The sequence below is a fragment of the Cygnus olor genome, chromosome 7 (genome assembly GCF_009769625.2).
Source record: "Cygnus olor isolate bCygOlo1 chromosome 7, bCygOlo1.pri.v2, whole genome shotgun sequence".
NCBI classification, from domain to species: Eukaryota; Metazoa; Chordata; class Aves; order Anseriformes; family Anatidae; genus Cygnus; species Cygnus olor.
In genome coordinates, this window is record NC_049175.1 from 19,072,152 (window position 1) to 19,360,509 (window position 288,358).

General features: G+C 41.7%; 3 protein-coding genes across 14 annotated transcripts in view; 1 reads left to right on the forward strand and 2 right to left on the reverse strand.

Moving 5' to 3' along the window:
* Window positions 1-5,453: 5,453 nt before the first annotated feature.
* Window positions 5,454-152,106, reverse strand: ARHGAP22 (Rho GTPase activating protein 22). 9 transcript variants are annotated; one of them, XR_005821442.1, is made up of 11 exons: window positions 151,533-152,106; window positions 135,069-135,268; window positions 122,278-122,365; window positions 46,595-46,771; window positions 29,653-29,860; window positions 24,501-24,633; window positions 18,854-18,927; window positions 16,948-17,069; window positions 12,513-13,413; window positions 7,971-8,452; window positions 5,454-6,477 (listed from the first exon to the last, which is right to left on the reverse strand). XR_005821442.1 is itself a non-coding variant. In XM_040563237.1 (10 exons), the coding sequence occupies exons 1-10, from the start codon at window positions 151,564-151,566 to the stop codon at window positions 8,224-8,226; spliced, it is 2,166 nt and encodes a 721-aa protein (XP_040419171.1). In that variant the 5' UTR covers window positions 151,567-152,106; the 3' UTR covers window positions 6,504-8,223. The 9 variants fall into 9 exon arrangements, 8 of the variants coding, with proteins under 8 accessions (XP_040419171.1, XP_040419172.1, XP_040419174.1 ...); XM_040563237.1 differs by lacking the exon at window positions 5,454-6,477 and having other exon boundaries at window positions 6,504-8,452; XM_040563238.1 differs by lacking the exon at window positions 5,454-6,477 and having other exon boundaries at window positions 6,504-8,452; window positions 46,643-46,771; window positions 151,533-152,105.
* Window positions 152,107-167,239: 15,133 nt separating this feature from the next.
* Window positions 167,240-288,358, forward strand: part of WDFY4 (WDFY family member 4) — a 130,563-nt gene continuing 9,444 nt past the window's right edge. Inside the window, exons 1-57 of one of the 4 annotated variants that reach the window (XM_040563249.1) lie at window positions 167,240-167,403; window positions 172,095-172,356; window positions 176,764-176,878; window positions 177,469-177,572; window positions 178,964-179,110; window positions 179,731-179,920; window positions 180,272-180,461; window positions 182,134-182,294; window positions 182,641-183,093; window positions 184,719-184,823; window positions 185,687-185,877; window positions 188,247-188,857; window positions 191,843-191,936; window positions 197,616-197,830; window positions 198,693-198,805; window positions 199,534-199,741; window positions 199,999-200,075; window positions 200,794-201,012; window positions 201,384-201,568; window positions 203,516-203,747; window positions 205,501-205,652; window positions 206,193-206,304; window positions 206,426-206,616; window positions 207,688-207,840; window positions 208,751-208,824; window positions 209,624-209,785; window positions 212,730-212,821; window positions 213,841-213,940; window positions 214,717-214,922; window positions 215,469-215,638; window positions 216,209-216,334; window positions 216,771-216,932; window positions 217,043-217,240; window positions 218,765-218,882; window positions 219,426-219,583; window positions 220,021-220,259; window positions 222,567-222,676; window positions 223,625-223,816; window positions 224,347-224,486; window positions 238,370-238,447; window positions 239,340-239,543; window positions 240,372-240,423; window positions 241,694-241,860; window positions 252,157-252,305; window positions 253,432-253,552; window positions 255,884-255,969; window positions 257,464-257,526; window positions 266,944-266,986; window positions 267,792-267,911; window positions 268,558-268,675; window positions 269,363-269,472; window positions 273,737-273,890; window positions 276,587-276,678; window positions 281,594-281,806; window positions 282,331-282,478; window positions 283,275-283,432; window positions 285,211-285,369. In XM_040563249.1, coding sequence (XP_040419183.1) covers window positions 172,096-172,356; window positions 176,764-176,878; window positions 177,469-177,572; window positions 178,964-179,110; window positions 179,731-179,920; window positions 180,272-180,461; window positions 182,134-182,294; window positions 182,641-183,093; window positions 184,719-184,823; window positions 185,687-185,877; window positions 188,247-188,857; window positions 191,843-191,936; window positions 197,616-197,830; window positions 198,693-198,805; window positions 199,534-199,741; window positions 199,999-200,075; window positions 200,794-201,012; window positions 201,384-201,568; window positions 203,516-203,747; window positions 205,501-205,652; window positions 206,193-206,304; window positions 206,426-206,616; window positions 207,688-207,840; window positions 208,751-208,824; window positions 209,624-209,785; window positions 212,730-212,821; window positions 213,841-213,940; window positions 214,717-214,922; window positions 215,469-215,638; window positions 216,209-216,334; window positions 216,771-216,932; window positions 217,043-217,240; window positions 218,765-218,882; window positions 219,426-219,583; window positions 220,021-220,259; window positions 222,567-222,676; window positions 223,625-223,816; window positions 224,347-224,486; window positions 238,370-238,447; window positions 239,340-239,543; window positions 240,372-240,423; window positions 241,694-241,860; window positions 252,157-252,305; window positions 253,432-253,552; window positions 255,884-255,969; window positions 257,464-257,526; window positions 266,944-266,986; window positions 267,792-267,911; window positions 268,558-268,675; window positions 269,363-269,472; window positions 273,737-273,890; window positions 276,587-276,678; window positions 281,594-281,806; window positions 282,331-282,478; window positions 283,275-283,432; window positions 285,211-285,369 — 8,961 coding nt within the window. In that variant the 5' untranslated portion in view covers window positions 167,240-167,403; window position 172,095. Of the gene's footprint in view, window positions 167,404-172,094; window positions 172,357-176,763; window positions 176,879-177,438; window positions 177,573-178,963; window positions 179,111-179,730; window positions 179,921-180,271; window positions 180,462-182,133; window positions 182,295-182,640; window positions 183,094-184,718; window positions 184,824-185,686; window positions 185,878-188,246; window positions 188,858-191,842; window positions 191,937-197,615; window positions 197,831-198,692; window positions 198,806-199,533; window positions 199,742-199,998; window positions 200,076-200,793; window positions 201,013-201,383; window positions 201,569-203,515; window positions 203,748-205,487; window positions 205,653-206,192; window positions 206,305-206,425; window positions 206,617-207,687; window positions 207,841-208,750; window positions 208,825-209,623; window positions 209,786-212,729; window positions 212,822-213,840; window positions 213,941-214,716; window positions 214,923-215,468; window positions 215,639-216,208; window positions 216,335-216,770; window positions 216,933-217,042; window positions 217,241-218,739; window positions 218,883-219,425; window positions 219,584-220,020; window positions 220,260-222,566; window positions 222,677-223,624; window positions 223,817-224,346; window positions 224,487-238,369; window positions 238,448-239,339; window positions 239,544-240,371; window positions 240,424-241,693; window positions 241,861-252,156; window positions 252,306-253,431; window positions 253,553-255,883; window positions 255,970-257,463; window positions 257,527-266,943; window positions 266,987-267,791; window positions 267,912-268,557; window positions 268,676-269,362; window positions 269,473-273,736; window positions 273,891-276,586; window positions 276,679-281,593; window positions 281,807-282,330; window positions 282,479-283,274; window positions 283,433-285,210; window positions 285,370-288,358 lie in introns of those variants that run through there. The other 3 variants (XM_040563250.1, XM_040563251.1, XM_040563252.1) reach the window with 3 other exon arrangements.
* Window positions 258,113-266,936, reverse strand: LRRC18 (leucine rich repeat containing 18). Its single transcript, XM_040563259.1, has 2 exons — window positions 263,095-266,936; window positions 258,113-259,055 (listed from the first exon to the last, which is right to left on the reverse strand). Exon 2 carries the CDS (start codon window positions 258,968-258,970, stop codon window positions 258,182-258,184), a length of 789 nt encoding a protein of 262 aa, XP_040419193.1. The 5' UTR covers window positions 258,971-259,055; window positions 263,095-266,936; the 3' UTR covers window positions 258,113-258,181.

Below are 288,358 nucleotides of genomic sequence, written 5' to 3' on the forward strand. Positions count from 1 at the left end.
TGTAGATGCATATTTTGTAGTGAATTAGAATGTGAAGAGGAATTCAAATTAGTCATGCTCACAAAAATGAGCATAAGAAATACAGAAGTCTTGCCAGGCACAGAGCATAAGTAAATAATATGACTGGCTATAAAGTTCATCCAGGAATTATTGATACTCTTCAGGGTGGTTCCTTCCACTTTGTTGGGTTAAGTAAGTATCTTTTTGAAGTTAGAATCAAAAGAGGAAAATTTGTCTTTGCAGTAAGTTTCAGAAAAATGTAAGTGATAGTAATGGTTTCAATATCTAACATGTCTTTTTAAAAAAAATACAGGGTACAAGGAGTGGTAATGTCTCAAAGATGGCTAAATTGATAAACTGCACAGTTGTTTCCCTGGCCTGGCTAGACTGCTGGTAAGTGCTATGTGTGTAATTTTGCTTTCCTCATTTGTACCGAATATTTCAATATTGCCTTTCTGAACACATTTGTTAAGGCAATTATTTTTACAGGATCCTGCCAAATTGTATATTACCTCAGAATAGGCAGGACATATTTGGATTCATCTCACACTGGAACATAGAAAATCTGCTCAATTTGAACAGAGACCAACAGAACAGTCTATTTTGTAATTTTTTATCAAAGTTTAAGCTGTGAATTAAGCCAAAATTTTTGGTCATACAACAGTACTACATTGTTATATAGGGTTAAACCAGCGTAATGAAATTAAGGTTGACAAAATGAACTTCTGATACCTGTAAATGCTGTAAAGAACAGAATTTGGTAAATGTAATTGCTATTTCAATTGATTTTGGACCACTCTGGATTGCAGTGGTGACTGAAATATTTTAAAACTTAAAAAAAAATTTTGCTATCACTTTCCAGTATCCTAAAGAGAATTGCTTTCAAATGAATATTGAGTGAAAGCTACTTTGTTCTTTTTTTCTTGCAACATAAACAGGCTGAGTCTAATTTTTTACTACAGCATGTTATCGATAGTAACTTCATTTTGCTCATAATCTGTAAGGAGAATTGAGCTGTTTTTTCTTGTAAGATAGGGTTGATGAATGGCTGGTACTATGCACTGCAACCCATGCAGTTTGAAGTGAGCTATGTTTAAAGTGATTTTCACTAAGGTCAGAGCTTTGGATGCTGGAACCTGTAGTTCACTTCTGGCATCATCTTCATAGCAATGTTACTTTGTTTTTTTCTTAGTTGATTGCATTTTAGGCAAATTAAAGTGATGGTAAATTTAAAAGACAAGAAAATAAGATTCTCAGTAACCAGATTATCACAACAGTAGACTAGTCTTAACATCCCTTTTTATTTATTGAAATGTAAAATGTTTTCAGAGATGATTGTACATTGCCACAGATAGCAAACAAATGGGTAGCTATAGCTGAGCTCTTTTTGTCTATTGTTCTGTTGTTAGCTAGCATAGTATACTATCTAATACACTGTACAATTTCAGTTGTAAAGTATTATTAAGCTTTATTTTAGTTTGTGATTCCAAAATCTTCTCACAGCACCAGGCTTCACTAAAGTGCATATATCTTTCCTAGAAAGGGCATTCCAATCCACTGGAGTTTGGTAGGGATTGAATTACAGTGAGCTCTGTATGAATTCCTGTCAGGTGAGGTGAACAGTTGGACAGTAATAATAAGATTAATTCCCACCTTCTGTGATCAGAGCTGTGGCAGGCACCAAGGACAAAACGGCTCCTTTCCTTTTGTAGAAGTAGGTTGCTCGTGGTTTTAAATAGAGAATGAGAGCGGAAAAGTTTCATACTGTTAACTGTGTGCTGTATCTCCACTGTGTGACGTCTTTTGTCGAGACAAGACGATGGGGTCAGAATGGAGATTTTTGTGTGTTAGTGTGTGGGGAGAAGTTGAACTGACAAAGCAATACCAACCAGTTGAACAACCGTAGACTAGCCAGACAATGCCCACTGGATATCAGGAAAAGGTTATTCACAGAGAGGGTGGTCCAGCACTGGAACAGGCTGCCGAGGGCAGCGGTCACAGCACCGAGCCTGACAGAGTTCAAAAAGTGTTTGGACAACACTCTCGGACACGTGGTCAGATTTTGGGGTGGTCCTTTGGAGAGCTGGGAGTTGAGCTTGATGATCCTTGTGGGTCCTTCCCAACTCGGGCTATTCTATGATTCTATGACTGACCAGGTCACCTCTGTTTCACTCATTCTGCTAACCTGAATAGACATGGCACTTTTCCCTATGGAGATACCATACTGCTTGGGTTTTTGGTTTAGAAGAACCTTTCTATACTATATGTATAGTAGTATTGTTCTGGATAAGAGTAAGTCTTCCTGCTCTGTACACACATACACACACACACACAAATTTAAGAGGATGTAGTGAGCTGTATTTGAGGCAGTTGTGGCAATAGCACCCTCTACTGCTTCAGTGTACAAGTAAGTAGAATGTTACTGATGTGGGTTTGTTTTATGGAAATTTGCTTCTCTGAACATAAAGGCTATTCAGTTAGAAAGCAGAAACTCAGCACCTTGACAGAGTGTTTGTATAAATACAGTGCGCCTGCATTAATATATATGGCATTCATCTCAACATTGCATAGAGGAAAAAAATGATCAAAAAGCTAGTATAGTTCCTACCCATCCAGTAATCCAAAGCATATGACATTAAACGTTCCTCAATTAAAATTATGGGGGAAATGGAAGAAGATGGTTCAGCTAACAATTGTTCTTACTGTTTTGAGTCACTAAAGGGAGTGAATTACTCTTTCTAAATATATTTTTATTTGCTGTTGACAGCAGCCTGTTTGTGTTGTTACATTTCATTTGCCTGTTAATGTTTTGGTTCATCTGTCCCTCCGTATTTAGTTTGAGGATTGGAGTTGAAAGAATCTGCATTTTTTGGTAGGATTAGAAAGGATTTTAATGCAGATATGTGGTGAGACTTTATTGCCTACCCAAATTTTCAATTCATTTACTTTATTCTTAGTTAAGGGCACTGGATAAAAGTGATATATATTTTAATTGATCTCTTTCACTCCCTTCTCCTCTTCCTTAGATTTCTCTGCATTACAGACATGTTATGAATCCAATAACGTTGTTTCCACTTTTGCCATTAAAATTTTAAGCTAGGTTTTCTTGATCTACCTCACACAAACTGTCTACGTTTCTAAGTAAGCAAAGCTAACCCTTGCTATTGGAACTACACTGAATGTGAAATAGAAAAATACACTTCCTTTAGAAAAATAAACCTATTGGCCAATGTTGAGACAATATCAGTAAGTATGTTTCTTATATATTTCACGTAAGATGTTCATGTGTAATATATAGCTTGTGTACAATAATGTACATCTAGAATATTGTGTTAGTTGTAAATTGGTGATTTTATTATTGTAGTCTGGTTTTGTAGGTTAAAAATAGCTTACTAGTAATGTCAGCTCATCCTTTACATTTTACAAAAGGAATAATTCTTGGTAAGCTTTGCATACAGATGAATTACTTTTGTAGGCCCAATATCTAGTCTATTTTTGAGAGTTCTTTAACTTTTATTACTGAAGTTGAGAAAAAAAACAACACCCTAATTATTGTGATCATTATTCTTGCCCCTTTTGAAGTATATTCCCAATTTTGTTTCGTCACAAGAAATATGAAGGGGAAGATACACCATTAAAAATATTGGGAAAACGGTAATTTTTTCTTCCCTGCATTTGATACCTTTTCCTGCTTTTCATTTATTCCCTCCAAATAAGCTGTTGGTGGGGCATTACTGAGAACATTGGTTTTTTTTAATCATTCATGCCATAGGTCATTACATGTGCACCACTGGAATGTATACATTGTTATCTAGTATGTTAATTGGTTATAATGATATTTTAAATAAAAAAGGAAAAAAAAAGTTTGACCACTATGCACGTAGTGTTTCTTCATTGCTAGGATTTCACATCATGAATAAGACTGCAGCTGGAGTTGTGTTAGCATCAGTCTTCCCTGAGATTCCATCTGTTTTAAATGGTATTTAAGTCCTGTCTTGTGTGCAAGCTCACTTCTGGGCAAAAGTTATGTTTCTTCCATTTCTTCATTCTCGTGGGCTTTGACTGTGCCACAGACTGATAGCATCAAGTGTGTTTACAACTGCTGAGAATCCATTCTTGCTTCTTTGATACCAGCTGTAGCCTGCCTTCTTTCCTGGAAATAAAACTGCTGAGACCCAATGTGGTAAAAAGAGGTAAGCCATGGGCCTTGTAGTGTATGAAAGGAAGATACAGGGAATTTGCCTGTAGGAGAATTTTTTTCTCAAAACTGAGTCCCAGATAAGGCTTAAGGGATCTGACTTTATGAGAGCTCTTATCGGAGAGCTAATTTGGGTGATGGGCCTGCTTCCTTCACTGGCACCACTGCAGTGCGGATAAATCCTAGCATAATGTGTTTCATTACCAGCAGGCTCTGCGCGTTGCTTTAAATGAAGAGGCAAGATGCTTTTGAGTTGTGTTTGGCTGCATGTTGTTAGGTTTTCTTTGCATCCTTGTTTTAAGGGAAAGGTACTATGACCATGGGCAGTACGAAGCAGCCCATTCCGTTTCTCTGGAGCAGCTATTCAGGAGGTTTTCTAGGAAAGCGGTGTGGCTCAGAGATATTTTTTATTTGCATCTGTTAGCACTAAGTGATGCTGGTCCCAAGTAATTTATTAGTATAGAGCAAGGTCTGAGAGTCCAAGCTCTGTCAGGGATTTGTCTGTGGGTGACTATTTTTGATCATCTTGGACAGTGGCTCTGGCTCACAGAACTAAAGCTGAAACTCTGTAGTGCTGCTGGCTTGTACAGACTTCTTTGGTGAATGTGGGTAAGTCAATAAGCTAGCATTATTAATTTTTCTTTTCATATTAGAAATGCAATGGAGACCTACAGATTTTTTTTTTGTTCTGGAATATTTGACTTTGGATTTTTTTCAAGTATATGTTTGTGTTGGACTCCTTTCATTGATTATTTATTTATTTATTACATTTTTTCTTTTGGCTGCATAATATTGGAAGGGATGTTCCTGGCTGGGAAAATTATGCTAAAATTTAGGTACCTGATGCCAGCAGCCTTTCTTCATGTCTTATTAGAACTAACAAACCCGTATCTTGTAAACTCTTGCTAAGGCTGGTATTTTAAATTGGGGGTGGGGGCTGGAATAACCTAGAAGTCTGTAAAATAAGGAGTGGTCTTGTATCCATGAGGTAGACACATGAAGTGTAGAGAAACAGGCATTAGAGTTAGTAAAGCGAATATGCTGTCCTCAAATAAGGACACAGTGATCCATGAGGTTGTGTCCAACATCACAAGTGTATTCCCATTTCTTGCATAATTGCTCATGAGAGGAAATTAAGATCATGTGTCTGTCTGTTACTGTGCTTTAGAGTTTATATCCCATCGTGGTGTGTCTTAGCATGAACTTAGTAGTTTGCAACGTCTTGCAGCCTTCACTTACTGCAGAGGCTCATCTTCAAAATGACCTGAAATTTATTACTCATGAAGAAGAGGAATAGATGTTTCTGGAGCACAACAGTCGACTGAAAAAAAAAGGTTAGTTCCATTAACCACTTTGAGTGGATACAGTTTGATTTGTGAAACTGAAAACAGGAATGAATTTTATCGTGTCTGCCAGATTAATATCATGTAGAATGCTACATAGTTAGTAGATGCTCTTACAGTGGAATGGAATAGGTGGGTTTGTTTCCCAGTCCAGCTATATATATATATGTATGTATATATATGTTGCCTAGTATTCTGACTACTTAAAGAATATTTAGAATTATTCATTTGATTTCACTGAGAGCTAGCCATGCGGTCTTGTGTAGTGCTTCCCCTCCTTACTTCACATACCTGTTTTAGGCTCCCAGTCAGCATGGCTCAGTTTGTAGCTTGCCAGAATTAAAGTAGTCTGCACTTGGAACATCCAGGAGCTAATGCAGTATAAATAGTCTAAGGAATGGGGGCTGTCAGGAGGATGGATGTAATGAAAGGTACCCGTGTTGGGGGTGAAAATAAAAGGGTATTAAAGTAGCCTACTTGCTATTATTTTGGATTGAATGTCCCAGATAGTACAAGCTGTCACTTTTTACCAGTCCTGGTGTTCTACTTACAGAGAATTACTTACAGCTCAATTCAGGCAATGCTCTAATATTGAGGTTTATTTTGTGAGGACTATAATTATACTTGGTGCTGCCTCAACTCACTGTGCCGTTCCAGCTGAAAATCATTGTTACAACAGGGGTTGCTACTCACATTATGCATCTTAATGCTGTTGTTTTAAGCAAGCCAGTATCTTCCTTGTAGATTCAGTTGTGACCCTGTAAGTTGGTGATCAGTTGTGATTAGTAATAACACCCTGGAAGGTTGTGATCATTAACACAGGGGTAAGCCTGCTGCTGGTGCCTGCAGGGGGCAGGCTGCTCCTGTTGAACAGTCAGGGACGTGCCATGCTGCTTGACAGCAGGGGTAGCAAAGAATGCAGCGCTGCTGGATATTCTGGAGAGAAGGGAAAATGTTTTTGAAATAACTGCTTAGTTTTATTTGACCACTTTGTTTGACTAGTTATAACTGGGAAATATTAGGTAAATATGTTTTCTTTTTGCTCACTTTAAATGGTTTACATTTCTGTAGAAAGGAGAAGCACTATAGTGACAGAAAAAGGTAACGTCTATTAAAACACGGATATCTGTGAGATGAGGAGAAAGTCAATAGTAAAAGGTGTGAAATCTGCTGGTATTTTAAAAAAAACATTCCAAGGTTATTTCCAGAAGATGAGTTATATTCTTCTTTAGTACGAAAAGATGTCAGATTCAGGTCATTTAAAGAAAAATAGTTAAAGCAAGCACTTTCACTGCAGACTGTACTTTTGTCTTAGCCAGTTCATGTTGTGGTACTTTTCTGTTAAAAATCTTTCTCCTTTGAGACTCCCAAGCTGCCTCAGCTGTCAAAGAGAGCAAATAATGTGGTGAGTGCTGGGGCTGGCAAGCAGAGCTCGAGATGAATCTAGTGATACAATTTCTGTGTGCAGGTTCTGCATAGCTTAGGGCACTACAAATGTTATGCAGAACTTCTCAAGTAAGTCCCTTGAAGGGAAGTGAGCACTGACAGCTAATTACTGGGAATTACAACTTCATTCTAATGATGTCTGTTCTTTTAGCAGAAGTAGTGAACTTAGGCTACTGGGTTGTTTGCAGTTCTCCTTCTGTCCCTTCATATCCTCATGAACTAACAATAAAAAAATCAATTGGGGTCATGAAAGGTATGACAATCTAGAAGTAAACTGTCCTGTGAAGGTTAAAGGTAGATCCCACCCTTTTCCAGCACTAACTGCATTAATTTACTGTTTTTTCTACCAAATTACCATAGTTTCTGCTATTAAGATTTCATATATAAAAACCTGCATCAGCTGGATGTATTTTGATGATAAGAATCTTTCTTCTCTTAACTTGATGTCTGATCAGTATATATCATATATATCAGCTCTTTTTTTTTCTTTCCTTGCGGCTAATACTATTTTTGGCTCAAATAAGAATAAGATAACTAGGGCCAAATGTGCATATTTAAAGTTCCATGGCATTTATGTGGCTAATCTGATAGTTAATCACATACACTTTAATAAGTCATATTTTTATGAAGCAGTGGAACTGTTCAGTATCTAAGGGATAACTTCAGTGAATTGTCAGAATTTCCAGTATTTTCTGCTATTCTGTAGACATTGTTTTCAAAGCATCTTGATAAAATAATGCCATTTTCAAGAATGAGAAATCTGAACAAACTTTATAAAGAGAGTGGGGAGGAAAAAACCGCCTCGTGTTAAATCCATATCCTAAACCACACTGAATGTGGTGACATCCTAGAACTGCGATCTTCCCAAATGCCCTTCTGGCCACCTCACCCACCTTGCACACCTTTCCATTCTCCTTGAACCAGCAAAAGGATGCTGCAAGCAAATCGAAAGATGGCAACAGTACAGCTACGTAGAACAGTACCTTTTGACTTGTGGATAAAAAGTGTGCCCACTCTTTCCGGGTAAGCTGATAGCTAAACTTCCAAGCATTATGTTTCGCAGTCTTTCTCCAGCTTGCCCAAGTACTACAGCACATGTAAAAACAACAGAATAAGCGTCACTGAGAGCACAATCACTGTGGAATTACTCATGATACATGAGTATACCATAACAAAATGTGCCTTTTCACTGGTTTTGCCAGAAATAGAATTTTCTATGCTGTACATAAGCTCGTTCTATTTGGGGACTTTAGCACTTCGACTCCCAACAGTTAAACATCCTAATGTTGAAAAAAACTCTTCCATTTCCTTCTGCAGGAGGTGATTCCTCTTCTCGGCATCTTCACGAGCACGTTCAGAATTCCGCAGCTTTATCTCCAGCATCGTGTATTTCTTTCGTTCTTGGTCCAGTTCTTCTTCTAGCCTAACCACTTGCTTCCTCAGGTCTGAACTTGTTTCTTCAATTCTTAAAACCAACAGGGAGAAAGAGGGAAAAAGGAAAAAAAAAAAAGAGCTTTTTAAGTGTCTTGATAAATACTGCTGATAGCTATAATAAATATAAGCCGTTCAACTTAGAGCTAGAATATCTTCATTCTAAAAGGAAGTTTTAAGTAAGGGCACTAACTGCCATTTCATAGTTACTCAATGTTGAGTTTATAGGCAGGGACTCCTTGAAAGCTGGAGCTTACTTCATTCGTATCTTGAGAAAATAAGCTTAAGTACATCAAGTCTTACAAAACGCTGAAGTTTCTTGTGGACAGACTGAATGGCTGAGGCAACTCAACTCTTGAATCAGTTTGAGTTCAAATACATAATTTGCAATATAAACTTCTAATGTCTGTTTTTATCTTGATACTGTGTTTCCCCGTAAGGGTATCCCAGTACAGGGGAACATCCTTGAAGTCAGTTAGGAATGAGGTCACAGTCCTTCCTCACCATCCACTTATGGTATTTCCTGTACAGTTTGTCACTGACAATGGAATGGGTGAGTAAAAGTTTTTCACACTTTACAATTTTTTACAAAAAATAACATTTTATATGAGGAAGACTCTGAAGAACAGACCTTAAATAGTTCATCTGTGCACAAAGCTCTAATGCAAGACTCAGAGCTTTTCTCTAAGGAGGTCAAAGAACAAGGTTCATGTTTTTGGATTTGAAACAAGCACAGAAGGGACATCACTTGCTGTCCTCCCAATCTTGTTTCCTAATCGCAAGACAGAGTAGTGGTGTTAATACAGAAGTAATATGTCCAGATGGAAATTTCTGATCATTAGAACAATCAGATTGTGATTTTAAAATTTAGGTTCTTCCTAGGAAAAGTGTTGCCCTGTACTTTAAAAAAAAAAAAAAAAAAAGACAATTTCAGTAAACAATAATAATACCCAACTGTAAAAATGGAGTGCTTGGCTTCCCTCTGAAATGGTGAATGGGATAGTTTTACACAGGCTAAATGACACTCAAAAAGACATGCTACAGTCCCCACAACATCAAAAAAAGATTTGGACCTCAGAAGAACCTGAATTACATTCTGTGACCACCAAGAAGCAATTATTCAGATAATGCAATGCAATGCATCCCCTTAAACTTCCTTCACATACAGCCAAGGATGGTATTATCATCATCACAACCTTCACAACTTACAGTCACACACTTGAACACTGATCACCAAGTGCAGCAGACAAACAGCTGCAGTCATGGGTGAACAGAAATGTGCAGAACATCTGGAAAGAACTGCCTGTCTTGGCAGACTCCTATCACCCAGCTAAAGAGAACAATTCTGAAGCTAAGATGCAGCACCCACTACTCTTCCTTATAACATTTTGTTATATCCTACAGATCTGAGCTACCAAGTAAATGTTTGTACCGTGAAGTTTTAGGAGTCAGCTACAGCAGCCTAGACTAGCTGTCCATGTTCTGAATTACACATGTTCACAGTACTTACTTACAGAGTTTCTACATATACAATATAATAGTCCAATAGTCCGCTCCAAGATACTTCCAGTTTCTTAAGAGTCGTAGGTTGTAAACATGAATTACTGAAACTCAACAGAAAATGCCTGTTAATTATACTAACCTCGAGGGAGAAATGCTCTGGAACAGACTGGTTACAGGAAGGCCATAAAACTTGCCTCCCTCTGACTAAGAGAGAGAAAATGGGCAGTTGATAATGATAAATAGCAGCTTTTCCATCAGCAAGTGTTCCTTACCTCTGCCCCAGGCAGGTACCAACGTTGCTTTCCCTCCACTTATGTATGTGCCAACAAAAAGCTCACACACCTTCATTAAAACATGCCCTGCTACACAGACTGAGTTCTGCAAACCACACAAGCACATGTACAATTGTAAAGGAATTAATTATTACTTTGGGGGACTAAATTATCTTCAATAAAATAAAGCTAGTGAGACAGCCCGAAATTTTCCTGTTAAGCTGCTGCACTTCTTTACTCCAGTTAGCTCCCCTCTTTCCACAGGAGCAGACTTTTATATGAAGTCTCAAAAGGGACATATCTTTGCACATGTAAATTGCTGCAGCTGCAGTAAAAACATTGCAAGATTTTTGAGAGCTAAAAAACTTGGCTTGAAATTCCTAGACTTGGCAGCAAAATGCTTAGGGCTGTAATCCTGAACAGCTGGAATCATCCCCTTTAATACAAAAAGGCAGGGATTGCATCTCACCTGGTTTTAGGAAAATACTAGCTCATTAGGCATTTTCCTCTCAGCTGCTTTGCCTTATGAGACCTGGCCAATTTATAGCCCTCCCCTCCAGTTATGGTGCTCTTTGTCCCTTTCCCACTGAAGGGGAAAGGCAGGTGTTAGAGCTGAAATAGCCAAAAAATGTGGCAGGAATGACAAACAAGGCTTCCTGGATGTCCCTGACGGTCATTGGAACAGTGCTATCGCTAAGAGCTGGGAAGCCATCTCTCCCCTCAGGCAGCAGATAAGATGCCCAGCTACACATTTACAAGTTTGCAGCCCAGTCTCACTTCTGTTACTCTGTATCCCTGCAACAAGCCTTGCTAGGGCAGTCCTGCACAATTAAACACAAGGTACATACCATCCTCGCTCACAGACCTTTTCCAACACAATACTAGCAACCAGTGGTGATCTCACCAGCTCTTCAGGCTGGGACACAACAAGGGAGGGAAAGCTTTTCTCCCACTCCGATGCCCGCTGTAACTGAACTGCTATGCGGCCTGCTGGTCCTTCCAGCCTCACACACCAAGGCAACACAAGGCAGGAGGCAGAAAAGGTGCAGAGGCTGGCAAGCCACCAGCATAGTACATTTTAAAATATAGCAGGAAGGTAACAAGTAAAATTCCTACCTTAACAGCCGGCCCACTGGTAGAGATCACAGTTCAGACTAGAGCTTTCCAAAACACCTTTTGAGAAATTACTTTAACAAGAAAAAAGATGCAACAAGCTTAGCTTCAAGCTGTACTATACAGTCCCTACAAACAATCGTGTACTTTTGGTATCATGTTTAGGAGACATGTACACGGTATCAGAGTTTTAATAATTTAGGGAGTATAACTCTAACACCTTAACACAAAAAAATGCTGAGAAGAAATAAATTTCTAAGAAAGGGGACTACAGCCTTTCTCTAATGCAACACACTAGTACTGGTATGCAATATGCCTGTACATTAAAACATACCTAATTCCTTTAAACAACCATACTTACTTCAAGTGCATTCTTCCCTAAGTACTTGTCTGAAAGTAATTCTACTAAGCACTTAAACTCATAAAAACTAATATACCAACTCAGACAAATTAATAAATATGACTCTTCCTATTTATTCATAGTATTTTCTACTTCCTACAGCCCCTACCCTCACACACACCTCTCCTGAAAACCTGAAAAACATCAGAGGGGGCAAGAACCACACAGTTCAGTGCTCTGCTGTACAAGCAGCACCTTGCTGCTACTTTGAGTCAGCGGCTTGCTGTGTGAGCAAACGACTGCTATGAGTACATCTAGAAATGTTGCTTTTGATTTTAGAAGCTCAACACAAAATGGCTGCTGAAAAAGTTATAACTGAGATGCAATCACAACAAAAACAACAGAGAACAGTCAAAATCTGTTTCCTGAACAAAGTTTCTCTTGGAAAAAGTAGCATAAAACCTTCACTTTTGGACTGATTTGACACAAGTCTCAGCACATGCACAGACTTCCCTGCAGAGGCCTGACTGCCCTAGGCCCCATTCCCTCCCCACAAGACAGATGTTTGCCTCCCTGTTTCTCCCAGGACACTGACAAAGAGCAGAGTTTGGGTTTACCTGTGCTGTTCCAATTTCTATTGAAAACAATGAGCAATACTGGAATCTCCTGTGTACTGGAAATCCTGTTTTTTGATCCTCTATTTTGTCAGAGAGAAAAGTTGTACTCACGGAACAGTGAGGAAAGACCAGATCCATATTTGTAGACTCCCAAAGCCAAACTCCAGGTCTGAGAACCCGATACACTTTGTAGCCCACACACACATTCAAACAGGGGTAAGGATGATAAAAGAGTTCCGTGTCCATTACCTTTTGATACTGGTCTCGTACTCAGTCCTCTGTTTGCTCAGTTCTGTCTTTAGCTCCACCACCAAGCTCTGTAAGGCTCTAGAGCATTTGACAGAGTCTCTGGAAGCTGCAGCTGGGTTGCTCTGTTCGCTGCTGCTGCTGCAAGCATCAAACCTGTCGATGCTGTTCTCCAGATCTGCAGTCTTGACCTCACTCTGAGACAGCGAGCCCTGAGTCATCCACTCCGTCTGCAGAGAGCTTAAAGCCGAAGAGTCACTGGCCCGACAGGCTGGGCAGCTGCTGACCGAGTCCACCACGGAGATCTCACACGATGATGTCGACCACGTGGTGCTGGCCGTGCTGTGTGTGCTAAGGGAGAGGCTGGATGAAGGGACGTTGTCGTAAGTAGAAAGTCTTTGGGAAGAACACGAGTCTTTAACTCGTTGTTCCCCAGAGGCTGTCCGGCGGTGGCCTCGGAGCGAGTACAGTCCGTTCATCAGCCAGTTCCCACTGGAGGAAAGGTTGGGGATATCTAAGGATGAGCTGCCCAGCTTTGGACTCACAGACCGTGCTCCCGGCTGGCGGAAGGAGTATTTCCAGGGAGGCAGCGTCTGCACTCTTTTGCTGGGGCTGGTGGCAGGCTGAGTCAATTTGTCGCTGCGTTCTGGAGAGGTGTTTTTCACCACGGGTCCAGGGGTGGCCTCTGGTGCCACAGCATTGGCAGAGGGCGAATCGGCAGGGCTGGGAATGCAGCTTTCTGACTTGTCCTCCCCGTCCTCCTCAGAGATCCACTCCACGGTGTTGCGTGGACGCACGGGTCTGATTTCCAGCTGGCTCCCTGGCACATCTGCCTGAGGAACAGCAAAGATTCGGCCCTGTTCACTTATCAGCACCGTCATCAGGTGCTGCACCAGGGAGGTGCCTGTGGGGAGGAAACAAAGGCAAAAATTCCATGAGACGTGGCAGACCTGAGGCACTCACTCCCTGTCTGTGAGATGCTGTGTGAGCTCCTTGTGAGGCTGGCACATGCAAGTGCGAGTCCAGCTCCTGAATGCAGCCGACTAGTGTACTACAAGCGACCGGTAGCAGTGATTAATAAAACGGGTTTGTTTAAGGACACCCATGAGGAGAGCAGAGGAGGATGACACCTGGAAAACAAGGCATGCCTGTACCACACCATGGCATGGGGTTCAGACACAGCACTGATTTCAGCACGTGGATCCACACAGGACGGCACAGCTCTGTGCAGAGATGCATGCTGGATCCTAAACACACCAATGTGGTAGTTGGGATGGAGCACCTTTCTGTCTGGATTCCAAAACTAGCACGTTTCCACTGACTTGGGTATCTACACTGCACCTACATTCACAGTCTAAACAGGCCTAGAGCTAGTGTTCACTAAAGCACCAGAAATTTCTTTCAGCCTAGGCCTCCTGCTGTACTCCTGCTGTATAGGGAAACCTGGAGAATGAGACCTGCGTGGCACACGTAGCTGCACGCAAGGGGGAAAAGATACGTTTTGTACCATCACTATCTGCAGGCTGGTGTTCACTTCCAATCCTAGTAAAGCATTCAGCAATTTGAAATGAAACCATACTCATGAGGAAACATGTTGAAATACGAGATGGAAGGAAATTAGACTTCAAGTATCCGTTGAAGAGTGCCATGTAAAGGCAGCTTCTCAGACATCTGGTGGGAAAGAACAGCAGAGCCCAGCAGGTTTATGGAATGCTCTGATGACATCTCTACTGATACAGAAAATGAAAACAACAAGGAAAAAGGGCTTCTGCTAGGTTTCTAATATTAAGGACCCAAATGAAACATTAAATTTTAAGGTAGAAGATAAATTTAGGTCACAGCCTAAAGCAACCAAGCATAGGTTCTTTAAGATAGGACAGCAAAACCAAAAACGTGTTGCAGGAATGTAGGAATGAGTAAACCTTGAAAACTGGAACATGAGGTGCCATAGGGAGCTAGTCTACTAGAATAAAGTTTCCTGAAAGAGGCATGGGTGCAGCTACCTCACTGCAGACAACAGCTAGCAGATTCTTAAGGTGACTGACTTGATTAAAAGAGGAGTTTCTCATGGTATTCAAACATAAAAAGTAGAAAGTGTACAGCAAATGCAGAAAGAGTACTAGCAACTATATAAATCCACAGAAATGAGTTGTCACTGCTTTTCAGTACTGTAGGCCATTACAGACTAACAGAGAATATCTCTTACCAAACCTAATACAAAGTATTTTCTACAAAAGAGAAAAACCTTAAAGAGAGCAAATATATCATCATTCTATGTTTACTTATCATCTGAACTAAAGAATAAGACTAACATTCAGGGGCCTACAATAAGGACCTGAACATAATAATGAAGTCTCAGCCTGGCAGCAAGAGGTATTAAGCTCACCTACTGCTTGCATTTAATGTCTGTGGATGCGCAAGAGCATACACCTCTCTGGAGATAAGGTCATGCCTAACAATGTAGCTGTCAAACTTCAGATATTTCTATTTTAAATTCATAGTTTAAGTTTGGAGAGACGCAATTAAAGTGCTTTTTGTTAAGAACTGGCAGCAGTCTTTCTTTGTATTTATTATCCCTATTACTGTGAAGCTAAAGAAATTTTATTAGAGTCTTTCCATTCCTCCATTATTCCTATTTAACCAATCTTCTACCCTCCACTCACATTAAAGCAAAACATTCCCAGTGCTGTTACATTTGGTTTTACTGATTAAGTCTAAAAAACCAGCCATTGGATCCCAATTTGTCTACAGTCCAGGTCTCTGTTAATACAGGGTTAATTCTAGGTCAGGCCAACCCTACTGCCTTTATGAGGACTAGGAGAGGCCATGGGGCCACAGCATCTGTGACATATGTGCACCTACAGACAGAACAAGCACCTTTGCCATCAGCTGAACCATATAATGAAATGCCTTGGGTGATCTGCCAAGCCCTCCATCTGTACCAGCGGAACAAAAGGAACATCGCTGGCCAAGGCTCTAAGAGTCTTGCCCACCACCGGCCAACCGGCCACAAGGGGCAGTCACTGCATCACGCAGTGGAGGGTGGGCCCGGCCGTCCCCACCTTTATACCCCCAAATAACCCAGCATCCCTTTTTGTCCCCCTCACATTTTGCTAAGGCACTGCTGCTGCACAGGCACGGTCATACTGGCACTGTGAAGGATTTCCACCGCACCGAACACGACGGGAGCTGTCCCCTACAGCTTGCAGGCAGTGCCAGGGCTGATTTCAGGCATGTGGGCACAGCATCCCCCATCTGTGCCTAGTGCCAGATGAATCCATTAGTTCTTTCTACAGGCTTGCAAGGATCCCACAGAACTTGCTGCAGAGGCCCTGCCAAAGCTCACAAGCTGCGCTCCATTGCACGTGGGAGAGGCTCTGCCCCAGCCCTGGTGTCAGCCAGCCAGACATCCTGCCCTCGGCATTTGCTGACCCCTATGGAGGTAGATAATTTTCAAGCTCCAGATTTTTACATACACTTCAGAAGAAAGGAGCATTCATACCTGAATAATAAATATTTTTTTTTAATTTTAAGGAAACAGTATTGGGTGACCCCTCACCGCATATCTCATCCCATCGTTTGGCTTCCTCTTACTCTGGAGTCCAACTATTCCTGCAGCCTAGCACAAGAAAGATGCAATGACCGAGCAATTGCAGCAAAACCTGATGACAACAGTCTGGTTTTCTAACTTATCTGAACCCTAAACAGATAAAAGCTGTCACCTCAAAAGAACACACTTTACAGCAAATATACCCAGAGCAACTCCGTAATTAGGGCCTAGGAACACACTTCTCTTCCAGGCTTGGTTTTCATTTTTTCCTTTTAAACTCAGGAAATCAATATACATGCAAACATCTGAGATATGACTGGAATATTTTATATTTTCTAACATATTGTAAAAACATCTGAATTTACCAGTGATTTTTCACTTATTCCTTGGGTTCTGTGAAGATCTGACCCATACGCAATCTGCTTGGAAGACGACACTTCTAAGACACCTACCCGTAGCCCCTGTAGCACAGTAAGAACTGCAGTACCTCCTTCATTGTGCACTGGGTGTCCCTTGCAGGGAGCTAAATGCACCAAAATGCACCAACGCTAAACAACAGTAGTCTGGTACTTAACATGGTCCATCTGAAGAACATTCGACCTTTCATTTTAGCAGTAGGTTCAGAGAGCAGTAGGTTTCACACAACAACTTGCAACAGGGCAGAGGCATCTCCACATAGTGGAGAAGAGAGATGCTCCCGCAGCAGTGGCAAGTGGGATAGCAGTGGTACATCCACTCACGGGCACCGATAAAAGGGATTGCTTGACTTGTTGCTGACTATGCAACAGTCAACAAGTGACACAACTTCCAATGGCTGTATGACTTTCAGCATAATCCTGCAGCCCCAAAACACAGATGCTGTGTTACCTCAACAACAGGAGTACCTACCTTCCATCATGGTCATGGGATCTTCCATTTTGGGTCGTAATATATTTGGTCCAAATACTGTAGCCAGGTTCTGGACACTCATCTTGTTAATGCTGGAGTGAGCCTGAACTTCATCAAGGAACCTTGAAAAGCCCCCCCAGAAAAATCATAGGAGGAGAGGAATATAAAGTAAGTCACTTCTCATACTTGTAGACATTCTGGGGCAGGAACAGTTTTGTCCCATGCTTACACAACCTGAGTATCTAAAATGCTCCTATGGACTAACCGCAGCTCAGATACTCAATAACAATCCCCAGGTTCCTTGTTTGAGGCAGGACAGGATGGCTTCTGCCAAAGGCACTTCTGGGTATGAAAATACAGGTTTTCATATTTTTATGGGAATTTTCCAGTTATACAGAGTGGTTTCTGTCAGCTTTTACCTACAGATGTAATAGAAGTACAAAGACATTTCACTTCTCTCCTCATCCTAGAACTAAGCAGCCTGTGGGAAGAGCTTTATTTCCTGAATCTGACAAAATACAGATAAAGAGCTTCCTGTGACTGCATCAGCTGGGCAAACATCAACACATTAAAAAGACTCTGTGCAAGCCAAAGATAGCACATGAAGAAATGCAGACAGACTGGCTATCCATATGCATAAGCTGGAAATCAGCAGAATGTTTCTAACAGTTAATTTTGTAATTTGGAACAGCCTCCCAATAGGAACTATAGCCAGCCGTAACAAACACCGAAATAGCCTGCAATTAGCCTAGTTATGAAAAGGACTATAGGACATGGAACCGCACAAGAGCTGGAAACAGGTCTCCGTGGCCTCAGAGGTGAACAGTCTTGCTTGACCTATACTCTATTTCCTGAACTATTGCTCATTTGGGGGTGATTAGAGGGGTTTTGGCAGTCAAAATGTTTCCTCACTATTCTGTGCTGCTCAGTTGGCAAATTTTTGAATGCTTCTGCTTGCAGTCTGACTTTTGTAGGAACTCCCATTTTTTATGTGGCTTCCTCTGTGCTGAGGCCCAAGAGCTCTCAGTTCTGTTCTGTAAGTCAGAAGCAAAATCTACTTGCCTTTCCTTTCCTCAGTTCTTCACTTAGAAACACATATGATTATATTCCCCTGCCTCAGACATTTGCTCTGCGGTGCTCAGATACTAATACAAATAACTATAGAAGCACATAGCAAGGCACAATAAATTTTTCAAAGCATTCAAAAGCACATTTCAGAAATGCTATCCATCCGTACCCTTAGGAAAGGCTTGGTATCCTGAATAAAGCATGGGCTTCATGTCAGTGTTTGTGTCTACTCCCTGCTGCAGATGTACAAATCCCACTCATGATAAAAAGACTTTTAGTCTACCATGGAGATCATAATACAACGTGAAGTCTGTTACATTGTATTTGGGGTAACAGTCCATTCCAGCTCCCCAGCCATTCCATCCCACTTGGAACTGGCAGAGTTAGCGGAGAGACAAGGGGAGACAAGGCTGTGGAGTCCCTGTACTCCAAGCCACTCCCATCCCCACTTCCAAATCAGAGCTGAGGTCAGACTGGCAATTCTGGCTATCTGCTACTCAGCTTGCCTTACAAGTACTCCAGATGTGCAGTGCCTGGAACTACTGCCTTTCTTTATTGGTCTTTAAGTGCTTCTGAAACAGACAATACAATGTATTTGCATCATTGATGCCTGCTGCCAGGGCTGTGGGTGACAGCAATTTGCTTGGCTGATGCTCTTGGTTAAACCAAGAACTTCCTTCAGGCAGGCTGCACATCCACCTCCACATGTTTTACAGGAGCAGTAAGTTATGCATAAGTGATGTTTGAATATTCGAACTTTCAGAGTAAATTATTTGTATCTGTGATTGAGCCTCACAAAACTTAGTGACTTTTCCAGGTGTTAATTCATTTCACTTACTTGCATATGTATTTCAGGAGGTTGTAGTTGGCTTGGGGCAAATTCTTCACCTGTTTAACCAGTTCCTGGGTACCCTGAGGGACAGGAAAAACAAGAAAGGAGAACTACTGATATGAATAATGCAAAGCAGATGTGACTCTTTCAGTGCTACAAAGTCCTCTTTCCAGAGTCAAAACCATGAGCAACAGATGATAGCACAATGAGGCTTTTGTTTTTGTTTTTTAAAGAAGGTATCATCCACTCTGTTGTTCCTTACCTCTCAGGTGGGAGCACGAGTCCCACTCCCAAGTTTAACAACCCCAGACACGTAATGGCTGTGAGCACAAGGGACCTGGCTCAGTTCTGCTTCCCGCCGAACTCCTGCTTCCCTTGATGCAGGGGCAGTACCTGACCCTGCTTCAGAAAGTTGTCCCAGGTCTGGTGCAGAAGACTGATGCAGAAACTCTCTGACAGCATTAAAACCCTGTTACTTGCACTTCTAAAGCTTGCAAATACCAAATATGCCACAGAATTATTTGATGCCATTACAAAGGTCATTTGACCAAGCTCCCCCACCCACCCTATCTACTGTATGGCTGCACAACCTCCCCCAGCCTGAAAGAAGTACCAGTGTGTCTCTTGGTTCAGAGATGGAAAACTAAGGCAAGGGAGACATAAGGAATCCTTGCAAATGACAGATCTACCTGGAAGAGAACCAGGAGTCATCCAGACCAATTTCTCTGTCCTAGCATGCACAGGTGCTCTTGAACAAGACACAAATAGCATTGTGAAGATTTATTGCCTTCTTGTAAGCAGAGGCTGAGGTGTGAGGAGAATGATTTATTACTTTGATGGGATTAGAACCAGTGGTCCCAGCAAGAGAGATCCACTACATAAAGTATCCAAACACTAGAGTGCCAAGACAGCTCTATATAGGAGTGCCGTTGGCACAAAAAGCAGCAGAAATTATCCCAGAGGTACATCATTGCCAGGATCTTTCCTCAGGCTGAATGTTAGCTGGATTTTTTTTCTTTAAAATTCCAGAAGACAGGAAAAAAAAAAAAAAAAAGCAGCTGGGCTGTCTAGAACAAAAGGAAAACCACCCACTCTGCAAACCACTAAGTCAGCATGCTTATTCCCCAAACACCAAAAAAACCCTTTTGTCCAAAAGAAAAGGGCTGCAGAATTCTTGAAGTTAAATCACATACTGGAATACTGAAACCCCAACAGCCAGGACTTGACTAAGTTCTCCAAATCAGTACAAATGCTCTTGTCAACTTTAATGGTTAATGTAAAAACCTTCAGCTAGGGAAGCCTGCGAGTCTTCGAAGTCTGCTAATAGGTACTGGTATAAAGGTACCAGCAAACATGCCTTTTCTGCACCCAGCCTACTTGAAACTTTGAGGCACTGAGTGTGCTACAAACACATTGCAGTAATGCTGAACTGAGCAGAAGAGAAATTTTCTTTAAAAAGCTAACAACATTCCAATTCCACTACCTCCTTTTTAATTACTTACTTCTATTTGCAGCCATTCTGAGCTGTGACACACTTCCTCATAAACTTTCTGTCTTTCCATTAAAATGTAAGATGAGAGATCTGCTTGAGGAATGACTTAGAACCCTGAAGCTACTTAAAGCATATAATGAAAATCTCTGACTCAGAAGGCTATTGTCCTGCTGCAGTCCCACCATCATTTACTGGTTCCTTTCAATGCAGTTACCGTGGAGGCTCGCTTACTTTTTGAGACAACTAAACTTTCTTTGTGAAGATAGATATCCAAACACATTTGTGAAGACTGATAGCTGTTAACTAACGAGAGAAGACTGCTAACTAATGATGGAGAAATTTCAGAAGCAGTTGGTTCAAAGCCAGAGAAGTGTGTTTGGACTTTCAATTCAAACCTTCCTCTATTTTTCAGGGAAGGGATTCTGTTGGCCTGCCTCTTCCAAGATCTTCATGACTTATCTGCTCCAGGTAAGTCAAAAAGACCCAGAGAGCAGTCCGTATTCCTGCCTCCATCCTTAATGTCCTGAAGGTAGACAATTTTTTTCTTCTGAATTTCACAGCACAAAAAAAAAATCCTCCAACTAATAAAAACCTGAAACTAAAAAAATAAAAAATCCTCAGGTTAAAAATCATGCCAGTTTAACAGCGACAACAAGGGAGACACTAATAAAAGACCGGTCACTTGAAAATCTCAATCCTCTTTCTTGAACTTCTGAAAACATTTGAATCAAGGGAAGCTGCTATTGATGTGAAGGTTAAGGTCAGTTTTTCAGATCATCCAGCTTTCAAGTGAGGAGTTTGAACTAGATACAGTTGATCTAACAAACCTCTCTCTCGACTTTTGCTCTGTAACCCAGTTTATTTCAAATACAGAAATCAGAATGACATTTGGCACAGTATTTCAAGTGCTCTGAATTAAAATATCGCAGCTTCTCTGGATGCAAGAGGGGACTTTGGAACAGAAATGTGGGCAGCTTTGAATAGCTGGAAACATGATCTAATGGTACAGGGCCATATCTGAAAGAAAAAATGGTTCTAAAAATGTATCACCCGTGCTCTGTCACAAGACATCACAACAATGGGATTACACAGAGAGGATCATTAGATTCATCAAGGCACGAGCATTTGCCAGGTTCCAAAAAAATAGAAAAGCTCCCTCTCCTGCTGCAGGCACCTCAGGAACTTAGCAGCACTGCCCCAGGCCTGTACCCACCAGCCCCCCTGACCCACAGATGCCGAAGGCTGAGCACAGGAACACCACGGCACGAGTGTAAAGAAAAATGCAAGCTAAAACTGCTGCATTGCTAACAACCAGCACAGCACGGGTCATGCTTTGGCTGCAGTTGAACAGGCAACAGAGGCACTGCTCTGACACTCATCATTACGGCACTCCGCAGTAACAGCTCTTACCTCCTTGAAAATGCTCCCCTATGTCTAATTTACCACACATGCATGCTTTCCAAGGAGTGGTCCTAAACCCAAGGATTTTGCAATGTGTGTAACATTGCAAACTAACAGGGAGTTTCTAGTTGGGCTGACAACTAACAACGCTTCTGATATTCCCCCAGATTCAATTTGCTCTTTAAAATCTCAAAGCTGTGTGCTCAGCCCACTGAATTGCTGTGCTGTGTGCATCTCTAGAGCACAGGCCGCAGTGAAGGCTAAAATACTGCCATGTCAAGACAGTCTGACTCAAATTTGAGTTTTTAAAGATTTGAAGATCCTTCATTCATTCTTAAGTCCTTCCTCAAAACCACCTGGGATCTGAATCAAATCTTTTTTAATGCTGCAGCCCTGCTGAGATACCTGGAGGCCTCAGTACAACTCCAGGACTCTGTTAAGTTTCTGTTTGCATTCCAGCACCAGAGATCGGTTGGGTGCAGAACGAAGACGAACAGCAGTCAATGAAAAATGGAAGCTTGGGACAATGCTGGAGTATTTTTTGATGCAGATGGAAATTAGGCCAATCAAAGATCATAATAATTCCTATCTATGTTCAAAATGTAGCAGCACAGCAGCACAAAGTACCAACTGTTTTATCTGAATTGCTATTTTGCCCTAAGTAATTCCATTTTTATTTTGGGGGTGGAGGGGCTACAACTATAGAAAATATTTGAGTCTAAATGTCTTGTTCAAAACTTATATATGGAAAATGAAGACAAAATATTACTTCAAATTCAAACAATAGTTTGCATTTTGTTTTTGTTGTTGTCGTTGGTGTTGTTTTCCCCAAAATGAAACATTTGACTCTAAAATTCTCTGAATTTCAATGAAACCACATTTTTCAGCAGGGGGACTTTCCAGGTGGGAGGCAATTCAAGCCCTACAGGCTGGGGATGACTGCTCCACGTGCTCCGGCACACGTACAGCCTCTCCACCCTTGGTGTGTGCACTCCACCTTCCTTTCCAAAAAAAGTAAACAGCCCTTGTTGAGGTTCCAGATCTTCCTGACCAAACAAATGGTTGTTTACAACAGCAGTTTAACAAGGCAACTTGTGCTATCAGCAGTTACTGTATTTTGCAAGCTTTCACTTCAGCTCTCTAGTGCTCCTCATCTCCTTTCTAATCCAAAGAGAATAATGCACTACAAGTTGTTTCAGTCTGGCCGTGCTCCCACAAAACCAACACAGATGCTGCTTCCCAAACTGCAGCAGCCTGTGCAGGCAGAATCAGACAAACTACACAGCTAATAAGCTGAGCAGTGATATACAATTATGTTTGCCCAACTTGGCACTGTCTCTACTCTTGTGCAATAGTGCTTAATGGATCCAAAACTTCCCAGTCTGCACACTCTATGACCAAAATGAAACCAGCTCCACTGCCTTAGAAATGCTGCTGTTTCTGGTGAGATCAGCCATTCAGCTGTCTGGAGCATAGCACCCTGCAGAGATGACTGAGGTGCCTGTTAACAAGGCAGAACACGAGCAAGTTTTGGAGCTAGCAGACACATGCCTGTATCTATTAAGAAACATCCCTAGTGCACCGACACTGATGTGCATGTGTCCAGGACACAAACACATGCCCATGTGTGGCACTGCTGCGCTGTGTCACACACAGTTACTTGCTTTCTAGGAGTTGACTAGAGAACAGATTGTGTGAGTGCAGATAGTAGCAAACTTGCCTTTTGCCCATACAAAGCTGACACTATCAGATATGGTGCATTTGATGCATGCAAACAATCTTCTTATGGGCATCATCAAGGACTGGATCACCCCAGAGCCATCCACCACTTCAACTAAAGGTAAACCCCAGTTTTTACAGTCCCCACCAGACAGAGATGTGAGCACGCCCTTGAGGCCACACACAGAAAAGGGACAGAACTGTGGGCTGTGACTTACAAGCCCTCAGGCCTTTGCTTCTTTAGCTGACATAAGTAATAAGGCTTACAACTTTAAACCCCTGTTTAGAAGGTGGCACGGTTCCACCCACATTAGACCAGATCCAACGTGCCTTTGCAGTCAGCGAAGCGCTCAGGCATCACCACACAGGGAGCAATATGGACGGAACAGATCAATCAGTCATATTGTAAATTATCCTGCTCCTCCCAAGCAGTGAATCAAAATTTCCATGATTGCCACAGACCTGGAGGTTTCTGTCAGCCCCTTCCTTTGCCTGGAAACTAAACAGAGGAACATCACAGGAAAATTCTGGCAAAGTATTCACACAGCATGATTTCTGCCATTGTGGAATAGTATCACATTCTGCCCTTTTATAGCGTCCGTCCTTTAAGAAATTCAAAGACTGTCACACTGATCAACATCTCATCCACCAACAACTTTGGGATGCAGAACATGCTGTTCCAATATATGGCACTGAAAACCCAGAAAAAGGGAGTGACTTCATAAAACTTGCTCATGAGTCAACAGCAAGGCTGGGAAAGGAACCCAGATTTCCTACCTTACATCTCTTACTAATTATGGTACAGAACAGCATTGTTCAGAAGAAAGAAGCACCAGGCTACAAGACTGACTTCAAAACAACTCCCGCTTCAAGCAGGACCCTGTGATATTAATGCCCAGTTCACAGCTTCAGGAAAATTCAAGCTTCCCAGAACTTCATCAACTTTAAATTAGGACTGAAGAGCGATGAGAAGTAAGCTGTACTACACTGAGTCTTGGGAATGACCTTCAAGGTAGGAGGCAGATTAGAAGGACCACTGACCTCTCCCTCATCTTTTGAGAGTAGCTGTCCACAAGAAAGAAAGTCTTCATATTTGGCAAAGGGGATGACAGGCTCTGGCAGCTCTCGGAGGTAAAGCTTCAGGAGAGACGCCACAGTGTGAACATCCGTGTTGCTGCAACAGAGAAGAAGGAAGGAAATTTAGAAACCCATGCTACCCCAAAGCCTGACGCCTTCTGGGGGGATGGATCAAGGTCCTTCTTAGGGACAGGGGCAAAGTAGGCACATGAAGGGGAGTCGTTCTGCCACACATCTGTATGAGGCAGGAGGCTCTACCTGGAAACTGGGAAAAAGCCCTGCTCTGTCAAGATAAGAATGCATCTCAGGCAATACAAGGGATACTCCTGCAGAATTACTTAGGGTAGGGTGGTGCTATGGTTCCTCAGTCCACGTGGATCAGGAAGGTAAGCAATACAGTCCAGGCAAGCACACAGCGATCACGTAGCACTGACAACAGAGCTCTGCATCCTCATGCAATCAAACATCACCTCTGATCCTCTCACTGATCCCTCCTGCTTGATACTCCCCCCAGCCGGCACCCACCCGTGCGATGGGCCAGGCTCCCCAGTGACTGTCCAAGCCTTCAGAAAAAAATGTAGGATGCTGTATTTCCCCAGGCCCTCTACTGCCATTTGGCGTGGCTGCACAGCTTCTGGGTCACATCTCCCCCAGGCTGGGCTACCTGGTGCTACCTAGCCCATCTGTTATGTTGGGATATCAGCTTTTCTTTTCTCTCCCACTCCAGGAGCTTCTTTTTCCTCTACTCCATCATTTGCTTTAAGTTGGGGTTGAGGTATTAGATCCCATAGTGAAGATGCACCTGTTTTCCCTTTCCATTTCCTATCCATCTTTTGGTTTATGACAATACCTCACCCATCTGTACAGCTTTGTTAATCTTTGTAGATGACCTCTTCAAAGGTTTTGGCCACTGGAAATCTAAACAGACCATGCCACAAGCTCCCCACAACCCGCAACTGCCCTGACATTCTTTAAAGGAATCTGGGAAAAAAAAAAAAAACATCAGCAAACAACAGAGCCTCAAATCCTCACCTCTATCTAAAAGCTCAGTATGTTTATAAACAGGTTTCTGAAATATAATCAGCTCTGCCAAATACTTTGCCTTTTGCTAGTGCAAAAAACAGGTACCAGGGGCTCAGCAAGGCTCTGGGCTCCTTACAAGATACAAACCACAGGAGACTACTCCGCTCTGCCCAGCAAGCAGGGCAGTAGTGAGGTTATCTGCATTCACGGTGTGGAAAAGTAAATTCAGGAGTCTCAATTTACATCCCTATGTACTGACTCTCAAACCTTCCTGGATCAAGCCCAAAAAATAAGATTAAGTTTCTTTTGCCTTGTTAGCACGGAAGCCTAAACATCGCTGCTACCCAAGAATGACAGGAAGTCATAATACATCATTAGGACCACCTAGATGTTGTGATAAACAACTAGCAGTTTCTCAGCATGTATTTGGAAAAGACTATCCATCCCGTACGATACAATGCATTCACAGCCATGTAAGTTTAACATACCTCACCTACAAGGTCCTATCCCATATCTGATCTTCAGTTCGTAGCCCGCCAGAAATATCACAGCCCTATTTTATATGAATTTTCATCTTATTGCTGTCTCACTTCAGTTTCTAAATTATCTCAACCTCCAACTGAAGTTGATTTTGTGGTCATGCCAGTTGTAAGGAAGTTTTTCACACATGGATTCCTAAGTCTAAGAACTTATCTCTCAGAACAGCCCCTCCACAGACAAAGTACACAGAGACTCACACTTCTACTTTATTCTTATCAGAACTCTGGATTTAATTTTCTTGAGGGACTCCATCCTTGTTATTTTACTGAAGCTTGCCAGTAATTTTCAAGCTGTTAGGAAGGTAGAGAGAAAGACAGGCAAGCATACTGGTATTAGAAACACAGATAAAATAAAACAGGAAAAATTACCAGAGGGAGCTGCCAGTAGTTTAATATGTACACATATTTGACCACTTGCTACTAATTTTGATGGCATTCCTATTCAACAACTCTGTCATCTTTGAGAACACCAGAATTTTACGTAGTAGCTTTTTGTCAGTTGATTACAAATGCTTTACAAACGAGGTCAGTACCCTTATTCTTTTAGCATGGATTTTCAGGCATGGATAGTGTGTATCAGCAGCAGAGCCCAGACTACAGCCTCAGATCCACTGGCTGGAGTTTATTGTTTTACCTACCACCAAGGCCATGTGAAATCCAACCAAAATGTCAGTGACATGGACATGCAGTAGGAGCAGACTGCTGTAGGTGCTTCCAAAATGGCATCTTGACCTTTCGTAAAAACTTGTATCTGCATTTAAAACTGGAAACCCAAGCCTTTAAAAATTAGTTATTTTAACTATCAGTCATCACAGACAGCCACCATGGGGCAGGCGGGCTCTAGCATTTGAAAGATGAAGCAATGCTGAGCTCATTGCAGATGCAAAAGACATCTAAAAGCACCGCCTGCAACTAGGAGAAAAAAAAAAAAAAGGATATTCCTTCACTGCCCCTGATTCAGATACAATAACATAGATTTCATACTTGCAGAAAATTGCTGCTGCTGCCTACTTGTTCTAGGCTGTACAAGGACAACTTCAGTTACACAGAGAAAATTATGCTTGTTAGGAGAAGCATTTCACTTGGCCAGGAACTGGCTCTCCCTTGTCCCTGTCTGTGAGTATTGATATCAAAGATCAGAGAGTTGGGCCTGCAAGTTGCAGTGGTCACAGTGGTTTCAAGCGGAAATTAGAGCAGAAAGGCAGCGAGTGGGGGGACCCTCGACTGTCACACTGCTCGGGTGCCACCATGCCTGCTCTAATTCAGTGCTGAACCTTGAATTATCGGATGTCAGATCAACTACCCAAAAGGCAGGCATCCCTTCATGGAGAACTTCACTGCCCCCGTTAAAGGCAAAATCTATCACTGATCTATTTTACCAGTTCAATGCCCAAGGTTCTTTCTGCTTTAAAAATCCTGGGGAGAGGCTCAGCTTACCTTCTTGACAATGATGTTAGTATGGATTAGACTAAGGTAAGACATGAAAGTGAAACTGCCGTTCTAATTGATTCCATCTGTAGATGCTCCTGTTCCAGAATGTGTTCCAAAACAACTCTGTTCACTTCCACATGAATTAAGACAATTCTAATTCTGAACCAGAACATCCAGATATTTAGTTAAAAATCAAAGATTCTGTTTAAGAGAAGATGAAGTGAGACAATCTGGCAATTTCAAACTATATTTTCAGGAAAATATCTCTAAATATTTGACGCTTCCATTTAGGGAGCAAATATTAACTGTGGTTAAGAATCAAAGAAAGGAGGATGGGTGGCCTGGGAAGCTGAGGAAAGGGAAGAATTAGAAGAATGTTCACAATAAACTCAAAGGATATTCTTCCCAGGATGAGAGCAAACAGTGCTGCCCATGTAGGAGAGTGCTAATTCTTCCTGCAGCAGTAGGTAGGGACAGTATGGGCAACATCGAGACTGACTGCAGGTCCAGGGGGAAAGCGGTCCCCTGAGTTAATATGCTGGCAATATACTAGAGGCTGCCACTGTCACCTGGGAAATCCATCCTAGAGAGTTTCAGCAAGAAATGAATCCTGGTCTCCAAGTAAAGATCCCAGATCTGATCCCACTCCTGGACCTGTAATAGAGATTGGGCCAGATCTATGCAGTGGCCTTGGATCCAAATACCCCTGGAGTTCAAGGTCTCTGTCAGGGTTGAGTCCATTTCTCAAAGGACTGTTCAGGTCAGCACAATTCTGACTATCACGCTGGGTAGCATGAGGATATAAGAGAGGGAAGGAAATGTTAGTTACAGAGGATGGACAGGATTTGGCTGCAATGCACTGAGAGCATCCACCCTCCTGATGATTTGACTACCTGGGCTCAGGGCCAAGGCAGAGATAGTGCAGCTGAGAGCTGCCCCCATTCCTTGCTGACCTTAGACAGAGCTGACGCTTCCCATGGGAGCCAAGATTAAGCTGAACCTCTACTGTTTATCCTGCGTCTGAGCTACAGCTCCCACTGCCTCACAGCCATGGCTGTGTCTGGCCACAGACCCTGTTGATCTAGATGTGCACACTGACTCAAGGACAGATTTCCCAGCCTGACCTTGGACCTGCCTTGTCAGTACGGACTTGCCTGCTGATTGCCAGTGTTCCTGAGCCTGGTTACTGTCACTGGGTCTGTCTTGCTCACCTGGCTCACGTACGGTGGGACTGGGCTCTGGGTGCCAAGGCCATTGCCTCTGCCAGCCTTGTCACTGCACTTGGCTCCCTGCTCACCTTCCCTTGCAGAGCAGCTGGCTCTCACCACTCCCTGACACATGCATGGACAGCAGGACCAAAAGGCAGCTAGCATTTCTCTGTACCACACAAGGAGTGATTGTACCAATGTATTTACAAGGGGAAGAAAAATGCGAAATTGCCATTTTTATTTCAGAAACATTTGGCTCAAGTTTTATTGAAAATTCAAAACAGAACACAGATGTCCCTAAGTTATATTCAGTTTTGAAATGTTCCATCTCAGTTGCTGAAATTCTTGACCAAAAAAATTCATTTTGGTCAAGAATTCTTCTGGTGTCAGAAAATACTTTGCTATGACTTGCTGACCCACTCTATATGACCAACACACAAAACAACAAGGGAAGACGTGTAAAATGCTGGTGACAGTTCTGAAACCTGGTGACAAAAGAACGGGAACAGTTGAGATGGCACCCCTGGACAGATCCAGTATGGGGCAAGAGAGAATACAACATCTGAAAGCAGTAAGGCACCTGGTTCACCACTGTCCTATTTTTTTTTTGGTGGGATCCCCACAGCTGCTGACTATGCTACACCCAAATCCAGCAATGCATTTCAATATGTGCTTACGCTGGAAACACTGGAGTAGCCCCATCTTGACCAATGGGCCCAATTTATCCCCCTGCTCAAGCACTGAACTGAACGAAGGCCTCAACACACACCATGCTGGAGAAAGCCTCAGCAGCACTCTGAATGCAGAGAATGAAGGCATGGAAATAACATGTTCCTAGGGTAGCCATTGTCAGGCTATTCCTGCCAAACTACATGCCACAGGTAAACCAGCCTGAATTTGCTGATGTAAACTCACCTGTCAAAGAGGGGCTTCTCTCCACAGTCAAAAGAATCCTGCAGATCTTTGACAAGGTTGGCTTGGCCAGGCATCCGAAAGAGTCCCTCCTCTGTAAGACCTCGCTCCCGAATAAAATCCACACACTGTTCCACCAGCAGGGGGGCCAAGCGCTGGCCATACTTCCTCTCGTACTGTACGGTGTCCTCTAATCGCTGTCCAAAGATCCCTGCCAACAGACAGCAAGACAGACATTCAGGTGTTAGCTGAAGCTCTTCGTGAGCTATTGCTCAGGACACACAATGAGGAAGACTGTTTCTTTCACGACTGCCCAGCCTCTGTAAGTGCCCTGGAATCCCTTGGACAGTGCTGAGCACCACATACCAGTTTTGCTCTGCTCTGTCATGGCAGCAGGGGTTACTTGATGTGATTACAATGCAATCTGTGCAAAACCAGGAAGAAATTCCTTGTCCCAGAGTATAATTTCAGGGATACCCATCTCAGTGAAACTCACGAACAGATTAGAAACTAGAACTAGTAAAACCTTTACTTTGAAAGAAAGCCCGTATTTACAATAATAAAGATAAGTCACTCCTATGCTTCAGGGCATGCTCTCCTGCCAGGAGAAGGAGGGAATTTCCTTTAAGACTCTTCATAGCCCTCCAGCTCTGATACTGTAATGCAGTTGTGTAGGCTGGAGTGTAAGAAAGGTTTCTCTGACTTCTGATATATAATAAACTGGCAGGGAACGGAAATTGGGCTTTGAGATCCGTCTTGCATGTTTCATTTCAGGAGATGAAACTGATGTCAGTGCAAGATTCGTTTCACTGAGGATTCAGCAGGGTTGGACTGAATACAGAATGCAGGTGTGGTTTGGTGAGACATCTGAATCCAGATCATGGTTGAGAAAGCAAAATCTCCACGGCCTGTTCATCCTGGCCTCTCTGCAGAGGCTGCCCACGGGGGGACCCACCAGCAGCTCTCAGCACTGCGCATCACTGCACGCACAGTAACAAGCCAGGCAACAGGAGTTGACAGGTACTTTGCAGACCCCTCAGCTATGAAAAACTGGGCAGGACCATGCGTCCTGTCTAACCTCCTTCATGATATTTTGTTGGTGACCATTTCTCCCCCTTCCTCAGAACTGAATTTTTGATCCTGGGTCACAGCCCAATGCAACCAAGGTCCTTCAGCTTTAGTTACAGCAAGCTTGGATGAGCCCCCAACCTATGCACCTTAGAGACAAAAAAAAAAAAAAAGCCCATATCCTATTATCAATCTCTGAGCCAGGCTTCCTCCCACCAAACCCATCTATTGCCTCAAAATAATAAAAGGTATTTGCTCTCCAAGATGGAAGACACATAGGCTTGGGGAAGTCAGGCTATGAAGATGCAGGGCAATTAGAGGACAGCAGCCTTGTTTTCTCAAATCTCTCCTCCTTGTAGAATGTCAGCCCTGACACCCAAAGAGTCCACCTAGAGAAAGACAGGGAAAGAGGCGAATGCCCTGCACTCTCCCAGATATAGAGCAGAACTCATGTTTTTGCAGAAGCCCACATTCTGGTGTTCTAGGCTGACCCAGAGCAAGGACAGAGGCAGTGTCAGATACACACATGTGTAAACTCATACCCAGAACAACTGCATGCATCATCTCCACTTGCAGTGTGAAGCTTTGTTTGCTTTTCCCTAGCCTTGACTGGCCCGGGGCCGGCAACAAGCCCTCACAGTTAGGTCAGTTTTTGCTGAGGTGAAGAAAAGACCCTTAAGCCACTGCCAGGATGAAAGACTTCTCCCAGCCCAGCTCTCTTGGCTGCCTCCCACCTTGGTTTGGCAGCCCCATTCCAGCCCAACTTCAATTGCAGATATATGTTTTCTCTTTCCCTTAACCCTGAACCATAACTTTCCAGAGAAGCACTAGAAAAGGTCCCCAGGCGTTACCCAGACAAAGTATTTCTCCCAGGCCAAGTCTGTTGGTAACTCCAACTTTCCTTTGCAGCCCCTGTCACACTGCAGACACATGCTTCTTTTTCCCTGTCCTAACCTTAATATTTTTGCTAAGCCATAGACAAGGACCCCCCAGCCACTGTGCAGAAGAAAGATTGCTCCCAGGCCACATCTCTTGGCAGAAAGAGTATTAGGGTTGGGTTTTAGAGAGAGAAGCACAGAGCTGCAGTTAGAGTGGGGCTGGAAAGGGGCAGCCAACAGCAAGCAAGTTTGCTGGGAGAGCTGCCCTTGGAAAAACCATGCAGTGTCTGCATAGCTTTGTCTTAGCTTAGAAGAGCAAATGAGTGTTAGGGTTAGGGTTCAGAGAAAGAGCAAGCTAAGAGCTATCTTTGGAGTAAGGCTGGAAAGGGACTATCAAAGGCACGTTGGAGCCGCTGACAGTCCCGGACTTGCAGAAATCTTTCTTCCAGGCATCTGCTGCAGGGCTTGACAAAGTGTCCTTCAGGAAAATTACCGTTAGGGCTCTCCCAGCCATGCAGGCAGGAGACACACAGATTCACCTACTTCAGTCTCTCACGGCAAAACATGGCTGACTGAGGAGGCGGTGTCCTGCTAGCTCTACAAAGCTCATCTCATTTCAGCTACGTTTCAGAAGGGTTTGTAAAACTGAGGAGGTTAAATGTCCCTGAAACCACCAGACAAGATGGCATCGCTGGTCTGGACAGGGACTGCCCCGCTTCACAAGGAAAAGCTAACGCGAAACCAGTCACACACAGCCTCATCTGCTGGCTCCTCAAGGCACAGGCCTGGTTTCAATCACCGGGCCTGTAGCTCAGGCTGAACTTGGCAGCGTTTCACTCCATTTGATGATTCTGCTGGAAGACATTAAAGTCTTTCTCTTCATTCAGAAGAAGGGGAGTCAGTGCCATCCGGTCACATGCCCAGACAAGGGTAGGCTGGAAATAAAGCCAAAAGCTCCTAGCAACCCAAGGGTTAACTTTCCTTGTACCCTTATCTACAGCTAGGCCCTTTTGTTTGGTTTGAGAGCAGGAAAAAAAAAAAAACAAAAAAAAAAAACAAAAAACAGTGAGCCTGGGACCACATCCTGAATCTCAGAAAGATTCAAGAGATACTAAAAAAATTGGCTAGAAGAGCTCCAGGATTTCTTTCCTCTACTCCAACAAGCTGTCTCTGTTCTTTAAAGATTTAGGTGGCTCTTTGTGGAAAAAGCGAGCCAGGAATGATGTACTAAGACACAGACAGCTTTCTGTCCTGGCCTGAATAGCTCACCCACCAGCTCCAGGCATACAAAGCCTATACATTCAACTATGCTGTCTGGACATGCTGTGGGCAGGAAAATATATGCTCCCAGCTTCATTTTTCCTCATCAGAGCTCTGATTTCAACCAAAATAAACTAAAGCAGAGATAATAAAGTCAGCACTTGAGTAGATTTTCTTTGCAGAGAGGACTGAGGACACCATACGTGCTTAAAGAGGGGAAAAGTCCAGACACACCTACATCAGCTGTACGTACAGGTTAGTACACACGTTAAAAGATGTGGCAGGAAGATAATCAGCACACACCTGGATGCTGCTGTACAACAGTATATACACCCGCGCATGCATGTGGTGCCTCACAGACAGGCAGTTTTATGGATGCAAAGGTTGTGTACGTGCTCACCTGCACAGGTAAGAGTCTGCTTTTACCTTCCCACATTCATGCTTAGGCTCCCATTTATCTGTCCCTCTCACACATGAAAGCACTGAGAAAAAAATCATGGGCAGACATTCAGAAACGCATACGCTTTCACAGCACCGAGCACACACAAACCTGCAGCTCTCCCTTGCCCTTCCCTGGCCCACCCAAGCACACCCCGTGAATGACTGCAGCAGCACCAGAGAATTGAGGTCCAGGCTAGGAGCTGTGCAAGCCCCCAAATGCAGTCCCTGACAACTGAACAGCCCAGCCAGACAAAGCACGCAGAAATGGGGAAAGAAAGGGAAGCGACAGATAATCAGGAATCAACACAATCTGATTAACTAACTCACCCAAGGTCACACAAATGAGTCTGTGGCAGAACCCGGTGTCTTCTAACCCCATTCCCCACAAAGATCAGCCTCCATATACAGGGGCATGACTGCTCTCATCCACCTATATATTCATTTAAATATTCTGTGTAAAAACAAGCACAAACACACTTCCCCCGAAACATCTTCAATGCTAACTTGGCATTCAGTAGTATTTTTGGCCACAGGCTGGGTCCTTCCCACTCCTTCCCCTTTATAAAGACAGCTGCTTTATTTAGATGTGTAGCCTCTGTCTCAGGCTAAGCTCAAATATCTACTTTTCTTCTAGGAAAAGAAAACCATAACAAATCTAAACTCTGGAAAATCATCTCATACCTCTCGTTCTTGTGCAGCACTCTGCTACATGACAGGCGCTGAGCTTCAAGCAGAAACCAGGCAGTGTCAGACAGCAGGAGCGGCAGAGAAAGAAAGTCCTGACTTCAGGCATCAGACACATTCTGAGTCCCAGCACTGGCAACTTTCCATTCACCCAGCGCTACAGAGCGGAAGAGCAGCCGATCTGCCCTGGGAGATAATCTCAGCAGCACATCTGGTCTTAGCTCCACAACTCGGCATTAATTATGACTTGTGCAGAAAGCATTTGAAATATCCAATGAGATGCAGAGCTCCCCGACTCCCTCCGCAAGGGGAAGGAGAGAGGAGAAAGACAGGCAGGTAGGGTCTTGCCCACCCTCGAAGCTGCCGCCAATATAAACAGCACCTAAGTATGGGTCACAAGTTTTAACAAAGGCATCCCCCATCGGCTCTGTAATATATTCATGCTCTAATTGCTTGTCAGATCTATTCTAGATAGCTGGAAAAGCTGAGCAACAGTTGCTGTCTGCATGCCACTCTCTGGAACCCTTCCTGACACAGGCAGCGTTAGCTGTGCTGCAGGCAACTCAGTGCCCTGGTCTGGCCTTTGAGCTGCTTGCAAAGCACCAGAAGCAGCCTTGTGTTGGAGGGGAACAGCCCCCCCTCAGCCTCAGCACACTCTGAGGATATCTCCCAGCTCTGGGACACGCTGTGAAGTTTTACACAGCTTAGGACGAGCCACAGTCTTTGACCTAGTGCAGCTTTTTTGTGCTTACAGCCTCTGCGTTAGCCCTTCACAGAGAAGTTGCCTGATGACAAGCAGCTCAGCTGAGTAACTAGTAGGGGAAGGAACTTAAAGCTCTTTGCATGTGAGCCACCCCCAGGACTTACCTGTGGGAAAACGTTCAGCCCCTCAGGTCCTGCTCTGAGGTTAAGCGGCCTGCAGTTCAGAAAAACGCCTATCACACTGTGATCCATGCAGTTACGCTGAGGTCAGCCCTCTATCCCATTTACAAAATGCATTCCCGTGACTACAGGCACGCAGCAGTCACCGCCCAGAACCTTTGCACCTACCTTCTCGGGAATTTTATGGAGTTTGGCTAGCTGCACCTCCCTCTGCAGAAAATAAGTGTATACACACACATGCATTGCTCTCTGCAGCTGCTCATTCACTTCTACTATTAAAATATCACATCTGTGGCCACTGTAGACTACACTCATCTGAACTTACTGGCTTACCACTTGCTTAACTACACTGTGACGAGCTTAAACACACCACAGAGGGGATACTGACCCAGTGGTCAAGCTCTGAGATTCCAGTCACTGAGACAGTGTTGTCTTCCAACTTGGGAAACTTGATATCAAGCTCTGTCTCTACATCCTCTGTTTCGATCAAAAGCTCCTGAAAAAAAAAAATGACTCTCACTTCAGGTAAAGGCAGCACCAGGATCAAAAGCCTCAGTTCTTGAATAGCAAGGTAGCATGGTATTTCTTAGGTATTCAGGGTATAACCTGAATAACAAGGTATTTCACAACTTGACACCAGAAGCCCAGACAAAACACTAGACAATACCTATGACCCACTAAAGAGCATTTGGTAAGCAATGGAGATCCTTAAATAAAAGGTAAAAAAGATCCTGGGTATTCTTCACACTTGTATTGTCCTCTCTTCCCCTGTGGTGAGCACAGCAGGCTGCAGGTTAGGAAGAGCCTGCCTGCACTGCTAACCAGCGAGCAGGACCAATCCCCTGCTGAATGGCTGAGACACCATCAGGATTTTTGGCACTATTCCCTGGAATGATGCCTCAAAATGTGTCACGTCTGCTAATAACATTATGGAGCCTGGGACTCAAAGTTTGGGATGGGAGCCCAGGAGATAGCAAATGCAGACTTTTATTCTTCCATTCACTTCTCCATTTCTGTTTTCCATCTCTCAAAACACGAGAACAAAGAGGGCATCCAATGAAATGGAAAGTCAGCTTGTTTAACATGGATACTGTTGTACCTGAAGTGTAATTAACCTGTGAAATTCACAGCTTCTCTGCAGCCAAGGGCACAGCATGACTCAAAACATGATCAGACATCAGCATGGCATATAAGAATACCCTGAGTTGTATGAGAGATGATGAAGATGATGTAAACTCTTCTCCAAAGAAAAAGCCTTGGTAAGAGAAAAAGGCTGAAGGAACACATGCTTGCTCATGTGAGCATCACAACCAAAGCAGGAAAGGGCAGCTGCTTCGGTATGGTTCCCTGCAGATGGTCACTCTGCAGCTATAGGTGTCCTGTGAGAAGAATGTAACATGGCACAATATAGCTACACATCACCGTTATCACTTTACCTCCTGATATCAAACAATTCTCAATCCCTTACAAAGCCCTACTTAGATTGCAGAATATGATGAGACTGGAATAAAAATCACTCTCTCTCTCTACATATAAATAGATACATATAAACATATATATAATTTATCTTCAGTGTTTTGAATTTCTAGTTGACTTGGATCCTGCTTACTCTGTTACATTTCCTAAAAATGAAATCCAAGATTCTCACATATCACTGGATTGCAGGGGCCGCAGGCTGCAGAAATATGAGATTGCAATCACAGCAATAAAATCCAGAGAAATGGCCACACTGCATATAAACAGCTAAACTGCCATCACAATTGCCACCCGGAGATCTCCGCATACACATGTGCCGAGGAGAAAAGGGGTTACGGCGACTGAACTCCCTCTTTCCCCGTTTGTATGAGGCTGTTTAACCGTAGGGAAGGTTACTGCTGGCCTGCTCTTACTTTCCAACAGAAGAATTTGGGTTTGTAAGACTGTTTAGCAAGTAAATGTCACACGAACTTCCTGCTTGGGAGCTGTAGACATTTTCTTCCCTAGTGTCATTGTGTGGAGAAAGTGCTAGCAGTGCTCTCACGAGCCAGCACCACCACAGTCATTCTGCTGCAGGTACGGGATCAGAGAGCAAGTATCCTGCCTCTGCATGTCACTACAAGCCTGGAGACTGGCTGGGAAGTTCACTACAGCTCAGACAACCTCTGAAATCCAAGCGTATCTCAGGCTTGGCATCTAACTCAGGTCAAATTCAGTCTTGAATCTGGTTGCAACAGATGGGAATGGCGAGCCTGCATGAACTCAGAAAATATTTCTTCCCCCTTCTCTGGTTGTGAACAACCTTGCTGGCTTGCACAGCTCTAGCAAGTGCCCATAGGCTGTGGGTATTTTTAAACATTGGCTTACATGTAGTATTAGCTAATATACACATATACTCAAGCGGACCTGAGGGAGCTCAGATCTAGGAAATTGGTTGCCCATTTGAACAGAAAGGACCAAGTAGTGAAGTTTGAATCGGAGCTGAAGTTCCTCGATTTTCAGGCAAGTTGAGCCTTACGCAGACTTGTTCCCTCGCCCAGGCAAACACTGGCACGTGAGCACCTCCCTGTACCTGTTGAAAGCTGGCAGTGAAACAGCTACAGGTGATCAGTCACAGGGCTCAAGCCAGCAGGAAAGCCTCCAGCAGTAAGGATGCCCCTTGTACAGAAAATTTCCCTTCCAGCTTTTTCCCTCTCCAAACACTTTGGACAGATCTTCCTGTGAATAAAATGACTCCTTCACATCCCTTCTCTCCCCTGCTCTGGGCAGGGGTCTCAACATTTACCGGTAAAATTAAATCTTTTGAAAATAAACAGGCCTCTGCTCACTGACTGATAAAGCAGTTCATCCTGGGTTGAAAAGTTAGCGAACAGCAACGTTCATCCCTGTCTCACAACAGATTCAATCTAACCTGTGCATGGTGTTCTCCCATCCCTCTAAAATGTCAGGAAAGGAACCAACTGTGCAGCGCTGTAAATTACCCTGCAGTGGACTCTGCCCGGTTTATGCTCTAAACTGAGATTATAACTGTTTGCTCACAGAGAAAAGATGATAAACAGACCTAAACATCACTTAACCACAGCATTCTGAATCCAGAGCCAAACCCTTGTGTTTATTGGTCTATTTCTCTCTAAACAAAGGCAAGAAGGATTTAGAGAACAAAACATGAAGAGCTAGAAAAAATGCCTTTTAGCAAGCAGTGATCTGGGCAAACGTGCCCTGGAAAACTTCTTTCTTCCCACAACATAAGAACATCTTTTACAGAGCTTTTTACTCACTGACTCTTGCACATGCCTGCCTACGTGTAACAGATAGCTTCCACAGACCTGAAGGAAACTGTCTGTAGGAAGCATCTGACTGGCAGAACTCTTCCAAGTGTGCTGCGTAGTGATTTCCCCACTGCACGGAAAAGTTTTACAAAAATTATGAGTGTCAGTAAGTCCAAAATAGTTATGATATAGTATAATTACTGCCACCAGAGTCTCATTGCTAGAGAAGGACTAAAACTCCTGCTGTGGGTCTAAATGCAAGGATCCCCGAGCCTGCAACCTGCCACTGATCCTCGCCTCTGGTACAGAACAAAACGAGCCACCCAGACACTTGAACCTGGCAGGCCTGGTGATCTCGGCTCACCACTGAAATTTAGAACACCAGCCCCTCTAATCCATTCAGCACACTGAGCACGCTTACGTCCTCAGGCGTTTCCGTACCCCAAGCCTGAGAAACTGATATCCTAAATACAATAGGATGCTGAGAAAATGACAGGATCAACACTGATCACCTAACCATGCTACCCGGGCATGGTTATCCAAATCAGACTTCACCATAAATACCTCTGTCAGCCTGTAACCTGCAACTGTAAGACTCACTACCAGGTAAATCGTATATGGAGTCACTTTGTTGCTTCCTCCAACTCAATCAGTGATGAAATCTATTAGTTAATTCCCACACATTTACCTTTATCTTCCACTATCCAACTAAAATTCTCAGTTAATATAAAGCATAAGTTTTACCTTTACAACTCAAGCATAAGGTCATGGTCCAAGCTCTAGCCACAGCTGAACTTGACTGTCTGTGCTTGGGGAGGGGATGGCATTTAGCTCCAATTCATAAAATGGATAAAACATTTCAGTAAATCTGCCAACTTTTCAGGAACACTTCAAGCAGAGGTCAAGGGCTTAATGTTCTTTTCCTCGAGCTGCAACTCAGAAGGTAGGAAGGGGAAACTGCAAGGCTGACTACCTGATGATAGCGAATAAGAACACTGTGGAGGGCAGAAGAGTAACCTTTAGAAAGGAAATGGGAGAAGATAGGGTGAATTTCTTTGTTCTTGGTTCCTAAATGGTTAAAACTGCAACTCGCAAGGAGCAGATTACCCTTCCCCTTCAGTAAGTACAGATTCTCATAACATTCATCAAAGGAATAATACAGAGAAATTAAAATACTTGCCTGCAAGCTGAGAAACACCACAGGAACATGTTTGTCCCATTAATCATACACTGCCAGGACGTGCAGCGAGAACCATCAGCGCTTTAAAAGCCTGTCAGCTTTCAAACACGAATCTGATGATTACAGGAACAACCTCACTGAGAAACCACCAGTGCAGCAGGAGGCACTGGCCAGACCAGGTGCTGCAAGCAGCAGCCACCACAACGTAACAAACACACAGCCGCTATGATCTCTTCTTGGCACTTACTAGTTGAAGGGGACAACAGTCAGCTACTGAAGAAGAAAGCACAGGCATCACCATATTTTGCCAAAAGCAGGATTGCTCTCAGCGATACAAGGTATGTGTGAAGTTAATGACTACATTCAGATGTCTTTGTTTGATAGCCCAGGTGGACTTATCTCCTATGAACTCATCTAATGCTATTTTGAACCCATTTATTATTTTTGTTTCCACAACATCTTGTAACAATGAGCTTCATAATTTGTGCCCTGCATGAAAAACATCTTTGTTTTGTTATAAACCTCATGACTGTGCCTTGTTCAAATCCTCCTTACATTTGTAATTTTATCCATCGTACCTACCTGAAATCATCTCTTCTCCAATATCCTTTTCAAAGCCTTTTCAAAGTCTTTTTTTTTTTTTTTTTCCTGAGGGAAGGCCTTGAAGTTGGATGGATTTTACATCTTAATCAGTTACACAGCCTCCAGACTATAAGACCAATTCCAATTGAAAATTCTTCTCTGAGCAGAGGGGAAGGATCACGTCCCTCAGTCTGCTGGCAACACACATCCTAATGCAGCCCAGGAACCTGTTGACTTTATCTGCCACAAGGGTGCATTGCTGGCTCACGTTCAACTTGTTGTCCATCAGCATCCCAGGTGCTTTTCCGCAAAGCTCCTTTCCAGCCAGTCAACCCGGAGTGTGCTGGTGCCTGAGGTTATTCCTCACCATGTCCTTTGAAAGATTATTGAGAGTGGTCTTACACATCAGCCAGTTCCCTCAGCACTCATGAATGCATCTCATCAGGTCCTACTGACTTGTATACACCAATTTTCTTTAAATGTTCCCTAACCCAAACATTCTCTACTGAGGAGAAAGCTTCCTTGTTCCAGACTGTCCCACTGGCCAGGAGCTGCTGATGACAAATCTTACCAGTAAAGCCTGAGGTGAAGAAGGCATTTGAGTACCTTAGCCTTTTTCATGTCCTTTGTCACCAGATTTCCCATCTCTTTCAGTAAGGAGCCCACATTTTTCTTTGTCTTCATTTTGCTGCTGATATGACTGAAGAAACCTTTCTTGTTGCCAGACACATCCCTCACCATGTGGGCTTTAGCTTTCCTAAGTCCATTCCTGCATGTTCAGATAGTTTCTCTATATTCCTTAGGTCACTTGTCCCTGTTCTCACTTCTTCTATGCTTCCCTTTTAAGTTTGAGCTTTGTTAGGAGCTTATTGTTCATACATGTAGGCATTGTACTACCTTTGCTTGATTTCCTGCACATCATTGTGGACTGTTCTTGAGCTTGAAGGATATAATCCTTGAAAATCAAACAGCTCTGCTGGACCCTTCTTTTCTCCAGAACCATATCCCATGGGACTCTTCCAAGCATATCCCTGAAAAGGCAAAGAGTCTGCTCCCCTGAGGTCCAGGGCTGTGATTCTACTATCTGCCTTGCTGAATGATGCCTTCAGAGTGGCTCTTTTACAGACAGCATGACCTCAGGCAAGTTATTTCATTGCCCAATACCTCAAATTCCTCCTTTACAAAAAATGAGGACAACAGCCTTTCCCTACCTCAAGGCCGTGTCATGGTGATAGAATACATTGGGCATAAAGCAGCAATAAAAACCCCAGATACACCTGATGAGGTAAGTCAGAAAAAAAAAAACTTAATCAGATGTCTGAAACAGATGTTAGAATTCGAATTTTAAAAACTGTTCTGTTATGGGCAGTTCAGACAGCAAGACACACTCCCAACTCTGCTCTGTGTCTCAGTTTCTATATCCACAACAAGTGTAACCCCTGTACATAACACCTCTGCCTGGGGTAAAGCTAACCAGCACTTCCTCACAGATGATTCATGCATCCCCTCGTCCAGACATCTGAACTCGTAACCCCCATCATCCTTCTCTTCCTCTCCCCTTGGTTGGGCCCATCTCCCAGCATGAGACAACACTGAAGAGCAAACACTGATAAACTGCATCAGGCGCCAGCTGTCTCTGTGCAGAGATAAAAGCACATTATCAGGCACAACAAACACCCAGTGCCACTCCCCACACACCTGTGGGAGCCTACACCCTGCCACCAAGTGAAGGGGCTCCACAAAGCCCAGGCAGGAATCCGTCTCAAGGCTGCCACTTTGGTGGAGCCCTGTAATGAGATAGGGAGCAGAAACTGTTCCCAGTCTTCACACTGGGCAGACAACAGAACTCACCTCTGTGCTTTTCAATTCTTTGGTATCTTAGCATCTTAAATTCACTAATATAATTCTATGCTCATGGTGGTCTTACTGGAAAATCCCCATGGTGGAGACAGTAAACCCCACATTCCCAAGACTTAGAGTAATATCCTAGCTCCGACAGAGTCTAGCATCCTTGTGGACATGCATCTAATAACAACATCTGACCCTTCAAAACAGTCATTTCGCTTTCATGCAGATGGTATCTGAAAGACATTTACTCATGTAAAACAGGATCCCTAATTAGGCCTATGTAGGGCTATCCCTCTATTACCCATAATGACTTTGAGATGTGTTTTAAATTACACATCAGAGCCTCCTCCTCTGGTTCTCAGCTCTCCCCTAGTACAAGATATGGTCTGCACAGGGCCCTGATTGCCAGCAAGAACATCCTCTGCACTATTTCTCTGGCAGAAAAGAAAGAATTCACATATCAGGCTTTACCTATCTGGAGGAGTGGACTGGAATTAATGCCAGTAGAGTCCCCAGTGGACACTTCTTCAGAGCCCTCCAGTTAGAAAGTTATTATTTCTCAGAATTATTCCTCCTCAGAAGAGAAGCTGCTCATGGAACTCCTTCAGAATAATTACATTGTCACAGGTAAAGCTCTCCTTGTTTGCCTAAGGGAAGCACAGCCCTTCCAACTGCTTTACCTCTTCTCCAGCACAAGGAACTGATGAAAGCTTGGGATAAGGAGGAGGAGGAGGAATTAGGATAAAGGAATGGAGAAAGGGGCCGTGACATGCATTTCTGGCAGAGGAGCAAGGAACTGCTCATGGCAAGAAAGGATAAGTAAACAGAAGGAAACAAACACAAACACAGCACAAGATTAACACAAAATGATTCTGTCCCATGCCGTGCCGGTCATGTGCTGAGCTACAAGAGAGAATGTTACACCTCATGGCTTTCAGCTCAGGCACCAAAAAACTCAGCTTTTGTACCCTGTGGCCCCAAATTCAGTCCCAGACACATTATGTTTTAAATCTTAAGCAAGACAAAAATGAAGAAGGCATGAAAGCTAAGAGGTAAATAGATGGCAAAGGACCTCCTTAAAGGAGCTGTTTTTCTTCAGGCTAGAGGTACAGTCCCACTACAGATTTACAGAGCGAGGAAAGACCCTCTCTCCACCGTACTATTCCCAGCATTTTCCACACATCCAATTTCAGAGGATGTTGGCAGGCTAACTCCCTCCCAAGCTTGTGGCCAGGAAGCACTATGGCACTGCCACAAGGCTTCCACATTAGAAAACAGCCAGAGAACAACACAGCTGTAGGGCACAAAGGGACTGTCCAGATAAACTTTCAGTGGTGTAAACTCAGAGCAAAATCTGTTCCTCGTGGAGGTAAGAAGGATCAGAGGAAACAGTTTTAAGCACCCTCTGTCCGAATGTGCTCCAAAATGCACTTCTTTCAAGCCTTTGTAACAAACCCTATTCCTAAAGACGTAAACTCAAAACATACAGCTTACTCTCAGATCTCACTTTTACAAAATCCTCAACTCTGAGTGAGGTGGACTAGATTCAAGAATTCAGAAGTCCGAAACTTAGGAAAACCGGCTCAAAATTATTTTCTCCATAAACAAGACAGCTCTTCTTCAAAAAAGTCAGGAACTCTAGGATTTTATTTGAAGGCCACATTTGAAGTGTATTTCAGAGCATGCATTCCATATGGCCTGAATGTGTCTCCTATAAATGATTTGGGATCCTCAGCAGCTTTGCAGAGTTTTCTGTTTTGTTTTAAAAAGCCTTTGCTATTCACCTTTAAACATAGTTCATGTGCCCGCATGAACACGTAAGAAGATACCCTCAACCTTTTTGATTTATAAGTTTCTTCAATACGTCAGCGAAGATTAAAGTGTGGCTAAGACTCCCCTTTTATCTTGGCATGATTTATTTTTACACCATATCAACTCTCTCCAGGGCTGGATATTTACATATTAATAATGAAGCCTGCTTTATAATTCCTCACCCCCATTCCTTTAGCGTCATATATTAAAAAGTGTCGATAGATAAGACTTGGCTCTCAAATTAGCAGTGATAGCAATGCAGAGTTCAAATTATTCAATTAAAACAGAGACAGCTATGTTTACAGTCCTCCCACATTTGAGCTAAGCCGGGATTTCACTCTCAGAAGCTTCCCTGCTCTACTCTGATAGAGGAGGAATAGTTTTAATCATTTCCCCAAACTGACTAAATCCTTTTGGAAACAACGGTTTTGATGTTTTAACCATTTCCTTGTTATTGACAATCCTATAAATACTTTGTGAAGAGAGACTGAGGATGCAGTTCCACGGTTTGTTTAAGCCTATTTAAGTGTGGGCTGCAGCCAGAACGAACAAGCATGCCCTCCTGCACCCTACCATCTCTCCCCACTGCCCTCATTTTGCTGGAACTGCTGTTCTTGCAGCTGCCTGCTTATCTGGGCAAGGGAGCCAACCCACCACAAAACTAATTCACCCCCACCTGTTCTTCTCCCAGGTCATTTCCTTCTGCACAGCTGTATAACCACCAGCACTAGCAGAATGAAACGTGGTGGGAACACGTGGCTGCAAGGTGGGAAAAGACCAATGCTGACAGCAGCTAGCACATAGTCGGCTCAGAGGAGTGATGAAACCATAGGATAAGAATCTGCTCATGCAGCACTGACTACAGAGCAGAGCAGACATAGCCAAGCTAGCTTTAGACTCGTGCATTTGAGTAGCAGGGCAGAGAGCTTAGGCCAGGCTGACCGCCCAGGAGGTACCCATGTTCTTGGGTAGATTTGATCCACAGGTAGAGGGAAAACCTCAACACACTACTGCAGCTCTTTCCAGCTGTGCTTTCTCTTCTACAGGATAGCTTAAGCCAGCTCTCACCAACATCAGCAGCAGCCTTTACACTGACATCAACAGGAACCGAATCAAACCTGCAGCATCTGAAAACAGCACAGAACTGCTGCTGTTTTCCTGTGTCACCCTGCTCCCCACACTCTCATGATTTCAACATTCTACAGTTTTTGATATTTCATACAGCTGTTAAAGCTCTCCAGTTACTGGACTCAAATGTAAGACCATCTGCCCTCATTTAAACGGAAATCAAAATTTTACACTTCACCATTGAAGAGAAGCATAGAGGTAGAGAAAAAGAGCAGGTAACTGGGACAAAACCGCCCGCATAAAGAATCAAAGAAGAAAAATAAATTGATCTCTACTTTTATGCCATTCTCATGTTTTTTTGTTTTTAAGATCTTAGAATTGTTAATTGTTTATTATCTTAATACTTTAAATACAATGCTTGTTCTGGAACTATTCCAAGAAGCTGACGAAACACAAATGCTGACCAAAAAAAAAAAAAAAAAAAGGAAGCAGAATTTGCACAGATACCAGCAGCGCCGAAAACATCATGCCCTAAACCCTAAAGAAGGAGTCTGTTTCTAGAATGTATACTATCTGCCATGACTGACTGTGTCCTTTTTCCTCACAGCATTTGTTTGATGCGCATGGAAATGCTATAAAATACATGCTGTAAGGTCCACTATAAATGGCCACAGAAACACCAACTCGGATTCTCAGACTGCAGGGATCTGCACTGAGCTCAGTGTGAAGATCCCTTGCTGTGGACTGGACTTTAGAAGGAAAGCGAAACAAGCTCAAACTCATGTTTGAGGAGAATTCAGCGTAAATCAGTTTCTGCTAATGAAAAGAGCTTGTTCTACCCATGGCACAACAGAATTTCATGGGACCTCTCAGAATTAGGTATAAGCTGCCTTTTGTATATACACCCTTTCTGCTAAGGAGGGCCTAGGAAAAAATTACATCATCACTAGAGATTATATCTTTTCCAGACAAACCAAATACTGCTGCTACACAGAAAGTCAAAATCACAAGAGCCACTTAAAGGAGGGAAAAAAAAAGATAAAAGTTACTAACAAATACTGGGTGTTCTTAGCGACCTTGTGATGTTTCAGCCTCTCTCAATTGCACCAAGGTCATTTTTTTCCCCTAGATCCAGGAAAAACAGTAACTTCATTTTGGCAAAATAATTGTATTACCAAACACTTGTTCAGCACTTTTTATCTGTACCTCTCAAAAGAGGACGATATCACTATCTGCACGTGATATCGCCATCTGCATGAACTCCATCAGTAGCACTGAAGCATTTGGAGTATTCAGTACCAAGCCAGGAGTTGCTGCTACCAGCAGTGAACCCAGCAGAAAACATCTGTGAACCCTTGGTCTGTGTCAGACCACAAAAATATCTCCTATCTAATCCCCTGACTTAAGAACGTGACTCGAAATCTTGAAGATCATAGTACAGTATAGAAATGGGGAGTCTGGATTTTTTGTTCATTTTAAATACAAGGATTGTGAACAGCTGTACTCTCACAGGTGTTCTCTCAGCCTGACCCTGTTGTTCTTCCTTAGGTTACATCTTCACTGAAGCCAGTGGAAGCTTTGCCTTCTCAGCCAGGCCCTATATTAACCAATTAAAAAGTTTTGCTGCCTCTGGCTTTGTAGAGGTTTAATTTGGGCATCTGCCTTTGAAGTGGAAAGTTGAGATAACTGGACAAAATCCTTTATGTCCATAAGGATAAGAAAGATCCACGGAATACACAGTAATCAGCTTTAAGAAACTTAGCACTGGCAATTGTGTTATGTTTGTTATTACCACCCATTTTTGACTGTGAGTCAGTTATACAGTTTGGATGTGACCTCCCCTTTCATTACCTTCCATCCCCTGGCAAAAAAAAAAAAAAAAAAAACCAACCCAATCTCCATGCTGTAAAATACTTCACATAATCAAGAGCTTATCTAGGTATCTCAGTGATTTTACAGTGTTACACATATCCTAGTATCACAAGAATATGTTTTACCTTGAGGCAAATGTTTTAATTTATGTGCATGTGAGCTATTTGCAATACCTCCACCAAATGGAGCCCATATAACCCGTCGGATGGCTTTCACCCAATCTTCCATTTCATTCTGGGAATTAGCCATAAGCAGGAAAGTTTCATGATTGACAGGCATCTTTTCCCGGTTGCCTGCTCCACCTGAAAGACAAAACACAAATCTCTTTTAGCATCTAGCCCAGAAGAGAACAAGTGATGTTTAAAACCACCAAGATTCTGGGTGAAAATGATTTAATTTAATTGAGCAGTTTTACGCACAATTCCTACTCATATGTTGCAGCACCCACAAAGCAGGTTGATAAGACGTCAAAGCTGAAGTAAAAAATACGCATTTCCAGTGTGGGAACTTGGAGATGTTGTGCTTGCTGTCCCAGCAGTAGCAAAGGGAGATCACAGGCTGTAAGACCCTGCAGGAGGAGCTCAAAATGAATTTCACATATCTGTGCTGAGGCACTGAGAGGGACCAAGGGAATCATAAGACAAGTCAGGGTTTGAGACGCAGAAGTTGCAAGATCATCTGCTTTCCTCAAGTTCCTGGGAATTTATAGTCTTGATATAGAAAGAGACCCAGTTTGATTTTGGATCCATCCCAGAAGCAGTGTTTTGGAACAGGAGTTAGGACTTGGGAATATGAATCTGACTCTCCCACTTGAAACAAGATCCTTAGGAGCCACTAACATTGCTGTGGAACATCCCAGGCAGTACTGACCAGAACACCAGGCGCACTCAAGCTGTTCTATTACATCTGTCATTTGAGGATACTCTAAGGCTTACAACACTTTCACCTTTCTATTCCCATTTTCTTTTTAGCTCTGCACTTACTTCAGTCAGTTTAAATTTTCCCCTCACCCCTCATTTTATGTCCCAGAGCCAGACACAGCCTCATGAGGCCACACAAACAGCTTCGTTGGAGCTGATCCTGTCCAAAGCAGCAGCTGCATCACCAGCGGCCTAAAGCTTTTCCATCTCCATGGACACTGCCTTTGGCTTTTCTGCAGAGACAGCACCTCAGCTGTTGTGCCCATGCTGTTTGACGCTTGCAAGCCAGAGCAGCTGGGATTGCCTGTCCGTGCAATTCAGAGATAAGGGCAGGACAATGGCACGTGGTGGTTTCTGCAGAACTGACTTAAACACAAAACGTGCACCTTCTAAATCCTTGCTAATCTGGGAAAGGAGCAAACTGGAAGCTGCCTGCAAGCCAAGGAAGTGTTTTTTCTTGCTGTTAGTTGTTTCCCGGCCTAGAAACACCCGTGGAGCACGCGCTGATTTGCAAAGCAAAAGGGCTTTTTGTGTGTGGTGTGAGATATGCCACGAAGGGCTCTGTGGCAATTCACAGAACAAAGGAAACTGAGGCAACCTTTCAGCACAGAACAGAGATGACTGCACACCTGGCACTAGGCATAGAGCTTAAAAAACAAAAGCCAGGATCTTTTCCCCTGCGCATATCCAAATTCTGATTCTCTCCTCACAGCATCCTCCCGGACAGCCTCCCCTTTTGAATTTGCTCAATGATTCGCATTCCCTGAGATAAGGAAGCAGAACAGCTGCAAGAGGTAGGCACCGAACACCGAGCTGCGCTCCAGCTCTGCTGAGTACCACAGACTGGGGAGCAGTAGGCAAACTGGACTGTGGGTTTGGGTTGGCCCTCGACCAGGCCCTGCCAGGTTACCACGTCTTTGCATTGCCAAGCCCAAACACTCCAAAAACTTCTTTGTTTAACCCAGCTCTCCTTTCTCTACCTATAGAGCCCAACGTCATGGGAAGCCTTTCTCCAGGCTGTCTCCTCACTCCTGCTCCCAAGAACCTCTTCTTACCCCACTTTCCAGTAGGCCCAGCCGAGTGACCCGATGTCAGTGATCTGAGTGCTGCAGTGAAACGAGCCGTGCAGCTGAGCACCGGCCCTCAAGGACTCAACTCACCCTGTAAGGGGCACCTCTTCATTTTATTTCACTCCCCAGCAGTACTACACTAGCCACTCTCACCTCAGACAGGCAGACATGCATCCTTCTGACTGACCTCCAGCCATCCCCTTGGCTTCTTTCTTAGCATTAAAGTCTTATTTATTTATTACCAACAATGGGTTTGGTTACCTTCATCACAGCAACTACAAACCTTATAGTTGAGGCATTTCTAGCTGCCAGTTAATTCTGATATATCCTGGTCTTGCAAAATGGGCTGTTTAGCTCTACTTCAGGACACTAGAGCATCCATAAGTGCACGTGCTGCATGAACCACACCAGAAAAAACTGAGCTTGGCCAAGGCAAAACACGCGTCCTGTTCTTAAATTTAAAGGGACCCAGCTGAGGTCTTGCCCACACAAGCCACAAAGTATAAGAAGAGAGCAGAGTCCTAGTTCAGAATGAACTACCAACTGCAAATTTAGCGAGAACAGCTGAACTAAAGCATGCAAAGAGAGACATAACAAGCAGAGAAGGATGAAGCCTCCATCCGACTGAACTTGTGCAGAAGTGGTGTCTCAGCATCTTCCCCCTGAATTGCCGTACCATGGGGACCTGACTACAACTCCCCTTCCCCTAAGATGTTACGTTGGACCAGCCAGCTGCCTTGTAAACCTCCTTAGGCATTTTTCATGCAAGCGTTTAGGGAAAAATATTTATACTTCTATTAGAGTCTGCAAAAAGTAAAAACAGGATGGGAAAAAGATTCCTGCACATGCTGCAGAACCTAGGCTTGAGACTCTGCCAAAACCTATACATACAGCTTCTCTGTGGTTAGCTTTCTCCCACTGAAACTTTAAATAGGAGCAAGGTCATGATCCTACAAGCTGCCTGTGGGAGAGTCAGTAGTGACTAGTCACGAGAGTACAAGCGGATAAATACAACTCCACGCAGAGACACTAGTGTAGAAACCAGAATGCACTTCAGAAGGACTTCTTAGAGAAGTCCTCATGTGTTAGTATGAGATGAATAAGCAGTGGCAGAGCAAGCAGACCCAAATATAAACAATTTTTCTTTTATGGCTTTTTGATCTTGTTCCTTTCCACACACTGCTGGCTCCTTTCACTACATCACCAAGGCAATGAGCAGAATTAGAGCTCCCTGAAGGGCGGAGTTCAGATGCATCTCTCTATGCTGTTGCAGCACCCAACAGATTTTGAGTCTTAGAAGTCAGAATAACAAAAAACAGCTAAATCCAAATATTTAGATCTTATTAAAACAAATAAACAAACAACCACACCTCCCTTCCACTACACCCTCTTTACAAATCCAGAATTGTACCAGAAATTCACAGCTGCTTTCATTTCTGTGCCGAGCTACAAAAGAGGACCTTGTTCAGGGTTTCAGATTTGAGTTGTCAACAGAGACGCTGTACAGATTCAAACATACTGGCCTTCAGGAACCCAAAAACAATTTTAAACCTTTCTGCCTAGAAATGCTTGGATACAAAATTTTAGCTTTGCCCATCGAAGCAGTATGAAGCTTGCAGGCCGACACTGCACTGAAACCTCCCTCCTGCCCTGAGGGGAGCCGCAGCCCACCCTGAGCAGCTGGGAGACTCCAGCCCGACAAACACAAGGGCTGCTGCATAAAGCTAACAGGGCTCTGGCTCCTCCGCACCACAACAGGGAGGAACGGTCTGCTAATGATTTTAAACACAGACAAGGGCTTTCTATTCCTTTGAACAGAATTTCTCACTCATCTTTAATCACGCTCCCATACAAACGAGACTAGCCCTCAGAGGCCTGCTCTGTTAGCTCAGGATTGCCAGGGACAGACATTCCAGCCCTTCTGCTCAGGGACACTGTCAGCTCCAGACCAGAGGAAAAAATAAAACTGTCTGCAAACACAGCACCTCAATGCACGCGGTAGAAGCAGGGGGCTTAACTTTGGGGGTGAGTAGCCCAGCAGCTTCAGCATTAACCTGCGACCAGGGCACCCTGCATTCAGTCACCTACCCTGCTGCAGACGTGCGGCATCAGATGAGATGTGCTGGGTTTCACCTCTATCTGTAGAACAAGCGGGCAGCACTACGTGCCTCCCTCACAGGTGTACAGAAACAGCGAACAACTTCAGGACTAGGAAACCTGATGGTGACTGTGCAAGTGCATACAGTAAATGTGATGGCTGAGAACGATTAAAGGTCTTGTTTTGTTACTGCTCACCATCAAAAGGGCAGCAGACTTCAATGCTTTGCCACCCTCACCTCAAGGTACCGTTGCAAAGTTGCTTTATAGATACTGGTAGGTATTTTGCCTCAAGGGAACTGAACAGCTCAAGGCTGCTAGGTGCAGAGCGCGAGTGCTCTCTCTCCCAGCAAAGCTGACAGAATCGCTCCCGAAGTGCTCAGGTGGTTTGTGTAACTGCATTTCACGTGGCCTCGGAGCTATCTGCTGATGGCATCAGCTGCAAGCATTCACCTCGGAGTAGTGTGCCACCTCCTAGGCCTTAGTAAGTCATTCTTTCAGCTCTTTCCAGAGCCCAGAACATGGAAGATCAAACACAGAAAGGCTGGGGCTAGGTAACTGGCTGAAGGTCTGACAGAGCACTGCAGCAGCAGCAGGAATTGAAATCTGTATTTCAAAGCCCTTTTTACCAAAAATTCTTCCTTTTTTGACCATCCTTAGTCTGGTATGCATTCACGGGGAAGCACAAAGCATAAGGCTGCCATTATGCCACATGTACCTGTCCTGCCCTGTGTTCCTGTTCAAAGAGCCCAGAACAGCCCTCCAGCTGCAGCTCCCCCTTTATAACAGCTGTTTCCAATGAGGAAACCTTGGAAGCATTCTTTTTGCCATGAATTTTATTCACACAAGCTTAACCTTCAGAAGAGCAACATCTGCAGATCCAAGCCTTACAGCCCCTTTCTCTGTATGGAAACAGAAGTTCAGGGGAAGCAGGACTGGACTTCCAGTAGATGTTCCTGTCCCGTTCCGTGTAAAAGGAGGAATGTTTATGTCCTCAGATGAAGCTGCTGTCAGGTTCTGCTGAAGTTGGCAACTTGTTTTTCTCTTCAGACCATTTCCCTCCCTCCCCTGCCACATCTGGTTTGCCTTTCTCCCATTTCTTACATAGTTCTGCTTATTGATGTGCTTGGGTATTGTCATTATATCAACTCCACCAAAAATGTACACAACTACAAATGCTTGTGTATTTGTATATATTTACATGCTTGCAATGCTTTGGTGTGGATAGCAGTGGTGTTTCCAGTAGGGGTGAAACTGAGTTGGCCACGCGCATGCTGCTGCAATGTGTGGGGAGGCAAACAGCAGCTCCAAGGGTGAGTTATGAAAGTGCTGGCGGATGGGTAAGTCAAGGCCCAAAGAACGCTTGCCCTGAGTGCTAAAGCAAGCAGTGACTTGAAGCCTTTGATTGCAGACAGGCAGCAACGAAGATCTTGACAAATGGACAAAAACTTGCACCCAGCAGATGAGAACAATTGCAATGATTCATCTTCCCTGACCGACTCTTCATGATTGTCCTAAAGGTGAGGATCAGATTCAGGGCTCTAAGATCTCCCTGATAATGAAAGAAGGTGAAAAATGAGGTAGATGAATTCTGTCAAGGTAAAGGGCAGCTGTATTAGGGGGAATCTGCACAGCAAGAAAAAATAGCCTTGATCTTTGGATTATGAAAAGAGACAAAAAATATTAGCAAAATAAGCAAAAGGTCATTAAGTGCTTGAGTGCTTGGATCAGGGAAAATTGACAGGATCTACAAGGGAAGGACAGAGGAACAGAGCAGTACAGTAAATAGTGATATGTGCTTGCCATGGTTTTTTGTATTTGTATCTATAGATACAGGCACATATCCATGCATGTATGGGATATCCGAGTTGGAAGTTAATGTGGAAGCTGAGAGTAAACTTGTGATCACCTTTTAAAAAGCTTATAAAGTTAAGAAAAATAAAGTCTGGGGATTTAGTATTACACAGCATGCAAATAAAAGAAACAAGCTTTGGATCAAAACCCATTTATTCTGTTTCAGTTCAATTTTTTCTAAAGAAACATGCACCTTTGCAGGTGACATGTTTTATTTCCACATTTTGGAATCAGTCTGAGGGGATTCTAATGTTCAGCTTTCACTTGGTTTTGGCAATGAGGAAAACGAAATCTTAAATTGCTTTTATTGTGCAGAGCAAGGCCAGCTCATAAATTGACATGGTTTAAAGTTTCTTGGTGCAGAACTAACAAGAGTGTTCTAAACTCTCATTGACTTTTCAGTCAAATGCCTAATTTCCTTAAATGCTTTTAAATCCCACAGGTTTAATGATAATTACAAGTAGAAGATGATCAAATTTTCAAAAGTTCTAGCAGAGGATTTTCATGAGTCACTAAGTGATTTTTAGATCTCAGATCTTAGACCTTGTCCCAGAGAATAACACAAAGGCAGATAAACAGCCTAACGTCAGTGCCATCTATAAACTAATTCAAGGGCCCTGGTACTGGGGGGAGAACAGATCCCTTCTGTGGTTTCAGACGAGTACTTCTGTGCATTTCAGACACCATTAAATTACTTTAAAGAGGCACCAGCAAGGAGATTAGACCTTAGAATCGTGGTTTCTTATGCAAAAATTTTGACAAGACTTAACATGAACGGAGGCACTTCAGCTTTTCTGTACTGACACACAGGCTACAGAAAACTCTTAAAAATCTAAGGCTAGTGTTCTGTTTCAGTTGTCAGGATCAGGTGTATGATTAATAAAAGTACAAGTAATAAATGAAGATTTGGTTTAATCTTTGACCTTTTAGACATAAAAAAAAATGTATCAGGTGAGTTTGACTTTTGTTTTAATTTCAACTCCTGCCTGGAGATTCCTTTCTTGATATGTCATCTGTATTACTCTAGACTTATCTATTGAACTGAGGAACTGGTTAATGCTACCAATCACTTCAAATAAACCAAAACCTTGAAAGCAAACAAACCCATACTCCAGGTATGCCCTATGCTGTTACTGATGTTACTGTCACATAAGCAAAGTGCCCTGGCAAACAGAAAGAAGATGCAAGATAAAAGGAAGTGAGAAGGACAACTTTAGGTGCTTTTATAGGATGAGCAAGTAGCAGTGTACAGAAATGCCACCTTAAACCCCTGCTTATAAAGCTTTCTCTTGCTCAGTGCTTTGTAATGCTTAAGTCTACTTAAGTAGATTTTTTTGATGTGCTTTATCTGCCTTAGGCTGAACTGTGAGAAGTCTCAGTAAAAAAAAAAAAAATAAGGCTCAGCCATTTTTAAGTTAACATCTGGTATTAAAAATACATGTATTGCAATCGTACTCTAATGCGTCCACACCTCCTTGTTTTCAAGAATCTGAAATTTCATGAGGAGATCGCTATGCCACCTGGGATGTGCTGCTCAAAGTGGCTGCAATGTCCAGTCCTAGCTTAGAGCTGAATTCACAGCTATGGGAAGGCCACCTCTACTGCAGCAGCCCAATATTTAGGGTTGAGGTGAGCCCAGGCATAATATGCAACTGCTCTAGGTACATTATTTTTCTCAAGGACGTAGCATCTCCCTTGTACCAACACAGCTCAGGCACCATTCCCTCCAGCTCCTGCTCACAATTACTTTGCTCCATAAGAGGAATTGCCATTAATCAAGATCATGCTGGCTCCCTAGCCAGAGAGGTTTCAGGAGCCTGTGAAACGCCCCCAGCTCTGTTCAGTATCCCTATAAACACGAGGTATTGTTATTGCTTTGAGATTTGTTTGTACCAGCTTCTACTAGCTAGCAGCAAATGATGAAATGTCTCCAACATAGTCACAGCTCATTTAGGAAGTCAGAAGAACCTTTCCAAATAGGAATAGATCAACAATAATTAACACGAGGAGCAACTACTAAACCACCAATTGCTGGGAGCAGCATGACACCACTTTGCCTCTGCTGTGACTTGTGTTTCATCCTGAGTGGGAATACTAGAGCACCTGCACTCTAATTATCTCCAAGGGTGCTTCAGGGGTTAGACTGTCAAATAAGTGACAGTATGCTCAAATCAATTAAACCCTTGTGACTCGACTCAAATAATATTTCCCAATAGGAAATTACTGTGCAGACAGAACATGTTCACTTCCAAACCTGGATCACAGCAGAAGTAACAGCTTGTTAGCTGGACTTCTCAGCACACAGTGGCACGGTCACTGTCTTAAAACAATACCTGCTGAAAAGCAGACAAATTTAGGGTACAGTGTGGCCTATGCTGATACTAACATCGTTTGCCTGCCAAGCAACAGGTATCAGGCACCTTGACACCAGCCTCTCACTAGAAAATGAAAGTTCCTACTGGAAAAGGTGGTGTTGGGAGCCCAGGCACATTTGGGGATCAGCTCCTTCCACTTGCAGAAACCCTTCCTTCAAAATCTGTCTGATGTCACCAGCTCTTAAAGAGCTGTTCATCTCATGAAGTGTCTTTTTTAGAATGATAGAAAGACAACTTCTGTCCCTCTGTACAGACGTCCTAGAAAAAAAAATAAAAAAGCCATTTCCCTGAAAAAAAAAAAAAACCACAAACCAAACCAGAAAACCAAAACACCCCAGTCCTATTACAAAGTTAAATCTGTGGTGGTGATGGCAATTGATGAGAAGGGGGAGAAAGACCAGGTTGCAAAGCTTTTTTCCCAGTATGTTACATAGACAGCCTTGTACCAACAGTTATTTACTTTCCCTTATCCTTCTTTCTCCCACTCCAGAAAACTGATCCTTGCAGCCTTTCCTCAATATATTCCAAATCTAGAAAGCTACAACAAGCTCAACCCTTAAAAGTGATGAAGTGTGCAACTGCCCAGGCTATGGTAACCTCCTGATCATTTCACTGGTCTCTGGCCTGGACTGAAGGGAAATGAATTCTTCTGAGGCCAGCAGAAACCACGCACTCGGATGGAGATGCTCCATTCAGAGCAGCCCAGTGGCAGAAGGTGTGTGCCAGCCCCTGTAAGGCACATTGCAGGAGGTGTATCTGAAATAAGACAGCTATGAATTTGAAGGTACAAAAAAAATATATCTATATCTATCACAAATGCATGCACAGAAGACTCAGAAAATAGTTGCACATCTGTACAAAGCAGGTCGCATGGTTCAACGTGGTTCTCCAAAGCAACAAGTGCTAGACACTTCTGAGGAATGTATCAAATTATATATTCCAACTGTGGTTATGTTTACACACTATTATTAGGGAGGAAATTCCTTCCTGACCAAAGACGATGATCCTTCATGCTTTGAAATATCTGAATGGAAATGACTGGATAATTTTTATGCATTACCATGCAACCACAAGCAATTTTCTAGCTCTCATAAATTTCTTCAAATCTTTAACACTGAAGACAAGAGTCAAGGGAAATTTTAAATCCTGATGAGCAGTGAGTTACCGCAACACCAGAATAGCAAAATCTGATCTATTTTTCTTTGAAAATTTCATTCTGGAAAGATAATACCCAACTGCTGCTAATACCCAACTTCTTTCAGGATTGTTGTGTTCACATTTTCCAGGTATGCTCACTGATAGGAGTGAAGTTGCTTCCGTGCCTTCTAAATAAGTCTCATTACAACTATTTCCTCTTCCCCCTTGCACCTCATAAGCCTAATTTTTCTTTCCTCTGCAACTAACTCCACTATGAAACTTAAAAATACAGTGAGGGAGTCTTCAAAGATGATATTGCTGCCATCTTAGCCAAAGCTATGGACTTTAAACAAAGGAGAACTGAGGTGAAACCATCAGCTGGTACGGCTTTGGCTGTAGACAGCAGCACTCTTAGCTAAGCCTGCAAAGGCTCAGATTCTTTGCAGACTGAATACAGAGTTCTTCAGAAATCCAAGCCAACCAATTACAAATGTTATTTTCTTCAGTGAAGTGACTGAAGCTTTACAAGCACAGTTTTGGCAGCAGCAAATACACGGCCTATCATTAAGGACACAACACTTACAGACTTTGTTTTCACAAAAATGAAGCTATTTGTTGCATTAACAGAGGAAAGGAATTGAAATGCAAAAGAATATATACTGTAAGCGTTTTGTAAAATGTTGACAAATTTCGGGAAAAAAACCTTGCCCAAATTAACGATGAGACAATGTAGATGATACCAGTACTGATCTAAGTCAGAGTTTAAATGCTCTGGGACATCCTGATCCAAGTCTCGCTATAGTTTGCACAGAATAGCAGTTTTATAGCAGTCTCCTTCTGTATCTCGCTAAGTGTTGGTTACCCAATGAATCTTCTAAACGTGACTGTTACACAGTACTCTTTACTGTGGCAATAGTGGTGTCTGGCAAAAAGGACAATTTGTTCTTGTCACTTGGGCTAAGCACTGCAGCCACTCAGAACACAACGGTGGATGGCTAATGGAATTGAGGTTATGCTGATGCACAAAGCAGGGGCCTCAAATCTTTGTGCTTTCAGACAGTTGTCAGTGAACTGCCAGCAGAACAATGCTTTAGAAAAATCAATTCTGCTTCTCTCTACCCAGTGGCAATGGATAAATTCATCCCAGTTAACAGCTTTATCAAAAAGTCCATAAAAGTTCCTTTGAAGTGGTTAATCATTAGGAGATGTAACCTCACTTTTCAAAAAACACGCTGATTTAGATGTTCAACAAGAAATGAAAAGAGCCTGGTATGTAAACAACAACTCATCCAAAGAAATGTCTTCAGTTGGTAGATTTGTTCCCAATGAAATTCAAGAGAGCATTGCACAGATCGTGTCCTTTGAGACTCAGTGGGTTTCCTAGTGGAAGCCCTGTCTGCAGCATTCACTGCCATTACAGCACACTGGGATATTACAGACATACCCTCCCACTGCATCCCATCTCAATGCTTCCAAGTCTTCCACAGGTTAGGCCAAAGGCACGTGCACAGGTATTGCCTCTTCTGCCAGCTCACATACCTTTGCTCACCTATTGTAGAGGCACAATAAAGCTCAGATGTGCCTCAGCACAGCTGAGGATAGCAGTTTGTAAAGGCACATTTGTAGTTTGGAACTATTCACGTTTTTCAACCTACATGGCAGGATTGCCTCAAGCATTGCCTTGCAAGCTTCCATTCCCACAGCGCAGAAAACTCATGGACACCAAAGCCCTCAGCCACTGACCGGTTGTTTTCTAGCTCCTCCAGACAACAGCAACCTGCTTCTGGGCTTGTATGACCTTCCCCAGCTGTAGGTCTGTACTTGTGGGCTGGGGCAAACTCCAGGAAAGGGACCTTCTTCATGCAGAAATCCTTGAATTTCTGATGGTCTTCCCATACCTGCATGGCACTTCTATCTGAGCGCTCTGTGCTGGGAGGTTTTCTCTGGAGTGGTTAGGTGGCTGAATGGAAATCCTGATGTGTGAAAAACTTCTCCACTATGCCAGCACATACGATCTCTTAGCAAAGTGTGCTGATGCCTAAGATGTACAACACACTGCCAGAAGGTCCTCCAAACTATCTTACACTCTTCCCTAATTTGCAGCAATACGTGCCACTTATCAGCCAAAACACCGACTGCAGGAGTGCCAGCAGACAAGCATGTCTTTGTTGTGCTTCAAGCAAAGGCTGCTGACCAAAGCGACATCATAGTCACAGCAGAAGCAGCTCTGTTTATTAACAAGGTAAACTAGAAGAATTTCCACAAAGGAACACAAAAAGGAGACACACGTCGAGGAAATGTTACAAGTCACAGGAACAAGCCCCACTGCAAGAAAAACCTTAAGAAAAGTCTCCATAGAGAACCTGGAAGCCATACAAGCCACAGGCTGAATTTTTCTTAGACCAAGTAAAAGGATGGGCAGGTTTACCCTGTGCTGTTACATGTGCTAGTTTAGGACCCACACATTCTGGGGAAACCCCACCAGAATATTTTTTGTCTATTGTATAACATCCAGGCACAGATGACAACAAAGTTGATATCTCAAGGAACTGGAAAGCCTTTCTCATTGCATATAGCACTACTCAGACTCCAGGGTTGCCAGTTTGGCTGCTTTTGCCAGAGTGACAATAACTATAAAAGTCAGATCTCATTACACAGATTCAGGCCGCAGACATCTAGCACTTGGATGAGAATGGTGGAATATCAGCATCATTGCTTGGAATGCTCTCTATAGGCAATGTATTTGGATATTTTTATGCTTACAGTAGCAGAAAGTCCATTTTGACAATGTTGACATCAGTGGGCCTGCTCCACAGATGCACTTAGCCCAGCTGGTGCACTGAGAAGAACGCAAGCAGGCAGTAGGGTGCATCTGCCTCGTAAGCCTCCTCCTCTTCACCCTGCTCCTTCCTGAGAGCACTGAACTGTATGCAGCCCTCATGCTACAAGAATTTTTGTCTCTGCTGTCAAAGGCAGGATAACAGCCAGAAGACAGCGATCTGCTCAGCCAGTGACGTGGCATATTAAGAAGCCTTCCAGCTTCTGTTTCAAAACAAAGAAACCTTGATAAGCCTAAAGCTAGCAGCTGCTGTCAGCAGCATGCTGCCTTCCTTACCTTGGGGACACCTGCTGAGCTGCTGCCTCTTTAATATTAGATTAAAACAGTGGCTTTCCATATAATGAATTATGTATCTGCAGTGAAGCTGTGGTACGCAGGGAGCCAGGGAAGACAACATCTGGACACAGAAAAACCGTTTGGTTTAATAGTCAGCAAGGCTGGGAAAAAAATCACTGATGGCTTTATATTTTGTCTGAGTCCCAGTCAGGTAACACAGGGGATCAGGGGAATGTGGCAACTGCCTCCTCCTCCTCCCTTCCCCATTTGTTACTGAGAGTAAGCAGGTGAAATTGAAGTCCCTAAAAGGGCGTAACAATTTAAAATAACAAGGGAAAAAATAACAGAGCTTTAAGCTTGCATATCTTGTGACTGCAACCAGTTTTTAAAAACAGTTGCTTTTAACCATTATTTTTATTTAAATACTCCACAGCATGCAAGCAAGAACCCATAGATATCAGTATTGCCTTGCCAGTCTGTACCCTCCAGTATCCTCTCTTTAAGAGACCTTTACCTATAATCTCTGAAGCCAATCTGCAAGTGATTGCCAAACAGATGCAGCCTTCCAGAGATGAAATTTAATAATTGTTCTCCCCTATTTAATATATCTTAGGTGACCTGGGCACCTAGGCATGACAGCATGTTAAAAAGTGATTCAGAGAAGTGTGCATATATGCAAATACATATAGTAAAACATCAGTAAGACTTAAATGCTCCTGTGTTTGCAGGTGTTCTAGACCTGTCCATGTTAAAGACTAAATACGAGGGAAGTCTGGTTCTCAGAAGGAAATGGACAGTAAAGATAGCCATTCGTACCATACACCTTATGTTAAGGCTCAGCTTCCTCCTAACTAGTTTTGTTACTTGTCTATCCCATTAAAAGTATCCAACCCAGCTTAGACTGGAAGAGAGAAGGAACAGTAATATCACAGTAGCTGCAAATAACGTTACAACAAGGACATGCAAGTGAAAGTGATTTCGATGTTTGCTTTAGCTATTAATAAATAAATAAAAAGAAATCAAAGATGTTGCACTGCTGGAATATACTTGTCACAGAACTGAATATTACTATTTTGGTTTTATGTAAGGGGAAAACAGGCACAGAGAGGTTAAAATTACTTCCCGAGGTCCTATTGTGTGTTAGTGGGAAAATGCCTTCTCTGTATTAAAAAACAGTTTTCAAATTCCACAGTGCAAAATTCCTACATACCAATATAGAACTGAGATACAGAGACACTAAATGACTTCCAGGGTGGTATTGGCTAGCGACTAGCAGAGTCGGGAATGAAAAACAGATATGCCACCTCCAGGAGCCCTGGATTAATCAAACGTTGATTCTCACAAAGCAAGAAATACTGTCTGGAAGGTTAGTCGTGTGCAACTGCAAAGGCAGTGCCAGTCCTAGAAAGCAGAAAGTGAAGAATGAGATGGAACAAGCTGAACAGCACGAAGATTGCTCCCCCAGCACAGGATGGAAAGCAGGCCACTTACTCACCAAAGCAGTGCTCTTGAAATAGGAAAGCCACATTAGAAATTAGGAGTGTATTGTGTCTCAAAAAGCTGTTCCTTCACTCAGCAGCCCAGTGGTTGCCTGGCACCTCCTCTATTTGGAGAGCTTCAGTGCGCGAGCTGAAGTCATCGCGCTCTCAGCAGCGCTCGCATGGCTCATTGAGAGGCACAGCGGTGTGTTGGCCAACGCTGCCTCTCGAGCACTACACGTCTTGGCAGTGCCGGCCTCTCTGGATGCTGAATCCCAGAGCCCTGCGGAGAGAGCGGCCTGGCTCCCACAGCCTCCTAGATACCGCTTGGATAAGGCCCCAGTTCTGCTCAGATTTTACTACTGATGAGGGAGGTTTGCACCGGAGCCGCATGGCTCTGGAAGCCATTTGCTGCACGACAGACGCGTCTCTGCAGGGCCCTGCCAGCTCCTTTCATGTCCCCATGCCCACGGAGCCCAGCACACCGCTTCCCGGAGCCTCTGGCTGCTCCGAGGAGTGGAGCAGGCAGCCAGGAGCTGACTGCCTGGGGGTCCAGCCTCCCCCCAAACTCCTTGCTTTGATTCCAGGCAACTCACCACAGCGTGTTTGCACCTCTCTGCATCCCAAAGGTACAGAATTAATTCATTTGCAGGGGATTTAAGACTGATTCCTCACTGGGGAAACGTTCCTGGAAAACACTACTCTCCGGGGTTCAAGATGTAATATAGTTACCTAGCCCTATTTTCTGCCTCATCGTGAGGCTTATGGCCTGTTTTCTCCACTAGAGCAGCCAGCAGATACATGGAGAGTTTAGTAAACAGGAGGAGTCATGTCACACTGTCTGGGCTTCAGAGTAGGAAGTAAAGCCACAACACCACAGTTCCTATGTCCCCCTAATGACGGAGCTACCCAGCTGCTCTTCCCTCCCCACCAGCTAGACTGAACTAGTGATGTATGGTTGACTGGATGAATGAAGCATTAACATAAGAACAAAATCACAAGAGCCCCTTTTCAACGTGACTGGCAGATGCAGAGCATCCTCACCTCCAGTCCTGGTCCCTATTTCCCTCAAACCCCAAGGCTGTATGGATAAACGCTTCCTTTTGCTGAGACAGCCTCTTCCTAATGCCTATAAAACCATCCACGCTGCAACCCCATCAGAGGGGAAAACAACCCAGCAGAGACAGAAGGGAGCAGGAGAGGCAACAGAGCTCAGGCCCAAATCCATGGCCGTGCTAGGGGTGCACGCAGAGAGAAGCTCTGGGCACATCAGGAGCGCACCAAGCCCCGCAGCTCGATAACATGCAAAAGGACCCAGCCAGCAGCCTCTAGGTACCCCAAGGCTGCTGGGCGCACGCTGCTCTGCTCAGGCAGCAGCCAGCCTCCCCCCCAGGAGCAGCAGCAGCCACACCACTGCTCTGCTGCAGGGGGAATCTCCCCGGCTGCTGAGCGCAGAGCGAGCCCACGACATTAAAGAACACCCCCTTCCTTTGAAGCTGAGGCTGTTTGGCTTCCCTGGCTACAAACTAAAACTGTGCCTTAATCATCCAGCTTTGAAGTCCTGTAAATCTACAGCTGTGGCAAAGCAAGGACCATTTGGCAATAAACACGCATTATTAAGTTCTTTGGTGTTTTGGGTTGTGTTTTTTTTTTCTTTTTTTTTTTTTCCTCCACTAGAAATCAAGGGGCAGGTGAAAACCAACAGTGACTTGCCAGATCAGAGGAAGTTCTGACTGATATTTTACAGCCCAGTTTTGAGTAGTGTTGAGCCAGATCTCAATGAATGGTCAACGGAAGACAAATTTCATTGTAGGAGAGCTTATGAGAGAAAAGCTGTTTTTAACAACAGGCTGCTGAACGTGATAAATGTTTTTCACAGTTTTGATGCCTTGTTTAATGTGGGTGGGGGGACACGACTTTTAGGAGTTTGATATTGCTTAAAGCCAGAGAGAGGGGAAATAAGTGAGCTGCTACTTGTGTCTTCCCAGAACCTGTCATTGCTGTAGGTTTTACCAGAGGATCAGAGTAGGCTAAGGATACATCACCACCTGAGACCTGTTGGAAATCTCCACAGAGTTTTTGCAAAGCAAAACATGAGAGAACATTGTGCTCTGTCTTACCTGTATTATTTCAGGGGTGTGCCAAGGCTCTCTCAACCCCTCCACCAAAACAAAACAAACAAAAAACTAAACAGCGCAGAAAATTAATCCAAAAAGCATCCCAGCCTGGCCCAGTGTACTAGTGAAGAGACAAAATGGAGCACAGCGAGACTAAAAGTCACTTAAGGAGAAACTTGGAACTAATATTGTCCAGAAAGGTAAGAGAAAACCCTGCACTGCCTGGGATTTCAGGCAATAAGATGTTGGAAAATCACATCCTAGTTCTCAGCTCTGCTGGCCACTTCCTGTATTGACCTGGGAAAGTTCCCTCATTAAGGCTGAATCAGGAGTGTTAATTTGGGACTTTTCTTTCCCATGTGACCAACATTTTTGGCCACAAACTCGTTCATAACTCAGCTCCTGTCCCTAGGCCGTTTGAATGTACGGGAAAGATCATGCACAGACATCTCTGCTCTTGCTGGTTTGCTCCTCTGTTCACAGGCATTGGGAACAGCAAGCAAGGACAGACCCATTGGAGCCTGTGGCTACTACAGCTTTTATGCAACCACACTTTTGATACTATGCCTAGGGCACTCTGTAATCATTTAATGCCTTTTAACAACCGCATTTACTTACTGGGAAGAATGGAAATCTCCTTAGATCACAGTAAAAACCTCTACGAATGAAGTGCATTCTGGAAGGGAGCTAGGAGGGATTGCCTCGAGTAACTGGATGGAAAGTGGTTCAAAAACTGGCAGGAGTCCAGCCTGTTCAAAGCAACACTAGTGACAGACAGATGTTAAACAGCTCACGGAGACACCCAGCTACCTCAGCACTCCCTACCCAGACACATAGGCTCTGCCTTAATGTTTTGGCACTTCCCTTCCCAGGCTGTCCTGGAAGCAAGTGGAGAAAGGTTAACACAGAGCAGAAAGGGGATCAGAAGGGAGCAGGGTCCCCAGCCTGTCAGCATGCCTGGACCAAGAGGTATTCTGACAGATAGGTGGATTTCACACATCAAAAGGATTTGACTGAAGCAGGCTCAGAGAAGTAACACACCCTACCCTCTTTGGTCCAGAAAGATACTTTTAGAGAAAATCTATTTGGGGTGCTCAGCTGAAGATTTTCATGCTGGTAGTGACTCCCTAAAGTTATGACTAGTTGCTTGCTGTTTTTGGCTAAGCCTGCCTCAGCAACCTTTCCAAGACTCAAATTATACCCGTATTGATTCCGTTTAAAAAATGATTACTTCTCAGTCCCCTGTTCCTTGCACAGGCTGGGTACCAAGCTGCTCCTCACTTTCTTCCTATGCACACAAGTCTTTCTCCCCAGGCTGAGTTCTAGGGCTAGACAAGTCACAGCCACCACACCGCAGCACTAGCAACGGCCCCCAGCAGATGCAGCAGCACTAAGGCGAGTCCCACAGCCACAGCCCGTGCTCCCCCCCACGCTGCTTCTTGAGGCTTAGCCCCAAACACACCAGCAAGGCGTCTGCCCCCAAGGATGCAGAATGACAGCAGAGCAAAAGCAGCAAGCAGCAGCTCGCTAGGTGAACGATTGAGCAGCGAGTGACTGTTCCCCAGCTTCGCCCTGTAGCCTTTGGAGAGCCGCACTGACTCACGCTGGATGCCTAACGCTGAGCCCCAAGCTTCCACACCCAGTTGTATCTAATACATTGCAGCTCCTTACCGCAGCGGGGCAGGGAACATCTCCGAGTAAATAGGATGCACACACCCTGCTGCTTAAGAGACATCAGGGCTGGGTAATTTTATCTTCAGGTTGCACCTGCCAAAACAGTGTTACTTTTCCTGGCTGTACAACCAGCCCTTTCCTGCACACACAGGTAAGGCAGGCACCTTTCATAAGTGTCTGTCTCGAGAGGTATTGCTGCCGTGACACATGAGGTAAGGGAAAGCAGCACCCGTCAGCCACCCATCCTCAGTGGGAAAGCAAAAAGGGGGAGCAAAAATTGTCCAAAACCTCCTTCTAAACTGGTATATACATGTATGCACATACAAAAACAAGCAAACAAACAAACAAAAAACAACTTAAAAGCAAATGAATTCAAATTTTTTTTTCTCATCCTTCTAATAAATACTTTGTTGGTATAATTACATCCTTAGAAATTCGTGAATGATTGCGTAAATTTGTGTACACCTGCACACATTTTGCTTAACAAAATACTAGAAATTGGTGCTAGCGACTACGAGTCAGCTTAACTCTCTTCTCACATCACCACTGTTGTTTCTTGCTGTGCAGTCCCATTTTAAATAGGAACCCATCAGGAAAAACAAAGGTAGGTTAAAGAAAACAAATTTCATTTCTGCAAAACCTTTTCTTCAACTTTAAACCTGCAATGAAAACCTACAATTCCAGCTTCTAGCTATGCCTTAGAAATGATTCCTATTCAAAGAAGGGATTAGGAAAATGCATGCTATAAATGCTTAGCCAGGTAAGCAGGTCAGGTCTCCTCAATTGCTCCACGTCCCAGCTACAAGCAATCACTGCTGCTTTCCTTTATGCAGAACCCCTATCGGGACTGCAGGCTAGAGAAATTTCACACTAAAGACACATGAAACAGAACGAGAAGAATACAAGGAATGTATTTCTCTATTAGGAGTTTATCACATTGTTAATTTTTATAGTGCTAGAAGCAAACTGCTCTCAATTTTGTATCTACCTGGAGGCAGAACAATCCCGTTTCCTGGAAAAGCCCACACAGCCATTCGATAAGCAAACATCACAACAGCGAGCTAAAAATCTTTGTGGAATCATGCACTCAGGTCACCCTGCATAGAAAAGATGCTAGGAGGAAACAAGCATTTCCTTCACTTGGTGTTATTTAACTTATTATTTCAGCACAGATGAAAAAAATCTTTTTGTCAACAGTAACAAAATACTGGAGCATTACCCAGCTGCCTACCTAACTTGTCAGGAAAAACAAATACACACAGACATTCAGCTTCTGTTTTGTTCTGCATTAGGGATTCCAGCCCCGTGCAAAACATATGCTCCATGTTTAAAGGGTTAAACATTCTCTCGCTTAGTCGGCTTTAGTGAATGTAAAATGCAAGATAATAACATACACTGTATCTTGAACCAAAAATGTGCACAGCATAACAAAACCCCTGTGCTAACCGACCGGCACTATGAATAGACCCATTCCCACTGCTTGTTAATTCAAAATAAATCCTTTACTGAGATTTAAAGCAAAACAGACAACACTAAACACACCAAAAATATCATGACTTACCCTTTCGGAGACACTTGTTTTTCTTAAGATATTTGGCAGTAAAAAACGGCATGGCTGCAACACTAAGGTTTCAGCCAAAGCTGACCTTTTATTACCAAGTGCTAAGAGCAGAATGACTGGACCAAAGAGAGAAAGCAAATTATTATACCAGATCTTTAAAATGCTCAATGATGTGCAAGGGGAATTCAGAGTGGGATAAAGTATGTCAAGTTGCACGGTGGGGATTGCAGATATCTTTCTGCTCATTAGCACTGCTGTTCGAGTTATTTAAAGTGTGCTCGGGGGAAATGAGGACAATTTCCATGACAATATGTACAGTATCATATAAGGAGGAAGCATTTTTTCAGGCAGAACTTCTGCATTACTCAGCTGCTACAGCAACCAACAATACGTTGAGAAGGAAAAAAACACCATCAGGTTTGGATAACATAAAAAAAGATTTTATTAACCAGTTCTTGTCTAGAGAGAGGTTTACAGTGATACATTTTCCACGTCACTTTACTGGGCTATCCCTGCATCTTATTCCTATGCCCTTCTGAAGAAAGGAAGCCTTGCTAAGCAGTTAAAGAAATTGTCATGGATTTCAATTCCAGTTAGTTACCCCAATACTCCTATGCCTCAGTTTCCCTATCTTTCAAATGGGGTGAAAGCGCTGCCATATTTGCATGTGTAAAAATCTTTGAGGTTCTTCGGAAGCAGGTACTAGGAGAAGAACAAGTGTTTAACCCCACTGCTTCGCACTCCGTGATTACAGCTGGTTATTTTCCCTCACGCTGCCATACTGCTTTGAGGACCAAAGACCACCAAAATCTCTCTTGCTTTTTTTCCAGCCAGGATGATTTGATTGATCTGGAAATTCTGTCTTCTTGCTTCTGCTACCTCTCTGGAGAGCATAAAGCAGTTTGGTGCTGACTTCATATTCCTTTCTAACTGCATGAAGTTAGCATAGGACATTTAATGGCAATGACATTTACCCATGTCAGTGCTCCTCCCGGTCATCTGCCTCTGCTTCACTCGACTGCAATGTATCGCCTGCCCAGGCGCCCCTTCCACCCTCACTCCTTGGAATATGAAGGACAATTCCACGAATTGGGCCATGTAATCTTGGGCACACTCATTTCTCTACGCCTCAGGTCTTGTTGTGTGCAGTGAACAGAAAGTGGCACTTGCTCTTAAAAACCCAGGGACTTGTCATGGAAAATGTGTAAAAGCAAGCGATCTGTATTTCCATGGGTGTTTCAGCTCTTGGCTTTTACTGCTTCCAGTCTTTGGGGTACTGCCAAGTCACCACCGCACGGAGATGCAAGTAAACCAGTTGGCTGCCAGGGAGAATGTTTATAACCTCTTGCATGACTGGATTTGAAGTCAGCTTTCTAGACTAGCAAAGCAAATGATCTGAATGAAACCAGTACTACTCTTAAAAGAACAAATAACTCTATAATGAAAAGTATACAAGCTAGGGGTGCACTGCACCATGCATAGAGCTAATAGCAGGGCTTATTTTTTTTTTTTTGGAATCACTTGTCAGCACACAAATATTTCATTTAGGAAATCCAAGTTTCCTCCTTACTTGAGGAAAATCCATTCAGGTAGAAATATGAAAAGCTTCACCATAGTTTAGCATTCATAAACCCTGTAATGCTCAATACATGCCATTGTTACTGCGTCTGTACCACCATACCAAGCCAAATTCTCTTGTCACATCACTGCCAGGTAACTGCCACATGTCACCTACCGCTGCAGGCTGGGGGTTGGACTTGGGGATGATCCTGGAATGGATTTTGGGGGGCCAAGCTAGTTACTGTCCTGCCCTCAGAGGCAGCCCAATACCTTCTGCTCCAGAAGCTGGAATCATTTTGCATGCATTAATATACATGGGCCTCCTGCTTGAGCTGGGGGTTGGGGCAGAGGACTTCTAGAGGTCCCTCCAGCCATAACCACTGTGATTCTGCCTGCTCCATCCGTGATCAGACAGCATTTAACCGGAACATCTCTCCTTCAAAGACTGAAGGACACTACAATGTGCAAGTAGGAAAGGAATCGGTCAAAGTCTGTCTACACTGTATTTAATCTGGAAACGATGCCTGATCCTAATCTCATGTCATCAAAGAAGAGGATCGGACACAACTTTCTCCCTTACTAACGCAATTACAGCCATTCAAATCTTTCCGCAGAATCTGAAGTCTGGAGGGTGGCGGGGCTTTCTGCCACTCTTCATTCCTTCAGAAGACCCAAACCAAAAGATTTATGCTAGAATCTGGTTATTTTGAAGGAGAAACCCAGCAGTTTCCTCACAGAATTCACCCCTGAACCTCATGCTACTTCCTCCCACTGTCACTGTGTGGTATGTGGGAAAGAAGATCAAGCCCAAAGAGCCCTTGGAACGTCCCCTTTCTCCTTCAGCTTCCTCTTTGCCAGACAACGTGCTCCCCGGACAATGACAGGCTGGAGTTTCTGCTGAAGCAAGTGTGCCTTTTTCCTCACAGTAAATTTAAAATAAAAAAAAATACCCAGTAAAACCACAGCACCCCAAGGGAATTCCCTTCTCTGCCAGTTTAACACAGGGCAAATTTAGCCTAATGCAGTAATCCCTCCCAGCTGCCTAAAAAACTGGCCCTTTTATGACCTCGCATAAAACCCTACTGCTTTCAGCTCCAGTACCCTACACATTATGCCTCATTTCCAGCTCTGCCCTTGGAGCTAGAAGCAGAGGTTGCCCTCCTGCTAGACTCGCCATTTCCAGAGAGAACCCTGGGCTTACACAGACATTTCTCTCTAATCCAGGGCACCAAAACACAGACTCTCTACCACTCCCCACCTCCTGCTGCCACAATCTCCTTTAGGGGACCCCAAGACCTTGCTTCTTCAAGACAGGGGAACTGTTTAGTCTTCTCCCCTGACATTACTCTGTTGCTCAGGCACAGCTTTCCTTAATCAGCTCTCTGAAAGAGATCATGACAAATTGTACCCTGACAAAAATCTCCAGATACCAAGAACAGACTGAATTGGATCCAAATCCTTAAATGTATCATTCACCCAGCTTTCAGTCTGCTTCCTATAGTAACACTTTTAGAAAGGACTATATATAACCAGGACTGCATGAAATCTAAATATTTTTGTTGTATACCAGCACTCCAAAAGCACAGAGACCGACCGCAGAGCACATACAACACGCGATCTCTGCTGTTAGCAGCAGGCTGCCCACAGCAGAGGAAAGCACCTAAGACTCTTAACACCGCATTTTCTGTAACAAGTTTCAGTATCAGATTTCAAAATGCTTTACTAAGAAAGCCAGCATCATCTTCCCCGTCTTACAAATGGGAACTGGAGAAAGGGATCATGACTTCTGCACAATGACCACAAGATAAAAAAAAAAAGGGAGTACGATGGAGGGAGATTTTTCTGAACGTGCAGAAGCGATCAGCGTGTATGTTTTCACGTTCCCTATCCCTCTCCTGTGGCCCAAGAGGATTTCACCACCTTACAGGAACGGTGGGGTGACAGGCAACAAACATGAAAACTGCTGCTTTCTATTAAAGCAGTTAGTCATGGCCACGTGTTGGAATTTTCCTCCGAGTTACAGCCTTGGGGGACTTTCTGCTGATATTTCCCACCTGGGCAAAGTTAGCACAAAACCCAAAGAGAAAAAGGCAGCAGGACTCTACCTTCCTGCTAAAACACATGCTACAGCTTATGTGGTAAGAGCACATGGCTCCCACTGCCCTTGAAGGAGAGGAATGGCAGTGCCTAGTGGGGAAGGAGTTGCTGAGGGTGCAGCAGGTGCTCTCCAGCCCCCAGCGCGATGGAGGAGCAGGGGCTCCCTCCCCGCTCTCCAAAACCAGTCTGGGGCTGGAAGGGGACCCAGCTTGGGGTCAGAGGACAGCCTGGCCACACGCTGGGCAAAAGCTGCCATGCTGTGTGAGCCCTAGCACAGGAAGGAGACCAGATGACTGCAGCATGGCTCAGCCCAGCCTGCCGCCATACCACGGGTTTCTGCTTTATCAGACGGCAAGAGCACGCACTCAGGGTGCCCATTTAAAAAGATTTCTCCTCGCCTCCCCAGCCACAAAGTGATCTGAGAGAAATTCCCGTCTGTTGCTGATCAGGAGGATAAAAGCTGCCTTTTCTCCTTTCAGCAGTTAAAAACAGTCTGCCCTGAAACAAGTAGGGTCATTTTAGTCTGTGACCGCATACATAAATTCTATCTACAGAACAAAGGAATCTCAGGTCAATTAAAAAGATCCTGTGGCTACAATATTCTTCTGGGAAGATGCCATCTCCATATGCTCATTACAGCCACATAAATCCCACCCCCTCACTTGCCTTGAGCAAGTAATTGTCTTTAAAAGCAAGCAAAATAATTATTTTTCCAACAGAGTTGTCATCATTAATTATGGCCAGGATAGCCAAGAAGGAGCTCATGCCTGGGCTTTTAAATGCTTGTAGCTAGTTAGCGTGGCTGTAACTTTACAGCTTTTTTTTTTGCAGTGTTAACATTAACATACTATGGCTTCATTAAATCAAGGCACTCACTGATGAGCTAAGCGATTCATTTGCAGAACACCAAGACTCTTCATGCTTATCTGTCCCACACCGAGAATGGGTTTTAAGGGCCGCACAGTTTATGCCTGCACTATGGGTACATTCAAGCAGCTCTGGCTGTATTCCTAAAGTCATATGTTTCAGTGAAGTAAGGATTCACAAACCACGAAGGCTGCAATTTACAGGAATTTGCCAGAAGTCCACTGAGTTACAGGCATATCACTACTCTACTGCTCACCTTTGTAAAGCCCTGTGGCTATAGTCTGTAAACATGTGATAGTAAATTCCTAAAGAGAAATAAAAATTAATGCAAACTTTTGGCTGGCTTCTGTACCTCTCACTGAACCAAGTCTCCCCCTGAAGTTGATGGGAATTTCCCTGCATAAAGACCACAGAATTTGGCCTACCTTCCTCTTCTAGTTTAAGGGGTGAGGGCGAGAAGCAACAGACCCTGTTTCACTAGGACATCTCGGTAGTTCTCTATTCTGCTTACCAGGGCTTGTTAAGCTGAAGACAGTGATGCGTTGAAAGGTCACTTGATACAGAAGATTATGATAGAGTGCGAAGTCCACTGAAAGTTTCCAGAAGGCATTCTTTATCTTAATTCATTTTTAAATGACATGTCTCTAAAATAACAGTGACTTTTGTTTGTCAACCAGCCTGCACAGATCTGGTTTCTGAATCACTGCCACCGCAGGGATTCACAAATCTCAGGTCAGCTGACCAAAATCATGAGACTGGCTTCCAACCAACAGGACTTTCTCATTATTATTTATCTTCTAGTTTCTAAGCCTTTACAGATCCTACTCAGTAGCTTTATTTTAAAGTATTTTTCAGTATTATTTTTCAGTAGCTTTATTTTAAAGCCACAAGCTGTTAAAAAAATAAAAAATACCTTTCTTTTTATTAATGAAAGCTACAAGTTTGACATAGTCATGGTATTCAGAATTAGGCTTTTTAAGGAAAGCACACACACAGTAAGACACAGCATGTGAATTCAGGCTTAAGTATTTCCTCCACCTGAGCAAGCAGCCTGTCTTTATGACCTTTGCAAAGCCAAAGCTCAAAGTAGGTAGATCCAGATTTTCTGAACAGTCCAGACTCAAGACTTTGCTTCAGGCTCCCTTGTAAATATGCTCAAGAATCCTTGCTCTCCCTCCTCAGGATCTCCACCTGCATCAGTCCAGCCCATGTCTCAGGCACAGCTGAGATGTACAGCAATGTACATCCTTCAGCTACGTCATTCTCCACCTGCTGCTAGGAGTTTTGAGGGCAAGTCCCATTTTCCTCTGAAGTGCGGTAACCTGTATCCCTACGTGATTGCTCCTATGGAATTTGAGAAAAATATGCTTGGGGGGGACACGGACAGACTAGCAGCTCTATAGCTTACGCTGTGTCCTTACAGCAAAGGTCCTTACATCACTTTGTGTGGATCCCACAACTGACGGCAGGTCAGCACAGTGGGGAGAAGTGCCATGCATTTGCAATAAAAACTTTGCATATAGATAAGAGGGCAATTTGAGATGACCTTGAATATCCTGCAGAAAGACACACTCTTCCATGGGGACATGCTCTGAACACCAGGGACATTTTGATTTTCTCTTATAAGTCTGCTGCTGCTTTAACATGGACTTGAGGGGCCACAGAGCCACTGCTCCCACAGGGAAAGGAGACTTTGCACCTGGGTCACAGTGCAGGGCCATGGGAAACCCCACAGACTTGTTACACTTTGCTTAGTACACTTTGGAAGTGGAATACATGAAATTATGTAGGTGCCTAAAACCAAATGAGGACATAAATATATCTATTGCACTAGCAAAGAATGGCTCAAAATGGAACTGATTCAGTAGTGTACTTTTAGTGGTGGAACTGAGTACAAAGCATAGTTTTAGCGACACACTAGGTGAAAGGATTGGATAATCACTGCAAACCTGCAAGTATTAAGAGAGCAGGGAATAAGCCTTTGCTTACGTCTTCAGCACAGGAAATAGGTGCAATCCTGCTCCTAGCCCTCCTGTGTTTAGCACAGCCATCTCTACTCTCAGCCCCAAACAGGATAATGAAAACAAAAAGAACAGGGATATGGGAGCTGAACAAAAAGACCGCACGTGCAACATAAGCTAGCAGCACAGGTTCTGTGGGGATAGCTTCATCCTGCTGCTCCACAGCCACAAACCCCTGAGAATAACCCTCCAGTGCCGTGCAGCCTCACTGCATCCTCCAGCACTGCTGGTAACCGGGAGTCAGAACCTCGCCCCATGTGTGCAATCAAGAGGATGAAAGCCCCAGGCAGCAGTTAAGAGAAAAGCTTTTTTTTTTTTTCTCCTCTCCCTGAAGTGAGCTGTGATTTTCATCCCCATTGCACAATTGCCACTCCACAGTCCCTCAAGCATACATAATGCAACACAGTGATGCCAGCCTCACCATGCAAACCACCCCGGGCTTTTATAGGAGCAAGGGAAAAGACAGGAATAAATAGTAAAATGCAAATCAACCACATACTGAATTTCAAAGCTGCCTTTAATTACAATTTCTTCCTGTTTTCCCGGGTGTTGTAAGCACTGCTCTAAGCGAGCCACCCTGGTAAACAGAGTCGTGATCATCTTGTTAAGCTCATTCAAGTACTTTGTGTTTTTCTTGACAATTCAATGTCTTCAAAGCTGAAATCTAGGCTACAGCCAGACTGAAGCATCAAGGTACCAACAATACCTTCAGTGTTTGTATTTTCCCATCCCTCCACCGGGCAGGAGACTGAGACTGAACTTCTCTCTTTCATGTAAAAGCATGAGGAAACCAACAGTGCAGGCTCCCAGCCTAACCCAAGGATATGCCTTCTTTAAAGGCTACGCCACTGCTCTCCTGTGACCTGCATCCCTCCAGTGCTGAGCCTAGGTCAGGACCCTTTCTGTTCAGATGGTTCTTCCTCAGAGCAGCGACCCAACAGTTAGCTTTGTTTTCCCTTTCTCTCCACCAGAGCTGAGAGCAGGACAACACCCTCTCTTCGGAGCACACAATGACAATAGTAATTGTCCCAGCTATAGAACAGGCTGCTTTAGTCAAACAAAAGCTGCCTTTATTTCAAGGTGCAGCAGGGGAAATAAATACAGTCATGATACTGGGCCAGATTCTCAGCAAGTAGAAGTCAATCAGCTCTAATGAGGTCAGGAAAGCCTAATTTATCCTCAGATAAGGATCTGGCCCCATTTCTTTCCTGTGCATAACCACAGGTGAGGGCATCAGGCCCATGAGCTGAGCTCCAGGGCTCCATTTCCACCAGGAGTATTCCCAGGAATGATGGAGGGATGGCAGCACGGACTGAAGAAGCACTCTAGTATGCCTACAGCTTAGATTAACAAAGCTGCAGACCTACCACCACAACTTATCCCATAGTTCACACTAAGCAAAAACCTCCCATGACACTGGATAACTGATACCTAACAGCAGGCAGTTTCTGTAAGACAGCTGCATTGATCAGAGACCACCTCTGTTTTCACCCTTGACCAGTACGGAGTATCGTAATGTAACAGTGAGCTTCAGACTGGTTCAAGCAGAGTAATTTAACTGGACTGCTTCCTGTGGAAGCATCTCCACAACAGAGCAGAAGAAATGAAAGCTTTGTTACTGGGGGGTGAGAGTATTTCAAGGAGGTTGGAACTGTTCCTTTATTTCAGCGCAGATGGGTTTGACAAAAAAAACCAACACTTTAAAATATTACATTTTACATAAATTTGAACTTTTTTTTGCTGGTATATGTTTCTCATCTAAAAGCTAGTATACAGCAAAATAAAAGCTTAAACAAAAGCAATAAGTATAAAGCTAAATGAAAAACATTTGGTTTACAAGTCAGCAAACTGTCTTGGGATGACCCAGAATGATTTTTTTTGTTGTTGCGTTGCTGAAAAATAACATGAACTTCTCTAATTTTCCCTAGGAAGCCTAAACCCATATCTTTTCCTGAACTTTTTCCCCAAAGATTATTATTTTCCTAGAAAAAAAAATGTAGGGAAGTCAAAAAAAAGAAAAGAATTTTGGTTTTTCTCAATGGTCTCTGGATCAAGCCCTAAGAGTTTTGCTCTGTTCAGGAAAGACCCTGCAGCTGACAGTGCTAAAGGTGCTCTGACAGCTCCTTTCCCAGTAGAGTACGAGATGGAGAACAGGAGATATTTGCAGTCTCTGTGCTTTGAACTGCTTTGATCCATCAACACCTACCAGCTGAACCTTCCACACTGCTAGCCTCACTGATAAGGACTGTCAGCATCTTGGTCAGTCCTCTAGTGTAGACAGGTCCATAGGTGTGACAAGTCCAAGTCTGCTTTACTTTGCTTTATTCATTCATCCCTAGGCAGTGAAAGTCTTTTCACTTTTCATGTTAAATATGATAAATGAAAAGCTTGATTTACTACATGTGAATTCACCATCATTTTGCTTTAAATTGCATTCAACTCCTCCAAGCTCTCTCCCCCATTGCATGGCAGAAAACCATACCCATATACCTGGAGCCAATGCACTCAGAACCGTTTGAGAAGCCAGAAACTGAGATGTTACCTCTGAAACCCACCAATGGTGATGCAAATATCCTCATCTAACATATTAAGATGCTTTGTATGCAAGTGATAAGCAAGAAACATCCAGGTATCATGCTTAGCCACCTTGTCACCCCAAACCACCAATGGCAGCACGATAAATGTCAATCTCAGAGCAGGGACAACCATTCCCTACAGCTGCCAAAAATGATGTTTTTCTACCCTCTTCATTTAGATTCTTTGCATTGCCATTTCTTTCCCCTTCCTCCAGTATAAATATACAGCAAGGTTTCAGAGTGCAGCACTAGGATGTCTGTATCTTCAGTCCTGCCACTCACGGCTCTGAGCCATAGTTGGCTATTTTTAGGAGCTCTGAACATGCTGCTGCAGCCAAAGTGTGAGAACCCTTTCTGAAGTCTTCTTGCCTCCTTAGATCTTTTTTGATATGCTAGCTAGAATGACAATGAGTAGTACACTAGGTGAGAATGCTTCAGACTTCCTATTTTGATTGTGTAAAGCAGCTGACAGTCCAAAACACACACACCATGGTGCATCGCCAATCCACTACATGTGGTCATGGAGCCCGTACGGAAGCCAGTGCTCAGACACAGCTGCTGTTCCTGAAACTGTCCACAGCACTGACATGAAAGCAGTGGGGAACGATTGCTCTGGATCAGAACATCAAGCTTAAGCAACCAGGTAACACACTGAGAACAAGGGCTGGGGTTAAAACTGACATTGCCCAACTTTTCTGTCTCCAACCCTGTTGCTTAAACGCAGCATTTTGAGTTATTGCTATGCTGGAAACATTGCTTCCTTGTGGCTGCCCTGCATTAGCCATTGTAAGACTCTTCAGTTGCCCATAACTTTGCCAGAAACCTACCCATGTGCAGAGGGCTGCGTCTCCCAGCTGGCTGGCTAGCCCTGGGCAATGAGGGCTGCCTCACCTGGTAAGGATCTAGGATCTGCCGTTCCCACACAGTCCTGATGGCTGCCCAAATTGTTCTGCCCCAGTGGGAAGGAGTCAAGTGCAGAGAGCCTGGCTGGGTCTGCCAAGGCAGGAGAGGTGGAGAGGGCAGACCACCTCTGCAACCCATCCTTTAGAGATGGCAATGTGAGCAAGAAATCGAGCCTTCTCACCTGCTGCTCCTCTCAATCAGCTCTCAGGTCTTTCCTGCTGTCTTCTAAAGCACCAGCTTTTTCCTCAGCATTTTCCTCTACAGCTATTCCCACAAGTGACTTCTCAAGGCCCGTGGCTTATTCCCAGTCTGGGAAGGCTGGAAGATCTGCCTGGTGTTTGGCCCACTCCAGGGCCCCACTAAACCCAGCTGAGGCTGCTGGTTGGGCCTGCCCGATCTAGCACAAGGCTAGCACGATAACTGGGCTCCCCCATTTTGCTGTGATGATCCGCACACATAACACTGCATTTGCTGTATGGACACTAAACTGTTCTAGGCCCTGCACTAACCCTGCCATAAAGGAGAATCTTGAGTTGGCAGTTCCTCTGAACACCAGGATCAAGCTCACATTCCCATTAAGTGCAAAATCTCCAGCTAATTATAAAGCTTAACATCATCATCATCTGTATTTTTACAAGGAGGCACAAAAGGAAAGAGGAATAATCCGTCATTACTGGCCTGAGACAGACCCTTCATCCAAGCAGAAATATAAATAGTAGGAAGAGGACTAATCACTACTCAACAGGAGATGGGAAACATTTCAGAGGCAGTGTTGGCTTACAAAGGGCAAAGCACTCCAGACAAAACAGACTGGTTTGCTACAAGAAGACTGGAAAATAAGCAGAGGGAAAAAAATGCAGCTGGGACAACATGATTGGAGCTCACTCGAGTACCATATCCCACAGCTCCTAAATTCCTAATAGCAGTAACTCACATTGTCTGGAAAACAAACTGTCACAGGACTCTAAACTACCAGAAGGGCTCCTTGAGAAGGTGCACTCCCAGCACACTGCACTAGAGCAGCGCTGCGTGGAGCCAGCAGCAGAGCAGGAGGGGCTGAAGGGCCGGCCAGTTCTGCACTCAGCTGGAACACGGCTTCGTTCCCTTGCTGTAGCTCCCCACACGTGAAATGGAGAAGATGACAACTTCCTATTTCTGTCTTGCTTAACATGGCAGAGGTTCCACATCAATTAATGCTGGCTCTGTGAGCTACAGAATCACTTAACAAGGCATGACTGAGCTAGATCAGGCATGGACACAATCACATTTCTGTCAAATTAGCAAGAGCAGAGTAGAGTTTACATCAGCTTTATGCCAGCTGCAAGAAACAAGATGCCCAATCCAACATAAAATTGGAATGATATAAGCGGGCCATATCAGTGTTAAAATAAGGCTTGCTGGTTTAAAACCTTTGGGGGGGGGAAGAAAGAGGTGTTTTGGTGGTAGGGTTTTTTGATAAGTTTGAACCATCAAAATGAATTTATATCAGAACAGTGCTTGTATCATATGGCTACAACTTTGATACCAGCAGCTCTAAAATCATATTAAATTCCTGAAACATTGAGTCTCTCTTCACAATACATGCAGTAAGAGGTTCTAGTCACAGCTGTGCTTCTGGTGTCCTATCTACGTTTTTGTTTGCGTTAAGGTCTACTCTATTTAGAAGCATCCATCACTTCTCTCTCCCTCGAGAATACACCTTGTAATGTTTTATTTAGTGTTCAGATAATCAGAATCACAGAATCATCTAGGTTGGAAGAGACCTCCAAGATCACCTAGTCCAACCTCTGACCTAACACTAACAAGTCCTCCACTAAACCATATCACTAAGTTCAACATCTAAACGTCTCAAAGACCTCCAAGGATGGTGACTCAACCACTTCCCTGAGCAGCCTTTTCCAATGCCTAACAACCCTTTCAGTGAAGAAGTTCTCCCTAATATCCAACCTAAACCTCCCCTGGTGCAACTTTAGCCCATTCCCCCTCGTCCTGTCACCAGGCACGTGGGAGAATAGACCAACCCCTACCTTGCTACAGCAATAGTATCTCTATAAATATCGAGATAAATATCAATCTCTATAAATAGAGATAATAATATCTCTATAAAGATTGGTAAGTAGAAAAGTATTAAGAGCATGTGAAGATAGTCACAGTGCTGCAAGCTGCAGTGACAGAAGTAGAACAAAGAATGCTAGATTGGTTACAAAGACAGAAATAGCCACGGGAGATATGCACAGCCCATTAAAAACAACGTATTATGTGAAAACAATGCATACGTTATGGAAAAATGAATCCTGGCAACAATAAGAGATGACAGAGAACGGCTAATTAGGAAGGAATTTGTATGTGATAAAAGCAGTAAAGAAAGTACTATTTAGGCTGCGAAATAGTAGACCTCACAGCATCAACCCCCTCCCAACATGTTACATTGCTCTGTGAACCTGCGTGCTGTCACAGCTATGCGCTGTAGGCCCAGCTCAACACCTTCCCAGACTTACGGCCGGGACTCTTTCCTTGCCATTTGTGCCTGAATTAACTGATTTTTGTTAAATTGCAAGAAGCTTGATTTCTGTGAAAATCAGACGTCTGTTGAAGTTTGTTTTCAACAGAATTATCAGCTGACTAGGACTGGAGATCCAAGACCCACCCCCCGCCCCCCCCACTGCAGGGGTATAGGCTAGAGACAGAGCTGCCAGCAAAAGGAGAGGCTGTGACATGCTGGGCAGAACATGGACACAGCACCCCCCAGCCTTAATCCCATCCCCAAACTCAATACACCACCACCATACAGACAGTGATTCAATGCCCCATCACTCAACCTCATTGCCTCAGCCCTGTTTCCTTATTTCCAACAAGGATTTAAAAAAAAAGCATTTAAGGAAAAAGAAGGCAGGCTCTTACAGCATTCTGATGGTTACTTTTTAGGAATAGCACCTTGCCCAGCTACTGGAACCTTCCCTAGGGCTCAGAGCTTTTCCCAATATTTTGGTAGTGGTTTTCTTGGTGTTTTGCAAGAATAAAAAAAAAAAGGACTGAAGCACTGAAGCTACCAGTAACCACTCTGCTCAGCAGATGTGAAGCTTAAAGAAGAGTCATGCAGGAGCCTGGCTTGCTGGCGGGCTTGCTTTCACAACAGAGGAGCACAGATCATTTGAGTGGTGACACTGGTCACAACTCTACAGGTGACTGCAAGACCCCTTCTGTGGTGAAAGTAGAGACTGAATCTTTGTTACATACGGAAAAATGTAACATCTCATCTTCAAGCTTAGAGCCTTCTAGCTTAGACGCTATAAATGTTCTGGTAATTGGCTAAGTGAATCTAATTTTTTCTTCATAAGAGAATCAATAGAGCTTGGTCCCTTAAGAAAAAACCTATTTCCATACTTGTTTTCATTTTGACAGATTTCTTATACCAAGCTCCACATAATCTTTTGAATACTACCTACGAAAAAGCAATTTTACTGTGAAAGCATTACTGGCTGTTCTGTTATTATACAGCACATACGCAGGCTAACGTAAAGCAGTTGGGTAAGGCTATCTTTAGTTCCTGCAAGATTTCTCCCATCATGAGCAACTGGGGTTGCATTCTGGGCTTACACAAAATGCAGCACCGCAGGAAACCAACAGAACAGACCGATAATGATTCAACGTGGAATCCATCTTTTCCCCAACTCTGACTCCCTTCCCACTTTCAGATACCTCCCCTACCTCCCATCTTCTCTCTGCCTGCAGGGAACCCTTGCTGGAAGCCACAACAACAGTTTCTTGCCTCTATAGCCTCTCCGGTTGGATTGGTGTTATTAGCAGAGAGGCACAGATACTTCCTAATCAACTTTATTAAAACAGTTCATTACAACATGTACACACCACTTGCATGTTTATGACAGAAAAGGAACCTCTAAGGCTCAATTCCTACAATATTAGCAAATTAACGTGGCTCAATAAACAAATCTGTTTGTCTTAGGAAAAGCAAGATTCTCTCTTGGGTCACTGTTAAAGAGACTGACTCACCTTCTTCCTGCTGGCTTAAGTCTATGTCTACTCCAGCCTCCTGTTCTAGCAGCCTTACTCCATCTACGTACCTCATTGCTTCTGAGTAGATCCTACTTTCACAGTATCATTGTACAGTAAAGAACTCAAATCACTACTGATGCCTATGGCTTCGCTAGATAAGGATTTTTTCCTTCTCTGTACCTCAAAACTTTATTTCATAGCATTTGTCCCAAACTCTCTTGGCAGCCATTATGTCTAATCTCAGTGAAAATCCCTTATAGTCAATTCCTTTCATCCCTCTCCCTTATGTGTTTATATTAGATACATTTGTCAATTTTTAACTCTATAAGGAAATACATCTCAGTTTTAAGAGCTGTGTTGATCACTGTACTCCACTGAGCCAGGAAGGAGCGCTTCTTCCAAGAGACACAACTTATCTGTTGAGAGGCCAGTGCTAAGCACGCTCTGCCTGCTGTCTGGATGGACAACAGCTCTGCCTTGTCATGCCCACAGGCCATCGCCATTGCAGAAACTAATGAGACAGTTAACATTTCTTCCCAAATAGCTCTAAAACTGAATTCCTCCTTAAGTTACAAATAGCAGGAAGTTGCTGGATCTTCTCAAAAGCTATTTAAAATATATGTGGATGAATGCTAATATTTGTTGAGAAGTAAATAGATTCTTTCATCCTAATGTCTCTTTCGTACTCTGATACTTTCAGGGTAGCTGGCAAGCCTAACAAAACTTTCCATTCCCATAGGTGTGGCTTTTCTTTGCCTGAATTGGCAAAGAAAATCTGCTTTATAACGTCAGCAGCCAAGCACAGGAATTGTGGATAGCCAAGAAGCAACAAGGTTGCCTCTGCCAAATTGCATGGTCAGCTTTACGAGCTGGCAATTCGGAGTGTCAAGACAACTCTCAGCAGGAAGCATGAACACACAGCACACTATGGAGGGTGCACAACAGATCCACAGGCTTCAGGCCCCTCCACCCTTCTCGAGTTCGTCTTTTGTTGTCATCTATTCAGGTTCGCCAGCAGTAGACAAAGCATAACAGGAACAGCCTCTGAATGATGTAGGCAACCACATCCATAGATGCCATTCACCTGTTTACTGTAGCCAGCAATTGTCAAGGATTTGCAGGCATGCAGGGTTGCAGAAACAGATCCAGGGCACATCAAGAGATAGTTTCAAATTTTTCCTCAGAACAATCCCCTCCAATCCCCAAAACCACTTTGGATCAGCAAAAATCCCTTTGCCTTAGTCTGAAATTTGTCCTTTACAGGTGAAAAAAAAAAACCACCCATATAATTTCTGCCCACTCCAAGAGACACAGAAAACATTCTAAAATGAAATTGTCTCCCCTGATCTTTTAACAAAAATTTTCCTAACTTGCAGCAATCCACTGAGTAATTTCAGTCTTCACAATTTTTTCCCATACCTTTAGCTTTTTATTTACCAAAAATGTGCGCATCCAACTCTAATGATAGATGTTCTTTTTGATGACAAAAAGACACGTGAAGACATGGGTGCACAGCAAGAAATCTTAGCAATGGCACTTGGCTTGCCCTGCTCCCAACTCTTGTGCTCAAAGGGATACCTGCACTGAAAAGAACAGCAATTACATGGGCAGAGCACTTCAAATTGAGACCCAAAAAAAACCCAGCTTGAGTCATCTCATTCACTAACCAGATCTGAAAACACTCTTGTTGCAAGCAAGTCCCTAAAAGCTCCTCAATGATGTGGGGCAGCATTGGGATTAAAACCTGGCAGGGAGCTATCTCCTGGAGTCAGCAATCTAACCCCTCTATCCACCCCAGCTTCCTTGCTTCCATCTCAGCTGTCTCATGATCCTCAAGCACTGGAAATAGAGTGGGAATAGCTGAAAGAGAATGAAAAATAAATGAAGTGACCTCTATTAATAACAGCTGAGGGGAATGAATGAGACAGACCGGGTCAGGGCCAGGAGAGTGAGAAAGGGCAGGCTGGGCCTTGGCATGCCAACAAGGGCTTAACATTCTGAGAAAGAAACTTGGAATTAAATACACTTTAAAAATAAACCCCAGTCATTTCTGAATTTCTCTCATGGATGCAGTTGCAATTCTGAACCTCTGCCCACAGCAATGTATCTGGCTTTCGGCCAAAGGTTTTAAAGTCAGTGATCTTTTTTTCCCCTCCTCCCTAGCTGTACATAATTTTTATGCATTCCCACAGCTGTGAAAGAAATGATAGCTAGGGGGAAGCAGTGCTTGGGCACTCAGGGACTGCTCTCTCACATCTGCTAACAGCTGGAATTCCTCATAGGCTTTGGCACAATCCATTGCTATTGCCTTGGCTGCCGGGCTGCCCTTCGAATGGGCACAGCTATCTGAACAGATCGGGATTATTTCTAATTAGGCAAATACTGGATTTTTCCATAAGCTAACATGAAAACAAGGCAGCTGTTTCCAAGTGAAAAAGAGTGGCAAGTCTATTTGGAGCTGAGGACCATAATTCAGGCAAATGAATAGTCTGTTACAGATTTCAGTTTATGAAGCACAAGCTGCACCTCATCGCCATTTTCCTTACTCACATGCCCCTTACCTCACAAAACTAACTCCATTGACAACTTCACTTTGGGGCAGTAGAGTTGCTGAGCTCGTGTGAGCTGCTCTTGGAGAGACAAGGAAAGCAGCCAGCATTCCCAGTGGTCTCCCACCTGCCCAGCTTTTTAGCACGGGAACTACCTGAGCTTCACAGTCTGTAGTGGCTCTCAGACCTCCTGCCTGATTTAAAACCAAAACAGAAAGCAACTCGGTGGTGCTCAACCACTCACTTGGGATGGGACAAATCGCCTCTTCCAGAAGCCCTTAAGCATTGTACCCCCCTCAAACTTTCATCAGGTAGTTAGAGATCTATCCCATGCCAGGTTTGTGTCACTCGATGGTGACAGGTGACATCCTGCAATGGGATTTGGACATACAGATTCAGATGCAGATACTCCATTATTCCATGCACATTCCAACACATCACTAGATGTGCCCTCATTGCATGCATAGGAATGCATATTAGAAAATTTCACACACCTGAAAGACTTCCTTTTTAAAAAAAAAAAATACTGGGAAAAATCTGTAGTGCCTCTGGGTAGGAACACAGCAGGGACAGGACTACCAGAGTAATTCATCTAGACCTCGACCCACTTCCTGCCCACATCTGAAGAACCACCAACAAATAGGGTGGTAGGGGAATGTTCTGGCCTGCATGGTGTATGCCTGGCATCCCTGGATTAATCTTTTTGAAACCTCAGGCTGTCCTGACAGTTTTAAGAAGCTGTAAATACAGGATGAAATGCCCTAAATGAATATGCCTGTCTAAACTGCAAAGATTTTTACTTTGACTAAAGACATTTTTTTCCTCAGTGTTGAGGAAGTAACTGAATTTAACTTGCTTGTTTACATGCCACTGCCACTGTGCAATTTACCCTTCAGATTATGCCTCAAACTTCGCTTCTCTCCATTTAGTTTATGAACTCAATGCCAAGATGCACCAAGGAATGGCTAATAACAGCACTGAAAGAGCTGGCACTGATGCCACAGCTAAAGTTTCAGCCATAACACAACGCCACTGTGCTGTATCGCTCTAAAATACAGAGCTGTAGTAGGAATATAGTCACAGTAGTGACTGAAGGTGTTCACCAAGGGCTAAGAGCTGTCTAAACACGCAGCTGGCAGTCTCTACTGTCTACTAGATAGAGGTAACAACTGGTTGAGACAAACAACAACTAAAAATAGTCTAAAGAGGGAGTGGTAGCTAATGAGGATGTGCGTGGCATTATTAGACCACAAGAAGAGATGGTCCATGCCCTGCAGAGCTTATCATCACAACAAAGCAGAGAACAGGCAGGCAGGGAACTGCACGCAGACAAAGGGAGCAGTGTGTTCATAGTCACACAATAGGCATCCGTAGAGCCAGGAGCAGGAACTCATATTGCTCCCTTCTCTGCATCATACACTATCCCCTACCCACAGCGTGAACCCCTGCCACACAAACACAGATTCCCAGCAGGTTTACTTGCTGCTTTATATTCCACCTACTTCAGATGAGCAGAGAAGCATGTGCAATTAACTTCTGCAAATGTCTTTTGTGGACTCTGCGAGTTAATCGCTATACAAGCAGGTTGGAAGTTGTCTGTTAAACTTACGTACCAAAGCAGAAAAAGAAAAATAAATACTGTGAGATGAAATGACTCCATGAGACATCTATCATAACAGCACCTCTGCAGCAAGGAGAAGTAAAACAAAGAGCAGCTTTAGGCTAGCTATTTTTTGACTTGGAAGTGCTAATTCTTACAGTGTTAACATTCAATCAGTTGTGTGGTGGGTTTAAAAAAAATAAAAGGAACCCAGAAAATGCTACCTCTGAAAGCCAGCTGAAAAGCTGAACATGGGGTAAAACCAAAACTGATAGGGGAAAGAGCTTACAATGCAAAAATCCCATTACAAAACACTTAGAGCTTGTCAATATTCACTTCTACAGAGATTTAACTAAATTGGCATGAAAACCAATGCAGTTAAATAGATGTAACCCGTCAGCAAAACTACAGTCAGAGTACATTAAAAGTATATCAGCATGACTTGCTTGGATAGTGAATTAACTAAAATCAATATCTATTTAGTTAAATGGGTTTAGTAATAGAGTGCCAGCCCCAACCAAATATAAACAACGCTGAGTTCTAACCATTGACAATATTTCTTCCCTGGGCTCCAAGCCCCCATCCCAGCACTACGACAGACTCACTGAATAAATTAGCTTGTGAGTTTGATTCATAAAGTCTTAGCAACGTACATCTGAAGCTGAGATATAACAACTCATGGAAGACCCACTAGGCAATGTGCACGCGGCAAAGTTTGGCTAGACTTTTGCCATCTCTAGCACCCGTGCTTCCCAATAAATAAGGGCATAGCAATAGGAGGAGCTCCAAAAATCTCCCTATCCCTTTGTGGGGTCTAAAATGAAGATACAAGGCAGAACTGTCACAGTGCAGTTTCCTCTTTCTGGCATTTCTCATGTGCTCCCTCTTGTGGCAAAGACAGACTGACTTTTTTCCTTCAAAAAGCTCCTAAACTTCCAATATAGTCTTTGCTACCTTCTATTACATAAGAACTTCAAAATGTCACTCAAAGATCACGCGTGTAGTCTTCATTTTTGCTGCTGACGTTGTAGTACCCAGTCTGCATCTGGCAGGACACCAATGCCTAGTGCCAGGACAGTAAGCAAGGACAATGTCTGCGTTGTGTGAAACTGTTGCACAGCTGTATGTCTGACACACAAAGGTTCACAACACACCTCAACATGGAACCATGGAAGATTATTTAGGACTTATTAAAAAAAAAAAAAAGAAAGAAAAGAAAAGAAAGAAACCCAGAAGACTATAGCTTTCTGATTCAGACTGTACAGCTCCAGGAAAGTGAAGTATTTTCAGTTGTAATAGTGACACATGAACCAAAGTGCTGATACCAGAACTCTGAGTTCCTATATTACCTTTTTTATAGCCGTGTTTTACACCACTTCCTTGGATACTCATATTTGCCCCAGGATACTGCTCTGTAAACAGTACTCACTATCATATAAATCTCATCCCCTTGTAAGCTTTTCTATCTTTGGCAGGAATGAGATTTAATGATGTGTAAAAGCAGCAGCAGGTGGCTAAAGATACTAGGAAGGTGGGAAAGAGGGACCAAAGGATGCTCTCTGTCTGCACTTGCAGAGAACAGACCAGAATACAAGAGTCCTTCTGTTGCCCTGCAACAAACAAAGCAAAGGATCCATGAAATGAATCCAGCCTCAGCATCCATTGCATCTCCGAGAAGGGGATTTTAAGAACCACGGCATGTCAACAGCTGTAACAGGAATGGTCTTTTCATGACATGCATTTCAAAAGAAGAATGAGTCTGTCCTCACAAAGGTTACATTACGCCTGCTCTGTTTCCCCTATTTTGGATTAGCTACATCCAATGTCAAGTCCCCTCGATTAGGCGCATTCATTAGTCAAGCTAATCCAACATGCCCTTGAAAACTGGAATTCAGAAACAAGGGTATCGCAGCAGGGACAGACGCATCTTTAAATGACTGCAACTGCCAACAGCCTACAGATGGCTGAATCAAGCCAATGACTGAAAATAAAGTTCATCCTTCAGGTCCTAGATGCAGTTTAGTCTCTAAAAGATAATATTTTTATGCTCAAGAACAAATTAACATGTTACTTTCAATGATAATTTTATTCTACTGTCCACAGCTTGCAGTTTATAGGTTTTACGCTAGGTGGAATTTTTTTCTTCTAAAAACCTAAATTATAACATTCAATTTCCTTCAAATGCTTTTGAAATGAGTAGCAAAGAGAAAGAAGGCAATCCAGTGTAAATAGAGCACTGAGAGCCATTGGCCAGATAAAGAATTTTGACTTAACCATGGAGATTCACTGAAAGAATTAAACAAAGCAGAGAAGAACAACATACCGCAGGCATAACTGCTTCATGCTTTCCTTCCTTTATATAAGGCATATGTGCGAAGTATTCAATTTGTTGATCTAAAGGTCTCCTATGAGACTGGAATGTCATTACAGGAGATGACCTTATATTCTGCACACACTGTGTAGGAAAGCTTCACTACAAGCAAACAGCATGAGAACCATATGAACAATAAACACTTTCATGACTGTCTGGACTTGCAACTTCTAACCTTAGATTGGCATCAGAGATCCTTAGGAAGATCTCTGTCCTACAGAAAAGCAAGGATTGTCCTTAAGGACAGCAGCAACCAGCCCAGCACAATGCTCGGAAGAGCTGTACTGCTGCAGCTTTTGGCTCCCAACATGGAGCAAGTGACACCAGAAAACCTGTGTCCTGTCTAACAGGCATGTAACTAAGAGGCGACCAGTCTGTTAGAAATCACAGTTGAAGCCTAACAAGACTTTAAGCCAGTTGCAAGAGAGGACCTCAGAGCAAACACAAATTTAACACCACAGGAACACTACCTGAAGGCAGCACCCTTCTTTCACTGTCACATAAAGACTACCTAATTTGTCACTTTGAACTAACCTTTAGCATAATTTTTGTAACCTCTCATTAGCTGAACCAGTTTGATCTAGAGAGTGCAAGCAGTGACTTCGGCATCCAAAAGCGACATGTACAGCACACTTATCCCTTCCAGGTGTCTTGTCTTCAACATCTCTTTTTGGCCTAACTTGGGCTAAAAGTCTTAACCTCTAGAGCAGAATGTATAAGGTGTTGTAGGGCCTGCAGAAATATTCCTCTATTTTCACCATTTTTCCAGAAATCAGCCCCTCAGCCCTCTGATCATGAAGCACTGCTGGGTCTGTTCAGTTCCCCACAGCAGCAGCTACTTGCATATAGGCAAAGCAGCCAGTCCATTAGGATAACATCAATATAATGACAGCTAGCACTCACATGGCACTTTAAATTACCCAGATGCAATAACTGATTAAGAAATTACAGAAACTATAAAGTAAGAGGAGGCCATACATTTTAAGTAGCCCGATACTTAGCACTGAAAACATGTTGGCTTTTCTTTTCCACAAACCCAACTGTGAAAGCGAAGGGAATGAGTATTTAGCAGCAGCAGAAGGGAACGCACCTCTTCCCTAATTGTGACAGTATAAAATCCACCTCCATTAGCAGACTGTGAGCAGGCCCACACCACCAAGCACCACCTTGCAGCACCAGGCTGACTTTGCTAGCAGAGCTCTTTACAACACTGTCAATACCACCAAGGGCTGAAAATGCTTCATGTGAAAAAAAAAAACCCGGAGCTTCACCGAAGCTATTTCAACTATCCCCATCCTAGGACACTTTAGATTAGCAGAATTTATGTACTGTCCTTAGATGGTGCCTCATTTCAGCAAGTAGCCGCTCTGGGGGAGCATCATTGTTATTAACCTTGACTTTCCTGGAAACAAGCCACTAAAAGGATAAAAACCAGACTATCCCTAGCCAAAGAAATCCAAATAGGCTCCCTAGTTCAAAGTGACTTTAAAACAAGCCATAGTAATAAAGATCAACACTACAGAGAGTGAGCCCATTCAAAATCAATGTCTACTTTTTTGGAATGCCTCCTGCATGTTTAGATGAGTCTGGAAAGATGTACATCACTACCTCCTCCATGCTGGGGCAACGTCTCCGTGTCCTCATATCACTGAGCAGTTACTGTAAGAAGTCTTGGCCTCAAAGAAACAGGCAACAACAGAGGTGGCTCTGGATGGTCCTACCATCAGGTCAGCACGTTTCTGCAGCTACCAGCCCTGCTCTAGAGGTCTGCACAGTTAGGGGAGACTCATTAACATACCATTACATGGCCTTCAGCTTACACATTTTCCTTTGTATGCCCACCAGAGAGAGAGACACATCTATAAGCTATCATACCTCAGTAGTTTAAGATGCACCAAGTTGATAGCCAGCGATCACAAAGCTTTCTTTGCTCTGAAGACAACCAGATCCAACTTTCTGCCAAGAGCAACGACCTGTGGGAGAGAGTTGGATTCTACCCTACCCCCAAAACCACCATCTTTCTTTACCATGCCATTCTGCAGAGAAAACCCTCCAACACATTCAGAGGAACAACAGAGACTTCACATGCTTTTATAAATTCTCTGTTTGTGCTTGCAGAGGCTATACAAGGAAGCTTCTTTCTCCCTTTGTTTTGGACAAAACAATGGATAAAAATAGAGGTGCGCTCAAATTTTAAGCATACCCATCAATTTGTAGAAAAAGAATGTCTGCTTTGATGCTGCCACACATCTATAGAAGGTATAGAAATGCCAGTACCAGTGACAGAAAAAGCCATTACCACAGCTCATTTGGGGTATAAGCTGGTTCTATGCCATTCTTCACATGCTGCAAAAAATTAACCAATGTTTGGCTTCCCCTGCCCTTCCTTCTGACATTCATCCTCACCTAGTGATGCAGAAAGCACAAGGTAATTTTTTTTTTAAAGTCATTTCTGAAAGCTCTCATGGCTGCTGAATTCTGTATGGCAACCAGGACTAGCTCAGCACACACCTCACAAAACATTAAGAGGTAGTAATTATGAAACTCCCTGAGGAGAAGCCCCTGACGGACACCTCAGTTGAAAGCTATTACCTAGTTCTTACAGATTACAATTAGCAACCAGGGTTTGGAACAGAACAACAGGGCTGCCAGAATAGAAACTACTGGGACTATTCCTCAGAGAGCTGACTGGGCAGGGCACAACACGCTGACACTGGACACAGATATCATAACTCACCGACCCCTCCTCAGGAGAAACCTATACAAGAAAATCATGCCTGCCCTATTACACCTTAAAGGAGATGCTCCTTTCTATGACTATTTTTAAATCAGATTACCAGGCCTCAGAACCCTGGCTTTGATGATGACAGAGACATTTATTCACATAAAGAATATTCGCTATAGAATCAGTATTGAACACTAGGCACAGCTGAAGGCACACGTCTTTTAGGAAACCACTAAAATATCAACCCCCCAGTGTGAATAACGCACTTGCTGCTGAGACTGCCACATCCTCCCAACCTGTCATCAAGCCATACTGTCTCACTGGGAGTCAGGCAGTAATAACTGGCAACTGCTGTCTTAACAACGGCTTTCGCTTAAGACTGACCAAAGATAAATCCATCTACCGTGCTACTAAATGACACAGGTTTGGACCAGAAAGCTCTGCCCCCTGGGACGATGAATATAGCATCCCAAAGCTCTGTGGCTCACACAGAAGGCTAAGAGCAGCAAAGGTTTTGTCAAGAAGCTGCATGCACAGATCATTCTGTGCCCCGCACAGCAGTACTGCTCTGTTCTAACACCGCACTGATGCAATTAGATTGCAAGTAGCAAAAAGAAAAGAGGGGAAGCAAAAACCACTGCGCTATAAGCCTCTGGATCTGTTTTCAACTATATTCTGTGCCTTATCCAGCTCACCCAGTGGCATTGCCTTCATGGATTGCCACCTACCCTGGTGGTATTAAATTATTGCATGTTACACCTTAACCCAGAAAGGATTTTTTTATGCACAGTATGAAGGAAATTAAAACCTGAACAAAAGCAAATTATTTCAGGAGGTTTTCACTTCAATACAAAACTTTCTCAGCATTCCAGGACAAAAGAACACCAAGACCCCTGGAGCATTATTGCTATTTAAGAAGAAATGTTTCAGTATATTTAATTTAATCAAAACTTATCCCACATATTCACCCTGTGAATGAACAGTCTGTGCACCTTTTGATTCTTGAAGACAGCAAAGAGACTTGTTTAGATTAGTCTACAGAAGTTTTCATTGACTTCTCTTTCCTTTGGGGGTTCTGCATTCCTTCTGCAACTGAGCAGACAGAAACAAACCTGCATTGTGATCCAGCAAAGCATAAGGTTAAGACATCTATCAGCACTGCATTTAAGCACATTTTACTGGACAGACTATGTAATGTTGATTTATTCTGGATGACAAGAGTCCCAAGTTTTCTCCCACACTTTGCTAAGGGCATGTCACCCAACTTTCAGTGGGTCACTTAGGTCTTGATTTTTCAGAGCTGCCATGCCCTCAATACCTCCCACTGACTTCAGAGGGCATTCTGAACTCCGCATTTCTGAAGGTCAGTCCCTTAATTTCTCAGCAACCTCATCTGTAACACAGGAATAGACAAGACCTGCACTCCATCTGAATTATTTCTGACCATGGGCAAAAGACTGTAAAAATGTGAAGCATCATATATTTTCTACCTTTACTTTGCTATGAAACAATGGAGCAGTCGACAACTGCAGATTTACAGCTGTTGCAGGAGGTCTCTTCAAGCAAAGCAGCTCTGAAAATTTAAGTCATTGTTCAAGCTGCCCATGCCAGGAAATTCACCAGTAATTGTAGGGCAACCACTAGAGTTAAAGTTTGCCACAAAATAGGTCCTGCTGGAACCTGAATCTGAACTACACCAGGTGATGACATTTGGGTGGTGCTCAGTGTTAGTGAAGCTACCTAGACAAGTCTCAGACTTGGTGGTTCGCATATCATCCAGTGCTCGGTATTTAGCTGCACTGCCATAATCATGGACTCAAAACCAGACTTCTCTTTGAAGAATTATTGCCCATTAGTGAATCTGAGAAACCATACTCCCTGGCTCAAATCCCAGCTGAACTTTCTCCTACAGTCATGACCAGGGACCAAATTACATACTTGGTCTCTGCCTCTGTTTTCCGTTCTGTAAAATACAGACATTGCATTTGTAGAAATTGAACTATTTTTACTGAACTCCAGCTGACAGAAGACAAGAGGAGTCGAAGTCTCCTGTACTTCCACAAACAGCCAGGCTGCATTTAGGCAACACCAGGTTAACACTGTTCAGCAGAGCCACCTCTCCAAGAACAGTGAATAGCAAGCAACACTTTCACTATCACTGCAGCTGCAGTGGCTTCAAGGACAAAAACTGCTCTTTCAAAAAAAAAAAAGTTATGAATTCCCTGAGGAGCCAGGAAGGGCCAGTGGAGGAAGGGACACAGTTCAGTAAACAGGAGCACGTGTTCCCCTTGTGCCACCATGGGAAAAAAGGGCTTCTGAGGCAAACTAAGAAAAAAGAATGAAGAAAGCACCAAAAAATTATAACTTGAAAGAACTGTAAATTCCTAGTACTAGTAAGGCTATCCAGAATGATTTCACTATAACAACAGACATTTGGCAGAAATATTAAACCATCTTTTCCAGAGCTTAAGTTATCTCTAGCTATTTAAAAAAACATGATAAAACGTAGTGTAGGGGTAGATTAGCTCCCACCTGCTGCTGCAGAGCCCATTCACTTCAGAGACATCTGGTGCTAGCCACTGTCAGAGACAGAATACCAGACCTTGGGTCAGATCCAGTCTAGCAACTGCTACATTCTCAGGAAAAAGAAAACAACAGACTTAGATAATTCGATAATTAACAGCTCAGCAAGGGTTCTGTCCAGGGAAACTGAACTGACAGGGAAAACAAGCCTTGATCATGCTTTGTTTTACCCATTGTCAGAGAAAGGCTACTCCTGCAGAGATTTTTTTCAAGTATGATTTTCCTTCTGTTTCAGATAATTCAGAAAGTAGTGCTGAGAGCATGAGATACGAGGGGAGTAAAACAACTTCGAAATCATGCCCAGAAATCACAGCGCACTTTACTTTTGTTCAGCAGAAACCAAGAACTTCCAAAGGTTTACCTGTATTCCCACATTCACACGTTCATTGTTCCATCCTACAATCTAACCACCACTCACTCGCCTACAGCATCATGGAAATGAAAGGCAATGATTCTCAAGCTCTCCCTGGGCTATCCAAGCCTGCCAGTAACAACAGCCCAGGTTTCCGAGGGGTTGAACAGCTCAGTATGGATAAATTATTGGGATGCTGTGCATGGAACGAATGTTGCAATTAAACTATGAATTCACGAGTGGCTTGATAGCACGCATAGTCAGGAGGATATGGAGTTGTAGACCTGGCAATGCCAAGAGACTTGTAAGACTACTGTCCTATGAGACAGCAAAGCAGGTCTTAGGGCATATTCTATCGTATCAGAAAACACTGCAGATGTATAGTGCAAAACGAGGTTGCCAATTCTGTCTGCCACGTTCAGATATATTACAATATTATGAAACGGCAAACCTCTCAAAGACAATGACATCAAAACAGGCACTGGCTGCTCCCACAGACAATACAAGGCATAAAGTGCTTGACTAAAATCCTGCTATGTGCTTGCTCTGCCTCATCAGATATAAACACTGCTGAGTTGGTCCTGTGGACCAGGATGACATTTATACTGCCAGCTAACACACATCTAATATTAGTAAGCGTGGAACCAGGATGCTGAAAAGCAGTAATCCACAAAGCATCTCTCCAGTACGGTGCTCAGGAACCCTTCCAGCCCCTGCCCAAGAAACCTCTCAACTAGCAGAGTCCCCTTGCTTCAAGGGGAGAATTCCAGTCCCACCCCCACTCTGTGCCTCTCTCCTGAAGTCTCTCACCACTTGTACGCCAATACTGGATGTCCAGAATCAAAATGGAAGCAAATTACAATGTAAAACAGAAACATATAGCAAGGCTCTAAGTCAATGCCACTGCTAGCAGGCAAAAAACAGCCCAAGCACATCCCTGGCTCAGACTCATAAACCCGTGAGAGTAACATCTAAGGGCCCCCTCACATCGATGCTGTTTTCAAGCAGATTCCCCTCATTTCCTTGGAATCTCGTTCTCTTCCCTACAGTGATGGTTAAACTATTTTTTGCCTCCCAAGGGAGTACTGGATGCCTGTCACTTGAATTGCTTACAGCCAGGCTGGACAAAGCACATGAGAATATGCCGAGGGGAACAATGCTGCATATGATTTCTCAGCATTCCTGAGAGCTGCAGACAGAAAGGGATTGATGGAGCCAAAGCCCTCCCTCCCACCATCCTTCAGTCCGACTCGGTGCTGCTGAGGGGTGTCTGACCCAGTGGGCTAATCAGCACGGCGCACACGTTGGCACACACTGATTTTCCCACACAGAAAGCCAAAACACTGATTTTTTCAAAGCTTTACTTCAAGAGCTAGACACAAAAGACCTACATGCTTTGGTCAATGGGAGTGAAGCCGCTGATTCCACCTCTTTCAGGAGGTGCTTAAGAGGTTGAACCTCAGGAAGAGGCCCCGTGTGCTGGAAGGAAAGCAGCCCTCACAGAGCAAGAGGAGGCAATGGTGAAATGGAAATGTTCAGCAAGGGTTTTCCTCAAGGGACTGACTGCTCTGTATTTCTCGTCCTTGCACTTCACGCTGTGACCAGATCAGCTCTAGGTGAAAGCACCCCAGGCAGAAGAGCGTGGCAGGGAGCAAACTGGGCATACCACTACTGCAAACTTACTTTCCTATTGGAGCCCCAGAGTCCAGGCTGAGCATCACCAGGGGCAGCCTGGGGTGCACAGGACAGCAGCTGCAACAGGACAAGAAAGGCTCCATCCCAAAAGCAAGTGCAGTTAGTGCTGACAGGCATTCAAAACAACCATTGCTCTAATAAAGTCACGGGATAAGCACTATAGAGTCTAACAGTAAAAGGTACATAACACCACCCTACAAAAAAAAATTAACAGCTAGGAAGTGTGGGGGTGTATCATCACATTAAATAACCAGACCTGAATTTAGCAGTATGGCATAAGGGGTTTTGCCAATTACTCGGGCAGAGGGCTGGCCACTGGCTGTAGTCTGCATACAATAGATTCAGAAAATCAGCAAAGGGAACTGGAACTATGAGCAGGAACTGAGAGAGAGATTCTTGAGCAATTAACACCCTAGAGCATTAGATCAGGGCAGAGAAGTGCCCTGCTGTTGTCCATTTTCAAGGAAATGACTTCAGTAGTGTTTTTTTAAAGCAAAAAAAATCAAGATCACTTAAAGAACACACCCAATTCACAGTCAAAACCACCTTCTGAAGCCTTGGATTTTGGCAGATCACTCAAAACCATGGGAGAAAACAACATTATTTTATTTTGTAAGCAACACATCATTTTTCCAAAACTCAGGTTTTTAGGTAGCTGTAATTTAGGTACTAAACCTATAGGGTACTAAATGTGGGTCTCCCAAACCAGTGCTCTAACCACTGAACTTCCTTCCCCTCTCTCTAATTCTAGTCTTTGTCCACAGCACCTCAATGGCAAGAACATCAGTGAAAAAGGCACAGTGACACACGGTCTTTCATTTCTCATTTAGACAGCAGCAGTTTGCTAAGCGGTTGCTGTGCATCCCTGCAAGATGGTTGATGCAGGCGTTTCTCTCACATCCTCATATTACCAGTACAGGGACCAGGGACCAATCCACTTCTCTCACAGTTGGTCCTGCTGCAGGGACGTGTGGCCAAGATGATCCACACCTGGAATTACTGGGAAGCGCCGGCCGTACTGCATACTGCCAGGAACTGCCTGGCCTTCATCGCCAGCTCAGCATCACGGCCTGTCAATGAACTGGCGCATATATCACACTTCCCAGCTGAATTGTAATGGCCTTTTTATAGATTTACTAGTTAATTTACAGGGCGATTTTGAAATAGCTCATCTCATTCATTTCTAAGCTCCCCACCAGATTCACTTGCTCAGTTCATTAAACCTGACGGTACAGCATGACCGAATATTCATTTTTACTGAGATGTCAGCACACACGCAAAAAGCTTAGAGAACATTTTTGTTGCAAAGCCAAGGAGGGCAGGGAGTCCCTCCTGCAACCTCAACTGCCCACACAGCAGTAGTGAAATTCATCAGCTTTGATCTTACTGGGCCAGGCTAACTCGATCACAGCTTTTGTCAAAGCCTCTGCCAGAGCGAGCACACCGTGAGCTCCCTCTACCACCAACTTCTTAGGCCAAGAAATTCCCATAAAAGCAAGACGACAGTCTTGTCTTCTCTATGGAGTCAAACTCCAGCAAACTCCAGTCCATTTTCTCACCCAAATTATAACAGAAAAAGCGCTGCTTTAAGTCTTACTCTATTCAGATGCTGGAAAAGCCTGCCTTATGGAAATGGATTTTGGGGGAGGTGTGAGGGGGATTCCCCATTTTAAAGCAACATTCTTTCTTATATGGAATTAATTGTCATATAATCACCTGCATTATGTCGTAGGACAACTTTGTGAAAGTCAAAACAAGATGTTCAAATCCTTAGATATCATCATTCCCTAAAAATGTTGTTACCCATTTTTGTTGTTGCTAGATTTATATTTGCTAGCAATGCTAACATTATACTTCCTTAGAATAAATAAAAGTCAAAGTAGTGTTGTTTATTATCCCAACAATAAATATTCAACAAACAGAGGGTTTGTTTTTGTTGTTAAATTAGTTACATCCCTAAACACTGACAGTAACTCATCTGAAAGACCCTTCAGCTTACAGCAGCTGCTCACAGCAATGTGATAGTCTACAACAGATGCAAGGCGTTCAGCGTTAACTTTTGAGCAAAGTATGAAATATTAATTACAATAACACCACTTGATAACAACAAGCACAGCTGTTCTTAGTGTATGAAACTGATGCATTAAATGCTACAGTCAGCAACCAAGTCCAAGTTACAACAAGACAGCCATTCACTGAGACTGCAACACAAACAAGGCTGCTTTTTACAATCCCTTCTGTTGACCGATACCTGCAGGACATAGCAAACTGCAGCAAGCCTGGAGGCTGTTTCCCAGGATGTCTTGAGAGAAGCAGCAAGAGAAGAAACCACCAACATACCCTCAGCAACATTTTGACTTGCACAGGTAAGATTCACCCTGCTTCCAGAGTAACCCATAGCTTGTTTGGGAAAGAAAGATCAAACCTTTCATTCCTCCTGGTTAGAAAGTTAGAAGCACAGGTTCCTTTACTTTCTGGATCTGTCTGACAATAGCAGCTGGTACACAAATTATGGGTTGCTTGTGCTTTTTTTATTAATTTAAAAAAAAAAAAAGCCTGCCATGCCAGCTTCCAACCACCACATTTCTCTAAACACCCCCTCTTTGCTGAGCTCTTGCGTGCTGCTATAGAGGGTTCTTCTCCGCTTCACAGACTGGTTAAAAGAACAGACATCTCCTTCATTTCATTTACATACACTCAACAAGTTCTGCAGCACCCCACTCAACAAAAGCTGATTATTTACCTGTAACTTGCTTTCAAAAATACCATTATTTATCTATATAGCAACATAAATGCTCCAGGCCAGCTGGATATGTGGGCTGGAGAAGCAGTTGGACATAAAGTATCCAGCCTGCTTTGATTCCCAATTGCTCAGTTATTTATGAGCGTCTGCAGGGTGCTGAGCACCTCTGCAGTGGAGAAGCCCGCACAACCACAGTTAGCCAAATAGCATGTGCCTGCATCCAATTTTTAAAAATCTCCCTTTAGGCCCCAAGAGCACTGTCTGGTGGATCTTTCTTCTAGGAAAAAAAAAAAGCCACAGATGCAGCATGACAAATATTTTCTTAACTCTACTGTTCCACCAACTTCTTCAGATCTAGGACAAAATTACAAGTGACAGAACGAATTGAAAAATTGCTGAAAGGTAATATTTAGGCGCTTTGTGTTAATGGAGATTACTACAGGACACCTGAGAACTGAATTCGTGATTGAAAATTAAGTAAGTTTTTAAAAAGTTTACAGTAGGTTTTCTTTTAAAAAGAAAGATTTTAAATGCCTCTAATCTGAAGTAAAGTTTTTCCATGCAGATTAAACAATTGATTCCATCTCCAATAAAAATGTGTACTTTTTGAGTCACTGAAAGTTTTACCACACTGTCACGTCAGGCTGATCCAAAAGAGCTTTTGTAGAATACAGGAATGTAAGAAAATAAACAACAAATTATGCAACAAAACTTTCACCAGGAAACAGGAATTCATTTTCTCATTCCCCTGAGTATTTGCTAGGTAGCATTTGCCAAGTCTCTTTCCTTCCCTGTACCATAAAATTAAGATAATGGAAAAAAAAATTGCTTAGCTTTTCAGTAGAGCGAACCACAAACCAAATACAGACCAATAATGGAACTATCACAGAAATGTAACTTATTCTGAAATTTATGAACAGTGCCAGGAGATTTTCTGCAGTCCTCTGTCCTGACTAGGTTTCCCCTAGCATGGCAAGCTGGGCTGGCATGCCAGGCAGAGGTGTGGACAGACAGATTGCTGAGGATCAGTGGAGAACAGTAAGAATGACAGATTTAGACTGCAATTCGTAGAAAAGACAGAAAACAGTGGGTCTGCTTAAACCAAAGAGGCGGAGGTGGGGATTTCTGCTAATCTCCTAGTATGATAACAGTTGTCACTGAAAAATAAACTTTGACAAAAGATTCATGGAAGCATTAGGAGAACATGTCTGCTAACAGCACTGCCTGAAGAAGCTGAATAGAAATCTTACTTGCATCAGGGGACTTTTCATCAGCAGTTTAAGACCCAGCTGCATTTCATCTGAGACAGCCTACGTGCATATAATTCGGGCTGAGCACAGGACCTCTTGAAGCAATTCTTACAGCTCCATATTTCCTTACCAGCATTTGGTCCTTTATTTATTTTGAATGCTCATATCAATCACTAAATTTCACTTGGCCTCTGGCCTCTCCTGTTGCTTGTTGATACTACAGAAATACAAATTAAAAACGAGCGTGACACCACACAAAATGCGGCTAACTACTTCTAGAGCCAATGCCCTAGAAATTTATTTCAATCTTTTCAGCCAGAAAGTCCAGTCAAGTATCTCCAAATTTAGCGTGTTGTACATCTCTCTAGATACAACAACTTAACATTCCAAATTCAATACAAAAAAGGTCTTTATGGCAATCTTCACCTGCACAACGTGGGTGACAACTGCTTGCATATATTTAAATACTCCTGAAGTTTCGTTATGTTTAGGTAAAGACAATGGTTAGGAAAAGAAGGCAGCACTCCATAGAACATCAGTTCCTGCCATACCTATGATGCTGTAAGCATAAACTCTTGAAACTGTATGGCTCAGATTGTCAAACAAAATCCCAAATAACCTACAAGACTGCTTTTACACATGGAAACTAAGCAGTGGACCTGATTAGCCAGAGGGGGATTTAAAGAACACAAATACTTTCTACCAATGCTTCATACACTGAGTTGTACCTCCAGGCCAAAGCTTCATGGAGAAGGTTGAGCAAAATAGTAAATAAAGCTGCATCAGCCAGAGAACCTCTAACCTCAGCATGCTAACAGGCATTAAATAACAAAACAGGATCTAAAGAGCACCTGGGCAGTTGGTACTTCTGCAATAACCACGAATAGGATGGCCTGCAGGAAACTATAATTGTCCGGCTGCCTGAAACCTGCATGCACCAAGTCATCAGTTGGGTTCTTGAACAAACTACCTTATTCCTCTATGCCTCAGTTTGCCTACTCTTTAAAAAATAATAATCCAACTGTTTTGCAAAGCTGCACATGGAGACCTCTGTATCAGATATTCTAGGTAAAAGCTAGATAGTCTAATAAAAGTGAGATTTTGTACCTTTGGACCTGCCGCTTGAGGTCAGAAAGGCTCATACAATGGTAGGTCAAGAATGGAGAGGTCCTAAGTTTTCACTAGGTACAGATCTCTGTAATGCCTTTTTATTTTTGAAATCATTTTTTTTTTAAATAATATTAACCTCTTGGAACAGAATTAGCAATGTCAGCATCAATAAGCCTTTCCCACAGCACATTTAATTAAATGACGGCTGGTTTGCACACTTCATCAAGTCCTGAGAATAATGAATGCAAGTTCTACCTGGGGTAGGGTGACATACTGAAAGCCCTTATAGATGTAGGGACTCTGTATTTAGGTTAAAAAAAAAAAAAGATAAGAGTTTTATATACTCTAAACAACAGATTATATACTAAACAAGCTGGAGGAGAGGGCATCCCATGTCATGCAGTTTAGGAAGTTTTCCCTGTTACAAGTGAGTGATGTGGCAACAGAGAGCAGAAGTGATGTCACTGCAGGGGTCCATGCTGCCTTTATGAGCTTTCCCACCATGAGAGCCTGAAATTAGATCAACAAGTAACACGACTGTTGACAGTAAATAGGAGCCAGAGGTTGTGAATACAGCAGATGCTATCAATATCAAGCCTTCAGGTGTTAGCTTCAGCTGTATACAGATTAAGCACAGCAGGCAATTTAATCTATACGAGGCAGTTCATAGAAGGGGCACCCAGGCTGTTCACAAGGGAAAGATGCTTAAGCATCTCAACTAATGTAGCTGTTACAGGTTAAAAGCCTCTGCACAGCTACCCTCCACATAGCCATATTCCACAATTCCCTGTTTTTATATACAGACAGCGACCCATTCCTTTGTTGAATCTCAGCAGCTCTGTTTCTGGTTTTGGCCCCACGTTTCTTGCCCTGCAAGGCTGTATCCCACTCCAGTTAATACACCTTGTGCGCATTTTTGGAGGACACAGTGCAACAAAGCCCAAAGTGACATTTACTTCCTTAGGTTACAATGACAACTGGAGGTACTCAGCACTCGTACAGGGTGCAAAGTATTAATTTTAGGGGAAAAAATAACCCTTTTTTTTGACTGAAATTCATGTTTCCAAATTGCAGCAACCACAGGCTGTAGGAATACAACTTCTGATTAAAGTCTTTTAGTGAAATGTTCCAACAAAAGAACTGCAACAGGTTCTGCCTAGCAACCAGCCAGTATCTTCCACGATCAGTTCAAAAACCAGACTGCAAATCAGACATAAGACCAAATATATGATTAAGCCTCTGAAACACTATCAGTTGATTTCTTCCCTCTTTGGAGCATAACCTCTATGGTCGCTACTACTTAACAGCACTTTTCCATCTCCTAACACAGCACCAGCTCTGCTGTGTTAGGTCAAAGGTTAGCGTTGGCTTTCATTGACAGAAGCAGTCACAGAAAAAAAAAAGAAAAAAAAACATTAGACAAGTGTGATAATTGACCAGATAACTTCAAGGTAATATTTCTTTTTAAAACAAGTCCCTTAGACTTGAAATTACTACTTAGTTTTTGAGTTTCAGCAAAAACAACCAAAGAGAAGTTGTGTCCCACCCCCACCCTCTCAAGACATATGCTCCAAATGTCACCCTTATTAACTACAGGTACACTGAAAAAGGAGAGGCAAGCACATTTGGGTCAGTCACAGAAGGGAACACCAGTTGCAGACCCATACCAGTGACATTCTCTGCTGTGCTCATCCACAGATCCCAATCCTCTTTTTCCTTTGTTCAATCTTGGGTTTTCAAAAAAGATGCAAAATGAAAGCTCGTAAGACTCCCAAGTCCTTTTTGTTACTATGGTTATTGTGCACATTGATCACCTTGCTGAAATAAGGAACGAGTCCGTATACTAATCCAATGCATGTTCTTGCCATAACATATGCCGTTCTCATGGCTGTTGGGTCCCACCACACAAAAGAAAGAACGGTTTCTTGTAGGGAGTAAAGTGCACAAAGTACCAAGTACACAAGTTTATTTATTCACGTTTTCATCTGGGGTCTGCACAGCTCTAAAATACTGCAACTGTGCTATTGTGTGCTTCACATGACTGTGACGCCTAACAAACTGTCCATGGGAGAGCCAAGTGTATAATCTTATAGTCTAAACCTACTCAATAGTCAACCCATGGTGGTCTTTTGTTAGAAGGTATCATTTTTAGTTGCTATGGAGGCTAAAAAATAATCCACAAAAATAAGTACATAGAAGAAACTATTTGGAATAACTAAACAGGAAAATTACTTTCTTAACTCTGAAGTAGTATTATGATTCCTAAAACTATGTTTCTAAGGTGTTTTAATATTGCAGACTGGAACACGTTAAATACATTTTATACTCATCATGAATGATAAGTTTCTGAAGAATGGTCTCCTGTGAAAGCCCTGCCTTTTCGTTCAAGCAATGGAAGGTTATTAAGGTCACCCAAAAGACAACTGCATTTTTCAAGAGTTCCATTTACACTCCTTTTTATATAAAGCACAACCATCATCCAAAAAAAAAAAAAAAAAGCTAGCTAGCTTTTGTATCTCATATAAGCCTCATTTTCCCAGCATTCCCTCTTTTGCAAGCCCTACAGACTTTGCACCTTCCTAAGCACAAAATTGTTACAGAAAGCACTCCTTGGCAGCTGGCATCTGATAAGATCAAATGGGCAAATACTGCTTGGCTGAAAACTTGTTTCTCCTTCTTCCTTCACATCTGCCCCAGTTTGGAATTTGCTGGTCTTTTAGTCACGTTTTAATGCAGGTCTCCCCAAGAGCTAAACCGAGCAGCCCAAACCGATGGCCAGGTTAAAGAACATAAAGGAAATATTCACTTACAACCATGATTACACACTGCATCACCAGAAAGTCACTTACCAGAAATCTTTGCAATGCTTCACTGCAGTTGTGGGGTTTGTTTGTTTTTTGGTGGCCAGGGTAGCCATCTAATGGAAACAATTGCCAGACTATCATTGTAAGAAATGCCAAGAGAAGTACAATCCCAGTGTCATAAGCAAGCTCAGGAAATAGGTGAGTGTAGAGCAATCAACAATGGGATGTGGCAAACGCTCCCCAACCAGCTTCGGGTTCCAGTTTGGCCCAGGCTCTTAAGAGCTGACAGTAGCAGTGGCTGAGGTAGGAGGACTTTATTGCTAGTTCCATTCCAACCCCTGCCAGCAATCCTCATCATCTAGCATGCACTAAATCACTGAATCTAAATGAAAATGTAAAGGAGCAATTCATTACTCCTGCCCAGGAGTCTGACACTTCCTAGCCAACAGGACAAGTTTGCTACAGAGACAGAAGTGAAACCATTCCTGCACCTCTGCTGTCAATTGTTCCCACCTCTGCTGTTTTGATGTTTCTACTCCAGTAACACAATTAAGGTAACTTCTTCAAGGTCTTTGGTTTCCCCTCTGACCTCAATGAAGAGTGGGGTGGGGGGAGACTCCAACTTCATTCTGAGCTTAAACAAAGCTAGTAGCCCCCAGCTCCTACCCCTTCAGTAAGCTTGCCTCTGAGAGCTGCAGACAGCCAGCTGCATTCAGGGAGACCGACGCTTCAACTTGCCAGTTCTTCTAAGGATCAGAATCTGCTCCATCTACTTTGACAGTTAGCCCTATCTGTGCCTGATGTGCAAAACACCTATCGAGACAAAGAGCTGATAGGGCAAATGCAATAACCCAAAACATACTGTTATCAGTACCTTGGCCTCCAGCACCACCTCTCCTCCTGCATCTACCAAAAGGATTCCCACAGCAGAGCAGGATTAGTTGAAGCTCACAGCCAGAAGGTCATTGCAACAAAAGCCCAAACCATCCTCTAAAGTTATGGACAAGTGCTTCCTGCGTAAAGATGCCACAAGAGCAAGGGGGTGAAAAAAAACTTCCACTGAAGCCATGGAAATAAAGCATTGTGAGAGCAGTATGAGAGACCCCAGTCAGCAGCTTCTGTATGTTTTAAATATCTAAGAGTATTTCAAAAGCACGTGGAAAATAAACTTATTGTCAAGTACAATGGAACATATGAGTTTCAGCAAAATCCTACAAAGATCTACTTGGTCCCAATTAGGAACAAAAAAACACAGTTTTGCACTTCAGGCCTTCCCCCAGAGGGACCGACCAGCATGGGAAACCTTTTTACCTTGCTGATCATACTAGCAAAGTCACACTGACCTTGAGATTTACTAAGTTTCACGTAGCTGGAGGCCCAGTAACTTCATGAAACAAATGAGAACCTTCTGCATGGGTTAGAAGTATAAAACAGAGGAAATATCTACACCATTTCAAAGGAGTTGCTTAAAAATATAAATTCCAAATAAGATAAAAACATAGCAGGCACTATTAATGGGCTAGACTTGTAAGAAGACCTCAAAATGTTTTAGTATTACACATTCAGACTTTGGGACATTTAAGGCCAGTTGTTCTGCAGAAACGTACAGCTTAAATACCTGTATCTGTTCACAGAAAATGGAGTGGCTTCACCAGCATCAGCAGGTCTACCCAGCAGTACAAAGCTGACACAAGCATACTTCATTCTTTTGAGCCTGAACACAGCACACTCTCTGAAATACCCGCTGGTTATAGAAGCAAGGTTTGGGGCCATGTGTGAGAAAGTACACTCAGATCCCCTTCTTGTTATCAGCAGGTAGAATCTGATCTCACACCACTCTAAATACAATTTCACTCAAGTGAATGAGGTGACTGGATTTATGCAGCAATTAGATTAATTCCCCATCTAAACCTCCCTTCCACAATGGGTTAAAATGAGAAGCAAACCAAAACCTCCGTATTTTCAAAATTCAAGGGAATTTTGCTCAAGGACTGTTCTGAGCCTCTCTCTAAAAGGAAGAACAAGGTACCTTGATCAGATCCCACTTTGAATTGACTATCCCTAGATTCTCAATAAAAGACTAAATTACTAGATACACTTTTATCTGACCTTTCCTACTTCTGATCTCTCTCCTGAAAGGGAAAAATTCATTTCAGGATTACAGTATCCTTCCTTTTATCCAGTGTCAGGGACACTGCCTCTGCCCTGATTACCTCTCATGCCAGCCTCCTTGGAGCCCGACCCCTCAACAAGGTATCGAAGTCCTTCTTGACATAAAAGAGAACATAGGAGGAAAAAGTCTGTTGGCTAAGAACCTTATAGCAATGTGAGCAATCTTTTTATAAAGGAAAAGAGAGCTCCATTTCCCCTTTTAATAGAGAAAAAGGAGAAGAAATGAATAGTTTCAAGTGCAAGATCACACCTGGAGATGGTACCAAGCCCATTTTATTTTATTAAGTGAGCCACAGGAGATGGCTTGGCACCCTTCAAAGGGATGGACGCTGCCTGAGCTCTAAGCACAGAGAACAGGGCTCCCACACCCCACCGCACTGCGCCTGCTCAAGCAGCCGCTGGTTCTGCACCCGCTGCAGCCCCAGTCAGGCCTGCTCCTTACCTCGGCAGCAGCACAGCCCCATGGCCTGCAGCAGCCCCCCTCCGGGCCCCGGGTGGCGTTTGGCCAGGTCCAGGTCCCTGTCCCCTGGTGCCCCAGGGCTCCCCTCCCGTGCCTGAGGCAGACGGCAGCTTTGAGCTCCCAGGGGGCCGGAGGGCAGCGGATGCCAAACGCAAGTCGTGGGTGTGCACAAGGAACTGCGGGAAGTGCCATTTCACCTCTTGCAAAATTGTGTCAGCACAGGAAGGGGTCCTATCATAAGCTCCCCCCTGAGCAAACACTCAGCACACATCGCCGGCAGCCTCTGCACCGCGCTATGGGGGCCTCGCGCTCTCGCCGAGGTCAGCACTGCTCCAGCCATATGCCAAAGGCTTGTTTAAACACTCCTAATTGCATCAACCCAACTAAAGCACTAGCCTCAAAGACAAGATAAGAGCTTTGCTTTGGGATAAGAAAGAACCGTATCGCTAGAACAGATGTTTCCCAGGTCTCCGCCGACCCTGTGTTTGCTCTCGAGGCCCTGCAGCACCTCCCCGAGAGCAGCAGGGACCCTGTGACCGCAGAGCCACAGCCCCGAAGGCACCAAGGTCTCACAGTGGCGTGGCACAGGTGTGGGGCCTTGCTGTAGGCAGCAGCTCACAGGCAAGCAGCATACAGAGCATGGGTCACACAGTAAGGTCTGAAGTCACAAGCAAGAGCCAGAATGACAAAGTCCCATCCAGGGCAGGCACTGTAGAGGAGAATGCTCCGAGAGCGCTCTGCGTGCAGTGCACCCAAATTACAGTATGGGTGGGAGGGAAGAGATGCACTGAAAGAAAAGTCAGAGGAGGGAGTAACAAGGAACTACCTTCAAGGATAGTTCAAATACAAGAACCTGAACCTGAGAACTGATGAGACTCTGCAGCTCCTATTCCTATACATGTTCCACCCAGTCTCAAGATCAAACCAATTCTTCTAGGCTAGAAGCTGAATAAAGGATCTAATGCTTACCAGCTCTCCCATCATCCTTAAAAACAAGCCTATAACGTGCTTGCAGAGTCCCCCCTGCAGAATGTTCATTTCTTACTGTGCATTTACAGCCATCCCATATTATGAACATTCATTACCTAGCAGAAAAACAAAATTAACAAAACAAACAAACAAACAAAAAAACAACATGCAGAGTGAAATTGGGCAGAAAAGCTTTCCCATCACCACCAAATACGTTAGAGGAAACTCAATATATTCTTGCAGCAGAGCCGAATGAATCTGGTATTCTGGCTTTGCTGGTACCAGCTTGTTCCTGTTGGGCCTCCAAACTTATCAATGTCAATAGTTGAAATTCATCTCTTGTGCAAAGTGTCAACTTCCCCTTGTAAAGCAGCAGACACTTCTGCTCTCAGAGACGAGGTGCATACAGCACCTGCCTGAGCAGCTGTGTGCTCTCCTGGCAACGCTCCTGCACAGCACACAAAGCGAGCTCCAGAGAGCCCCTTGGCAGGGGTAAGATTTCTGAGTTCTTGAAAACTCACACAAAGCAGTTACTAACGATGCTGTTGGATCTGTGGTAGATAAAAGGTGCAGAGAGAGCTCTCTGCTCCCCAGCTGTTCCAGCCTGGCAGCCAAAGCAGGCCCCTGGGGACTGTTACTGGGTGCTATTCCTCACAGCAACCTGCCCCCCCCTTCCCCCCCGATAACCTAAACCTTGCTGAAATTTGAACATTTCAAAAGTTTCGGGACTGCTGCGTACCACATCACCTCTCACTGACAACTAGAGGTTGCTGTGGTGTAAAACACATTCTTTTAAACAAACTGGCAGCTTCGCTAAAGCACATTACAAATTTTTATATTTATAAATGAAGCATTGCATTCTAAACTCCCTTTATTTTCAAGAAAATTGAAAAACTGACAAGTTTGTCTACTCTTCTGATTATGCTACATTACAAGAGGAAATTAACTGGTCCCAGATGGAAACAGCTGAGATGAGCCACAAACGTGAGCCAGCAATGTGCTCTTGCTGAAAGCAAGCTACTGGTATCCTGAGCTACACTAGGCGAAGTATTGCCCACAGATCAAGGGAGGTGATCCCTTCCCCTCTGCTCAGCACTGGCAAGGCCACACCTGTGTCATTTTTGCTTAAGCATAACCCTAAAAATTCTCATCCTAGACCCTAAGGCCTTGACAAACTCATCCCACGAAGGACTTGAATGCTCAACAAAAGACTTTCACAGAGATGGCCAAACCTGCCTAGATCACACAAATCAGAATTATGATTATGTAAAATCTATTTATATTTACACACTGAGAATTCCAAGTAGGTATTACCCTATTGCTATAGTAAGTAGGGTGGGTATGTTCACACCTCTCCAGCAACAAAACCCACTTCATCTGTGGTAAAATGCCAAGACTCATTTCTGTTAATGTACATAACATTCTGCACAGCAGCTGTTCAAAGTGGGATTTCAGTAATTCTCAGTAATTCGACCTTTTAGATGCATGGTTAATGGTGCGTGTTTTTGCCTTTAACTGCACATACCAACTTCAGGCAAAGATTTACAAAGCAGGAGCCCAGAGCTTTATACCTATCTTGAAACCAAGTACTAAGCAATTTGGGTGATCTTTCAAAACCACCAAGTACTTAACAAGTCCCTGTGAGATGAACTGGTACAGACTGAGTGCCCTAAATTTTTCTTAAAAAAAAAAAGAAGAAAAAAAAAGCCATTTACTGTGCACTTTATTCCAGCTACAGCTCTCCAGTTTTGCCATCTGAAATTCTTGATTTAAAGCTTATACCCCCTCCCATTTTTTCAGAAATATGATAGTGCATTGGCTTCTACGCTAAAAAGGAAAGCTGGCTGCTAAACAGTGCCGTGTATCTAATGAACTTTCCTATTTAAGGACCAAGCTGAAGATCTGGAAAACAGAAGTAAAGATTTAAGCCAACCACTTATATTCGGGGGGGCGAAGAGTAGGGTAATATACTGTTCTATTTCAGTGATTCATTCCAGATGTGATAGCTCACTGATGGCTGAAGGCATTTATTTTTCATTCTCTTACTAGGAGACAAATGGCTTTTGTGATTCCTAAATCACAAAAGTCACAGTTGCATCTCTAGAACCGAGCAAAATCTGCTTTTCAAATGTTTAGACGCAAGACAAGGATTACAAAATTTTCTCTCAAAACCCTGAAGGCACAAACTGTCTGAAGAACAGAAATATTGGCAACACTTGGAATCACTAATAACAACACAGGCGATCTGCACTTGATATAGAACAGATCTCAGCCAGCCAGCGCAAAGCAGACGCACCAGTGAAAAGCTGACCATTTATACTAATACCTATATTCAAAAAAATATGGGCTAAAGTTGTGCCAGGGGAGGTTTAGGTTGGATATTAGGGAGAACTTCTTTACTGAAAGGGTTGTTAGGCATTGGAACAGGCTGCCCATGGAAGTGGTTGAGTCACCATCCCTGGAGATCTTTAAGAGACATTTATATGTTGAGCTTAGTGATATGGTTTAGTGGAGGACTTGTTAGTATTAGGTCAGAGGTTGGACTAGGTGATCTTGGAGGTCTCTTCCAACCTAGACGATTCTGTGATTCCAGAAGAATGGGGTTAAAATTATTCAAGTTTTGCCAATAAAAGCTTTTATCATTTGAACTGCAAAGTTATTTATAGTGTGAATTTCTCCCTATCAAAGATCTCCAAGTCAAGGATTTGATAAACTATAGACTTCTTCTTCAAGCTCTCTTAAATGGGGAGGTTTGTTTTTTTTTTTTTCTTGTGAAAAGTCAAATTCAAACCAGTTTATTCCCTTACTCAATTACCCATACACATGGTGAAACTCAAGCAGAACCAGCTTGCCAGGTAACAGAACCCCATTGCTCTCCTTTATTGGATGCACAGGCTAGAGGAGTCAGAAAAGAGCTGTACAGGACTGAATTTCAGCAGCAACATCTAGAAGAGTGTGCTTTGGAAAGCTTTTTCCTTAAAATGAGTAAAAAGGGGTCAAATTAGATGTTTTGCAACAAAGTTAACCACTGTAGCACTGAAAGGTAAAAATCAAAAGCAGAAGATCCACCCTGAATATTAGGCAGACAACCTATGCTGCTGCCTTCAGTGATTCAGGAGAGCTCTGGCTGGATCTGCTCAGGGTAATAGAGAAAAATATTTCTCAACACTTATCTGATTAGAGCATCAATGTCTATTTGATGAAAGCAACAATGCAGCTTACTTTGCCATGTGGATGTCTTTGCAGGCATTATAAACCCATCTCCAACCTACAGACAGGTTTTGTCTGATGAGCAGCGGGCTCCTACTGGGGCAGCAAAAGACATCAGTTGGTTTGGAAAAGACAAAAAACTGCGTAAAGCCAAGCCCCCTTTTGCTTCAGACATCCCTTCTGAGAGAGAACACCGGCATTTTCTCCAGAGCCTGTCATAACTACAAGAAGTCAGGAAAAGAACCAGCATCACTGCACATCTTAGCACACACTCACTCTGGTGCCCCAACACACAGAACAGCTTTGGCAAATCTCACAAAACTCTGTCCCTCCGACTCCTGATCTATGGCTCTTTTCATTAGGCAGCTGCCAAATTCCCTGTTTTCCTCTGGAAACATCAAGATGGCATTTCAAGAAACTCAGGACAGCATTTCTTGTCCACCACTGGCCTCTCTCCTTTTCCATTTGAGTAAGCTTTTTACACCAAACCAGTGTCCTATGGTGCTAACATTGTAGCAGAGCACTACTCAGTTGGCTAACTTAACAGTTTGTACGCATTTCAAGATGCCTTCAAAAAGGTTAATTTAAAAGCCATTCCAGAAGCTTATTGCTCCACTCAAGAATTTAAAAATATATCAACCTAGTACAGAATTCCTACTGCTTGCTGGCTCAGGAAAAGTATTTTGGTAATGTAATAGCACACATAGAAGAGTATGTGAGTACATTAAAGTCAACCTTAGCTTATATAAATCCAAATATTAAAACTCACTTAAAGGCATACTTCATCTCTTATAAGTGCCTAAGACTGGATAGATTATTTAGTAATAAGGTAGAGGTGCTACCTCCCCCAACACTTCTTTCCCCTGAGATGGTAGAAGTCTAAACCATCTTCCCCTTCATCCCCCACCCCTAAAAGCCCAACCCTCTAAATACACACTTCTAAAGCCTTTAACATAAACTGTGAAAGAAATGTTTTTGCAAATTCCATTTCTCCAGCTTGGTAACAGTCTGAAAAATAGCTTGCTGACAGAAGAATCAGATCTTCATGGCTTAAAGGAATTTCCAGTTAGTTTGCTCTTCCACAAAAGAACGTGAGTTAGCACCAAACATATATCACTAGACTGTACGAGGTATTACTGCATGCTAGCTACATCGTAATTTTGTGTTCACTCATTCCTTTTCCCAGGTGATACAACACATTCTCTTTAGACAAGCTAGGCTTTTAATACAGCACACTTATGTTAAGAAAAGCATTATGGGCTTAAAGAAATAAGTATTTTAAAACACGAGATCAAAAGTCACCTAACTGGTGAGACACAAACAGCATTTCAGAACATATAACCTGGTCCTATCAAATGGTTTCTAGTCCAGAAAGGCACAAGATACTGAACTTATGAAAAATTATTCTGAGTTGGCCGTGTCTATTCCATACCTCTTCCTTCCAATCACTGTACTTCCAAGTGACCTTCAGCACCTGAAGTCATACCAGCAGAGAGCTACAGCTGAATAATTTGCACTGGCATTTTGGCATTTTTTCCCATAGCATTGACCATTTTTTAAGAGAGATTCCCAGGTGTCCACCTCCTTTATTCCTTCCATTCAAGTAAAACCACTCTTCAACCTAAAACACTTGTTGAAATGAAAAGGAATCCTATGAAAAAGGAATGAATAGAGTCTGCAAATTCTAATGGACCATCTGGTGTACATTAAAAGCTCACAGCCTTCTAAGCAAATTCAAAACAGAGAAATTTTAGGTGCAAACAACAACAAGCAAAGAAAGCTTCACCGTAAATTCCTGTATACCTTTAGCCACATTGTGCTATAGGGTAAATCTCGTAACTGTAACTCTAACCCTTCCTCTCTTTAGGGTCTTTGCCCCATAGTCATCAGCATGCTTTTAGGGTTCTGGCATTAAAGTGCTGGTGAAGCACAAAAAAAAACCAAGCAGTCAGCCTTGGCCATGGACAAAGTCTCCTTTTTAATGAGTCTTTCACACCTGCTCCTGGCAAAGCTGATGCCCTTACTGTTCCATTTTTGTTAGCAGAAAGAACGGGTGCACTGATTAAAGGAGTATGCTAGGGCAGCACTTACTGCTGTGCTTTCGTTTCTTTCAGTGGCAGGTAAGCACACTGCCTGACTTCAGCATCTCTCACCCTGCATCATAACCATTTCTCACCAGCGGCCCTGCATCCAGAGCTGCTCTTGCACAATTCACCCTCACTGACAGCACGTAGGGGAGGAACAGTTAAGCACACAGAGTGGACCTATAGAGACCAAGGCAAAATCTGTGATGCTGTTAGCATTACAACTGAAAGCAAAGTTTTGTCTCTGATTCATATTCAAACTACATGGTCTCAAAGCAGAGCCTTTGGGGCCTCTGGAGCGGGAGAATTCTCACATCAGTGTAGCTAGAAATAGATATTAAATCCAAAACACCGAATACAAGGAAGCAGCACAGCTTGTACAATTACCTTTCAATACAATGCATATACATTTGGTTACGACACAGCCCTTCCTCATGTCCTCATAGAGGCTCCCCCTTTTAACAGGGTATTCTTTTGATTTCATAGCTCTTTTCTTTATTATCTCACACACACCCTTCCCAAAGTTTTCACAAGTCAGACACCTCATGATTAAAACCAACCCCCAGAACTAACAACAGTATTTCATGAGCTCAGCATGATATACAGCATCTTTGGTACCAGGTGGGGACATGGATATCAATATCTTAAGTGGACTTCAGTGAGATGAGCAATGGTTTATAGATGCAGAACACGTTGCCTAATCCTGCAGTTGCAAATACATCTGCCTCCATTGGCTGAGATTCAAAGCCAGACTTTGAAAGAATGTGTATGCACTGGGCTGTGCACCTGCCAGAACAGAGATGGGAGACAAACTTCGAGAAAGTAAACAGCCTGCTAAAAGGAAGACTTCTATATTAAGTGACCTGAACTTTGTCTTCCTAATGGAAGAAGTCACATTCACTTCAATTACAGTGCCTGAAGAAAATTAGGAAAATTATGCTTATCAGAGCATGCTACACTAAACAGAACATAGTCTTGATCCCAGCTGCCTCACTGCTTTTGTTTTATAAAGTAGTATCTTGAGCAGAACCCACTGCCATAGGTACTGTAGAGATGCTGTGAGGCTTCAGAAAAAACTCCACTAAATTCAACACAAATTAACCACACATCAGTAAGTGTTCTCAGTGCTCACCATGTTGTGCTCCTTTTAAATTTTTATTGAAAATAAGAGGAAAAAGGTTGGTTCAAAATACAGCTTTGGTCACAAGGAGTACTTTTCTTCAAAATCTGCAATTTTACACCTGTTTAGACACATACTGCTAAAGTAATAAAGCCAAAGTCATTCCTAGTGTTGATAATATAAACACAGAGCTGAAGGGTTCTGTACTGGCATAACTCAGCTCTGTTAACGCAGTGCAACGTAAAATGGCATGATGTCCTCTACATAATAGAGCACACATCTAGGCATACCTTAGAAATGACAAGCTCATGCATGGCTTACAGAGAAGCTATACAAGAGTTAAGAAGGAGTTAAAACTGTTCCCAGAACAAATCAATAGACAGGTGAAATACAGCCATGCTGGTTAGTAACTAGGTCTCAAAAATTATAATAACTCTCCTCCAACCAAAGATGTTTAAACCAGATCAACAGGCTCCGTTCAAGTCACTCTAATCCAGTGGAACTAACTTCCACCATAGAGCATAAAGCTGTCAGAAAGGAAAAAAATACACCCAATGTCCTGCAATAACATCTAAATCCAATACTCAAGAATCTACAGGATTCTATCTGTTAGGAGAGCTTGCATCAACACACAACAAAAAAACAAAAGCAAAACCAACACCCACACATTCTGGACGTGCCAGAGATTCCACATCCATCCCTTGCTGAATAAATTTCTTTGAACAACAGGAATTGACAGAAAGAGACTGATTCTAATCATTTATTGATTTGAAAACACACAAGTTTCTTTAGTTTTCCAACTCCATTTTCCAGGGACACCTTGTAGTAATAAAATCACATACGTTTCGCTTTTATGTTGATTAACGTCAGCATCTCTCTTGACTGTCCCAGAGAAACTAAATTGTTTTGCTTATTTCACATTTTTATCATTTTTTTTGTGTTGCACTGGTCCTTCAGAAAGTACACAACCTGCATTGCCAGCATTTCAGGTGTCAGATGAACTTGCTTCCCTGCAGTAATTTGTATCTTTTTAAGTTTATGAAAAAGCATTAAGCCCAAGATGGACCTTTGTCATGACATGCTCTGACTTCCTGCATAACACAAGAGAATCTCATGAACAAGATCCAGTGTGGAATATATTTTGTGGGCAGCCATGTTAATAGGATCCTGCCCAAGTGTAAGGCTAAGCACAGGCATGAGTGTAGGATAAGTATCTGAAAATCATTAATAAGAAGCACATAAGTCACTTTGACACCCAAATCTTCCCCCACTCATCATACCTAATCACTATTTGGAAGTAACTGAAGTAGCATTCAAAGGCTAAAGAAAGCTTTTAGAACATAACATTAAGTTATTCTTACTTTATAGCATGGCAACTTATTTAACAAAGAATAAATCTTCAATGTTATGCCCTAAGCAATACATCTTTGCTGTATTTCCTCCTCCTCTCTATGAAGTTTAGATAGCCTGGTGCAAGCTGGTTCTCACTGATAGCACACTGGTTATCCCTAAAGCATTTCAGACAAACAACACTTCACGTTTTGCATGTGAATCCTCACAGCTGTTTGACAGCAGGCCAGCTGCTACTTCAAACTGGTATTAGTGCATCATTCACTAAGAAACAGTTTCATAAACATACCAGATAGCAGTTTACCAATTAGAATTTCTTTTGGATGCTGGAGCAGCACACTATCAGCTTTCTGTTCCTTCCCCCACACTTTTGTGTGGGCCATGTGAAAAGGAAGTGTGTTTTCTTTTTCTTACCTTTACACCCCAAATGACTTCCAGCTGGTATTTTCAAGTCAGCATATTATCCAGAGCAGTTAAGCTACCAGCACTAACAGGTACCTTAGTCACATCAGCAGTGCTGCCTAACAGGTTTGTCAGTACATAGTGTGTTCTCACTCTCTATTCTTTAGATAAGGGTTGGTGTGCATGTCAGAATTGCCTTCTGGGGAACAAATACTTCGGTTTCTTACTTACATGCTGTCCGGAGTTGGTTTAAAGACCACTCCTGCTTCTTGCCCTATTTTTAAGGAATGTAATGTGACTGATGCAGTCCCACAGTGTGGGGGGAAGATGTTTGTATATTCTGCATATCCTGAACCTGCTGCATACCACAGAAAATCAGATCCACAGCACCTCAAATCAGGTACGAAACCAGACTAAACCCACAGGTCATTAAATACTACAGATGTTACAGCAGTTCTGTGATGACAACAGCAGAAGTGAAGCAGGTACACAAGAAATTCAGTTTGTTCTTTGTCCATGAAATTTTACATTTAAGAAGAGATATTTTCTTTATTCCTGCTATTATACCAAACACAAAAGCAGCATGAATTCCACAAATAGATACACATGCATCTGCTGCCAGCTTCAGGATCCATAGAACATTTGAAAAAAAAAAGAAAAACCTCACAGAATCATCATCCATCACCCCAAAAATCAGCTATTTACTTCTAGTCTCAGAGCTAAAGAAAACACACTCAGCAGACATGCTGACCCTTTAAAAGCTCAAGTGCAGAAAGTCAAGAGGAATGCAGCCACCGGAATAACCTATGGAAAAAGGTGAACAAACCTAACTGCATCTCTAGCTAACACAACCAACAAAAGCCTACAGGTTAATGGGTCCTATGAACTACATTGCCATATATTATGCCTTATTTTACTTTACTTCATTATGCTAGTGTACTAGAGTATCTTTATCTGAGGCATCCCAAACATTGCATAAAATGTGTGGAGAACTCACCCACCCTTCTTACAAATGGGAACACAGCTGCTTCTGGCACAGAACATAGCTTAACCTCCCAAGAGCAGCATCAAAGCACACAAACTTCTAGACAGCATTGAAGACTTGATTTCTGACAAATTAGCAAGAAATATAGGGAAGGCACTATATAATTGATCCTGTTGACAGATTGATAATCATATCTTCATGGAACAAAGCTGTTCCTGCACAGAAATGCTAAAAAAAGTATCTCCGCTAACCACACATGCCTTAGGGCTTAATATATTATCCTTAAGGCAGAATATTCAGAGCTTACACTGGAACGTCTCAGAAGGAGGAATTCAAAATCTTACCTAATTTGCACTAAAAAGGCCAACCTGATGAGATTAAATGACGGCTTGTACATTCCAGCGACAACATGCCATCATCTCACAGAGCCACATTTCTACATCCAAAGGACAGCCCACACAAAATGCTGTGCAGACATATTTGACTTTCTTGAATAGAATGGGTTAAGGAAATCTGCTCAAGAACAGTGAGATTGTCTTAATTATCTCCACTAGCAGAAAAAGTTATTCATGAAACCCCTTAAGCCTCATTCTCCTTCCCCAGTAGGCCATACGCTGTTGGAATTGAAGTTGTAAAAACCAGCATCCTTGCTGAAAGCCAGCACTTGCATTCCAGATAGCTAGATGCTACTGATCAGAGATCAGACGCAGAGTTTCTCGTGGAGATGCAGATTCCAGGACAGCACAACACATGCTGTCATAGCCTATTTCCGGGACCTCTTTCAACTGCCCAGGGTCCCAGAGCACTGATGGATGTAGACAGCATAACAGAGTAGATCAAACACTTCTAAGGAAACAAAGGAAGAATCTTTTTTATTTCACAAAGCAGGGTTTTTGCTTGCCAAATGCAAACATAGGCCTTGGGCATTACATATGGCGCAGGAAAAAAAAACACAAAGCAAAAAAGCAATGTACAGGCTGCAGGTGCCTCCCAGTGCCCTTCAAGATGTTTTAAGTTGATAAAATAAGGTAAGTCAAAACATTCGTAACTATCAGAGAGCATCATAGCCCTGAGGTGGAAGAGGAGCCTCATAACGTCTCTGTAGAAAAGTCTGGATGCAGTCTGAAGACCTTAACTAGCAATGAGTCATTGCCTTAAGTAGGCAACAGTGTATTGGTCTAGTTACACAGATAGACCACTGGACCTAATACAACATTTCTGAAATCAATGAGGTTATATGAATTCAGAGGACAAGACTTCACTTTTTTCAGGCTCTTTTCAGAAATATGCATCAGTGACATGGTAAGTCAAGCTTTCAGGGAACGTATGGATCAGGCTATCAGTAAGAAGAGATGCCTTGCCTGTAGAAGATTTGAGTTGCTAGTGTCTAATGTCTGCATGAGTGAAGCCAGGGTCTCCATTAACTTTCCCAAATAATAGCTGCTGAACTCAAATCAATTTGTAAAGCAAACCTAAAAATACTGGCAGCCCCTTGGTGCTTCTATTGATGTTAAATTGTCAGTGTCTGAACAGGTCATGATTTTTTTTTTTCAGGCAGACAACAGAATTATAGTAGAATAGGAAAGAAGCTGCCCTGAAGAAGACAATTAGTATCTTTCAGACAAATCCCTTAGGTGCAATGCAGTGGGAGGTTTAATCAAACTCCTTCATGCCCACATTCAGGCAAAGGAGGCAAAATGCTGGTTCCTTAAAACTGTAAAAATCTGAAGATATATATTTTGAAAAATATGTTTATCATGTCCAGAATGGGGGGGGGGGGGGGGGGGGGATCCAAGAGAGATGCAACAAAATAGCCAGTATGTCCCAGGTCAGGATGTTAACCTAAAAGAGCCTAGGTTCAAGTGGCTTCCCCACACAGCCATTCCTATACAGAATGTGCTTTGCTCTTCTGTACACAGGAAATCAACCTAACATGCAACAGGCAAAAAACATGAACTTGAGTGTTTTCAAGGACTGTTGATTTTGGCACCTGTGAGTGCATCTCTAAGCTTGCAGTGGTATCTTGTGGATCCAAGCAGAGTAAGTTGCTCATAGTGGGACAAATGTGCAGAAATGTATGTCGTTTTGTATTCTATCTACAGGGCACAGCATTAGCCTCGCAGGTAATAGCATTGTTTGGGAACTCTTGCTTGTTGCTTTGCTTTTGAGGATACACCAAGGAACAATTAGGAGCGGCTAATTTCCTCTTACAGGATTAACTCACATTCAAACGATTCAGGACATAATGCCATAACCGTTTCCAAACACAAGGCAGAAAGTACCAGCACCATCTAGTGTTCAGGAGCAGAAGGAGCAAGCAGAACATATGCCAAAGTATCAGAAGTTTCTGAATTTTTTATTATGGAAGTACAGGTTGCACACTTCCAATGAGACCCAGGCTGCACTCATCTGGCATGTAAAAAGAGTCCCTGCAGCAAGTAAAAGCCAAGCAGGTGCATCTGGCCTTATCTTAGTGCTAAGACTACCATGAAGGACTTCAACCCAAGTTACAAGGAAAGTAGTAAAGAACAGTTTCCAGATTGTACAACAGCAAAAAAAGACATGCAGTTTTATTGCGCTAGGCATGCCTTTATAAAGGCAGTTCAGAGAAGACATCTTAGGTTTCTCCCTCCTTAATAAACAAAAGTCAAACATCGGCAATGGTAGCTCCCTGCAAAACCAACACCAATCAACCTTCTACAGGTCAATACAGTGACATAGATGCTCCCTGATGTCCGTAAGCTCTCATTTGCTAAGTGTTTCCACAATGCTCCTTTGAAATAATAGTCTCATTCTCTTCAGTAGGTCCCAAAATTACTTTCTTTGCCATTTCCCTAGTCAATATGCAGAGTGCTGAAGCCCAGAAGCCTAAATAAAACTCTCTAATATCAACATCACATATCCAGGCAGGCTGTCAGTTGTCAGCCATAGGCTTCAGTAGAAAAAATTAATTACCAGCAGCAAACTCAGTTTCCTGCTGTTAGAACTGCAATTTGCACTGAATAATATAGAATGATCTTTAACATCTGAATTTCTAATTACCCCTCCAGGTATTTTCATTACACACCATGCCAAAGGAAACTGAGATAAAAAGGCCACAGAAAAACTTAATTGGCGTTGATCACCTGGGACACAGAAGTGTACTGCAGAGCTCACCCTACTGGGGCAAGACAAAGAAGCTGCCACTCCAACTGCTTGGTAAGACACTACCAACGACCCTGGTGGACTCCTTGCACAACATGTAGGCAACGATAACTATCCCTGTAAGATTCCCATCTTCCAACTCTGCCTTTATTGAGCTCAGTCTTTAAAATTAATTGAAAATCATGCCACAACTCTGATTTCTAAAGCTTTGAAAATAACCTTCTAAATGTGAATCAAACGTAGGCAGTCATCTTTGCTCTGGCTAAGTCTGTAAAAAGCCTGAGACAACAGGTCTGAAAACTGAATTGCCTCATTAATGAGAGGGCTGGCAGCATTATTCAAAGGGAGCACAAAAAGCAACCCCAAAGTGCATTTTTCATCAAGCTTGGTTTGATCGACCAGACGTCTGATTGGTTTGAGAACTGTTTTTTCAGTCCTAACAGCTGAAATGAGGGATGTGGTAGGGTATGGAGAAGAAGCCAAGAGGAAAGGGGAAAAGCAAGATCTAGCCCTTGAGCAGTGGTTTCCAGTGAAATCAAATTACACTTACCACAACACTGCACAATACTCTTATTTTCACATACAGACCTGGCTAAAAGCTGTCACTATTAACCTCAGCAGACAGCACTATGGCAAGAAACAGAAGTAGCTGCTGTCAGGGACCAGGAGACATGGCAATGTGCACCATGATTTTAGGTCAGGAATTTTTCAGCAAGATTGCTTTCAATCACAACATACCGGTTTACAAAAAGCACAAAAGGACACATTTTCTTTCATCAAGAAGAAGGACTGAAGGGCTCTAGAAAGATTTCAGAGTCAAAAATGAAGTGAAACTACCCCTCATCCGGCTCATCCCTGGTAAGTTTCTTGTTCATGTTTCTATCTTTCCTTACTCACTCTTCGTGAAAAGATTGACTGAACCTGTTCTAGAGCAGAATAGTAGTATCTTCTTAGGTCATCAAGTTTTCTACAAAGAAAAGCTATTCTCCATTCAGTTGGTAATAATCCCAGCCCTACCTATTGGAAAACAGCACTTTTCACCTCCTATCTTCTGAACTTTTTTTTTTTTTAAACCACTCCCTTGACTCCAAAACTGTTATTATATCAGAAAATATCTTATTCTGCAGAGGAACTTGAGCATCTCCTCTCATAATGCTGCAGACATCAGAGAATTAAAACTAGGCATACTATTTGCCACAGAACATTAAAAGCATCAACTTCCTAAAAGATAAGACATCAGGAGCACTTAAGCCACCAATACTTCCCTAAGACATTCTCAAAGATCAATCCCCGTGTGTTTTACACACCACATTTCATCACTCTGATTACTATGGGCTGCAAAGCAACCATGAATTCACCTGGGGTTACCATGCATTTCAGAGTCAGCTGCTGTTTCTGTTACCAGATCTGGACTCCTCGCTCAGACAACATACAATGGCTATTTTCTTCCTGAAATATCAGCTGCTATGTGTGATGATCACCCCCAATTGATTAAAACTTTGCACCTGACCTCAGACCACCCTGATAATTTTATAGAAACATCCCTCCCCCAACCTCCAAAAGTGCCCTGGAACATGAGAGCGACTGGTGAAGTATCCACAGTTTACCCTACCATTCTCCTATGAATTCTACGAGTTGTGAGCGAAGAAATTATGAACAGCTTTAAAAGGATCTCAAAATGCACAGTCTCTCCATAAAAGACAATAGAAAACATCTCTGCCAAAGGAGGTATTTCAGGAAGTCCTGCCACCAGATATAACACTGGTTTGACTGTAGAACTGTTCTGCAGTCTCTCATGTCCCCACTTAACCCTTCTCCCAGCTGCACTATACGGCTTAGAAAAGAACTCAATGAAACATGAATAATACACAATGCCCATCATTAGTTCTTGTTACTCAGCAGAAAATCAATACAGGCTATCTTACAGTGCAGGACATGCTGTTAATCTAGTCCCTGCACTCTGAGGAAGCAACTCCAATAGCAGCCTTTACACAACCTGCAGCAGAGAAAAGGTGGTAAGATCCAAGCAACAGTTCTGGCAATGAGGATCCTGAAAGCCCTAGCTATCAAACGCTAAACAGGTTTTGGAGATAATTGGTACTATAGTACAAAGCTTGGGACGCTTCCTTGCCAGGAGATACAAGACAGATCTCAGCCTCTCTTTGCCAGCTAAGTTGATAACAGGACACTATGGAAACATTAGGAACACAGCACTGTTCTGAATTTTGTTAAAGCTCAGCAGCTCACAAGCAGAGTAAAGTCTCATACTTGTATTTACAGCTATAGAATGTGCTTGCATTCACAAGTTCCACAACTTTGTTAAAAAAGACTAAAAGATCCTGTCATCCTTATAGAAACTACGTAGTCCTAGTTTACACTGGGAGAACTGAGGCACAGTTAGGCAGCAATATGGTCATGGCTATACATACAACATGAGGGAAGATGGGAACTGATGGAAAATGTTATTGGTCCCGCAAGATCATTTGCAGTCCCCTTCCTATCTGGCATCCAACCACGAGCTGTGCACTACGTGGGTGTTCTGCAGGCTGGCAACCACACAGAGCACAGTCATTTCAGAATACGTGCAAAAAGGAAAAGGCATTTATGCCAAAACCAGCCCAGAATAAATGTACTGTGAAGAGAATAGGAAACTCTTCAGGTCACATTCTCCAGTGACGTCTGTGCCGAGTCACACTGAGTATTGACTGGTTATTTATAGCACTTTTCAATACTTCCTATCCTTGTAGCAAATAAGCTCCCTACAGACATGAATAGATTTAGCTCCACAAGGTAGGGAAAACATCTGAATTTTGCAGGCAGAACAGTGGTTCACTAAGAGCAAGTAGTTTTTCTTAGGAACACAGAGAAGGGCAATGTCAAAAAGGCAAGCTGAACACAGATGTCCTGGGACTCGCAACCACGCTGTGAAGCACTGCTTTTTTCCACCCCTTTGGATACCCTCTTTCAAGTAGCCACATGGCATTGTTTTTATCAACTCCACTGAAGCAACAGCCACTTGTGGTTCAGGACCATTCCTTTGTAGTCTACAGAAATAAAACCTGATGGGCTGGGCAAGAAGTGAAGAATGCCAATTTATCTAACTAGAACCAAAGGGCAAAATGCAAATCTGCAGGATACTCAACTGAGACAGCCAGTGAGTCAGTTAACTGTTTCTCTTTACTGCCATAATACATAGGATCATTCACAACCACAAAAACCCAAGTGCTTTCACAGCCCAGGTCCACAGTACTGCTACGATAGTATAGTGCACGATCTTTGTGAAATGGTGCATAAGATCTGTCACTTTTGAGCCGTGAATACCACTAAGAGACATTCCAAGTAATCAACACTGAGCCCAATGCACGCTGTTTGTGCAGCCCAGGCTATGAAGGCATGGAACAGTATATGAAAAAGGGAGCATAAACAGATAACGTGCAGCGATAAGGAAGAGAAAAAAAAATAAAAATCTCTTCTCCCCAAGCAGCTTCTCGTGTGTCAAACAGAATGCTCTGACAGTTATTGCAAAACCCTGCCTGCTGGTGTAATTCAAAGCCTTTCAGTACCACCCATTCTTCTTCCATTGACTGATACTGTGTTAAAAAGAGCGTATAACATGGGCATTTTAAGTCCACCCTGATCAGGTGACAAGACGAGACACCCTAACATGCAAGTAAATGTACACCTGCCTCCTCAACAGCAGCATTCAAATATGGGGACAAGTGTCCCCTGCATTGCCTATTCTGTTTGAAAGTAATTACGTTGAACTGCCTTTTTTTTTTTAAATAAAAATAAAAATCTGCTCCATCAACAGCACCAACACCATGGGGAGACAGACAACATTAAGAAGCACAGAAGCTAGTCCACGCAAGAGAAAACGGACATGAAGTGAAAGCATGACTGAATCAGTGCACTCAATTTTTAGCCCAGTCAACTCCATCTCCCACCTTACTTTCAGCAACTCAGTCTTCAGATATTGGTAGACAGCTGTGGAGAGACTTGCCTGGGCTTGTCTTTGCCACTCCTCTTGTCTAACACTGCTAGCAGTGCAGCAGCTTTCTCTTCTGCAGATCTTACCACCTGAAGCTACCCCCCAAAATTTGTTGCCTTCAAGTCTATGCACAGGAACAATCCTCACCCAGACACAATCGGACCTGAATAAAGTGAGCACAATTGCTTCTAGGCTGCAACAAGGAACTCAGAACATACTCCGGAGCTAGGAAACGTTTACACAGGAGACAAAATAATTTGAAAAGCTTTGTATACTTTTTGTCCAAAAAAATGGTCTCTCTCTCAACACTCCTATTACCAGTTTGTGAAAGAGCAGTAGAATACATAAAAAAGAAATTACATCCAAATACCGCATACCTCTTTTCCATAAGTTCTGTGCTGTGTATTAGCTCCTACCACAAAATATAACAATCAGAAAAACACAACAAATTGAGACCACACAGCACTCCGGGCAAGGTGTGCCCCTGAAAAATCAAGGGGCACAATGTATCTCAACTACTATTTTCGTGAGGTATCACAGCAGCAGTTGCAACCAAAACAAAGATTACCACAGTAAAGAAGTCTGTCAAGTCCTATTTCACAAATTGGTCTAGACAATTTCACTAGTGCGTCAGAATACTTAGAATTCAAGTGAGCCACGCAGCTCACTGATGTTAAGTACAAAAGAGAAGGAAATGTTGGCCTACCTGGGGCAATTTCAAAAAGATGCTTTCCTGGTTCATCAGGATTAGGTGGCAGCTCGTTCACGTGATTGCCTTGCAGTAGAATGAGACCCTGTAAGGGACACAAACACCAGTGAAATTGGAAGATGCATGAAGAGGGTAAAGAAAAAATAAACATAATATTGCAAACTTAAGCCCCCCCTCTTTCACTAAGTCCTTCGTTTTTCCAACCCCACCCCTCCTGAGCAAGAAAAATACTTGAGCTGGTCATGCACTTGCCTCACCCGCCCCTTCTCTCACACTGGACACTTGTGGTCAAACGATCTTTCCTCTGTAGTAGCACTACTCTATGCTTGCACAGGTGAATTCTACTTGATTTCCTTAATTAATTATCCCTTATGAAAATTTTCTCATATCACATCTATTTTTCCTTCACCTTTTAATTTCTCACTTAACTGAGTTTCAAAACTGAGTTTTAATTAACTCAGAGTGCAGCCTGCAAGCTATATCATCAGCTGTCTTGCATAAGAGGATGCTAACTTAACTTTGACGTTCATCTCAGCTTCCATGAGTTAACTAAAAAAAGCCATAAACTGAGGTAAATTTCAGTCTTTAGTTTGTACCTCTGCCTCTCACATACAAGAAACTCATTTGACTCACTGGAATTTTTCTAAACCTCGAGGAGTTTGGATGTAAGCAAAACCTGCGCTCTAGGCCCATCCTCTGGAAAGTACTTCCAGTTCATAAGTATATAACATAGCAATGATCTTCAGATCAGCTTCACATTTCAGTCTGCATATTTCAGTGAATTATCACTTACACTGTAACCATTTTTTAGGGGACAACAAGTTTCTCTAAAGGGTAACAGAGAACCAGCTTACAGTTGTCGAATCTGTCTGACACTATAAAGCACTCTAAATAACCAGAATGTAGAAGACAAAAAACAATTCATAGTCGCAGGAAGGGCGTATCAGTTCTGACAGCTGCTGTCACTAGTAGAAAGACATTACTAAATTTAAACACATAGATGTGTCCTTGCCCAGCAGTCCTCAGACAGCATTAATTTACTTCCCAAGCAAGATGGCTAATGGTGGATTAAATCAGTTTAATTCCCCAAGGTCTAACTTGATATATGCCAAAGCATGCCCCAGAAATAAACCTCAGTCGTGACTAAGTTATTCCTCCCTCCCTGAGGCTTTGATAGCCATCCCTGAGATGGCTGGACAGCTCAAGGGATGGGCAAAAGGTTTTATTGCTTCCAGTAAGCTGGAAGTTCAGATCTGGTTTTTGATAATAGCATTACCTTATGCTCTTTTCCATAGGAAAAAAGTTTAAGGAGCTAGCATGCTTGAGCTTCGTCAAGCATGGGTCTAGGGTCCAGAGGGGAAGACGTATGAGGAGTGGCTGAGGGCCCTTGGTTTGTTCAGCCCAGAGCAGAGCAGGCTGAGGGGAGGCCTCATGGCAGCCTGCGGAGGGGCAGGCGCTGAGCTCTGCTCTCTGGGGACAGCGACAGGACTCAAGGGAACGGCATGGAGCTGGGACGGGGGGTGGGGGGGGGGGGGGGGAGTCAGGCTGAGTGTTAGGAAAAGGTTCTGCACCCAGAGGGTGGTCAGGCACTGGGTCAGACTCCCCAGGGCAGCAGTCACAGCACCAAGCCTGCTGGAGCTCAAGAAGCACTTGGACAATGCTCTCAGACACGTGGTCTGAGTTTTGGGTGTTCCTGTGTGGAGCCAGGAGCTGGATGCTGTGATCCTTATGGGTCCCTTCCAACTTGGGATATTCTATGATTCTAATTTCTTACGATTTAGGTTGTCTTTACTGAAGTTGTATGTGCATATCTGGTTTTAATAGCTCCTGTGAAGAGGGGAAGAAATGGGAGTACTGTCTGTTCTTTCATTACATAGCTTCGTAGTCTAAAAACGTTTTGAGTGACCAGCCCTTCTAGTCTTTGCTGTGCAATCAGCAAAAAGGCCTGCAAAGTAAATTATGAATAGAAAGATAAAATTGGTAACTACTTTTGCCTATGTTCAAGCAGTGCCACTGATTGCTCGGTTGCTGGCCTTCTGAGGTAATTGTAAGCACTGCATTTCATGAATATCCAAGAACACCATAAATAAAACAGCAATTCTCTGGAGCTGTGTAAGGTTCATACTGTTTCACAGATTTCAAGGGCAGAAGAGGTTAGTAGGGTGTCTAGCCTCAGCTATACCATTACACATACAACTACAGCTTTGCTCCTTTGTCTTGCAAAATTCACCCTAGATTGGAAAGAGAAAACAGGCAGCAACTAGGTGGCTTTTATTGACAAGAAGTGCTCAGAAGACTTGTGGATAATCTGAGAGGACAGATGTACAGGAACATGCAGACACCTTAGAGATGAGGAAGCATCAAAATGCCCAGCTACCAGGAGGTGTTCGTGTTACCTAACAGCTAGTTAATTCCTGTTACCAAAGTCAGTGGCATTCTCCATTTATCCAGCGAAATTAATAAAAATATTCACCAAGTTTTTGTGATAAACCCCCTATGTATTAAACATGCAGCTGCCCTCCTCACATCCCCTTTCGGGTGTGCCACTATCAAATCTTTTACAGGCAGATCACATGGTTGTAATTTCTATTCAGTGACGATGTGAGGCTCTAATGTTCTAGCAGGGCCTGCAGATACTGCTGCAGAATGGAGTGTCAGGGCTCAGTTCCTGTCCCCTACATAGCGTAAAGGTTAGACTGTAGAAGGGCACAGTGTTGGAAGGTGCCCAAGTTCATACTGAGTAGTTTATCTAGAATAGCTGTGAGATAAAATGAAGAGAAAGCAACAAGTCAACAGAACAGAATCTTTCAGCAACTTCCTGCCCAATCCTGTTGTCCTACATTTTTATTTTGAGGTTCACTTAAATTAGAAGATACGATGAAGACACTCCAAAAAGAACATGAAAACACTGAAAAGGCAACATGAGTAGAATGCTGGTGCATCACAAATTATTCCAAATTGGGGCAGGAAATGATCTTCAGCTTTGGAGCCCAGCAGCCAGAACATGCTGTAGAAAATTCTGCTGCTTTCTGGCATGCACAGTTCAGTCCCACTGCATATGCACAAAAGCTTTTTATCATACCAAATCAGTACTGGAAAAAGATCACTGAATTAGATGCAGAGTAGCTTCCCCCCCCGCAAACTGGGGGTGGGCACATGCCACCTCCTGCCCTGCGAGTAGAAGCAAACCTAAGGCTATTTTACAGACCACACATATTAGCAGAGTTATCAGGAACATCAAAAGCTCTTTGCAGGTCAGTCCTTCCTTCCTTCCCCCTTTACTCATGAGAGCACCTAAGAAAATATTTTATAGTAGCAATAGCTGCAAGTTCACACTAGCTTTCAGCACAGAAGTCAGTCTGATGGAGTGGATTGTGCAGCTGCAACTATGTTTTACAGCACAAAAGTGCACACACTTTCAACAGTACGTGATGCACCAAAATTGCTAAGTAATTCCTCTTCACTTCAGGGAGTCCATGGCATTCTCCTGACATCAAATCACAGCTCCATCTTTTTAGCATTGTTTTCAAGAGAAGAGTGTCTATAAGTCCCCCTAAGGACCTGTAGGCACATGTTTTCATAAAAATAGGCAATACTACATCCATAAACAAGATGACGTTGTTTAAGGTTTCTATCTTGAAGTGTTATAGCATAAATCTCATTTCACCTTGTCAGATAAGCAATAAGAATGTGACCCTCTTCCAGATCACATATAAATAATCAAGCAGGCAGAAGATCAATGGGAATTTCAGTTAAGATAGTTTTAGCTTTTGCACAAGCTCACAGGCCTGATTAATATTAATCAATTAAAACCTCCACATGGTCTGTAACGAAGTTTTCTCAGGGACACAATGTCTTCCTAAGTCATGTGGGCATGCCTGCATCATTGTCCTTTCATTCCCCAGAAGCAGGTCAGATGCAAATCCTAATTTTACAACTGTTACAAGAGTTGTAAGGACATGGTCCTGCAACATGCTATTCAAAATTGCATTCCCCAATAATAAATGTATGGTAACATTTACGCTGGATGAAGAAAAAAGTTCTTATCCCCAGTAGTTTTCTCCCAGACAGATGGAGTTCACATCCGTGCAACGACTGATATGAACAGCTTGGTGCACTATAAGTGACGGATAACCAAAGCACTGTTTCTGCAGAACTTTCAGAAGACTTAAAAAAAAAAAAAAAACTAATGATACCATATCTATTAAATAATGTGTTTTAGTAGCCACAACTTGCTCAATGTTACATAGAAGCAGAACAGATTCTCCAGGACAGAGCTTAACTAGCAAAGTAAACTATTACAAGTAGCAGCACAGCAATATCACATTCTGCTAGCAGCCTATTAAAAAGGAAACTGAGAAGGTGGTCTGCCACTCAGCAACAAGTAAAAGCCTGGACCAGGGAACTTAAGGCTTCTACAGGATATTTCACCACAGAAGCATTAAGTTCTTGGGCTTCAGCAAAGAGGTTAGCATCACATCCTTAAAAATAACAGGTGGGAATTCAGCTTTACATTGCCCCAAGCTTCTCCTTTCAAAGGGTTACTCCTCAGGGGAGCCTTACAGAAGTTCCTGTCACCCAGGGTTAATGGCTTTTTAGCACCCTTGTTGAGTGCAGCTGGCTCTTTTCCCTCCTCCTAAAGCATCATAATCTTGACACAATTTCCACTCCTGGGACAATGACAGTAACAAATTAAGGTTTCAATGAGTCACAGGTTCTTCAGCTTTGTCCCCTCAAGAAATTCTAGTTCTGCCATCCAGGCAGGATCTACTTCAGCAGGAGAATCAGGCACTTGCTTCTTCTAAGTACCGGCACTGCAAAACCTACTCGGACAAGTCAGGGCAGTGCTGTCTTTTTCTGTCTACAACATACCTGGCTCCGGTTCCCAAATCCCATCTGTTATGCATACAAACCCCAAGGACCACAGAGACAAGTGGCAGATGCCAGATTCAATTATGAGGGCATTGGCTGCCTGTAAAATCCTGAAGTTTACAGTCTTGAACAGTAGAACAAAGCAGAAACTGGCCCACTACAATAGCCCCATGAAGAGCTGCAGATAATTTCCACATCTAAGCAAGTGAGGGACAGTGTGAAGAGGAGGCCAGAAGGCATGTGCAGGGGGCAACTGATAAGCAGACTAAGGGTCACAGTTTTACCAGGGGTGTTAAATTTTCGTCATTAAAATCAAATTATCTTGAAGGCAAGAAGTGAGGAATGCAGAAACCTCCATTGCAGCTAAGTACCCGACTTGAAGTCTACAAAGATTGCCAGTATTTACAGGGTCCTGAGCAACAACAGATTATATTAAGTTCAAGTCTCTCCAGCCTTTACAAAGCAGTCTTTCCATAATGATGGATCAAATTACTGAGCAGGTAGATGCAAAAATGCAAGATGCTGCCAACATCCTCATCCATCTGCCATGGACGTTTCAGGCTCACAGGGGAAAAAACATTTCAGTGCTCAGTATACAATGAAATTTATGTGTAACAGTTTAGCATGCAGCTGTAGCAAGCGGTTTAATAATAGGCTATAATGTGTGTGTGGATGGCAATGGTACTACACAGGCTGTCTGTCACTCTATAATGCCTGTACTGACTTATCAGGAGGCAGCAGTACAGGGACATTGTCTGGCTTATTCGGTTACATTCCCTCTGTTCAATGACTCTGGTTAGAGGCCTGGCAGTCAAAACAATGACTACATGAAATATGCTGCCTAATATGCTACTTCAACTAGGAAAGCACTTAGCTCAAATGCTGCAAGGATCTTTTACATACATACTGAAGAACTTGAATAAGAAATTCATCTCAGCTGGAAGCTTTATCCCTGCCTGTAGTGCAAAGCATGTACCCACTAGCTCTGTAAATATAGATGGGTAAGAAGCTGAAAATCATCCTGAGTTTAGTAGTGTTTCCAGATTGACAATTAAGCATCTTCAGCACTGCGTTTAACGTAGGAGTGCATTCCCTCACTATTACAATTAAATGTGGTTCTCTAAAACAGAAAAGAAATGGATGTTAGACTAGCAACACACAAAAAAGCATGTGAAGCAGCAAGAAGTTAGTGAAGTACTAACTAATGGAATTCTTGAAGATAGACACACTCAGGCAATGCTCAGTGCATTAAACAATGATAAGAGTATTCCCAATCAATAAGTTGCAAGCTAAACATGCTGTGTACACATGCAAATATTGCATAGTGACTATTACGCTGTATCATCGAGGTACCCTACTGCTACTCACCACAGAGTTAATTAGAATTTAAGTCTTCTTTTGCAAGAATAAACATTTTTTTGCACATATCTGCTGTCCTATGATACAGCTGACCTAAACATTTTAAGTAGCCCTGCTCTGGTTTGACTTATTCAATTATCATTTAGTAGTGGTTATTAATTCTCCTAACAGCTAGGTGATCTCTTCTCTTTGCAAGCTCTTAAACATCATACTCCCTTTCTCTAGCTACCCTACTGCTTTCTTTTTTCTTTCTAAAGTCTACTTTGGGACATCTCTACCACACTGTCCAATACGTATTGTACTGTAGAACTTAAATGTCCACAAGGACATTCCCCCACCACCACCCTCACCTATGGGTTATGTGTTCCACTTATGTGTAACAAATAATAAATTTGTCAAGTACTATCAGAGAATTCGAAAATTCTTGCAACTTCCAGATATACTGTAAATTTTATAGAAGATTAAATCCCAATATTATCATCTTATGGTTGTTGAACACATCACAGAAGAGCAGCAGGAAAAGAACGCCACAGTTCTCCCTCCACACTCCTGAAGCATCGGATTGTATACCTCCTTATTCTAGATCATGCAGGCCAGTTCAGACACATCCAGTCTCTGTAGGTCATGTCATTAGGACACTCATTTGTAGCACGTCTCTACTTGTACCATCCAACTTAATACTGTAAAAGCAACTGTTTTAAATGATTTATTTTTAAGAACTTCTTTTATACTCTTATACTGATATTTATTAGTCTTATACCCACTATATACCATCTTACACCACATACCACCAAGAAGTTTAGTCTCCAGTAATGATACAGTGAGGTCCTGAAAGCTTTTCCTATTCCATGGTCAAAGGAGGCTTTCTTTCTTGCCTGAGATCATTTCTTTCTTTGAGCTCTGAGACAGTAACTCAGCCAGAGACAGGAAATCCCTGGGACAACTCAAAAATCTTTCTGAAAAGCACAATATTCATTCAGGAAAATGAAACTGATTGCACCAGCCAATACTTCAAATCAAGGCACCCTGAGCAGAGACCCAGCAAGGCTTTTACATTGGTGCAGCAGATGAAAGCCTCAGCTATAGTTCCTTTGTAATACATACTGCACAAGCAACCAAAAAACAAAGAAGGATTTAGACCAAGACCAGCAAAGAAACCATACCCTCTCCTTCCTATCAGCTCACAAAAGAGAAATTTAAGCATGCAGCCACTCTAACATCTGCTTGATAAGAAGAAAAAAAAACAGTGATTTCAGCAAATAATATCTTAACATGTTAGTGAAGTCCTTTCCCCTGCACTTAATCAAAGTGAGTACTGAGCACAAATATTTCTTAGAGATCTTTATAGCAGCTTCAAGTGTTAAATTGTTTAGCAATCTTCAACAACATTCACTGAAGTCTATACAAATCTTACTGTAGATCAATAAAAACAATACACTACCTCTGCTGCTATATCCTGGGCATCTTTACCCAACAAAATTCTTCACAGGGGCAACACTTCTGTTCTACATGAAGTTTGTCAGTTTCTTCTGATTCTCTGAGCTTCAGAGAAAAGTAAATGCAACCCACCTCTAAAACATGTATTCCGCTTTCTTGTTGCGCTACTAGTATATCAGAACAGCAATAGCAACATGCTGCAACATCATTTAGGAAAAACAGCTGTCATTTCTTATGTCTGCAGAGTACCCAGTAGCACAGAATTCATTGCTTTCTGCATTCTACCGTGGTGCAAAAACAAAATGACAGGCCTTCTTAGGTCCTTCTCAGAAATTACTCGTTTTCCCTTTGTGTCTAACGGAGAAGTTAATCCAGTACATCTGGTCTCAAACTCTGACACTTGGGTAGACCTAGATACAGAACCAATAACCATAACTATAAATAAGAGCCATTCTTTAAAAATCAGTTGTTTTGCAGAGGAAGACTCCTTCAAGTAAAGTTTCCCCATCAACTCCCTGTGTGCTATCTTCCAAAGGAGCACAGAATAATTTCTAGGACATTTGACTAGTGATCAACAAACCTATTCCTCTTAAGGTATTTTCAGGATGTTTATTTGATACAAGAGGAGTCAAGCAAGGATCAATCATTGTCACACTGCCACGCACGGTTTACTCTGCCTTGCAGGTGACAGTTAACCTTCTCCTGCATTAGTCCAAGAGCTGCAGAGATTTGTAAGAGAGAAATACTCTGTTTTAAACTGCTGTGAACTGAACCAGGGAGAGCCCAAACCACTTTACATGCAGCTGTGATCTTAACCTGGGAGGGGCCTTCAGAAATATCAGAGACTTATGTAAACACACATGTACATACAAACACACCCACACTCCTGTGCTGCAGAAAATCAGTCCTGTGTTTTAGTAGAAACAGCATCATGTAGAAAAGCTTTTAACATGAGTGATTTGTTAGCAGCTGCTTGTACAACATAAGGATAGAGATTTTAAGTCATTTTAGGGTATAATAGTCATCTGTCCAGACTAAGGCTTTCACATACACAGAACTGTGAAAGAAGACTAGAGACTGCTGTCAAGAGCTTCATGGGAGTTCAGAGATAAGCCAGACTGTCTGACATCTGTAGGAAGATAAGGATCCTTGCAGAAGTCTCCCAATCAGCAGGACATATAAGAAACTATGCAAGACATCCACCATTTCTAGAAGTGAAGTACAAAAACCATACAGCACTAATGAAGAGTTTTAGCAAGCTGGGGAGGCTGGGCTTAGGAGCTCTGAACCATACTCAAATATCTAAGGAGATACAGGTCCTATTCTGCAAGAGTTATCTTATGCTTGCATACCCTTGCCTGTCAAGTCATTAGCCAACAAGGCTAAAAATCCAGAAACAGCTCACAAAGCTATGCAGACAAAAAGGAAAATGGTGCAGGAGTGAGCAAAACCAGGAGATCATGATGGGAGAGAGAAGGAAGAACATGAAAAGCACGTGGCTGCCAGACATACCACTGAGATATCCAATTGGCCCACAACAGGAACAGTACAAGCTGTGTCATGATCCAGTGGAGGAACCCAAAAGGGAGAGGACCAACATGAGCCTCTACATATCTTCAGTCCTTGAGTTCTGCAGACAGTATGCCACAAGGTCACTGGATTGTGGTACTTCTGAGCCAGCAAAATTGGAGAAACAGAAGCCTGCCTCCCATGGCCTCCTCCCCCTAGGAGGAGGTCAAATTGTTCCCCAGCTTGCTAAATTAATTTTTGCTGACAGATACTCACTCCTTCCAGACACAGCACAAATCCTTGCCTAAATTTCTTCCCCTCAAAATTTGCATAGAACAGCAATAACTCCCAGGTGTATATAAAACATGCTAAAACACATTACAGCCCACTCCCAAGTCCTGCATGCTGGCGTACAAAACCCATATACTCTACCCACACAGGCTAGCCCTAAGCAGCTGGCTCACCTCTCTCTGCTTAACAATGGATTACTTGGGAGATAATGAGGCCCAGCTGACTAAGCAAGGCTCTTCACTCTTGCCTCAGCAACCTGGAACACCATAGCTCTTGATGTCAAACTCCAGCCTCACAGATGACCATACGAAGATTTGGAGGTCAGTCTAGGACAATGAAACACTGTTTTCACGTCAGTGCTTTTTCAACAGAGAACTGGTTTAGGTGAATTGAAAGCAGAAAAGACTGAACAGGTTAAATGTCTGCTCACAAAGTACGCTTTTTTCCCCTCACAGATTGTTGTGGTGCAGCATTTGCATTCATGGGCTTGCCAGAAGATACAACCCTAAAAAGCGGAATTTGAAACATTTCTCGTGTTGAGAGGACTGTGACAATGCAAATAGTGTAGATTAGTGAACATTGTGCCATTAAACTGGCATACTTTGCAATTTTCTGAGTAAGGTTGCAAAGCAGCTGATTCTAGCTCATCTTTCCCCTGCAGGTCTACAGCAACCTGAGAGGCAAGGCAGCACCTTTAGGAAAGCAGACTGTACGTTCCAACTCAGAAGACTGTGCAAAGCCTCCTGGAAAGGAACATTCCCCCCCTTCAATACAATCTCTCGTTGTACCCAACATTTCCTTCACATTTACAGTTCCTATAGATTTTCAAAGTTTACAAAGACTCCCAAAGCATTATCAGACAAAATAATAGTCAGGTCTTGGTAAAAGCCTATCCTCCAAAAGCCTTCTTCTTGGGCTAGTGCATTTTGCCTGAAAAGAGAATGGTCAATCATAAAATTGCTTTCACTGAGACCTGTGTTTGGACCATTAGCACAGACAAGTGCAAAAACTGTTTTGAATGGTCTTCATAGTGCACCTTTCAGCTCCCAAATCTAACCTTAACTGAGCATAGAAGGAAAGCACAGTCCAGACCAAGTAAGACTAAAGTTGTTGAAGTGCTAAATTTGGGAGATGCAGATTCATTTTCCTACTCAGGATTTCTCAAGAGTACATGGCCAAGTCACTTAGTCTCTGCATCACAGTTTTCCATGAGCAAATTCAGACTAACAACTTCACCTTAGCTCAAGATAAGGCTTGCTGTGAGGATAAAACATTAATGCTGCTATGATGTGTATTGTTTTTTTAGTGTCATCCATTTGCATCCATGTCAGCCACTTTCTAGAGAAATACAAGCCTCGTTTCTGGCTTGCAGCTTCTGAAAACAGCAGCTGACAGCCTAGAATTACAGATAGAAAGAATATTCACCAATATTCTGTTTAGCTGTGAAATGTACTCAAATACTATGAAGACAAGTTGCATTAGCAGAAAGAGACAAAAACAAAACAAAATAACATGAAAAGCAAACAACTTTCAGTTGGTGAAAAATACTTAACTTTTGCTTTTCATGAACAATCAGCATCTGCTTAAAAGACTTTACTTCCAGACGCTTAACAGAGCCTCCTGACAATCATAGCTTTTACTAGAAGTCCTTACTTGAAGTAAATTGCATTACTATTTATTATGGGGTATTTTGAGTTGTTAACTGCAGTAGAAATGGTACATAAATGGTACTGACATTACTGTGATTCTAAGCAATGAGTTTTCTGTAACTAGATTTCTTCATGAGGAAAGCTACAGAACTGACAGGAAATGTAACTAATTCAGGGAACATCAAACTTGATAGCACTTAGGGATTTAGTAGGAAACATTGCTGCTCTGTCAAGAGAAAATTAGCAGGTCAATAACATCATATGCAAAACCAAGAATGCTACTGCCTTATGAAATAGAGAAATACAGTCCGGCTACCTAGAGAAAAATTGTCTGGACTGCCTCACTCCACCCTTCTGCTCTTGCTACTGGTCAGGAGTTCATGCTGTGCTTCAAAAGTTGTAAGTCTGGTGACAGCTGAACCAAAGTGGTATTGGCTTATAGATCATATTTTGACCAGTTTTGGGGGGAGCATCGTGCACAGTGGGAGTGGAGAAAGAGAAAGGGAAACTCTTAACCAATGTTGGACAGACACCAGTGGAATATATCGCTGCAGAAAGCGGCTGAGTCTAAAACCAAAGATTTGGAGAGGCACTATACACACAGATAACAAATTTCTTGAATAATTACAGATGAAGTACTGGATACAGCCTTAAGAAAACAGTGTTAGTGGGCTCAATGCTGTCCAGCAGATAACAAGAGTTAATATGACAAACCATTCCCTACGTGCTACTGCAAAGCTGCCACAACTTGTAACTGCTAGATGCTGTCCTCAGTTGCATGGAACATATAAGCTTAGATAGACCTCATGTTGCAAAAATAACCATTACATATGATAAAATAATATTTAGGTCTGAACAAAGCTCAGTACTGAGCTTTCTCCAGTAGCAGACAAGAACTGCAGGATTGCAATGGATCAGGAAAAAAATCTCATGGAGCTAGAAAAAACTTCAGCAAGACAAGATGGTAGCAGCTTCCAGCAATTGCTCATGGTCAAAGGAAAGGGTTACCAGTTCCCAAACTTGGCTACTTCAAGCCATTTACAGCATTATTCCACTAAATAAAGCAGGGTTATGGTAATCCTGTCTTTCATCCTACTTCCTACTACATCCTACACACCCCACTCTTGTCTTCAACCCTCTTCTCAATACCACAACCTAGAAAAAGGTTCTTCCTTCACTTCTGGGCTCCATCCACTTTACACCTTTCCAATTACACCTGACAGTGACAGCAGTTTCTTTTTCATATTTACAGCTTACAATTCCTACCTCTCTCTCACATAACTATGCTCTTACTAAACTAGCCTCCCTGAAACGCTAACAGTGTACTGTGTAAATGATGCCTTATACTTAACACCTTGCCTTGCATCTGGTGAGATGTATATAGTAATGAAAGTTTTGACTAGTTACATGGCAAATAGTCAACAACAGGCAGAGGTAATTTGTTTTGTTTTAGAATTTCTCAGCATGCCACAGTAGGTAAATAAATAACTTCTGATGTTCTCCCAAACTCTGCAACTTATCCATGTGGTAACTAAGTCTCCTTGCAACATCTCTTGCTTCAAGCATTCTCAGTGCTAAGAGCAACTGAACTGAGGTCTCAAACAAAAGTACCGACTGTGACCCACATAAAGTCACAGCCAATACACTGTACAATTCTAAAAATAGTCTTACCTGAGGTTTAGTTTCTTCCTCATCCTTATAATAAAAGAGCTGGTCCCCACGCAGCACAAACCACCGCTGCTGCCAGTTCTTCATAATGCTCCTCTGTTTCTTCAGCCAGCCACACTTCAGCACACGTTCTTGAGGGTTAGGAGAGGAAGGTCTGGAGGGAGGCCCAATCTGTTCACCCATCACCAAACTCTTTGATCGGGCTGAAAAAGCAATTACAGAGAAAGTAAAATAATGAAATAAGGATGAGAACGAACAAAGAGAACAGACCACTACTTGCACTCTCCTTCTTTCAGTAGGAATTTGCTTTTCAGGGTGTACATTCAAGTTAATGACAGCAAAACAAGACAAACATCAACCTTTTGGTACTGCTCACTGCAACAATCTTCTAGGCAGCACAGTACCTCCACTGTTCCTACTCCCTCTTCCTTCATGGCAAGTCATTACTTGCCTCCAGCTGTACATGGGAACAACAATATTACTCTATCCAAAAGAAGAGGATGTGCCTAATGAGGATGTACAGGTGTTGTGAAGGGGGTACAGAAAAGAGAACAGGAGATACTAAAATGAAATATTCTTACCCCCACCGCCACTGAGCTGGTTGGTCAGTGACACCAGCTGCCACAGGAGGAAACAAACACACACCAATAGAGTCAGAACTGAGAAAGACTCAAAAAGGGAATAGGCACGTAGAGATAACATAACTATACAGTATGATTCAAGTCACCTGAGCCCTTTGAGCTTTCCAACTTTGAAGCAGAAAAAACACAATGGAAAATTTTAAAAAGGACAAATGTACTAGTCTGGAGTAGCAGATAATCATATATTGCAAGTAAAAAGTGAGCCCTCTAGAATATAGAGGTTACATGATCTCATAGGTCTTTTCCATTTCTACTTCCTTTGAATTTATGAAGTATCTTATAAAAAAAGTTATTTACTATCTGAGGTCATTTTCCTTCACTAGAGCAAATCTGCTCACCTCTCCTGCAACCACCCCACAGAAAGTCAGCCTGTCCTCTGACAGTTTTCCAGTTTTATAGGAAGAGGGCATCACTTTATTAGTTTTTTTTTTTTTTTTTTAAGTGTAAAACTCAGTGGGAAACCTTGTCTGACATGCAAATTTTTTCCATTTCTCTAAGTTCCTAGGGTGAGTTCCACTACAATAAAGTTTGTCTCATGCCTCAATCAAGAAAAAGTAGGGTTCAGCCTATAACTATTTCCTACTGTAAGAAGTTTGTTTTCAGTTGTACTCTAAAATTTAATTAAAATGTTGAAATGACGTCAGACATGCTGATAGTTACAGCTTTTTCAGAGTTATCTTTCCCTTATTTTTGGCTAAAATAATTTGCTGAATTTAAGCTGAACTCACATAAAGCATTAGTTCCACATTAGTGAGATCTACCAGCAAACTTTGTATTTGCTCAAGTCACCCAGTACTCCTCAAACACTTATTTTTACATATATATATATATATATATATATATAAAAAGCTTAACACAGAATTCACTTAAAATCAGGCTCTGACGTATCTGGGCTTATTCTTTAAGTTTACTCACTATAGTCTGAGCTCTGATAAGACTTTTCATTCTAGCAAAGTATGTAAAGAATCGCTTGCCTTCCACGAAGCTAACTGAAGTCTTCATGCCTTCATACATCCCTTTCTGGCAACACAGTGCCCTCTAGCAGATGATTGCAAAAGTACCACATACAACTTTGCCTGCTCCCCCCATCACTCTCAAGAAAAAGAGGATCCCATTTCGTGTGTATGCAGTAAGAAAGCAGACTTCACATTTAAATCTCTACCACAGAGGTGCATAAGGACTTAGTTGAAGGAACAGCCTTTTCCTCATCCCAGGACATGTTTTATAGCAAGGAGCAAGCTGTTATCTGTGACAGTCCCAGGTTCCTTTTCACATTCATGTTACAACACACCTTTTTACAAATATCCCAAGAATTTGCTCTTCCAAATGGAACTATGTTTCTTGGACAGTCTCTTGGCTATTAACCTAATTAGTCTAATACCACCAAAATCTATACTTCAGGAAGCACCTCGGTCACCTCCACACTAAAGCACCTCAGCACCTTCTAGACCGAGCGTGATTCCCAGTAGTTTCCAAATTCCCTGTCTGCACACAGTTATATAAACCCTCTCCTACTCCCCAACTCCTACCCAACAAGAATCAGATTTATTAGATTTAACTGGAAACAAACTACCTTTATTATATCATCTACATTGACAAAAACCTCACAAAAGACATCACCTAGCTTTGGCATAACCCACAGTAAGCCTTCCTTCACACACCCTTTGGGGTTACTTGCACAGCCCTGCCTAGTAACAATTTATTATAGCAAAGAGTTGAGGCTTTTGCAGTCAGACACTAGAGGACGTATATCCTCATACTTTTATTTTAAGCAGCACCACACGTTAGTCAATTGCTATGGCTGTTAATTCTTCATGCTGTCTTAGCTTTCCATTTCCTTAGAGCTTCTAGTCGTGACTGTAATAGTTAATTTCATTATGGAGATACTTAGCAACCTCATCTGTAAGTCAACAACATGGACCAGACAGAAATTTTTAGAAGGAGGAATTATTTATGGCTATTAACGGCATTGACGTTTACATTGCATGCTTCATGGAATACAATAATTGCATAGAGAGGTCAGAAGAAAGTTTTCAGATGAGTACGGCCTGCCTTTAAAGGAGCTGGTATCTCATAGTACTTGGATCAAAATACCTACTTTGATAATCCAATCCAGTACATCAAGCCCCTTGTTCTTAATGGTAGATATATAAATAGATGAGCACTAAGAATATATAACAGAATTATGGAATCAGCAAAGCATAAGGAAGAAAACAAATCAATAAATCAGGCATACAACAACTCAGCAAATACTTTACACACTCTAGAGTTCTAACCCAGTAATGCCTTTTCAATAACTCCAAACAGTTTGGTTTTGCTCTCCACATTTTCATGAATTGATTATTGACTCAGCCACACAGAAAAGCATTAAACAGAAATCAATGTAGAAAGGATTCAACCTCCCCCTGGAAAAAAGGTTTAGGATTCACTTGCACGGAGCAACAGTACTGAAATGCCAGCTACAGGACATACCCACTCAGAAGCAGGAAAAATGACAATTACAACCCAGCAAGTTTTTTTACAGACCATATAGACCCACATCCTTGCTGCCAACAACAGTGAGCCAAGCCTCTTTTAGGAACCATTAGAGAGCAGGAATCATTAAATGGCAAGAACCAGAATTGCAGACGTTGAAAATACTCCTGCAGCTGGAAGTGATGCTCCATATGGATGTTCTCATGGCTAGATGAAGGTGGGAGTAGGCACTGTGAGCAAAGACAGTGAGGTGACCAACAATGACTGCTGTACTAACACCTGGGATACACCAAGTAAGCTCTTCAAAAGCCCCACACTTAATTGCCATGCCTCTAATAGTAAACTCAAAGATTATCCCAAGGAGTGGACAGACCAACTCAGATGGAGCCATGCTGCCATTCCTTACAGAGACAGGAATCCCTATCTACATCCCAGCTTGTCTAAAGTCACTCTTCAGTTCTCCTCTTCGCCCCATTACCAGAACATCAGACATCTACAAGAGTCCTCTGCCACTCAGACCTGCCCCTGAGCAATACACATCACCACTTTCTCATCACCTTGATTGTCTACCTTAAGCATGCACATCAACACATAAGTTCCTCTGCTACGCTTCTTCCCTTCTCTATCCACACCATTCCCCTTTTCTGAGCACAGTCCTGACTGAAAACACTTGACAATTTCTTCTTTCCTTCCCCTTCTCAGACCACTACGGATTTGAACAGTCATTGAGAACCTAACTAAATGGGACATTGAATTGCATTGACTTGATTGATTTCAATATCAATTGAAGTTGCGGTCTTTTGAAATTTCATAGGCAATAAGACTAAATCAATACAGTCATTAAACAGACTCTGGCTGACAAACTGTCCTTCAGTGAAGACACTTTGTTCTAATGTTCCTTCAACTAATGACATAGTGACACCAGCTATTATTTCTGATAGCCTTTATTTAAAACACCAGCCACAAAAGGAAGAGATCTTACACACTATAAACAATATTCTCAGTTTTTACTTAATTCAAACAGTGTCAAAAAAAGCTCCAACAACACAAGAGATACTGCATTTCCTTTCACCAAGTTGTAGGAAAAAATATTTGCTTCAGATTTGTGTTGTCTCTAGTACACATCTGTATTTGTGTTTGCATTTGATTGCTGAGATACCACAGCCAGCGAGCACAAATGAAACCAAGACACTTCCTCAACAACCTGAGAATTTATCATCTTGAAACACAGTAAAGACATTAAGGGAACAATGTTTGAAATGATCAGTGATATAATGTATTTAGACAACTAGAAGGATATCAGTTTAAAGAAACTGGCAATGGCTTTTTGTTCTCTGAAGCCAAATAGAGTAGCAGCCTGCACTGAATCAAGATGCTGCTACACAGCCATGTGCTTGCTCACATTTTGTGACCTGGAAGACACATACTACATTTAGGAGTACTGCCATAGCAGCAGGTTGTGCTCCATTAGTTGTAGTCAATGAAGTTACACCTCTCTGTTCAGAACATTATATAGAATATTCCAGGATTATACAGACCAAGACAATGTGCTGCATTCTACCACCTTTCCTTGGTTCCTTGTGAAGCACTAATGCAAGCTCATGCCATCAAAGTAAGACTCCAGGAAAGATGCACTAAAGCTGTACCAGGGTGCCTGGCAAACCAGCAGGTTCCTGAACAAAGCAAGTCCTGCCCAAGGGTGCCAGCTGCAGAACAGAAAGGCTGCAGACAGAGTCTGACAGGGGCCTGGCGAGCAGACCAGGCTGGCCACAAGGGCTCAGAGATCAACCAGAACAAGAGGCAGCCCAAAGGATGACTGCATATAAGCCAGCACCCTTGAGCTGGAGGATTTAGAACTGTATTACAACTACTTGGGACTGCATCATCTCTCCAAACATGCCCGGGCAGGACTGGTGCATGGTTTTACAACTGAAAATCTCAGATAAAATAGAAAAGCCTGGAGATGCTGCTTTCACAGCTGTACTGTGGAATATTTCACAGCCCAGACTTAGTTTGTTTTTTAAGCCATGCCAGCTGTAAAGATACAATAAAGAAACTCACTGCTGAGCAGCCTAGCTCCTTCACTGATAACAGGGAAAGGGAAGGCAACTGCATGTGCACATGCCAAGAAGCTCTGAAGCATTAGATTGCATACATTCTACATACCAGCATGTTTTAAGGGTAAGCATGCTGACAGTACCTGGCAAAACAGGAGGCAAGATTTCCTGCTAGCTAGCAGGTTAGTACACCCACACAACACTGCTGTTCTACCCATACTCCTGCAGGTACAGAAAACTATTTAACACTGCCATGCCCTGAGCTCAGGCTTCTTCCAAGGTTTATTAGCTCAGGCAAAGCAGCACTCAAAGCTGCCTATAACCTTCCTAGAGTCAGAGCAGGCTCAGATATTTGCATCCATCTTCAATAAGCATGCAGCATTTCCTTTTAGGACATGTGGAACAACTCTTTTCCCTATGCTACAGCATTTACATAACACCATCAGAAACCAAGAAGGCAAGACACACTGGTTTGAGGGCTGCTGCTTTCTGAGTGGCATGAAGGAATTAATCTTGTTCTTCTGTGTAGTTCAAGACAACAGCCATGGCTTTTCACCACTTTACAAACGGTATAGTCAACTCTGTATAAAGCATGCTCTAAATCAGAAAAGTTATTTTATACGCCAGTGACCTGTGCAATATGACCAGGAGAACCACTTATACTCATCAGTTACTTTCCACAAGTAGGCAACTAGTGCACCTAAAAAAGGCATTGGGGCGATCAGGCTGAACAAAGGTAGCAATCAGTTTGAATCTTTGCTATCTTTTAGAGTGACCCAAAGGGTCGTGGCTTCAATGAAATATGCTAACGTTATTTTGGCTAGATCTGAAGCAGAAAGTACAGCACACTGGGAGCAGACAAGCATGGTGGAGCAGCTGGTGTCCCCCATGACCCACACAATACTTATTTCAGAGATTTTCTTTTTGTCTCAGTAGTTGCATCCCACAGAATGACCATGGAAGCATACTGTACATGAAGCACATTTATTCATCAGAAACAATCCAGAACTATGATAAAACACCAGCCAAAGCACAACGGTTGGTTTAATGTTGGAAAAAGCCTTCAAGATCATTAAGTCCAACCAAAATGATTCTATGATTCTACATTAGGGAGAAACAATCAGATCTGCTTCAAAAGCATGCCATTAATACAAACCAAAATGGTTATTTACGTAGACATCCCTAACTACTCCAAATGAAGACACTAGACAGTATTTGCCCACTGACCCAGTAGCTTAGACTAAGGACAGAGACACATGCAGTAGAACAGACAGTAAATTGTGAAACTTTTGGACATTATAGTAATAGAGACTATTAATATAATGGCTCTTCATTGAAGACTTAGTCTAAGCCTTAGCTGTTGCACCCATCCATTCTCATCTTAGTTCTCCTGTTCCCAGTGTATCTGAAGTAACAGCACAGCCCCCTCTGTACAAGGCAAATGAAAATATGTATCAAACAGGTAAGCAAAGCCCTTGCAAAGAAAAGCCTGTGAAAGGACAAGGAATAAAAACATCATTCACTTAGCACCATAACTACTGGCCTTTTAACCCTCAACACAAGATACAATGTGGGGGCTGTAATGGTTATATTTTCAGTACCAGCCAGTTTGCCACTGATCATGTAGCAGCAGCATGCATTAGCTTCTCTGTAATAGAATGCACAATATATCACAGCCCAACCATTCAATTTTGCCTTTCATCACTCTTACAACCTTTTCTTCACTAACACTGGCCTCCTTTCCCAATTAGAAATAGGATGAAGTCGTTTTGCATAGCATGCTGCACATCATATTTTAAGCAAGTCATTCAGCATTGCCTTTTGTGTGTATGTTCCTCGGCTTGGAGAAGGCTAGGTAATACTCTACTCTTCAGGCAAGGTTAGAGAGCTACAAGCTCCTGCCGTTAATTGAACACTAGTCACTTGAGTAATACTCATACACTTTATTTATTTGTTAAGCACTGAAAGGGACACAAAGAAGCTGGATAGCCAGTCCATTATAACTTCGTGCTATTCTATCCCAGTAGACAGCAGGTTCAGGTTAGTTTCATTACCAAGAGAGATTCAACAAATTCAACAATTGTTTTTGTTTGTTTTCAGGAAAAAAAAAAAAAAAAAGAATAGAAAGGAGACAAAAGATATGATCAGCAAGAAGAAGAGGCAAAGATAAGTAAATGCCAGTAGGTCAGAGTCCCAAATTCAACATGTTATGTCCTTTGTTATTGTTAAAATCTCAGTTACAGACCGTACCATTGGGCAGCCCAAGTACAGAAACCTGTTCCCTGCAAAAGTCTGCATTTTCAGGTCTGCACCATGCACTGGCAGTTCCCAACTGGAACCACTGCAGCAGATTGTTCAGAGGACAAAGCAGCACTTAGTTCATATCCATTTGCTGAGTCAGTTTAAAGCATGCCCTTACCACCAAAGTGCACGCAATGGGCTACAGAACTGTTGCAAAGCCAAGCACCAGCTCTCCGCTCCCACTGAACCTTGGCAGCATCTCTTGAAAGCTGCCCATCATCTCCATCTGGTTAGTTAGAACTGCCTACCTGACAAGCACTGCTAAACTCACACCCTGCTGCTGGCAAAGCTCTGTAGTTCCTTGGGCAACCATGCTGAGCTACAGCTCACCGCTGCCAGAAGAGGGAAGTCTTACTCCCTTCTCCCTACACCCACACCACTCTTTCCTTCTGATCCACCCAGCCTTATGTTCCCACACTTCACTGACAAGCTTAGACCTTTTTATAAGAATAGTTACTCTCTGGAATGCCAGAAAGTCATCTCAGATTCCTTTTCCCCCCGCTATTTTAGTGAGTCAAATCAGGTCACAGAAAGACTGAATAAATAGCTTATGCCCCCTCCACAATCAGTGAAAACCTCTTGTAATCTTCCCAGTGGGTATGGATTTAAGACTTCATTTTAAATAGTTTTCCTAGCCATGGTGGACTGAGGGGCAAACAAAAAATGCTGGCCACAATCACATTCATGTTAGAGCAGGGACTGTACCTAAACGTGTATAGCACCAAGCACTGTGGGATCCTGGTCAAAGCTGCAGCTCTACAGATACAGCACATAGGTCTGCTGCAGCGTAATAACTTAGTTAGTCATATACCCTGCATTCACCCATGTGTTTGTAACAAGCGTCAATACCCATGACATGCCATGGTCCATATTCTTCAGATACTGCAGTGGCTGCCAGCATCACTGATATCTGATACTAACCAGACACATTTGTATGCCACTCTCCATAGAATATCACTTCCCCAAATTATTCTGAACTGAAAATGGTAACTAGGAGTAGACAAAACTTTGTCAAGGCCTTTTGTCAGTAACACTGAAGTGATAACGTCACCCAGCCACTTTCAGGAATAAAACCTCCCCATATTCAGCAATAACATATTTCTCATTTCTCTTATACAAATATCACACAGGTATTCATTCCTACACTACTCTTAGGGCATTACACCAACAGCTCAATGTACATTTCAACATTTGTTATGTCTGTTTTCAGTGTGCAAACAGCACCTGTCCCTTTCTCTGTAAAACAGGTCCCTCAGTGACTTGCCTTAGTGACAGGGTTATTTATTTGGGGGACAAAACTAGAAGAAATCCAGGAATTCTTACTCCTACATGTCTCATACTCTGAACACAAGTACCCAGCTTAAATTATTTGGCTGTTTGTAACAAGATGTCACTAGTTAACACCATAGGGAGGGGTCCTCCTAACTTGGAGGTCTGTACAAGGTTAAGCATTAGACTGTGAAACTCCCTGCCTACAGTTCTCCCAGAGATCATGGTTGATCCAATCCTTTCCCCTGGAGTGTAACCACTTCACCTTAGAACAAGTGTATACAGCTTCCTCCTCATTTAACACCACACACCATAGTTTTGGCTTTTGTTTTTTTTTTCTTTAACTTCAATGAGTTCACAAAACAACTATCCTACTGAAGCATAAGTTGCTTTTAATTACACGCATTAAGAGGAAAGATACTCCAAGCAACTTTTTTCAACTCCAGAGAACACCTAGTATCTCCTTTGTTAAGCTATTCATAAAGACAAATTTACTCTCTTTTGGGCATGAGACACACACACAGAAGCTCTGTTGAAGGCAAACACATTAGAAGGACTGTCAGCAGCAGCCTCCCTCCCCCATTCTAGTTTTAAATACCTTAAACACATGCAGGCCTGGGCACGGATCCTTTCCTTTCCTCTTCCAGCTCACCAGATGGCTCATACTGCACCCTCATCAAGGGGTTCCCCCCTGCCATCATGGTGTGGGAGGACCTTCATCATTACCTCAAACTACCTCTGCCTATTATGCAGGGAGCTGGAGAAAACAAATCAAGCTGTTTGTACTGCTGTGCTTGCCTATTAACTACCACCAATGTAAAGGGAAGCCAGCAAGGAAAAATAACGTATTTCTGGTAGTAGCCTTGCAATGAAAAGGAATACATTTATACAGGCTCTAGAAGGAGCAGGTGACTTATCTCCCAGGAGCGAGGTGCCAGCATTTGTAGTGCTACCACTGTGCTCTTCGCCAGCCTGCACTCACTCAGTAGGTGTTTTACGGCTAAATTAGAAAGCCTATGGCTTTTTCATTTTTAAATATTTAATTTCCCCCCACACACAGTTTATCTCCCTGGCAGTCCAGCCACCCTTCAAGCAGTGTTATTGCTCCTTCTTAAGGCCTCAACACTTCCCCAGGAGGTGAGGCTGTAGTTCGTTATTTCAAATTCAAATGGCGTGTGCCCAGTAAACTGCTGCTTGCCTGCAAAGTTTCAGGGCTTGTCCTACAGAAGGTGATCTCCTGCCTGAGCCTTCAGGCCAGGACAGAACACTATTGCCAAAAGCTTCACCTAATTCAGCACACACCATGAAGCCCATGTGGAAAGAAAGAGGCATCTCCACATGGATAGAGAGGCTCACCCCTCTGAACAGCCCAGGTCCTTCTTTCATGGATCGTACCACTGAGTAACAGCAGGAAGCTGAACCTCTCTCTCTGGAGTTATGCCCCAGTTATCAGTTTCTCAGACCTTCCTGTACACACACACAGCCACTGAACCAGACAACAGAGACAGAGCATGCAGCTGATAATGCAGCTCGCTGCGCTGCACACCCCTTACCAAAATAGCAAAGTGCTAGGAGACTGACCGCCACCAACAGGGCAGGGATAATCCCCTACTTCCTTCACCTCCCTAGGGCCAGACACAGCGTGCAGGGACACCCACACCCTGATTTGTCCACCCCAAGCTTCCCCCTTCAGCTTGGGGCTGTTCTTCAGGGCACCTACATACAGCTAGTCCAGCAGCATACCAGGCTCCAGCCCCAATGCCTCCCTCAGCAGCCCACAGCATTTTCTTAGGATTTTAAGCTCAACTCAGCAGCTTTACCTCACATTTCTCCAAAGCAAGGAGATGAGGCTCAGACCCACACCACAAGCAGGGCTTGCCCCACAGTGCCTCAGAGGCTCCTTCTCACACAAGTTCACAAACCACAGGCCATAAACCAAATTGGTTTTGCCAGCATTTTACTCTAGCCTTTTACCCACATACCTTTCTAGAACACAGCTCCTGGAATTGCCTCTTCTACCTCAAAGAAACACTCTTTCAAGGAAGGGATATAGTAAGCCTCCTCCTTGCAGCTGGGCTCCCCCAGTGTAACGTTGGCCCTGCCATGCCAGCTGCAGCTAGTGACTCTGATTGCTCCACGCCATGGGGGCTGGTGTGCTCCCACCTGTGTTGGTGGGCTCTCAGGGGCTCAAGGAAATTTCTGTAGGAGTTCACAGCTCCAGGGCTATTGACTTTGGTTGCAGGAATACAAAGCTGGGTGTTATTGTTTGCCTGGTAAGATGGAGGCACCAAGGTGCAGGCCACCCATATGCTTCGGAATAGCTGTGTGCAACGTCAGCCCCTCAAACCAGAGCTGCAGCATTAGGGCTGCAGAGGCCCTCTGAGTTCCTCTCCGCGGAGCTAAGAGGCTGCAGGTGCAAAGCTGTGGTTTGTGAAGGGGACCAGGTGTCTGTGAGAGTTCCCCTTTTCTGCCTCTCGCTAGCCAGAGAAACAAGCTTTTCACGCAGCATGATTTTGAAGGGGGTACAGCCTGAGGAGCCTGCACTGGGCAGCCCTTGAGGTCTAGGGCTTGCCCCAGCAGTGTGGTGCTGGCCCCTGCTAAGAGAAGTCGCTGATATGGCAGGAATTGAGGGCAAAGATGCCCCCAGTTTGCCCTGTATGCCTGAGGAAAATAGCAATGTGACACCAAACTGCTCTGCACAGGGCAGCAGGAATGCCTTCTGTAGAGGACTCGGAAAAAAGCCAGAGGGTTGACCCCTCAGTAACCAGAGAAGCCAGATTGCATTTGAGACTGTTTGGCTGCCTCTGGGACATTATGAACTCTATTTACTTCACCGTTCCTAATGTCTTCTCTCTGCCATATCCTTTTTTTTTTCCTATAAACTAATTTTCACACTTTTTCTCCTCCTTTGTGTTGAAATCTCATTTAATCACTATTTTTTGTTCCCTTGTTAGGCCTCATCTCAGCTTTTCCTGTTGCAGACTGTCTTGCTATCGGCACCTGCTACTGGGCCTATGTGGTTGATTCTTAGATGAGACCCAACCCCTGGGACCCGAACAGTGTCAGTGCTACTGAAGAATTATTAACTTAGAATTATTAGCTTAGCCAAATATGAGTCTGAATAAGCAGCATCTTCTGACAGAGTCAGAGGTCACCTTCACTGGTGTAAAAATGCCCTATTCATTTTCCAGAGACGTTGCACATCAAAGTTCATTCCTAAGCCTGGCAAACTCAGGCTAGATGAGACCTTCTGAAAGCCATGACTGGTTGATAGCTTTCTGCTGTCATTAAGGCTTCTTGAAGAAGTGATTAATAACAATTTCATTTAGACAGGAAATCTTTAAAGGGATGACCCCAATCACTCCATATTTCTGGTACAGAAATAAGTTGCTACTGGCAAACCCCACAATTTCATACCAGTACATTCATGTTATTATCCTGATGTCCTCCATCTGCTCAAGAACTAAGGTTGCAGGGTTGCATTCAGATATCTAAGCCCTTAGCTGGTGAGTTCTTATAGAGTCAGATGTGTTCTGATGACAGAGAATGGCCAGTTAATAGCTGCTGAATAAAAAGGAAGGATAATTCAGTATTCTTTCACAGTACACTAAACTTCAGCAAACTTGTTTCAAGTCCTAGCTTTGCCTTGGAGTTTTCCCTAATCCACAGAATGTAAATGTTAACTGTGAAATGTAGCATATGCAAAGGTAAATCCATTATGAATTGTGAAGTTCTGTGACATGGTAGTGAAGTGTTAGCCACAAGTAAGGGATTGAAATAAAACTATCAGTTCCGAATAGGCGTGTTGTGACTGACAACTTTGGAGATGTCTACATTAGCAAATAGTGCAGATCCTTAGGAGTGGATTTGTTAGACAGTTAATGGCATGTAACTAATATCCTTACTACATATGAATTTTAGGGGGCTCTGTTTTGCACCAGTACTATTTTGATCCTATACAGGATCATCCCCAACAACACAATACATTCCTACATCCCTTAACTTTTTGGCTAACTTGAACATGTGTGTGCATTTACAAGATCGCCAATGTGTCTTTTGCATGGTCATTTGGGCATTTTCTTTCAGAACATATATTTCTGTTGAGTATTATATGAGAGTTTTCCCTGGGTACACAGATATGGTTATCTTTCCTCTATCCTGCCTCCAATTTTCTTTGAGCTTATAGGAGTCAACTATATTTTGGCATGTCTTTTCTCCTTTCAAGCCTGTCTGGATTTAGCCAACCAGCTCACAAATTGCTAGGATGGAGACTGAACAATCATGTATCCTTAGTGCCATAAGAAAGCAGTTTATGTATAGGGTATCTGTGCTCCGGTAATCAAAGAAACAGCACTTTCATTAAAAATACAAAGACACCATTGCAAAAGCACTGAATATTAAAACATAGCTGTCCTCACTGCAAGCACATGAAGTTTACATTGTACATGTGCACACTCCCAGAGGGGTATAATAGTACTTTACCCTCTAAAGTCCCTCCTGGCAAGATTACTATACATCATTCTTAGAAATGTTTTAAGTATGCTAAAGCCCACTTTTCATTAAAATTGAATTATGATGAGTTTCAGAAAAGAAAAAAAAGGAAGAGGGGAATAATGCAATTTTACGACAGCCATGTTGAAGGATACCTGAGGAAAAAACAGCCTGCCTGCAGCAGGCTAGCTAGCTAAAATGTTTCCCATCGTCTTTTCCAGTCTCTAACTTTTAATTAAACAGGGGAAAAAAAAAAAAAAGTAATTCTTATGACTGTGAATAACATTTTCAACATACTGTAACATATGCATGAATGTGCAGCCAAACAGAAATAATAGATCTGAGAAGTGCAGACAATTCCATAATGTCAGACACCCACTAGTACAAAGTCCTAGTAAGAAGAGAAGGTTAATTCTTCGTGCCTATGTAACTGAGACAGACTGTGCTGAAGACAGGAATACGGTAAAGAATCTATCATGTCAGCAGTTCTTTTGCTATAGAGAGTAATACCATCATAACACTTATTAAAAAACAAATGTGCAAACTTGTAGCCAATCCAGCTTCTATTGCCAAGCACATTTAAATGCAACTGGTCAGATATAGTCTGTTTAAGAATTTTTGAGAAAAGCAGCAAATGTTTTGCTTCATTTTTTCATACCTTAAGAGCAATGAAACAAAAATGCATTCCTTGAGACTGAAGGATGGAGTCTGAAAACTGCTTTCCCTGCTCTCCATACTTAAAGTTCTCTTGCCTCCACTTTGGAAGACAGCATTTTTATGCCCCATCACAGTAAGTGACAGGAAAGAATGTGAGAATAGGAGATGTTTTCCATTGCAGTCACTTATTTCAGAATCCTGGACTCCACCAACTGCTGTACATAAAACACTGTAGATGAAAAAATGTAAAATCCATTCAGGCCTAACCAGGATGAATGATTTTCCAGAAGGCCCATTTAGACACATTAAGATTTCCAGGCTGTGAGATTTTACACCTTACCAGGCCTTATGAAAACAATGTACCTCTTAAATGCATGTGTCTGGGTTACAGATGCCAGCTTGCTGATGAAATGGCAGGAACTGCATTACACTGACAGTTACCTCTAGTAAGGCCAATTATCTTTGTTCCTATCACGGATACTGAGAGCTACACCCCAGATGTCAGACTCAACACTCTGAAAAGCCTGAATGTCTTTAAACCCAGGACCTATGTGAACAGATGCAGGGAGCCTGAAGTAAAGAGCAGCACATAGACAAGGTAGCTTGAGTAATTCAGCCACAATAAATCTACAGTAAATACAAGAACATCCCTGGGTTCCACTTTATTACTGCCTCCCATCACACTCCTGTGAACCCAGAGACTGTAGCCAGAGCATTCTTTTTGATCCCTTCTCATCTGTTCAGAGAAGTCATGCTGCCCCCCTTACATAGCTAAGTCCTCACTGGCAGAGCTAACAGCCTGCCACTAACCTGAAGTCAGTAAAGCTCGTGCAGCAGCTTGTAGCTCTCCAGACCTTGTTGATGTTCACCATCGGCAAAGGATTCACGCAGCCCTCCTCAATACTTTGCTTGCTCACCTTTTACTACCTGAACCTTCATTAACAACCCCAGCAGAGAGGTCAGGAAGCATGAACAACCATTTTATATTCACTTCAGTCTTGCAAGGTGGGATGCTTACCTTCAAAGAAGCATTCAGCCATCTTCAGCACTGCCTGCTTGCAGCTCCTATGAATGAGAGCTATAGAAGAGCCTCGCAGGATTAGGCCCTGCCTGGTAACTAATACTTTGCCAAGGCATTAAAAAAGTAGGAAAATTCCTTACGTTTCAAAAGGCATCAAGACAGCTCTTTCCATGAGCTCTAAATTCACTCAGAAATAAACCTACCGCTGCACAGTTAATAAACCAAACTCAGAGCAAACCCTGAGAGAATGACCTATATTGCTATAAATTGAATCACAGAAGTACACTACAGTTTGTCCTCTGAGCATCAGTAACCCACAGGGATCTAGGATATGCCTCATAACTAGACTTCAATATATATTTATATTCTCTTCTAGATGAACTGAAGAAAGTGGTAGTACAGCATATAGTTGTGAAAGCCTGTTTCCTTGCTGTGCTACAGATTTCCTGTACCACTTTAGTCACATCAATTAGCTTGTGTCTCATCAGAGCTACAACAACCCACAGGAATGCTGGATAATAAATGTATTAAAATACTGGAATAAGATCAGGCACCTCTTAGAAAGGGAATGGCAAAGAGGCAGCACCTACAAAAGATTTGCTGAACTTCTACAAACTTGTGCAAGTAAAATATAAGTACCTATGAATTACTGTGGATGAGATTGTACATGTACAGCCCAGATAGCAGAAAGCTTCTTTTTTTTCTAAGATACTGCTATTTAATGGACTGTTGGTATTTTAAGGACTGTTCAGAGCAAAACACTGCTTTTACATAGATATGTATGAACCAAAGTGACATTTAGCTGGAAGTGTCTGTCTCAGAATCACAGCAGTTAGAACCAGTGACGCTTTCCTATTTTATAACGCTGGCATGGCAGAGGAAAAACCTAATCTTTACATACTCTTCTGTGTCTGCTTTTGCTCCTAAATGACATTAATCTGTTTCTGTGTCTGATGGGCGGGAAAATATCCTCCTGAGACTGCCATTAGGCTGTGAATGGCAATGATGCTCAACAAATGCCATGTCAAGCGAGGAGCTGGAGCAGCAGCAGATCACCCAACGCAGCCCCTGCCACAGTATCTCCTCCAGGCGAGCCGTGCACAGCCCTTGCCGATCGCTTTTCGAGCACGTCTGGAGGACTGCTCTAAACAGCTGTTGCAAACCCAGGGCAGGTTTTCCTTCCTTCCTTCCTTTGTCCTTGCCAGCAGCTCCCACCAAGTGACTTTCCCCAGCGCCTGCATCCCGCCCCGGAGGGGCAGCGCGCTCCAGCAGCCTGCTGCTGCGAGGTGCCGCAGGTGAGCCTGCCACACCTGCCGCCAGCAGGAATTTCGGCATTACAAGCGCAGCATTAGCAACCCCCACAGGGGTGCAGTGACTCCTCCGAGTCCCAGGACGGAATCCAGCGCTTCAATTCCCCCCGGCACCGCAGACCACGGCGGGGCCAGCCCCCTCCCTCCCACCCCTCACTTGCCCGGAGCCTCTGCCGCCGCCGCTCCCTCCCCTCGCCCTCCCGGGGAAGTTTCCCGGTGGGGCCCGGCGCCCCCCGAGGACTCACCTCGCCGGGCCTGCCGGATCCGGGGGCTCAGCATGCTCCCTCCCTGCCGGCAGCCTCGCCTCGCCTCAGCGGGCTGCCCCGGGCCCGGCCGCCGCCCTCCGCCACCTCGCTCGGCTCCCAGCTCTGGCTCGGCGGCGACGCTTCACGTGGGGCTGAATAAACCGTCATGCATTATTTATCCGGCCTCGAATTAATTCCCGTCCAAACTCAGCGCTGAGTGCCTCGGTAATTACTGCCGATAAATCACTAGCACGCAGACACGAGGGCTGGACCTGGCTCCTTCTGCTAATTGGCCGTGCATCGGTGTTATTAATATGCCTCTTCCAGGGAGCAGCGTGGATCCCGCATCCCCCCTCCACATCTTCCTCCTGTCGTGCTCAACAGACGCTTCAACTCGCCAAGGACGGAGAGCTGAATCTCTCCCAGCTCGAGCTGGGGGAAAAAAGGGGCACAAAGCACACGCCGAGGAGCTTGTGCATCTGCTCAGGTTGTGCACTGAAGGAAACACAAAGTGTGCTGGACCACAGGGCAGCGGCGTGTAGAGAGCACCCAGGGGCTGCAGCCCTTCTGGGGAGGGAATCCACCGGGCACCCAGGAGCCAGGAGAAATGACAACAGTTACTGCAGCGCAGAACAACAGCTCTTCCCTGCACTGACAGTCTGGCGGGATGGGCACGGGGGAATGCCGGCACTCCATCCTAGCACCCATCATTTCTATCTGCACTCCTTGCTAAGCTCTCCTCCACCCCATCCTGGGAAGGAGCAAGTCAGCAGTGGGGAGAGGAAAGGACCATTGACAAAATAGTTAGGTACTATTAACTAGTGTCTATAAACTCATAGTTGGATGAAAATCAAATCCAATTGACACATTCTGCCCTTGGGCTGCTCGTAGCACGAGCCCCTTCCTCACCATCCCCATCTCTTGCCTAGCAGGTCCTTTTGCAACACAGAAAAAGTGGGCAAACATCTCCCTGGCAAAGTGCATGCTCTGCAGCATCACCCTGCAGGCTTGTATTGCTGAGTTGCACTGACAAAAAGCACCTGAGATTGGCAGCTTCTTTCTTTGCCAAGAAGATCCATCGTATCTTGGATCCTGAACACTGGCCATGAAGTTGTATCTCCAGCAGTGGAAGAGGCTCTCTGGCCCTCCACAGAGGTTGTACTTAGCGTACAAGGGTGCGGCAACGGCAAAGATGCTTTGGACCTTTACCTGCTTTAGCTGCCAGTGGAACCAGCTGCTTAGAAGTGATCATAAATCTGTTGAGCTCACAACGGCTGTCTCAGATTTACACACCTGTAAATGAGGCTGGAAGTGGGATCTGTTTTGAATATACAAGCTCCTGAAGTTATCTCCCCACTAATTATCTGTATTAGCTGGGCTTCAGCATGGTGAAGAGCAGCTAACTGGTGATCCCTTGGCCAATATGCTTAGCAAGTACCCTGACACCAGCGGGGGTAACCAGCAATAGCACGAGCTGAGGAAAGTTATGCTTCTGACTTCCTATCCAACCTCAGTGCCTGGATTAAAAGTCATTCTTCCTAACAATTCAGGAGACCTCTTTCTCTCTCCATATTTTCAGCTTTTCTTGTCTGATTTGATGCTGTTTAGATTGCATTATTTTGCACTTTGAGCAGGAAATCAAAAGGTGCGTACAGTAACACATAGCAAGAAATAAAGTTAACTGAACTTCTAACCTCATGAGAAACTTGTTACACTTCTTCCTGCTAAGTCACTTACCATGAGAGCTTGATTTCATCTCTGGGGAAGGATAGTATATATAAATAATTGATTTTCACGTTCATGGGTGAAATGAAAACACTCAAATAAATAACAGCCACGTTCAACCCTAGATACTAGCTTTGAAGACTTTTTGGTTAATTGAAAACAAAGTACTTAGTGTAAACAGAATCATTCCATTTGATCCTGTTTGAAGTGTTTTGCTTTGACATAAAGATTATCAGCCCTTCTTAAAGCAATTTTCAAATCAAACATATTTTAAATCTTTTTTTTAGAAGTCAAAAGATTCCTATTTTTTCCACAGATTAAGCATAAGAAATTCATATCTGAGTCTCCCAAATTGTACTTTTATGGGAAAATAAACTGTCAGGGAAAAAAAAAAGAAAGCTATTAAAAATTGCCAGCTAAGAGAGAGAAAAAAAAATTATCTCTAGCACTGAAGGCTGCAGTGCTTTGCTCTGACGATTTAAAGTACTTCCTGAAAGAAAAACTGAGAATAGGTCCAACAGAAAGGTAACCTAGCAAGTGTCAGGGGTGAACCAGAGCCTGTGGGAATGTTTAACCATTGAAGACTGTATACCAAGCTACATATGCTGAGCAGGATAGCTGGGGCAACAGATCTCAATGGCTTGTACCTTAAGTCGCTCACAAGTTTCAGAGCCTCTTTCCATCCTACAGGCACATTCTTGGGATGCATGTCCCTGAACTGCACCACCACCACCGAACCACATCTCAAAGGGCCCCAGCCCTTGAAGCATAGCTGGGCTCCCTGGCTCTGCCTCAAGTGCTGCTTCATCTGCAGCCCAGGTCACCTCTTCACCTGTGCCTGCCCCACACCGCAGCCAGATGCTCCTTCCACACATGTATCTGGCAATATGACTTCTTAACAAATACACATACACCCTCCTATATAAAAAGGAGCTCTGTAAAAGGCCATGCAGTAGGCAAAAACAAAGAAACAAACAAACAACAACAAAAAAAACTTGAGTAACGGCTGATTTGGCTTATTCTCTCTGTATCAAGCTGCTTCATTGCTAAATGGAAACTGAGAAAAATAGAAATACAGCTTTAAAACATAACCTCTCCCCTCCTATTTGGTGTGGGTATCTTTGAGTAGAGTTTAAGAATAACCCAATCAGAGAATTTGAACAGAGATACCAGAAAATGCATCTGTGTGGTCTCCCCAGCTTAAGAGTACCTGAAGTCACATGCTAGGCCTCAATAAAGTCTTTGTGCTAGCGATTCTAAACAACATATTCCTATTGCTTCAGAAAGCAAACTATCTGTGCCCTTGCTATGAAAGCCAAAAAACCCCAAACCCTTATATATGTGTATAGGAAGAGTTCTAAGAGTTACAGAGACCTATATGGTCATTACAGCACACAGGCTTATTCCACAAAGATCAATACAAATGCCTATACCAGGCCCCTGAAGTGCATTAATAGCCTTATTGGCCCTGACTAGTCTCACCTGGGGCCTCCACTCACACCCTCCACCCCTAGACCCAGGAGTTCCATTTAAGTTCAGGCCTGGGGTTTTACTTTTAGTCTAGATTGGGTTGTAAGAACATTGATTTTTAGCTTAGCTATGCTGGTGTGTGTGAGGTATTGACTCTAATCTATCAAGGAGCTTCTCAATTTGAGTACATCTCTGCCTTATGATCTTTGTATTTCATTTGATGTTAGTAATCTTAATCTAAATCTGTGGCCTTCCTGGCTTGACTCTAGACCCGCCTTGTCGTTATGAACTTGTTTGACGATCTAGGCTCTTAGCTGAACCCGACCATCATTTTTAGGCCTTGCCCTTGCTTACTCAAGAAATGTGGGGCTAGGCCTAGGTTGATGGGGGAAACACAGTGTTTTGGTTTTCTTCTCTGGTCTTTAGGGATCCTTGCTGGTCCCTGGCAGTCTGAGGCTTATCCTGTTCTAGAGCTAAGCTAAAGATAAACTAGTTCCCCAGGCTTCTTAAAAAGATCATAGAAGCTGTGTGTTTGTAGGTAATTAAGACAACTATGACTGATCTGAGGCAAGAGGGGCCTTCCTGATGGCTTGAGATAACAACATTCATGTGTGTACCTGTTATTGGAAGTCACTGGTCTAAATACAGAATGGCTGTGTGTCACAGAGCAGTAACCATCTACAGGGCAAGAAAATAGGAATAGGCTGACTAACCAAGGACTAGAGAACTGTTATTATCTGTTTATTATGTGAATCTAAAAATAAATGTGTTCCTTAATTATCTGTCACCTCTTTGGAATGTGGAAAAAACATTCGGTATGTCACAAGTGTTTACCATTGATTGTTAAGCACATAATGATAGCAAATGATATGGCCTAGGGGTTAGAAAACTTGAGTAGAGTGTGGAGGTGAAGCCTCCAGACTTAATGCTGACTCATTTCCCTTGGTCACATGCAAGACACTGAGCCCCAGGCCCTATCCACCTCCATGCAGTGTTTTGAGACCTGGGATTGGCAAACACTATCTAAATCCAGTGGATGATAATGTTAGTAAGTTATTGCAGTGGGGACACTCATAGAAGATATGATTCATCTGCTGGCGCCAGGGCTGATGGCTAGAGGCTATGAAACATGTCAGGTACTTGCGACGGAAGAGTGCGTGGGCCAGTGAAGTTGCTGAATCTGTGTGGGGGGCATTGAATGGAACTCTATTTCCCCAGGCTGCATGTGCAGCATGCTGTCACCCACCAATTACTACATGGCATATCCTTCTTTCCTCCTCCTCATCTTCTGCTACCATATGCAGGCCAAGGACTTGTTGTAACTAGCTGATTGATATATTCTGTTTACTCATCAGCAAGATGGGTCTGGATCAAAGCCCGAGATCTAATCACCCTGGACTTTGGCACCATTGAAAACCAGATCCAGTTTGTTTAGATTGCAACTTCATTTGGTTAGAATTTGTTCTCTTACTGTATAAAATGAAGTTGATGGAAAAGGGTCCAAAGAAGAAGGGACTCTGGTATGCATTTTCAGATCAATAATTGCAGCAGCATTGCTTTTGCAAGGCAAGCTGGAATAAATATGTGTATAGGAACTGTGGAAATTCTCTTGCTAAAAAAGATTGAGCAGTAAATAGATGTCATTTGAAGTATCTAATGACCAGAAGAAATTTCAATTTGATATGACCTTTGCTTCTAGGCTAAGCGATCGCCAGTTCAAAACCTCTTGAGGATGCTGCCATCTGGTTTTCCAGGCAAAAAGCATTACTGGTCTTTCAGCTGTCAGTAATCAGCACTTTTATTGGCACTCTTAGGAAACACAGCAAGAAATATGTGGACCTTTAAAAATGACCTCTAGTACTAGGTAAGCTGATAATGCATGATGGAGGATGCTGTGTTGATCCTCCAGATCTGCTCTGGAAACAATTGAAAGCTTGAACGTATTTTTGTGGTGGGGGAAAAAAAAAAAGTCAACAGTTCAGGAAAAACTTCAGAGATTATCTGTGACTAAAACATAAATAGAGCAATTTCTTTAGGTTTGGGTTATTTATTTTTTTATTATTTCTTTTTTAGGTAGGCCTAATGGCATCTTGGGTCTCCCAGAGGTAATATTTTTCAGATGAGGCAGTGAATGTGCCAAACACTTCTAGGCTACTAAGAGAGGACAGAACTATGATCTTACAGAAATACAATCAGGAACATGGGATAAAGTGGAGACTATAAACAAGAATAACTTTGAATGTTTTGCAGAGTGAAACTAGGCAATTTCTGGGTATCTTTAACAATTTTTTGCAGTTGGTGTTCCTTTCTATCTAGTCTCATTCTACAAGTAGGTCAAGAACATTCATCTTTCATTTCAGGCTGTACGAGCTTCTCTAGAGAGCAGCAGCTACAGCCTGAGAGAAGGCTGTAATACAGCTGTCATAAACCTGAGTAGGGGAAGAAACTAAACAAGCAGCCATAATGCTGATGGCCAAAGATGGCTTCAATTTTTCCTCGTTCTGCAGTGATGAACATGCTGAATGCTTATATCCCTACAAGACCTCTTCTGCTACTGGAGCAAATACCTGAAAACCACTTGACTTAATTTAGAAGTGTGCCCCTCAAGTAGGAATATTAGGTATTTTGCTTAAGTGACCTGCAAACACATTTAGAGAATTGTTTTATTCTTCGTGGTAGATAAAGAAAACATGAATTTGTATTTTCTTTCCCTCTTTTTTGTTTACTGCTGACAAACATCAAAGATGTTGATGTGCCCTTTTCTGGTCTTGCTATAAGCATAATGGTCTCTGACCGTATTGAGGGGGTGTACTATATTAAGGAGAAGGAAAATCTTTAACAGAAATGTCTGACTTCCAATAAGTTATTATGTAATCGAAGAAATAACAAAAGAAAGTCTAGACCATTCTGAATTATCTGAAAAAGATTTCCAACTTTGTTTTGTGATGCACATTCATATGTTGGTGGCAGACAAGACACAGATTATTAATGTAAAAACAATATATAAAATCAATACAATAATATAAATAATATAAACAACAATAATATAAACAATACAAATACAATGCAATAAATACAAACAATAAAAACTTCTGAACAAGTGCTACTCAGATTGTTGGAGAGCTAGGGTACACTACCCACAAGGAAGAAAATGTTGAGGCTTGCTTAATCTGGCAGAGAGACTAATGGGGGATCTAATATCAGTCCACAACAAGTTAAACAATTTTTTCAAAGACTGTGTAACTCAGAGCTTCTTGGTAGTGGCAGATAATAAAACAAAAAGCAATGCCTGCCTGGTTGTAGCTTAGGAATTCAGTTTGGAGACTAAGAAAACTTTTTCACCAGGACAATGGTGAAATACTGGGATGGATACAAAGAGAGCAGGTATTCAGAGGCTTTCAAGATGACTAGGCTAGGCTAGTTTTGGTGGTAGGCCTGTTCCAAGGAGAAGGCTGGCCTAGATAACCTCCAAAGCTTCCTTTTCTCCCCCATTTTTGTGAGTCTGTCTGAAAGACTGTTTTCTGCCGCTATACCTGTTGGCCTAGCAAAATGCTAGTTCTCTCTCTAACCCTTGCTTCACTGACACCCTCATATCATCACAGGTCTAACAGACCTGCTACTGCGATCACATCTGTCAGATCAGATAAATAGCAGCTGAGGTTCTTCCCCACATCATTACCTCTTTCAAACAGATGAGTCTTTTCTTGGAATTTCTCTATGAAATTAATTCTGAATTTCCCTGAACTTCGGTGTTTTGCTATACTGGAATCAGGAAATTAATTGTTTAGCATGAAGTATGGGGTTAGCGTAACTGAAACCATAAGAGACTACTCACTTGTCTTACATCAAAATACATGCTTAACTGACCTGCTAGATCAGAAATTATTGGAGTAACTCATATTGTTTGGATTTTGTATTATGTAAGCAAAGCATAGAGCCTCAAACTTCATAGTGAAAGGAAGCTGTATGTCTAAGTCCTAGGTAGCTCTGCTGTCTAGCCCAGGTCTCTGATTCTAATTGCATTGTCTATACAGCCGGGCCTCCAGTTGTATCTTGACATCAGTCTGCTCTCACTCAGATCTAAGAAAATTTGTTGGAATTGCTCTGACAGTCCCGGAACATGTCTGGAGAGGTTACTGTATTTTTTTCTCACTCACCTGTTCCTCTACGTGTCCAGATTCTCCCTGCACATTTGAGATCAGTGACAGGAATATACTCTTTAGTCAGGAGCTGCAGAACCTCATGAATCAGTTGCATTAAAAAACAGAAACATGGGCAGTCACTTATATTTGTGGGCCTAAAAGAAATGAGGTCCTTGATTCAGAGAGGAAATACAGAAATGCATTATTTAAATGTTAAATGCTATTGTTGCAGAATGGATTATTTCTTTTTCTTTTAGTGGCAGGAGCCAAAGAGCAGTGCATGCATATTTTAGACGCTGGTGACTGAGGCTGGCATCCTCAGGAATATGTCTCTTCCTGCTGTCTCAGGCAAAACCATAGTCACTTAGTCTGATCTGATTCAAAATGAAACTAGGGTAAAAACTGGAGGCTAGGTGAAAAATGATGGGAGCTAAAAATTTCAGAAGTGATGTTATTTTAATACTGACATTTTTTTCTATTTCAAAAAAAAATAAGCAGAAGGGGAGAAAATAACTAAATTAAAATTGAATTGTAAATATTAATGACTTCTGGACTTGGGTCTTGGAGGCCACATAGTATCTTTGGCTCTGTCACTGGGTTACAACCTGGCACTGGTTATGTCACTTCAGTTTTTAATGTCTCTGTTTTCCAGCCTGTAAAATAGAGATTATAATACTGACCACTCAGATGATAATTTTTTAGAGATGTATGCAAATAAAATGCACTATAGAATGGATTTAAAACAAGTAGTTTTACTTACTAAGCAAAACTCTGACCTGAAATTTTTTTCCTGTAAATTCTTTTGAATCAAAATGTAACTGAAAAATGTGAAACACACTTTTGTTTTTTAAATAACAATACCAGCATTTCCATGGGGGAACAATCATTTAGCGGTCATATTCTTATAAAATCAGCATTCAGTTTAAAGCAGATACAATCCTAATAAAAGTGCTCTTAATTTTGGTAATCAACACCACCTTTTCAACGATTCCTGTTTCCTGGAAGATGACATTTACATCCTTCCTTTCCCTTCCCCAATATCAATATATGGAACATGCCTATTTGAACTACCCAGCTGTGTATTTACACGAATATCTTCTCAAATATGATCTCATGTGCAGGTTGTCCATGTTTAGACTCTCAGCAGCTGCAGTGTAATGAGTCTGCAGAGAGATACCACAACTGAATATCAGAAATATTGCAGCACCAAAAAAAAAAAAGGTTCTAAATCCTTAGGAATACAGTTCCTAGGCTAGTGTTACTGCAGGGAATTTACAGCTTGGAAAGTAATAACGCTGAAAAAACCTATTATTGGATTTATAGAAACAGAACTGTGCGAATAGAATTTTTTTCTTTAAGACCAAAAAAATAACCTCCCAAAAATGTGACTATGATTTAACACTCCCCAAATGACATTTGTCTCAGGATATTATTATTATTATTATTTTGGGTGCTTTAATCAGCATCTTACCTACATTTAATCACCTTACTTACATTTTTGTTCAATATTTAAGTGCAAGTTGCCTTTTCAAAACAATGTTGACTAGGTTTGCTTCAAAAGTATTGGGAAAAAAATGAAAATAAATAATAATAATTAAAAAAAGCTTCCTTTACATGTCCCTGATTTTTTCCTTCTGAAACTATTTGCCAAAGTTGACCAAGTTTACAAGCAATTTTCTACCACACCAAGCTCCATTCTTTGTTCATAATCTTTTATCTGTTCTGCTACATGCTGACAGCTTCTGTGCCCCTAGAATGGGAGGGTCAAAACAGACCACTGTGTTCAAGTGGCTTCTCTGCTGGGTGCCCAACCAAAACGTGTCCATTCCAGAAGCTCGAAATGTAATTCTGTAAAAGCTCAAATTGCTGAAAATATATACAGGAATGAAAGTCATAATATTTTGTTCTATGATGTACTCTCCTATCTCTTTATTTAAGACAGACTGAGGAAAAGCAATGGGCGCTGCAATTATAACATGAGAATGAACTGCCTACTTGCAGCTTTGCATGATTTCTAGGTTTTATGTGGCATCAGACGTTGAGAGCCCTTCTGCTGTGCTGCCACCTGGTGACACTTGGAGGCGAAGGTGCCAACACATGAAATGCTCTGAATGCAGGCTGCTGATGCTACCTCTGAGACCCAGCAAACAGGTAATGTCTGGAGCTGGGGTGGGGGCTAAAAGGCTGTAAGGTGTAGTTTCTTTTTTGTGGTCTGCATGGACAGAATAGCTGCGTGGGAAAGGAAGAGCTCTGAATATCTCTTGGAGGCATGCTTGTATGGGGGAAAGACAGGCTGAATTTTTCATCTTTATTCTTTTCTCACATAAGCAACAATTAAGAAATAAAAGAAATATAAAAGTTCAATGGAAATGATTTCAAATAGAAATAAAAACTACCACTAGAGACTGGCCTGACCGTGTTAAATATTTAATCGTACGCTTGTCATCTGTGCATTCAAGAAGGCTCTTCAGATGAGTCCCACCTCTGAGCTACATCTCTAACTGTGGAGAATGAAACACAAGCCATGGGACTGACCTTGACCATTTTTTTTTTTTTTTGTAATGATGCTGGTAACTCTGTCAGTGCTCTGAGCATAGGTTCTGGTACAAGTTCGTTGCTATGTAGTTGACATGATGGAGATATAAACCTTGCAGAATACACTCTGAATGCATGTTTATCCCACACTCTCATGAGGTAGACCAAAGAACTTTTTGCTTCCTTCAAGAGGCAACTACACTACCCTCTAAGCTTGTTGTAGTGACTGACTGATGCACTGAGCTACAAAACAATGGTTTAAGTTTCACCTCAAGACTGGTCTCTTTTTGTGCAGCTTAAAAACCCTAAATACTGAGTAAGTCTTCTTAGACCTCCACGTGAGCCCTGCCATTCACATTCCTCTGCTCACAAAGAGGCAGCCCAAGACCCAGTGTCTGGACTAGCATCCTAACACATAGGCATCCAGAAAGAATTTTCTGGGCTATCTGCTCTGAGCCACTGCTCTCCAGCCCTGGGATGGCAGTGCAGCAAAAGGGATTCCTATCTTACAAGCAGCTGCTGAGGAGCCTGATGCACTTCCTTTTTGTGGTGAGCCTCTCTGCAAGGTAACATTTTAATAGTTCCTCCTCTACTCCATGTGGTAGCAGCCTCTACTGCAAATTTGTAAGCTGTATTTTCAAGGTCTGAATACACTAAGCTAACAAATGATCATATAGCTAATGACGAGTTTTTATTGTTCAACTTTTCTCTTTCACAAAGTATTTCGACATGTTCAGCACAAGGATTTAATTTCAGCTCTAATTTTTTTTTCTGAGCAGCAGCAGCAATTTTATGTATTCTTATAGGTTAAGCTCCTAGCAGAAAAGAAACTATTAATGTACTATCTGGCTATAAGTTAAGCAGAGCTTGTTCGATTTTTTTTTTTTCCTATTATTTACTAGCCTAGAACAGTCATCTGAACACCCTAAAAGCAGTCCTTTCCTAGGAAAAGATGAAAACAATTCCCAGGGACCTACTCAGTTTCAAGGATTGTTTTTAAACAAAAGAATATCAGATAGCAAACCTACTGCTTATATCAGTTTGTCCTCATTGCTTCTGCCCCAAATTTTGTATGACAGTGAAATCTAGCAATCAAGTGCAATTGCAGTGTTCTGTAAATACTAAGTACTAACACTAAGTAAAAAGTGGAGAAGGTACATGAGTCTAGTTCAGAGAGCTAGAAGAATGTAGAAAAGCCAGGTTTGCCCATGCACAGGGTCTGAGGACTTGTTAAGCATGCTTATTAGCTATTTGAAGGTACCTGAGTAGTTATCACTGTGGGATAGCTGCCTTCCTGGATATATGCAGAGTCCCTCTGGGAGTGCAGCTTACAGGAGAGCAAGGTCAGGAGCAGGAGTTCATAAATAGAACTGGGAGCTAAAAAGAAAAAAAGGTTGTTAGTAGGGGATACATCAGAGATGTAAAATGTCTGCTTTCACACGTGTTTTGCAAGGATTTTGTTTAATTTGATTAGTCTGAACTTCAGGCTCCCTATTTCTTCTGACAATAAAGAGTTACTGCAGGCTGTGCAAGCTAAAAATCTTTGCTGAGAGCAAATGGGGGTATTAAAAAGGAAGAAAAGATTTCTAAAACTTTAAGAAAGTGGTGTTCGCTAGAGGTTTTGGTGCTGATTCTCCAGACTGAGATAAGTAAATCTTCCTGGAAAACAGCTCTTGGTCAATATGTTTATGTAATTATATCTTGTGCTTTTGTCTGAGTCTGAGAGTGTTGTTTTCTGATGAGCGCTGTGTGTTTAAATCTACCTTTATATTTTGTAGATGTTTTGCTGCAGAACGTCTGCATCATGATCCTTTAATTCAAATACTCCTGAAAACAACGAATTCCTTTGTATCATGTAGTAGAATGTTAATCTGAGGTACAGGAAGGGGGGAAATGGTATGCCGTTATATGTTCCATTAGGCTTTCGACTTCCTCAGTCTCATTAGATGAATATGCATGCCTTCCAGTGTGAACATCATGTGTTTCGCCAAGCCACCTTAAAAATTTTCATGCACAATGTATTTCTGGTCAGTAGGTGGCATTTAGTGTAAATAGCAACTTCCAGAGGAACTTTCAGATTTGATCCTTTTTACTTCTGGAAAAAAAAAAAAAGTTTTAACTTTTTGTTACAAAATATTTTCTAAATGTGGCTGGTTTTTCCTTTTTTTTTCTTTTTTTTTTTTTTTTTTTTTTTTTTTAGAAGTTGCTATTTCTTTACTAACTGGAATAACTGGAATAATTTTGGTGGAATATAGTTAAGGATGGAATCCAAATATTAGAGTTTAAATTTGTATTTCTGTGCTTATAGTCCAGTGATATTCCCTTCTTGACCATTCCTGACTACTTTTAAAGGAGCCACAAAAAATAACTAAGAAAAGGGGGGATTTAAAAGCAGCAGCCCTGAATTTGTTCTGTAAGGGTTCATAGGAAACTACTTCAGAATTTCACAGCTTGGAAAAGACTGAAAACCACTACTCTAGTCTGACTTATAAGACCCAGCCTATTGGATTTACTTTGGTTCATTCTTGTTGAAACAAAAACATACAAAAATCACATTTTGATTTATGGACTTTTGTTGATGGAGGGAATTTTGTACCAATCTCCAATGAAACCCTTTGAAACAACAGAATTTCATATATTTCATATCCATGTTGTGGATATTATCCATGTCACAACACTGCCACTCCAAATCTTATCGCTGCCAAGATCCAGCCTGTACGCTGGGAGGCCCAGAGGGTGGCTCATGGAGTCCCCTAGACGTCTAGGGAAGAAAATGGACACCTTTTGTGAGAGGAGTCTGGAGCGTGACTTCAGCAAGTTGCTACTTCTGATCTTCATGGTGTCAGCGTAGTTAGTGGTGTAGCAGCACCTCCTAACTCAGAGCAAGTATGCTCGGGTCAGAGGGGCGCAGGCCGGCCACATGCAGAGGATGGCTGCCTGGCAGCAGCACATCACTACCGCCTTCATGGCTTCATCAGCATGAGCTCCATTTACCTTAACCCTGAACTTCAGCTACCTGTGCAGGCACACAAATATGCAAACTACTGTCTGCGTAGCATGGCCCTGCTGATTTCCCCAGGGCTGGTAGTGCTGCCCACAGCCGCAGACCCCCTCAGGCCCGGCCGTGTGCTGCAGTGGGCAAGCCTGAGGGGCAGCCTCCTTCCCCACGGCCCAGGCCACCTCCAGCCACACGGCCGCCACCACCCAAGGCCTCACAGGCTTTCTGTTGCCTCTGGCTTTTCTTTTTTGTGTGTGTGTTGCCTTTCTCTGCGGTCTCACTGCCATCTTCTGCCACTGAAGAGAGGAGAGGAAAGTGAAATGGAGCAATGCCTTAGCAAGAAAGGCAAAGGGTGAAAAAACCTGCAGCTGGCCCAACTTTTTGACACTGCAATGTTGAAAGGCATGTGTCTAACCCACCTTTTTTCTTGATTGAAGGTTATGAATGTGAAGCAGAAAATGTTGCCTGTGCTGCACAGGCATGGAACAGGGTTTTTCCTCTTGTGTTTTGAGGCAGGAATAGTGAAGAAAAGTTTCATGTGAATTGGCATAAGGGATGTTATTTGGTGCAGTAAGACAGGTGGGTCTGGTAGTTATCCACAGACCCTTGCCTCAGATCGCCCGCTGCTGCTTAGTGTTATTGCGAAGGTATATGATAGGAAGGAGCTAGCAGTGTTAGGATGACAGCCAGGGGAGAATTTCCTTTTGTAAAGAAAAACTTTTTTGGGGTCTGTTTTAATACAGCTAACTTTTCCTTTTTGTAGAACTGAGAGGCCTGCTTTCTGGCATGCTGAACAGGCTCAGGAAATGTTCAGAGAGAATTTGGTCTTGTGAGGCTGTCCTGGATTACACAGACTTAGGTGCTTGTATGTGTGTGGTGGAAGCTGTATCTAGGTGACTTTCTTGACAGTGCTGGGTGTGAAGTACAGAACTTCTTGAAAAGGAATGCCCCTATATCTACCTATCTGTCTCCCAAAGTGTACTAATTCTGGATCAGCTCAACGGGACAGAGGGAAGGCCTAAGAAAGGAAGTGGTGTTCCTCCTCTTCCTTGTGGGTGAAGGCATGGTGCAAGGGGATGTAAATGTAAATGGTACAAACTGACAAGGGGAGTTGTGGTGCCGTGACCTACTACATTAGTTTTTATCTTGTCTTTATTTCTTGAGTTATTTTTACTACAGATAATTTGGTTACAGCTGTTCTGCTCCAGTGAAGCAGAGATGGAACAGGAGGGCGTGTTGAAACTCTCCACTTTCAGCCCCATCAGCAGATAGTGCAGAATGAAAAAGAAATGATGATTCCTCTGCTGCATGAATTAGAAATCTACTAATGACTGTGTGGCTGCTTGTGGCCTGAAAGCGTCCATGGAGAGGGGCACCACTACATAGGAGAAGGCTCCTGGGAAATAAAGCTCTGTGATTGAACAGCATAGAGGTGCTGCTGCAAGTGACCTCATTTCGTGATTGTGAACTGACAATAAAAGGGGAAATGGAGCAGCAGTGGTAACATTTAGGCTCCTTCTGAGCTAGGAAGGGGAAAACAATGTTCTCTCTTGGATGGTATTAATATTCTCTTCAGTGTCTCTGTGCTTGTCATTCATCTCACCACTGGTTTTGGCTAGATTGCAACTGGGAAAGTATTGGCTAATATGTGAACAGCCTAAGGCAGGAAAACAGTGGATACGTTGGCACAACCAGTGCAGGCTGCGTGGGCTTGTGCTCTGCATGTGCTCAGAGCTGCCTGGAAGCCTGCATGTGTGGCTCTCAGCTGAGCTTGCCAGTGGCCCAATGTCACATTCACTGGAGCCACCCCTGTGTGCGGGTGGCTCCAAGTGTGACCTTGTGTCACACAAGGAGATTGAGAACGATCTACTGGGACTGTTGTGTGCTAGAAACATCACTGCATTAATGGAGATCCCCATGTTATATAGGCAATCACTTTCCTGTTGTACTCATGACCTAACCCTGTCCAACAGTGAAATCAGACCTTTTAGTACTTGGTGCTTATACTATTGGAACCATCAGGAGTCTCCAGTCTGGGTACTGCTCTAGTTTAGCTGGAAGAGAAAGTTGTTCTTCCTCCTGAATAATTTTTCAGGCATTTGAGAGAAGTATATGTTAACAGAAAACTGGTGGCTTTAACTAGGTAGAGGAAAATCCCCTTAGGTTTCAGTTACTGTAATGCCACAATCCCACTAATTCTCAAGATCACAGTAAAATTCTCTGGGAGAAACAGTTTAGGAACATTCTTATTTTTCCTCTGTAAAAAATGTTTACATCCCCTTGCCTTAAAAAACAATTATAAAGCCTTTCTGGTATGTCATTGGGAAGCACAAAAAAAGCAAACAGACAACTGAGAAGTAGTCTTCTCCCACCCCATGGCTAATCAAGACTTCTTTGTTGTCAGTGCAGTTTACAGTGCTCATTTGCCTCTTTGAATAGCTGCCTTGGCCATTTTAGTAGAGAGGTCAAGGGCTTGAATATTTACCTCAGCGTTCAAGTATATTTATTTTAAAGGTACTGCATTTGAGGAAGGACTCAGTTGTTGACGGTGCTTTTTACATATGTTGCACAGAGTGTGAGCTTTGTGGTGCTGTATTCCTGTAGTAGTTTGGCAAAACATTAAACTTAGAAACAAAATTAACACCACCACCACACAGACACACTCTTCGTTGTGAATATGGTATGGAGGGGAAATAACTGGTTACTCTTTATCCAGACAGAGGAATGCGATGCCTGCCAGGTTTGTGCATCAACTGAATTGAGTTGCTTTGGGAGCTTGGTGGGTCCTGAACATGTGGTTCATTTGCTCTTTTCCACTTCTGCTTTCTTCAGGAAACAAGTGCAGCAGCTAGCTAATCAAGTGATTCACAGTGGAAAGTTTAAAGAGCGGAGTGGGAGCTGCTGCATGCACCAAGATGCGTAATAGGACAGAAGCAACAAAGCTCACTTCTCTGGATGTGGCTGTTGAATGCAAGAGGAGCTGCTGAATCCAGGAGCCCAGGTATGTCAAGAGACTTTTTCTGTGAAAGTGGAAGGAACAGATTTAGCTGTTGAAGGAAACTGCAGCATGATCTGCAATTGGTTTGTTGTGGTAGGATCATTTTTAAACAGCAAAAGTTTCAGTCAAAGCTCACCCTGAACTGCAGCACAAGGAGGAAAAAGGAGCAGAGCTGTTTGCTTGTATCCTTTGTTCTAGGATTGACAATAGGGTATATCTATTGCTGCTACTAGTGGAAACTCATTAGATTTGGTCCTTATCAATGAGCTGCTGTTTTGAGGTAATTACCCTGGTCTTACTCTTGATTTTGTACAACTATTTTGTCTGTGACTAACCAGAAATACTCTGTTTACTCTTGGGCTGGGGAGCATTTGCTTCCTTGCCAGGAAGACAATACCTCAAAAGCAATCTTTTTTGATATCTGGGCTTCTTTTCTCTTGACTTCATTAGTGGCATATGCAAGTCAGAGAAGAAACTGCTTCCAATTAGATATTTAGAAGCTACTTTTTTAAAACAGAAAAAAATGAAGATTGGGTACATGAGAGAGGGTTTAAATCAGTTTTGTATCCACTTTTGAACTGCATGGAAATGCTTTTCCAAAAAAAGTGAAGATAAATGCTGTTACATGTTTGAGACAGAAATAATGATTTTGAGAGGTTGTACTGCACAGAAAGGCCTTGTATAACTTAACATAGTCAAAACTAAACATAAGCTTGGGCAAATTATGTTCTAGCATAAATTAAAGAAATTCCTTTGGCAGTAATAGTGTCATACCTTCTTGAAACAAGCTGAAATTATACTTATTGATGAAAAAGTAAGGACTGTGTCCTACTGAAATACAACTTGTTCTTTGAACAGCTTTCAACTTTCTCTAAGCTGACAAGTATTTTAAAACTCCTTTGTATATTACTTTTTGACAGTCCTTGGTTCAAGTCATCAAACAGATTAGGCCCCCATTGTATGAAGTGCTGTGCCAAAATTTATGAAGGGCGAATTCCTTCCCAAGGAAGGAATTAAAATTACAATTAAAACCTGGCAATGATGGGTAGGAAAATGATAGCTTGAGGGACAGAGGTAAAATAGTAGATAGACAGCCTGGCACAGTGTTTTGTTTCTGAGGAACTGTTGTTGGTGCCTGTAAGGACAGAATAGTGTGAGCCACAAAAAAGGAGGTTGTGGCTGAATTCAGGGTCAACTAGAATTTGTGGGATAAACCAGTTCATAGAAGAAAGGAGATGCCTTCCACTGCTTGGATCATATAACATCAGAGAGCCTTCTGATGTTACTTTACTTGGGAAGTAAAGGAATCCTTGTTTTAAGCATTTCAAAAAATTGACTGGCATGACTGTTTAGTGAACAGGCTTATCTTGGCTGCCAAAAAGGGGAAGGGGATATTGAGAGTCATCACCCAGTGGATTTTTGGGGTGCTGTGAGCTGTGCATTTCTGACAGTCACCAGGGTCCTGGGTTTTAAATTACTGTTTTTTCTTGTTTTTTTTTTTTTTTTTTTTTTTTTTTTTTTTTTTTTTTTTCAGACACTTACTATAAAAAGTGGACAAAACTCTGAAATTTGGTATCAGGCTTCACTGTGTTTTGCTTAACTATCCTAGTGTGAGACCTTTCTCAGATAACAAATGTTTTTTAATATTTAACGAAACTTTTTGATTTGGTGCAATTTGGGATTTTTGTAGCATTATGGGATTATTCTTTAGATTTCTGGCGGAGACAAAACCCAAGGTAAATATAAGTAATGCTGAATTAAAAATGAGTCTTTACAAAAATCATGCTTGTTCAGCCATTAAGCTTTTAATATCAACATTATCTTTCTACCAGCTTTGGTCAAGCCTTTCTTCCCTTTTATCCTATCAGTCTGAAAAGGCATAACCCCACTGTAGTGTGATTTCACACAATCTTCATTTAGAACAAAAGGGAAAATACATGAATAAGTTCAACTTCCTCTCTGTTACCTGACACCACTTTCTGAATGATAGCATTAGGTTTCTTTAATATATTTTCACTTTCGGGTCTTTTTTTTTGTTTTGTTACTCATTAGTATTTAAACTTTACTTTTTCTATTATTGTGGTACTTATAACATAATCAAAACTGAAATATGCCATTAGTTTACAATGAGGACCAGTACAAATGGTGGGATGTAGCAGAGAATCAACAGATTAGACCTTTTCAAAATATCTAAGTTATCCTTAGTACCAAAGATACTTGAATCCTGGATCCTGTGATATGTTGATCGGTCCAGAAGAATAATTTTCCTCCAAGAGGAATAGAAAACACAAAGGATTTAGAAGCCCAAATGAAATTGTAGATCCAAGCAAAGACTATTAGGAGGCAGAACATGTAAAGTAGAAAGTGCAAGTGGAGAAAACGGACTAACACTAGGGGTCTGATGTTTATTTTAATGTGCCTCTTGTAGTCTGAACAGTTGGAGTAAATAAGGAGGCAAATTGTGATCCTCATTTTGCCATTACATAGCTTTATAGTCTGAAAATGTTTTGAGTGACCAGCCCTGCTTGTCTTTGCTGTGCAATCAGCAAAAAAGGCCTGCAAAGTAAATTATGAATAGAAAGATAAAATTGGTAACTACTTTTGCCTATGTTCAAGCAGTGCCACTGATTGCTCAGGTGCTGGCCTTCTGAGGTCACTGTAAGCACTGCGTTTCACCTCCATGCCTCAGTTTCACCATCTGTAAAATGACTGCCTCTGTCATGGATTTTGAGCTTCTTATACGAATGATCAAGGTAAATCTAGATGGTAGGAGTGTGGGTTACTTGTTACTTAGCATTGTTTCAGGCTTAGTGTGGTAATTTCCACAGCAAGATACTTCCCTTAGGAAAGAGGATGGTGTCATTTGGGATGTGAGAGCAGCCTTCTTGAAAAAGTGACTGAACTATGCTATCACTGACTCCTAGAACAGTACCCAGGCTTTTTCAGTACATGGTACAGCTTTGTGATGACTGAAGTGGGCTGAAATCCTATACAAGGGCAAAGAATAATGTATGACAAATGTCTCTCCCACACAGTCAGGAGGAACAGTGTCTTCCTGTTTACTCAGTGCCAACACAGTCGTCATACTTTCTCAGTTCGCAGAACTGTGTTGTATTGACACAGACAATTAAGGAAAACAGCAGTGAAACAAACTGTTGTTGAGGTAGGAAGCTCCAGATTGATACCCCTGGAGACTGATTAAAATCTCATAGCCCCTCCATTTCCTAGCCATCTCCTAGTGAAGGATGGTGTATGGGCTATGGTAGAGTTACCCTTCTCTGTAGTGTGAAGGATCAGCATTTGCATCCAAGTGTAGGTGTCTTCTGGGACCATCAGCCTGTTGCGGGTGCTGTGGTGCCCAGTGAAAAGATAGTGTCACCCTCTTCATCTCCACAGCTCAGAGCTGCTGCATGCTTGTGGAAGTGAAACTGGTTCATCTGGCTTGGAGTGGGCAGGGTGCAATCAGTAAGCAAGCTGCGTAGCTGATTGATGGCAAAGGAAGAGAATCCCAAATATAGTATCACTGTTGGCTCATAATTTCTAAACAAGGCTAATAAGAGTATTTTTATTTCAAGGGGTCTATAAATGGGCAGTGCAGGAGAGCTGACTCAGTTTTTGAATTACATTGCTTTTAGTCATTTTTTATTGACAATCTACAATGGTAAGCAAAGAGCCACTGTACATAGAGAACCTATCTCCTAGAAACAGGTGTATGCTGTTTTTCTTTGAGAGAGTGTTAATAATGGGTTAAAGATTCTTCTAGGCTCTTAAAAAATGATCAATTTGTCAAGTAAAGCGATGGACCATGTTCCTCTTGCTGACAGCTGCCTAGCTGCCTGCTCACACTGTAATAGTTTGTGTCATATCCCTCAATTTTGAGCAGTCAGTGTCCTAGACACTACACAGTATATGGCTGATTTTGATTGAAACTGGAGAAGCCTAACTTCCACTCACGCAAACATAAAAGATTATGACAGCTCTGGGTAGCGGGGTGAGCTCACAGAAAGCTCTGACAAAGGTGTAGAGTTGCTGTGGGCTCAAGGCTGAATCAGTGACCTCCCAAAAGACTATGGGTGAAAACAGAACTGGAAGATAGATGAGAGGACTTGGGGTTGAGATGAGGTTATCAGAGGGATTCCTTTACCTACAGCACAAGATGGACCAATCGTAGGTCAAATTTAATGAACAACCAGTGTTTCCAGCTGGTGCTTCACCCCTGCTCTAGGTGGGGGATGCATCAGACACACATCTTAGTTTAGCATTCACACTTAATGAAATGCATAATCTGGATCTTGAGTAGTGCTATTCTGTTGTAAATCTGATGATGGTAATAGTTATGATTTTTCTTTTATACCTGAGGCAACGGAAGAAGAGACAAAATCTGACTCTTAAAGCTGGGGCTAGAATCCAGATTTCCTGCCTGGTTTATCATTTTGTACATGAGTTGTGTAGAAAATGAATGAACTCTCTCTTATGAAACATGCATGCATATGATTGCAAGGTAGTAATGCTGTTGTCCAGGAGCAGAGTGCTTAGCCATTAGAAGTGGAAAAGAATCAGTGGCAGCAAGCCTATAAGCTTCCCAACTCCAATAGCTAAGACTGTCAATGTCTGGTTTCGCAGGACAATGGGATGGTATGGGTTGATGATAGCTGTAAATAACACAGTATCTTTAACTTAATTTCTGATTTCAGCATGGACAAAGCAACTGAGCACATGGGGCAGCTGGAGGATTCACCTGGCAAAGCAGGACAGCAAGAGCAAAGCCCTGGTGAAGTAGACAAAGCAGAACCACTGGGACAGCCTGCACACAGCAAGGACGAGCTGCCCCAGAGTCATACTCTCCAGTGGGAGACTCTAGGCAGACAGTTTGTAGAATATGAGCAGGTGGCTCCATTTCTCATCCCAGAGGAGCAACAGAGAAGGCTGATGGACTTTCTTCCTCTCTTCCTAAAGGTTTGTTCTTTTTATTGCCTTTGGTGCAGATGCCAAGGCCATGCATTTGATTTTCTGTTGCTCTGTGTTGTGTGGCCACCCTGCCAGGGAAGTTGATTAGTACATGATCTCTTTGGCTAGGAGGTGGGCACTTTTATTCCACTGGAAGCCTAGGGAAACAGTTTCTTGTCCATCTCTCCTCTAACTAACCTGCAATCTTAGCACAAGAAAAGTATATAGGGGAGCACTGCTTTATTTATGTGAATGGCTAAATTCTACCTATTGTGTCAAGGAATATGCTGATGATACAAGCATGTTTCAAAGTGAGTACCCTGTGAAGAGGTTACTTCATGTCACCCTACACTATTTTATTTACTTTGTGGAGACTGGATGCAGTTTTGGTTTGGGGAAAATGTGGTTGTGACATGCTGCTAGCTAGGGGAAATGCAGGGGTATGGTGTGGAAGATGAAATTTTGGAGTTAATGACAGTGCAGATGTCTCATTCCGGTCCTTGAGAAAGGAGTTGTTACAGATGGGGAAACTGCAGCATGTGAAGAGAGGAAAGTCATACTGTGGGTGAGATAGCTCAGGAGTAGAACACTAGTTAACAGGCTGCCATGCTGCATTCCCTACAGCTCCTATCAGACAATGATTTCTGAGATGGCCGTATTGAAAGGTGAACCTGGAAGAGTCCTGTGATGAATGGGAGTCTTGAGGGTTGATTTTGTTTGAGTGCATGAAAAATACAGGGAGCTGTGTGAGTGGATTGTACAGTGGCAGAATGGCAGAGCATAATCCTGAGAGACGCAGAAAACCCGGCCTATACTTAAATGTTTTCTGACCATGTAGTACAGTAGGATTGTCTTCCTCCTGAATTATCTAGGGTATTTATGGGTATAGAATCTGAGTTTTTACACACTCTCATTATGTAAATCTTTCAGAAATACTTTTTTTTTTTTTTTTTTGTGAAACCATATTTTAATGATGGTATATTTTATCTGTCTGTACTTGTGAGTTTTTGGTGTTTATGGGTGACCAAACTCAGACCCATCAATTCCCTACCTATCTGAGCCAGTTTTCTAAAAAAAAAAAAAAGTAGCAAGTGGGTGAGAAAAAATATTGCTAGACATGGTCACTCTATGTGGAAGCATTGTGGGACACAAAAAGGGACCCTGTAGTACAAGGAATGTATTGGAATGTGTGAGCAAGGAAATCACAGCACTCAGTTCTGTGAAATCTTTGGTGTCCATAATAGTAAAGAAGAAATAACTTCCAGACAGTCAAAAGCATTTCACTCAGCTGGATGAAACATGAACCTGTGAAGCTTACACGGAACTTTCCCCACAAAACACAGGGTTTCAAAACTGCTGTAGATGCTGGTGCCAGTTAACAGTACTAAAGCAGGTAACCCTTTGGTGTCAGTGTGATGCAAACAGATCACGTGCAGTTCAAGTTGCAGGTAGGGTCTGGCTAAGACCTATGGCAAAGGCTTTGCTATTTTTGAGTGCAAGCTTGCCCTGGGCCAAGGCACAATACACTTGTGACACTTGAGAAATAAACTTCAGTACCTGTGAGTCAGAGGACAGCAATTCCTCAGGAGGCAGGCTAAGTGTTGCCAAGGCACTGGAAATTTTGTGCGTACAAAAACCCATCTGTGCTTCCCTTCTGCAGGGCTGAACTTCACATGTTTTAGGGTTGTAAGAAATGATTTCCTGAAATGCAGTAATTATTTCAAATTCCTAAAAGGATATCATGGCTACAGAATATATTCAAAACGGATGCGCAGATTTCTCATTAGCTTAATGCTTGCTTTTGTTCTCTATGAGAGGGATATTTGCCTTCCCTTTTTTCAAGTTTTTTAACAGCAGAGCTTTGTGCTGTTTTGTAGTCTTTTAAGTTCAGATGCATGGCTAGAGCATTTTGTCCTTGCATCATTGATTTAGGAGTACATTGTTGAAGGTCTGGCCCATTAGCTTTGAGTCATCATGTCTTTCCCCACACAACTTTACTACCTTCATGTAAGAGCTTCCTGCTTTGTGTGAAGCCCCTGGTCTAGCCTGGGCAAACACATCTTTGTTCAAGTTCTTAGTTGCATTAACTACCCTGCTTCCTTGTATTTAACGGGGGATTGTGCATAAGTCCTCTTTCTCCCTTGAGGATTTTCATTTGTCTTCCTTTCCTTGTTGGATCATGTGGGTGCCAATGCATCTCTGTCTCCACCTGAGAGCTTTGGCTCTTGCTGGGCTGGCTGGAGAGAAGGCCCTAACCAGGAGCCAGTTGAGATGCAGGGGCTCATTGCTCCCTGACACTCCTTGATGCAGAAGGAAAAGGTGTAGGAGGAAAATGTTAGCTATCTGTTTGTGATCTAGGCATAGGCTGGGAGTGATTTTAATGTGACATCTGGTGCCTGTTGGTGTCTCGGAAAGCATCAGAATGTTCTATTCGATAGATGGCTTTTGAGCTAGCATCTCTCCATGAAGCATTGCTCAAACCTCAGAGGGAAATGTCATCCCCCTTAACACTGAAGCAGTCTGTTACTCGGCATAGGCAATTCTAATGTAGTGCTCTGTATAAAACAGTTGGGAGTTTCAGTGTGTTGCTGCCTGTTCCCCCTACCCCTGAGTAGGAAGGACAGATGGTAACAGCAGACAAGGAACTTGTGGCAGAATCTTTAACATCTAGAAACAGCCAGGCTTAAGAGGAAGAACAGATTAGGTTGACACCACATTATTTGAGTTTCCCCAGAAGGCAGACATTCTGGAATGGAGTCAGGTTTGGCTTCTTCCAGATACAAATCTTTATGGACTCATAGACCAATAAGGAACTCATTGGGCCTGTTTTTAGAGGAGAGCATTTACTAGAGGTTAGTGTCTGACCCACAGGAGGATCACCCAGGAAATTAAATTGGAACACGAGTGGCCTTCTCTGTAATGCCACAGGCTTCCTGAGCTTTTGCACAATGGCAGTAGCATTGTGCTGACCCTTTGATTAATTAATACTGTTGGTTGATTGAAAATGAATATGTTTTAGAATGAATGGGATATATTTGAGAAAAGGAAATTTTGTCAGATTTGGAGCAGGGAACCATCAAGTCTTGCTAATGTTCTTTTTCCCAGTTTTGCATTGAATTGTTATTCTGTACTTGAGCAAGTAATTTGTAAACTAGTTTATAAATTTGCTTTTCTAGACTAGCTAAACATTTAGGGCAATACCTGCCTGCTTAGGAGAGTTTTATTATAGTGTAATGTAGGAATTATTTAGAAATTCTGGGCTGCTAAATGTTTACTGTCAAAATCTCAACATTTCAAAAGAACATGTTTTCCTATTATAGAATTGAACTGTATTCATGATGTAGCTGGCTTGTAAAGTTGCAAGTTCATAGCAAGGCACAGGTGTCACTTCAGGCTAGGCAGCCCTTGTGGACTTTAACCTCATAGCCAGATGAGTTAGGCAACTCACACTGCTGTAAAATCGTATCCAGTGCCTTTTGGGCTTCAATATTGCTCTTTTTTTTTTTTTTTTCCTGCTCCTTTTCCTGTGTTTTCTTTTACTTCCTTAGTTTGTAACAAAGATTATTGTGGTTTGGCAAGAAATTCTGGTTTTATGAACCTTACTTTCCTCCCAAATTTGCATAGAATTGTAAGGCAGAAACTTTATATGTGCACGAAAAAAAAAAAGTGATGGATTTTCCTTTTTTTGTTGTTGTTGTTCTGTGATTTTTCTAAATTTATTGACTTCAAAGAAATAGTTCAGTTTCCGGTAAATCTTGCCAGTATACTGCTGCCTTCATTCAGTAGTTTATTATCATGGTTTGTTTGTGACAGATCTGTTGCAGTGCTCCATGAGAGCTGCAGTTCCAACCCCATTTCAGTTTCTAAGTAGCTGAGACCGTGCAATGACTTGCTGAACGGAGAAAATGCAACTTTTATTTTATATTTTTATTTAACTCAAAAATCTTTTTTATTTTTTGGTTATGACTATCTTCAGTTTTGGGAAACCAATTTTTGGAGAAAGATATTATTTTAGTTAAGTTTTTGGACAACGCTAGCAGTAACCTCTTTAAGGTACAGACTTGTATTTTAAAATGGGCTAACAGGTTTTTTGGTACAAATAATTATTGGCACAGGGGCTGTGACAGACATCTAAGTTGTTTTGATTATATCCATTGGAGAAAATAATGTAAATGCTGTCTGGCCAGGTGCATTACGTGAGTCAAATGTTGACCTGTTCCAGGTTGACTTCTGTATCTGTAGGGTCAGACTTCTGCTAGTCCATTAAACAGCATTTGCCAGACAACACTGTCTGGGGAGGGAATTTTGAAGGGAAATGTTAACTTCAGGTTTATGTGTATTTATTAGTACTTCTCAATCCACCAAACACATGCTGTATCAGAAACTTTTAAACAGTTTTTCACACTTGGATTTCAGGCCTGGGAACAGTCTGCTGGAGTAATCGTATTCCCCAACATTCAGCTGTTAGCCAGTGAAGTTTCCAAGCTTCTGACAAAGGAGATTAAGAAGAATCTCAATGGCAAGCCTGCAGGTAAAGATCCCGTAGCATTTCTACTGGGCGTTTGCTGTTATTCAGCTGTCCTCTATGCTATGTTACACACTTAGCATGAGGGAAATAAAGAGAACAGAAAATGCTAAGCATAGCATGCCAGATCTACCAGTGCTAGCCCACACCTATTAGGTGTGACTGTGCTGAAGATCTGGACTTGTATACCATACCAAACTTTATTTTGGAGCTTATAGGTAGAAATGTATATCACTGCAGCTATGCAGTAAAAGAGTAGGCTACACTTAATATTCTGAAGAGCTTTCTTTAATGGGAAAGGTAGGCCAGTCCCATATGGCTTTCCTGGTGCCTTTTGTACACTCTTTGTACTGGTCAGTTGGCAAACTTCATGAACTGAGATGATATTCCCTGTGAAGCTTGTCAGTTTATGAAAAGTAGTTAACATGAACTGGCCTGAGCCTGTTGTTGGATCAAAATCCTTTCAGGTTTTTCCATTCACCTCTGGGTTTTTGCTAGCGTAATTTTTTAAAGTTTGTCAGATCTGTTAAGAAAGGATCAATGCAGTGTTTTCACCTTTCATTAAGGAATTGAAGTTTAATGTTTTGTGGTAACAGAGGAAGCTCGTCTGGCTTTGGAGCAATTGCTGCAACAGAAAGGGGAAGTAGAAGATGGCTGTTTGCTCTTGAAATCAGTGTATCTACTCTCACAGACTGATGTGGTAAGAGAAATAATTACAAAGGGTTTGTTTTGTGATTTATTTTATTTTTATTTTTTAGTTCTGAGAGAGTGGGTAACCACCCCAACAGTGGAACATCTAGGACTTAAAATGTTTCTGTTGTCCCCAGTGCTTTATGCATCAGCATGTCCAGGGTATAGTCAGAGAGAGAACTGCTAGCAGGTTTATAGTCCAAGCTTTTCTAAAATAGGGAAGTAAGTGCTCTGTCCTTTCAGATACCCTTTTGTTTTGATAACCAGAGAGCTGTTTTTTCTAGTATTTATCTGATTTTTCTCCATTGTCTGTTGCTGCTCTTCAGCCTTTCTTTGTCACTCCAGCTTACGTATCAAGGAGATGACTGGTAAGGATCTGTCTGTGTGATACTGCAGTGGTTGCATTCTCATTTTGCAGCACTTCAAAGCATTCCTGTATGCCCATCCTCAGTGCAGACTGGCACCAGCAGTACAGCCTGCTGGTGGTGTGTGAGGGTGCGTTTATCCCCGGCATTGAGCTGAGCAGTTTGTCTCCTTATTTAGATAAATGAAAACAAAATCTTACTGTTGGCTGCTGGTAGGCATGATCTGTGTCACAGGAAGGAGGTGTATAAAATTATATATAGTTAGTCACAGTGTGAAGCTTCTTGATGAGGTTTGTGCTTTTCAGAAATGTTGCTATTTTTTTCTAGTACAGACTCACAAAAAACTTCGTATCACAAACCCCACTCTTCTTTTTAGTTTGCTGATTTTGGACTTGATTATTGCATGCCAAATGGGCACCCTGGGATGCCACTTCTTTAAGTTGTACAGGGTTGTTAGTAGAGATAGAAGGAATCTAAGTGCTGAGAAACATTGTGAAGAAGCAGTGTGTCTATTTATAAAAGCTATAATTAGAAGTGTTTGTGGACTTACTGAATGAGTTGCAAAAGAAAAGGAATTATAGCTAAGTTGCTGCTATGCTGGGGTCAAGGATGGAATGGAGAGCTTATGCTTTTAACATACCAGGCTTCTGCGGTGTCCTGTGAATTTATGATAAAGGAGGCACTGTCTGCCCCTGGATTTATTACTATTTTAGCTGCTAGTTAGTTTGCAGGTTATATGCTTTATCAGCTGTAGGTCTGCTTATGTAGGGCACAGTAAGCATCTGTCAAAGCTGTATTTGATTTGGGGAGGGAATTTCTGGGAAGAGCTGTGACAATGCATGGTCAGTGTGTTTGCTTCTCCCAAGTGGGTCTCTAGAGCCATGATAGGATTGCCATGCTAGTGTGCCCTTGAGTACTCCTAAGAATAAAATACTTAGGTAGCTGGTTCACCTGTTAAGACTCCGCTTGGTGTGTAGAAACATATGGAAAGTGCAGTCAGCTTCTGGAGGGGCTGATTTTGGTTTTTCTTACTTAGAGAACTTTGTGGAACATCATTGGATCTGGCCTTCCGGCTGCTCTGATGCAGTGCCTGTACCTTTTCTTTACTTTTCCTCCGAAGAAAACCAGTGATGATGGAGAGACAAGTGAGAATCAGACTCAAACTCAGGAGATGCTTGTTAAGGTGAGTTGCCCCTCTGGCAGTTTCTTTGCCCAGAGTGCTCATATTCATTCAGGCTTCAGAATGGAACTGGTGGTGATTCAAATGTCCAAAGAAAGGAATAAACTAGGACTGAAAAATCATTGAACAAGTATCAGAAGCATTATAAAACAATCTAGATGATGCAGTTATCTCTTATTTTGTTATTAAGTGAAACAACATGACATATTCAAAAATCAGAAATTCAAAAAATATCCTAGTGGAAGTTACACTTGTTAATTTTACTGCATGTTATCTTCTGGCATCAGCAGCTAAACTGATTTTTTTTCTTCCCCATTTAACTGCTCAAAAATTGGTGGTGGATAGAACAACCACCAATTTAGATTTTTTTTTTTTTCAGTTAGACCTGGCTCACTGTATCCAGTTTTCATTTCTTAGTTCCTGTGTTTACATGTTTAGGAGGGCTTCGATACTATAGTACTGTGGTCCCCCTATAAGCTCTGCAGTGACCCCACCCAGAGTTTTGTGCTGCTTTGGTTTTCAGTGGATGCGTACAGCTGTGGTCATGTTGGGTTACTGCTGGACTCTGTCTCCCAGGTATTTGTTGAGGTGTTTGCTGTAACTGATGTTTGTTTTCTTTTCAGATAATGCTTAACATGTACAGAGAGGAACAAGGTGTAGAGGAACTTCTGGCAGCTGATAAGCTTCAGTCATTAATTATAGCAACTGCTTCCCTCTGGGACCAGTGTAACCGTTCGTGGAAAGTACCCACAGGCCGTGTGCTACGAACAATTTCAAAGGCTCAGACCAGAAACAGCATCCTATACCTACAAGGTTTGGTTTAGTAATTTGGCTTCTCTTTTAATCGTGGTTGTCCTGCAAATGAATGCCCAAGAAAATTTTTCCTGGGATAGATTTTTATCTCTACAGTAGCTGATACTCAGTCAACTGAACACCATGGGCTCTTTACTGTCCAGACAGGAGCTTTATTTAGTGATGGTTGATGGCACTGCCAGAGGAACAGTATCTTTTTTTGGATGATATCATGATTGGTTGTGAGTTACAACCTCATTTCTTTCTAGACTATTTGTCTAATGTTAAAAACTTGTTGTTCCATTTTTGTCAGTAACTTCAAACTTGTTTGACTGTCACTTCTTAAATACCTGCCTTTTTTTATCCCTACAGCTGTGGACTGCATTAAAATAGCTATTCAGAATCTCTTTAAACTGGCTGATACCCTACCTGCTTGTGATGTGTGTGAAGCTGTTAGTATCATCTTGTGCTTTGTGAAAGATTCCTATCCCATATCATCAGTTTTATTAACAGAGTTTGAAAATAATGATGGCTACCAACTCCTGCTAAAAGTTCTACTCAGGTAAGCGTAGAAGTTTTTTGTTGATTTCTAGAGGATGGTAAAACTACATTTTCAGAAGGTGTGTTGGTCTGCTTTAAAATGTTAGTCATATAAGTAATCCTGTGTGGATGCAAAGCCAGTAATAGTCTCTGACATTGGGTCTTTCATTGCTATTTTGGGAGGGGAAGCAGTTCATAACTTCTCCTACTGAAACCATAACAGAAATTAACTGTAGGAGAAGTTAGTTTACAGGTGGGGTGGGGACTTACCAAACAGAAGGCAAAGGTTTTCATCAATTATTAGGATTAGAAGGGATCTGGGATGCTTAGAATCTTAGAACCATTCAGGTTGGAAAAGACCTCTAAGATCATCTAGTCCAACCTTGTTTTAGTTATGATGAACTCTTAATCCAGAAATACACTCAGCTAGGGAGTGAAAGCAGATCTCCTTGCAGTGCAGAAGACAAAAATTCACACAAATTTATGTCTAAAAAGATTAAGTTCTTCTGAACTGAGGTGAATTTGAAAATATCAGATTAAATTCAAACTAGTCATCCTAATCAAAAGTGCAAAGCAGAATCTTTTAGTCTTCTTGTTATTCTCACTGCCTAAACAAGCTGTGAGTTTGCTACATCAGAACAGAATGTTATACCATTTCCCCAGAAGCGCTTAGCTTTTTTTTTTTTTCTTTAATACTATATGAAGAGAGCACTTCCAGATCTTCTCAATACATTGTTTTTTCCATTATGGCTTTGCCTAATCTTGTACTTTTTCTCCAACACTCGAAAGAACTTTGGTCCCTGACCAGTATGTCAGGCTTAAGAGGTATTTGTAATTTGAATCTAGAGTATTCATGGATCCAAACTAGGTGGATATTATTTCTGATGATTTTTTGCAGGGCACAAAATTACTGACCTACAATTGGAAGAAGCTTTGTCTCTTTTTCTGGCAGTGTTTTCTTTGGTTACCATGGAGTGTCTAGCTTTCTCTTCTAAATAAATTGTGTTGAAAGATGGCTATTTCTGAAAAAAATCTATCCACATAAGGGAAGAAACATATGATCTTTATCAGCAAGGGCTATGACTGTCTCACTCCTTTTAAACTGATAAAACTAGGCTGGGGAGACAGAAATAGTATACAGATGCTCAGGGCTTCAGTTTTTTGTCTCTTTCCAGCATATACTGGCAGCAAAGGGTAGGCTGAGAGCTTCCACTGAACTTTTTCTTTGCCAGATTTTTTCTTTTCTGATGTTTGGAATTTGTTCTTCAGATAAAGAAAATTCTGTTTACAGGATATTCTTCCCCACCAGGTCACATTCTTCCCTGCTAAAATTGAATGCTAGCATTTTCCCTCGCCATTCTTCTCCTTGCTTATAAAACATTGTTTTCTTTCTGAAAGACTAACTTATAGTATCTATTGCTCTGCCACTAACCCATGCCCAGATACTGCAGTTTTCATTAAGAATTAATCCTCTCTGTGCGGTACAGAATAGAATGGCATGACAAGATGTCTCTGCCCTTTGGCAGTTGCTGTCTTAGGTCTAAACTATTACACATCTGGGGTGACAGCTCAAACTGTTTAGTTACCTAGGAGAGACATGGTATGTTCGTGTTTGATTCAGTACGTGCTGCTAGGTCCAAAAAGTTTGTATTACTAAGGCATGAACACATGACTGTCTCAACTTTTGTTGCTAGATGTGAGGGGTTGCAGCAAAATGAAGGAGACCCCTATCTGAATGAGATTCTGGACATGCTGACTTGCCTTACAACCTGTGGAAAAACTGAACTGAAAGTTTCTGGCAATATTGTACACCCGCAATTACCGCACTTTGATTTTGAACGGACACGGTCTTCTGGTACAGTATATACATGTTGATACGTAGGTGGATAATAAAAAAAAAAAAAAAAAGGGTGGGGGTGAATCTATTCAGTATGCCTCTTAAGAGTGAGGAAATGCTTAAAGTTTACAAGCCTGAATGTTACCTACATCAAAATGAATTGACCATATCAGTTGGATGGTCTGGTTGTAGGTGGAGGATGTGCCTCCCAGTCACATTCTTCGTATCTGTGATTCCTGTTTCTGGTCTCAGATGTGATTGAACGTTAATAGTTAAAGTGCTTGCAGATAAAAACATTAATTCTATTTATGATTAAAAAGGAGAAAAAAAACACAAAGAGGGATCTCACCTGTTTTTCTTGCAGGAATGACAGTGAAAAATCTCCAGGCTTTTCAGGTGTTGCAGTCCATTTTTCAGAAAAGTAATGATCAGCACCTTTGTGGAAGAATCTTAGGAGCAATTGGTACCATATGGGCCTGGAACATGGTGAACTTCTTTCTTCTGGAATGGACACTACAACCTATCAACAAGTTTACTGACATAATCCATTTCAAACCACACCCAGTCCAGGTCCAATTTTTCAGACTGGTGGAGTCAATAGTGCTAGACCTGTCCTACATTCCCCATGAAATTTTGAAGAAGGTTCAGTATTTGATAAAGGAAAATGTAGTGCCAATCTGCACTTTAACAGCTCTCCGGTGTCTTCTCAGCATGACCAAGAAGGATCCGCTATTCAGCGACATATTCCGGGACTCAGGGTTATTAGGCCTACTGCTGGCACTTTTGAGGAAGCAAGCCAAGATCCTGAGGAAGTCAGGTACAACTTCTGTCATTCGAGATGACTGTTGAGGCAGGCATATCAATAGGAAAGAATACATCTCTTTCTGCAATCAATTAAAAATATACTGAGTAGCTAGATTTATGTCTGGAAGCCAGCTGGCCTAACTTTAAATTTTAGATGTGTCTGTCATACTAAGCCAGGTCTTCTCTGAATTCTTAGTGAACAGAATGAAACTATAACTATCCTAAACAGTTCATGTACTGTTCTTCACCGATGTACAGTGAATTACTCTGGAAGGATACCATTCATCCTGTATTTCTAAACTGGTCTTGATTTGGGATTCTCTGAGATGCCAGCTTGATAGTAGAGGAAGAAAGCTTCCCACAGAACTTAGTTCCTCTGAAAACAGCACTTAGTCCTGAGGACTGATGATGGAAGGCAGTTTCTTGAATTTTGGACGTACAGTACTCACAAGTGCTACTATCAATTGTAGTGATATAGGTATCCGATATAGCTATCTCCTATATAGTTATTTGACAGGAAGGTAATGGTCCATGTGTGGTAACTGTAGGGTACAGCTGACTTATGGTAAAGGCTCACATATTTAAAAGCTTTTTTTAAACTATTTTAAATCATGTTAAAAATGCCTGTGCTGTATGAATCTGGAAATGCCTTTAAATTTCATTATAATAGTCATTTAACAGAGGAGGGACCCAAAGTACTAGGTATAACTTCTGGAGTAGTAATAATTTATATATGTTTATTCCAAGCAACAAACAGAATAGTAATTGCAACAGAAGTTCCAGCGTGTGGATGCCCATTACCTGGGAAACTCAGCTTTGAGTTCTTGATATCAGAGAGTTAGAATTTTGTATGACAGTACTTAAAGAGTGTCAAGATAAGTTGCCAAGAACGGTTGTATGTCTCTTCCGTTTATCAGCTGGCTGATGTATTTTACTGCCTTAGATCACTTAGTGATGAAAATTGTACAGAATGAGTGACTGAATAGTTAGGTAATTTGTAACTTCATATGAAAAGATGAAGAGGGGCAAGTGGGAACACACTGTGTGAAGGGATCACGGATTCCCTCTCTTGGTTTCTAGAAATTGTCTGCAAACTTCAGGGCCTTAGAGCTTAAAACAAAACAGAAACAAAACAAAACCAACCCCCTATCTTACACTGTCTGATTCTGGAAATGTTTGCCTTTATACATGCAGACATTTTCTGCTTTGCACTTTTAGTTTAGCTATCTATGTACTATCTGTTGCTATATTTTTCCACTTTGCAGCTCAGAAGCTGTAATGTTCTTTTATTTGTGTGTGCTCCTGCTAGGTATTACTGAACAGGTCACTTTACATCAGCTATATAAGTGGGAAGTAGAAACATAGCTATTACTAGTATTGTCTATAGTTATGCAAGAGTTTGGGATGCAGAGCCTAGAGTCATACCTGTGTTTTCCAATTCCAGACTAAACCCTGATTGCTAGACAGTGCCCTGGCTGTCTTTTGCTGCTCACTTTAGAGTTCAAGTAGTCTGCAAATAATATTTAATTGAACTAGAATTTGCTGGAGAATTGGTTTTATTTTTTTGGTTTAAGATAATCTAGCTACAGTTAACCACATCTTGTATAAATTTTATTACTGCTTCTAATACACTGACAGCTGGAACCCAACTGCCTGCTCCAGAAGAAGGCACCGAGAAGGAATTAAATGCTGTCATGCTGAAGATGGTGGCTGCACTTACTCTGGGGTCTGTAAGGAACACTGGTAAGAAATGACATGACTGCATTGCCTTTGCGATACTTGGTGATAAGTGGTCACGATGCCTCTTCAGGAGCACCGACAAACTTTCTGGCTTTTGTGCTTCAGTGAGAAGTGTAGGGATGACAGTGTTACACCAGAAATACAGTAAAGATATCCACATTCTCCACAATGAGACTTACCCTGGTAGTTGTGCTACTTCCCTCATCCATGTGGATGACCCTAAAACATTTACACAGAAGATGTAAGCTTTACTCATGGAAAACAAAATTGTGTGTGAAAGTTTTATGTATTGTTTGTTCATCCATGTTTTTCTTCCATGGTGTCTATTATGTGAAATCTTGACGTGATCAGAGACATGATGGGTCACACTCGTACATTCAGTATTGGCACAATTAAGAGAGATGTTTGTGTGGGGAGTCTTGTGGAACATAGTAAAACGTAGTAATACAGGAGTAAAAACAATCTTCTGAATACTGGAATCCGCTCATTTAATTCACTCTTGAATTCTAGAGTCATCATTTGCAACATCTTACACCATGCAAATGTATCATCACAAACTGCCTCACAAACAAGTCTCCTTCATAAACTAAAGGAATGCTTAAGCTGAAAAATAATTAGGCACCTTTTCATGCATTATTGAATTGGGAAACTGTCATCTCTGATGGTTAGAGACTGTGATCATCCTGTGATTTTATCCCCTCTTGTCCTCTTCAGTTTGTGTCCATCAGCTTAACAGTATTTTCTTTCTTGCCTCTCGCGCTGTATTTGTAGAAATGTGGCACTGCACACCAACACTGAAAATCTGCTTCTAAAAACTACAAACAAAGGATACTTTAAGTAACAAATGATAATGTGTCTTTCCCCAGTTGTTTTAAAGGACTATGGAATGGTGCCGTACATCAAGATATTTTTGGATGATGAGTGCTACAGGAGTGCTACTCTTAGCATCTTGGAGCAGCTATCAGTCATCAACTATGAAGAATATATGAGCATTGTTATTGGAGCCCTCTGTTCTTCTACTCAAGGGGAACTAAATCTGAAACTAGATCTGCTGAAGGTAATTAACATGGATTCCAAGTTGGTTGTTGTTTTCTTGGAAACTGGTTGGCTTGTGGCAAATTGCTCTTAATCTTTCCCCAGCATTGTGTTTTTTCCAGGAAGGTAAGTGCTGAAGAGGAAGGAGCTACGGACCAGTTTTTGATTCTGGTAGATCAGGCGCTTTGACTTTTAGTGGGGGCTGTCTGTGTGGTCAGCACCATCCTTCAGTATCAGACTGAAATGAACTTACCATGAACTTAAATAGTAACACAGGACAGAGAAATGGAGGTGGCAAATATTAGGGCACTGTTGTATGTGCGGTTATATGTAATGTGACAGAGAAAGGGCAAACAAATATGAATGAAAATGACGATGTGGAGGGAGAATGTGGGAAGAGGTAAAAGAGTAAGATTGGAGGGGGCAGGGTAGGCATGAGATGGAACAGCTAGATTCTGATACATTTCTGAGGTTGTAGCTTTGCTGTCCTTAATTTGGTAATCTCTTGCATACACCAGTGTTAGGGGAAAAACAGAAGTGAGTTCGTGGTAAGGAGGATTCTTATGGATGTTTATGGAGGGTCTGATCCATAAGCAACTGAAGCAGGGGAAAGAATCAGTGTGCTTTATTCTGGTTTAGGTCATAAACATCAAACTGAAAAGCAGCAGTGCTGTAAGAATTAATTTAAAGTTTCATTCTGCCTTCTCTACCAGGTGTGAACAGAATTCACATTTTAGCACAATATAGCAGCTGTTTTTGTGATAAAAGAACCATGTTACTTTAAATTTTGTCGCTTTTTATAGCTTTGATTTGAAACAGTAAAGTTTAACAATGTTTGTGGAGAAGTTGAGTGCAGTGTCCAAACTAATATGAAAATAAATGCAGCTTCGGTGTGTAATTCTGACAAATGATAACTGTATTAAAACATAATGTAAGCAAATGAATTTATTATCTGCATCCATTGGGACTGTGATTGTGTTATACACAAATTCAGATTGATTTGCTAATATATATTTAGCTGTTAAAGCCTGAGCCCAAATGTAATTAGCACTGCCGTATTCCAGGGTGGCACGTGGACAATTATGAGGAATAACAAATAATGGAATGTGAAATAAATTCTGTTAACGTTAACTGAGTTAGGGGGTTTCCAGCAGACATCAGTTTTATAGATTCAAGACAGAGGAATACTAACTCATAGGCGATTAAATTCTAACTGAGTTAGAGCTGGAGGAAATGTGGTTACCGTTGACCTTCTCTGAAATGTGTTAAAGCCATCCTGATAACTTCAACTCTTGAGTTATTAAATTTACTCCCTGTTCAGAAGTCTCTGCCTGGTTTGATGCATTATCATACAAAATTGTATGGCAGTAACGGCGTTTCCCTTCCCCCTCGAGTTCTGGCAACCTTTTCTCACAGTCCTAGATCCTGTTACTGGGAGATACACTTGTTAGAACTGTTCCTCTTCGCCAGGTTGTAAAGTGGACTTCTTTCCAATGTGAAAAGATACAGACTCAAATTTGGAAGGTCCCCAGTGCCTGAAAGAGCATCATCTTTACAAAATAAATTGTTGAATGTCTCCCGAACCTGGGGTGGATTGCATTCAAATACACTAGACTGCTTCCTCACAACCTCTTTTTTTTTTTTTTTTTCCCACTGACTTTACTTCCACTGCTATAACTCTTAACATCTTTGCTAGATTTGTTTTGCAATGGCAAGCCCGTAGCATTTCAAATTTACAAGTGGAATAGGTTGGGTTTTATACCTGTGTAATATTGTCAAGTGGCATTCACTTATATCCTGCTTTAAGCCCACAGAAGTTAGAGAAAACTTAATAACTTCGTTGTCTTTGGATTTGACTCTTCATGGTTGTTTTTCTTCTAAAGCGTTGTGCAAACTTTAAAAATAACTCTACTGAGAATGGGAATTGTTGTTGCTTTTCTTAATGAGGAGAGCCTACTGCTTGCTGTATTCTTTGGGCTATGCTTTGTCACTTTTTTTTTTCATCTCAAGATTTCTTGAAAGTGTCTGAGAAGATTGATCAAAGATTAGCCAAAGGTCTGAAACAGTATCTCTGGCCAAACTAGCTAAGCTGTGTAATGCAGGAATTTTTTCTTTACTTTATTCCTGTGAGCACCATTCCTCACCTCTCAGGCTGTGTGTTTTCTCCTGAGGGTATGTGTGAATCTAGGATGTTTGACTTTGTGGGTACATGGGAGAAGGGAGAAGGAGAAAAGATGTGAGGTGGTGACCTTACCTTTGACTAACTTTTTTTCTGTTCTGAGTGAAATTTCAGTGAAAGAATTTTGCTAAAAACTTGCAATTTTAAAATATTCTTATTTTTACCCTTTTTTAAAGTGCTTCTTTTGTTTCCTTTCTTCCCGGTGTTTATAGTCACTCCTGAGAATATTGGAGAGTCCCAAAAGTCATTCAGCTTTCAGAACTTGCAGTGGATTCAATGGACTCCTGTCTCTTCTCTCAGACATGGAAGGTGCCTTGCAGGACCCTCCATCCGGGCTGTGGGCAGCAGTTGGACAGAATCGCATAATGGAGCTTGTTTTCTACACACTTCAGGGGATAACAGCAGCCCTGCACTTGGACCCTGTAAACAGTGACTTCTTTCAGAGGAACAGCCTCTTTGAAAAGATGGCAGAGGATCTTGGGTCACTCGGTTGTTTCTGGACACAAAGAGAATGGCAAAACCCTCTGAGCCTTGAGAAGAAAAGGACATTTGCAGAATTCTTGGATGCAGCTTTCTGCTCCTCAGAACCTTTCCCAGCATGGCTGAAGAACTGCATATGGATTTTGAATTTTCTTGATCATATGGTCAAAGGAACCCTCCATCTGGAGAGCTATTTCACAGAGATAAAGCCAGAGGTGGGTGAGCCATCGAGAGATGATCAGGAGGGACCTGAAGCTCAAGAAGAACATCCTGTTGCTTTCAAAAGATTAGTCAACAAATTACCTGCCTCGGCATACAGGTTATGGGAAAACCCTGAGGAGAAGTAAGTCCTGATTTTACTACAGGAAATATAATAGTAAGACTGGTATCTGCATTTTATATGGTAGTAAACTAAGGCAGGGTGTGGCAACATTTCACTAGACCAAACAAATCAGTCATACAGTCCCAAATTCCAGGCCTTCAGACAGCAGAAATCACGTTGTTTTGAAAGGTAAATGGTGGTAAATGTTAGGGCATACGTGTTTAGTGGAGCAGTGGGACACAGAAGCCTGAGAGTTGCACAGTTAGAGCTGAAGGTTCTGGCACGTGCAATGTGTGAACAGGATTGGATTCTAAGGAGGGTTGTTGGGACTTGCAACTAATAATTAGTCTCTGCTTGAACATTCCCCAATCAATTTTGACTTTTTTAATGTTGTGAGTAGCTGTTTCCAGTCACCTGATATATTAAAAATAAAAACTTTTAAATGGTTTTAAATGCTCCCTGATTTGTGTGCCCACACAGGCACACGCTGGCTCATCTAGTTGTACAGCTTAAATAGAGAAAGCTGGGAAAGGAATAGTCATGCTGCATGCCAGATATAGTGGAGTATAGCAGGAAGCAAAGATTACACCAGAGATCAACGCAGCTGTCAGCTGTAAATCAGTTCTAAATTATTTGCATTTCATAGTTTGTGAGATCTGCCCCTTCCTGTGTCTGTAGCTTTATCTTGGATCTCCCAGTCTTTTTCTCAAAAACATTTCTGGTTGGAGCTACACTTAAAAAGGTTGAGTGCAGTGCTTATAACTGGGAGATTTCTTCAGCCCTTGCTTTAGACTATTCCTCAGTCATCAGTGTATGCAAACAGCAGAACATATTCTAGCAAGCTGTCAATTTTCATGACATACAGCCTGTATCCTTTTCCAGCAGTAAATTTTCTGAAAATAAAACTAAGAAATCAAGTTCCCAGCATTCCTTCAAGCCTGTGGTTCCCCTTATGCAGCTTCCTCCTAGCTGTACTCCACACTCTCGCTTCCTCCTGAAAAAGGCTTCAGCATGGAGCTAGACAGTTTGAAAGCAGGAACTTGAGTGCAGCCAGTGTAGGTGGCCTGTGATGCCCTGTCCTGTGACATGGATTTAACATCCCCTGAAGAGGGAGAAAGGAGGTGATCTGATAGTTCTAGGAGCCTATGACTCAGACACGGGAATATCAACATTTTAACTAGGTAATATTTTAGCCTCTTACACTGTCCTGTGGTGAATGATGCTGCAAACTGCTGAGTAACGGGGGAATTCACCCTTTCATTCCTGTCTGAAAAATGGCCCTCTGTGTTCCTGCTCTTGTGTTACTGTTTGAACCACCTCCTGTTTTTCCTCTTGCTGCTGGGGATTTGAGATGGTTTGCTGCAAGCTGTGTTAGTGAGGGTGCTCTCTCTTTGGGAGGAAAGCCTCTCTTTGTTCCCACCCCAGCAGAATGGCTGCTGCAGCTACCGTTGCACAGATTATGCTAATGGCTCTTCAGGCTCTTTGTGGCATCTCGTTTTGTCCCCAGGCCCTCTTTCTTGTCTTGCCGTTAAGTAACAGTCAGTGCAGAGTGCATTTGGGATCCACACAGTGACAGTGATGGGGTAAAGGGAGTGGTATCATGGGGCTGACTGGATAGTCCTGAAGCTGGGGTATTTGCAAGGGTGAGGAGGTGGTGCATGGAGGCAGCTTTTCTGCTAAGACAAGCCAGAAAACGAAGGCCTCTTGGAAAACCACAGAGAGGGATGGAGATAAGACTGATGGGATATGCTTATCTGGTATTCTGTAGGAGAGTGAGTGTCCAGTGTCGACAGGGGAGCAGTGTGATGCTGGTCAGGGACACTGGAGTCACTGTTTTCTTAGGTATTTATACCAGATCTGATTTTGATCGATTACACAGAAAATGCAGCAAATGAGCAACTGCTTTGAAAGTGTTATTTGGTATTTTCCTTGAGGGTGCAGTGAGAATTATTTGTCACTGTGTGGCAGTGTGCTACATATTACTTGCTGCTCTGATGTATTAGATAAGCCTTTTTTGGTCATGGCTAACAGGTGTTAATTACAGCATTTTATGCTCCTTTCAGGTCCCTCGTACAATTTTTTTTTTTTATGCTTGCTCTTTTACTTATGCCCTTTGATTTATACAGACTGGAAAGCACGTTGTGCTTTATTTTTTCTGTCTAACTATGGATGTTAGATGTTGCCTGTGCTTTCTTCATAAAATATTTTTGGGATAGATGTTTCCAACAGTGCACATCACAGCTCCAGTTCAGAGGTGCACCCAGAAATACTGATGATTCTGTGAACATGCTGATGAACGTGCAGTGCCTGGAGTAGAGTTACTGCTATGAAGTGCCTTTGTCTTAGAGGTACATCTGACCTCTAGCCTGCATCATGGCATAAGCAAGTTTTCTCTGTGGTAGCTTTGATGCCTCAGTTCTTTCCTGTGCCTGAGTGTGCGAAGGTGATGCATGGTGAAAATGAAAACTGGTGGGGAAGAGTGGATACATAACTTTTTTTTACTAGTTTAAGTAGATTCCGGTGTTAGAAGGGAAGGGTGGCATGCTGATTTCATCCAGGCTCTCATCTTTTCATCTTGCTGTTTTGGTTTGAAAGCACTGAAGTTACTGTCTGACCAAAGTTACAAACTCCTTGGAAATAAAAAATATATGATACCTCTGGGCTGATGCCTCACGGAGACCTCTGGTTGTCTGTTCTCTGTACTTCAGGTACCTTCAAAGGTAAAGTTTATTTAAAGAGGCTGCTGCACATCTTTCAACCTGCAGGTTCCTGACACATGAGATCATGAGCAGGTTATGCCCTGTCTTTGTTACTCCCAGGAGGCTCCCATCTGCTCCAGGTCATCTGTATTGTTTGCTGAGACATTTTCAAATTTTCTCCATTTTCAAATGCCAAGCCTGGTTACTGCTACACAGGTTTAATACTGTACTCTGCTGGAACCTTGGTTATAACCTCCTTGCTGCAGTTAATGATAATTATAAGTCTTATGCATATTTTTTCGTACAGGTGGGAAATGAGAGACTGTGTCATTGTACATCCAGGTGCTGTCTGTGTTATGGTGAGACTGCTGCCAAAGCTGTACAAAGAGGGACACTCTCAGGTGAGTCTGAGAGTGGGTCCTTGTGAATTTTGCTCAAATCAGTGTTTCCTACCTGTGTCTTGGTGTCTTGTGTGTGTGGCTTTTGTTTGCAATCTTGGATGAGTTGGGCTTTGATTTCTGTTATAAATTCAGATAAACAATAACAAGGAATGAACAGAACTAGTCCACTGAAAATTGTTAAAATATTGCTAATTGATCTAGCAACCAGAACAATCTGGCTCTTTAGGTCTAACAGTCCATAAGCTTACAATTAATTTAGACTCTGTTTTGCTTTGTCTGGCCTCCGATACACGCACCCACTCTGCAAGTAAACTGCCTACATTGCATCTGCTATCTTGTCTTAAATACTTGAATATGGTTAAAGTACGTACAGAGGGATTGAAATAAAACCAGATTGTTCATCCAGAGTTGTGGAAGATGGGAGTGCAACTAACTGCCAGCATGTCCCAACTCTGTGTAGCAGAACCAAGGCAGCAGCTATTGAAATTTTGATAATTACAGTAATGAATTCCTGATAAACAAGTAGAATGGTTAATTGGATGAGAGAGAGTGCCATCAAGAATGTGAATCTGAGTTGGCTCTATGGCTGAGTTGTGAGAGAGAGAGTCTAGTCTGTCAGATCCTCAGTAGATGGCAGTGTTCTTAAAAATTTGAAGGACTGGAGCACAAATTTGAGATACTTCAGTCATGTATTTAATTGTGTTCATCTTTTTCCTTCATTTCTTGCTCATTTTTTCTTAGCCAACAAGAAATTATTGTTGATATTGCTTGTTTAGTATTGCTGTTGTGAATAGGATTGCATTGGGTAAATTGGGACTACTGTTACATTGGGTCCTTAGACTTGGAGTAGGAATTAACATGGCCTGAAGATTTTTTCATCAAATGAGCCACAAAAAGGATAGAGGAAATAAGATTTTCTTGGTAATTCTGTTTAAAGGCAGGTGAGAACTTTGTGTCTCATAGTTCGGGCAGCTCATTCATGCTACCAGGTAGTGACACAAAAAGCTGGATTTAAATACCTTTCCTTGTAATGTATGCCACTGCACAAACCCTTGTGAAACAAATTTCTTGGAAAATGCAAGTCAGGCAAGAACCGATGCAACAGGTGGAACTAAGTGACTTAGTAAAAGAAGGAATTACCCTTTGAATTTCCTTCTGTACCAAACAGTGCTATTCTTTATTTTAGTGCTGCAATGTGACAGTTAAGAGAGATGAAATAATTTCTTTGTTGATGGAGCTTTCTTGCTGAAGATTTTCATTCAATTTTAAATTAAAAATCCAAAGGAGTTTCTTGCTCTGAAGTTAGGACTGAGTCAAATAGCATATTTTTTTTTTAGGAGCAATGGTGAAGAACAGTTAGTAGCTCATCTCTTTCAACTTGTTTTAGAGCTATAATTGATCTTTTAGGCCCATATATTTGGAATTCATCTGGAAAAATCTTCAGAATGTTCAAATCACGTGCAGATCTTTTGCTTTCACAGAAATGCAATGAGAAAGCACAGCCTTTAGAGAAACGTTAATGGAACTCAATAAAATTAATGTACTTTGACTCTGACCCTGAGAAATAATATCCATTTCCTGCCAAAGTTGCTGCTGCTTGGTGACCTTTGTCAGACCTAAGCAGTAATGGGCTGAAGCAACGCTGAGCATGTAGGTATAGAAAAAACAGTAGTAGACAGCAAAACAGATGGTCTTGCAGTTCAACCATTTTTCTGACTGTCCAGAATGACAAGTAAGAGCTGAGAACAGATTTGTGGTTGTGTATTGCTGACATTCCTAGGTATGATCAAAAATGATTTGAATGTCATATGGGTATGAACACTTGCTTAAAAGCCTTAAAACCCCCAAGAGACAGTCTTTGAGTCAGTAGTCAGTGTTTAGAAGTTATTGCTCATGTTCATACATAGGGTGAGTACATCTAAGGCAGTTCCCATCAAGCTACATACAGTTTAACAATATACAAGGCAGATTTTCCTTTCTTATGTTTCCTGTTCACTGATGAATGACGGCATTATCACATGTTTCGAAAAATAAGTACAAGTCAGACAGGTTAACATCTACTTTAACTCTGTGGCTCAGGACACTCATAGTTTATTCTACCTTAAAAGTTCCCCTTGGACATATCTCCTCCTTGTCTGGCATTTTGGAACATGACTTTAAGATTTCCAAGTGTTATGCCAGATATTTTCTGTTTGCAATGTCAGATAAGGAGAGCTCCTAGATCTCACAAGGCCAGGAGGAGAAAGGCAAGAAATTTGTAAAAGAGAATCAAAGCATGATTCAGTTCTGCGTCATCTTCCTGGCTTGTTTCTTGGGTCTTCTTGTGAATGCAGACCAAAAAAAAAAAAACAAAAATAAAACAACACAACACAAACAACCAAACAAAAAGAACCACAACAAAACTATCACATCATTCATTACGTAAATTATTTATACGCTACACTCTTGCTAAATAATATTCTTTCTGCCACAGCTGGATTTATCCTCTCTATTTATCCATGTCTCTTCTATGATGAACTGTTGTCATATTCACTGTTGTAAAACTAAAACAGTTCAATAAGGACTTAGCAACTTTATTAGAAAGAGGTCTTTTATCTCTATGTCTTAACGTTAACCAAATCAAGTTGTTCTTACTGCAGATGTTAAGAACATAACACTTTCCAAATATTTACGCTTCCTAGAAATGTAATTCATTCTAACCCTAACAGGTCTCTGACACTGTTAGATATGGCCTGCAGAAGGCTGTGTGACACTTGAGATTTGTCGGCCTTTAGACACCTATTAATGATACTACTGCTAATGTAAATGCTAATACCACACCAAGTTCCTGAACTACTGCAGTGAGCTGCGCAGGGAAGCTCCTCAAGTTTTTGGCTAGAACTTCATTCTCTTTTGGGTTTCACTGCCAAGGCTTTAGGAGAAAGGGACCAGAACCCTGGCAGGAGAAGGGGGCCACAAACACCCCGGCAGCAGGTTCTCTAGCCAGGGTTGGCAGCTGAAGGTCAGCTCTTTCCCCTGAGCACTTTTCTACAAGCTTTGCTTCAGCCTTGTCCCCTTGAGGATTCTTTTCTTTTATTAACCTATTCTGATTACAGCACAGCTTTCTTTTTTTTTATTATTATTATTTTTTAAATGCATAGCCTGTCTACATGTTCTTTTTCAAGGTTATTTTTGGGCTTTTAGTAAGAAGTTTGCTTGTTCCTTGACAGAACAGCTTCTGAAGCTTGGTAACAGCAATTTTCCTATTGTGCTTCCAGTTCTACAGCCTGCCACTTTATTTGTACCACTTCTCGTGCTATGCACTTTCTCCTTAAAAAGCAGTCAGTGTCTCTGAAGTTATCCTAAAATCTTGGTAGCGTACCTTTGATTGAAGACGTACGGACTCAGCCCAGAATTCCTGACTAACTGTACTGAAGATCATTTTAACTATGGTGAATTTTGGAATGATTTATTTTTGATAACATTTTAAAGGGTAAAACGCACAACTGATTTTTGGAATTAGACCCAATCTCTTTATCGCCAATGGGTTTTAAACTCATGGGTGTCTACCTTTTTCTTTTAAAAGCATAATTTGAAGGCCTGAGACACTTCAAACTTCTTGAAAAATCTACTTTTGATGCCTAGTAAAATTAAAACTGTATTGTTAGAACTTAATTCTAATTTTCTTTGAAGGGCTGATAGCTTTTCAAGTGAAAGGTGCTCCAAGGTTGAAAAGTGTCGTCTTTTTCCAATTGTGCACTCAATTATTGACGTATCATTCTTAATCCTAAGAAAATTGAAAATCCTTTTGAAACTAACCCCCACTACTGAAGGTTCAAAGTTCTTAGTCATCTTACACATCACGTGATCATTTTGAAGAGGAGTAACAATGAATTGAATTAAACTACCAAGTTTTGCAACTATGGGCTCTTAGGAGCAAGAATCTGGGAACTACTTAAGCAGACTAGGCAAATTGCTAGGTGACATTTTGCCCTTTAGACTCAAATTTGAGGCAGAGCTGTGAGCCCAACTGCATTCTGATTGCACCTTCAATATCCTGATTCACGTGGTGCAAGTGGTATGTGTTACGAAAATCAATCCGTGCACATAGAAACACACAGCCTGGTTTCCTGGCCACCATTAGTATTTCCACTGATATCTCATTTTACTGGAACTAAGATCCATGAAAACAGCACATTTTATTCAAAACAAGGTAATAGTGGTATTGACAAAGCTGCTAAGCTAACGAAAACAATCAATGTTTTGTATGCCATTATGGTTTTATTGGATTTATTTTGGAGTAAACTAGTAGTTTCACTTAATCAAGACTTGTACTATTCTTTTTTTTCTTTTTTCTTTTCTCATGGCTTTATATATGCAGACACTTTCCTTCATCCAGTCAAAAATGGGGTAAATAATAATTTAAAGTTCCAAAAAGTTACTGAGGCTTTGATACACAGTAGAAATAAGTTCCTCCCCTTAGAAGAAGAATGATGTTGGTTTAGTCTGGTGGAGGATTTCTGCATGTAATTAGATGCACATTGAAACTTATGTCACTGGAAATGAACAGTCTGAGACAGGAGGAAAGATTATCTGAAGAACTCTCTCCTCAGGTATCAAAACCAGTAGTTGTGTTTACAAAATCAATGTACCTTACACATGATGCACTACTATTGTTGTCCAGGTATTCCACTTGATGCTTTTGGTTGTTGAGCACTTTTTAAAAGAAATTGCTTTTCAGCTTTGAATTTGTCCTGTACTGGTTTTGAGCTCTTCAAAGTTTGGTCTACATGCAAGAGAGCTGAATTGCTCTTTACACTTAATAAACTAGCAGAATCCAGTGAAGTTGCTTCTCTTTTGTGTCATAAAATTGAATCCAAATGTCATAATCTGTGTCTGCCACCATCTGTTTTTCTTTAAAAATGTGTATAGATATTTTCTTGAAGAGTGTGTGAGAAAGCCAAAGGGCTCTTGAGGATGGGGAATAATGGAAAGATTTGTTTAAATATGTTGCACAGTTACTTTTGAGAGAAACCTAGTCTTGTCAATGGAGTAGGCTTCTTTCCTAAGTGGGAACAAATTCTTCTAAAGATAGTGAGAATTCAGAAATTCTTAAGGGTTTCTTTAAAATCTTTAAAAAAAAAAAATTAAATCTTAGAAATAAGATTTCTTTAAAAACTATTTAAGACCATTAAGAAGCAATAGTGAAGTAAAGCATCAATTCAGCAAAATATGTAGACAAAGTGTTTGTGTTTCAGGACTTTGCTACACGCAGTTTTGTTTAAACAACAGTGCTTTCACAACATTGCAGAAGAACAGAATATGTCAGCATGACTCCCCATGTTAAATACATTCCGAGTAAATGTGTTGGTCTTGAAAATTATGCCTAATAACCTGCCGTCGGTGGTGTTTCCCTCTTTTGCATGAGAGGTGATTGTTGACATCCCTCACTACCATAGTGGTGTTTCCAGAAAGCTCAGCTGTGGGTAGCTGAGCAGTTACTCAGCTGTGGATGTATCCAGACTGTTCAGGTGCACAGTTTTATAGAACAGCCATGCAGTTGCACTTGCGCCTTTTGCCTTAGAGGTGTCTTTTGGGGCCAGATTTTTGTACCCAGAGACTCAGCAACTGCAAAAACAAATGCAGTCGCCATGTACAGTTTTAGTTCCAGGTCACTGACCTCAGTTCCTTGTCTTTCAGCTTTCTCAGGAAATCCAGTGTGCTGTGGCTGATCATATCCAGTCCCTGGTGAAGTCAGAGAAGAGTCGCCAGGTGATGTGTGGTTCTGGCTTGCTGAGCACTATCATAGCTTCCTGTCAGGATGCCTTCCACAATGAGAGCCATCCACTGCATCTGCCCCTCACGAGAGTTTTTGAGAAGCTTGCCTCACAATCTATTGAGCCAGATGTGTTAAGGTATCAGATTATATTTAATGGAACAAATTTCCCTTAGTGGTGCAAATTTTTGTAAAGTCTGTGTTTTAATTGGACACTTCATGTAGTGCCCATATTCAGCAAGACTTTTAGTTTCAAGACTCATTTAATATTTCTGATTTGTTAGTCACAGGTTATATGCTTAAATGAATTACTGAAAATGGTGTAAGTCTGTAGTCTCCTGAATCATCTCTGCAAGGGTTGTAAAGCCATTTATGAATGGTAACTAAGTAACTGCAAAACACTAGGGTGATTCAGGATTATTCTCCCCTGGAGAAATATATATTCATATATCCATATATTCATATGGAGAAACTGTTTCCTGAAGAGTTGAAGTGACTGTCTCTTAGCTCAGATCAGTAATGACAGATACAGAAATAAAGTATAGTTTTGTTTCTACTTTGAAGATGTGCTTTCTCCTTTAATGCTCACAGATGCTAGGCACGAAGTGTACCTAGTAAAGATAAAAGTGCAGATGAAGTTTGGATATGCAGTGGATTTATTTTAATAAAAAATTGAACAAATTCATTTTTTAAAGAATCCATAGTTTTTTTTTTCCCCTGAAAAAATGGTAGTAATACAAAAGTATTGCTGAAAAAATAAAACTTCTGATTTTTTTTATTTTTCGATAAGATGTCTTGAAAGGCGAAAGTATTAAAGCAAGACATCTATTTGTGATGATGCAATGGAAAGCATTCATTCTGTTTTATTTCAGATGTCTTTAAAATTTGGTTTCCAATGATAAAGTTGATCTCCCAGGGTCTGAATTGTATTTGCATGGTTGCTGTGACTCCCAAGTATCTGTATTTATTGTATTTTCTTTTTTATTGTTTTGTTTTTCCAGGCAATTTCTTTGGTTGGGAAGGCCTTCATCAATACCTTCCAGGCCCAGCACAAACAGGACTAAAGTACTTTCATGTCAGGAGAGTGATTCATCCGAAGCAGCTTTGAATGAAGGTAAGCACTCAATGAACAGCCTGTTACTGATACTGTGGTTGGATTATAGATGTCTGTAATGGCACGAAATTTCTGGTTCCAGCTATGACTGGCTCCAAGCCAGTCATAGCTGGAAATAGTTAAAAATGTGAAAGAGACAACTGCTTTTTGCAATCCCTAGGATATCCCAGCAGTCTGCTTGCTATGGGCCATTTTCCATCCCAGTCCATTCTCTGTTCTAACATATTTTGCAGTTGAAAGGCTTCTGTAGTAGTATTTTACACCTACACCATTCTCATGCTTGAGACACCTGATACAGCATGGTGCAGATTTGGGCCTTAAATTCTTTGCAGTCATTCTTCAGATCTCCTCCCATGTGTTGGTAGTAACCATTACTTTATGGGACTATTGAATAGTCTGTGTATGAGAAAAACAGAACCAGGGACTTAAGAACCTCTTTTACTAGAAGTGAAGTTTGGAGCTACCTGAAGAGGTGTGGAGAGAAAATATGGTTCTCTTCAGTAAACTCATCTCTCTTGCTAGCCTACTATTCTGAGATTCTTTCAGTGGAATACTTTTGTGTATTGCTGAGGATTTCTGCAGGTTACTGAGGATGTATTAGCTGAAGAGCCAATGCCTCATGCAACACTAGATCTTAGCAGTGATGAATTGAATATGGGCAATGCCTGTGATTTTAAACAAAAGTAGTGCAGACACTGATCTGTTTTTGCACTATGCTGATCTTGTAGGTTCAAAGGGGATCACAGTGGACAATAAAACTGCTCTTCAGACAGTTGTGCCTCTCAGTACCTCCCCTTGGCTGTCTAAGGGGTCTGCATTGGCACTCCAGACCGCAATGAGTCTCATCTCCATGACATCACCACGAAACTTCCAGCTCTGCAGCACTTCTTTGGCTCCATCGTTTGTGGAATTTGACATGTCCATGGAAGGATATGGGTACTACTGCTATTGCTTTCTTCATCAGTTGCTTTGCAGTCTTCTCAAGCCCTTATTCTGGACATAGCTAGTTACATCTCTCATCTGAGTTCTTCCTTGTGAAGCAATGTTGCCAGCTTTTCTGGCCTAGAGACATTGCCTTATTGCTGATAGCATAGACTCTTCCTTGCTACCTTGACTGTGCAGTATTAAGTCAGTGGTGACATTCAGGGATGAGTTTAAGTTTCTGATGAATGGGTACTTCCTTGCTTTTGTAGGTGTTTGTACCTCCCTACTTTGGCCACTGTAATGGGCCCGGGAGCAGAGCAATCTGTCTCAGGTGGAATTGGCATGGGTAAGAACTTTCTGACTTACCTACAGCTTTCTGAATGTACTGGGTTTTGTTTTGTTTTGTTTTTTTCAGGCCAGTTAAAGGCGTTTGTTTGTAAGAAATGGCAGCAACTAAACTGTGTGTGCTTCAATACGCTTCTGTCTGTGTCCCAGTCCAGCTCTGAGCTGTACAAATCGTTTCTCCAAAATGCAGCATCAGGTGCCACTTAATAGTGTGATACATTAACATTAGCAACACAAAGCGCTAAGAAAACAGTCTTAACAAGTAAGAACCACCAGATTTTAGGGTAGTCTCCCACGGAAGGAACAGAAACTGTGTCACTTAACGTTAAATGGGATTCTCATATAGATGAAAATCTTCTGTTTGGTGTACTGGAAAATGGTTATTCATACTGTACCTCTTGCTTCCTGAATTTTGTGGATTCCATAAAACTTGTTTCTGGCTCAGTGCTACCGAAGTGATGAGCTCTGTGAAACAGAGATCTAGCAATCATTTCTCATCAGTCAATTTTAGGTCACTTATATGTGCACACACACTTGCATATGCAGTCTCTATAACATTGAAGATGGGCAGTAAAATCTAGAAAAACAATGAGAAATTAAACCTCAAATTCTAATGTTGGTTCTTACATGATTTGGGCTACAAATGAAGCAGCAAGCAGTTTGCTAATATCTGCATAGAGAAACCACTTTCCTAATTGCCTTTTGTTTCCTGTCTACAGGCACTAGAATGTTCCCTCCCTCCAGTGGTCTGACTCTCTCCTGCTGGTTTCTGGTTAGCAAGTTTGGTGTAGTGCACAACAGTCACCCAGTCCGTTTCCTCACTGTCATAAGGCACATGGCAAGAACAGAGCAAGAATTTGTTTGTTTTTCAATAAGCTTCTCCCCTCAGGACCATTCCTTGGTCATTTCCACAGAGGAAGTGGAATTCCAGCCACTTGGTGAGGCTATTCTCAATCAAGCTGCAGTTTTGTGTCCTGTGATTATCTGGATTTTTTTCATTAACAAGTTTTATCTTTTTATAAATACCTAGAACATTAATGACACTTTCTGTCTCTTTGGTTTTCTTTTGAACTCCTTTTACATTTGTTATTCATGGTCGTATTTCAGTTTTAAGTTTGCTGTAGGTATTGAGAATTATCTTGTAGTCTGCAATATATGATAAAACTCACAGACATTCTAGGAAAACTTTTGAATGTCAGTTATATGGTTGTGCAAAGCCGTGGGGACTGGACTTGAGGAAACAGCTAGTTCCTGCCTGTTCTGTGTGGCAGTAAGTACTGTTGACTGTCCACTGTTCTTGTTGTTACAGATATCATGGAACCTGAGGGTGAGGTCCTAAATCCCTCCCTATTTCCAGGGCAAGTCCAGTTTGGCTGTGGCAAGCTGCTGGTCACTGGCCAGTGGCATCACCTCACAGTGACAGTTGCTAAGGAAGCAAAGAAGAGCTGCATTGTGTCAGCATATATAAATGGTCAGACGCTTGGCTCCGCAAAGGTAAGGACTTTCTACATAGAACGTGTGTCTGACAGCTGAGCGTTTGCCTATCATTGCTTTTCACTTTGGAATCCCTGTACACATACCGTGTCTTCTCAGTGTAATCACGATAGACTCAAAGCATGGTGATTTGGTCACTAAAGATGTATCACACATACAAATGAGGAAATGTTTGTGCTCAGAAGTATATCAGTGTATACTGATGCTTTGAATTATTATTTTTTTCCTTTGTTCTCTCTCACCCACCAATAAGCAGATAACCACTCAAAATTGCCAACAGTTACACTCAGTTTGAGAGTGGTGTTTACCTAGTTTACAGGTGACTAAGGGTTATGTTCATGAAATGCAGTTGTACCTTTCTTGCTGTCTTCTTTCTACATAGAAGTAGAATCACAGTTATCACATAGAAAAATGGTGAATTAAAGATTTCTCTGGTTGCACAAGACATCATGAGAAAACAATACAAAATGCACCTGAAGGGTTTAGAATATAAAGGACAAATGAGAAGAACCTTTAGTTTATGTTGTCATCATGCTTCTGGTTTTGAAGCTAATCTCAAATAATTACTGAGTTTTGACTTATGGATTTTGAATGCTGGAGCCTGGCAGCTTTAAAAATGTAGCCTGTTTTTTTCACAGCTCTAGTTGGTGTGGGTTGTTTTTTTTGTGCTTTGTTTTTAAATAGATACCTTTTATTAATTGCATCTTGTAACCTTGGTCTCTTCTTTCCAGTTCCCATATTTCAAGTCAGTCTCGACATACGCAAAGCTCACTTGTGTGTTTTATACTTCCCTTGTAAAAGCAACCTGTTTAATTCCAAATATTCTCTTTCCCATACTTGAGAAAAATGATCTGTCTTCTAAATGCCTTTTGGGACCTATATCCATTTCAAGAATGAAAATTTAATTTAATTTGCCTTCCTTCAAATGAGACTGAAAGTCATCAATAAAACTAGGCCTAAGCATTGCAATTGATTAAAGAATTCACAGCAAATGTGTTTAACATAAAGAGAAACAGCTCATAATAAATAAAAAAAAAATGCATTTAGTAAATAAAAGATGGTCCCTGTGCTGGGGTCTCTGACATGATTCACACCTTCTTAACATCTACAGCAAAGAAAAGATTGTGTAAGAAATCAGAATTACACAAAGGCTGTTAAAAATATCAAAACTACTTCTGAGTTGACGAGGCTAGGGAGTGGGTGAGTATACTATGTTGTATCAGAGATAATATTTGTTCATTCCAGTATCAAGTCCTGCCTCCTAATACTGACCAGCCCTGTCTCCAACATCTCAGCTGTGAGAGAGTGGCAAATGCTATGAGTCTCTCATCCTAACAGCAAGTTGTTAAAGACTGGGCTAAGCACAAATTTCTATATAGTTTCTTTTCAAAAAAAAAAAATAAAAATCTAGCTACTTCCTACAACAGCTGTTTGCATTAAACAAAATAAAAGACTCAGTTGAGGAGACTGAATCCTTATTTTGATGCAAACAATAAATGGTCCTATTTCCTAGACAACATAGCTTTCACTGAGGCAAATCGAAACACTTGGACACTACGCTGTTCAAAAACTCTTTATTCTCTGAGTGGCTAATACAAGGTGCAATTTGTAACTTGGCTTCCTGCGTTGAAAGTCAGTCTGAGTTACTAAGTTAAGAACAGGAAAAATAAGTCTTCGGTCAAGATAAGGTTGTTTGTTGACAACACTGGAAATGATTTTGACTGTGTTCTGTAAACAAAAGAAGTAGCTTTGACCTTTCCAGAATGCTTATGTTTGTTATACTTCTGAAAGTCCAAATTCTAAACAGTAGACTGTGATAATCATGTACACAGCTAACTGTGAGGCTTCTTGGAGGGAAGGGGAGGCAGGCAGTACCTTCTAGGGAAAAAGACCTTAAGGAACCCTGAGCATATTGAATTCTCTCAGTGAATTCTTCCTCTGCTGCAGATGCGGTATCTCCAGCCCTTACCAGGTAGTTATATTTCCATGGAACCCTCTTCCTTTGTTGATGTCTATGGGTACATAGCTACTCCTCGAGTTTGGAAACAGAAGTCCTCCTTGACTTGGCGCCTCGGCCCCACATACTTGTTTGAAGAAGCCATTTCCGTGGAAACCATGGAGGTGATTAATAAGCTTGGCCCACGATATTGCAGCAATTTCCAAGCAGTACAGCTTCAAGGTATGCAATAATTCTTTTCTGGCATTATTTGTTTTTCAGGGCAGTGTTCTTTTGATTTTTTTTTTTTTTGTAATCTGCTGTTAGAATTACAGCTGTGCCTGAAGCTCTCCCTAAAAGTCTGGAACTCTGTGTTAATAGGTGTTGTACAAGATTGTAGGAAGATACCATAAGGGTCTTGTAACATACTGTAAATGGGCCAGGAAAAGAAAGGGGAAGAATCAAGAAGCAGTTTAACCCTGATTTTTAAAGCTGGAGAATAAAAAGGGATAACATTTTGAAATGCAAGATTGCAATTTCTGTTGGACCAATATTAAAAAGGCAGCTTTGTAACTGAGACATTCTGAGACAGGGCAGAAAAAGAAGCATCTGCTTTCATTGCAAATGCCTGCAGAGTAAAGGAGAGGAGAGAGAGAGGAATAAGTTACATTCTGTTTAATGAAGAGGCTTTTTAACTAAAGCATATTGTTAGCTTCAATTATTAAACAGGCAGACAAAACATTTCACTTATTGATTACTGTTCAACAAGTAGCGTATTCACCTCTGGACTAGAAATCAAGGGTGAAATGGGATAATCTCCTGTTTGACAAGAACAGAATAATCTCACCTGGTGAAGCTCTAGCCTAAAACAAAGTGAAAAGACTGTCTGAGAGTCCTCCTTCAGGATGATGTCTGTACAGTAAAAAATAAATAAAAAGTTTCCAAGTCAGTTATCTGGGGGGGTGGGGTTGAAAGAAAATTACATCACAAATATATCCCTAAAATAATAAAAATACTGATTGAAGTCAGATGGGCTTGATTTTTGAAGTGTTGAGTCTTCATGAAGTGTGTGGTACTTGTTCTCTGCACGCTGGTCTTCATGGATGACTTCAGTACTAAACATGGATTGTGGCCATCTGATTCCAGCAATGCCCTGGTGCTGGGAAGTTACAGGTCACTATATAAGACATAATTGGATCTTTGTGAAATGATCCTTCTCTCTCTCCCCCCCCCCAGTGAGGGAGAGAGGTAGGAATGAGACAATATCTAGTGTCTCCCTATTCCATCAAAACACCTGAAGAAACTTTCCAAATGGAAATTCTGAATTAAAAGAGTTTTGGCACAAAACCCCCAAATACCATGATAATTGTTTGCCTTTAAGGGCTGTCTCAAGCATTAGTAAATGGTTTCAAAGATCAACTATTTTTTCCATTTTATGAAGTTATCAAATACAAGATTTGTATTTGTGTACAAGGCACACATTATTTTTCGAAGTGCAAGCAGGAATAAAAAATTATTTAAAGAAAAACGTGATAATTTCATACAACTGTTAAGCTGCTGAACTTGGTACTTTTTAGAAACTTCCCACATGTTATCAGTTAGCAGCTCTGAACTTTTTCCTCTCTCCTTTTTTCTTTGACATGAATCCTAGCTCGTAGTACCCCTGAGAAAGTTCACAGTAACATGGAAGGCCTCTGAAATGTTTTCTCTGTCCAGACTGTTTGTATTGTGTGAACAGAGAAAGTTTTATTCTGGACTTCTGAGCTTCAAGAGATACTGGGAGAGCATGTAGGATCTACACAAAACAGACACGAGAAGAGACAAGCCAAGCACATCTTCTGGTGCTTGTGCTGGCAAGCTGCCATGGGCTGGGTTGCAGAGTCAGGGATTTTTCTGATTCTAGTTAAGTCCTCCAGTTATTTTTCAGCCGCTTCTCTCCTATCTTACATGCTGAGTTTGCAAAATTCCTTCAGAGGTTTATAGTTTCTCGTTTTAGGTGAGGACCAGTACAGTGAGCATAATCCTACACTGCTGGTGGCAGAAGAGAAGATTTGTTTTGGAATCAATGCTATGTGCTCATCTTTCACTACAATTCAAGATATAAAGAACTCCTACAATGAAGTGGATGGCCGGCTGGTTGCCAAAGAGGTCACACATTCTCCTCATTTGTCTTTAACATAATTTCACTTGTTTCTCATTGGTTTCCCTCAGCACAGTTTGTGACTTTTTCTTATTTCCATACCTTAGGTGATTTTTTTTGAGTTTCTCTTCCCATTCCTTAACTCTATTCTATTCATGGTTTTAGTTTTCATCTGTAGAGAGAAATAGATTGGATAGCGTGAACACAATGCTGAAAGCCTTTTTTGAAACAGCAACAGATGCCATAGTTTTGAGGTCTAAGGATAACTGATTTCCTTAAAGCCTTCACAGTGACCTTTCAGATGCTATCATTGCTTTCTTGCCTGTGCCAGGCCTGCTTTTGACATGACAAAGTGATGAATTGTAGGATATTTTAGGTGGGTTGATGTTTGTCCGAACAATCAACCTGGAAGAAAAATATTGGTTTTCATATGCAGAGCACTTTTTTTCATATTCTAAAAGTAAAAAAGAATTGGAGCCTATGCTCGTTGCTTTTTGTCTTCCCAGTATTTCCACAGTTTTTCCTAGAATGTCTTTGATCTGTTTTAGATTGGGATTAATTCTCGGGACAGTTCAACTCCAATATTCCTGGCTAAAAATATTGCTGGACACCTCTCAGGTTCCTCGCGGACTATTGGATCAGTTGCTGTGGGCCAATATGGTAAATGCACGATGCTTTAATGTTTCGTGTATTCTTTTATTTTAAGAGTTGGTCCTATCTCTGTATTATAACAGATGTAGTTTGTATAACTTCTTGACAGAATAATATTGCAATTTCCTAGGGGTAAGAGTGTTCAAGTCCTCTCCAGCAGCTACTAGCCTGAACTTCATTGGAGGCCCTTCCATTCTCCTGGGTCTCATTGCCATGGCCCGTGATGATCACACAATGTATGCAGCTGTCAAAGTCCTGAACTCCATCCTGAACAGTAGCCCAATGAGTGAAAAATTGATGAGGCATATGGGTGGATACCAGGTAGGTAACCTTTTTGTTCATTCTGGGTATCATCTTTCCTTTAGGGGGACCTTATCCTAAAACCTGTTAATGGCAACGAACCAAGAATATCCTGGCTATCAGCCCATATGATTGGAACTGTGTAAGTTATGGGATCATTGAGAGGGGAATATGGAATAGTGTTCTAAATCCTGTGCTTACAATTTCTGGAAACCTCTATAACAATGTGTCTCCTGATGGGAAGGTGAGGACAGATGTATCTTTGTCAGATGTGATCTAATAATGGAAGGTGTCATGCTCCCAATGCTAAGAAGACTATTGTTGGTAAAGTCAGTGCAGCAGATCTGTGAGTTCAGCTTTTGCCACCATACTTTATCCCTCCCACAAGAGACCACTTCTCAGGCAGGTCTGCTTCTTCCCTTTGGCTCATCCAACCTAAGATTTTACAGTCTTTACACACTGCATAGTGTAGGTCTGACAGTGAATTCCTACGTCTCAGTCTTCACTGTGTATTAGGAATTGTGCTGAGATAAATAAGTGCTGTCTGCATTTCAAACGAGATTGATTAGGTCTGTCCTAAATTCATCTTTCAAACCTGAAAGCTGTGCAGACTAAAGATTTTGGTTGTCTCAGGGCTTTGATAGAACCAGGGCAAGTTAAAGCACTATGCATAATACTGGCTGGATTAAGGCTGAAGTGTGAAGTTTCAGTTCAATATCACTTACTTTATGACTCTGCTTAGCCTACACAGCATAAATATGGAACAGAGAGAGTTCCAAGCAAGAGACTGTTAACATTAGAGCTTCATTAATGATTAATTATAAAGTTTCCATTTTCCCAATTTGTGAATTGCTCATAATTGTTCATAGATTGATCCTGATTCCTATGAATATATTTATCTTAAGTACTACTTGCCCAAATACTGAGCCTCCTCTTCTCCAGGCTAAACAATCCGAGTTCCCTCAGCTGTTCCTCATAAGACTTGTGTTCCAGGCCCTTCACCAGCTTTGTAGCCCTTCTCTGGACACGTTTAAAAACAGTGCTACAGATTTATACTCAGCAAATACTTGTCTTTTTTTTTTTTTCTTCCAGTTGCTAGCATACCTATTGAAGAGGAAAACACAGCTGTTAAACAACAGAATTTTACAGTTAATGTTCTCCCTAGTGGGCACAGCTGAACTTGGTTTTGAGTCTTCAGTCATCAAGAATTATAGTGCATTCCAGTACATTCTCTGCAACTTCGAGGTAAAACTGTGCGTTTGACTGTATTAAAGATGCCTTTATAGTATGAGGTTTGTTCTTAGCACCTCCTGATTCCAATATTTCGGATGGAGTGGTATGTTATATTCTGCTGCGTAGCTTGCTCACATGGTGAGGTGCAGGCTCCTGGAATGGCTGCTGCTCTGGCACTGTGGCTCTGTGTGCCCTGGTCCAGGTTCTGAAGTGTTCCTGCAGAGCCTGAGGGCCTGCTCCTCACAGGGTTAGCTCAGGAGCAGAAATTCTTCACACAGGCAGGGATTCCCCAGTGCCTGACTGGAGATAGCTTACCTTGGTGAGAAATAGTCTGTGGCTCTGAGCTTCTCCTTATCCGTCGTATCCCTGCAGTGGGATCAGACACTGTTCCCCTCCACCTTTCTTGTTTTTCCCTCCAAGCAATATCTATATGGCACAAAATGGTTGGGATTTATTGGGTCTGGAATAAAATCTCCCTTACTTGGGGGTATATGAGAACTTTCTTCAAATGTGGCCTGGTTTTGGCTCTATATCCTGCAGAAGAGTGCTGTGATATTCCTGCTCTCCTATAAATGAATTGTAAGCCCTGCAAGTGGATGTACTTAGGCATCTTTTCCTTCTTTCTTTGCCTCCAAAAATGTACTTACTGCTCTGTTGTGTTCCCCTTTCCAAAACTGCAGAAACCATCGATACAATATTGTGAATATTATTTGTAGTTTTCTTTACAGTGCACTCTTGCAGTATAATTTAATTCTTTTGCATTTACATAAAACCTAGAATTCTGTAGATTGTCATTCAGATGTGACTATGATAGTTTATGATGTTATCCCACCTGAACTGTTTGTTACTCATTCTCTGCCACAGGTTACTGTCCCCTCAGCTCACCAGAGCAGTAAAATTTCTGCTTTCCTTTGTCTTTCAGCTTTGGATGAAAGCACCAGAGAACCTTGATCTTGTTCTTTTTTCACATCTTGCGGAAATCTTGCAGTCCTCCAGGTATGCAGCTAGCATCTAAATCAGAAGCACGTGGCTGTGACTGTGAGGCGTATGTGGAGGGCACAATCCTAGTTGTAATCAGTGGACCCCAGAAGTGAATGATTCTTCTGTACTACTCTTAAATTTCAAGGCTGGAGTTAGTGATTTGATCAGCCTCTGAAATGACTATGGGACCAGACTAGGAAAAGCTATTTGGTGACCTGGTTCACATGGAACCTCTGATGTTTGAAGAAAGTTAAAATGTATGCTGGGGAGAGAAATCTGAATGTTTGAATAGAGCATGGAATTAACTTTCTCTGTTTGTTTAAAGCCAGAATACAACCAGGAGGATTTTTTTTAAAATAGTATAGTGGTTCTACTGGAGTTAAATGCATCTGAAGAGATGTAGCAAGGCAGAGGGGCTGAATAGAGCAGGTTGCTAGATTCCTTTGTTTTGGCACCAGAAAGATCTCTGCAGAGCTGTCTGATGTCCCTTGCTGTGTTTTACAAGAATAGTGTTTATTACTACCAACTCACTCCTTGAAAAGTCAATAATGTTGTTTTCTTTGAACTCACTGAAATGCAGCAGGTTCCGGGGGAGAGGGCAGATGCAAAGGGTGGAAAACGCACAAAGAAGTCTTCAGATCTCCATTGCTGACACATATTCAATTTGTGTGACAGCATTTGATCAGTTGCCAAGGCAACATCAGAAGCCAAATGTGCAAAGCATCAGTGCAACTTGAGAAACCTTTTAGCTGAAACCCAGCAAGTTTTGTTCTTTCCAGTAAAAGCTTTTAAAAGTCCCTGTTCTTTTACGCAGAGATGGGTGTCGGAATGCTGAAGTTGCCTACCAGGTGCAAATGGTGCCCAAGCTCATTTTCCTCTTCAATGATCCTGAAATCAGTGACTCCAGGATCACTGTGGCCTGCACTATTCTCTCCCACCAGTTGCAAGGATACTTTAACACAAGGGATGTTCTCAGGTAACATTCAAGTCTGTAGCTTTTTCTCAGTTTGCAAATGACCTGTTCTCCCGAGCTTCTCTCACCTTATCTTTAATAGGAGTCCCAAATCTCTATCAACTCCAAAGTCCCTGGTAATTAATGACTTTCATGCCTTCAAAATAGAGTTCAGTCCAAGCTTGTATTTGTGTGTGAGGATCCTCACAGGTTGGGTGACAACCCTTACAGTGATGGCACAAATAGTCCCAATGCTATGACTGGGACTGCACAATCTGTACTTAATATTTGTTCTCACTGAAGCCTGTCTATGAAGTATTGCAGCATGGCCCTAAATGGCTATGTACCAAATCCCATTGGCTTGGCCTATATCCCAGTAACTATACTTTTTGTTTTTGAATTTGTATCGGTTAAACGTGCAATAGTCAGGATTTCATGGAGTGTTTCAATACTTGTTTACTTTCCACAGAATGTAAACGATGCTCCAGTTTATATCCCCAGTCCAGCTGCATCAGCCTATAGCCTATGAACTGAGGAAGGTCCACACAGTATTATGCACAGCCACTCAGCTCAAGGGAAATGCACTGCACAGATGACAGCTGTTTTATAGCTCTGTCTTTGACCAAATGAAATGTAGAGACAAGCATCTCCAGTAGTTACTGTGGAGTAAAGTAACATGAACTTACTGCTAGCCAGCTTCTTTGTGAAACTGTCTGTATGCATATTCCTACCCTCAGCTCTATGAGTTAGCCTATTCTTTTTTCAGAGGTATGACTAATGGATTTAGTATATCAAATAGGTCTTGTGGTAAGGAGCGTACATGATCATTTTTCTTAAAAGCTCATGAATGGTTATTCCTTGGTAATTTTGGTTGGTTGTCAGGCCCATTGGTGCTCAGTAAGTGGATAGAGATGTCACCATCCTCCCAGCTCCCGGAGAACAGAATATAGCAGGCCCTCACCAGTGCTGAAAAGTGCTGGGGTTTCTATTGGTCCCAGATTTTTGGCACATCTATTGGAGGTTGCTATGTGGACCAGTCCTGCAGAACAAGTGGTATTCTGTCCCTTAAGAAATGCCCTTCTTGTGGGCAGGAGGTCATGCACTTGCGCTAAGTGTGTATTTCACATTTACCTGTAGAACCAGGTAATTACCATGGATTCATGTATATTGGTTGACTTGCATGGCTTGTTGGAATCATGGTCATGTTCGCATGAAACGCTGCTTGGCCCAAGCTCAGAAAATCCCCTGAATAATCCCCTGTGCATCGCGTGGAAGCTGCTGCACTGGAGCTCTGATCCTAGCCCAAGACCTGGAGGGGCTCGTGTAATACAAAACAATTAATTCTGGCCCTGTTGAAGACAAATAGGACGTTGGCAATTGATGTGGCTGGCTGCAGGATGCCCTCTCAGGCAAGAAAGGAACGTGAATTACTTTTCCTTTTCACACAAGTCAGACCTTTCCAATAGTGATAAATGCAATTGTCAAACCACAATATCTTTTCTGTCCTGACAAGGTGCACTTTACCTAGCTCAGATGTGAGGCAAGGTCCCCACTCTGCAACACCGTGACCTTCATGCTTTCCTGATCGTAAACCCTCGATAAGGACGGGAAGCTGCAGAAGCTCCTTTGGCCCCCCAGCTCATACATGTCCTCCGAAGCATGTATAAATCGTAAATCCATTTTGTGTAAAAGCAATGGCTACAAAACACATGCAGTAGAAACCTTGTCACACTCAACTCTCACCGGGGAAACAAACTACTGCAAATCTCCCCAACTTTCCAACTGTGCCTGTGCTTGCCCTAGCTCCGATACACCGCTGTGCTTGGTACAGTTGGGGAACCACTGTTCTGTTGTCTAGCAAACTAACTCCATGGCAATTTGAGCTTCTACTCGATTATCTTGACCGAATAAATAGCTAGCTCAATCTAAGCAATGTGCAAAGTCCATAGCAAGATTATAACTCGATTTGCTTAAATGAGGCCCTGTGGCTGATCCACCTGTCCTCAGTGTGTAAGAACTTCGGTCTGACCCTACAGCAACTTTTCATTGTTTTCCAGCAGCTCTGGGCAGCTCAGGGCGCTGGCTAGCCATTTCCAGCAAGGTCAGCACCCATTTCCAGCTTGGGTCAGGCTCAGAAGTTCATTTAGACATATTTCAGCCCACTTAAAGTTAGGGAACTTGTTTATCTTTAAGTAAAGGGAAGTAGTGTCACTGAAATAAATCGAAATATCACTTCCTGAAGCATACCAAACTATTTCCACATGTAAACGTGCCAATTAACTCACATGAAACAAGCTCTGAGAGCACTCTCTCTTTGAGGCAGTCCAAAAGGGTTTACTTAAACTGACCTACACAGCAGCAGAGAATTCTTGGCGTAGCACGATGAAGGGCATTTGTCTTCTAAACAATTAGTCTACCGAGACGAGGGAAACAAGTATTTTTGCTCTCTGGGGTGCGTTAATAGGAATTCTCTCAAACTAGAGATGAAAAGCATTTGCCAGTCCTCCTCCCTGAGTAGCTTCTGAGGGCTCTCTGCTTTCCACTGTGTGCTTGGAAACCAACTGATAATGACAGTAATATCTAAATGCTACAAATTCAGAATCTGTTCCCACCCCCAGCTTTGTATAAATAGTACTTAACTCAGTTTTGCTGTCTAGAGGGTGAAAGACATTTAAAATTAGAAGATAGATAAACAGAAAAACTCTTCCATAGTAGAATAGACATAACTTACGTTTATAGGTATCTTTTTCTTTCTTTTTTTGGGGGGGAGGGATATCCTCTTTATTTGCTTCCTAGTTTATGAACTTTTGCATTCTTATTTCAAGCCTATTTCTGCAGCCACTAGAATTTCAAGCAGTCATCATTAACAGTCATTGTTAATTACTGTTGAGATATATATGTAACCTCAAATTAATTAAATGAACATTGTTCATTCTGTTGACCAAAACTGGTTCCTTCTCTCTGGAAGGGTTGCTTTGTTCCTTGTTTACACTTTGAAACCCTCTTCTGTGGATGAAAATCAGCTCTGCCTGGAAGGTGTGGCTGAGACACCCAGTGAAGGTGAGGAACTGCCTTTGGTGTGTGTGTGTTCTCATGGATGGCTAGGTGCATTCCCTCTTCCCCAGGGCACAATGAACCCTAAATGAAATGTAGTGCTTCTGACTCTAGTGGTGGGAAGAGACACAATTCAAATGACTGGCAAGGGGCAGGCTGCATGGAGGTGACCTGAAATTGTAGGGAAAACTTATATTGCTACAAAGTCCTCATGTGAAGAATACTGAAGTGGTAGTTGCTATGTATATTCAGGAAGGCCTGATCTGCAGCATGATCCTCCTCCTTCTAAGGGAGTTCCGCTTTTGTCCTTTCTGCTTAGCCAGCAGTGCTTTAACTACTTCGTCTAGAATCTACGCGCAACATTGGATTTCACAAATACACACTGAGATGAAGGCCAATTAAATTGAAATTGCCTCCAAAACCAGTATACCATGATGTTAGGAGTAATAAATTTTCATTTGGCGTCCTGGATTTTCTAAGAATGCTTTGCTGCACTTGTAGTTGTAGCAAATAATTATGTGGAGCTCTGCACCTTCTAAAAAAACCCATCCACTTATGTCTGCTTTGTCGGGGGGAGCTTCCAGTCAGCTGGCTCTTTCATTTTCTGCGATCTTTCAGTTTAGACTGTATCGGTTATTGCACCTCCAAACAATATATTAAGGAGACACTAATAACTGTGGTTTGTACCTACAGACATCATAGCTAGGAAATGAATGTCATTGCCTGTTTGCATTTCCCTCTCTAGTTAACCTGAGATTGCTTGATGTGGATTAGTATTCAACATGAAGTCTGGATGAGTTTTGAGAAGCTCTAAAGACAGGACTTTTACAATTTAAGCACTGGTTGTTTCTGATTTTGCAGGAATTCTTAAGACTAAAAGCTGATGTTTGCATCCTTTTACTCTGCATAACGCTGCTATAAGTACTTCCATTGGGCTAATCTGGTGCAAACAAGGTTGTTCATCAAAGCAATGGAACATGTGTTTTGTCTCTTCATTGCTCTTTATTACTTTCTGATATTTGTAGCCTTAAGCCAAACATCTGGGAAGACAATCTGGCTTCGAAACCAGTTACTGAAGATGCTGTTAGATGTAATCTGCTCAGACAAAACTCATCTGTCCTCTGAGTAAGTAGAAACAATTTAGGAAGGCAGGAGTAAGTGACTCTTTCTTCTAGGCTTTGTCTTTCATGGTGTTTGATAATGACTAAACACAACGGTAATATCTGAGTGTCAATAAAATGGTAAGTAAGAGCAGACTAGATTCAGAATTATGTCTTGGCAGTGATTTATCTGGGATTCACAGTGATCTCCATTTTGAAAAATGTTGAGTGTTTTCAGAAAATGATCTCAAAGAAGGAACTTGGAGATACTGTTTCTTCTTCAATTGCAAGGGTTGGAAAAAAATCACAGCTGTTACTGAAAATCAATATAATATAACTTGGGATTACTTGTGTCCCTGTATCACAGTCATAAGCACACAGTTATAGTTCTACCTTGTGTAACTAAAAGGCAGAGTTCATGTTGTTGGATGCTGTAACTGCACTTCCATCTGTTAAAGTGTCTTTGACTTCAAAATTTAAACTTGAATTCTGAATGTTCTAGGTTGAAAGACCTAGTCTATGATGTATTTTTTAACAGTTACTGATATGCACTCTCAGAGGGAACCTCATGTTAATGAGCTTTTGTTTTGTAATATAAGGTTGGATTTAGTGGGAATGAAGTGGCTTGAGTTGTGTATGTCATTAAGTCTTCACGATTCTGTGTTGTGGTAAAACCTTAATCAGAATTTTTCCAGAGAAGCTTGAGCTTCTGAATCACCTAGAGATAATTTTAAATAAAATCTCCTCACTGTCTTTTCATGTGTCTCCTTTCATATTCTTTTATTTCCCTCTCTTTTCCAGGGCACAACAAGAGACATTTTTGGCGCTGGGGTCAGACTGGTTTCTGCTGTTCACACAGAGCTACCTGCACTCTAGCACGGTTGTGCTGGGGGTGAAACTACTTCTGTGCTTCCTCCACAATCGTTCACTGCTAAACAAATTCAAGGAAGGGATAGTGGCTGGGCGCTGGCTGGAAAACAGCTCTACAGGGTTGAATATTCTAATGGGTACGTGTTGGTTTAATGCTCCTGAAACAATCCCTTAATCAAGCTCAGTGGATGAATTCCCACTAATCTCGATAGACCAAGAATTAGTATTGCTTTCTAGGGCAAGCTTGTCTTGGTACTTCAGGTTTTCTGTGCTGAAAGGTAGAAAACACTGCTGCTTTATTGCACCGTAGTTGGCATCTCTGATTAGAAGTTGCAGGGAGATGGGTCTTCCTGTCTTACTTAAAATCAAGCTAGTTCGTAAGCATGTGAGAAGTTCAGATGTCAGCTTGTACAGTGAACCCTTCTTTTTCTTTAAGATGTGTTCAGTTTGCATTTTGATAACTAGACCTGTGGTTATGAGAGAGGGAAGAGAAGGGAGGAAAATTCTGGGAGAATCTCCTGTTTGAAGTTTTGTGAAGTGTTCATATTGCAGTCTAGAAGAATCCTGAGTGGCCTGGAACCACAGACAAAGGAGGATGAAATTGGGTCAGTAGTCCTTCTTCCAATATGGCATTCATTTTTAGAGACTTTCTCAGAATGTTTTCATTTTCTTTTCCTTTACAGATAATTTAAAAACTCATCCTTCAGTAACTGAGAATGGCCCCTTCTTGATTTTTGGATTTTCTGTGTTGCAAAAATGTCTGACCGATCATGTCCACATCCCTGAGATCTACTTGCTGGTGGCAAGGCTCTTTCTGGCAACTCCACATTGTGAACCACCTGAAACAGCCAAGGTAAGAAAAACATAGTGGACAAGCGTGAAGCTGCAATTACTTTATTACTTTGTCATTTTCTGGCCCTTTCCATAAGAGGATTCCCAGGCAATCTAACCCTATTTAGTTTTTGGGATAGATAAAATTAGCCATCCACACTTAAAAGATGAAGTAAATTAAGTTTGATTTAAGGAAATCTGTGTTCTGAGCAAACTTGTTCATGTAGGTCTTTAGTACCATTTAACTAATGCATGTTAGAAGGTAATTCCAATTAGTTTTTCTGTCTGTTTTTATGTTGTCAGTACTCATTAAAGTCTCAGAATTAGTGGATTTGTGTATTTTTCCCTGGTGCCATGAGAAGCCATAAGGCTTTTTTTCCCCCAGGAGTAACAAAGATATCTTTCTGAAGAGGACAATCTATTAATGTTATTCTGGAGAAACACATTTAATAGGATAGGAGAGGGAGGAGCAGGTGGAGGTGAAGATGTTGTGGTGTTTTGTTTTTTTCCTAATGTGGGAGAGCAAGCATTGTTCTTGATGTAGCATAAATAATTACAATCTATTCTTGAAATATATCTCTTCCTGTTGTAGGGAGATCTTGACTCTATGTTGCAGTGGATCTTGCAACACCACATTACAGAGAATGTCCTCAAAACTGGATTGTGTGCAGAGGCAGCTGCTTTACTGTTGGAAATGGTTAGAGTCACTGTGGACAAGGTAAGCATCTTATAGCAAGGACAGTGCAACATGAGTGGCACTACCTGATGTACATGGCGATCTTCACCTGTAAGCTCTAGCTTTCATCTGCCCTCACAGGCAGTTCTAAGTCTAAAAGTGAGCAGGGATTTCAAAGCATCAGCATAGCTCTTGGCCTGGTTGTTACATAGCAGATGATGTGATAGGCTCATGTTTACTAACCCTGAACACAGAGATGGGTCTTACCCACAGCATCACCTGTTCTGCTCATTCTTGGCGATAAGGATATGTAACCTTTCTGTAACCTGGTCTGCAAGCTGGGAGTTAGCTACTTGTGCCTTTTCTGACTTCTCTGCGGCCATGCAGTGTTTGCTTAGCTGCTTAGGGAACATCTGGAAAGGACCTTATCTGAATGTGGAATGCAGCCTTGACTAGATGCACATTTGTCTGTGTTCAGCCCATTGCAGATGCAGAAGCCTCCTGCGAGATTAACTATCCAGGGAATGTTATCCAGTTTCTGTGCTTGATCTATCATAGTTACACTCAAGATCCAGTGTGGCACTGTCCTGACTTCTTGAAAACTTTGGCGATGGTTGCCTTCCATTCTGGAGCACCCAAGGTATGTGTGTGTGAGTCAGCCCAAGCCCTTCAGATGTGTTGCCAGGAGGAAAAATCAACTTAAAGGAGGTTATAAATTAAAATCCCTTGCGTGTTTGTCTGTGTCTACAGGGAGGTTCTGAAGGTCTTTTGTCCCCTGAAGGTCCAGCCATTGCTGAAGGGAAAGGCTGCGTTGATTCTTCCTCTCTCCCACTCCTGCCACACCCTGCCAAAAAACAAGTGTGGGATTTCATAGGCATCCTCCTGATGGACAGTCTCCTCAACATCCCAGCAAACAAACAAGGACATCCACTTGAGCTGCTTCTTGAGGTTTCTGTTGTAGTCCTCAGGCTTTGCTGCTCTGCTTTGCTCTGGGGGTGGAAGGACAGGAGATATCCTGCTAGTAGCCTAGCGAAGGGCTAACAGTGATGAAGAATTGTATTCAGTAAGCATTTCCAGCAGTCCAGGATAAGGCTGGATCACAGCTCTTAGCATGCATTACTTCCTGGCAGATCCGGACAGCATACATAATAGAATGGAATTCCTCCTACCTGTTCTTGCAAGGAAGAGACTTCTTTTTTTGCCTGCTGTGCATTCATGCTACACCTAGACTCCAACAAAGGCATTTTTCAGGCAACATTTAACATTAAAGTAAGGCATGAAAATTTTCCCTTTCCCTAGTAATGCCTGCACGTCATTAGAGCAGCCCTTGAATTCTAGAGAGAACAGAATATTTCACAGAGCATTCCTGTGTACTGTTTTCTGAGACAAGAATTTCTTTTCAGTGACCAAATAAACCAGCACCAACCATCTCTTTCCTCCTTTTTTAGGACAGATTAATAAAATCTGTAACAACTGAACCTAGGTTATGAATTCCAACCACTCAAAGCACTGGAAAGAGTCAATCAACAAATTGTCAATAGTTCAGGTGTTCCAGATATAATCATAGAATGGCTTGGGTTAGAAGGGACCTTAAAGATCAGCTAGTTCCACCCTCCCCGCCATGGGCAAGGATGCCACTACTAGATCCCCACTAGATCAGGTTGCTCAGGGCCTCATCTAACCTGGTCTTGAACACCTCCAGGGATGGGGTATCCACAAGCTTTCTGTTCCAGTGCCTCACCCCCCTCTGAGTGAAGAATTTCTTCCTAACCTCCAATCTAAATCTCCCCCCTTAGTTTAAAACTGTTCCCCTTGTCCTGTCATTATTTGTTTGAGCAAAGGGTAGCTCAGACTTAGCTTAGTAAGACAAATAGTAACAAACACAAGAATCTTTATTGCAATTGTCATCTTATGAGTTAAATCACATTGTGAAGCAGCAGTTCCCTAAAGGCTTACGTAATAACTTCCCAAGGCTTAATCATGATACAATTGAAAATAGAGTGGCTCCTATGACTACCTGCATCCTTTCTATGAGAGTTACTGATTTGCCTTTGCACAGAGGAGTACAGCAGTTTTCTGCACTTGTTACTTTGGGTTAGCTGCTGAAGATAACTGTTAACCTTGCATCAGCTTTTCATCTGCCCATAACAAAGGCTGAAGTGTGGAAGTGAGATGGAATTCTTCTCCTCTTTCTTCTTGTGCTGTTTTTCCACATCTCTCCCTAAAGCAATGCCTAGGGGGTTAAAGGAAATGTTAGGCATTTTGAACTATCTCAGGTGGTATTGAATTTCTTTTGGAATCTCTACTTCTTACCTTGAGCAAAACTTTTACCAAATCCCAATCTTTGATAACTATAAACTGCCAAAGATCTAGTGAAATCAAAAGCGCTTGAATAGAGGCTGAGTGTGACTTTCAGAATCTGATTTCTTGCTGTTTTCTTGCTCTAGTAATGTTTTTATGGTGACTGTACAGGCTTCTCCAGAGGATGCCACCAGTGAGCAGAAGAGAGATTTTCAGACAAAAGTCTTGCTCTCTGCTATGGATGTCTTCCATGTTATCAGCCAAGGCGAGGGGAAAACAAGACCAAGAGGTGAGTGGTGAGGTTCAGATCATTAGGTAGCTGATATTTGGCATTTAGCTGTCCCTGTTAGACAAGCCTGGAAACAATAGGTAGAACTCAGCTCATCAGGCTGGCCTGTCCGTTTACTCCTGTCATAAATTCACATACAGAAATTACTGCAGTTTTACTCTGTTTCTAGAGCTTTTTTTGAGAACAGATTCTGAACATTAAAAGGGAGTACTTAACAAGAAAGAAACCTAGGCTTATCTTTAAGTGCTTCTGGAAACAACCCTGGTAACTTTGTTGTTGTTGCTTTGCTTTCTGAGTCATTGGTTGGACTAGTCCTCCAGGACAGTGTTTTAGTGGGATTGGTTCTGTCCCTAGGATGGAGCAGTCATACCCAATCTAATTAACACGTTTCTGCTAGACCTAGAGTTTTCTTAGACATGTCCCACCTCTGATACATTGACATGATTTTGTTCTTTCTCAACACTGGCATTCTCAGATCTTACATTATATTTTACTGCATTTCAAGTTGTTGCAGGATAATCAACTCTCTTGTATTATCTCCAGGGAGCAGTGATCCTCGTGGCACTTCAGAATCAACTGCATCTGTATCCGTGATGAATGTTGCTTATTTTGCTCAGAAGCTGATTGAGAAGCTGAGCAGCAGAATGTTTGCTGCTGACCCCAAGCAAATCCTGCTCTTCACTGCCAAACAGATTATGGGGGTGAGTCACATGAAAGATTTTTTCAAACTGTTATAAACATTTTATCTGTTTCACACTGAGATGGTGATTCAACAAATCTCAAGAAGTTGGCTGCAATCTAATGATTCTGATTATTTCTGTTCTCTTGCATGAGCTGATAATGGCTGTAAATGACAATCAGAGCTAGATTTTGCTGAATAAAGAAGGGAGTGTTAGCTCTTTCCCATGTACTCTGCTGCCTATCTATATATTGCTGAATGAGAATAAATTAATCCTTTCTACAATTCAAAGGACTTCAGCAGAGCTACAGGGAAATTGAATTTGTACTTAACAGGTAGTTAGGGGGAATATTACCAAAATAAGTTTAGAACAGCTTAAATGAAGTAAGAGGAGTGAATCCTTGGGGAAGATGTTTTTTTTGAACAAGCCAAGTACACTGCTGTTTTGTATTTTCACAGGTCTTAGAAGGCATGGTTTCTCAAAAGGAAGTTTTCCTCAGTACCCTGTACAGCTGTCTAAACAGAGCCATCCTCTACTGCCTGTCCAGACCACAACAGTCACTGCCTGAAAAGTTTAATGTCCTGAACACTCTCAATGTTCTACAGGAGCAGTGGGACATTATTTTTGCAACTTACAACTCAAGTAATAATTTTGTTGTCTGCCTAATGCACTGCCTTTGCCAGCTGAATTCATGCAGGTACAAATGTTTGTCTTGGTATGACTTCTGCTTAACTCTCTGTACTGTAATTTATGGCAGCGGGTGCAGAAGGGGAGATCTTGCATGTTTTATTTTTTTTCTTCACAAGGTTTAAGTAATCTCCAATTTGGAGAGTCCCTAGATGCTGAGATTGAGATGGATACACCTAGACTAAGGATTTTGGTTGTACTGTATCCTAGCAAGACTTTGGCCTATTGGGTCTCAGTGCTCTGGGGATTTAAAGCACCATTTTGCAGCTGCCTGCCTTGGGCAGAGCTTCTTGTCTGAGCTGGTGTCTGTTGAAGTTACAGAGTAAAGCTCCCTGGGGAAAGATGGTTGTTTTCCCTTGTACATTTTACAAAAAAAAAAAAAAAAAAGTAATATTTTATCATTTAATTTCAAGGGAAAGTTTATTCATGTGCTCACTGTTCTGGGGACAAATGATTGGTTTTTAGCAAGAAAGTGGAAGAGGTACAGTTCTTCAATCAGAAAACTGTTTTCTCCTTGAAACACTGGTGAGCAGAAAATTTCCTACCACCTCTCTGGTTTAGAGGCAGATTAGTAGGCATATTTGTGGATGTAATAAGCAAGGCGCAGTAGATGGTAATAACACTCAATTCCATTTCTTTCATTTTGAAAAGGTTGTTTCATTTCAGAGGCACTCAGGCAAGCTTGCAGGTTTGTCTAAGAAGAACCCTTGAATTTGCACAGAGGTTTAATTGCTGCTTTGTATTAACTAAGATATTTATGTATATCTGTTTTACTCACCCAGCCTTTCTAGCAGCTCACTCACTTTGGAGTGAACTGCAGTTAACAAGTCTCAACTGATTTCAGTGGAGCTAGCTCATGAGCACACCAGTAAAATGAGAATCTGGAAATTTTGGGATGTAAAATCATTCCACAAGCATGCAGGTGGCCATTTTCTGAGCTATCTGCACTGAGGTAGTTTAGGGAGATGGTTGTTCTGATTCAGGAGTCATTCTTATGTGGGTACACTTAAAACATACATAAAGTAGTGCATTGATATTCTGAATCTTACTGTTTCGGTTATTGTTACTTGGATATGAATTACAAAGTCCTGGTTCTGCTGAAATTGTTGGGAGTTTTGCCCTTGACTAAATAGGACTAGAACATTCATAGGTATTTTGTTTGTCGTTCTTACAGGTTTTGTGTCAAAGGTACTTTTTTTTTTTTTTTTAATGTAAACTGGGGAAGGTTGGCTTTTGTTGTTTTTTGTTTGTTTGTTTTTGGACACTTCTGTTTCTTTAAAAGAAGCAAATAATGGCCAGGGCTTTATTCACTTTGATGCTTGCTGTTTCAATGAAAACCTTCTGCGCTGCTTAGGCGTGCTGAACTGAATGCGGTGGTAAGGTATCATAATGGAAATGATCCACAGTTCCAGAGGTTTTCTATAGCTCCATGATTATTCTTATTCCAGTCAGATAATAATTTCTAGACAAAAACTGTGGAGATGGAGTAAGGATTGCTTGTATATAAGTGAGAGTATAAATATTAACAACAATAAAAATTACAGAAGTATGATATTATCCAAAAGCCAAACACAGCAAGTCCTGTGAATCAGAGTTGTTGCATTTTAAAGAAAACCAGAAATAAAACAGGCAGCTTTGCATACCCAAGAGGCTTTACTCTCACTTGTAGTGGTGCCTATTTACTCTTGAAATAATGTAGTGTGTTATGAGTGGCTATAGTGGGTCAGAACAAGGATTTAGGTGGCTCTGACTCCTACATTGGCTAATACTGGTGCTTAGGGAAGAGTGAAAATAGGGCGAACACTAGGTGCTAAAGTATGTGGCCTTGTTATGCTGAGTGCTTTATAAACTGTATGAGACTAAGTGAACAGATCATCTGTAGGATATGGCAACGCAGTATTTCCCAAACAATGGGAGATAATTCTAGTGAAGAAATTCGGAGCAAAGAGACTGCACAAAGCTTTCCTGTACCTCCCCTGAGCATCCTGTGTGCAATCTGGATACCTCAGTACAACCCTGTGCTCGAGCTAACTGAGGTAAATAGTAGGTAAAGTGCACCAAGGATTGCAGGGATAAGGCTTGTAGAACACAGTGATTCATAGGATCTTGATGAATGCTTTGAGTTTGAAAATCAGACAGACAGGGATTTAATTCCCATTTCTTGTAATTTCTGCAGTGTCATGTGATTGATGTAGGCCTTTGAGCCTGGGAATGTGGCCTGCTACATGAATAAAGTAGGAGTGGATGAGTAGAAATAACTAGCTTTTTCATTGTCCTTGGTTTGTTCTACATCTGCTCTCCTTTTCTTTCGTCACAGCTATCCAGAAGGTTTTGGGGTGGATGCCAAACCAAGACTGGCTTCTCATCACCAAATTTTCCTTGCACCCAGTGAAGAGGAGAAAGGCAGCCTACCTACTCCAGATGATGGTAAGTTATTGCACATTGGCTTCAGCTTACAGGGTATGAAAGCGCCTGATCTAAACAGCTATCCAAGCAGCTTGTGCAAGTGCTGCTGAATTCCTTCTTCAGAGTGTTTAGGCACTGCAGGCACAGCACAGAGAGGAAGATTGTGCTAAAAATAGCTTGTGTCTTTACACGGTATGTTTTTATTCCAAATTCATACCCCACATCCTCAGGAGTAATGGATATGTTTGGAGATATTTTCCCCAAGTTGTGGCCAGTATCAGTGCCCAACTACCTGCTATTTGGAGTTCTGTTTCTCTTTTCAAGACCTATGTAGCTTGGTAGCTGTTCTACACAGAAAGAAACATGTGGTTCTTTTTAGAAAAAACAATTAAAACACTTGGGCTGGATTCAGTGTGTGGGCTATCAGCTGAACCTTACTGCAGAGACGTTTTTTGTTTGTTTTTTTTTAATGTATTGGTTTGGGTATGAAGCAGTCAGATCAGTCTGATTTGCAGGGAAAGACAGCAAAACAGCTCAGCACTTCCTTGTACAGCCCCTGTTGCCGTATCAGATTTTTTCATGACTTGGTTACCTTCCTCCTACTGTTTCTGATGACATTTGACAATATAAAGGAATGGCCTTTATGTGCTTTAAAACTGTGTGATAATAAGCTCATCAAACTTCTGATGAGATGGTTTTCCAAGGCAGGAACCAGATAGAATCATCTGTCACTCCTACTCATTTCATTCAGGGAATTGAAATATAATGAAAGAAATGTCCTACTCTTTTCTGTATTAGACTAAATGGTCTGGCTTAAGATGTGTGTAGACACTGGACAGAATGGAGCAACTCTATGCACTCCAGCAGTTATTCTGGACCAGAACTGTTCAAAATTAGATGCTTTTGATTTATCTGCTGCTTGACTTGTTACACAAAAAATACTCATTTGTAGTTTCTTTTGCTTCTTAGTCCATCAGGAGATTCTGAGAACAGTAGAAATCATCTGGAAGCAGCTCATCTCTCAGAGGCGGCAGGCTCTGGAGGACATTTACAAGATGGATCTCTCTGTAAAAGGAAGTGACAGAGAGAGGGACATGAAGATAACTGAGATCACTCCATTATGGGAAGAAATGATGACAAAAGCTTGGCAAAACTTCCTAGGTCTCTGCTCTTTTATTTAACACTCGTTGTAGTAACCAAAGATATTGCAGTGCTTAATGGAGAGCTGCTAATTCCTTGGTTGTACTCTTCCTCTGCATGTCACCTGCTAGATGAAACAGGTTCTCATTTTCTGTAATCCAGTACTGTGACTGTTTTCTGTGTCGTGCCCCAGCCCTTCTATAATCATCTGGTGATGGGTTAGGGCTGGTGTTGTACCATAAGAAAGAGAGGTGTACTTAGACAAATGTATCCCACAGGAGAATTTAATAAGAGGGAGGATATTTGGGTGAAAAGGGGCATCCCAGTGATGCTGGTATATGGCAGACCTCAGTGAGGCTTTTAAATAAAGGCTTTTGAAAAGCACATGTTAATTCACCTCTCTTGTAAAGAAAAGGACAAGCCAGCTGAAGTGAGGTGCTACCATGTTGTATCTTGTGTAAGACTGATACACATTACACAAAACCTCCCAACAAGCTCCACTTCAAGTCTTACAAGCTCTTTTTCTATTTTTTTTCCTTTTTGGCTCACAGCATCTGAAAAGAGAATTCTCCAAAATAAAGGAGGGCCTGGCTCATCTCAGAGCAAGCACAATTCCTGGAGTGAAAGTCTTTCTTCAGCTATTAGGCTGATGCCTGGCCGGAATACAAAGGAAATGACATACAAATCTGAGGTAACATCTCCTTTTTGTCCTTTCTGTCTCTGTCACCTTCTCTGCCTTTGATATGGTTCTGGAGAGCTTGTCTGGACTTGTGAGGCTTCTGTGTATGTCTGTTGGTGTGTTCCTTTGGAAATTAGACACCCATGGCTGTTAAGGTTCCTTTCCTAGACTTTAAGAGTAGAGTGAGACAATTACGAATAATTTTGTCTGTTCCCCTGGATGGAAGGGGCCAGAAAGCTTTACTTGGCGTTTGCCTAAAAGTAGAGATTTCAGTGAGTAAGGTGAGACCTTTACTTAATAAGCTGTGCTGGACTCTTGAAGGCCAGGTCAGGTGTTTTTGCTTCAGTACTGGGGAGCACTCATGAGCACTGGACAGAGGTGTCAGCTAGTGTTTATTAGGTCAGTTTCAGAACATCACTGCTGAAGGTGGCATAGTGTGAAATAGCTTTAGACCAACAGATGGTCTGCCCATGTATGGAGTGATTGTGTAGCTCACATGGAGCGGGAAAACATTTTTTCTAGAAGCTCTTTGTCCTTCTGTGTGCAACAGTAGGTATTTCTGCTGGAGAAATTGAATGCATGCCGTGTTGTTTAGGAATCCAGGTCTGTGTAGAAATGCAAGCTGAAAAGTTGTGCCTTCAGTTCTACTCACTGGATTTATTAATAGTCTGTCAGGTCATCTGTATAATGTTCATATTCCTATTGTACCTTGAATTTAGTGACTTAAATCCTGCTTGTCAACATTGTCTGTTAGCAGTGTACTTTTAAGCAACTGAGGCCCCAGCATGGCAAGGTGCATGGTAATATCCATAACTTTAAATCTGACTAAGTCTGATGTTCAAAAACTCCATCAGCTTTCTAAATATTTAAAATCAAACTTAAAAAGTAAGCCACAAAAGAGAAATGGGGTGATATATCTTTTTGGTGGCAGAGTGGGGAACAGAATAGCCAGAGAGCAAACTGAAGATTTGGAAGCCACTGAGATCTGATTTCATGAGCTACTTGTGTGGGCAATATTCATGAGAATGGTTAAGCCATATAGGTTTTCCCTGCTTATCTGGGTGGAAACACAATGTTTGTGTTTCCAGGCTGTGGCTCTAATGACAAAATTGGTTGTGCCTGTCTCGAGACACGTTTTCACTTTATTTATTTGCAGTAGTCTTTTGTATGATGTTGTGTAGTTTTATGAGTCTTGGTGAATCCTACACTGCTAGCTATAAAATGGAGTACTGTAAGAATACGTATTTTACTGTGTGTGATATCTCAGAAGTTTTAGCAGTCAAGGCTATGTTATAATTTCTGATGCTATAGTAAGCCATGGTCATGGTCACAGTAGAAATGCAGAATAAAGAAATATTCACTGATGTAAAGAACTTAGGTTGACAGTCTTAACAATTTCTATGTTTTTCACAGAATCACAGAATTGTAGGGGTTGGAAGGGACCTCAAGAGATCGTCGAGTCCAACCCCCCTGCCAAAGCAGGTTCCTTACAGCAGGTCATTTGTCTAGAATACAAACAACACACCAGTTAGTTGTGTACGTTGGGGCTAGAGTAGCTATAGGGTACAGCAGCACTCAATTGACAGAATATTCAGAGCTTAACTGTTTCAGTGGGGCACTTCAGAATTGGGCATTCTCATCTTACTGCAATGCTGAATGTATCAAGGTCTTTTTTTCCTCCTGTTGAAGAGACAGTCTGTTACAGCATCACTTTAGGGAGTTTTAACCCTCTAGCTTAAGCTGCAGCAGGTTGAAGCTTTATCCCCAGTGAATTGCTTCAGTTCTAGGCGTGTTAATCGGTAAGGCTATGATACTCTAAGTAATACCTAAGTCAGTATCTGACTGAGCTGTAGTTTTTTTCTCATTATGCCACAGCATCCTTTTCATTCCTTAAAATCACGTTGCTGCTTACAGTGAGCAAGTTCTTCCCAGGTACATATGTAGACTGTGATGTCATACTGCAAGAGCATCTACTATTTGCCCTGGGGTCTGTTTAATTATTTTTTAAAATTAATTTTGATTATTACAGCTGATTACACCTCAGTGAGCAATGTAATTGATATTTGTAAATGTATCCCAAGGAACATTTTGTACAACATGCTTTTTGCTGTTGAAGGTTAAAGACTCCGTTATTGGTTTTTCCCTAAATATGCCCACATCATTAGTTCCTCCAGTGAAAAGGTTGCCATCTGGAAAAGGCAGCACGGAGACATTATTCAGGCACAAGTGCATGAAATTGGTGTTTCTGCATCTTCTGTCTCTCTTCTGCAAGGAAGGGGCTTGTAATTAAAGGAGCTGTGTTTGAAGGAAACATTACTCATTTGGTGTTATTCCTTATCATGTCAAAGACTGACAGCTCTGTAGCTCTGATAAATTGTTCCTTTCAATGAGATGCAAAGCTACAGTTCCAAATATTCTGCTCCACTTTCCCTCTCCCTGCTTTTCCCTCCAGCCTATATTTGAAAGGACTTGCTGTACGTTTCAGAGATAAAAATTGAGGGGGAAGAAAATGAATTCCTTTGCACTTCCACCATCCTTTCTTCACTTTCTTCATACACTTCACAACAAAGATAAAAAGGTGGGATTCTCAGTATCAAAGGAAGCTGTGAGCACAAAAATTGAAAGTAAATGGGATTCCTGTCTAGTGCAACATAAAGCTTCTGCAAATTTCATATAGTCTTATTTTAGCTGAGGTGGTTTTTTTTTGGATTTTAAGAATGTCTCTACACTGAATAGGATTAGGCTTTTGGTGTGATTGTTGCTGTACCAATATAGAAATAACCTAACTAGGGTTTGGCAAATGAAAATAGTCACTTATCAATAGTGTCAAAATGTCTGTAATGGAAAGCACACAGATAATGTCAAACAATGCTTGGGATTTAATTCAGTATTATATTTTGGCCTCTCATCTTAAATGCATATGTTGAAGGAAAAGATGACAGAATTGCAGAATGGTTGACATTGAAGGGGTTCCTGGAGGTCATGTTGTTCAAACCTGTTGCTCAAGCAGGGTCCCTAAGAGCAAGTTGCCAGGGACCATATCCAGATGGCTTCTGAGTGTTTCCAAGGATTTAGATTCCACGAGTTCTCTGGGCAACCTCAGTGCTCTGTCACCTTCACAGTAACAAAGTGTTTCTTGATGATAAGGCAGAACGCAAGTGAAGGTGATTCCCTGCTTTTTGATGGCAAATATCAGAATGAGCGACCAAATACAGCTGTGTTTTCTCCATATTCCTGGATCTGTTTTGCTGTCTCATGCTCTGCTCAGGTCTCTGTCTGGAACGCATGAGCTTTCAGAAAGAAGAGTCTGATCACATTTCTAGGAGTGGAAGTGCAATTTGTTCTGGTAGTTGCTACCTTGTGCTTTCTTGGAAGTCTGAATAGCCATGCAGGGGCAAGAGGAGCACTATACAAAGTCAGGTGCTCCTTTAGCACTTAGAGGTGACAGAGTTGTATAAGCTCACCAGCAGGAGGGTCTATAAAACTCTTGAATACAGTACTAGAGTTTTCAAAATCATTGACTTTCCTGTTTCAGAGCAAGTCTTCTGATCTCTTGCTCTTCTGCCTTCCCTGTTCCCTACCCTTCTCCCCTCATTTTTCTGTTGGAATCTTAGGCTATGTAATTAGTTTTTAGGTTAGCAATGACCAGTTGTTTTTGTTGTCTTCAACAAGCTGCAAGAGACCGTTGTAGCCAACCATTTACGATTTCAGTAAATTGTAAATCTGTCGTCAGCTTCTACCATGCTGAGTGTCTTAAGGTTCTTCCTGAGGATGAATGCCTGAGCAAGGTTACAAGCAGAATACTTCTAACAACTGTAAGACATGCTGCCTCAGGGCTGTAGATATAGTTGTTATGCTTTCCAGGAAATGCACAGCCTCCTGAGTGGTACAGCAGGCCTGATCATGCCTGTCCTCTCTCATTTAGGTTCATTAATTACATTCCTTTGCCAAAGGGTGATAGAGTTCTGGGACTTCATTCACTCGCGGCTGTCAATCTTGCTTCCCATTTTTTGCAGCCATTTATACTGGTGTTTTGCATTAAGTGTGAGGGAACACTGAGAAATGACCTGTTTGAAACTAATATTCTTAGATCATATTCACAAACTATTGAGTCAGACATTTGTGTGCAAAAGTCTGTATTTTAGAGGGTAGTTTTAAACAAGACTTTTCAAGCAGAAGTGTTTCATGTTGAACTGAAGACTGATGGTGCACCTACAGACCCTTGTTGGGGTGTAGAATACTTGGCCCCAGCACATAAAATCAGTATTAGCTCAAAATGCTGTCAGTGGGTTTTTGAGTTTGGTAAGAAAGAAGCTTTATGTCAACTTGATGGACATGAATTTAGAGACTTCGCCATGATCACACAAGGTGGTTAGTGGTAGAACTTAGCATTTGGTTCAACTGCTAATATTGGATCAGCACTTTCAAACACTAATTGCTTATTTCCTGTATTGTTACAGCATCTTTCAATAACCAACTGTAAAATCAAGAAAGATGCTGATCAGCCTGGGTTTTCAAACAATACTGGGGCAATTAGATCAGAGAATGTTTAAGGTGTGGAAATATGTGGGTTTCATCCAACACCAAAGAGGTGTTGGATGAAATGAGCTTGTTATTTTAGATATAACAGTAAGGATGCAGGATGGACAAACTCATCTTAACAGTCCATGGTAGGTGAAATGAAGTTTAAAATACATATATATATTTGAAGCATAATCACAATTCTTATTTAAACAAATATTTTTCTTACTAATTACTCTGTTGGTCTTTTACCTGCTTTTTGGGTTAACTAAGTTAAAATAAGCAAACATAAAATGGTATTTCTTTGAAAAGTGCATTATTTGTGTAACATCTTTATCTTCAAATAGAAGGATAATTAACATCACTAATTATCTAATTAAGTTCATTAACCATCCACCAACAGTGCACTGTGAAGTTGACATTATGTTCTACTGTCAACAAATGCTTTGATTTCTCAGGAAGTAATTAAAATGTAAATTAGCATGTCATTAAATGCACAAGGGAAGATTGGAATCAAATATTCATTTCAAAACTGCTCATAGCACACATTTTTACTTCAATGAAAGCAGGCACTTTGCTATTAATGATGTATATTAAACAATTTCCATTATAATATTATTGTCTTGTTTAATAACTGGCTCAAAGCTAAATTACAGTATGCTGCAGCAAGCTGGAAAAAGTTTCTTTAACTTTGAACAAAGAATTTTTTTGTCCTCTTAAGCAGTTATCTGATGCACTGTTCATTTTTCATTTTCAGATGGCTTAGAAGATCATAACGAAATAATCCAATAGGTCAATAGGTTAGATAAGAACTGCATGAAAACATACAATGCAGAGCTACCTAATTTTATATAATACAAATTACTGAAATACTTGAAATATTTGGGATAATTTCCACATTCATTGAAGATAACTGTTTAAAAGTGAAAATGGAATATAAAGGTTGCATAACGATGAATACAAATTATTAGGCTAACTCAGATCCAATAGCTATTCACCCCATTGTCCTCCCCTAAAAAGCCAATACCAATTGCTAAAGGAGATGGTGTGTTACAGCACAATGCACAGTAGACAATCTATCCTACCAAAGTTGTTCCTTTCTTGATTTGTATCAGTTATAATTCATCTAAAGCCTGTAACACAAGATCCAATATCCCTTCCAAAACTTTTTATAGGTAACTATTCAAATGGCTTTTTTTACTGTTATCCTGTGCCAGTGAAGTTCCGTTATTTAATTACATACTGTGTAAAAAAAAAAAAGTTTTTGTTTCCTGCATTTTTTTTTTTTTTTTGAAAATGTGGTGTTGTTTTGTTTTGTTTTTTCTTTCAAGTTAGAGGCTGTCTGATTCAAGTTTAAGCCTGGATATAGGATTTCGGCCAGTGGAGTTTAAGGCTTAAAGCTGTTAGCATTGTAGTTTCAACTTTCAGCTGCTGGTTGGAGAGTTTTATTTTCACATAACAGAGATCATGCCAAATAAATTGAATAGTATTAATGTGGATGGAAGCAGAGCTTTATTTGGATGCAGAGAAACCTTAGAAACAAGTGGTAGCCGGTGAAACAGAATTACTTTTTCTGTGCTGAAAATAGAAAGAAAAATCACTTTTCATACTTCTTGTTTTAGAGATGTCCACTTGCTTCAGGAGTTTTGATGCAACATTTCATTTATAATAATTTCAGGAAAATTATTTGAAGTCAATTACTTCATGACTTATGCTATTTTTTAGTACAAATCTTTATAAGGAAAAGAATTATGACCAACTTTACTTATCAACAAGTTATGAAATTATATATGGTGTATCATCTCATTCAAGGAGCAGTATAAAATGTACATAGGAGTTCAGATGCCCAGAAAATTAAGTATGCATTTCCACTAGAGAACAGGGATTTAAAATAGCAGAGTATAATTTGATGATGGTACATATAAGTAAAGAACAGGAAATCAGGGGAAGTTCTAGAAATCTCTGCAGGATAAACTTAAAGGTTTTTCTTAAACAAGGGCATAGGTTACCTGCCTGTGCCCTTATTCCCTTTTGTTATCGTCCTTGCTAGCCAGATTAAAGCTTGGTTGTGGTTGACTGTGTTCCATTCATACTTTCTGTTGCTATGGAATAATCATGTCACCTTTAAATGAATGTCATTTTAAGAAAACTGTTAATTTTGTGGGCTACGGAGAGATGTTTCTTTGTATTCTGGACTCTGAGCTCTAAGCGTATACTAATATTTACAAATTCCTTTCTTCAGCTAAAGGATTAGAAATGCACATTTTTCTTAAACGAAAGCCATAATTCATACATAATCAGAAAATTCCAATGTGTGAAGCTTTCAGACAAATGTATTGTGATATGTAGTAATAAAGCCCTAAGTTACACACAACTGTAGCACTTGTTAGAAAAATCACCACTTTCAACAGAAATAAGAAAATGGTGAGAAAGAACAAATGAAGGAAAGAGAGACCTTATTGCTATTCCCAATGTCGCTGAAGTCTGACCTTCAGCACTCACTAGAAGAGGTAACACCTCTTCTGTAACTGGAGGGAAACTGCATGCTCAGGAGGTTGAGTGAGTTATCTCAGAGTCACAGAAGTCATTCCCAGAGACAGGAATAAAGAACAATTAGATCTCAACTTACATTGAACTTTTTAGCTATTAGGAGGTAACTTTACTGTTCTCACAGGAATTATCTCTTCAGTAGTATCAGCTGTTGAAAAGGTGTGTGTGTATGCATATATACACAATTTATAAATATATAGTTGCTGTAGAAGTAGGGAAGTTTCTGTGCTGCTCAAGTTTAGCTGATAATACTGTGTTGAAACCTCATCACATGTATACTGTACTTTGGGTTTATCCTCTTGAAACTCACCCTTGTGTTTGGGTACATTTATGGTGCATTGAAATATGGAGGTTTTTCTCATTAAGCTTGCTATTCCCCAACCAACTGGAAATGCCAGGAATCCATCCATGATCCTTAGGAGCAGTTGGCAGTGTGCATTAGCCTCCTAGCGGGTTGAGGCACGGAGCTTACATGCAACACTTAACTGCTGGAACTGCAGTCTGTTGAAAAACTAAATGAATTTTGGCAAAGTAACAATAAAATCCACATGGCAATAACAATTTTGTGATTCAAAAGAGCCTGAAAACAGCTCTCAGTGTGGAGAGTATATGCTAAGGACTAGGACAGACTGCTCTTTGATGTTAGAAAAACACTACCTGCCATAGCTTAATGTTTATTACCTGGTGACTAGTGAAACTTTTTTTTTTTCCTCTTATGAAATGAACCTACTTGCTTCCTAGTTCATAGTCAATTACTTGAAAAGTAGTCTGGTTATGAGATAGGTGGCTTATTGTTTGTTTGTACAGGGCAGTAGCAGATCTGGCCTCTGATTCACCATGTTAGATTTAGGAGCAGGGGTAGACTTGACTGTTGTTGGAAATGGTAGCTCCTTTTTCTTCTGTAGCTGAGTACAACAGGACTGGTGAATTGGAGACTTCAGACAGCTTTAGCAATTTACTGTGACACTCAGATTCCTCTCTGTAAAATGGCAATGCTAGCTGTAATCCTATCCTCTGCTTGTGAGACTGATTTATTCTCCATGTTCTAGCAGGAACAGACCAGAAGTATTGGGCTTCAATTGTGTATTTGTGGGGAGGGGGGAGAAAGTCTGGTTAGATTTGTGGAAACAGGATGAGTATGAGAACTGAAGTAAATACTACAAGATAGAGTTTGTGCTTTGGAAGAGTTTAGCCTCAAAACTTAACTGTTGCCAATCTAGCTCTGTAGCTATGTAAATAAGTGTTTCAGGAATTTTCCATTACAACAATTCTTGGCTTTAGATGGTGACTGCAAAAACTGATACATTTTGTAGAAAATGTCTCCTGCCCAACTAAATCATACGGTCAGTGACAGGAGATCCACACTGGTTAGGGCACATAGTCCAGGGGACAGAGCTGGGATGTGGGGCTGATGAGAGAGGAGCAATGCTGCACCACAGCAGATGTCATTTAATGTTGAACTACTGAGAAACATACTTGAGTAAAACTGAACAATTTTCCCTTTGTAAAATGACATTTTCTTATAGTTGTGTCATTAAAAATGCAAATTGTTTGATTCAAGATGAAAAGTGGTTGAAATATAAATCTTACATTAATAGCATGTGTTTGTCATTCCAATGATGCTCCTTTTCTGTTTACTGCTTTTTCAGTTGCCACCCATAGAGGTTTTAATTACACTTAACTGTCACTTTTATGATGTCCAAGTGCTGTGTATTTATTAAATGTATGTTTATATCTTAATGCTTGGATTAAAGTCAAATCTGCACCCCACCTTAGTAGCAGAAAACCCATGTGTAAAAGTTGTGAAAGAAAAGCTAATTGATACTGAAGAGAAAGTAAATCTGTTAATACTTGGTCTGTTCTGCAGTATCTGACAGTATCACTAAAGAGATTTTTTTACCTGCAGACCTTTATTACTTCAGATATTCCACCCACAAGTGATAAGTTTGGGGTAGTTTCACCTCCGGTGTCTTGTTTGTTTGTAAATGTGGTTGTTAAATGGCCTCATTAGTCAAGCCTAGTTACGAATAACTGTGATTTGACATCCTTGTTTTTTATAAACTGGAAGTAGGTTTAGTATTTATTCCTTGTGAACATACCAGCAATCAGTAAGAAGTGTTGCATTGTTTAAACGTAAGTGTATGCCTTAACACCTGCTGAAACAGTGAATTTTTGAATGAGATATTAGATCTGATTCTGCTGTGCACAACCTCTTTGGTAGTCACATATTCTACTTAAATGCACTTTTTTGTGTCTGTAAGAGCACCTTATGTGCTGTTCTATTTGTCTGCTGTGCCCATAGAACACTTTCAGAAAACCTAGTGATTGCTCAAATAGCTGTAATCAAAAGAAAAAATAAAAAAAAAAAAGAAAAAAAAAACACCTTCCGAATAGAATTGTGAAAGGCATTTTAGAGGAATTAGGGATGTGGACCCTTTCTGTAATATAAGATCTAATATCTGGCAAATCAGCTATATTAGAAAATGTGGTGGCTCTAGGAACAACATAAGAGCAGCAGAAGGGATTTCCAAATTGGTTGAAGTTGTTCACCCTGCTACTGCACGTTATCAGCACATACATCCTCTTTGTGGGTTTATCAGGCTGTTTCAAAGTAATTCAGGTTGGTTTTGTCCCATCACCAACTCCCATTCATAGTGGCAGGATGTTCCAGAAATTCACTTGTCTTAGTTTCTCCAACTGTAAGGTAGAAATAAAGGCACTTACCTCCTTCATAAAGACCTCTGATAGGTACTCTCCTATTAGAGAGAGTACCTGTGAAGAGAGGTTGAGAGAGCTGAGACTGTTCAGCTTGAAGAACAGGAGGCTCAGGGAAGATCTTATTGATGTGTACAAATACCTGAAGGGAGGATGCAATGAAGACAGAGCCACACCCTTTTCTGCGGTGCTCAGTGTCAAGAGAAGAGGCAATGTGCAGAAACTAAATCACGAGAGGTTCCATCTAAACACCAGGAAATCCTTCTTTTCTGTCTGTGCGATGGAGCACTGGAACAGGTTGTCCAGACAGGTTGTGGAGTCTTCCTCCTTGGAGATTTTCAAAAGCCATCTGGACATGGCCCTGCTTGAGCAGAGGGGTTGGACCAGAAGAGTTCAAGAGGTCACTTCCAGCATAAACCATTCTGTGATACTGATGAATATCACTGTGCAAAGAGTAGATGTTTTTATTTAATACATCTAACATAGCTGCAGTACTATACAAACTTTCTGTGTGTATATATATATTTGTTTATAATACTTATTTAGCTTAGAAAAGCAAAAGAAGTAAACTAACATCACTAGTTCTAGTCCTCACCAACAGATGCTAAAAACACATGCTTCAAATTAAGTATTTGGTTATTTTCACTGTCATCTGTGTGACTACTGACTTTGTTGGATTGGACCTGTACGCTTGCCATTGTGAGAGATCTGGATATATGGGCTGTCCTTTTGGCTCTTCATCTTGAAGCTTATTTTTATTTGTTAAGAGCTTTGGCGCGCGTGTGTTCTGTAATACAACATGCAGCCTGTAATTCCCCAAGAAAGCCCCAAAGCGCAGAGCTCCAATGACATAATGTTTCCTTAGGAAAGATCTGTGGCATTTGTGGAGTCTGTATCAGGCAACGTGAGTTTATTATGGCAAGCCTGGGTATTTATGGACTGCACGAGTGTTAAGTGATACATATACACACACGCACGTATAACATATACGTATAAAAAAATAGACATAAAAACATTCCAGAGCTCAGTAGAGAATTGTTAACTTAAGTCATACCTCAATCTTTTTTTTTCCTCTAACCATTTCTTATTACAAATAGTCCTTCCATTGCTTTTGTTGAAAGAAATTATAGAAAATCCACACTGTTTTTTTTGGAGTGCTATTTTTCTCTGCTTGCCAGCATTTTTCTCCTTGCTGGTTTTACTATTCCTCAATGCTAATCATTTTCAGTTTTATTTGCATGAGGTCTCCATGCAGCAAGAGGAAAAATGGGTTTGGATTCTGTGTGTTGTACCCCCTTCCTCCCTGCCATCCCCCTGTCCCCAGTAGAGAAATAGTTTGTAAATTCCATCACGTTTTGAAGCTCTAAATATTGTCTGGGGAATGTGGGCTAGCAAAATGACCTGAGTCTACTTCCAATGCAAGTGCCTAAGGCTACAAGGTGGAGAAGTCTGTATAAGGAAGACTTAAAGTGTGTTACTGTGATCAGTTTTAGGCCAGGATGGATCAATATGGCCTTTTAGTTTGATCTTCCTTAGAATACATGTTACACTTTCTGCATTCAGACTTGCTTTTCTGTATATTGAAACACAACCCATACATAACGTCACACAATTCTAACAATTATCAAAGTCAATATATCCTTTTTGTTCAATATAAATATTTAACTATAACACTGTTGTGTTCAACCTACTGCATGGAGTTGCCATTTTAAAGGATAACCCCCTACAAAATATGATTTCAGGATGTGTCTTTCTAATGGAATCTGCTTATTTATTAGCAGGTCACAGCAAATGTCACACTAGTTTTTCATTAAGCTTTACTGTATAGTCTTAATTGTTCAGACCAAACATTGGATAGATGATAGCCTGGTCTATACTCTCTTCAGTGTGTGTGTACATATATATATATATATATATTTTTTTTTTTTTTTTCAGTCACAGCGATCTCCAGTCTTGTTAACTGTTCATTTTATTTTTACAGCCAGATGGATTTCTTGTGGGGGTGGTTATGGGGGACATGTTCATCTGGTTAAAACTGAGTAGTTAGAGTGCATTTGGAAGCCCAAGTGGTTAGTCTTCATTCCACCAGATGTGGCTAGCAGAATTTTTCCTTCAGAGAACCCTCCGTGTGCTTGGAAGGCCCGGAGCTGTGTCAGGGAAGGCAGCGAGAATCTTTGCAACGTGGGCTTTGAGCTCAGGGGTCTGATCAGTGACCATGTCTGAAACACAGAGTGTGCGGAACTGAAACAGCTGCCAGTAGGGCACTGGCTCTGCTTGAACAGCCTGCGGGTATCTGAAATGGCTGCTAATACATGGAGGGATTGATTGTCTACTCTGAATGGCTTTTACCCTATGTCCACAAAAAGCTGGGATCTCGGCTCTCCTGTACTGAGCCTGGCTCAACAGCATGGAGATTCTGTTGCTTTCTAGGTCAGCCTTTATGGGAGTTTTGCATGAATTATGGAATACTTTTGTGAGGCCGCAACTGTGATTACAGGTTTAATGATGCTTTAAACAAACAAAAATGTAATGACTTTCATCAGTGTAAAACAGGAGCTTCCTGCAGGGAAACAACAATAAATGTGACTTCACGGCAGGGGTACAGACCTGGCTGGCAGCCAGCAGTAATCGGCACACCACATAGACCTTGTGTGTTAACTTAATTAGAGCACAGTGCAAGCAGCAGCTAGACAGTTTGCTGTGAGGAATCACTGCCAGCGTGCACAGAGTCCATGCATTTAAAAGTTACCCATCTGATCCATGGCTGTAGGTAGAGAGAGTCTGGGACTTTCACAGCCAGTTTAGACTTGGGCTGTGACTCAGAGCAATCTGACTTTCTGACCTTTGTTAGAAACCCTTCAACGAGACTGGTGGGCATGAGAGCTTTTGCATGGCACTGAGGGCACTCCAAGCTGTCCTATGTAATCTCTGAACAGCTTCTGCCTTCTCTGCCACCACTAATCCTCAGGACCTTATTAAAGGAACAGAAACTTCTGCTACTCTCTGTAATGCAGTTAATAACCAGCCACCCTGATTCCTTTTCTGTTCATCTTATTGTTTTGGTGTACCTTTTACACATTTGGCTGGCGTATGGAGTAGATATTTGTGGTTTAGGTGGTATTGTGGCTTGTGGGTATCTGTTTAATTCACCAGTGTTTAGGAACATCATTGTGAGTCCCATAGCGATCCATTTGAAAAGTGGGGAATGCAGCAAATAATCTCCTGACAGCAGTTTATCAGTCTTGTGCTTGCACAGAGACCCTTCCTTAGCTTGAGAAGTTCATTCATATACAATAACAAATGCGGTGACTATTGATGCAGGTTCACTGTTCTCTGAGTCTAGAGCATCCTGGAAGGGAAGGTGGCCGGGAAGTTGTGTCAGACTGCTTTGGGGGACACGTATTTCCAGAAGCACCTGAGTAGTGCTGGGTTTAAGGCACATCCACGCTGTGTAGTGAAACAGAGGCAGTTACTGTGGGTGTCGTCTTGCACTAGCACAGCTCTACAGTCTTCCAGTTCTAGAACTAGCTCAGAGATCTCTGCATCATATTCCCATTAAATAGTATAATTATACTGAAAGTTATTTGTTGCCGGTAGATCTAAGCTCCTAAATATGAAAAATATTTTTAGGAGCGCTTGTTTTCCTGTGTGCAGAATGGGGACATGGACCAGTCCTTTGTCTGTGCTTTCTGCTTATACAGCAAGGAGCAGGTGTATAGTTAGAAATCCCGGATCCTTACCTCAGTTGGAGTCTTGACAACAGCAAATTGTGTTGTTTTTTTTTGCTACTTATAGTACTAAATATCTCAGGTCCAAAAGGAGAAGCCTTGCAATTTTATTTATTGTTTTCTTTCTCCTTCTTGAGTAATTCCACTAATGACCCTTGTTAAGATCATGGATATGTTCATCTCCCTTGTGTGAGTGTGCAGCTTGCTCTCAGATGATTGCCTCATCGCTGTACTGTCTGGAGAGCTGTCAAGCTCACAGACACAGGCCATATTCCCTAATTATTTTTCAGAATACAGAGAAACTAATGCTTGCTTTTGTCCCTCGGGGCTTATACTTGCAGCACCTTGTATTGGTGTAATGTGTTCTGATGTTTCTTCTAGGGATTTGTGTCATGTATGGAACAGTACCGAAGAACTGGGCAGGAGCTGTATGCCTCTTTGTACAAGGATCATGTACAGGTAAAGGTGTTGTGTGACACCTTTCTGATTTTGATAGGTTGCTCTTGGACTACCCTGAGAATCAGGCATTTCAGAGGTGAGATAAGTGTGCCTGTAATGGGCAGTGAACTCCGTTGCTGACCTCATCACTAATGCATGATACAGCATCACTCACCAAATAGTTTGTAGATCCTCACTTTATCTTCAGGAGCCTGTTGTTGTTGTTGTTTGTTTGTTTAAATGAATTATTCCACTCATACAGTGGCAAAAATGAAAGTGAGGGCTTTGAACTTTTTTCTTGGCAGCCAGTAAAACTTCTCAAGAGAATTCAAACTCATAGTCAGTAAAATCTCATAGGTATGTTTCTTTTTCAGGATTGACCATCAGGGACCAACAAGCTTCTAATTCTTTGAAATTTGAAATTCACCTCTCCTTTAGATTAATGTTTTAGTGTGTTCCTTCTCACCTCCTCCCCAAGTAGAAATATTTAAATTTATGCCACGTTTGGAGGGAATATAATATATTTCTGAAACTTTCAGACTCTGTTTTCATTGAGCATGGTTGTTGCCATTAAACATGAGTTTTGGCCAGAAAAACTGGAGTTAAATAAATCCTCTGTGATGCTGTTCTCTTGGCTCACTGCTTTTGAGCTAAATATCTAAATGAAAGCAGCTGTTCTCAAGGAGATTGAAGTGTGCTACATTCTTATATTTGTCGCTATTACCTGATTAGTAGCATCTCCCAGAGCACTCTTTTGGTAGTCAGTCAGACCTGTGCTGGGTCTGCAGCACTTGCTCTGCTGTGGTCCCACATGGCAGGTTGGTTAAATCCCTCTGAATCACTGGGGTGGTGCCATCACTGGGTGGCAGGAGGGAAGCGTGGAGGAGTGACACAAAGTGGTTCTGTCCCACAGATGCTGCAGTGTGGTTACAGCAAAGCAGCCAAGGACTGGATGGTACTTGAAGAGCAGCTGTTCTACAGAAGGGGCCCGTGGGGAATTGCCTCACAGTCCTTAGAGCAGCAATGGATTCTTGACTGCTTTGAAGGGCCTTCACGTATGAGGAGGAGGATTCAGCATGGGAGCACCCGAGCAACGATGATGCGACTGAAGAGTGAGGTAGAAAAAATTTACAGGAAGTGCACAAATTCTGTTACAGTTGCTGGTGTCTTTATAATCCTCTCTTTCTACCGGTTCCTTATCGCCTGACTTACCCTTATGCTCTGCCGTGCATATGGAATCCACTGAATGGGTCTTTGTTTGAGAGAGAGATTAACAGCAACTGCAATGAATTTGGCAGCCACAGAATGATTTTCCATCTCTTCTGATACAAAATCTAAAATAATTGAGAGTATAACCCAGACATATTTTTCTGCTTGTAATATCTCATGGGTATAGTATTTTGCAGCATATCCAGCAGAGTCTGGTTAGAAAGCTGCACCATCCTGTTAGTCTTATGCATATTAGGGCTGCTAGAACTAGTGAATGATCAAGAAGGGGAATTAGAGTGGTTTGAACTAAGCATTGACCTGTGTATATGGGGAATTTAGTACTGTCTGTCTCCATAGATTCTAAGTGCCAAATCCTATCAGTCAGAAGCTGAAGCAATTAATATGTCAAGAGGTTTCCATCTTCAGGACATTTTCAGCTTTTATACAAAGTTTGAATTCTGACAATTTTTTGCAGTCTGGGTTATATGATTTTATCCTATAACAGGCCTCATACAGGTTCATCTTTGAAAAGACAACAGACCTTTTGCTTAATTGTTGACACTTATTATTCTTACGTCTAGTTTTTTCTTTGGGTCCTTTCAAATGCGTTTATTTGATTTTCCAAGGCACTTGTCTGCAACATAGTTCCAAATCTGTGCTCTGCTCTGCAGCAGGGTTTTGAGTTATGTTTACCTGACAGCATATTCTTCTGTAATCATACCTAGTCTCTTTTCAGGTTCTCCTACCAAACAGAAATGAAACAACCTCCACTGCTGAAGTGGATTCAGGTAATGATTTAGGGCTAAATTACATTGTGGTAGTGGGTAGATACAAACAGCCAAAGAGAGCTGGAGATAGTGGACAAAGCTCCAGGTCAGAATTTGGTCTAGGTAAAAAACTTAGTGTCAGTGTTCTGGGCTAAAAAAATAAAAAAAAATAATAAAATAATTAAATTTGAACATCTGTTAAAAGATTGGCACAATTATTATAGGTGGTATAAATACCTGGTGATAAATGGCTCAGGGAAGTGGTTATAGGAAATGTGAGTTTCCAAGAATGTGGACAGAATAATGGAGAATGTGAGGAAATCTCCAAGAAAATTAACATGTCAAATTTATTTTTCAGTGTTCAAAATGGAACCAGATTTTTCAAAATATGGTAATTGTCAACATTTTTCATTTTCCAAGGCCAGGTTTTCTGTTACATGAGACATTAAAAGAATGAAAACAACAGACTAGTGAAATATGGTACAGAGGTTGATAGGTTTTCAGAGGGAGGAAAAAATTAAGAAGTTTGAGTTCAGAAATGTCAGCCAAGTCTAAGGCTGTGGATTTCAGCCGTTTGTATGACTGCTCCAAGTCCAGCTTTTAGTGTACATTGTTGGATATAGGCAGTATATTGTTGTATACTTCTTAGCGTGCTAGGGCCCAGGAATCGAGGGAGAATGGAGCCTATTGTTTAGGCTTGGAACAAGACTGAAGTACTATGTAGTTTCTTCATGGAAGTGATTACAGTCTACTTCAGTAAGAAGGAGTAAGAGAAGGCTGATCACTCCTTCCCTAACTGTGTGTACAGTACAAATTCCCCAAACCTGGGGCAAGGTAGGAGCTTGGGCAAGATATGAGTGGGTTATCTCTCCTTGTGGTCTTGTATGATCCTGCTCATTGCATGTTCATGGGAGACTGCCATTTTCAATTCTTCCTAATTTAATATGAGTATGTAAACAGAGTCTTTTTTAAATTATTTGGTTATCATATGATCAGCCCAACACAGTGCAAAAATGTGAATAAATATATTTGTTCAGTATGTTTGAATCTTCAGTGATTATAGGGATTTGATTTGAATTATGACTAAATGTGGGGGCCTGGTTTTAGTTGAACTAAGCATCCTTCTTTAGCAGTCACAGATTCTACTTCTCTTGCCTATTTTTTGCTGATCTGCAAAATCTGATAATGCTGTTTCCCAAAGTAGAACAGATTGGGTGAAAGTCTAAATTGCAGATTCTTTTGCTGTCATCTGGCTGCCACTAAAACTGCCATCTCTTTCATACTCATATAGGAGAGCTGACGTTAAATGGAGCAGAGAGGGAGATGGATGAGAAAGGATCAGACTGTAACCAGCTAACGTTCTTCCCTGCTCTACATGAAAGTTTCCATTCAGAAGACTTCTTGGAGCTATGTGTGGAGAGACAAGTTATACTGCAGGAGTTTGCAGAGAGTGAAAAGGTAGCAAAGATGAGCTAGAAAATTTTCTCAGGGGAAATGGCTTTTAGAGGGTGAACTGGATGTGGAGGCCTACCTGTTCCTCTCAGTTTTTACTTCAGGTGGATTCAGTCTACAGTAGATATCAATATCTGTCTCTTAAGAGCACGTGCAATTTTCCAGCCTCTGTACAAACTCCTATATAGGCTTACTTTTGAAGAGCATTTAACACTAACTCTTTGAAGTAGCAGCAAAAATTTTGGGCACGTGACCAAGGTATTCTGGTACATGTGAGACAATATTGTCTCAATTTGCCTGAGGCATGGCAAATTATACAAACCTGAGATTCCAGCTTCCCTACCTTTACTCATGCCCAGAGCAGTGTCTAGATCCAATTTATTACCTGTGGAAGATTGTGCTAGATTTATAAATATGCTAGTCCAGTGATGTTTAAAATCTCTTCCTGATGAATACCAGTAAATATTTTGTTCCTTCACATGCCCTTTTTTTTCTCTACCTCCCCTTGAATGCTGGACAGATTCTTCCCCCTGAAGCCATAGAGACCTTCGCTGCTTCCTATTTGTATGATGCTTCTGTTGTCTCATCTGGTCAAAACTGTGCTGTTATTTCTTGGATGTTGTGCTGGACTGGTCACCCTTCTCCCATATTTCTTTGCAGTGTCTTCTGCCTCTAAGAAAGAGGCAGGTTCAGGAATGCTGTGAGGACAGGAACTGGGGAGTAAATAAGGGTGACTGTTAGCAGGACAGTAACTTCACTCTGGTGTTCTCAATTTAATCCCTTTGCTCAAAAGCTGGCAACCTGCCCTTCACTTCTGGCATACTCCCTGCAATGGTGTCTTTGGGTCAAATCCTTGGTGTTGGATATGCTCTGCACATAGCCATTTCTCCCAGAATTGTGAGATTTTTGTTGCAAAGAGTACACCTGGCCTCGTTCTCTGATCTTCTACACTGTACATTTTACTTGCAGTGGCATTGTTCCCCCTGTTGGCCCAGGAGTTAACATCCCATAGTGGAACCCAAGAGTTAGACTCGAGCATTTAGACTCTGCTGTTACACTGTTGTGTGATGGTTGTACTTAGGTATAGAAATAGTTATTTTATTTTTGTCTCAGTATCTTAGCTGAATTTTCTTGGCATTTTGCCAGGGGTCACATTTGTGTTCTCCAATGTGATGGCTTCCTTAAGCTATTAAAGCTGTTGGTACATTGTCTATACAACATACTTCATTCCCCTGCTCCCCCTCCTCTTCCCTGCCCCCACATACCTCTCCAAAGCAGAAGAGTCAGGCATGAATATGTGAGGCATGTTTTCTGTGTGCTGATCTCATTTTGAGCCTTTAGGCTGTCTGTCTCTTCTCCATGTAACTCCACAGGAAGCCGTCAGAAATGCCAGGCATGCTTTTTCCAGCAGCAGTCACTGTGCCGCTGAGCTGACAGAAGTATTAAAAAAAGCAGTAGGGGGTGACATTAGCTGTCCTGTGCTCACTTAGTGCGCTGCAGTCCTGCCTTGCAAATGGCTGCCTCGTGAGCTGTTTGCACTTTAACCAGGCAACTGGAACCATCTTACCTACTGCACTGCACAGAGAAGTCACTGCGATGCCTTGGCAGCTACTAGATTGATTTCTGGAACACAGGGATAGCTCTAGTCTGGAAAGTGGTCCTTGTTTCATATTGTCACCCTCTGCTATTTTTTTTCCTGTATTGCCATTAAACAGGCGCCTTTGTACATATTCAGATGTGCAATGGCTTTTTGCAGAAGTAGCAGATCAAATGCTGTTAACATTGTTGGCTCAGAGTCAGCAAGTTAAATAAGGAAAATATTGGTGCAGGTGGGGTATTGTCATGCTAATGTAATCTACTCTTTTGTTTTATCCTGCTTGTAAAATAGACTAAAACATTTCTAGGCATTCCTGTGAAATCATTTTAAGTATGGTAGGCTAAGGAAGGAAGTTTCTGAGCATTGCGAAGGTTAGTCACTGAGTGGAGACAAATCACAAGCGGGAGCAGTCATGCTCTGTGTTTGAACAGGACCCAAACCATGACAAGTTCAGCCTTTAGACATGTTCTTTTCATTGCCTTTTTTTTTTTAATGCATTAAACTAACCATAGAGGAACATATTTCCCAGATTTCAAAGTCAAACATTCTGAATTTAGGAACTTACAGAGATCAAGAAATTAATACCTGATTTGTGCAACTGTAGCCTTTAACGACATAATCATTTGCTAGTTTCATTTCTTCTGCGCTACCAGTGCATAGGATGGGAAGGTATGTATGTACAAATCCATACCTTCAAAGCAGCATTTAGTTATACTGATCATATTTTTTCTCCTCCAGCCGGGGTCCTTGTAATACATACTGCTTTACCTTCAGCATTCTGCAGCAAGTAGGGATGCTATAGGCCCCAGTCATCTTCCTTACACAGTGGTAACTTATCACTAGACTTGCCAGGTGTATGGGGCTGGCTGTGTGCTGTTCTTTTCCCATTTCTTTATGTACCCTGCACCATTTTCCCCTAGACCTCATCAACTTTCAGTGATCTAGATCCAAAAGGCAAAGCTTATATGTGGCACTGGTGAAAAGCAAGATGCAGAGGGTGTTGTGTTTGGCTCTGTGGTGGTACAAAAAGAAGGAAGTGGCTGGTAAAAGGAATTGTACGTGCCCACAGCTTGCCCCCTTGATGAGTCTGGGCACAAGGAATGGAGGTTCAGGGCAGATTTTTGGCAGGCTATAGGAGAATGGTGGATGGGTAGCTGAGACATTTTGTTGCTTTGCCTCCTACTTTACAGATAGCCCCAGCCTGGACCACTTGTGGAAACTAGGCAAAAGGACTGCTCTCGGTGGGCTCAGGTGAACTGTAACAAAGCAGAGCGTATACAGCCTAAGATTGTATTTTGCTTGGCTTCAGTGTAGGCATGGAAGGAGAGGTAATGTGCATTGTGGGTGATGTTATGCACAATTCCGCAGCTGTGCATGCAAGAGAATAACTGCAAAATTGTGCAAGAGAAATGCGAATAGGAACCTGTTCTGATCTAATCTATCAGTTTGCGTACCAAAAGCCAGGGCCAGCCCTTTAAATAACCCTGGTTTACTAGCAGAGACAAGAACATTGGATTTGTGTATCTGCAACCTGAGCCCCCAACTGTGAGGTTGCCTCCCTGATCTTTACAAGCCTGAAGCAGTCCTGCCAGGTTGTTAATGTGCAGTTAACATGTAGTAGATGAAGAAAAAGTATAAGGCTTGGGAAATGATTTTCGTGTAGAAACTCTGAATTTTGGAGAAAAATAAAGCTCTGTTTGCCAGCAAGTCATTTGAGATGGTAAGAAATCCAAGCAGCTGGGGTAATGAATCTGAAGTTAACAAGAGGGCATGGCCTAGCAGAAATCTGGGCACAATGCCTTTCCTTAAAGGAGGGGCTGGGAGGGAGCACAGGAGATGCCAAGGACAATAATAGAAGTGGCTAGCATAAATCAGTTAAAGAGGGAGAGGGATCCATTGGCTGGAAGAAAGGAACTGATTAAAGAACAAGTTCAGTTGAAGGAGGGAGCAGCTGTGAGGTTCAGCATCTGGGACAGGCAGAGGTGTGCAGCAGCTCTGCATGCACTTAGTGGAGCCAGTGGTTTTAGGGGCATTGCACAAGCTTCACAGCTGTGTAAGGCACCGAGACAGTTTGTTTTCATGGGAGCACTGTTACAGTTCATCCTAGTTCAAGGATGCAGCAGTAAAGAACTTCACATATGCTGATGTGCAGCGTAAACAGACACTAGCTGTTGGGATTGAAGCAGGAGAATGGGAAGCCAGGTCTTGGCACAAGTCATTTGGCCTTTCTATGCCTCAGTTTCTCCTCTTTCCTCCCTGCTGCATGAGCAGAGGCTGTAATGGCTGCTCCACTGCAGGAAGCAGTTCTGAGCGTTAATAAAGGTTTTTGATGTGAAACTCTTCTGTGTTCAGCCAAGACTGCATGAAGATGGACAAGGCTTTACAGGTGATTACTCCTCTGTCTTGTCCTATCTGGGTTTCTGCTGCAGTGGAGAGACTGCTGGGAGCCCCTTCCCAGCCCATGCTCCTGCATACTCACCCAGCTCAGTCAACAACTATGCTACCAGGTGCAAAGGGCAGGGTCTGACTCATGCTGTGTCACAAAAAAACAAAGCATCTTCAGCCAGTTCTCTGCTTTTCTCAATGTGCTCCTTCACCATGACATTCTGTACTCCTTGGATATGTACTTGTGTCCCCCTTCCTATCTGCTTCTGTGTTTTTTTGGTGTTTGCTTTGAAAAATGTCTTTCAGTTGTGAAGCTGTAGCTGCTCCCTGGATCTCTGCAGAGCTCCAGACAAACACCAGGGCCCTGACTGCCACCTCAAGTTAGCACAGCTGATGATGCCTTAACAGTTGCTTTCTGTAGAGTGATGTAGCAGGGTATGGCATAGGCAAGCTTTGCTGTGGTTATTCCCGAGAGTCATGGGGAAGGGCATGAACTTGAGTGAACTGACCTGAGGGAAAATTAAAGGGCTCATATTAGTTTTTGGCAGCATTTTCTGTTTGAGTGGAGCCTGGAGTGAGACAGAGACGTCTGAGTGTGCAAGAGGTATGAGCACAATCCTATTAGAGCTGGCTTCCAGATGCTATCATCAGCTAAAGGATGCCAGCCTCTCAGGCTGGCGATGGGCCGGGACAGATGGCAGTTTTCAGCACAGAAAGCAAGGACAAAGAGCAACCCCAGTGCCCATGACCATGTACAGACAGAAACCTTCTTCCACCCCTTTTCTCCGGAATATCTGATATTCTTTCCCTGCAGCATTTGAGAAGTTGTTAAAACCTGATAAGTGCACACTAATGGAACAACTCCTGCACATAGGGTTTTTGCTCCAGCAGATTATGGGAGAGAGAGAGGAAGGGTGGATAGAGGCTACCTGAAAAAAAGTGTATGTGTTGTGGGTCTTCCAAAGCAAAATTGTCACCACAAGGCTTGTTGCTATCTTTCTGGCATTCTAATAGTTTCACTCAAACCCAAGCAGAAGGAATTTGAACCAATGTTTTTAACAGTTCAGATGGGATCAAACTTGAGCCTGGAGCCCCTACCATGAAAGACTAGGTCAAGTGGATTTAGTTTCCTTTGGTCATTGAGCAGCTGGGGAGAATGAAGCAACCTGTCATTTATTCTTAAGTTGTGATTAATGAGGTGCGTGTGTGACAGTTTCAAAGTAAGATGAGTCTTCAACAGCAAGCAAACTACCAAACATTGCAGGAAAGGTCTTGTGAGTGGCATTAAAAGATGGACCTATATGCCTGTCACCATGAAAGCATGCATCTGTTTTCCTAGCAAAAATTGTGAAAGCAACGTATTCTGTTTCATATATTCCTAGTCATTTTAAACTCTGTGGCATTGACCCTACTTTACTGACAGATCCGTTGTAGCTAATACACCCTGATACACAACAGAAAGGACAGAAATAGTATATAACCACAGGTTTCATCTCTGGTCAAATAATTAGAGATGGCTGTGGGTGTTTATAGGGGAGTACAAGATGTGGCAATAAAAAGGAAGAAGGGGCTTCAGAATGTCCCTAAGTCACTGGTTGCTTGGAAGATACATAAAGATCAAGAAAGATGCCATACCTAGCATGTTTCTTATACTCTTTCCTTAAGCTTCTGCTACTAATAATCAGGATAGTTATTCAGACTGATCTCCGAACTGACTCAAGAGTAGCCGTTCTTTTGTCCTCACGTTGTAAAAATGTTGTGCTCAGTAGGGTGTGTGGCATGGGTAAGCATGTTCCATTGACATGTTTTTGTGACTTTAATTTCCTTGCATTGTATTTTTCCCTGGAAGGGCAATACTAACACTGCCAGGGTCTCTAGGAATAGATCTAACCTCCTCTGGTGTTTTTGTAAACCTTGTAAAGACTGCTAGCATCTTCAGGAATGTAATTCCTTTGGAAATCTGGCTCCTGAACTCCAGAGCAGGTGTGGTTTTATTGCTGTTTGTTTAAATGCAACTGGATGCCTTTAAAAACAGCTCTTCTGAAAAACAAGAGAAAGGGAGAGAAGACACATGTGCACACACACACACAAAACAACATGCCTTTAGCTTTAATTCCTTTGTACATACGAATGAACAGAGAATCAAGAGATGCAGAGCTTCAGGCAATGCCTTAGAAGGTAATTATTCAATTATGTTATGTCACCTTTGCATCATTGATTAATGATTCTAGTAGCTGGTGAACTGGATTCTGTTCTGTTTTGACAGAAAATGAAAGTTTTTATTTAATCTGTGGTAATTTCAAGCTGCCTGGTATTTCAATGCAAGACTTTTAGGTACAAGACTGTCCTGGTGGGGGTTCTCTAGTACACCTCACTGTCAGATCTTTATTACTCACCTGGAAGAAAAATGAACCCTGTTGTCCAAATGAGAAGAACTGACTCAGCCCAAGGGCTCTACTATTTCTAACAGTGCAAATATATTTAATTCTGTTGTGGGTGTTAACACGAAATGAAGAAATGGATTTGGCATCAGTGACTGTTAGTGGTTTGACAGTGCAGAAGGCAGGAATGTACTTGGGCAGAGAGTTTAATAGGCCTTAAAGGGGCTTAAAGGAGAAGTATATGCTCTTTCCCTCTCAAGGCCTGCTAATGTGTCCCAATCCTGCCTTAGATGGAGTACCAGAGTGGTTATTTGTGCCAGACCATGTTAGTGATTGTGTGCAGGCCCCCTTCACAGTCCATGTACCTCCCAAACACACACACACGTGATCTCTGTTATCTCTAATATGAATTTTTCACTCTGGCAATGTTTTCAGTACAGCTCTGAGACTGTGGTTTTGTGGTGCTCCTGCTGTGCTGGAAACACTTTCTGAGGCTGACCTACAGACCTTCCTCCTTGCACATTGTGCAGTCTTTATCCAGGATAAAGGTCCAGGAATTGTATGTAGAGTTTGACCACTGTCACCTGCTGCAACTTATCTAGGCTGTCAGCTGCAGGTTTTCTAAGGTTTTCAACCTATCTCATAGCTCTGCCTGGGTCTTCCCTGCTAACCGTTCTTGACTCGTCTCTGCTGTTTTCCAGCAGCAGCTTTGCCTCCTGCCCTGTGCTGGCTAGCATGTGGTTTTATGCCGTGCATAAAGACAAAGGGCTCTCACTGGAGTGCTTTACCTGACTGCTCTATCTATATGGCTAAGAGTCAACCTGCTGTGCCTTGTGTCTTACACTGGTATTCAGATTAGTATAAGCTGTAAACAGGAGAGCTGGATTCACATGAGTGCTTTTAGCTTTATTGGCATGTTAGTCCTACTCCAAACTGTACAATTTTGGGACTTACCCAGCTGCTTCCCGAGCTTCACCCTACACGCTTTTCAGTTCCATATTTCTGGTTTGAATTGTCCCATATCCCTATTCCTGTAGGCTCTTTGCTCTTCCCTATTCATATTTCACATTAAGAGGGTTAAAGATGTAAGTCATACTTGCCTTTGTTTTCCTGTGCTGTTTTTCTTACCACCTTCCTGCTCCCTTTTTGCTCTGCCTTTTTCTCCCTGCCCATTCGCCTTTACCCATGCTTACCTGCCTAGATCTACTTGAGAAACTCCTTTCTTATTACAACACTTCCGTCTGTCCCTGCCTTCTGCTGTCTGCTGGGAGTCCCATGATAGCCATATATGCAACTGAACAAAATAAATAAAATTTAAAAAGCAGCAGAGTTAGAGTGAAATTGGTCAAATGGCTCTTTGATGTGGATCAGAGTGCTGAATTTGCTGAGGCAGGTTTCTTAGAAGTCTGGATTTCAACTTTGTGTCCATTTAGCTATTTTATGCAACTGCCTGATGTTTCATTATTCAGTTACCTTCCATTTGGGAAGAAGCAATCTTTCTGCTATTTAATTACTTCAGGAAGCCCTGTGGTTCACTAATGTGAGCAGAATTCCCCAGCACTCTCAGTGCAAGCATACATACCTCTAACCACGTAATGGCCTGCGCACATGTGGGTACTGTTCAGAGAGTTCTGTGGTGGCATATCCCTGCGGAGACAGGCATTCCTGTGGGAGAGGTGACTGGAAATGCTAGATTCTTCTTAAAAATAATTTGGAGTGGAAGGAGGAAGAGAGTGAGGGGATTTTCATCAAAAATTGCACACAGTAATCTTCCAAAGTTGTTGGTTTTACCCCAGAATGTAACCAACCTTCTGTTCCCATCCAAGTGATTTTAAAATGAAACCCCTCCATTTTGCTGGTGAAAAGAATTGCTTTTTAGTAAAAATAAAATAAAATGTCGAAGCAAGGTTTTATTTGAATTATTAATGAATTTATTTATTATTGATGTCAATTTTAAATATTGATCAAAATAGTAATCACCCTTTTGAATCCTTGCATCTTTCCACTTCATACAGTTTTCATTCTGTACTGAATTTTAAAACAGAAAACTTCTAATAGTTTCACCAAGTTATGCTGGCATCCAAGACTGAAAGCTTATATAGCTGTGCAGGTCTGTTTCAGCTGACCTGAGTCAGTCCGTTCTGGGATGGAGGCAAGGAAGACTGTAGGTTTGCTTCCAGAAATAGTGTACAATAGGAACAAAGGCAGAAAGCCAGTTGAAACGTGCAGACTCTAGAGAAGCAGACCTACTCTGTATATTTTTATTATAGTGATATTGAGACTTCATATGATTTTCTAGAACCCCTGCTATTTCCGGGCCATTTTTGCATGTGCAAAAAATTAATACAGGACCCTAGTTCTGGTGAAGTTTGGTAGAGGTAAGAGTATTGAGATTGAAAGAATAAACTGCTTTGTGCTACTTCCCATGCTTGCCAATCCGTTCTCTCAAAAACATTGCAATAGATTTCTGAGCCAGCAAAGTTCTTGTTATGTAAATACTTCTCAGATCTAATCCTTTTTTAGTGTGTAATCCAGTATTAGGACTTTAAAGTTTGGGGAATTTCACAGTTTTGTAGTATTATGAAGGGATTTTCAAGGGTGTTTCACCTGTGAGTAGGCTAATAGGATGGTGATTAGCTTCTGCATCCTTTCTTGGGAATGTAGAAGATGCCAGCTCAAAGTTCATGTCCAAACCTGGAATAGCAGTGAGTTGGCCTTGATCATCCTCCCAGTCAACTCTGCTAGTCAGTAGACTGTTTGCTTTTCTTGAACTGAGTATATGTAGAAGATTGAATCAACACACAAGAGGAACAAGGAGCGTCTTGCCTCTAAATGTTAGGAAAATTCCTTTCAATGAAGTACTGCTTGATTTAAAATCAGAACTAGTTCTTAAGTTTCTCACAACCCACATAATTTTTCAATTCATTAGGCTCTTCTGGTCTATCTGTTGGTCTGTTGTGTTGGTTTTTTTATTATATTTTTTTTCTGCACCATCTCAGCCATAAAAATTGTTCCAGATGAAAGTCTTTTTTTCTCCATCAAAATTGGTCAAATCCCAAGAAAACTTTCTATGAACTGGCATATATACTGAAGAACTATTTTGTTGAAAAATTCGCAACACATCTAAATTGTGGGTTAGAAATTCCTCCATTTTAAGGCCCAAGTTAGCTTGCTCAGGAGTAAGAAAAAGGAGGTGAATCTTAGGGATGCCAAGGAAGGTGTGTTGTTTGGTTGTTTTGTTTTTACTATTCCAGAATGTCTAACTAAATCTTTATTTTAAAGCAGCTAGAATCATAGACTCATATATTTTGACTGGTATCCTGTATAATATAGGAAAGAAAAATGCTAATGCAAGGATTTTTTTTACTCAGATTTGGAGAGATAAATACCAGGAATATTAGATCCTTTCCTTGCTTTTGCTCCTTGGAATCAATTTGGAGGATTTTTTCAAGTGTAGATTTCATTTTCAAAAGTATTTGCCTTTTCTCTGCATTGTAAATATATGTATATTTGTTATATGCCACTGTTCTTATGCATGGTGCTGTGTAAGTCACTCTTTCCCCAGCGCTTCAACTCCCTGTCTTTGTAGAGTCACTGTCGCTGACAAGGCTTTGCAGTGCTGACTTCCGCAACATTTGTAAGCCCCTTATGTTCTATAGTGATGTTGCTAAATACAGCCCCAGATAGATGGGGAAGGGGTAGAGTTACTGAGGGGGGGGGTTTGGGGAAGGACATCAGACTTTGCCACTACTAGTGCCAGAGAGGCATGCACTGTCAATCACATGGTGATTTTGTGGCAGCATCTGTATATATTTGCCAATCAAGAGGGCAGCTGTTTTGGTACAAATATGTCATTCTGCATCATTGGGTTTTGCGCCCTGCTGTCCCTGTCTCTTGTGTTACCCACTCCTGGCTTTGTTACGCTTACTTCCATACTAGGTTACTTTCAAGTGCTCTGTGGCAGTTGTGCAGGGACATACAGCTTTGGAAGGAGTGCTGCTCTTTGGCAAAGAGCACTTCTACATCTGCGAGTGCTTTGTATTATCCCCTCTAGAAGAGGTCTACTGTACACGACACTGCTTGTCCAGGTGAGTCATTCTTTCCTCCCAGAGATCTGCTTGATTAACTACGGAATTGACACATGCAGCCCTAGATTTCTCACAGACTTTGGGGGATTTCAAAAACAATATTAGCACAGCAAGAAGTTTGCCATTTTTTCCATATTTGCAGAATTGTTTAACCTAATTCACTGTAGATGCTTGTCCATAGTCTTTGGAGGTACATTAAGGACTCCCAACTCCAACAGATGGAGATGGTGAGCAGTCTAACACGTTTCTTTTTTTTTTCAGTTCTTTTAAAGTGTTGTTAATGTTCCTTTCTGGCTGGCTCCCATCTTTTATTCATATGGAATAGTCGTTACAAGAGCCTTTCACTTCATTGTCTAATAAGTTTTTGCTTGTTTCTCCAAGACAGAGAGAATCATAATTAATATTTGGCACAATGCTATCATCTTTGACTCATGATTTATTGATACTGATCAATATTGAAAATGAGTCTGTTAGACTTAGCTCTTTGCTCATACTGTGTGTTCATGTGCAAAGCCCAGTGGGACAGTGAGTAACTCAATGTTTTTATTCCATGACTGTCTGTCTGCTCTGCATCCGATTCTTACTAAGTCCAATACCAGTCAATCTGATCAGGTGACTTACATATCGATTGGACTGAATCTGATAAAATGACTTGGGTTGATTTTTTTATGGGACTTGTTGTGGGATAGATTGTAGATATCAGTTGCAGTACATGTACATACCTAAAGTAATAATGAATTAAATGCTTAATTATTAGTTCCAATTAATAGCTGTTTATAGCAGCAGCATGTCCACATGATGCTTGTCTTTGACCCACCGAACTCCTTCCATTGCTACCTTTTAGACTTAACTGTGTGCAAAACATTGCTGTCTGCCTATTTGCATACGTTAAAATAATTCCAAATCTACCCTCAGCCTCCACAAGTTGTTGTTGTTTTTTTTTATTAAGTACTAGTACAGAATCTTCCTTCAGTATTTGCCTTTATCTTTGATTCATCTATACCCCAGTTGATCATGCTCTTAGTATTTTTATTCTTCTTTAGAAAGAGGGCTTGCCATGTTCACAAAGGTTTTTCTGATCTTCTTTGTTTGAAATTCATTTTTCTTATTTCTCCTTTTTTCACAGCATCAGTGATCCATTCATTTTCAACTTATGTCATAAAGATCATGCTGTGGGAGATCAGGTGTGTTCCCGTTACTTGTATCATGATATAAAAGAGATTCGTCTGATGCGCTTCCTTCTGCAGGTAGGAACTAACATGCCTGGTCATTTGAATTAAAGCTGCAGCAGCAGTAATGGCATGTAATTGAAAACTACTTACATAATTTTCACTAATTCTGCTGAGATTTCTTTCAGAAAAAAAACACCCTCACTGGAGTGGTTGGCCCATTAGTTGTTAGGCTGATAATGTTCTTTACAGTTCATCTCAATATTTTTGAAAATAAGTCTTGAAGTCCTGTTTTGATTGAAGATCTCAGTAAGTGTCTAATTTTTCAGTAATAGTTCCCATATACCAGTGGAGGTAGACATAAGTGGGCTACAAGTATGTGTCACTTACCTACTCCGGGCCTCTTGGAATAACTTGTGCATATGAGTCAGTATCTGAATCATAATGCAGCCTTTAGCTGTGTTACCCAGAACTTACTCATTACCAGTGGCTTGGTACCCTTTTAGCTTTGTCTGGTTTAGGTAAGCTTATGATGAGAATCACGGAAGAAGCGTAGGTAGAGCTCCTTGCAACATCAGAGCCTGTATTTTGCTTTAGAGCATTTTGGTACAGTCTAAAGAGTAATGCACAGGTATTGTTTGACAAAAATACAGTGTTTTGAAACAGCCATAAACAGGTACCTGTTCGTTTAGTCCATTTTTGGAAGGTAGTTCAACAGAAAAGTAGGAAATCGTTCAGAAAATTTGAAAACTGAGAGAATGGTGCTGATTAATGTCTTAAGTCGTGCAGTATGGCACTCATCCCTGTTTTATTTTATATTTAATTATGTATGCAAAATGGCCAATTTTAGTAGATCAGACCTGATTCAGGGCATGTTATGTCTTGGTGGTTAGGTCACTCTCCAAGCAGGTACAGGAATGTTAAATCTTGCTCTGAGTAACTGCATGAAGGTTATTTTCTTACATCATTGATGAGCAACCGGAGTAACAGAACTTTCACCTCTTCCTCCATTTTGTGAATAAATTCAGAGTTGCCAGTGGAGTCTTGCTTTCTTCTCATGTATTTGTATGCCTTTGGACTTTTTAAAATGTGAAATGGAAATGTTTTGTGTGACTTAAAGTGAAAAAATGGAGATGAGTAAAAGTAGTCATTGAATGAGCCTTGGACAAAAAAAGGGGTGGTGGGAGGGGGAGGATATAGGTGGTTCTATGTGTTTTGTTTTTTTTTTTTCAGTTGTGTTTTGTGTGTGGTTTTATTATTATCTGTTTCTATTAATGACCTGAAAATTCAGTCATCTGTAGCACTCTCAAATTCTTGCACCAGGACCCAATGCCAAAAATTGCTCTAAAAAAAAAAATAGTACAGAAAAAAGAAGAAAGCTAATTCTTTGTGCTTTCCCTAGAGGACAGGTGGATCAGTTGTTTAGGCAGCAGCAAAGCAGCAGAGAGCCGATGTCCTATTCGTGCACACAGCCAAGCTAAGAGCAACACACTGTGAAACCACACAGCCTGATTCTGTAATGGCCACACTTTGAGCAGACTTGGTTTGGAAAACCAAGCTTCAGATCCAGTGCTTCAAGCTGTTTATTGTCATAGCAGCTCTCACGTTGCCTTTCTGCTTTATACTTAATTTATGAAACGTGTATGGGCTGTTGCCATTTAGTTATCTTCTCAGGTTTGTATTACACCTGCCATGTTTGGACTGAAACTCACATCTGGGTTCCTAGACACTACGCATCATTTGTAGTTATACTTGACTGACTTTGGTGGGGCGGAAAAGGGACTGATCACTGAGTAAATTACAGGTTTATATGCAAATGCCCAACATAATGTGTGTGAGGACACGGTGGAAAAAGAGGCTGAAGGTTTCAATTTTGCTTATTTAAAGCCTCAGTAATAAATGTCAAACTTCCCTTACTCCTCCATTTCTAAACTAAAATTGTTTGGTTACTTCCATCGAGATCACTATTCATTGAGGAAGTAGCACATGTGCTGTTTGAAAGGGGCTCTTATTTAGCGTCTCCCCGTCATGTGATTGTCTTTCTCAACTATTTAGAAGTTAATGCTACTAGTCTAATGTTAATCACACTGAGATTTCAAGACAAAAATGCTTCAGAAGTGGCGTGAGGTGGTGGTTGATAAAACCAGTATCTGGAGCTTGGTTTTGCTTCGCAGGAGCATTTGCACTCTTGGTCATCCCAGTATGACCACTCCTACAGTTGGAGAAATTGGGAATATTAGGCTTATTTTGCTATGCTTCACACTTAATACCAAGTCAAGGCCCTTTTTTTTTTTTTTTTTTTTTTTTTTTTTTTAAAGGCCTTAAGAATTGGGCAGGCCATAGTGGACTCCTTGCAGCACTAGGATTAGCTCTGCAATTCTTCAAACTGTAAATGATTTCCCTTTCCAGGAGATCGCCTTGGAAATATTCTTCAAAAATGGCTACTCCAGATTTCTTGTATTCCATGACAACGACCGAAATAAGATATTTAAGAGGTAATCACTACTTCATAATATCATATGAACACCCAGGTTACACTCTTTGTCTATTGTCCCTGTTTATCCCAGCTTGAGATGTCTGTCTTTGTGCTGCCCCAGGGGCTCTTTCTTCAGTTCCAGCTCTTGTTCTTTAATGGATTAGACATAAAGCTATGAAAATTTCCTTTTGCTGACTTGTGAATTCTTTGGAGCATTATATAGCCATTGATTTATCAAGGGGACTAATGCATTTGTAAAGCTCTCCTAGCACCCAGCGGTGTGTTGTGGTGTACGTCCCTGCATCCCAGGGAATTGCAATCTCACTGAGATTAGAAAGCTGCCTCTGCCTCACTTTACGGTACTGTGGGAAAGAAGGCTTCTTCCTTCTTTCTTCCAACACACAAAGTACCATTAGATGTTTTAGGAATAAACTGATTTTGTATCAGTATTTTGTAGTCTGACTCTGATTTTGTATCCTTAGTGTGGATAAGTGGTAAATTTTAACAATAGTGGTAAATTTTAACAATAGAATTTTCATATAGGAAAGACTTTTTTTTCCTTACGTGCTTTTTTTTTGATGGAATTTGTCTGTAAGAATACAAAGTGATATACACTTTTTCTTGCTTTTTTTTCCCCTTCACTGCAGTTTGGGCCATTACATTAGATTCACTTTCACTGTTCTTTATGCAGGAAAAATACCTCAGTATGTAGTATTTCCTTTGGTAAATTCTGTAGCTTGGACTGAGAACTGTTACTGTTAATTTCTAAGTAATCATAGAATTTCCATGTGCTCCTGAAATCACTGAACAGTTTCTAATGGAGAATTGCTTAAAAAGCCGATAAAGATTTATCCACTTTTCCTTTCTAAACAGGCTGCCTAGTGTGGCTACTTAGAATTACCAGATCCTGCTCCAGAGCCAGCTGCTTTGTTCAGTGCTTACCTTTGCTGTCTCTTAGCTCTGAGATGCATCTCTTGAGGTTGTCTTGCTGAGACAGTTGAGGATAATGTTTTCATCCTCAGCTGACTGTCTTGCCCCTTGGCTGCAGGTACCAAACCTATGTATCTCAGGGGTTTTATATCTGATACAATAAACCCCCAGCGACGGTAAACAGGAATGACTGAGACATGAGTTGGTATTCCTTTCTGTTTTTTTTTGCCAAGAGGCTGGTAAATGTCTGAGAGGGTTCTCTTTCTCTGGGTTTAATTAATACCATCTTACACCACCTGATCATAAGGTATAGCCCTGTATATCAATTCAGGGCCCTATCTGGGAAACAAACTTTTTATGTAGCCTATAGGCACTTCATTAACATTACATGTATGCTTTTGCTGTATTGTCTCACAGCTTTGTTCTGGGTAGGTGAAATACTGTGACATCCTTCAGGAGGAAAGTTGCTGTTAGAATATGACATTATTTAATAGATTATATGCATATATAATTTTATATACATATGTAATGTGTAAAGATAACTGTTTAAATGATTGTAATGTTATCTTTCATATCTCTGTAGATTTTGCTCTTTCCAACCTGCTTTGAAGTCAAAGGGGGTAACAGAAGACTCCCTGAATATAAGGTAAAACCCAGGGAACATTGGATAACAGTAGATAACAAATGCAACTGTGTGAATAAGTCTTACCTTAAAAAAATGCATCTAGAAACTTACATGTTTGTTCCCCCTATTTTAAAGACTGAAATGTGTCCCCAGAATTCTGAAAAGCATTCCAACGTACAGCATCCACAATATGACGGCAAGAGGAATGGGCTAAGTAGCTGACTGTGCATATTTAATAATTATTACCTCCTTAATATGACTTTATTGGTGAAGTCTACACAGATGGTTACTGTGGGAAAGAGAGTCAGTGTGGTGAGGTTAGAGAGGTAATCCATAATGTTTTTACATAATGGCCTCTTTATTGCATGTTTAGAGCAGACAGTGACTGATGTGCACACAGACGTTTTGGCATGTTATAGTAATTGTGCAGTGGAGATTCCAACTTGATGTCCCTCCGTTTTACCACTGCAGGAAAAGAAAGCTTTCTTCTAATGGGAGGTGACAGAGCATGTTCTGTGCTGACCTTGAGTTACTCAGTTTTAGAGACTATTCAGATCTGGTTCTAAAACTGGGTATCTTTAAATGAAGAGAACTGCAGAAAAATGGAGGAGGACAGCTTTTTTATTAGTTTTCGCTGGATTGTATGGGATGTGGCCTGTGGAGCGCTTGGTAGATTTCAGGGATCTTCATCTTTTAATCTCCATTGCTCTTGGTTATCCTTCGCAGTGGAATTGGGCGTAAGGAGTAAAGGGAAACTGAGCTCCTTTGAGGGGCTGGGTATTATGTTCTTTAACTTGTTCATCTTGTCCTTCTCATCCTGACATGTCTTCAGGCAGGAACGGCACAGGTCTTTCTCTTGTACTAAGTAAAGCGTTTCTATGCATTTGATGGGGTCGACACACTCTTCTTTTTTTATTGAATGAGGGAAAGGGTTTCTTTCTGCATTCAGTTTCTTGAGCTTGGGGAGCTTTCTCACACTGTTCGGGATGGTGGTCAGTAAGTTGTCAAAGAGACCTAATTCCTTAAGTTCCTGCAGGGCCCCAAGGCTGGTGGGGATGCATTCAAGACAGTTCAAGCCAAGGTTGAGAAAGCGAAGGTTCTTGAGAAGGTTCAACTCCTCTGGCAGACTTTTAGTTGTCAGCTTGTTATTACAAATATTCAGGTAGAAAAGGTTCTGTAGTGTACCTATTGTCTTGGGCAGCTCTTCGAGCTGATTACTGTGCAGGTCCAGCCAGCGCAGTTTCTGGAACTTCTCGATGCTGTTTGGGATCTTTTTTAGCATGTTTCTGCTCAAATCAAGCTCATCCACATCAGCCAGTTTCAGAATGCACTTGGGAAAGGTGGTGATACCCATCTTGCTTAAGTCAAGACGGCGCCCTCCATCATAAGAGATTTTGATGGAATTTTTGGCAATTTTCAAGGTAATTTTTTTCCCTTTTGGTCCTTTTGCTTTCCCCTTGGCCATATTTCTTCAGAGAGGGAAACACACCAGAATCTGGATGAAGTGTGGGAATCCCAGCAAAGCCTTTGAAACCAGTGGCTGTGACTTCCTAAATAAAAACAAAATAATGACTTAGTCATGAATTAACATGTGACCACAAGACTCTTCAGAAGTTGTTTTTTTTTTAAGGGTCAGGACTTTTCAGCCCCGGGGCTGCAGCTCTAAAAGGTTTTCCTGAAAGAAGTATTTTGAGTAGGTAAAATTCTAATTATTAAAAATGTTATCTTATTGCATCATAACACTTGCATTGCACTATACAGCAATATAAGTATTACAAGATGAAATTAGAAATATTTTAAGTGGGCGAAACTTGCTGTCTTTCATCCCTAGGTTCAGGTTTGAGCCTAGCACGTAATGAAACTGAACAAAATGTGTTGTTATCCATTCACTGTTTTTGAGGACCTGGCTGAAATGTACGGGTCTCAATTCAGCCCTTGAGGACTGCATTAGAAGAAGCCATCCAAAATTGTACTTATTCTACCAGACCAATGGGTTGCCTTCTTTTCAGGTCTGGCCTCTGAGGATGGGTTGGTTAAACGTCCTGTGTAATGGACCTGAGACTTGAAAACTGAAATGTTTAGAATGAATGATTAAAGGTTTTTGTTTGTTTGTTTGTTTTTCTGCAACTGGGACCTCAGAAACCTAGTGGGCTCCCAGGTTTGCCAGGGCTGCTTGCAGTTCACACATTTTCTGCAGGGCAGACTGAACAGGGAGGGGTCAGTGTCTGTGCTGCTTTATGATATGTTAAACAAGACCTCAGTCAGTGTCTCTGTGCTCTCAAGGACAAACTGTGGATATTCTAACCTTGTCTTTCCACACATGCAGTGGGATAGATGGACTCCTGTGGTGATGGTGCCCTGCCCTCAAAAAATATATGTAGGTGTTCTGGTCAGAATTCTGGTTATTACTGATGCTAAGCACATGCTATGTGCTTTGAATTGAGGCCTGCATGAGTAGTAGTCCACTGTAGTCTTATGGTTGGTGATCTGTCTGTATAATTGAAGGTCATCAAATACAGCCAATAGTTAGAGCTAGTGACAAAAGATCCCCTAGAAATGGATGACAATGTCTCTATCAGCCAGAGAGCTGAGAGGAGCATGGGTTAAACTGGCTAATCATAGGGATGGTCTGGGTGCTCTGACATTTAGTTGTGAAGAGACAAATCACAGCTTTGATGAATGATTGCAACAAAATATGGATTTGTCTACAATACATTTCCATATTAGAAAGACTTCATTACAAACCCTTCAGGCTTTTTGGCTACTCATTAATCATGTGCAAATACATGATGGGGAAGCTGAGGCTACAACTATGGTATTCAGCTCCTTTCAATTACATGCCATAGCCAAAAATGATGCAAAAACAAGGGACATCTCTGCCAGTTACTATTTGTCCTCCTGGGAGCTCTGTAATGAGGCAAGTGCTTCTAGAAGCATCACAGTGGGGTCGGTCTTGCCCTGAGGGTATGTTCCAAAATTGAATCTTTCTGTTATTTATTTATAAAAAGACTTAAACACAGTTAAATCTTTTACACCCACGTTTCTGTCTCTCATCAGTAATTACGGGGTTATACTACTGTTATATCTCAAGGCCTCTCACCTTTTGCTATGTTTAATCTTACAGTGCTCCAAGGGCAGTATCTATGCTATTCCTTCCATAGTGTAGACTGGGAACTGAAGCACAGAAATACTCTACTATGGAAAATTATGCACTTCTCCATCTTTGTGGATGTTAGCTTAAATAATTTGACCAGGATTGTGCAGGAAGTTCTGGAGACCAAAACAATAGGTTGTTTTAATCACAATTCTCATATTTTAAGGAGTTGATGGAAAAAGATCTTCAGGTTAACTGCCTTACACTTTGGCAAGAAATACATAATTTTTTTCTAAATTCAAAATGATTATCTTTTTAAATGTTTTTTAAAACATCTTTAAAACTCTCAGAAAACATTTTGTTCAGTTTCTATTGATTTTTTTTGTAACTTTTCATTGAAAATCCAGCGGAAGGGGATGGGAGGATTGCTCTCCTTGATCCCAAACAGTTTAATTTAAATAGATAAATAAAATCAGCCTTTTGCGCAGCTCTCTTAGTGCTGGTTCCCAGTCCCGGTATTACTCTGTGCTGTGTGTACCTGTGAACACTAGAGGGAGTCTGGTGCAGAAGATTGAATGCTGAAGGTAGGAGGCTGGTAAGAAGTAGCAGTACAATTTAACCTTTTGGGTACTTCTCTGTCAATGACCCTTTGCTGACTTGTTATAAAATTTGAACCTAGGCCCTTCAGGCTGTTAGAAATCCAGACAGATTATTAATTTTCCTGAAGACAGATCACTTAGTATGATGCATGGCATAATGCCCCAGACTTTAAAATGATTTAACTACTTGGGTCATGTCTCTTTTAGTTGGATTTTTAAAAATCCTACCTTGGACCTCTAAGGTGTACTGATCAGGAAAACATGTGTCCCTGCAGTGTGCTGACACTTTCTAAGGGCTATTTCCTTTGGGTTAAAAGTAGTATTCAGGTTTCAAATGTATTAAAAAAAAAAAAAAAAGTTATTTTCATTCCTGGAGACAGGGATTAGCATTAGAGTTCGCAGGAACACTGCAGCGCACCAGACAGCTTGAAGGGTATGAATAGCTCTCTTGTCTCTGCATGCTTGTAAACTAATTATCAGTGTTTCGCAGGGCTGTAGCTGGAGATAATGGAGCTTACTTAGCTGTGTCTCATTTTCTTTAGCTCCACATAAGAAGGCTCCAGTTCTGTAGCCACTGGTATTAAAAATTCAGGAATTGCAGGAGCCCTCCTTGCTGTAAATTTTAATTATGCCTGTTCAATCTCATGCTCACAGTGCATCTTTGGTGCTAGCAGAGGGAAAGGTACATGTGTGCCCCACTGCCTAAGAAATGGTGGTGCCAAGAGGAAACTCTATTTGTAGTTTTCTCTAGACTCTGACACTCCGAGCTGCTGGCAGGCCTTTGCCCAAGGATGAGGGTGCTGCATTTCTAGGTTGATAAGGTTTTGGTAAAGAAGATCTTGACTGGGAAACTCTTTCCCTTTATATCCATACCTGGCAAAGTCTTCGGTCTGGATTGGACTTTTAAAAGTCTAGAGCTTTAGGAATGTTTCACAGGTCCAGAGCTTTGAGGCTGACCTGACAGAGAAACTACGAGAAAATCTACGTCTATTGTATCACACTGCCTGTGGTGCTTTGTGTTGCTGGGAACAGACCTTGAGCGTCAGGACTAGGGCTGTGAGCCTAGGGCTGTGAGGCAAGGAAGGCTTGCACAGGGCCCTGCCATGACCCACTGTAGCTTAGGCCTGCCCTAAGAAGGAGATCCAGTGCTGGAAGAATACAGATTAGGACCCTGGTACACAATCTTCCGCCTGAAACTTTCTCTTTCCTTTCTCAGCCTAGTGCTGGCAGGAGGAGACAGGCCTTCTGTCCGTGACACTGGGTGTTTCAAGATCTCCTCTGTGGTTCTCCCTGTTCTCTTCCTCCCCTAGGTTGCTGCTTCCTACTTCACTGCACCCAAAGCTGAACAGAACCATCCTGATCCCTTCTTAAACTAGCTTGTGAAGAAAGTTTTCTCTCTCTCCCCTCACTCTGGAAGTCTGCATGTTGCAGAGTGGGCTTGCCTGGTCCAGCGGCACTGCTCTGGGATCAGGAGGTCAGCGAGGTGACGTGTTCCAGCTCTATGGAGATACTTCCGTGTACAAATTAAAACCTGCATTCATACAGTGAATGATTTTGCATGAAGCCAAGCAGTTCCAACCAGGGGAGGATTTTATTTCCTTGCTTACGAGCCTGTTACCACTTCTTTGTTGTTGGATACGACCTATTGTGGAAGAGATTAATTCACTGACTATCTTAGATGTAGTCTCTTGTTAACAGGCTGTTTTAGACTAAATCCTACCATGAACAAATAGATAATAAGGGATTTCTTTCTTTCTTACTTTTCTAGATGACTTCAGAGCCACTGTGCTATCACACAGTGCAAGGTCACTTATAAAACCAATGCCCACCAAGGATAAACAAAAATATTCTCATCTCAGCAATTCTGTCAGGCTGCCCCCCTGCACGAGGTCTTACCGGCTAGCAGCTAGGAGGACTTTAAAAGCCAAGGTACAGATGTCACAAGCTGATAGTATTTTTCAGTAGTGTGGGATGAGCCTTCATGTTCTGTTACCGTGCAGTTGTCCTCTGGTCTGCTCTTCCTTGAGTAATGAGTCAGTCTTTCAGCTTGTAAAACAGGAGAGCGCAGGACAATTTCCTTTCAGAGGCCTGTAAATACTGAATCGTACTTCCTTGAAGGAAAATGGCAGCCCTTCAAGGAACTGTTGTGTATGTGAGTGTTGAGGGGAAGAGAGTGGTAAAAAGGACTTCCCCAGCTACAGTGCCTCTATTCAATTCTCTGTCCACAGCCTGTGAAACTTTTGTTCCTAAGCAACAGCAGTGCCAGGTCCTTGGAGATCATTAGCATAATGTTTGGTTCCAGCATGCAAGTTCAAGCTGGAGGGAAAAGAGCTGAACTGCATGTAGTGCCTGGAAATGTTAGATTTCAAATTATGCAGAAAGGAAAAGCATCTGGACCTGGTTAGAGGCTGTTCATCAGCTTTGTTGCCCTAGCTGTCCATTTTAGTCATTTGGCTATTTCATTTTACTTGGCTATAGCACAGTGTGAAATGCCTGCATGTTTATGTTTGAACTCACAACGTTTGTGATACCATCCTTAGGACATGCCAGACTGCATAGATACAGACTAGGAGGAGGTTTGTCCAGCAGTGCAGCAAAGAGAGGCTATGAGCTGCAGTTTATGTTCGTCTATTTGGGACCCTTCAAAAATGCAGCTGTTGAAACAATTTCCTCTTGTGCCATGTGAATTTACTAGATTTTGTCTTTGTGGCTGCAGCTACCAAGCTCTTGCTTTTAGTAACTGGTTGCAATAATTTCAAAATATCTGGAGAAAAAGAATTATTGAAGAGAAATGGGCTTGTGTACCACCCATGGCCAAGAAGTACACAGAAATGATTTTCTCAGTGTCCTACAGAAATGCCTATTGTTCTCAACTGTAGAGAAGAAATGGTGTGGTCCTACTGTAATATCTCTGTTCTTGTAGCACAGAGCAAGAATACACAGAAGGTAAACTGGTACAATCAGATAAAGAGGGCCCTGCACCTTTGTTCAAAAGTAAACTAACCCAAGACTTCTGAGATTTGAGAGACTGGATTGCTTCACAGGGAAAGATGGTGTTAGAATAGAATAGTTTAGTTGGAAGGGACCTACAGAGATCATCAGTCCAACTGACAGACCACTAAAGGGCTAACTAAAAGTTAATGATGTTATTAAGGGCACTATCCAAATGCCTCTCAAACACTGACAGGCATGGGGCATCAACCACCTTGCTTGGAAGCCTGTTCCAGTGTTTGACAACCCTCACAGTAAAGAAATATTTCTTAATATCTAGTCCCTGTTAACCTCTGATTACTTTGTTTAATAATAAGGCTTGGACCTAAAATGTGGTTTGCCATGAAGGAGATTTTCCTCATAATATTTTTCCTAATTACCAGACATTCTTTAAGGAAGCTGGGTTTTAGGAGAGCCTTGGCTCTGGGCACTGTTTTGTGGACTTCAAAAGTCTTGAGGATGGAAGACAAAAAGAAAATGAAAGTAGCATCGGGAAATCTAAGACCCCAATGAAGTTTATTAGAATTTTAGTTTTAATTTCAGTGGGGGCAAAATCTTATCCTTTGAGATTATTTTATCCTTTGAGATTGTCTCTTCTGCAGTGACTCTTCAAATGGGTTGAGGTTCACCTGTCTCTAGCAAATGGAGGGCTCTTGCTATCACAAGAGTGAGATCATAGTCTGATGTTAATGGAAAAAAGGGATTAATAAATCACTTACGCATACTGTAGCCAATGATCATCATTAGTACATATGCTTATATTGTGCTATGGCTAGTGCCCTACAAATACCTTATAGATTTAGATATGAGTGGATACGTGAGTACTTCTGTTGGGTTCACATAACTTCACTTTCTCTTGAAGTTTAGTTATTTACATTTAAGAAGCACTTTTCCTATTTCTTTTTCAAACCAGACTTTCGTTTATTTATTTCTAAATGCACTTACGGTGGTTGGATAGCTGTTGTGGTTGGATAGCTGTTGATCTACTTCGAGCTTTTGCTGAGCTTCACCTAACGCAATTAATGGATGGGACCACTGGGAGTTGACAAAGGAGATCTTGGGAGTTGGAGGGGGAGCATCCTGTCTGGACCCTTGAGACCCAGAAGGGTGGCTCTTTCAGGGAGGATGACTACACTTAGCCTTGTGTGCTTTTATGAGGTGTTGAACACATCTGCCTCTCTGTTATATAGAAGCTTCCACTGAGAGACATTTGTTTTGGCTCTTGCAGAGTCCTTATTAGTGGGCTAGGGTGTGTGACAAACTAAAATAATAGTTCAGGAGGGGTTGTTTACAAGAATTTACTACTGCACATTCAGTAAAACTGTAATGATCATAGACGATGATGGTGTTTTATTTAGGTCTTTGAGGCTGCTTTAAGACTAGCTTTGTAAACTTCTAGTGTGATCCAGTACAGAGCACAAGAATGCAAAATAACAGCTAGTTATTCCTGTAGCAGTTTTATAATCTATGGCTGAACTGATTGCTTTAAGCTTCAGGAAGTTAGTAACTTCGTCTCTGAACAGACACCTTAGGGTTAGTGTAGAGCTATATACTCAAAGGGAAAAGCATCTTCTACCACCAGTTATGTCATATCATGCCATTAACCCTGTTTACTTTGGCAGGTCAAAAGTTTCTTTAATCCAGAAGCTGTCACTTGACTCAGTTTGGTCTCTTGCAGTAGACATGAGCAAATTTGTAGTCTTCAGATACTGACATACCTGGTTCAGTGTAGTTGAAATGTTACTTCTGTTTGCACAGACCTTTGACTCTTTCACCTTTTCAAGTGAATTTCTCTGTTTAGTATCTGCCTTCGTCTGGTTTGTTTTTATTTAAAGTTTCAGTAAAAGTTGCTCTGTATTTTGAGAACAAAGAAAGGGCAGGAAAAAAAACTATTTACTCTTGTTTTGCTTTTGTTTTGTTTTTAAAAATTTTAAAAAAGACTCCACTCTACTTTATCAGAACTACATCCATTTAAAAGTGCTTTATACACAAAGAATATCTTTCATATGGAGACTGAGACACCTTTGTTTTCAAGGCACTGTTTTCAAAAAGCATCAGAAAGATACGAGCTTTCAAGAACAAGGCTTCAGAATACAGACAGCCTTAGTGGTACCTGTCACTAGTATGCTAGCTCTGCAGTGGGATGCAAATGAGATCACTGAGAGTTCAGCAGGATGGCTTGTCTCAGAACAGCTGAGAAGGTTACTGTCCCCCACTGTCTCTCTGCTTCTGCTGCAGGGTTGCTTTCTCTCCCTGTTAGTCAGCTTCTAAATTTTTTCAGCTTACTATTTGTCATTACTGCCACCATTTGCGGTGATATCTTAAGGCAAACAGAAATCATCTTCCACACCACTACCATAATTTCTCTTTTTCTCTATTAAATATCATACTTCAGGTGGTGCTTCATTCAGGAGCAGGCTGGTAAGTAGCTTAGCCCTCCTTGTATAGGTACAGAGAGTGACTGCCAGTGACAATCTCACCAGTCATCTGAAGCTGGCCAGCCATGTTCTGGCCAGACAGAAACTTGCCACCTACTGAAAGCAGTAATAAAACTTTGATCCTGCAGCACTAACCTATTGACACTCTGATTTTGGAATGATTTGGTCAATGCTGAAACCTCAGTATTCCTTAGTGTTGGTGTTCTCTTGTTTCCATGGGATGATAGCAGGGGCTCAAGGAGCACAAGCATTAATGTATTGACTTTCTCTTATTGTTCTGAAGCAATTATTTCAATCAAATGTCTGTTCCATACAGGAAACACTCAGGAGGGGAAAAGACAATGCTCCAAAAGTGGCAGGTAAACTAAATCTTGGCTCCACGTGGTTAAGCAAAGAATTTCATCACCTGTGTGTCCACCCACAGTTATATATGTGTGTGTGTGTGTGCATGCACGCGTGCACTTCCACGCGTAAGCTGCTCTCTCACTGCTGGAGGTGAGGTTATTGGCAAGAGGAGAAAAGAATTTACATCTGGTTATTGCAGGGATTTTGTTCCTGCTGTGAAACATATGGTGTGACTGGCAGATTGTGTGATCTTACACACATTTTAAAGCAGAGACCAAAGAGAGCCACCTAGTCAAATTATTATTCACAGATCTGTACATCTAAATCAATGCACCTCTCTTGATTTCATAGATTTTATACTGAGCTGAGAGATGCATTCACTTTCCTCTACCCCTGATCTTGGTGGCCCAAGACACGTCGAAGAAATCTATACCCTCTTATTTATATGTAGCACTTTGTGCAGCCTTTCTGTACAGGCAGTTGTCAAGGATTTTCCAATGTACAGATTGCATGCATTTGGCTCTTTTAAATTGCGAAAAAGTTCTGTTATGCAAATACAGCATAAAAGCACTGGGTGATTATAGATGAATGCAAATGGCCTGTCTGAAGAAGAGCCAGAAAGAAGACTCAGATTCTGTTGAATGGACTGTTGTAAAAGAGCTATTGCACTGGTCTGCATGGCAGTGGGTGATTGATTACACTATTTATAATTTTTGTCCTGGTGGACAAGGGAACCACAGAGCTCTGAGGCTGCTTTTCAGGCATGTTTTTCATGGCTGGAGTTAGGAGATTTTAATGTCTGTTTCCTTTCCCTGGCAGAAGAGGGAGATCAGCAACTTTGATTATCTCATGTACCTGAACACACTTGCTGGCCGCAGCTACAATGATTACATGCAGTATCCTGTGTTTCCATGGGTCCTTGCTGACTATCACTCCCAGGTCAGTGCATGCCGCTTAACAGCATTCTGTACTTTCTGTGATAGCAACCATGTAAAGGTTTGTTTTGTGATACCACTGAAGCAGAGTGGCCTAAACCAAGGGTTCAAAGTTTGAGACAGTTAAGTTGAACTGTATTGATTCTTTTGTTGAACTGTATTGATTCTTTATAGATTAGTGTTCTCTTCAAGTTAGCATGCTGAGGTGAGGTTCTGCCTTAGTAAGGTGGATAAGCATCTGTCAAATGCATACCTAAGGAATAAGGAAAGATTGCACTGGCTTAGCAAGTAGGCAGGGGCAGGCCTGTAACCTCTTGGCAAGGAGGTCTGGACAGTAAAGTCCTTGAGAACAATCCTTGCAGTCATTGAAAGCAGTCCTTGAGACCTTCCAGGTCCTTTATTCGGGACCTACTGTGTCCTTTATTTATGAAGCACCTTGTACATGCTGTCCTTTCAGAGGCACATGTTGCCATTCTGTTTCCAAGTCCCTTCCCAGTTCTGAAGATGACTATTTCTGCACTGAATCTGTGGCAGCCTTGTATATGTGAAACTTTGAACACAACTTTACCACTGACCAATGACACAGAGTTGGTCATAATGCCTGAGTCTGCATTCTAAAAATTCCCATCTTTGCTGTTTTTGCTTTTCAGACTCTGAACCTTAGTAATCCTCATACGTTTCGGGACCTGTCAAAGCCCATGGGAGCACAGACTACAGAGAGGAAACAAAAGTTCATCCAGCGCTACAATGAGGTGGAGAAGAGTGAAGGTGAAGGTTTTAGGAACCTAACAGGCAGTAGAGGCTTTAAGTCTCCTCAGGCCTTTGGGGATACTGTTGAATCCCTTGGAAAAGACACCCAAAGTCTTTCCACAGCTGTAGCTAAGGGAAACATCATGCCAGGGAGATCCTCTTGCTTTTGGTTACAAAGTGGTTGAGGATTGAAAGAGAAATGACTCCCTTGCATGCATTTCCTTCTTATGTGCCTTCTACTGCTGTGTTCTCTCCTCTTCACCTGGGCAGGAAGAGATGCAACAGCAAAAAGCAATGTTCCTCAGAAAAGGCTGTTCTTGTAGGTAAGCTGCGTGCAGCAGTCTTTGTTAGCCAAACTGTATGTAGAAGACTGCTGCACGCAGCTTAGCTAGGAGCTACATTAAGAAAAGGAAACAGCATTGAGCTGTTTGACCTCTAGATATCAAGACTTTTTTATTACTAATGGAGAAGAGGATGGTCTGGCAAGATAAAGGTCTGATTTTTCAGAAAATGAATGTGGAAGGGAAGAAAAAAGAATATACAGACATGGTAGTAACTGCACATTCAATGCAGATATGAAAGGTGTGCTTTTGCACGTCTTTGAACACGTCTGCCTTAAAGACTTACTGTGCTGTAGTAACTAGATGTTATGAACTTGAGATGCTGGAATTTAGCACTGAAATCTGATTTGTGTCAAATTTCCAGGAGACCTGTCAGCCCAGTGTCATTACTGTACGCACTATTCATCAGCAATTATAGTGGCATCTTACCTGGTCCGATTGGAGCCATTTACACAGACCTTCTGTTCTCTGCAGGTAAGGGGACAAGATAGCTTCCCTCCTACACCTCGTTATGGAGCCCACTGCATTGTCTGTGCAGTGAAGAGGGATTCATTCTCTTGACATTTTTTTGTATGCTCTCTGTGGACTTTGGGCTAACTGAAGGCTCTATGTTGTGTCTGTTGATTTCAGCAGAAAAATTTTAATAGGAGTAGAACTGATGTCTGATTTTTTTTTATTTTTTTTTCTTCCCTGAGGGGGAGGGATTATTTAGTTTTTGTTCTATGGTGCATTTTGTGAGAGCTGAGCATGTAAACACCAAGATAATGTTTTACTACCACTCTGAGTGTTAGCTTCTGACTTTGGGGTAGATGCGCTTAGAATATCTGCTGTTGAAGTCTCAAGAGCTCATGCAGTAATGTGTCTATTGGCAAGCTCTTGGAGATGACTGTGCTAATGTGAAGAGCATCCCTAGGCTGGATGGGGACCTGTAGGTTCTGGTGGGTTGGGAGCATGAGGACTCTGGGGCACGACAGGGAGGCATGGGCTTGGCTCTCTGAGGGTGGGGTGAGACTAGGTCCAGTGCCCTAGAAGGAGTATTTTGATTTTGCTTGTTCTGAACTTGGCACCATTTTGTTGGTGCTGAAAGGACTCTCCATGGAATTGAATTTCGCAGAAACTGAGCCTCGTGTTTACCTTTCCTAGCCAGTCAGCATAGAGGGACACCAAATTACCTGTCTGCCCTTTTCAAGCGGTTGGCGACACACAAGCAATGCTCTGCTGTTGTGCTGGTCTCTTTCTTTATTTTTTTTTTAATGGACTAGTATAAATAAAGCACTGTGCTAATTAAGTAATGAGCCCTATGGTATCAGCTGTTACCAGCAGTAGATGATGGGTTAGTGAACTACCTGAGGCAATACTTGCCATTGCATTCTGTGAGCCATATGTTAGCTGCAGTCACGAATGCCTGTGGAGCAGCTATTTCTTTCAGTAAATGATAATGGCTGCCGTGTCTCACTGGCACACTTTTATGCATAACGTGCCCCTAGACTGAGTACCTGCTTTGTGTTTATGTCTGTGTGATTAGCAGGTAACTGGTATTTCATGTGGATGTACATATTCGAACACTGCTGAGATCTGAAGAACTTGAAATTTTGTCTGGATGTGGATTCACTAAACTGCTGAACTTTCATTCTCATTCCTTTGCTCTTTTGTTGCTGCATGTTCAGCTGAGCTTGTTGCTGTCATTTCTCCTGCCTGACTGGTCCTACTGTGGTTTAGGAGTTGCAAAGTGTGAGATGCAGTCAGGCAAACAGCAGATCTGCAACTCTGATATTCAGTCAAGAACAGATTGGAGAAGAACTCCCGAAGTTAAGACCTTGGAAAGGTGCTGACTTGGGAAATGCGAAAGATTCTCAGCATCTTAAAAAGTGGAAAAGCCATGCTTATAACCCTAAACCGGCTGTCTGAATGCACATGACAAAAAAAAAAATGATGTTGCATAACATCCTGTTTCTCACATCAGATATGTAATTTACACCTGGCCAAAGAAGGCGGCAGTGAGGAAGCAATACCCCTCTACTAAGGCATTCCATACAGGAATTTACAAAGCCTTATTATTTCACATTTTATTTAAATGTGTTGAGATCTGATTCTGGAGGAAGGCGTGTATGTGCTTTGCATATTGTACTGGAATGGATCAAAGATTCTCTCATCAGATGGGTATTTGGATGATACCTCCTATTTCATTGGATTCCTTCACCTACCCTTAGGTACCTCATAGAAATCCTTTCAGGAATAGGTTTCTGTGCTTAGTATCTCTGTTGGAAAGGCATTCTAGGACTTCATGCTCCTAATGATTTGTACCACTTGCTTGTGGTTTACCTTGTATTTTATTCCCTTTTGTTCTTATCCCACTGTTGCGTTTCAGCTAGCAGGCTATTCTTCCTTCCTGGTGTTTGCCTCTCTGAGGTACTTGCAGAGAACAGGGTTCTTACTCTTCATTGTGTCATTGACTCTGGAGCTGTCATTTAAGCACTGCCTATAGGCAATTGCTTCTCAGCATCTCTGAGGGTATGGTAAGTCTTTGCACTTTGTAAACATCTTTTAGAAACACTTTGTCTTTGGGTTTAAAACACAAACAAGACTCAGTGCTGATTAGTTTTATAAACATGGGGAGTTCTAACTCCCCTCTAGAGATCACTTTGACCAGCTGCCTTTTATATACCCTGCTGAACCATAGTTTTAAAAAGCATGTTTTTTACCAGTATTCCTGATCCGTAGTAGAAGGCCTCTACTGAAAGGAAAGAAACAGACTTACTGTATGTAGCTATACAAAAGCTGTAAGAGTTTGTTGAATTGGAATCTAAAGGCATAAAGCAATTCTTGATTCTGTTTTTTTTTCCTTTCAGTGTAGTGTTTGCATTCATAGAGAGAGAAAACTCATTAATTCTGATATAAATATATGCAAATAAATTTATTAATATAGGAAATGGGAAAATCAGTTATTGCTTCCTTTATAAATAATACAGGCTTAAGTTTTAAAGATATTACTTTTCCCTAAAATGAATTAGACAGCCAGGGAAAAAATCACATTTTTTCGTGGTGGTAATATCTTTAACCAGATTTGTCGCGCTAACAGCATTTCCTATGTATATATTATTTTTATTTAATACAGGTAATCTTTTTATTACAAATCATATTGTTTCTCAGGAGATTACCATCAGCTCTCATAAAAGCTGCAAAAAAAGATGAAAAAGCATCAATCACCACCAGACACAGTGTGCTGTGTGCAGATTAAATATACAAAGCCCTTTAATATGCTTCAATGAGATACTTGTTAACTGTTGATTTATTTATAGTGCTTCTTCTACTCCGTTTTAATTTCAATTTGAATTTGACTCCAAGGGTCCCTCTCTAATAATGATCAAGAGCAAGATGACCTTGTGCATCAAATTAACTCCAGCTAGGCTTACTCGTGATTTTAGCCACTTTTTCACTCAGTCCCTTGAGTGGGTTTGGGAAGGCTTCACAGTTGTCAGTGGGATAAGGAAGAAGGACATAAAATGCAAGGAGGTGTACAAGAATTATGCTGTCATTTTGAGATAAAGCAGGACCAAAAGTCCTGTCAGAGTTTATCTCAGGGGAAACAGAGACGAGGTCTTTACGTCTGGACTGTCCTAGCTTTTGGTTGGAGTCTGTCTCAAAAGACAAGCAAGGAGATGTGTCTGGTTTATTGATTTCTGTGTTTTGTTTGCTTATCTGTGAGGGTAGTTTCTTCTTAGCAAAAGATAAGGCAAAAGTTACTTCTTGACCTGCAGTTCGCAGACTTAAGAGATTGTAGACTTTAGTTTTGTCATTTTACATCATTTAAAAAGTCAGCTTTCTTCTGAATCAACATGTTCGTTCTGAACGGCTCATTCAGATGATCTCCAAAAACTGTCTGTTGGGTTATTTCTGTTACTGTAGGACTTCTATGTTAAAATAAATCCTTTTCTCAGTGTAGGGATCCCTATGTAAATGTGCACCTGATATTTTCACAAATCCATACTGTATCTAAAATCCCATTTAAAAATAGTGTAGGAAATATAGTTGCAATATAAGGCATAGACCCTTCATCCAGTTAGTGATTTATTTTTATCTAAAAGCCTTGGTTCAGAATGATACTTAGGGCTAAGAAGGCTGCTATTTTCTAGTGCTATACTGTCATTAAACTAAACATATTCAAATGCTCTCAGGATTTGAGGTGTTTTGTTTCTCCTTCCTCATAAACGAATTCAGTGTTGGGCTCAGACATTCTTCCTTTCTTCCCATCTTTTTGCTGTGCCTCCTTCCCTGCTGTCCCCTGGCTAGTGGGCCTTTCCTGTTTGCCCAGATCTGATTACAGTTATTTCAGTGGTACTGCCTTTCTCCAGAGGACTGCACATAAGATTTTGCACAACTATTTGGTTCACAGATATTAACACCAAAGCTGTGTCTACTGCTTGCAAGTCGCTTTGGGATATTAAACAAATGAGTTACATTGAGAAGCATTAATGTCGAGTATGCTGATATTCTTAAGCTGTTTTTGATCGTTTCTGCTTGCTTCTGTGTTATTGCAACCTACACAAAATCTCAAGCTGTATGATATTCTTAACCTACATATATACAATTCAGGACTGAAACAGTAAATAGAGCTGGGACATTCTGAGATATCACCTAATCAAATGTGTGATGACTATTGCAGAATTGGCTAAGATTCTGCATCTGCTTCTTATTTAACAGAATATTCACAATGCAATATTTTTTGTCCATTTAACAGGGTGGGAGTTTTGATGTTGCAGACAGGATGTTTCACAGTGTCAAGAGCACGTGGGAATCAGCATCAAGGGACAATATGAGCGATGTCAGGGAGCTCATCCCTGAATTCTTCTACCTGCCAGAGTTCCTCACCAATGCCAATCATTTTGAACTTGGTAAGTGCCAGAAGGGACTTCACTGCTCCCCTCCTGCTCCCCAGCATCACACCAAGAGAGAAGTTCTAGATCGCATGTTGCTATTTGGTCACTGGACTATGCTGACTGATGAGGCTCTCCAATCAAGTGAGATATTTTTTTTATTAAAAGAAAGCTTCAAAAGTATAATCTTTCTATATCCACATGACACATTCAATAAACCATGTTTCTAGCTCAGAAGGGGTTGTTGGTCCTATTAGTTGTTCCTATTAGTTTCTGTGTAAAGAAATTGTGCATTTTGTCAAACAGAGGCGGATTTTGATATCAACAGGCTAAATGGCTGATTTTGGAAAACTGGTCTCTATCGTCACACATATGTGGCTATCAACCATATATTAATTTCACTTTTGGAGATGGATCAGTTACTAATTGGTACTGATGAAAGTTTGGTGTTTTTTTTTTTTAAATCTACTTTTTCTGGTGCTTAATGTTGCCAAATGTGACCTCACTATCATCTTGAATGTCTCAGTGCAAGTTGTATGAACCAAATACATCATCACAGAATCACAGAATCGTCTAGGTTGGAAGAGACCTCCAAGATCATCTAGTCCAACCTCTGTCCTAACACTAACAAGACCTCCACTAAACCATATCGCTAAGGACTACATCTAAACGTCTTTTAAAGACCTCCAGGGATGGCGACTCAACCACTTCCCTGGGCAGTCCATTCCAATGCCTAACAACCCTTTCGGTAAAGAAGTTCTTCCTAATATCCAACCTAAATCTCCCCTGGTGCAACTTTAGCCCATTCCCCCTTGTCCTGTCACCAGGCACGTGGGAGAATAGACCAACCCCCACCTCTCTACAGCCTCCTCTATAGGTACCTTAAAGAGCGATGAGGTCTCCCCTGAGCCTCCTCTTCTCCAGGCTAAACAACCCCAGCTCCCTCAGCCGCTCCTCGTAAGACTTGTTCTCCAGACCCCTCACCAGCCTCGTCGCCCTTCTCTGGACTCCCTTGAGCACCTCCATGTCCTTCTTGTAGCGAGGGGCCCAAAACTGAACACAGTACTCGAGGTGCGGCCTCACCAGAGCCGAGTACGGGGGACAATCACCTACCTAGACCTGCTGGCCACGCTGCTTCTTATATAAGCCAGGATGCTGTTGGCCTTCTTGGCCACCAGAGCACACTGCTGGCTCATATTCAGCTGCCTATCAACCAGTATTCCCAGGTCCTTCTCTGCCAGGCAGCTTTCCAACCACTCATCTCCCAGCCTGTAGCGCTGCTTGGGGTTGTTGTGCCCCAGATGCAGGACCCGGCACTTGGCCTTGTTGAACTTCATACAGTTGACCTCAGCCCATCGGTCCAGCCTATCCAGATCCTCCTGCAGAGCCTTCCTACCCTCAAGCAGATCGACACACGTACCTAACTTGGTGTCATCTGCAAACTTACTGAGGGTGCACTCGATCCCCTCATCCAGGTCATCGATAAAGATATTAAAGAGGACTAGCCCCAGCACTGAACCCTGGGGGACTCCACTAGTAACCGGCCTCCAACTGGATTTGACTCCATTCACCACAACTCTTTGGGCCCAGCCATCCAGCCAGTATTTAACCCAACGAAGCGTACGCCAGTCATCCCTGGCATCAAGCAATATCACCGTCCCCTCTGAATGTACACTGTCTCTAAACCTTTCTCCATCAGTGATGGAGGGCCAGAGAGAACCCAGAAAAAAACATTTTTCAGAAATAGGTATGGCAGTGTACCAGTCCTAATCCATTTCACTTTACAGGAAACTGACATCATTTGCAATACTAAGCTTCTTTTTCAAATGGATGCTGGTTGGTTAACAATGAAGGCAGAGGAGACCGCTTAAGACTCATCCTAAATTGATAATAGCAAGGACACCTAACCAGTGATTTTGAAATCTAGTCATAAATTGTACCTAAGATCTCAGTGAAATGAGACATGCTATGAAAAGGGCAGTGTAGGAAAAAGATGTTAAAAGGTTGGTAAAAGATAGTAAAGAATTAGGTTTATTTAATCTTTGAGAGGAGATGAAATAGCAGAGCATGCCTGAAATCAGGATTCAGAAATTGACCTGAACACAGTCAAGTGGAGGGATCTGAAAAAGGCACCAGAATCTCACGGATAAAGAACAAATATACAGAAAGATTTTACAGTAGGTAAATCCAATAACCTGAATCTGTTCACTGCTACACTGTAAGGAAATTTGTAGTCCCAAACCTGAGCCTTAACTTAGATCATCCAGTTGTGTAACACTGTGCCCTGATTTGAAAACATATGCTTATCTTCTGAAAGGAATCAGATAGCAAAGGACTTGACAGTGAAATCCTTCCCAGAGGCTGCTGTAGCAGAAATATCAGACAGTGCAATGGGATTATGTATTAGAAGAAAGTTATGCCAACAAGTTTGTGTTGCCTGAGTTTGCATTCAGGGCTAAAATGATTGTACTGAGCACATGCATGATTTTACTGCATTAATTACAGTTTGTAGAACATCCCACTGCTTTATTAACATCAGAAATCCAAGGAGAAATAAATTCTGCAGTGTTCTATGACATTATATTCAATGAAGAACCTGAAATTGCATGTGTGAAAATCACTTGAATTTCCCTTGACTTCACTGTTTTGGAAAAGCTGTTCCTATTTGCAAAGTGTGTGATTCTTGTTTTTATTTTTTCCTTTAATTCCTGCAGGCTGCATGCAGGATGGAACAGTGCTGGGAGATGTGCAGCTCCCGCCATGGGCAGATGGGGACCCCCATAAATTCATTCTCCTGCACAGACAGGTTAGTGAATATCAAGTTTTGGGACATAGTGCTGAACTGAAAATGGAATCCCAAAGGCCAGAGTCACAAACTAAAATATTTATGACTGGGTGTTGTCAGTAATCTAGGTGTAGTCCCATGTTTGGCAATACCATTTTTATCCATCTTTAAAGAAAAAATCCTTTATGAGCTGGTTTACAGTCTGTTATTTCATCCTGAAGCAAATTTTCTTGTATGAAACCAGGTTTAAGAGAACAGGCTCCTAATAATGTGCATCATCTGTATATCTTGCAAAGAACGGGTTGTTGCTAAAACATTATATTCCAAAGAAGTCAATGCTTTGTAGCATCTGCATCACACACCATCTCCCTGATTCCTGATGTTGTGAACACTTTGACTTGTGAATAGCTCCAAACATGAGAGTGAGCCTGTTGAAATTAGTGGATTTATTCACATGTGCTCAGGTTACTCCTGTGAGTGATCATGAGTACAATCTAAGCCTGTGCTTACCTACTTTTTTTTTTTTTGCTCAGTATTCTTGCCATAGTTTCTGTTTTAGGACTGTTGAGGATTGTTAACGAGGTATTTTATTTTTAGTTTAATAATTTAGTAGGCTCCCTTTAGGCTCTGGTGTGAAATCATGACCTGAACAATTCGCTTAAAATCAGTGTCAGAACAATAAGTGCTAAAAACTACTTCGAAGAAGCTAAATTTCTATCTTGCTACTTTTAACTATTTTGAAATGGTTAACTATTGTATATACTTTAAAAAAAAAAAAAAGTTTTCAATCATTTTAAAAATATGATTGAAAACAGTCATTTATTGCTGTTTTCCCTGGAGATCTTCTTTGATACAAAAAAAAACTTGTGAATTAATGATATTCCAAGTTATGTGGTGGGGGAAAATAGCTACTTGCTATTATTAGTAAGTCTCAAGTGTGTCTCCATGCTTAGTAGCTAGACTCCATGGTGTGTTGCCACACGTTTTAGTAACTTGAACCAGTATGTTGAATTTACAGCGTATTCAGATATTCATCGGTACCATTACAGAAGCTACGTTAATCTTCTTCTTTGTTTTACCTTGTATTTCTGTAGCAGTTAAATGTGTAACTCCCATCACAGCCCAGTGTTTCTGGGTTGACAAGCGCACAGTGAGTAGAACTGTCTGGGAAAGAGATGTATGGAACAGCTTTTCACCAGAAAACAAGTCTGGTTGAAATGAGAGTGTGTGGTAGTAACAAGGAAATCTCTCAATAAATAATTTCAACTTTCTGTCTTTGTTTTCAAAATGCTTCAGAAATGATCTTTTCATTGCAATAGTTATGTTAGATTACAGGCTGAACTAAAAATATTTTATTTTCAAGAGGTAGTTGTTATAGCTAATCTTGTATGGTATATAGCTTCATTATTAGTAAAATAAAATTATGTTATTTTTCCAAATTTAGAATTTGGGGAGGGGGGAATTTTGATACATGAGAAAATTTGATAAGCTTTTTGTTCTAATTTGGAAAGAAAACGCTATTCGGTATCTGAACAGCTTCCATTTTTTAGTCAGACTCTGTCCCCTCTCTTTTTACGACTTTGTAACATGAGATGGATGAAGAAAGGAGATGACTTTTTTTTTTGTCAGAACAAATAACTGAGATGAAGAGAGATTGAGACACTTTGAGACTGCTTAAGCTCCTGTATGTACACAGTAACTGGTATTACTGAGTGAGGCATCACTGAAGGTGCCTAGAGAATGATTTAAAGGGTCAGAGCTGCAGATACACTGAAAGGTAATGGAAGGGACAAGAGATCTGAATTTCGATCATTGCTCATCAGCACATGACAATACATTTACTGTGAGGAGCGAGATTCTTTTTATAAGTGTTGTGTGCATTGCGGGCTCGCTGGTTGAAGTACAGTCCTTTCCAAAGTGAAGAGTTGAGCCTAGGGACTGCTCAGCCCTATCCCTTGCAGGGAAGCAACTCAGTGTCACCCACTGCAAGTAGGTTTTGCCCACCTCAGTCAAACAAGTAACTGTTCCCTGTTGTTCTCCCCTGACTCCAAAGAAGGCATGTAGACTTTAGGGCTTTCTGGTTTCTTTCTAAACTCTGTCTCATGCTCCCTCTAGTAACCTTACAAGGTGCTTAGTCTCTGTCCACCAGTTTGCTAAACATGGGAATGACAACACTTCTCTAACAGAGGTGCTGCAGACAGAAATACATAGACGCCTAAGAGCTGCTGCAATTTTATACTGATGTTCTTTAAAGAAAAGTGTAGGGAGATATGCTTTCTCTTACATCCTGTCTTGTTTGGATGTAAAGTACTGGGCTTTGCTCCTTGCTGCTTGTTAATGCTGGGCATTCTGAGGGCACTTAAATTCAATGGGAACATCTGCTTTAGCCCTGTAGTTTGGAGTAAGGGTTTAGTCTTGAAATGATCTATCAATCATCCCTGCATAGCATGGTTTTGTTCTCACTGCAAAGTGATCTCAGATTGTTAGCTAGATTCGTTTTGAATGAAATGAAACCAAAAGCTGCACACCAGTTGTGCACCTAAGCTATGCTCCTGCCACTGATGGCATTCAGACTGGGGGAGCAGACTAGATCTAGTTTGAAGTAAAGCCCCCACAGTGCATATAACGTGGATACTGGGCCCTCTCTACCAGCTGTTGTGTTCAGCAGACCTGCTTCCACTAAGCTGCACTATTTGATAGCGTTGGCACAGCTGATTAAACCATGCAGCTTGTACAAATGAATTGGAATCTCAAATAGGAGCAGTTTAGCAAAAGGAAAATCATGTTTATAGACTCATGTTCTTAATGTCTTGCTAGGCTTGAGCAGACCTTGAGTACAGTCAGTCCAGTATTTTATCTCCAACCACTAATAGCACCAGGTATTACACAGGAGGGTGCAAGAAATCTTGCCATGGAAAGTTAGTTGATTAACATGCCTGGGAAGGTTTCATCTAATCCTGAAGAGATAGAGATCTTCAACTCTGAAATGTGAAGACTCCTCTTTCCTCTGAAATAACCTGCAAGGCTAGATGTATTTGTTACTGGTATCACAGTGCTTTTCAGGAGGCTTCACAGAGTTTAAAACACTAAACAGATACAGGTCAACACTGTTGTGAAACCTGGCTATTTCTTTAAGGAATATGGGAGCAAAGAATTGTTCTTGAGCTAAAACTGTGAGTAACTCTCTACTTCATGTATAATAAGCTAAGAATCTGGTCTACATAAAGTAATTTCTTTACTCTCTTCTTAGACCTCAGTTCTCCCTGCCTTGCTGGGCATGTCACAGTGCTCAGTGAAATACTGAGTGGCTGCACAGTCTCACCTCGGTTGGTTGCTTTGTTTTGCTCTGGCGGTGATGCCAGGCAAAATTTACAGTTTGTAATTCGTGCACTAACTGCTTTTATTAATAAGAATGAATTCTGAGTCTGTTCATAAGTGTTTTCTTGTTTGCAGGGGACAAATTGTATACTGTGGTTGTTCTCTGCCCTGCCCTGCGATCATTTTAGCTGTGGGCAGGGTCATTCAAATCAGTATTGGGCTCACTGTCTGCTCTGCGAAATGAGCCATTGTTCTGGATCCCATTAGCGTGTTTATTTCTGCTGTGCTTTGGGTAGGATGGTCTACTTGGGAGACCTTTAACTGAGCATCAGGGAGTATTACACAGTCAAATGATTTGGAGATAGGAAAGTAGTTTTAATAATGCTTAACACTGATGCTTGAATCATTGAGCAAGGCAATTGTGGAATTGCACAAAGATTTGGTGATGCAGGTGATGGCAGAGACAATAGTGTTTAGCAAAGCATCGTAGATAAGGCTGACTAATCTGGAGGTGGGCAAAGGTTTGACTCAAACTCGTGTCCACTGCCCTTGAACTTGTTGTCTGGGTCTTCCAAGCACAAGTTTTCTGCTATCACGTTGAGCCTTTTAGGGAGCCCACGTTAGGATGGATGTGCACTACCTTGTAGGATCTCTTATGGTCTTCTCTTGTACTAATTGTTTCTTCTGGTTGTGTTAATCCACGTGCCTGTGATTGTGGGTGGCAGATCTAGTCAGACAAAGAGGGACATTTCTTGTTTTGGTGGGGAAAAGTTCAGACCTTGGGCTTTTCCAAGATGGGGGAATCTGGTGCTGCATCTGTCTCTGCTTGAACCTTTTGAGGATTGTAAAATGTGTTGATGAAACTCAGGTAGTCATGAAGCTTCTTCATACAGCTGTCCCTGGTGTACCCCAACTCTGCTACTGCAAAGCCCTTCATGCTCTGCCTGTCTTGGCTTGTGGCACCCCTTGCCATTTCACTACAAGCTCTGCATTTCCTTAGCTGGTTCATGGCATGTACCCTCTCCTACCATAACCTTCAGACCCAACTTAAAACTTCTCTGCTAGTTCCTTCCTTTCCAATATATACTTACATTATCTTCTCAAATCAAGTGTCTGCTACTCTAAGGCCTGTTTCTACAAAGAGAGTAGACATTAAATCACCTGTGGATTGTCTACAGAGCCAAAAGGTAGTACTAAATGCTAAATAAAAAAATGTCTTATTCATTTAAACCATCTTGTATCAGTGACAGTATTGATGAAGAAATCATAACACAGGTTTTAATACATGCTTGGAAACCGGAGGATGTGCCAAAACCTGTGGAATGCTTGTGCTTTGCTTAGTAGAACCTGCCTGAGTTTTCCCTAGAGATACTGTAACTGGTGTCTGCTATGTCAAGCATGCTTCACTCTGTCCTTCCTTTTCCTGTGAGGATCTCCCCTACATCTCTATGGCCTCATTTTGTGAGGACGTGCTGTGAAAGATTGTGCTGGAAGAACTGAAAGTGTGAAGACTTGCTTTCAGAGAGTGCTGTGGAGAATTTGTCTCCAGCAGGGAACAGGGAGCAGTAACACAGCTGCAATGGATGAACTCTAATGAATTAATTTTCTTTGGTTTCAGGCACTGGAAAGTGACTATGTCAGTGCACACCTCCATCGCTGGATAGACCTGATTTTTGGCCACAAGCAACATGGCTCAGCTGCTGTGGAGGCAGTTAACACCTACCACCCTTACTTCTATGGAGACAAGATGGACCTCAACAACATCAAAGATCCTCTGATTAAGAGCACCATCCTGGGTTTTATCAGCAACTTTGGACAGATACCAAAGCAGGTATCACTTGATTATGAGAGTATAAAGAAAAACAGAAAGTATAATTTATTTTGGTCTTGTAGTATTTCAGTTGGAAATCAAGAGAAGAAACTTAAATCACAGACAGTCTCTGATTTAAATCTGCTAAAAGATGGGCTGTAGAGTTCTCCAGATGGTGTGACTCCACTCTCTAATTATGCTGTTCTTGTCATATACCATACAGCTGTGGTATCAAATCTGGGTTCTGCTCTCTCAGTACTTACATGAGTAACCACTAGTCTGGGGCTGAGTACAAGCAAATGACGGCAACTTAAATTCTCACCTATAGTTTTCTCTCTTCTCCTGAATCACTGGGAGTAGCTTCCTATCCCTGTAAGGGATGTAGTCTGATGAAAATGTAATGATAAGGATAAGATGGTCTCATTTTAATGAAGAGGTTTGTTTGTGACGGTTCTGGAGTCTATGATTAATGTTTTAAATAGATGCGTCTCCTGCATGATCTGGCTGGTAGAGATGTGTTTTTCAATGCCATTCCTTTGTTCCAGCTCTTCACTAAGCCACATCCATCCAGGAATGCCCAGGGTAAAAGTTCATCGGGAAGAGAAGCAGTGCTGTCTTTTCAGTCAAGTGGAATTCTTCCTCCGTTCATCAGCAGTCTGCAAAACCTGAAGCTCTCACCAGTTACAGTAAAAGGTGCAGCAGGGGCTGTGCTCCATTTTCTGAGCTACTAAGTGTAGGATTCCTGGACGGGGGTGAATCTGAACTTTTAAGAGAATAAATATAGTCACACAGCTTTGTGTGAGTTGACATGAGTTGGTACCACCAAGATCCCTTCAGACAATTGTTATTTGCATGTGTGTGTATTGTGAGGGGGCATTGAAAGTACTCAGACACTCAGGAGAAATCTTGAAACTTCTTTTGTAGAGTTCAGAACAGATTTATGTACAACATCTAAATCTTTTCTGTCTTCTACATTCTGGATATATCAAGTTAAAGCATAAAGCTTGCTCTTTCCCCTTTTCATTCTTCATCTTTTTCTTAGTCTATTTTTCTAAACTCTAACAAGCCTGGAAAATTTCAGTGTATCTACTTCTTTTCATCCCATGATGCTGGTATGTAATTGCACATTTTTGTGTGGCCAGCAGACTCCTGTAGCTGTACTACAGAGGCTGTTGGTGACATACCCTGCATCGTATAGTTCATGGCATAAGGCTGCCTGCCAGTGAAAAGGAGCTTAATGATACTGCTGTCCCTTTCTTTGGAGCCATTCTCCACCTCTGTATGGACTTACGTGGTCTGTTGGAGAGGGGAGTTTCCACCATTGTCTTGGAATCTCAGTGGCAGAGTGGATTTCTGTCTGTAGACCTGGTCCCAGCGCACTGAGACCAGTTGTGGGGCATGCCTGCCCCACCACAAAGCCATGTAAGGCAGTAAGTTAATGTTAGTGTTCTAAAAACAACAGAATTAAATATGTTCTCTGTCTTGTCAGACTATCCCAAGGGAGCTATTGGACACATTGTTCATACTGAGAAGGGCATTCTGGCTGTTGAAAAAAATAAAATTTTGATTCCTCCTCTTTGGAACAAAACATTCTGCTGGGGATTTGAAGACTTCACCTGCTGCTTTGGCAACTATGGGTCTGAAAAGGTAAATAGAAAAAGTCTAAGCATTTTAGAAATGGATGTTATGTTGTGGTCTGTCTTGTTTAGGGACCCAGTTGAGAGCCTGTAGGGGAGCTGATTTTGGAGAGTGCTCTGCATGACTTTTTGCAATCAAGTTTTTTGAGGATTCTCAAGTTGGATATTCCAGTGGAGTACAAAATTATTTCACTGCTGAAAAATGTGACTTTTTCCCTCTAAATGACCTTGAGTTTTCCTTCAAGTGACTTTGTTGTCTGTCACAATGAAGGAGAAACCTCATTTCATAGGTTGTAAGGACAACACAAGGTCTTCTGGCCCCCAATTAGAAATTTCATTGTGCAGAACTTTCTGCTGGAATTAAGATAGGACCATCTGTCAATTCCCCTCTGGCTCCCAAGCTTAGCCCAGTGCATTCATTCAACATAATAATGTCCCCTAATCTAGAAAGTTAATACTCTTACTTCTTTGCTGTTAAAAATCAAGGGTCTGTGTCACCACACTGCTGGCTAGGGCACTGGACAGATTCAGTTGTCTACCACAAACACACTGATATTGCATGTGTTTGGGCCAACGTTATGATGTGCAAAGACATCCAAGTTTGCTTGGGTATCAAAATAGCAGAATTAGTCATTCAGCAAAATACTAGCTTGGGTATCAGAGCATACCATATCATTATGTTTTTACAGACATATCCACAGTCACTGGACATGAGAAAAACATGAGATTTATTTTTACTTTCTGATTTCTGTAAAATCACTGAGTTCTTCTCCATTGATTTTCAATATAGCAAATTAAAATTGGTCCTCAGTAACTTACAGTGCTGCTATAGGTGTAAACTTTTTGCTTTATCTCTACTGGTTGACTCAGAAGAAAGGAAGTTACAGAATGGTGGTTATTCTTTTTTTTTTCTTTTTTTTTTTCTTTTTTTTTTTCTCCAAAGATCAAGGTACCGTAAAGTGTTCTGGTATTGCTCAAAAGTCAGGGTGTCACTGAGCCTCTTGCAGTGATTATACAGTTACTATAAGTAGTTGAGGTTTCAGCTTGAATCTCTATTGGGACAACAGTGCTTCTGTTGAAAATATATTGGATATACTTGAAGTATATTGTTGCCTTCATTGAAGTAGTAAAGGTTTGTTTTGTCCATGGTATGATTTTTGTAACTGTGGCATCCAGGTTCATCAGAATCATTAGCACTGTGCTGTCATTCCCATTGGGTGTGAGAGAGCTAATGCAGAATGTGAGCGGAAGGATGTTTATGCTGTAATTGCAGCAGTGTAGAGTTGGTTTAGGCCAGCTTGGTACTGCTAGCAGAACAGTTGACCAGAACGGAATTCAGTGCTTTGGCTGTTCAATCCAAGTATGACAAAGGTGTAGCTGAGCCTGGCACTAACTCTCTTAACGGTGGCAGTAATAACCTGAGCTTTGTTATTAATCTACATTGAATGTTTGCATACTGTTGCTATATGGTGGCAGAACAAACTTGCCTGAAGCTATGTAGGAAGTCTGTAGCACCCAGAGGGGCTGGAACTCTGTTGTCCTAAGACACTGACCTTTATCCAGCCTTCCTGTTTGGTCCCCAGAGTCTGGCACAGCTGCATGCAGTCACAGTGTGTGCTTATACATAATATACAGCTGTGCTGTCAACATAGAGACTTGGGATAAGATGAGCTTTTCTTTCCTGGGTTAAAAGAGGCTCAGTTCTGAAAATTAAATCTGCCATTTGGTATTAATAAATGCATGGTATCACCAGATGAGTTTTTGGCTGAAAGCTGCTTTCTCGTACAGAACATGACTACGTTTGAGTGCATGGCAGACTGGGGTAAATGCCTCTGCGCTGTGTGTCCTTCAGCAACTACCATAATCACATCTGGAACAAGCTCTGTTGTGTGTGTCTGGGAACTTTCTTTGGTCAAGGACAAAGTGAAACATCTGAACTTGAGACAGGTGAGTACTGTGACTCTTGGTACAGAAATTTAATAAAAAGCAAAGAGCAAGTTTCTTTCTGTCAGAAAATTGGAAGAGAAAACATGCTACAGTGAATTGAAAAGGCAAAAAAAGGTGACAAATTAAAAAAAAAAAAAAAGGATAATGTGAAAACTTGTTGTCAGGTCAGGAGTTGATTATATGCCTTATACCCATACCTTATGTATTATGCTTGGTGGGTTTTGTTTGTTTTTGTTTTTTTTGCCTTGGTAGCATTTCCTAAGTTTATAATGATAGAAGAAACAGTGACAATAAGGCATGTCCTCCCTTGTAGTGCAGCCAACCCTTGGATTATTTTCAAAAGCCAATATTACCTGGAGACGGTTCTAGTTCTTTTTTGGCTGCTAGAGCAGTGGGCAGGATCTCCAAAACACCCTGTCAGCTTAGCTGACGGAGATGAAGGCTTGGCTAGGCAAAGCCCTTGATACTTCTCCCTTGAACAGAATTCAAAACTTAAAAGGTTTGTCTATCACTCCACAAGGTAGGGAAAGATCCCTACAATGATATAGTTTGTGACCTTGCTGTCTGCAGTCCTTTAGTGTTTGTTGATTTGGAGCTCATCTATAGTCACCCAGCAGCTGTATAAATGCTATTTCATTTGCAAAAGTGAACAGTGAGTTCCCAGCTTTACAAGAAAATCTGGAGCACTATCATATCTGAAAGGCAGTGTGTGACCTCTCTTCCCTAAGAATTCAAGAGACAGAAAACTCTCTGCTACTCTTAGGCAAACTAATAATGGGTTCATTGATCAGCAAGGAGGTCTCCAAATTCTTGTTCTAGAGTCTTGTTCTGTTCATGTGCTCTGGAGATATTCAGGAGATATTTCAGTGCTTTCCAGACCTGGAGCGAAAAATATTTTATTTGTCATTTAAATAATGTGAAAACATCTATGTCTGCTGGGAGGCCAGAGAAATTCCTAGACCTTCACTTATCTGATGTTTTTGGGTGTTGAAATTAGGAAGAAAACTGTTTAGAGCAGCTTCTCTTCTGAGTTCTGTTTCTTTCTTGAGAAGCCAAAACTAGGAGACAAAATCTTGAGTGACGACCTTTTAATCCCTCTGCTTAGTATTCCAAGCCAAGAGGTGGACATAGAAATGGAAGAAATAGCAGCAGAGAAAATGTAAGCAGTAATCTTCATAAACATCAAAATGATACCAGTCTGGTGATCTGTTCGAGTTTCAGGCAGCTGATTGAAGAGGCTCTTTCATCTTCAGTACCTTTCCCTTTAGCAATATAAAATCAGCTTTGCTGATGTGTTCTGCTGTGATTAATCTGATATTACCCAAGGTCCTCAAAGTGGCATGAGGTCATACAGTGACAAATGCTGTATTTTTTTCCTTCTCTTTGCTTGCAGAGACCTTTTTTTTTGATGACTGGCATAAATGTAAATTCGAATTATGGTTCTAAATGTCTTCCAGTGAATTACATGCTGCTTTCATGTAATTCACTGTTTCATGGTGGCTGTTTTTTTTTTTTTTTTCTGAACAACAAAAAAAATTGTATCGTCTTTGCTGAGAGAGTGAACTTTGCTTAAGTAAAGCTGATGTGCTATAAAGTGGATGGTATTCACTTATCAGCTGTCTCATGGGACTGACACATTCTGGTTTGGAATGTAGTAAAGTGCAGAAACTATATTTCAGCATAAAAAGTCACTTTTCCCTCTCTAGCAGGGACTGCTCCCACAGTTTTGTGGAACACTAAAGATTGAGCATAATAGCCTCAGTATTGATCTGTGCAATTTACCAGTTCACTCAGTGTTCATGAACATAGCAACCCATGCAATCCGCCCCCCAGAATTTCTGGGCCGAATAAAACACCAGGCTGGGAGAAGCATCCAGGAAAGCTGTGTTTTGTGTGCTGTGCTGAACTGTCAGGAAGGTACTGAGCATAGCTGTGAATTATCTGTGCCCACGTCAGCCAGTTACATTGGATGGCCAGAACTTGGTTCAGTTTTTCTGGACTGAGCATACCTGCAGTGAAGCTGATAAGCTTTATTTACTTATTTATTTGTGAATTTACTGTGGAGACAGGCCTCACAGTTCTTTTCCCCATTAAGGGAAAACCTTCATGAGGAATAACAAGAAGACATTAGAGAGCTACCAGCACTTGCACTTGACTGTTTTTGCATTAATACATATCAAAATACTGGTAGATCAGAGCTGAAATTTTAGCTGAGCTCTGATCTATCCTTCTCTTCCACACTCAGCTTGCATTTAAAGTACTTCACCACCAAGTCTTTCTGAGTTAAAAAAGGACAAGAGGGTTGATGAAAATTTTTGTAGGAGCTTAGCTTGTCTCGGCAGTGCGAATGTTGTCACAGTGGGTACATTTCCTCCCCTTCCCTCCCCTTCCCTCCCCTTCCCTCCCCTTCCCTCCCCTTCCCTTTCCCTCCCCTCCCTTCCCTCCCTTCCATCCCTTCCCCTCCCTTCCCTTCTTCAGAGGAATGAGAAGGAATTTGGAGCGCTTGAACCTGCCTTGTCACAGCCTGTTCTGTAGAGGTCTTGTGCAGTTCTTGAGCACAGGCATTAGGTTATGCCCAGTCCTTTGTAAAAAGACTTCTACAGCCAGTTGTAAGCTACTACTGAGTTGGGAGTGCTTCCAACCTCTGAGGACTGCTGATGGAGACGCCATTTTGTGCCAGAATTTTTAGCTGATGATTCTCTTCAATGGAATACATTGCAAGGTGAATTTCATCCCTTGCAGTTGCAGGTCACCTTCAGTAGGTCATAGCTGCAGCTCAGCGTCTTCTCCAGTGGATTCATGTTTGAATACTGTTGTCCTAATAACCTTGGCGAGTGGCAGCGCATGTTAGCTAAAAGAGTTCAGTCTGATATTCACAGACTGGAAAAGAGTATGAGATGTCTTCACAAAATTCATTTGGGACATGTGGCTATCCTGCTCTGTGACTCTGTCTCTGAACTGAGACGAACCCTGAAAATGTGTTAATTAA

Coding starts and splice junctions, on each gene's coding strand:
- ARHGAP22 (XM_040563237.1), bottom strand. CDS start 151,566: ATGCTGAGCCCCCGGATCCGGCAGGCCCGGCGAG. Junction 122,366..135,068: donor AGGAAGAAACTAAACCTCAG/GTAAGACTATTT, acceptor TGTCCCTTACAG/GGTCTCATTCTACTGCAAGG. Junction 13,414..16,947: donor TCCCATGACCATGATGGAAG/GTAGGTACTCCT, acceptor TCCTCCCCACAG/GCACCTCCCTGGTGCAGCAC.
- LRRC18 (XM_040563259.1), bottom strand. CDS start 258,970: ATGGCCAAGGGGAAAGCAAAAGGACCAAAAGGGAAAAAAATTACCTTG.